The sequence below is a fragment of the Giraffa tippelskirchi genome, chromosome 1, assembly GCF_054371585.1.
Source record: "Giraffa tippelskirchi isolate mGirTip1 chromosome 1, T2T-mGirTip1v1.2.pri, whole genome shotgun sequence".
Taxonomy (NCBI): domain Eukaryota; kingdom Metazoa; phylum Chordata; class Mammalia; order Artiodactyla; family Giraffidae; genus Giraffa; species Giraffa tippelskirchi.
The window spans coordinates 119199851-119447299 of record NC_137275.1 but is presented as its reverse complement, the minus strand read 5'-3'; the positions used below and the strand labels follow the sequence as shown (position 1 = coordinate 119447299).

At 39.5% G+C, this 247449-nt stretch overlaps 1 protein-coding gene, 2 long non-coding RNA genes and 1 other non-coding gene across 5 annotated transcripts; 2 read left to right on the top strand and 2 right to left on the bottom strand.

Annotated features, from left to right (window-relative positions):
• The first annotated feature begins 46934 nt into the window (after window positions 1-46934).
• SYNPO2 (synaptopodin 2) lies at window positions 46935-243106 on the top strand. Of its 2 annotated transcripts, XM_081493156.1 has the most exons (6): window positions 46935-47209; window positions 200247-200398; window positions 204532-205331; window positions 207748-209933; window positions 211884-211886; window positions 239273-243106. In XM_081493156.1, exons 1-6 carry the CDS (start codon window positions 47105-47107, stop codon window positions 239807-239809), a joined length of 3783 nt encoding a protein of 1260 aa, XP_081349282.1. In that variant the 5' UTR covers window positions 46935-47104; the 3' UTR covers window positions 239810-243106. The 2 variants fall into 2 exon arrangements, with proteins under 2 accessions (XP_081349282.1, XP_081349273.1); XM_081493147.1 differs by lacking the exon at window positions 211884-211886.
• On the bottom strand, window positions 54490-54562 carry TRNAE-UUC (transfer RNA glutamic acid (anticodon UUC)). Its single transcript has one exon. It is a non-coding gene; the product is annotated as a tRNA-Glu (tRNA).
• Window positions 57407-151415, bottom strand: LOC145507229 (uncharacterized). The gene is made up of 3 exons (XR_014054712.1): window positions 151264-151415; window positions 150566-150718; window positions 57407-58934 (listed from the first exon to the last, which is right to left on the bottom strand). It is a non-coding gene; the product is annotated as an uncharacterized LOC145507229 (long non-coding RNA).
• On the top strand, window positions 103462-136040 carry LOC145507234 (uncharacterized). Its single transcript, XR_014054716.1, has 2 exons — window positions 103462-105402; window positions 135053-136040. It is a non-coding gene; the product is annotated as an uncharacterized LOC145507234 (long non-coding RNA).
• Window positions 243107-247449: the final 4343 nt, after the last annotated feature.

The following is a 247449-nucleotide window of genomic DNA, read 5'->3' as shown; positions in this document are numbered from 1 at the left end:
TTAAAAGAGTTTGGTTTTTATTCTGATTTTTTTAAAGGGGTCATTGCAGGTTTAAAACTGAGGAATGACAGGATATGACTTACTACCCCCCCTCCCCTTTCTTTTACTTATATGGGAGGTAGCAGATCTTCATAGAAAATCTGGTGTTTGGCAAACACTGATTTTACAAAGTCTGTGAGATTTGGGGCCTCAGAAATTTATCCTTCAATCATTTGATTTCTAATAAATTTTATTGATGATGACTAAGGTTCGAGAGGAAAGCAAATGTAGCTGTAAAAAAAACTACTATAAAAGTAGGAGGAAAGCTGAGTTGTGACGACTGCATGGCCATAGTTCTGCATTCATAGATCACCCCTTACTCATGCCACATTCCTGGTGATTTGATTTTCTAACTGACGAATTAAATAAGACTGTTTTTATTGCACTGCTTTTCTTGATGTAAGCAAAGAAGACGGGAGAACAGGCACTTAAGAGGTGAAAGAAACCTAATTTTTATGTAACAAAATACTTATAAGGAAGGTACTCTCATCCTTATAACATTAAAAGATTATTATGTGATATTCTGTCACAAATCTTTCCCTTTTTGGTATTAAGACTGAATCGAGAAATAAAAAGCACCTGGTAATTCATTAAAATAGTTGGGAAGAAGTAAATAGAAATGGTACTCACAACCTAATTGAAGTCAGTGCTTGAATATATGATCATTAACAAGAAGAAATGATTTTCTTTGATTCCTTCCTCAAATCCATGTACTTAACTACCTAGAAAAATAATGCAATTCTATATTAATTATAAATTAAATTATCAGATATTTCGATCTTGGAATATTATATTTGTGACAGAGACTCCTTTTTTTGTACTGTTCATGGGGTTCTCATGGCAAGAATACTGGAGCAGTTTGCCAATCCCTCTTCCACTGCCAAACCTAGACAGTGTATAAAAAGGCAGAGACATCCCTTTGCTGACAAAGGTTCATCTAGTCAAAGGTATGGTCTTTCCAGTAGTCATTATAGATATGAGAATTAGACCATAAGAAGGCTGAGCGCTGAAGAATTGATGCTTTCAAACTGTGGTACTGGAGAAGACTCTTGAGAGTCCCTTGGATTGCAAGGAGATCAAACCAGTCAATCCTAAAGAAATCAACCCTGAACATTCATTGGAAGGGCTGATGCTGAAGCTGAAGCTCTAGTACTTTGGACCCCTGATGCAAAGAGCCAACTCTCTGGGAAAGAATGAGGGATGCTGGGAAAGATTGAGGGCAGGAGGAGAAGAGGGTGACAGAGGATGAGATGGTTGAATGGCATCATCGATTCAATGGACATGAACTTGGGCAAACTTTCAGAGATTGTGAGAGACAGAGAAGCCTGGCGTGCTGCAGTCCATGGGGTCGCAGAGTCAAACATGACTTAGCAACTGAACAACAACCACAGAGACTGCTAATTTTTCTGGGATATTCTCCATTCTTATAAGTTTCAGCTGGTGTGTGATTACTCAGCCAAAGATTGCAGCCCTAGCCTTTCTGACAACTGGTTGTCATCCTGTGACTCACTGACAAGAGTGGAGATCATGTGTGCAATTTCTTTGTCTCATCTTTAGACCTTTCATCCTGATTCTTTCACCTTCCTGCAGGCTGAGATGTAGACATGGTAGTGGTCAAGTCAGTTAGCCATCTTGATGAGGAAATCCTCTAGGAAAAATGAAAGAAGACAAGAAATGAAAGGAACTCTGGTCCCTGCATATCCCCATGAACCCCATGTCTACATCTGAACTCTTACAGGAGGCAAAAACAAACTCTAGTTGAGCCACTGATTTTGGGTGGAGACACAGGACCTCTTCCAACAAATAATTACATATTTTAAATCAGTCTTTTCAAAAAATCAAGTAATACCTATAAATTGTACTAATCTATCAGAAACAACAGATTGGCATATATGCTAGAATAACAATGGGACTATGCACGAGACTGAATTAACTAAATATGAGAAAATGTGGCCACAGGACTGGAAAAGGTCAGTTTTCATTCCAATACCAAAGAAAGGCAATGCCAAAGAATGCTCAAACTACCGTACAGTTGCACTCATCTCACATGCTAGCAAAGGAATGCTCAAAATTCTCCAAGCCAGGCTTCAACAGTATGTGAACTGTGAACTTCCAGATGTTTAAGCTGGATTTAGAAAAGGCAGAGGAACCAGAGATGAAATTGCCAACATCTGCTGGATCATTGAAAAAGATCCGGAGATCTTACTTTGCCCACCTGATTCGAAGAACTGACTCATTGGAAGAGACCTTGATTCCGGGAAAGATTGAAGGCAGGAGGAGAAGGGGACGACAGAGGATGAGATGGTTGGATGGCATCACCGACTCAATGTACATGAGTTTGGGTAAACACTGGGAGTTGGTGATGGACAGGGAGGCCTGGCGTGCTGCAGTCCATGGGGTAGCAAAGAGTGACACAACTGAGTGACTAAGCTGAACTGAACTGAACTGAGAAAATGTGTAGACAATTTGGTGATTCTATGGTTTTAATGGAGTCTAGCATTAAAATCATACCCTGATGGGTAGGGGTGGAGTTTTCTTTTGAAGGGGACAGATGTCTCCATCGTTAATCAAAATAGATAGTGTTTTATTGGCCAAGAACTAAGGTGATTATTTTGGACTGAGGAAGGAGAGGGTCCCCTCTGCCCTTTCTCCTATTTCTACAAGTTGTCTAGACTGAGACACAGGAAAGCATGCCACTCTGCCAGGGGTTGGGGGGGGGCAGGTCTGAGAGCTCGTCCTGGCTGTCAATGTCCTGTGTGGGGGCGCAGGTGACACCTGCAGCACGATGTCCAGTGCAGGGGAGTCTGTGTCCTCTGGAGCACCCTGCAGCCTGTAGGAGCACCGCTGAGTCCCTCTCATCTCCACCAACAGGCATCGAGAGCAGAGGTTTCGAGCTGAGGATCTGATTGGATGAACTTTAGATCTGAGGAATTGGAAGCTTTAATACTATTAAGTCATTTCTTCCCAGATTCATCTGTAGAGTTTATGCAACCTGAATCAAAATCCCAGCAAGGTGTTTTAGTTTAGTTTAGTTTTGTTTTTGTTTTTAGAAATGACTAGCTATTCAAATGGAGAAGGCATGGCAACCCACTCTAGTACTCTTACCTGGAAAATCCCATGGACGGAGGAGCCTGGTAGGCTGCAGTCCATGGGGTCGCGAAGAGTCAGACACGACTGAGTGACTTTACTTTCCCTTTTCACTTTCATGCATTGGAGAAGGAAAGGGCAACCCACTCCAGTGTTCTTGCCTGGAGAATCCCAGGGACGGCGGAGCCTGGTGGGCTGCCGTCTATGGGGTCACACAGAGTCGGACATGACTGAAGCAACTTAGCAGCAGCAGCAGCTATTCAAAAATTCATATGGAAATATGAAATACCTATATTAATGAAAACAACTTTGGAAAAGAACAAAGTTCGGGACTTACACCATCTGACTTTAAGACTTATTAAAAAGGTACAACAATCAGATCAGTATGGTATTAGCATCAAAATAGACAAAAACAATAAGGACATAGATTAGAGATTCTAGAAATATTTATATATAAATATAAGCATATATGGGTTTCCCTGATGGCTCAGCTGGTGAAGAATCCACCTGCAATGCAGGAGACCTGGGTTCAATTCCTGGGTTGGGAAGATCCCCTGGAGAAGGGGAATCTACCCACTCCTGTACTCTGGCCTGGAGAATTCCATGGACTGTATAGTCCATGGGATTGCAAAGAGTCGGACACAACTGAGCAATTTTCACATCACACCTAAGCATATATAGTTATTGATTTTCAACAAAGATGAAAAAGGAGAACAAACTTTTCTTGTCTTTCCAACAAATGATATTGAAACAATTTGATAGTCACATGCAAAAAATGAACTTCAATACATATTGAACTTCCTACCTCACATCATTATAAAAAAATTATTCAAAATGGAACATAAACCTTAATGAAAAACCTAAACTTTAAATTCAAGATCACAGATATTTTTCTCCTGTTTTCTTCTAGAGTCTTGAAAGTTCCAAGAACAAAAAAGACTGTCCGTGCAAAGACTCATACACAAATGTTCATAACAGCATTATGTATAAAGGTTCAAAACTGGAAGTAACCCAAATTTCTATAAACAGATGAATAGTTACACAAATCGTGGTATATCCATACAATGAAATACTCAAAAATAAAGAGGAATGAACTACATGCAATAAATGAATGAATCTCAAAATAATTATGTTGAGTGAAAGAAGCCAAACAAAAAAGAAGACATAAGATTCTGTTTCCATAAATTCCAAAAAAAATGCAAACTAATCTGTAGTGACAGAAAGTGGATCAGTAGTTGCCTGGAAATGGGGAGGGGGTGAGGGGTTACACAGGGGGCAATGGATACTTTTGAGGTTGATGGATATGATTGTGATGATGGTTTTACAGGTGTGTGTGTGTGTATATCTCAAATTGTATATTTAAATATATACAGTTCAGTTCATTTCAGTTGCTCAGTCGTGTCCAACTCTTTGCAACCTCATGGACCACAGCACGCCAGGCCTCCCTGTCCATCACCAAATCTCGGTGTTTACCCAAACTCATGTCCATTGAGTCGATGATGTCATCCAACCATCTCATCCTCTGTCGTCCCCTTCTCCTGCCTTCAGTCTTTCCCAGCATCAGGGTCTTTTCAAATGAGTCAGCTCTTCGCATCAGGTGGGCAAATCATTGGAGTTTCTTTCAGCTTCAACATGAGTCCTTCCAATGAACACCCAGGACTGATCTCCTTTAGGTGGACTGGTTGGATCTCCTTGCAGTCCAAGGGACTCTCAAGAGTCTTCTCCAATACCACAGTTCAAAAGCATCAATTCTTCGGTGCTCAGCTTCCTTTAGAGTCCAATTCTCACATCCATACATGACTACTGGAAAAAACCATAGCCTTGACTAGACAGACCTTTGTTGGCAAAGTAATGTCTCTGCTTTTTAATATGCTATCTAGCATATTAATAAATAAATAACAATAAATATATACAGTTTACTGCATTTTAATGTATGTATTTGCATATTTTAAATTGAGTTTATTATTTTTTCTACAGACTTGATATTTTCGTGACATTAAAATTTTCCAACCCAGACCATTGTCTGTTGATTGCTTTACCTTTGGCCCCTTCAATAAGTTAGTATATATTTTTTTTGTTTCTTTTATTAAAATATAGTTCCTCTATTTTTCTTCTTAGCTTAACTATTTATTCCTGTCTTATATGTGTTTGCTTTTTCTCATTCTGTGTCTGTTTATTGATAATAAGGGAAAAGCTATTGATTTGTAAATATATATATATGATTGAACTATCAAATTCTCCTTTTTATTACTTTAAACTGAAATTTGCTTTTCTTAGATGTACAACTACACCATTATCTCTATATATTTTTTATTCCAGTGGATTTACAAATTATTTCATTTAATATTTTTTATTGCACTCATTAAAACTTCCAAAATAATTTGATTAATAAACTATGATAAACATTTCTGTCTGCTTGTGCTCTTAAAGGAAATGACTTTAGCACATGTATTTAAATGATATTTTAGGTAAAAGTGATAAGCATCACAAATACAGAAACACCTGTTCTGTTTTGCTTTAATACAAAGGTTGGAAAGCTAAAACTATATATTTCAGAATTCCTTGCTTTGTCTTTTTTATTCTTTGATATTTTTCTATATTTTTCAAATTTTCTACAATGAACACATAATTAACTTACCCAAGTACACATAGCTGGTAAGTGATCCATCCAAGTAAGTATGCACAAATATGTCCATCAGCTGTCCCAGTGAGTATGGTTGCTTCTCACTGGATTTATTACTGTGTTATGATTGCACGATTTATCTAAATTTATCTGTCTCACTTGGAAGATTGAATAAAGGCCAGCCCAGCCTATATGCTGGCCCTCTTCTTTTGGTAATCTTATGTATGTATTCTTTGACTTTGCTACTTTTAGCCCTGTTCACCTGTAACAAATTCTTCATGTTGCTATAATGTGATCCTTTTTGTTCTCACTTCATTACAAAGCAAGGCACTCATTTGCTGGGGTGGGAGGAGGGCAATTTCAATATTTCAGAAGCTGACTTTGTCCCTCCCTGCTCTTAACACTTTAGATGTGCTTCTGCCAGATGTTAACATGCTATGTGAAGATGCCCGTCTACTTATCCCAGGTTTCATAGGATAATCAAATGTCCAAGTTGGAAGAAGCCTTAAAAATCATTCTAGTCCATTGAATACTTTCATTCTCCAGATGAGGTTCAAATAATCAAGTTCATATTCACATGGATTCTGTGAAGCTGGGACTGGAACCCAGATCTCTTAATCTGCACTCTAGTGCCTTTTGCATGATTGCAAACTCTCTCCACGTTTTCTATATTTTCCTTAAAAAGTCCATTTTAAAAGTTAGGCAAATTCTGAATTATAACTGCATTTCAAAAGGATACTTTGAAGCAAACTTTAAAACAAACAAAAAAAGAGTCAGCACTGTCTCTCTCTGTACATGTATTGTTGTTATTGTTCAGTCGCCCAGTTGTGTCTGACTCTTTGCAACCCCATGGACTGCAGCACGCCAGGTCTCCCTTTCCCTCACGATCTTCCAGGATTTGCTCAAGTTCATGTTCATTGCATCAGTGATGCTGTCTAACCATCTCTGACGCCCTCTTCTCGTTCTGCCTTCGATCTTTCCCAACGTCAGGGACTTTTCCAATGGGTTGTCTGTTCGCATCAGATGACCAAAATACTGGAACTTCAGCTTCAGCATCAGTCCTTCTAGTGAATATTCAGGGTTGAACTCCCTTAAGATTGACTGGTTTGATCTCCTTGATGCCCAAGGGACTTTAAGGAGTCTTCTCCAGCATCACAGCTTGAAGGCATCAATTCTTTGGCTTTCTGCCTTCTTTATGGTCCAGCTCTCACAACCATACATAACCACTGGGAAGACCATAGCCTTGACTATACGGACCTTTGTTGGCAGAGTAATGTCTCTGCTTTTCAATACACTGTCTATCTAGGTTTGTCGTTGCTTTCCTGTGAAGAAGCCACTGACTTCTGATTTCATGGCTGCAGTCACTGTCCACAGTGATTTTGGAGCCCAAGAAGAGGAAATCTGCCACTACTTCCACATTTCCCCCTCTATTTGCCATGCAGTAATGGAGCTGGATGCCATGATCTTAGCTTTTTTAATAGTCGTAAGCCAGCTCTGTACATTTATATATATTCATTTATTCCTTTATTTAAAGTTCATGTGTGCATGGTGGCATATGCTCCCCCATCCCCACCCACACACACAAATAGGAGAGAGAGGAGAGGAAAAGGGAGGTAAGGGAAGCAGAAGTCATCCATTTAAGGCTCTCTTTAACCCAACACTGTACACAGTCCTCAAGTTGCTGGGAATTTGGCTCTCAGCTTCTGCATTTGCAGGCTCCAGGCCTTCTTACCATGGATTACGTCAACAGTTTCCAATCATCCAAGGGAAGATACAAATCTGTTTTTGTATTGCGATGCTTTTCCTCTAAAAGCCAATTCTTCTGCCTCCAAATTTCATCTTTACAATCTCATTTTTATAGAAACCAGGGGCGAAGTGTCACTAAGTGGGAAGCAGAAGGTGGAAAACCAAAATCTTCTCCTTAGATAGGACAACCTTCCATGCACTCTCTCAGCGAGGAGGGACAGTGTCCTCTCCTATTTCTGAGGTTGAACTTTCTGTCCTGTTTAAACATATCACTAATGCCATCCTCTACTGTTCCTACTACAGTTGCAAACCATTTGTTGCCCCACCATATTGACCATACAGTTTACAATGAAACAAAATCTTTTAAATAGAAATATAAATGAGGGAAGAACTGACTTGTCAGAGACCTCACCACTCTGTCATAAAACTGGCTTCACTAAATCTTGATTAATTTCACTATCAACATGACAAGCCCTAACTTCTACTTTCTCTCCACAAACGTTGGCTGATTTCTCAGATGGCTTTCACAGAACCTTTTCACTTTTCTAATTCATCACTGCCTGTCGCCCTTTGCTTACTTCTTGTCTCTACTAGACCTTCTAAAAGAATCAGCTCCCTACTTCCATGCATCAGGTGCTTACAAGGCACTGAAAAACATCACTGCCATTACCAACTGATAAAACAAATCTCATGTCACTGAATCATCTGAGTTAGCAAATGAGTGGCTTTCCCTGACTTCATGATCTTTGTTTCTGTTCTTAGCATGAGTATGATAAACTCTGAAGTCTAGGCTCCTATGTAAACGTGTGGCCTCTCATTTCTGTAACTGGGATGTCCTCTCCCTCAGGTAATTGGGCATAACGGCTGTGAACACTTTGCATTTCCTTGGTCAGTTGAGTTCAGTTTAGTTCAGTGTCCAACTCTTTGTGACGCCGTGGACTGCAGCATGCCAGGCCTCCCTGTCCATCGACAACTCCTGGAGTTTACTCAAACTCATGTCCATTGAGTTGGTGATGCCATCCATCCTCTGTCATCCCCTTCTCCTCCTGCCTTCAAACTTTCTCAGGATCAGGGGCTCTTCCAACGAGTCAGTTCTTTGAATCAGGTGGGCATAGTATTGGAGCTTCAGCTTCAGCATCAGTCCTTCCAATGAATATTCAGGACTGATTTCGTTTAGGATGGACTGGTTGGATCTCCTGGCAGTCCAAGGGGCTTTCAAGAGTCTTCTCCAACACCACTGTTCAAAAGCATCAATTCTTTGGCACTCAGCTTTCTTTATAGTCTAACTCTCATGTCCATACATGACTACTGGAAAAACCATAGCCTTGACTAGACAGACCTTTGTTGGCAAAGTAATGTCTCTGCTTTTTAATATGCTGTCTAGGTTGGTCATAACTTTTCTTCCAAGGAGGAAGTGTCTTTTAATTTCATGGCTGCAGTCACCATCTGCAGTGATTTTGGAGACCAAAAAAATAAAGTCCGTCACTGTTTCCACTCTTTTCCCATCCATTTGCCATGAAATGATGGGACCAGATGCCATGATCTTAGTTTTCTGAACTCTGAGTTTTAAGCCAACTTTTTCACTCTCCTCCTTCACTTTCATAAAGAGGCTCTTTGATTCTTCTTCACTTTCTTCCATAAGGGTGGTGTCATCTGCATATCTGAGGTTATTGATATTTCTCCTGGCAATCTTGATTCCAGCTTGTGCTTCATCTAGCCCAGCATTTCTCATGATGTACTCTGCAGATAAGTTAAATAAGCAGGGTGACAATATACAGCCTTGACGTACTCCTTTCCCCATTTGGAACCAGTCTGTTGTTCCATGTCCAGTTCTAACTGTTGCTTCCTGACCTGCGTACAGATTTCTCAGGAGGCAGGTCAGGTGGTCTGGTATTCCCATCTCTTTCAGAATTTTCCACAGTTTGTTGGGATTTTCCACAGTCAAAGGCTTTAGCATCGTCAACAAAGCAGAAATAGATTTTTTCTGGAACTCTCTTGCTTTTTCGATGATCCAGCAGATGTTGGTAATTTGATCTCTGGTTCCTCTGCCTTTTCTAAAACCAGCTTGAACATCTGGAAGCTCATGGTTCACGTACTGTTGAAGCCTGGCTTGGAGAATTTTGAGCATTACTTTACTAGCGTGTGAGACGAGTGCAATTGTGTGGTAGTTTGAGCATTCTTTGGCATTGCCTTTCTTTGGGATGACTTACCTGGTGGCTCAGACGGTAAAACGTCTGCCTACAATGCGGGAAACCCGGGTTCAATCCCTGGGTTGAGAAGGTCTCCAGGAGAAGGAAATGACAACCCAAGTATTCCTGCCTGAAAAATCCCATGGACACAGAAGCCTGGTAAGCTACAGTCCATGGGTCACAAAGAGTCGGACGTGACTGAGCGACTTCACTTTCTTTTCACTTTTTCTTTGGGATTGGAATGAAAACTGACCTTTTTCAGTCCCATGGCTACTGCGGAGTTTTCCAAATTTGCTGACGTGTTGAGTGCAGCACTTTCACAGCATCATCTTTTATGATTTGAAATAGCTCAACTGAAATTCCATCACCTCCAATAGCTTTGTTCATAGTGATGCTTCCTAAGGCCGACTTGACTTCACATTCCAGGATGTCTGGCTCTAGGTGAGTGATCACATCATCGTCATTATCTGGGTCATGAAGATCTTTTTTGTATAGTTTTTCTGTGTATTCTTGCCACCTCTTCTTAATATCTTCTGCTTCTGTTAGATCCATACCATTTCTGTCCTTAATTGTGCCCATCTTTGCATGAAATGTTCCATTGGTATCTCTAATTTTCTTGAAGACATCTCTAGTCTTTCCCATTCTATTGCTTTCCTCTATTTCTTTGCACTGATCACTGAGGAAGGCTTTCTTATCTCTCCTTGTTATTCTTTGGAACTCTGCATTCAGATGCTTATATCTTTCCTTTTCTCCTTTGCTTTCGCTTCTCTTCTTTTCACAGCTATTTGTAAGGCCTCCTCAGACAGCCATTTTGCTTTCTTGCATTTCTTTTTCTTGGGGACAGTGCAGATCCTCGTCTCCTGTACAATGTCACGAACCTCTGTCCATAGTTCATCAGGCACTCTGTATATCAGATCTAGTCCCTTAAATCTATTTCTCACTTCTATTGTATAATCATAAGGGATTTGATTTAGGTCATACCTGAATGGTCTAGTGGTTTTCCCTACTTTCTTCAATTTAAGTCTGAATTTGGCAATAAGGACTTCATGATCTGAGCCACAGTCAGCTCTTGGTCTTGTTTTTGCTGACTGTATGGAGCTTGTCCATCTTTGGCTGCAAAGAATATAATCAATCTGATTTCAGTGTTGACCATCTGGTGATGTCCATGTGTAATGTCATCTCTTATGTTGTTGGAAGAAAGTGTTTGCTATGATCAGTGCGTTCTCTTGGCAAAACTCTATGAGCTTTTGCCATGCTTCATTCTGTACTCTAAGGCCAAATTTGCCTGTTACTGCAGGTGTTTCTTGGACGTTCTACTTTTGCATTCCAGTCCCCTATAATGAAAAGGATATCTTTTTTGGGTGTTAGTTCTACAAGGTCTTGTAGGTCTTCATAAAACCATTCAATATCAGCTTCTTCAGCATTACTGGTCAGGGCACAGACTTGGATTACAGTGATATTGAATGGTTTGCCTTGGAAACAAACTGAGATCATTCTGTCGTTTTTGAGATTGCATCCAAGTACTGCATTTCAGACTCTTGCGTTGACTATGATGGCTATTCCATTTCTTCTAAGGGATTCTTGCCAACAGTAGTAGATATAATGGTCATCTGAGTTAAGTTCACCCATTCCAGTCCATTTTAGTTCACTGATTCCTAAAATGTTGATGTTCACTCTTGCCATCTCTTGTTTGACCACTTCCAATTTGCCTTGATTCATGGACCTAACATTCCAGGTTCCTATGCAATATTGCTCTTTACAGCGTCGGACCTTGCTTCCATCACCAATCACATCCACAACTGGGTGTTGTTTTTGCTTTGGCTCCATCTCTTCATTCTTTCTGGAGTTATTTCTCCATTGATCTCTAGTAGAATATTGCGCACCTACCAACCTGGGGAGTTCATCTTTCAGTGTCCTATCTTTTTGCCTTTTCATACTGTTCACGGGGTTCTCAAGGCAAGAATACTGAAGTGGTTTGCCACTCCCTTCTCCAGTGGACCACGTTTTGTTAGAACGCTCCACCATGACCCGTCTGTCTTGGGTGGCCCTACATGGCATGGCTCATAGTTTCATTGAATTAGACAAGGCTGTGGTCCATGTGATCAGATTGGTTAGTTTTCTGTGATTGTGGTTTTCAGTCTGCTGCCCTCTGATGGAGAAGGATAAGAGGCTTATGGAAGCTTCCTGATGGGAGAGACTGACTGAGGGGGAAACTGGGTCTTGTTCTGATGGGCAGGGTCATGCTCAGTAAATCTTTAATCCAATTTTGTGTTGATGGGTGGGGCTGTGTTCCCTCCCTGTTATTTACCTGGGGCCAAACTGTGGTGGAGGTAATGAAAATAATGGTGACCTCCCTCAAAAGATCCCATGCACGTACTGCTACACTCAGTGCCCCCAGCCCTGCAGCAGGCCACCACCGACCCACGCCTCTGCTGGAGACTCCTGGACTCTCACAGGCAAGTCTGGGTCAGTCTCTTTTGGGGTCACTGCTTCTTTGTCCTGGGTCTGGGGGCACAAGGTTCTGTTTGTGCCCTCCAAGAGTCTATTTCCCAGTCCTGTGTAAGTTCTGGCAGCTCGGTGGTGGGGTTAATGGCGACCTCCTCCAAAAGGGCTTACGCCATAACCAAGTCTGCTGCACCCAGAGCCCCTGCCCTGCGGCAGGCCACTGCTGACTTGCACCTCCACAGGAGAGGCTCAAAGACAGTTCTATTTCAGTTCCTTTGTAAACTTCCTTCCAAATTTGCTTTTTTAAAGATAAGACAACAGGCCCCAAATGGAATCACTCATGCTAAGCCCCACGCCACCAAACTGAGACTTAATTACTGTTTGGGCTCTCCCAGAAATGCAGTCTTAAACCAGTCAACCAGGAATTGCCTGGTCAGCAGGAGAGAGGTAATCTACCTGACCAACCTCTACCATCCCCTAGAGGAAAATAACTCTGCAATAACCAACTTGCTTTTCCCCTGGAATGACTTCCTTGTTTCCACTCCCTTCTGCTTATACAAGTCTTTCATTTTGCACAGCAGCTTGGAGCTCTTTTCTATCTGCTGGATTGGATGCTCACTGATTTGGAGGACTTGAGCCCAGTAATGAAGCAAGTCTCTGGCAGGCTTATCTGTACCTCTGAAATCACTTGAATTCAGGCGGTGGCAAATACAGCTATGATGTTGCTGCTTAAGAATTTTAATCCTTTTAAAAATAGGCTGTGAATAACCAGCTACGTTAATATGAAAGACTAGAAATGTAGCTCAGTTTGCGGGAAAAAAACCTCTCAAAACAAAATACTTCTGTGATATAAAACAATTTCAGATCTATCAGAAATTAGATTTGCAAAATATTCAAGGGATTCCAGAAATACAAAATCACTTGTGAAAAAGTTCTGAAGGGACATGATACACACATGGCTATCATATATGTCTTATAAACCTTCGCTCTTTGTTTGCCTGTTTATATGTAGAAACATTGGAAGAAATATGGATTGGGGTACTTTCTGCTAGATATTTACAATTGCTTTGCTTTTTATGTAAAACAATATGAGCTTTTTCAAAATGCTTCCTTCAGTAGTACTTCATGCTGAGGAGAGGGGATACCAATTAAGAATAGTTTCAGGAACAGATTTTACTGTAAAGTGTTACTATTAAGAGGAAAATAAATATGTTACTTAACTCAATATGAAAAGAAAGATTCTTAGAGGAAATGGATCTCTAAAACAATGGTGAAAGGTGAATTTGTATTCTTTGTTGATGGGGCAGAAAAGGACATTCCTGGATGAGAAAGCACCTGAATAAGAGCATGGAAACTTAAAACAACCTGGCAACATTTTGAGAACAACAAGTTCTTTACTATGGCTGAATCAAGAAATATGTTCACTATGGGCTGAGGAGGGCACCTGCCAAGTGTTAAGAATGGAGACGTGATCAAGGGCCAGGTAACGGATGGCATTTTATGTTCCACCAAGGTATTATGGATCTCTGGAAGGGTGCATCAGAGGATTTCAAAACAGGGAAACGTAATTAGATTTGTTGTTTTTGTATTATTGACTTTAGCGACAATGTGGAGGATGGAATGGGAGGTTGTGAGACTAGAGCATAACATAATGGTATAGAAAAGAAAAACGAGAAACGGTGGTGATGTAAGGGGATAAAACTGAATGATGCTAGGGGAGGAAGGTGGAGTGAAGATTAAGGTGACTGCTGTTCTTGACCTGAGTTATTCCTGAGGGGGGGGCGGTGTGGTGCCAAGAAAGGGGATGTAAAGGGGATATAGGAGGGAGAGGTTTCTGGGGAAATGTTTATTCCATTTTAGGTTTATTACTTTCAAGATGTCCAGAACATATAATTCTGGAGCTCAGGAAGGAAGGTGAGATAAATATCTGGGATTCAACAGCCGAGAAGTGAAGTTGCAGTCTTGAAGATGGACAGGATTGTTGAGGGAGACATACAGAGTGCGAAGACAGATCCAAGGTCAAAACCATTGGGAGCATCAATGTTTATGGAATGGAAGACAAAGAAAAGCCTGGGGGAGTGAGTAACAAGAGCAGCAGGAGGGGTGCTTCCCCACATTTCAGCCAATGAACTCGTTACTCATTATTTCCTGAGAATAACAGGTGTCTTCCTGTTTCTAAGCCTTTATGTATGATTTTTCATCCTTTCAAAAAGAGTTTCTCTTTAAATTCTACTTTTCAGAGTCTAAACTGGAATATCAGCTCTTTGGGGAAACTTTTCCTATCATTTCTGCCATAATCTCTTTCCCTTCTTTTCCCAGTAGTCCCAGTATCATGAAATTAGGTACAGCTGTATTATAGGTGATCTTTTTTTTTTTTATCTTTAAAAAGTATTTTATTTATTTATTATTTTTGGCTGCGTGATCTTTCTATATTGATTCTTTTTGAAATAGCAACAAGGCTGTTACATGTCAATGCAAATATTATTTTAATGAAAAATGTATTTTTTCCAAAACAGACCAATTTAGTGAGAAAAACAGCATTGTTTTACATTTGCATACCTCATAAATGCCTGGATTAAGAGAAGACAGCTGGATTATCATAAACACTTTTGTATTCAATCTATTGTGATTAGCTGTTTTGGTTGAGGGACAGGAAGAAAACAGCCTTACAAAGACAAGAAGTTGGAAAAAGGACATATTTAATGGCCTTTTCAGAAAACTGTGGATATTGTTTCCTTTTTAGATATACACCAAAATTTAACAAGGGGTTGTTTCTTAAAGGTTAGTTGTAATGTGGAATCTGAAACCATATTAATAAAATTTTCAGACATTAAAATCCATTTGTCTATCTTGCAATTTGAATGACCATTTCCTACCCATGCAAGATTTCTGCAACATGACTTACACATTTGTCATTTGGAAAATACTGATCCACTGAGTTATGCAAGTCCTTGAAATGTTGACACATTTCATTATCACATTTGTTCATATTACTATCATATTACCAATCACATCAGAAAAAAACATTAAATATGGGGAAACTATCAAGCTCACAGTATTGGATACAATTCTTCCAGTTAATAGTTTTTACTCAAAAGCTCAAGTTTTATCACTGGAAGCAAATATTGCGTTATTTTCTTCAATGCAAGAGTCTTCATTCATTCACAATTATACCATTCTACTCTGAATGTGAATCTTTTGTATATATGCTTTATCCTTCCTAAAGATAAGAGAAAAGAATAGGCTTAATTCTTCTTTGTATTTTCCTATCAGCTTATAGCTCAAGTTCTTGGGCTTAGTAGGTCCTTAACAAATATTTGTGGATTTGAACTGAATTTATTTCTCCTGTGAATTTATACTTTAGGGTTTTCATATGCCCCAGTATACCTGAGACAATCTACATTCATACCTATCCCCTCGTACCACCCACTTTAAGATATTTTTCTCTAATTTAAACGAGTAGGTTTCAGCCTACTCTCTCTTGCAAGAGAGTTCTAGAAAAATATCTACTTCTGTTTTATTGACTATGCCAAAGCCTTTGACTGTGTGGATCACAACAAACTGTGGAACATTCTTAAAGAGACAGGAATGCCAGACCACCTGACCTGCCTCTTGAGAAATCTGTATGCAGGTCAGGAAGCAACAGTTAGAACTGGACATGGAACAACAGACTGGTTCCAAATCAGGAAAGGAGTACGTCAAGGCTGTATATTGTCACCCTGCTTATTTAACTTATATGCAGAATACATCATGAGAAATGCTGGGCTGGATGAAGCACAAGCTGGAATCAAGATTGCCAGGAGAAATATCAATAACCTCAGATATGCAGATGACACCACCCTTATGGAAGAAAGTGAAGAAGAATCAAAGAGCCTCTTGATGAAAGTGAAAGAGGAGAATGAAAAAGCTGGCTTAAAACTCAACATCAGAAAACTAAGATCATGGCATCTGGTCCCATCACTTCATGGCAAATAGATGGGGAAACAGTAGAAACGGTGACAGACTTTATTTTTTTGGTCTCCAAAATCACTGCAGATGGTGACTGCAGCCATGAAATTAAGTGATGCTTGCTCCTTGGAAGAAAAGCTATGACCAACCTAGGCAGCTTATTAAAAAGTAGAGACATTACTTTGTCAGCAAAGGTTTGTCTAGTCAAGGCTATGGTTTTTCCAGTAGTCATGTATGGATGTGAGAGTTGGACTCTAAAGAAAGCTGAGCACCGAAGAATTGATGCTTTTGAACTGTGGTGTTGGAGAAGACTCTTGAGAGTCCCTTGGACTGCAAGGAGATCCAACCAGTCCATCCTAAAGGAAGTCAGTCCTGAATATTCAGTGGGAGGACTGATGCTGAAGCTGAAATTCCAATACTTTGGCCACCTGATGCAAAGAACTGACTCATTGGAAAAGACACTGATGCTGGGAAAGATTAAAGGCAGAAGGAGAAGGGGACGATAGAGGATGAGATGGTTGGATGGCATCACCAACTCAATGGACATGAGTTTGAGTAAACCCTGGGGGTTGGTGATGGACAGGGAGGCCTGGCATGCTGCAGCCCATGAGGTCACAAAGAGTCGGACATGACTGAGCGACTGAACTGACTGACTGACCTAGGGTTCTGCTGCTGCTGCTGCTAAGTCGCTTCAGTCATGTATGACTCTGTGCGACCCCACAGACGGCAGCCCACCAGGCTCCTCTGTCCCTGGGATTCTCCAGGCAAGAATACTGGAGTGGGTTGCCATTTCCTTCTCCAATGCATGCATGCACGTTAAGTTGCTTCAGCCATGTCCGACTCTGCAACCCTATGGACAGCAGCCCACCAGGCTCCTCTGTCCACGGAATTCTCTAGGCAAGAATACTAGAGTGGGGTGCTATTTCCCTCTCCAAGACTGAGGGTTCAGTGTTGTATTAAAATAAGTGAGGACTGTTAACAATAGCCAGGACATGGAAGCAACCTAGATGTCCATCGGCAGACGAATGGATAAGAAAGCTGTGGTACATATACACAATAGAATATTACTAAGCTATTAAAAAGAATGCATTTGAATCAGTTCTAATGAGGTGGATGAAACTGGAGCCTATTATACAGAGTGAAGTAAGTCAGAAAGAAAAACACCAATACAGTATACTAACGCATATATTTGGAATTTAGAAAGATGGTAACAATGACCCTATACGTGAGGCAGCAAAAGAGACACAAATGTAAAGAACAGACTTTTAGACTCTGTGGGAGAAGGCGAGGGTGGGATCATTTGAGAGAATAGCATTGAAATATGTATATTATCATATGTGAAATAGATTGCCAGTCCAGGTTCAATGCATGAGACAGGGTGCTCAGGGCTGGTGCACTGGGATGACCCTGAGGGATGGGATGGGGAGGGAGGTGGGAGGGGGGTTCTGGATGGGGAACACATGTGCATCCATGGCTGATTCATGTGAATGTATGGCAAAAACCACCACAATATTGTAAAGTAACTAGCCTCCAATTAAAATAAAAATAAATAAATAAATAAAATAAGTGACGAACAGTGTGATAGGCCTTTATTTTGTACTTGTACTTTCTGCAATAGTCTCATCTAGAAGTTTAAGTCTAATATTCAGGGAAAAGAATTTCAGTTTAGCGCATATGAAGACAGTTTTCTGGTTAGAGTAAAGCTATTCCAGAACATTGCTAAATACAAAACAACTAACAGCTGCTGTACAGGACATTCTATGGAGTCTTAATTGATAAACTGATGTGCACTTGGATTCAAGTGGCTAGGAATAGTCTAATCCTTCTGGTTTTGGGGGTGGAGGAAGAAGTATTCAACACAGTTGCCCAGTACATTCTATTTAGTGTTCTAGCCAATTATGCCATGGCACATTCTACAGGTTTCAAGATGTAAAAATCTGCCACACTGCTAGTCAGCTGGGTCGTTAAGATGTGTGGGTAATAACAGATTAGGTATCCATGAAATATGTTCAGGAAATAAAGGTTGGTTACCACATTGTGTATTGACAGTGGTCTGAACACTCTAGCTGCAGCAGTTTTGTCAGTACCCTTAAATTTTTCTTATATCATTATCAAGGCCTTTTTAAAAAATTGCAATAGATTCTTTTGCCAGTAATAGGCAAAAAGCCAAGACTGTTTCATGAAAAATTAAGTACTGGGTTTCTTTTTCTCAAAAAAAAAAAAGATAATGTTGAAGGTATAACTTACAAAAATTTAAAATTTCCCATCCAACAATGGGGCCATAATTGCTAAGCTCATGAAAACTAAAAGTATCTATTTCAAAAGTTAATGTTATTTTTAAGACAATTGTTCCCAGAGCTCATGATTTAACATGTGCAGCTGCAGAAGTTACATGTCACTCTTTGAAGCATGACTTTCTATTTGGAGCAAATGATTTTATTGCTATACTTTGCTCATTTTAAATTCCCAGTTTTCTTAGGATTGTATAAAAAGTGAAGTGATAACTATTTATTAGTTCCACTAACAGAATAACTTAATAAATAGTTAAATGATGAGAATCCTTCAGTAACAAATAGAAGGGGAAAAAGTGGAAGCAGTGACAGATTTTATTTTCTTAGGCTCTAAAATCACTGCAAACAGTGACTGCAGCTAGAAAATTAAAATTTTTAATTTTAATTAAAAGATGCTCCTTGGAAGGAAAGCTGTGATAAACCTAGACAGTGTATTAAAAAGAAGAGATATCACTTTGCTGACAAAGGATTGTAATGTCAAAGCTATGGTTTTAGATCTGAATGCCAAAGAATTGATGCTTTCAAATTGTGGTGCTGGAGAAGAGTCTTCACAATCCCTTAGACAACAAGATCAAAACACTCAATCCTAAAGGAAATCAACCCCGAATAATCCCTGAAAGAACTGATGCTGAAGCTGAAGCTCCAATAATTTGACCACCTGATGCGAAGAAGAAATGCATTGGAAAAGACCTTGATTCTGAGAAAGATTAAGGGCAGGAGGAGAAGGGGGTGATAGAGGATGAGATGGTTGGATGGCATCACTAACTCAATGGATCTGAATTTGAACAAACTCCAGGAGACAGTGAAGGACAGGGAAGCCTGGCATGCTGCAGTCCATGTGGTTGCCAAGAGCGAGCCGTGACTTAGCGACTGAACAACAACAACAACAATCAGATGCTACAAATAAAAAGCAGTTAATTAAAAATGGTTCAATTTTTTTCCCCTACAAATCATGGAATCAAAGTAAAACTAAAGTTCATTCTGTCAAGATAAAGTGTCTGACACTTTATATAAGGTTAAAGACCTTATACATTTAGTTCAAAAGTTCACCTTTGAGATAAAATTATTTGCTTTATACAGTAGTAAAATGAACACAAATTTTGATGGACAACTTTGTAAAAACATGGTAAAAACAATATTTCACTAAACTAGGAAATATACTTTGAAGAAATGTGCTTATTGTATTGGTTGTGGTACATATAAAATTTATAACTGCATCCCAAAAGAGCTATGATGGTCTAACAATTGAAGTAGAGGTTATAGTCATTAAATTTTATGAATATTTTGTATGTATGTGCAGTTAGAATTACTGAACTGTATACTCACTTTTTTTTTTTTTTTTTACAAATTTGATGTTGAAACAAAAAATAATTCAAGTGCTGTGTGGAAGTACATGCTTTGTCTCTTTGCTACACATGATCAAATTTTAGAAGTGCTTGAGCCCTTAAGGAAGCTCTTTGTAAATCAATCTAAGTGCAATACACTATATCAAACTTACTTTTAAGTACTGAAATAATCCAAGTTCAGACGGTGGAAGATTTGATTTTAAAATTAGATAATAGATCTTTGGGGTATCTTGAATGTCCTTTGATTATGTTCCCACCTTTGTTCAGAGAAAATTGTCCTCTCTACCAAAATAGAATAAAATTTAAAAAACTTTACATTTGGCAAAACATTAAAAAGACTCATAGAGACAGAGAATTTGACAAATTTAGTTTAGTAAAGCATGTAACGAATAAATACATTCTGAATGGGCTCCCCAGGTGGCGCTGGTGGTAAAAAATCTGCCTGCCAATTCAGGAGACACAAGAAATGCAGGTTCGATCCCTGGGTCAGGAAGATCCCCTGGAGAAGGAAATGGCAACCCACTCCAGTATTCTTACCTGGAAAATTCTATGGACAGAGGAGATTGGCAGGCTCCAGTCCATGGAGTCACAGAGTCAGACTGAGTGACTGAGCACACACACTATACTCTGAATGGAGGCAAAAAGACAGTATCTGTGAAAATGTTTTGGCTGAAGTATTACTATGTTTCAATATAATGCAATTAAAATGAAAAATGCTGTCAATTTAGCATTATTTTTATCTGACCAGGCACCTCAGTAACGGTTGAGAGTTTTCATAATTAAAAATAATATGGTTAAAATACAAGAAATCACCTGAAGATATCAACAATTTCAAATTTATTAATGATAATAAATCTTTAAAGGCAACAGAAGTGCTGAACCAATTAGGATAAGGAAGTGTCAAGATTCCAGAGAAGGACAAGAAGCTGAGAATAGCGCCTTAGCCCAGAGAGAGGACTACTGCTGGGAACAAAGAAATCAGCAGAGCCTTTGTTGACCTCAAGGAGCCAGGGCAGTGATTCTCAACCAAGGGTAATTTTGCTTCCAGGGGACACTTGAGGATGTTTGGGAACACTTTTGATTGTTGTGATGTGGGTAAGGGGGTGATTTGCTATTGGCATCTAGTGCATAGAGGCCAGAATGCAGCCAAACACCCTAAAATGCACAGCACAGCCCTCCAAACCTAGCAAAAAATTATCTGGCCCAAGATGTCAATAGCGCCTTTGTTGTAAAACCCTGGACTACAGAAATTGGAGGCTTAGAATCTAACACACACACACCACAGAGTGGTGGTTATTCCTGGTTTGGTTCAGACATTTTCTAGGAATCATTTTGTCAGATTCTTCCCATCTCAGCTATGGAATTTTCCCTGCACCTATTAAATTCAACACAAGAAGTGCTCTGAGTCATCTTCACTCCCTCAGGTCCCAATCCCACCATAGCCACATTCATCCTCAGAAAAGTACCTCACCAGTTACTTTAATGATCTGGTTAAGATCATCCTGCAAATGCTGTGTCTTCTTCCTTTCGGCACATTTTTTCCCCTGTGATATCACTCATTCTTTTCCATCTTTAAGAAAGTGTTTCCTCTTTATCAAGGAAACGCCTTATCAGTTCTCCTTTCCCCCATACTCCTTCCTCAAAATCACTTTTTCTTTCTTTTTTTTTAAACTATGCAATGGGAATTTTATTTATAAAAAATAAAGCAAATCCTACACTCCTGGGGACAGAACCCACGGCTTATATTTCTCTATTACACAGCACTTACCTCGCTCAGGGCCTGGTACAAATAAGAGCTCTGTAAGTTCGTTTGTAGAATGAATGAACTTATTTATTCATGAATAAATTCTTTATTCATGAATGAACTTATTTATTCGCTCATTACTTTTCTTCTTTTTCTTGCATTTTATCTGCTCTTTTCTTTATTCTTTGGACTCAGTAATACTTTTCATATCATTTTCAATAACAGAGCTGAATAAATGCATACTGATCAGACTTGAAAAGAAAAATGGAAACAGAAAATCTTTTAGCAAATTGGACCCTGAATCTCCCAGTGAGTTGCAGATTAATCCAGTGAAATATTCTGTGTGTTTTGGGGTGAGGGAATTCTATCTTGGACAAATCATACTCTCTCACTAACCTCGGGTCTGCTTGAAGGAAGATTCCTCTAATCCAACATCCTGCGATTTTAATTTAATTATAAGACAACATGTTGTGCAAGTTAAGTTGGACTTTAAGATGACTTGGCAGAAAGTTTCTGCTTAGAAACCAGATGCCATCTAGAGCATTAAAAATGCCTGCACCAGGCCTATCAGAGACAGAGCCAAACAAGCTGGGATGACTTATTTAAGGTGATGTCAGGAGCAATATCATTCTGTGTCATTTAGGGTTAAACTTTAGTTTCACACTTTTAAAATATAAAACAACAATGTGCTATTTGCACGTCAAGTAGACAGTCTAGCTGTCTTTACTCATTTTTCTTATTTCTTGAAATGCAACTTATTTTTCGGTCTGCCAACTCTTCTTTCTTATCTTTTACAGCTGTCTGTTGTCCCCACACAGATCCCAACTCTTTCCAACCTCTGCTCTCCTATCCTGTCACACTTTGCTCTATGGAACTTCAAGAAGCAAATGCAAAGCATCTGCTCAAGAATATTTGACTATACATCCATCCACTCATCCACCCATCCATCCATCCATCAACCCACCCACCCATCCATCCACCTGTCCCCACCCATCCATACTTCCACCCACTGACCCACTCACCCATCCCCATCCATCTATCCACCCATCCCCATCTATTCATCCATCCACCTGTCCATCCATCTATCCAGCCAGCCGCCACTCATCCACCCATCCATACATCCATCCAATTATCCATTGATCCACCCATCCGCCCATCCACACATCCACCTATCCATCCACCCATCCACCTATCCATCCACCCACCCATTCCCATCCATCCATCCACCCACCCATCCACCTGTCCACCCATCCATCCACCCATCTACTCATCCATCCATCCATCCATCCACTCAACAAATGTCCATTAAGCATCTTCTATGTATAAGGCATTTTTCTTGTTTTGTGAAGACAGATCAAAGGAAATCAAGTTATCGTTTCTATTCTTCAAGAGACATTTAAACCTGAAGGGAAGATTGAAGCAGAAGGGGAAACAGGAGAAAGACGGAGATGATACAGGTAAGTATAAGACACATAGAGAGCCTACCAGGTCAACAGTTCAGTTCAGTTGCTCAGTTCTGTCCGACTCTTTGCGACCCCGTGGACTGCAGGACACCAGGCCTCCTTGTCCATCACCAACTCCTGGAGTTTACTCAAACTCATGTCTATTGAGTTGGTGATGCCATCCAACCATCTCCTTCAATCTTTCCCAGCATCAGGGTCTTTTCCAGTGAGTCAGTTCTTCCAATCATGTGGCCAAAGTATTGGAGTTCCAGCTTCAGCATCAGTCCTCCCAATGAATATTCAGGACTGATTTCCTTTAGGGTGGACTGGTTGGATTTCCTTGCAGTCAAAGGGACTCTCAAAAGTCTTCTCCAACACCACAGTTCAAAAGCATCAATTCTTCACACTGAGCTTTCTTTATAGTCCAACTCTCACATCTAAACATGACTACCGGAAAAATCATAGCTTTGACTAGTCGGAGCTTTGTTGGAAAAGTAATGTCGCCGCTTTTTTTAAAAAATTAATTTATTTATTTATTTTAATTGGAGGCTTGTTACTTTACAGTATTGTAGTGGTTTTTGCCATACATTGACTTGAATCAGCCATGGCTGTACATGTGTCCCCCATCCTGAACCCACCTCTCATCTCCCTTCCCATCCCTCAGGGTTGTCCCAGTGCACCAGCATTGAGTGCTCTGTTTCATGCATCGAACTTGGACTGGTGATCTATTTCACATATGGTAATAGACGTGTTTCAATGCTATTCTCTCTTTTAGGTTAGTCCCTACATTTCTTCCCTTTGTAGCCAGTCATTGAAAGAGCAGTCAACATGACTGTGTCCACTTTATTAAAATCTAGAATCTATTTCAGTGACTCTCTGCAAATGCCTTCTTAGCCAAATCTCAACTGTAAAGCCAACGGTCTTCCTTTAGCCCCAGTACTTACATTAAAAATTCCCTGTGTCCTCCTCTGACACTGACTAACATGAATCTCCTTCTATCACCATCTGTTTGGCTCCTTCACTATCTCACCCACATGTATCCCACACGTGTACAGTATGGCAGTTATCATACTGTGCCTCTCAGCTTCAAATCCACTTTCTACCTTCCACTGCTCTATGATGTTCCAGCTGGGACTCAGACTGCATTTCCGCTTTGCCAGCAGCTCTTTCTCGGAGAAGGCAATGGAAACCCACTCCAGTACTCTTGCCTGGAAAATCCCATGGACGGAGGAGCCTGGTGGGCTGCCGTCTATGGGGTCGCACAGAGTCGGACACGACTGAAGCGACTTAGCAGCAGCAGCAGCTCTTTCTTACGTCTGCCAATAGGGGGCGCTAGAGGGAGACTGCAAGGCCAGAACAGAGAGCAGACGCTTGTTACCAGTTCCTACAGCACTCATTCCAATAGCCGACCTTGTTTCTACTTGTGGATGTTCAAACACTTTGCAGTACCAGTCTTCTAATACCCGCACCGGCCGAGCGGCCGCCCCTCCTCAGATGGCTGGCTGAGGCTCACGAGGTCCCACTTTCAAACTTCTATGTTTTAATAAATTCCAACTCCTTCTGTTTCTCCAGACCTATGAAGGGTATTGGGAAGGGCTAGTTTTTTGAAGTTACCACCTCCGTTATGCCTCCGTGTTCTTATTTGCCGTTCAACTGTTTAATAATAGCACCAGTAGCAATACACAGAACAGTCATTATCATGGCAGTCATCATCTTATTTACTGAACAGGAGAGTAATGTAACTTTCTTTTATCTTAGAACATTTGAGTTTACTTTTCCCTTAACTTACATGAAGGGTATATGGGATTTCGGTGTTCATTTAGTTTACTGACTTTAATCACGAGGAAAGATTTGGCCACATCCCATCGTTAGGGGATGCCAGTGGTTATGGTGGGGGCAGAGAGGGGAACTAAAACTGGAAGAAGTTTGAAAGGTTGAATGAGGGATGGGGTTTCAGTCACTTATACATAAACCTTGATGCAACTAGCACCTTTGGGCTAAACAAAGGACATCCATAACCTTTGCCTCATTATGCATTACTAAAATTGAAGATTTCAGACTTATTTTTATATCATCCCAAGACTCCCAGAAACCATGATTATTCAAAGAAAGCTTCTAGGTGTGGTAACATCATAGGGGAGTGTGATCTATCTTGAGTTTTGATGCCACTGAGAAGGGAGTCAAGACTGCTGCTGCTGCTGCTAAGTCACTTCAGTCGTGTCCAACTCTGTGTGACCCCATAGACGGCAGCCCACCAGGCTTCCCTATCCCTGGGATTCTCCAGGCAAGAACACTGGAGTGGGTTGCCTTTCCTTCTCCAATGCATGAAAATGAAAAGTGAAGGTGAAGTCGCTCAGTTGTGTCTGACTTTTAGTGACCCCATGGACTGCAGCCTACCAGACTCCTCCGTCCATGGGATTTTCCAGGCAAGAGTACTGGAGTGGGGTGCCATTGACTGGAGAGTGCTGAAACAGGTACCCTAACTCTGACACTGACTTACACCTTTCATTTTGTATCTTCAGGCCTATATAGGGAAGGAGGCCTTTATAGAGAGAGGCATCTTGGGGCCTAGAAACAGGAAAGCTAGGAACACATGAAATCTGCTCTCGAAACAGAAGAGCAGATAGGAATCCTCTGTGTTCCTGGATCTTCTAGCTACAGGGGGAGACTGTGAAGGGTCAATATGCACTAAAATATTATAAAGGTGGTAGAAGGGGTTACTGGAGAAGGCAATGGCACCCCACTCCAGTACTCTTGCCTGGAAAATCCCATGGACGGAGGGGCCTGGTAGGCTGCAGTCCATGGGGTCGCTAAGAGTCGGACTCGACTGAGCGACTTCACTTTCACTTTTCACTTTCATGCACTGGAGAAGGAAATGGCCACCCACTCTTGTCTGGAGAAACCCGAGGATGGGGGAGCCTGGTGGGCTGCCATCTATGGGGTCGCACAGAGTTGGACACAACTGAAGCGACTTAGCAGCAGCAAAAGGGGTTATGTGGGAAATTTTTGCACCTTCTCAATATTGCTGTGAACTTAAAATTACTTAAAAAAATAAAGTCTTTCCAAAAATGGTATGTTTTTTAAATTTTGCAATTTTCTTAGTCTGATCGTATATTTTTAAATCAAGATTCTATCCTACAATGAATAATGACAAAATTCTGAAATGAGAAATAGCTACTATGCTTGTTTTCAGGGAAATAAGGAAGTGGATGCTGGAGAGACTATATATGTATCCTTCTCGTTATTTAGCTACAATTACCAAGGCTAGTAAGCACAAGAGAAGATGCTAACACTGTTAAAAAGTCTGGTGAAGGAGGCAGCAATCCATGGGCCTGTGCAGCAGGGAAGAAATGAAAGCAAGAAACTCCAGCCTGCCCCTGAGAATTCAATGATCAGGAAGCCCTGTGATTTTCAACTATGCAGAGGTACAAATTCCAAGGAAAGCAAGAGAAATGTAAGCTAAACAAAAGATCACCATCACTTCTTGATTCTTGCAATTTTATTGAGTAATTTTCTCCCCAAATTACTTTTATAAGTCAAAGTAGCCAAAACAAAAAAACCCTCAAAAAGCCACTCACTTTCCTTATAAAAAATAAAAATACTCTACATGTGTCTTAGTTATGATATAATGATCGATAGAATGGGAAAGACTAGAGATCTCTTCAAGAAAATTGGAGATACCAAGGGAACATTTCATGCAAAGATGGGCTCAATAAAGGACAGAAATGGTATGGACCTAACAGAAGCAGAAGATATTAAGAAGAGGTGGCAAGAATACACAGAAGAACTGTACAAAAAAGATCTTCATGACCCAGATAATCATGATGGTGTGATCACTCACCTAGAGCCAGACATTCTGGAATGTGAAGTCAAGTGGGCCTTAGAAAGCATCACGACGAACAAAGCTAGTGGAGGTGATGGAATTCCAGTTGAGCTATTTCAAATCCTCAAAGATGACGCTGTGTAAGTGCTGCACTCTATATGCCAGCAAATCTGGAAAACTCAGCAGTGGCCATAGGACTGGAAAAGGTCAGTTTTCATTCCAGTGCCAAAGAAAGGCAATGCCAAAGAATGCCCGAACTACCGCACAATTGCACTCATCTCACATGCTAGTAAAGTAATGCTCAAAATTCTCCAAGCCAGGCTTCAGCAATACGTGAACTGTGTACTTCCAGATGTTCAAGCTGGTTTTAGAAAAGGCAGAGGAACCAGAGATTAAATTGCCAACATCCCCTGGATCATCGAAAAAGCAAGAGAGTTCCAGAAAAACATCTATTTCTGCTTTATTGACTATGCAAAAGCCTTTAACTGTGTGGATCACAATAAACTGTGGAAAATTCTTAAAGAGATGAGAATACCAGACCACCTGACCTATCTCTTGAGAAACCTGTATGCAGGTCAGGAAGCAACAGTTAGAAATGGACATGGAACAACAGACTGGTTCCAAATCAAGAAAGGAGTATGTCAAGGCTGTATATTGTCACCCTGCTTATATGCAGAGTACATCATGCGAAATGCCCAGGCTGGATGAAGCACAAGCCAGAATCAAGATTGCCGGGAGAAATATCAATAACCTCAGATATGCAGATGACACCACCCTTATGGCAGAAAGCAAAGAAGAACTAAAGAGCCTCTTGATGAAAGTGAAGGAGGAGAGTGAAAAAGTTGGCTTAAAGCTCAACATTCAGGAAACTAAGATCATGGCATCTGGTCCCATCACTTCATGGGAAATAGATGGGGAAACAGTGGGAACAGTGTCAGACTTTATTTTGGGGGGCTCCAAAATCATTGTAGATGGTGATTGAAGCCATGAAATTAAAAGACACTTACTCCTTGGAAGGAAAGTTATGACCAACCTAGACAGCATATTTAAAAGCAGAGACATTACTTTGCCAACAAAGGTCCATCTAGTCAAGGCTATGGTTTTTCCAGTAGTCATGTATGGATGTGAGAGTTGGACGGTGAAGAAAGCTGAGTGCCAAAGAATTTATGCTTTTGAACTATGGTGTTGGAAGACTCTTGAGAGTCCCTTGGACTGCAAGGAGATCCAACCAGTCCATCCTGGGGGAGATCAGTCCTGGGTGTTCATTGGAAGGACTGATGTTGAAGCTGAAACTCCAATACTTTGGCCACCTCATGTGAAGAGTTGACTCATTGGAAAAGACCCTAATGCTGGGAAGGATTGGGGGCAGGAGGAGAAGGGGATGACAGAGGATGAGATGGCTGGATGGCATCACTGACTCGATGGACATGGGTTTGGGTAGACTCCGGGAGTTGGTGATGGACAGGGAGGCCTGGCGTGCTGCGATTCATGGGGTCACAAAGAGCTGGACACGACTGAGCGACTGAACTGAACTGAATGATGGATATTACTCAAATAAGTGGTTCTAGAAAAATCTGTATGACAGTATGAAAGCATTCTACTCAACTGGAAATTAAAAACAAGCCTAAACTTTACACTGAAATTCAATGATTTTCTTTTAACTAATTTTCATGTTATGTTCATCTGTGAAGAAATTTAAACTTTTAGCAATTTCACAGATTAGTTAAAACATTTGATTAAAAAAAAGTCTATCCTGTTTCAGTGAACCATATGCTCTGTGAAGTTAAAAAAGAGAAAAATCCAGAAATTTTTCCATCAAAGGCTTTCCACTGTCAAATGCAATTCAATCTACTATTAACTTACCATGTTTTGGCTCACCTTTGGAGTTATCATTTTTTATCGTATAACATGCACACCTATCAATTTATCAAGCTCTCAGCTTAATAAGGTTATGATCTATGAAGTTTCCTGGGAAATTGGCTTGCTCTGTCTGGCTGTTACTTTTGCATTAATACTACTAATTCCTTGGAATGAAGAGTTTTCTCACATTTGGTGTTTCTTTTACACTGTTTTGTTAAATTACCCAGTGCCTTTAATGTAGAAACTCAAAGAAGAAATGATTGTCTGTATTTTGTTCCTTCAATGTTTAGAAAAGAATGGGAGAAATACGTTCTATGAAGCTTGCCCCAAGTTTAGTATAAGATAATAATATAAATGGCTTAATTATATATTTATTAATAAATTATTTTGATACCAAGATTTCTTTTAAATTATAAAAATAAAGGCCTATATTTTGAGTGTATATCTATAAAGAATAAACTTATTGAATAAAGAATTTTTATAGATCACTTTTAGAAACAAAGCAAATTCACATCCTTTATTTAAAACACCACATAGAATACAAATAAAGGGAGAATGTCCATTAGTTCTATACAATTGAAGATTCTATGCATCCTTTTTCACACGAACAAGAGGAAACACTGTTTTTTAGAATATATACACTTGAAATTCTCAGTGATCTAGAATGATTTCTATGCAGCTCAACATAAACAATGGCTTTACTAATGAGGGGGCCTTGATGGTCCTGTGGTAGGTTTTACAATTCTCTCTGATAAATCCATAGGCATCTCAGAATTAGATATTTGCGAATCCAAGGAACAAGAAGATACAAGGCTACTCACCTATTTATCGAGGGACTGCTCTGGTGGTTCAGTTATTAAGAATCCGCTGTCCAATGCAGGGGACACAGGTCTCATCCCTGGTCCAGGAACTAAGATTCTGCACGCTGTGGGGCAGCGAAGCCTGTGCACCACCTCCAGAGAGAGGCCCACGTGCTGCAGTGGGGGAGCCCACACGCTGCAACAGAGACCAGACACAGCCTAGAAGAAAATAGATAGTTATTCTTAAAAGTCATTGAGAACCATCCGTGTGTTCAACCCTAAGTGCTTGGAATAAAGGTGGGTAACACAGAGTCCCTACCCACAAACAACTCACTAGCTAGTTGTGGGACTACGTATAAATGCAAATCACAATATACAGTATGATGTGTGCTATAATAGAGGTAGAGTCACTATGTTATGGTATCTCAGGGGAGAATAAAGGGATTATGCTGGGGGTGGTGATGAAAGGGGTGCTTATGGAACACTGCTAAAGAAGAAATGATACTTGAGGTGGACTTTGTTGACAGAAGAAGAGAAGGAGAAGTAGAAGTAGGCAAGGAGATAGGTAAGGAGGGAAGCAGGAGAGAAGGAGGAAGGGAGAAAAGCTGAAGGTAATGCAGACCCATGGAGAGAGATGCTAACAAGGACACAGAGACTGAAGCAGGCATGTAAGTTTAAGTGAAAGCGAAAGTGAAGTCGCTCAGTCGTGTCCGACTCTTTGCGACCCCATGGACTGTAGCCCACCAGGCTCCTCCATCCATGGAATTTTCTAGGCGAGAGTACTGGAGTGGGTTGCCATTTCCTTTTAAACACTACTGCAAAAAAAAAAAAAAACCAGAGCAAAAAAACCCCAGTTAAGTAGAGTCGGGAGACCAGAAGGGGGAGCTCTCATGCCCTGGGACTACAGCAGAGCAGGAAAGGAAGAAGACAGACTGCTCTTCCGGGCAACAATCACCATCGCTCACTATTAGGAAAATGCAAATAAAAACTACAGTGAGGTATCACCTCGCAGCATCATCAGAAAAATCTATAAACAATAAATGCTGGAGAGGGTGTGGAGAAAAGGGAGACCTTCTACACTGTTGGTGGGAATGTAAACTGAATGTTCTCTATGGAGAACAGTGTGAAGGTTCCTTAAAAAGCTAAAAACAGAGCTACCATATGACTCAGCAATTCATTCCTAGCCATATATCCAGAGAAATCAAGAATTCAAAAGGATGCACGCACCCTGATGTTCACTGCGGCACTATTTACAGTGGACAGAACATGGAAGCCACTTAGATGTCCACTGACAGAAGCATGGATAAAGAAGATGTGGTACATATATACAATGGAATATTACTCAGCCATAAAAAAGAATGAAATAATGCTATTTACAGAGACATGGATGGAGCTGGAGATTGTCATACAGAGTGAAGTAAGTTAGAAAAACAAATACCATATAACATTGCTTATATGTGGGATCTAGAAAAATGGTATAGATGACCTCATCTGCAAAGCAGAAATAGAAACACAGGCATGAAGAACAAATTTATGGTTATCGAGGGGGGACAGGGTGGCGATGGGATGAAATGGGAGACTGGGATTGGCTAATTAATAATAGCCCAGGGAACTCTGCTCAGTGCTCTGTGGTGACCTAAATGAGAAGGAAACCTAAGAAAGAGTGGATATATGTATATGTACAGCTGATTCACTTTCCTGAATAGCAGAAACTAACATAATGTTGTAAAGCAATTATACTTCAATAAAAATTAATTTAAAAAATTAAAAAATATACTGAACTCAGTCAATTTCTCTCAAACGACTAAAGGCAATGAAGGATAGTGCTGTATTTGTCTGCATTGTTTTGTATCATTTAAGTCAAATGGCCTTGTTGGTTAAAGAATAATGCCAACGAGTATAATTTTTAAGAGTATGGACCCAATTCCTGGCTGTACGTATTAGTTTCATTTTTTACAGCCATAGACTTCCCCTTTCACTATCCATGTTGCAAAAATATGTACTATTTGTCAAAAAGCAACGAGGACAAAGTGAATAAATGCATCAGTACAAGTCAGCTATTCCTACGGATTAAAAAAAAACTGTATTTATTAAAGATGGAAGGAAATGCTATCCCTAGAGACGTACATGCTAAGTTGTTCAGTGGTGTCTGACCCTTTGTGACCCCCATGGACTATAGTCCTCAGTGGTGTCTGACTCTTTGTGACTCCTCTGCCCATGGGATTTTTTTTTTTTTTTTACATCAAAAATATGCTTTTATTTTTTTTTTTTTATAAATTTATTTATTTTACAAACAAGAATACTGAAGTAGGTTGCCATTTCCTCTTCAAAGGGATCTTTCTGACCCGGGGATCAAATCTGCATCTTCTGCATCTCCTGCATTGGCAGGCAGATTCTTTACCACTGAGCCACCCTGCAAGCTCTCTCCTTAGAGATACTTAAAGTCAAATTTGCCAAAGTGTGCAAAACAAAATGTAGGAAATTTCCATGAATATGTTGTCAGGGCAATGGCTGAAGTACTTCCACATAACATTCTCTCTTCACTGCTGCTGGGGTAAGATGACTCTAAGTCTGGTTTGCTCTCACTGATCCCAGTGTGATCTCTGGCAATTTGCTTCACCTGGCTGTCTTTTTTCCCTCTCCTCTGAGAGTTTAGAAAATGACACTTACTTGGTGGGACTTAAATGTTTATAACCGCTTCAAGATTTCGAAGAGAAAACGATCAAAGATGGAAAAAGTATTGTTCCTTGTACTCGTTAGTCAACAAAAGTTGAAATCTGGAAATAAACTACAAACCAGGTTTAATATGTTCGTTTAAATTTGCATTTAAAACTCTAAATTAAAATATTTACTGTGTTTACATTTAATTCAGTTTGATTGTATGCAATTTCATCCCATGTGTGTTTATTGAGGAGCTATGATTAACTTCAGAAACCTAAAAACCCAGGGCCTGTAGAAATTGTCTCACTAGCCATGTTGGAAGGGCAAAGGGGTTCCTCTGCTTGAAGGACAGAAAGAAATCTCCCTGTCTGCTTCAGCAATCCTATTATATGCAGATGTGAAGTCCAGCAGAAAAACTGGGAGACAGCACAATCAATCCATCAGCAAATATTTCTAAGCTCCTAGTAGGGTGCAGACACAGTTTTAGATGCTAGAGAATTGGGACTGAAATGAAATCCTTGTCCAGGATGAAACTAGAGATGGAACCATGCTCCCTCACAGCCTTATTTCACAGTTCTGTTAAAATGAATGATGTTATTTCTACTATTCATGGTAAGATTCTGTGTGTGCTAAGTTACTTCAGTTGTGTCCAACTCCTTGCAACCCTATGGACTGTATCCCACCAGGCTCCTCTATCCATGGGATTCTCCAGGCAAGAATACTGGAGTGGGTTGCATTGCCTTTTGCCAGGGGATCTTCCCAACCCAGGGATCGAACTCGCGTCTCTAATGTCTCCTGCACTGGCAGGCGAGCTCTTTACCACTAATACCACCTGGAAAGCCCCTTGGTAAGATGATGAATGGGAAAGCACCCTGAGTCAAAAGTTGATTAGCCAATACTAATAACAAAAACAAAAATAAACCACGCGCCTCCTGGATTCCAGCACAGTGTTAAGCATCAGCAGCACACATCGCAGTTTTTCATAACAGCCTTTTCTTTTTCACATTTGAGGAATCTGAGGCTTAGAGAGCCACAGTAACCAGCTAGTGGGTGGCAGAACAGGGACACAAACCCAGGCCTGACTTGATCCCAAACATTTACGAGGAGTAATGAAATCCAGTCAGCTGGTCATATGTTCTCAAATTCAGTGGTGGCCATTTTGCTGTCTGATTGCTCAGTTATTGCTGGCTGCCTTGCAAATAATTAGCAATTTTCTAGGAAATTTTTCTCTTTTGTGGGAAGTCCATTGCACTGACCTTCAGTGAAAAGCTATTTCCTTCTAAAAACTCTCAGCAAGGCACCTGCATTTCCATCCAGAAAGGACCATCTTAGGGACCAAGGGAGGGATTAAAAGAAAGATTTATTAAGCAGTTACTCATTTAAAATTTGTATAAAAAACAGGCATTTATGAGACAGAATAAGAGACACAGATGCAGAGAACAGTCTTATGGACTCTGAGGGAGAAGGTGAGGGTGGGACGTTCTGGGAGAATAGCATTGAAACATGTATATTATCATATGTGAAACAGAACACCATTCCATGTTCGATGCATGAGACAAATGCTCAGGGCCGGGGCAATGGGATGACCCAGAGGGATGGGATGGGGAGGGAGGTGGGTGGGGGGTCCAGGAAGGGGAACACATGTAAACCCATGGTTGATTCATGTCAATGTATGGCAAAAACTACTACAGTATTGTAAAGTAATTAGACCCCAACTAAAATAAATAAATTTATTTTAAAAAACAACAACAACAAAAAAGGAAACAAAAAAACCCAGACATTTAAAAACATCTTTTATTTCTCAAGGCAACTTCAAAAGAGGAGAATACCAAGGTTCTACCCAAGGCTGTGTGATCTACCCAAGGCTGTGCAGAAAATAGCAGAGTTGAGGTTCGAATCCACACCAAACTCCTGCCTCTCTCTGCTACCCGTCTGCCTCTGATAAAAGTATACCTCCAAGATCTTGCTTGGTCAAATATTTCATGATCTAAATAAGCAATGACAACCACCACTACTGCAACAGACAAGAAATAGGTAAAATAGGTCTCTGCTCAAAAATGACAGGAAGCAGCCAGCCTCTCCCTGTGCGCTTGTGCTCACTCTTTACGACCCTGTGGTCTGTAGCCCACAAGGCTCCTCTGTCCATGGGAGTTTCCAGGTAAGAATACTGCAGCAGGAAATAGCCATTTCCTGCTCCAGGGGATCTTCCCAACCCAGGGATCGAACCCGTGTCTCCTGCATTGACAGGCAGATTCTTTACCACTGAGCTACCCGGGAAGCCCTAGCCTCTCTCCTAGCCTACCCTACCCCTATAGCTTTATTTTCCTTCATTGCACTTACCACCTTCTGACATGATGTAGGGTTATTTGTCTTCATCGTCTGTCCTGCATCCTGGAATACGAGCTTCTAGAGAGAATTCATCTCAGCTGACTTGTCGATTTCCGTATCTCTCACGCCTGGAACAGTGCCTGAAATAAATAATAAGCATCTATTAAACAAACACATTAAAGTAAGATTTAAAGGCAGGGTAGATAGCAAACCTGTGACAGTTGACAGCACTTATGGTTTAGTCTCAAAAACATCACTTTGGTGCAAAACATGCAGCAATTTGAATTAAAATTTTGCTTAAGTTAAAAGTGTCTCCCAACTTAAGAAATCACTACTCATTAGCTAAAATTTGGCTTCAGGGTAAGGCTTCATTCAAGAACCCTATCAGCATTATTTTACTTTTTAAGGCATTTTGAATAGCACTTTAGACATTTTGTCATTTGTAAATATAAATGTATCTATTTTAAATATTATTACCTTCCTGATGCCTAAGGGCAAAACAGACATTTTAATTTATCTTGTGAAAATATAAAGTTAGACAGAGGGTGGAAAAACTGATGAAAAATGAAAGATCAGAAGAGAGACAACTAAATTACAAAAAGAAAAAGCATTAGTTTTGTCTATGAAAAAATCCAAACAAATTAGCTACAGGTATAATAATTAGGTCATTATTACAGTCATTTCAAAATCCAGATAAAGAACCATATTTTTATTAAGTGTTTGATACACCTCTTTTCCCCTGCATTATTTAGTTGAATTCTCTTTCATTTCCTCTTTCTATGACAGTAACTTTGTAATATTTTTTTTTCAGTAAACTTTAGCATGATTAATTAATATTAGTTTTTATTCTTGATAATTGGCTTGCACTGCAACCTGGTTGCAGGTTTGTGCCCAGAAACATAGGAATGCTGATAAGTTCTGTCTTTGATAATAACAAAAAAAGAATAAATGCATGTGGTGCATTTATAGTTATGTGTGCTGCATCATCTAGCATGTTCCTGAAAGGGGACAGCTTTGCATTTGACTGAGCAGCATTAAGAAACTAACTCTTCATGGACAATTTTTATGTTTAGCTACTGAAAAAGTTTCCAGACTAATCTGTAGGTGCTTCACATGTCAACCTATGTTTCTCCTCTACTACCCAAACACTTAACGGTGTCAGCACCTTAGAATGGTTGATGTTACAGTAAGACCTCTGGCCCTGTCCTTCAATGTTTCCACACCAGGCAAACTGGCCTAAGACATGGGGGGTTGTGCCTGGGAGCTGTTCATTCCTATGCGGTTGCAGCTGGGAACAGCTTGATGTAAACGTGACCGAGAACCACACAAATATATTCCATCAAAGCAAGCTGAACAAAGCTCCCACTCAGCTTCCCTTTAGCTGGGTTTCAGTAACGTCCCACCACTACATGGAGGGGGAGTTGGAGTGGAAAGAGATCACAGTCTTAACCAAATTCAGGTCAAGTATTTTACTCTGGCAGATTTTACAAAGGCATATGAACATGTGAGTACATTGTTGGTGTTCCTTCCGGGACTTTGGAAGGGGTCTTGGAAGTGAGGGTCCTGAGTTCCAGCTTCATTAACTTCATGTTAGATTCTCTAGTAATGGGTTCATATCTACTACACTTCAGCTACACTAACTTCCATCTTTCTCTCTCTCTTTTTTTTTTTCACTGACGAAGCATATTTTTGCTCTTCCTCCGACCCTTTCTGTCTTTCAAATAACTGTCCCCTTATTCTTTGTGTCTCAGCTCAGGGAAGCCTTTTCTAGTCTCCTATGTGTATCATTCCCATTACTCTGCCATGCCACTCTGTTCTTCTCTTTTTAGCTCTCATTTCTGTCTGAAGCTATTTTGTTTACTTACTTGTCTGGCTTCTCCAGTAAAATACAGGTGCAAGAGAGCAGGAATTTTGCCCAAGATGCTAACAGCTATACCACCTAAACCTAGAAGAGACCCTGGCCTTATTCATTCAAATGATTTTTGAATGAATGAACAAACTATAAGCTCAAAAGTGCATAAATATCTTTTTAATTAGCTCAAGAATATAAAAACAGTTCCAGTCCTCCATTTCACCAGGTTGGAAAGCCAATCTCAGGTACTATTAGGGCCCCTTCCTCCTTGGGGTTTGCAAAGGTGATGGGGCTGCCCTGGTGGCTCAGACAGTAAAGAATCTGCCTGCAATACAGGAGACCCGGGTTTGATCCCTGGGCCAGGAAGATATGCTGGAGAAGGGAATGGCTACCCACTCCAGTATTCTTGCCTAGAGAATTCCATAGATAGAGGAGCCTGGTTGGGCTACAGTCCATGGGGTAGCAAAGAGCCAGATATGAGTGAGCAACTAACACTTAGAATTTAACAGAGGAGCAGGTTATCAGTCACTGCCTTCTCTGATCATTGAGCTGTCCGTGGTCTTGGCCAGCAGCCAGGTCCTCACTGTAACATGCATGTGACTGAAGAAGGTTGGCAGAGGTTCGGAGCCCTGCTTTTGGCATGTGGCCTCCTTCTGAAGAGCCTGCAGCCATCTCCCCCTGAAGAAATGAAGTGAAAGTCGCTCAGTCATGTCCAACTCTTTGCAACCCCATGGACTATACAGTCCATGGAATTCTCCAGGCCAGAATACTGGAGTGGGTAGCAGTTCCCTTCTCCAGGGGATCTTCCCAAACCAGGGATCAAACCCAGGCCTCCCCCATTGCAGGTGGATTCTTGACCAGCTGAGCCAGGAGGGAAGTCCAAGAATACTGGAGTGGGTAGCCTATCCCTTCTCCAGTATATCTTCCTGACCCAGGAATCAAACTGGGGTCTCCTGCATTGCAGGCAAATTCTTTACCAACTTTGCTATCAGGGAAGCTCAATGAGACACCAGAATTCTTTCTCTGACAGCAGCATGGTGGTCTACAGACCACTAATCCCTGCTCGTCAGGATGAACTGCCTCCCTTACTTTTCTCAAGGGCACTGCTCCGGGACACCTTGCAAAATCATTTCATGGAAGTTAGACCTTACAAAACTGAAAATCTTCTGTTTCTGCTCAGAAAAATTCCCGAGTTAAGGAAATTGCGTCTGACTATTTTCTTGGAATAGAAGAAAGGGGAAATATGAAGAACAAACAAAATTATCAAAATCTCAAAAATTATCCTGTCACATGTATTTTTATATACTCTTGTGTGTTGGAAAGAAACTAACTGGCAGTGTGGCTGTCTGTGTGCCATGCCTCTCTGTTACAGGCGAGATTTATCCCCTCAAATTTATGCATGGAGTCCTGCCCACCAGTACCTCAGAATGTGACTGCATTTGGAGACAGTGGCTGTAAAGGCAACGCAGTTAAACTGAGCTCTTTACGGTGGCCTTAATTCCATGCTTGCTTGGTGTTAAGATTAGGACATAGACAGGTACAGACAGAGGACCATGAGAAGACACCTGGAGAAGATAGCCATCTCTAAGCAAGGAGACCGGCCTTAGAAGGCTCGGCTGAAACCTTGATTTCAGATTTCAAGCCTCCAAAACTGTGAGAAAATAAATGCCTGTTCTTGAAGCCACTCAGTCTATGGTGCTTTGTAATAGAGTCCTAGTAAACTACTCCCTGAGGCCATAAGGTTGGGCAAGGCAGCAACTCTGGGTTTTGTGTGAAAGTAGGAGTTGCTAGCGTGCATCTCTTTAGCTCTGCAACCCTGCATGATGGGACTTCAAGCCACCAGCAGTAGCAACAGTGGTGGTTTCTCCCCAGAACACATTCAGCAAGAGCGGGCACACAGAAGCGCAGGGAAAATGCTTTTAGGGGGGCCTGGAGTGTCTTTCACACGACTCCTTCTTGCCTCCACTGCAGTGTTGCAAAGCCCAACACCATGTGCTTACATGGTATTTCGCACACGTGCATTCCAGGAAACACACAAATACTCTAGGGGCAGCAGGCCCTAGTGGGGTCAGCAGATGGTGAATTAGTAATTCTCCAGTAGTCAGGGAGTTGCATAACTGCCAAATATGAGCTAACAAATGTTTACGCATCATATCGATTATATGTATACCTATTGTTTAAGGTCTAATAAATAACTAATTCCAACTAGCATGTTTCCTCCAGAGGTTAAGAACAATCATTTGAAAAGATCTTACTGTCTTTGTCTAAGATATTAATTTCTTCTCAGATACACAATCTTATCTCTAATTGTTGTCAGTCATTTTTTTGCAGGGAGAAGAATAAAACAAAGCAACAATAACCAAGTGCATTGTTTCAAAGCTCTAAAACTTAACACAGATGTTGGAGGGTATAATTTAGTGACAGTTCCAAATATGATTGTACCTGTGGAAAAATGATTTTGCTTGTTTAAAAATATAGAAGATATAAGGTAAATCTCATTTTTGATAATTCATTGACATCACCTTACATTTTTCCTTAAAAATTATCTTTTTATTTTTTTCTGCTTCAGGTAATCCAGTACTAACTGAAATGCAAAAAAGGAAGATTTATTAGCAAAACCATAAAGTAGCAAAATGATATAGTCAGCAGACATCATGAGTCATAGCACTGTGTTTCATTCCTTGACAGTACAGTCAAATGCCCTCCAGTGTTTCAGAAAATTCAAATGCCTAAAACTATCTTTTCTAATATGTTTAACTCCATCTTCATTGTCCTAAAGTATACACACACACACCATTTTTACAACGTATGCTTTTTGAAAATGAAACTTTTAATATGTATTTATCCTACAAGGATTTTCATCCATGTGGTTTCATTTGGTGATTCATTCAAATTTAACTCACATAAATATATAGTTAGTTACCCGCTTGTGTCTGACTCTTTGTGACCCCATGGACGGTAACCCGCCAGGCTCCTCGTCCATGGAATTCTCCAGGCAAGAATACTGGAGTGGGTTGCCATTTTCTTCTCCAAGGGATCTTCCCAATGCAGGGATTAGACCTGGGTTTCCTGCATTGCAAGCAGATTCTTTACCAATGAGCTACCAGGGAAGCCCTGGTAACATAAATATATTAGCTAATGTTGTATGATGCCTGCTACTTTTTTAAAAAGTCCCTTTAATAATCACCAAATGTTGGTGGCTCAAAAGGAAAGAAAACTTAAGTTTGGTTTAAATAGTGAAATCATGGTGCATTTTTCCAGTTTTGGTTATTCTAAATTTCACATAATTTTACAATAATGTTGTGAGATAATAAAAAAATACATATTAACCATCGCTCCCAGTTCCTCACACAGAGCTCCTAAAAACGCTTGTCATTTCCTAAGTGATAAGAACACTAGGAGTGTCTCTTGTTCTAATATTGGTCTTTGACCTCTGTTCCTCCCACAGAGCTCCTAAAACCCTTGCGATTTTCTGGGCGATGGGACTGCTTTTGCTCTAAGGAGGTGACATTGGGCGAGCTCCTGTATGGCTCCTGAATGAGGGCTGGTCTCCGGAAAGACCAAACCATGATTAGAAGCCTGGAATTTTCAGCCACGCCCCACATTCTCTTGAGAAGCGAGGGGACTGACAATGGAGTTAATGATTGATCATGTCTCTGTGATGTAGTCTCCATAAAATCCCAAAAAGATGGGGCTTGGAGAGCCTCAAGGTTGGGGAACACATGGAGGTGCTAGGAGGGTGGTGCCCTACACAGGCCATGAGAGCCCCTTCCCCTTTCCACATACCTTTGCTGCACTACCCATTCCTTGCCTCTGAACGTTCATCTGCATTCTCTATCACGTATCCTTTAATAAACTGATAGGTGTAAGTAAGTGTTCACCTGAGTTCTGTGAGCCAGTCTAACAAATTAATCAAACCCAAGGAGGGGGATGTCCTTGGAAACTCTCATCTATAGTCAGTTGATCAGAAGCACAAACAAGAACATAGGATTGCAACTGGCATCTGCAGTGTGTGTGAGTGAGGGTGGGGGACAGTCTTGTGGGACTGAGCCCTTATCTCCTGGTAGATAGTGTCAGAATTTAGTGGAATTCTTGGACACCCTGCTGGTGTCCTGAGATTTGCTTGTTGGTGGTGTGGGCCCCCCCCCCCCAGACACACAGTGGAATTGTGACCAGAAACCAAAAGAATTGTTTATTTGCAAATAGCTGAGAAAAGAAAAGATACAAAAAGGTGAAGGAGAAAAGGAAAGACATACCCATTTGAATGCAGTGTTCCAAAGAAGAGCACGGAGAGATAAGAAAGACTTCGTCAGTGATCAATGCAAAGAAATAGAGGAAAACCATAGAATGGGAAAGACTAGAGATCTCTTCAAGAAAATTAGAGATACCAAGGGAACATTTCATGCAAAGATGGGCACAATAAAGGACAGAAATGGTATGGACCTAACAGAAGCAGAAGATATTAAGAAGAGGTGGTAAGAATACACAGAAGAACTATATAAAAAAGATCTTCATGACCCAGATAATCATGACGGTGTGATCACTCACCTAGAGCCAGATATCCTGGAATGTGAAGTCCCGTGGGCTTTAGGAAGCATCTCTACGAACAAAGCTAGTGGAGGTGATGGAATTCCAGTTGAGCTATTTCAAATCCTAAAAGATGATGCTGTGAAAGTGCTGCACTCGATATGCCAGCAAATTTGGAAAACTCAATAGTGGCCATAGGACTGGAAAAGGTCAGTTTTCATTCCAATACCAAAGAAAGGCAATGCCAAAGAATGTTTAAACTACCACACAATTGCACTTATCTCACATGCTAGCAAAGTAATGTTCAAAATTCTCCAAGCCAGGCTTCAACAGTATGTGAACTGTGAACTTCCAGATGTTCAAGCTGGATTTAGAAAGGCAGAGGAACCAGAGATCAAATTGCCAACATCCATCGGATCATCAAAAAAGCAAGAGAGTTCCAGAAAAACATCTACTTCAGCTTTATTGATTCCAAAGCCTTTGACTGTGTGGATCACAACAAATGGAAAATTCTGAAAGAGATGGGAATACCAGACCACCTGACCTGCCCCTTGAGAATCTGTATGCAGGTCAAGGAGCAACAGTTAGAACTGGACATGCAACAACAGACTGGTTCCAAATTGGGAAAGAGTAAGTCAAGGCTGTATATTGTCACCCTGCTTATTTAACTTATATGCAGAGTACATCATGAGAAATGCTGGGCTGGATGAAGCACAAGCTGGAATCAAGATTGCCGGGAGAAATATCAATAACCTCAGATATGCAGATGACACCACCCTTATGGCAGAAAGTGAAGAAGAATGAAAGAGCCTCTTGATGAAAGTGAAAGAGGAGAGTCAAAAAGTTGGCTTAAAGCTCAACATTCAGAAAACTAAGATCATGGCATCCGGTGCCATCACTTCATGGCAAATAGATGGGGAAACAGTGATAGACTTTATTTATTTGGTCTCCAAAATTATGGCAGATGGTGACTGCAGCCATGAAATTAAAAGACGCTTGCTCCTTGGAAGAAGTTATGACCAACCTAGATAGCATATTAAAAAGTAGAGACATTGTTTTGCCAACAAAGGTCTATCTAGTCAAAGCTATGATTTTTCCAGTAGTCATGTATGGATGTGAGAGTTGTACTATAAAGAAAGCTGAGTGCCTAAGAATCGATGCTTTTGAACTGTGGTGTTGGAGAAGACTCTTGAGAGTCCCTTGGACTGCATGGAGATCCAACCAGTCCATCCTAAAGGAAATCAGTCCTGAATCTTCACTGGAAGGACTGATGCTGAAGCTGAAACTCCAATACTTTGGCCACCTGATGCGAAGAGCTGACTCATTGGAAAAGACCCTGATGCTGGGAAAGATTGAAGGCGGAAGGAGAAGGGGACAACAGAGCATGGCATCACCGACTCGATGCACATGAGTTTGAATAAGCTCCAGGAGTTGATGATGGACAGGGAAGCCTGGCATGCTGCAGTACATGGGGTTGCAAAGAGTCGGACATGACTGAGCAACTGAACTGAAGTTCACTGTGATGCTTTATTTTTCTCCAAAATTTAATATGTTACTATATTATTCGTTATGAAGGATAGCTTCTGTTTTTGAATTGTTAGAAAGAGATCATAGACATTAGCTCAAAATAGAAAGTAAAGTTATATTTGAGTGAAAAATTAAATTAGAAAAATAAAAAAAGGCATGAGCTAGGCATAGGTGACCAATGTAAAATGATTGTAGAATAAGTCATTCCTAATGGAATATTTTTGCTTCATAATATGTCTTCTCAGTTCACGTTAGGCTCAAAAATCTCAAAGTGCTATCCAAATTGGGAAAGATAGTTTAAATATGATTAGCTGAATAAAAACCAAATGAATGAATGATTGAAGAGTAGAGCATTGGGACAGTGTTAAGTAATTTAAATGGTTCAGAAGTAGAGTCAGTCTAAGAAGACCATTTTCAAAAACACTTAAGACACATTTTTTCCCTTAAAATATGTATTTTGGTCTTGACGTGATTCTTGCATCACAAATAAAATTAAGAGCTGGCTTAGCTGGTTTTTGACCAGGGCTCTGTTTCCATTTCTCTACTAGTATCTCAGTTTTACCCCACTGGCCTGGGATTTAATTTTACCCTCCTTGCAAGTTACTAAGTTACCCTGTTACTGCTTCATGGATGCTGAAAGCAGGTATGAGCCTCTTGGGTGGAGACAAAGAGCTTCACTACGAGGGCGCAGCAAGCAGCACAAACGTCAGCCTGTTGACACCAGTGAATCTTGCCTCAGACTCCACAGGGTTGATGTGGTATGACCCAGATGGATGTTACACACACAGTAAGTTTGCGCGACGGCTAAGGAACACTAAAGTTAATGAGTCCATTGCTATTATTTTGTTCTTGGCTAACAATCAGCTGGCTAACTTGCTCTTTGTGCAAGGCTGAGAAATAACCACATTTCTCAAGGCTGCATGCTGCAAACAACCCTGAGCAATAGCTCAGGAAAAGAAGCATTAGGATCATGAGTTCCGACACACCTAGAAAGACATGAAGGAGCCTAGTGACCCATGGAGGACTCTCCCACCACCACCTGGTGGGTTTTCATCCTCATACTGGATTCCACTACTGCTATCAATACCCACGAAGGGTGGATATCGCTCCTGACAGCTACCTGGAAAAGCCTTGAGCTTCCCTTTGGTTGGACCATATACAAATTAATCACTCTGGCCAGAGGACTGTCCTTGACTTAGGCCTAGATTTGCACCCATTTTTGAACTAATCTCTGTGTTAAGGAGGAAGATAACTCTTATTACTTAGAACATCCATGCTGGCTGGGGTGGGAGGATCAATTTTACCCAACTTAATAGCTATCAATGGGGAAGAGGCAAAATGTTAGGAGGCAGCCATTACCTATTTCACATGGTCTCTAAATGGCATAATTCAAGAATTCTATTCTATTTCAGGTTTTGAAAATCAAACGAAGTGGAGAGAAAGAAAAAAAAATTAGAACTCACTGGACTTCTTTTCTATGCCTTTATTCTGGGATATCTTATCTATTTTTTCATTGTACTCATAATAACTGAGCACCAATTAGGTGTCAGGAACTGAATTAGACTTGGAGATACAATTCAGAAATGACTCCTAGTCTCACAGGTTAATAATCTAGTAAAGGATTCATTTTAAGAGACCATTAGCATGAGACAGAAAAATACAGAGTGATGGTAGCACATAGAGGGAACACCTCATCTGGACACTGAGTGGGAGGGTTAAGAAAAGACTCCTGGAGAATACAATATCTAATCTGAAGCCAGAGGATAAACAGAAATTATCAGGTGATCTGTGTGTGGGTGAGGACTAGATAGCTTGGAAGAATGCCTTAGCAGATGGAAAAACAGAGCTAGTTAGAGAAACTGAATGTAATCCTGTGTGTCTGAATCATAAAATTCAAGGTGAGAGAAGAGGTAGGAGAAGTGAAGAGTGGGAGGCAGAAAGTGTTATCTATGTAAAGGAAACTTGTCTTTTCTAAGAAACCTTGAAGGCTTTAAACAGAGGGAAAACAAGGTAGATATTGCGTTTCAGAAATTTCACACTGGCTATAGAGAGTGAAAAATGAATTGAGGAGGAAGCAAGGCCAGGACAGAGAGATTAGTTAGAAGATTGTTGAAATCCCGCACAGATACAGAAGTAATTATACCAGTGAAAATGGGATAAAGGCATAGATTTGCAATCTATTTATTAGATCTGTGGGTCTTAATGAGTAACTGGATGCATGAGATGAGAATAAGGAAATACTTATGGCCTGGAGATAGGATAGCAATCATAAGAACAGATATTTTTAATTCAAGTAGGCAAAGGTTCAAATCCTAACTCTACATGTAGCTTCTAAGGCTGAGCTAATCACTAGCAAAAAGGAAACACTGATAACTACCTAGCAAGGCTGCTTTGAGGATAAACATGCAAAGAAATAAAATACTATATGTCAAGTTTCTGACACAGAATACATCTTTAATAAATTATAGCAACATGTCAGTTCCTATTTCTCTGTCTGAAAGAACTGGTTGGATAGAAAAACTATTCATTCAATGCCGTCGGGAGTGTGCTGGCTGCAAGTAATAATAAACTGGACCCATAGCAGTTTTAAAAAGTATGGGTTATTTTTCCTGCACAATAAGAGAACTGGAGATGGATAGTTGTTGGCATTAACTTGGTCAGCAGTGGAATCTTTGCTGCTACCCTTGGCTTTACCTCATGGTCACAACATGGCTGCCCCAGTTCCAGCCTCCAGCATCATATTTACTTTTAAGTCAGGGTTGAAGGGGCCATGCATAAGAGAAAGGTTATCGGTTAGTTAATTATCCTGAGATAGGGGACATAGGAGGAGAAGGCAGAAGTTTGAGAATAAATAACAAACTTGATTTTGAATACATTGAGTTTTAGGTTTCTGTGATATAATAGAAAGAGGTTTAATAGGCAGTTGGATACACAGGCCTGGAGTCAAGGAATGATATCTGGGATTGAGGGGGAAGGTTAAAGTCTGTGGGGTGAATGAGAGAACCCACAGGAACGGTATACAGTGAGAAAACACAAGGACCAGGATACGGCCCTGGCACAGAACACCAACATTTAATGGATGAGTAAAAGCCAAGAAGTGCCAAAAGTGAGACAGGAGTGTTTAGGGAGGCAAGAGCAGAGCCAAGAGCATGCTGTGTCCTGGAAGCCTAAAAGAGAAAACAGTTTAGGAGGACATGGTCAGTAAGAGCAAGGGCTATATAAAAACAAGAAGGTAATAAGTAACCTTGCTGAGAGTTTTTCCTTTTGTGGGGACAGAAGCTAGACTGGAGTGTGTGAGGAGTGGAAGAGACAGGAGGAAACAGAAAGAACAAATGTAAAAAAAGTTCTTTTCTTTCTCTTTTGTTCTCAGAGTTCCTATTTTAGGATGTCAGTACTTGCAAAATTCTTTTTCTAAAAGAAAGATTTTTGGTAAAGTCAATTTACCTTTCCAAAGAGAAGCAAATGTGGAATGAGAGTCTTATCCTCATGACCTTTGGAGGGTCTCTTCTGGCACTAACGGTTTCTGATTACATGGTCTTTCTTACTCCAATGATGAGACACAAATAAAATCATTTGGCATGTTTAGGTTCTGGGAGCAGAGCTGTGTAAATGTTCATTGTGTGATGCTTCCAAGTAATGAAAAAGGCAGAGACTGGAAGTCAGTGGTCTGGTGGCACATGTAACGCTAACTTTCCCAGGCTCTCCTTTATTTAGTGTGTTTTTATATGGAATGTCATGGAAAATAAAAGCATTATGGGAAAATAAAAATCTGCCATTTGGACAGTTTTTGGTAGGTCATATTCAGATTCAAAACATTAAACTATTTTGGGCCACATATAAAATCAACTTTATATTGGACCACCCAGACTCAGAACACTTGATGAAAGAGTGTATAAAAGTAAGAAACTTGTATGCAGTGACATAGTATGCAGTTGGCTGACTATTCAGGTTTAAGAAGTTTCCTTCCTGTTGAGGAAGGAAGAAAATGAAACACTATTTAAATTTAAAGCAAATCATGCAATAGATGTAGTTATAAGAATGAAGCGTCCAGCGGGGAATCCTCTCTCCCTCTCTCGGCCTCTCTTCATCTTCTGAACTATATACCTACCAGGTCGGAAAAGTACTTTTCCGAGTACAAGGTTTTTGTTTTCGTTATTTTAAAATAAATGTTTTGCTTTCTTTTATTTCCTGCAGATTAGTTCTGCAGGCTGCAAACAGCAAAGCTAAGAAAAACAATAATTTTTTTAAACTCCCTTTTGTCTGTTTCCATCATTACTGTGGTAATTCTCAAAACATTTGTTTGAGAGCATCTAATCATCTAGTAGTTCAACCCTTAGAGCTCATATTTTAGGACGTCGCTTGTGGCCTGGAGATTAAAACCTTCATGTGTCCTCTACTATTTATAGAATTATTCAACGTAAGTTTTTCTCTCATTCTTTCATTTGAGGGCTGGGGTTTAATCAGTTAGAGCTAGAGAACTTTTGCTCCCGTCCTCACCCCCCCACCCCAATCTCGCCCCAAAATGGGGACTTTATCTTGTGTGTGAGGCTCTTCCCTTTCCCTGAAGGTGGGCTGAGCAAAGGAGCGTGACGCAAGAGTGGGCTGTGTCCTTGATGCCTCTAGCGCCTCTGTCGCCCGGTGAATGATCCCATTAGCGGCGCAAATTCGCAGCGGCAGCCGGAGCAGCGGCGGCGGCTGTAGCGGAGGCTCTGCGCGCCCCTTGCTGCCTCCTCGGCGCGAGCCCGAGGCTGAGCACAGAGACTCAACCGCACCCAGGCTCCGTCTGTCTTTTCAAGCTCTTCATGCTACACGACTAAAAGAAGAAAATGGGCACGGGGGATTTTATCTGCATTTCCATGACCGGAGGGGCGCCCTGGGGGTTCCGATTGCAAGGTGGCAAGGAGCAGCAGCAGCCCTTACAAGTTGCTAAGGTAGGACCACAAAAGATGGGTTATCACATCTTGTTCTGGGCTGGGGAAGAAGGAATAAAAGCAACTTGTTGATGCTTTATTCAAGTTCTGATTCAGAGGTATCTATATTAGTTTGATTTTGATGCTGACACTGAATTCTTCCTGGATGTGGGTTTTTTTTTTTTCTTCAGAGAAACTTTGAGGAGTAACATATAGCACATATGTAATTAATCAGTCATTAATCGGGTGGGGGAAAGAGTGCTATATTTTATCAGCTGAAGAAAAGCCTAGTTAATCAGCTGCTTCTCTGGCAACCAGCAAGACACTTGGGAACGTTTCTTCTAGGCAGTCTTAGAATCGACAGTTGTTATTGTTTCATGTGTCTTTACTTGGCTATGGCTGAGGAGAAATGCTCAGCTCAGTATAACCAATTGCCTTGGCTATATTGGGGACTCATAAAGTATTGTTAATGACATTTATCATACAGCATCCATGAGAAGGCCAGCTTGGGGCAATAATTTTTTAAAATATGAAGATGTCATAAATTTATTTGAAAGAATATTCTTTTAAGGATTTGGCTAATAAATGCAAAAATCTAAGTATCCTGGTCCATGATGTGCATTCATCTTGTTAAGTGCTCAAAATAAAATTCAGAGACACTGGAAATATATTGTAAATAACTTAGAGGTTAACTTTGAAATGTATCTAATAATGATTTAAAATATTTTAGGTGTTTTTATGTCCATTAGATTGCTTTCTTTCTTAGTTCAGTATGGTTACCAGTTTGCTTGAGGGGATCTGGTATTGTCTAATTGTGTTTCAGCTAAAACAAATTTTAAAATACATGAAAAAAAGCAGACTTTTACCCAGTTTTAATACTAAACTGAAGTACTATAGGAAAGAACATGTTTGATTAATTTTCTATTTTATACTTACATTAAAAATGGATCTAGATCCTCATGAAATATATGGACCATAGGCCTTTGTAGTTATTCTTCTTTCCCTTTGGCTTTTTTTTTTTTTTTTAATTTATGTTCACTGCGAAGAAAGGAGTTGCTTTGAAATTTCCTGCACCCAGGCTTCCTTGGAAAATCCTTTCAAAATGTGATGGTGGAATCCTGCCACCTAGTGAAAATTTCAAACATCAAGGATGAAGCTTAAAACGGCAGATGAAAAGCAGACATTTTTAGACCTGAAAAGTTTCTCAGAGATCCCCAATTCAACCTGCTAATTTTAGATAAGGAAAGAAACTTCAGAGGCTAAGTAACACGCCTTGGGTCTTTGGTCTTAGGTTTGGAACTGGCAGAATGATTAAAAGGTACAAAGGTTGTTGATTTCATTGTTTTTCTTTAGGAGTCAATGGTGGGCAACATCAGACAAAATATTAATGCCTAATTCAGCATATGTAGAATTCATGAGCCCGAAGTGGATTTGTCCCGAGTCTAGAATAGCAGTTGGCCGGCTCCTGTCACTGAGATTTGGGTTCTAATTCCAGCTCTGATCTAACATGCAGGCAGTCCTGAGACAGATCACTCTTCCTGACTCATTTGCGGGGGGGTGGGGGGAGTGGGGGTGGGGGTGTGTGTAGAAGAAGAAAGAGACAAAGATTTTGAGTGGGGTGGGAAAGAAGAGAAGTACGTTGGAACCTGGACTCTACCATTAGTGAGGTTCTATTTGTTCGAATTTTCTACAGCCCTATTAGTGTACAATTTTAGAATCACTTGCCTACCAGTTAAAATGTGGGGACAGAAGTGGCTAGAAGCTGTGATTCTTGGTTGCTCTTTCATAGCCAAACCTACAAAATAGAATGGGTTTTCCTCAGTTCTTGTTGTGCTTATTTCAAAGTGGCACCACTGAGTGGTGATTTTTTGAAAAACTGAAGCAAATTGCTCATGAAGGGTGCTTTGGAGGTGTTTCTCTGCTGAGAGCTCTCTATTATCAGGATTCAGAGAGGCTGTTAGTTTGAATAAGGGTCAAAAAATTCATTCCTGCTCTCCCCAAAATCATCTTCCCTCAAATATCTATGAAATATATTTTTAGTTTTAAAAAGATCATTATATGAAAGCATCAGGATGTTTGCTTTAATGTTTTTAGGAAATGGCAACCCACTCCAATATTCTTGCCTGGAGAATCCCAAGGACGGCGGAGCCTGGTGGGCTGCCGTCTATAGGGTCGCACAGAGTCGGACACGACTGAAGCAACTTAGCAGCAGCAGCAACTATAAAGTTACTGACTTAAAATATTATGAAAGCACCTGGACGTTTGCCTTAACAGTTGTGTGTGTGTGTAAAAGAGAGAGATAAGCTATAATTTTTTCCACATGTAATAAGTGACTAGAGAGCCTTCTAAAGAAGATATAATTTTTAAATTACTATAGCAATGCCCACTTTTCTTGGTCTGGTTTTATACTTAATTAAAATTTATTATATTTAATTTATTACTAGCATTATTTGTCCTAGAAAAGCTTTGAAACAAGGTGCTTGTCACTCTCTATGTTATCAAGGCCATGGCCTCAGTGGGATCACTGTTTTTCATTCAAAACATGAAGTCAACTTGATTCCAGTAAAGGTCTCTCTCTCATTGAGATCAAGGTAATGTGTATGTTGCTTGATTTTCTCCTTTTCCAAGGAATGGTGAAAACTTATTAGAACCAAGTTACCTCCAAGTAGGAGGATGTGGAGGGAGGAGATAGAAAGGCTAAGGAGGGGATGATTGCTGGCAACCAAAATGCTCAGTTTTGAAGAACGTGCAAAAGAATAATCTGGGAATTGAAGAGAATATTTTCAAAGAAAAGAAAATTTCAGACAGTGCTTAAATCATGCCTTTTAAAATGGGTATGCCACAAAGAAGCTCTATAGATAACAACAAATTTTTGGTTCATTGTAAATACCTAGTATTTAGATTTTCAATAATTCTATATAGAATGAAAATTTAGCAAGCTGAAAAGCAAAAGAAAAACTAGTCTAATATTATTAAGAATGATCAGAAATTTAATAGCTTTATAATTCCCAGTAAATATCCTCCTAGTGACATGTTTAGTCATTTGTGAAAGATATTCAAATGTTTTTAGTATTTGGCTAGCTGGCTGAACTGTAGGTGAACCCCAACTTTTAAAGATCACTATAGAAATATTAATGATAAAATTTTTCATTGATATTGAAACTCAAGGCCATAAAATTCTGTTTTGTTTTCCAGATAAATTGAATTTCTAAAAGGCCCAATGAATCAGTAACATTGTCCTGGTTTTTAAATGTATATATATCTTTTAATTTATGTTCTAAATACATGTGATGGGAAGCAAACATTTCTAATACACTGTAGTAAGACAGTACTCTTGCAAGGTATATTTCTAAGAGATCACCCACAGAAACACATTTATACAGCCATAATTGCAACATAAAACCCCACTGTGTGTGTGCAGATGTCCTTATAAAAAGTCTGTTAGCACTTTTACTTTACAAAACTCTATTTTTTGGAAATGTACTTACATGGCATGTCTCTGAACATACTCTTGGAAAATCACTTCAGAATATTGCCACATAAAGAAAAAGGGAGAAGTTTTTGTTTTGCAAATAAATCTTATGAACCATTTAGAAGTGACTCACATTTTGAAAATAAAGAACAAAAAATGTTTAGACTGTTTATTCTTCATGTGTTTTAATGTTTAGAAATGGAAGCTTTCTTCAAAAGTATAGACCACTATGGTACTTATTAAAATGAATTTTAATTCAGAGTTTCAAATAACTATTAAAATTTAGATGACAATTTACAATCATCCATTTTATAAGGCTGAGTTGGAGTTAATGATTCTTATCTATTATTGTTATCTTCTCTTTAAATGTCTGAATATAAAGTATTTAGGCAAAGCACATTCAAATACATAATTAATATCCCTTAGTGCCATCAGTGAGATATCAAAATGCTTCAAATAGAATAAATTCAAGAAACACAGTGATTTCTAAAGGGAAAAATAGGAAATATTTGATGTTTGAATATGTACCTTTTGGGATAAATCCTCCTTACTACATATGGAAAGCTAAGGATATCTTGATTAGTAAATATGACTGATCACTGAATTTTTATTGATATTTTGAGCACTTTCAAGAAATTTTAAAAACATCTATACTTATAGAAATCCATGCACTCTAGCTAGATCTATTAAGCAGATGTTACATAAAATTTTTATTTTGGACTTGCATGTTTTAAGACAGATCACTGTTGAAAGACAATGAGATAAAATAATGACCGTGACTGTGCATGAACTTTGCCATTATCTAGACAGAGTCCATACGGAGCTCACATTTATCATGTGCCAGGAACTGTTCCAGGTGTATCCTTGATAGGATGTCTTCTTTGTCATTGCAGTTGGTGGCTTGTCTAGTGCCTATATGAACAGGGGGATGGGGCTAGGGAGAGGCAGGTAGGGAAGTAGAACTGGAGAAAGATGGAGCGAGGGGTAGGGGAGGGAAAAGGAGAGAGAAAGAGAGACGGAGATAGAGCGAGAATGAATGGACAAATAGAACTTTCATTCCTCTGGATGAATGACTGTCACAGAAAGGCGTTGGTGGGACTTGAGCCATCTTGCTTGGCCTACCTAGAAAGGCCAAACTCTTAGCCGGGCCTGCAGGAGCAAGCTGGCATCCTGAGGAACTACTTGGGCCTTGGAAAGGACAGAGAAGTGTTGGGCAGGAGCCCTGTTTCTTCTGTTAGGGAACTATGCAAGGTGAAACCCTCGGGGCTCCTAGAAGAAACCACACAAGTATCCCAGCATTTGGACACCAGCTGCAGAAAGGACAGTGATGGCCACTCACCATTAACCAAAGAAGTACAAAAACCAACAAAGAGAGAAATGCTAGATCGTTCACTTGTGAATAAATAGATCTACCTTCCCCCTCCTGCTTCAGCCTTCCTTCCTGCCTTCAACCTGGGAGGAGTGGGAGGGAAGCTGGTAAAGAGCAGACAACACTCTCCCCCTCTTGCCAAGCCCTGGAGCCACGAGCCAGCTACTGTGCCTAGGGAGAGAGCTTAGAGATAGATGTTAGATCAAAGCTGTATTTGGACTCGACTGTTTTAATAACCAAAAGCCACCAAAAAGGCATGAGATCTGACCAAAGAATTATTAAGGGAGGGATTTGGCTTTATGGTAGTTGAAAACAGTTACTGGAAAAAATAAAATAGTTTCATGTTTATAACCGAATGAAAGACACTCCTCAAAAACATCGATTCCATAACTCGGTTCATATTATCAATCACACGTACTTGATGTATGTTAGCTTGGAAACTTATCACCAATTGGGACTTCCCTGGCAGTCCAGTTGTTAAAGAACAGTCTATCATTTAGTACTGCTGAAAATTGCAGTGACTTCAATACAGAATTGTATCACATAGAATATCACCAATCTAAGATCTGATTTTTAAAAACATTTGTAATGATTTCTTCTTTTATTGGGCCTGAGGACAAGGATTACAGGAAATGCATCTCTGAGCTAACGTGCAATGAGAGACAAGACTGGAAAGGGAACTGGTTTACTTGTAAATAAACCTGAAAAATATATGGCCTCCAATGTTTATTGTGTCTGTTCTAACAGATTCATGATGAAACCAAATGCCATGAGGTTTTCGTAAAAGGAAATGGAGAATGCATGCATCATCTTCATTAAACAATCTGAAAGAGTAAACAACTTCATGAAGTTAAAAGCTCATCTGAGAAACAGAAATAACGTTAGATCTTTGGGGGATATTTCATTGTTTGACCACCTCAATGAGAACATATTTATAGTATTGAATTACCCTAGGCACTTTATTTTTCTGAATTATTCACCATTCTTTTCTTATTATTAAAAAGCAGAGATGGCCACATTGTCAACAAATTGTGTCTTCAAAGTCTTTGTGAACTCCATTGGCATGTGGCAGATCGTCAGCAATAGTAGATGCAGTTTGGTGTTACGATGGTCTGGCTGTAGTTATCCTTAACTGGTATATAAATATGGTGTGTTTCAGATAAAGTACTAAAAAAATGTGGTGGATTTACTATTCGAAACATTATAAATGCAACATGTGTTATTTGATTATGTAACAAATAGTTTTCCTATCCATTGGGTTTTGGTTTTCATAATCTTACTCCCCAAGACTAGCTTTTCCACTTCGGAATGGTACTACAATGTTAAAACAATGTAGTGGATGAATTTTCCTGAACTGAACTATGCGCTTATGTTCTACCTAATCCCACTTAGTCTATAAAGTGTTAGTTGCTCAGTCTAAAGTGTGAGTTGCTCAGTTGTGTCTGACTGTTTTTGACCCCATGGACTGCAGCCTGCCAGCCTCCTCTATCCCTGGAATTGTCTAGGCAAGAATACTGGAGTGGGTTGCCATTGCCTTCTCCAGGGGATCTTCCTGACCCAGGGATTGAACCTGGGTATCCCACACTGCAGGCAGGTTCTTTACTGTCTGAGCCACCAGGGAAGCCCAAGAATACTGGAGTGGGTAGCCTATCCCTTCTCTAGGGGATCTTCCTGACCCAGGAATCAAACCGGGGTCTCCTACATTGCAGGCGAATTCTTTGCCAGCAGAGCTACCAGGGAAGCCCCATGCTTCCTTTATCAAAACTTACATGGCTTGAATTTCATCTTTTTAGGATGCATTATTTTTTCCAAAAGAAATATATAATAATGGACAGAGTATCATTTTCCTCCAAACATCTATTGCTTTTAACAGTACCTTCTGGAGATAATTTCAAGAAACTCATATTGATACTTACCAGTTGCTGGGCACATCTTTAATCACGTTTTAAATGTAACGAGAGAACTCAGTGAGGTTACCCCATATAAGATCCCATTACAGAGGCAGAAAGCGGTGAAGTGATATCCTCAGGTCACATAAGTAGTAGAGCCAGACCTGGGTTCACCCAGTTTGGCTCCAGGGTATGGCTTCTAAGCTTCTACACACGATACTTTTGGGTTAAATGTAGTTTGAACAGCTGGTTAAGACGAAATGAAGGACCTAAACAGACCACAGTGGAAAGACTGCTGTGGTCCCGTAAACCAAACTTACTCCTTCTGTTCTGACATTAAGTATATTATAATTTAAATTAGTGTCAGATCATTTTATTCATAGCTTTTATTTCTGGAACAAATAATTTAGGAAATGAAATAGAAACAGACTAGAAACTTTCATAATTCTGTCTTCTGAAGAATAGATTAAATTTTTTTTTTTTCTGATCAGATTTCCCATGTCTCGTAACAAATACGACTTGCTACTTTATTTCTGTTTTTGGCTGCACCAAGCAGCTTGCAGAATCTTAGTTCCCCGACCAGGGATTGAACCTGGGACCATGGCAGTGAAAGCACCAAGTCCTAACCACTGGACCATCAGGAAATTCCCATGCTACTTTATTTTGAAGCAAAAAATTTCTAGCAGTAAGACCATGCTTGAGAATTTTACCATATAGTTTAGGACACATTGAGGTGGGAACTGAGTTCTGACTTTACCTCCTTAATGGCTCACTCACTTCCTCCTCCATATATGACTACTCCTGCTCCTTAAGCTCAGGCCCTCTCCAGCTGTTTCTTAGATAACTAGCTGGGCGTTTTAACTGTCTCTCTGCTTAGGGTTTCACATTCCTCAGGTTCATGCTATAGTGAGCTGCCAGAGAGACTTTTCTAAATCACCTGTTATACCACTGCTTAAAATACTTCGAAGTCTCCCCATCATAGTCATCAAAATAACCATACCATTAAAAAATATTCTGAACATTTAAGTGCTTTATATATTATATCATTCACAATAGCCTTAACTATCCTTTAAAAAAAAAAAAAAACAGATGAGAAAACTGAACCTTAGAGAAGTTAGGTGAGTAACTTAAGGTGGTAGAGCAGGTTCAGGCAGCTCCAGCATGGAGGTCAGTGAGACTCGAAAGCACAGGCTCTGAGCGGCCATCTGGACTCTCTATAGCACTGCAATGTGTTTTATAGACACCAGTATGTATTAAGTGTGGGTCCTTATAAAATCAGCCATATCGATGACATCCTGTACCTCTTTTGCACTTCTCTTTTCATCTTGCTTTTCTCTTCATTTTAACTTGCTTAAAAATAATGCACTGAATGAATTTTATATGAGGCATTTCATGACCTCTCTAAGAATTTTGTCTTTGTTAATCCCTGTTAAAGCTGGTACTTCATCAGTGGCCTTATTTACATTTTTCCCACAAAACACTGATTTTTTAAAAAAATTAAAGAATTTGTTTATTTTGAGAACTTATCGCCAGTATTTTTCCTTATTGGCTTTCCAAAGGAGTAGTTCATCTATTTCAGTATTGAAACAGTCAAAAAAATACCATAGTCCAGGACATGCCAGAAACATGTTCTTTTATCTAACTTTACAGCAAAACTCCTCCAACATATAGTTTGTTCTAATACTATTTCTACCAATTTGCTAGTTCTTTTTTCTTTACATCTTCAACAATATTTGCTGATAAAAAATACATCTTTTTTTTTTTGCCCATATTGTATTATTTTTAACATTTTTAAAATGCATCCATGAGGAGCTTTCTAAACATTACGGTTTGGTTTAATTCTGTCATGTTTTAAATTGAGTACTGCCTGACTTCAACCATTGTTGAAAAAACAAATTTGGAAGTTTTTGATGCTTAGTTATTATATATCTTCTTAGTTCCGACTACTTCACACTAATACTAACTAATGTCATAGAGCACAGTAAGACAAAGTTCCTCTCTAACAACAGTAGATATAAATCCATATTCTAAATAGTGTTCTTCGGAGAAGGCAATGGCAACCCACTCCAGTACTCTTGCCTGGAAAATCCCATGGATGGAGGAGGCTGGTAGGCTGCAGTCCATGGGGTCGCGAAGAGTCAGACACGACTGAGCGACTTCACTTTCACTTTTCACTTTCATGCATTGGAGAAGGAAATGGCAACCTACTCCAGTATTCTTGCCTGGAGAATTCCATGGACAGAGTAGCCTGGCCGGTGGTAGTTCATGGTGTTGCAAAGAGTTGGACACTACTGAGCAAGTAACATTTTCACTTTCAAACATTAGTTAGAGTTCCTTTTCATTTTGTAGTTGAAAATAAATGTACATGGAAGTTCTAGTTGGCTTGGCAGATATGTGGGGGGGTAGCCTTCCAGGCACAGGGCACTACGAGGACAAGCACTAGGACTGAAGCATGCTTGGCGTGTTCAAGGAACTGTGAAGATGCCAGTTGTAGCTGACACCATTTCCATGAGAAATTGCTATAAGAAGTCCAGTCTTTCACAGTGATAAAAGTGAAAAACTCTCTCTCCTGGGAACCCCGACCATGTAGCTATTTTCCCATCTTTAAATGATTAACATACTGGTCCCAGAGAACAACTCTAAGCTATCATTTTCCTATTTTCTCTTCATCGATTTCAGCTTTTTATAATGTAGAAGCCCACTGGCCATTCTTTAGAACACTTTATTTAAATGAATAATTACTACCACCTCTTATGTAGATGTTTGGTTAAACATTTTATTAATCTTTTCCTTCCTCTGAAATTGATTCTCCCAGTGAGATAAGAAGAATTTAAGAAGAGTTAAAGAGAATTTGATCCTATTTATTTTGACATCAATGTCAGACCTAGAGCAGATAGTTTTCTTATATTTTCTAGTTTATCTTAATTTCAGTTCCTCCTCAAAAAAGAGATGATTGTATCTAGATGTTATTTGGAAACTGACCCACTGAAAGGATGAAAGCATTTTAATGCTGGCTACCACTTACTGTATAGCTTTAAACAGACTTTTCTGACCCTGTTTCCTCATCTGTAAAATGGCATACTATGTAAGGGAATTGCTGTTTTTATAGAAAAAAAAAGTCATCAGTTTTACAGGTGAGGCATCTGAGAGCCAAGCAATCAGTTAATAATATGTCTTGTGATAATTTTGAAAGGTTTTATGTTAAGATCATACTTGATACATAGTAATCATGCAGTAAAGGAGTCCGTTGTTTTTATTATAATTCCAATTAGAGGAGGAAGTAATTGTCTTCTGGGCTTCCCCAGTGCCTCAGTGGTAAAGAATCCACCTACGATGCAGAAGACCTGGATTCCAACCCTGGAGAAGGAAATGGCAACCTACTTCAGTGTTTTTGCCTAGGAAATCTCTTGGACAGAGGAGCCTGGTGGGCTATAGTCCGTGAGGTCACAAAGAGTCAGATGCGGCTTAGCGACTAAACAACAACAAACTGTCTTCTACACAAATTTATTTTTTTTCAGAAATTAAGAAAAGCAGTCCAATCCCTTTTGTCCAGATACCTAATGAAAGTTAAGAGCACAAAAGCTAAATAAACTATTTGTGATGATTATTTTACCCATGGAAATTTTTCAGTTTTGATAAAATGCAACATTTCACAAAATGTATGCAGCTAGCAATTATGAATCAAGATTTCTTTGTTATGTAGTTTAATCACCTTGAGGCAATAAATCCTTAAGTTATATGTTTTACAAGACCAAATAAAATGATTATCCCATTTAAAAATAGTACACTTTTTTTTTATTGGACTATAGTTGATTTACAATGTTGTGTTAATTTCTCCCGAGTACAGATTTTTAAAAGGAAAGTACCTCAAGCCATGAAGAATTCGTCACTTATAGTGCTGTTGAGCTCTGTTTAGAGTAAGTCAACTCTGACTCTTTCAATCATGTTAGTCTTTGTGCCTCGGTCTTCTCATTTATCGAATGGGGGTAGTGTTAGCTCTGAGGATTGTTTTCAGGGTTAGAAATTGCATGTGCAAATTACTTAACACACAGGAAACATTCAAGTGTTTTAAAAAATTACTACTACCACATCTGTGGTTATCCCAATTTTATTTAATCAACCTTTATAAAATTGAAGGGTTATCTGCTGTCTTCCACGCAACGCTTTTTGAGATCCGGATCTCAGTGTCCTAAGAAGGGGCTTCTGCGGTCCTCGGGGTCTCTCCCTGTGAGATGGCATGTAATGGTTTCAGAATGTGGCCTTAGGCTCAACTGAGTAAGCCACTGCCCTTTCACTGGAAGCAGCATATGGAAACCATCACGAAGAGAAGGAATCATTTCAAGTGCTTTGAAAATATAAGAGAAAAATAAATTGTCCCCTGGTAAGTAAATATAGGACGCTGATCTCTGAATAGTCAGGAAAACTCTGTGCCAAGGCCTTTGGGGAAAGACTAATGAGCCTTTCAATCCCTCCCCAACCTCCACCTCCACAACCCTTGTCTGCTAAATTAAAAGTCGTTATTACTATATAAGGCTGCTTTTTCTAAGTAAATAATAATAGTTAAACTCTTGGTGTTTTTAGCTTTTCAAACAGTGGAGTTATTTTCATCAGTCAAGATGAAGCTAAAATGAAAAATAGTTTGTGAAAAGCTTGGGCTTTTGGAGTCAGATACTACCATAACAGTCACCTTTATTTTTATTTCTTTCATGAAAAGCATAACATTTTCCACTGGATGGTGCTTAGCATGACTGATATTAGGTTGAATTGTGTAAATATTATATTACATGTATTGGCTGCTGCAGAGAGTCAAAACCCAATGATCCATTTTCAGGGCTCCAATCTTTTGGCCGCCTGCCTGACAGATGGGGAAATGTTGATCAGAACAGTTTCATCCTGAGGCAGAGCTGCAATCTGAGAAAGGAAGCGCAGCGTTGTCTGCTTCCTCGGAGCCAAAATGACCATGCGGCTTCATATTGAGTGAGTTACCAAGGGCTTCCTTCAGCTGCAGGCGCTGGGCTGAGGGTAGACATGAATTCAATTAAGGACCCCATTATGATAGTTATTCCATTCTGTTCTTCATTACCGTCAGCTACTCTTACCCTCAGCTTCTTTTTCTTATTTGAGAAGGAAAATTCCTCCTCCTCTGTCTTCACAGCCCCCATTCTCATCCCATTCTTTATCTAGTTCTTTTTATGCCTCTCTTTTCCCCTATAGCTTCCCAAGCAAATTAAGACACCAAATCTGATATTGCCTATCTGCACAAGAAAAAGGAATAATATCGTGTGTGTGTGTGTGTGTGTGTGAAAGAGAAAGAGACAGAGAGAGAGCACAAAAGAGAAAGCTGTATATAAGTCTCTCTTCCTTAATTGATTTTCATGGAAAGGTAACAACATGCTGGATTTTTCAATTCAGAGCTGAATTAGTATGAACTAGTATGGAGAATTACTTTCCAGGAGTGTGTTTCCATGGTCTAGTCCTTCACTCTGAGAAACTCCTTTTCAAGGTTTTAGGCCCTTTGCCTCCTATCATTGTCTCTGGTCTGAGCAGCTTGCTTCTTCCTGGGAGGCGGTTCTCATTTTCTCTTGAACATGACATGTTTATTCTTCTTCCAGGTCTCTGTGACTTAGACCTTGATCTTTTCTGCAATGGAATGTTTCTCTATTTATTTCTCCCAGGTCCATAAAAGGTATGCAATAAAGACTATTATTTTTTACCTGATTGATTAATAACGATTCTCCTTTTTCATTTAGTAAGGGATAAAATCACTTTCCGTCGAAAACAAGGACATATTGTTTGAGGTAGTTCTTGAGTTTTGTCAGAAGTTTTAAGGATAAATGTTTTGAATGATAAAGGTAAATGAATTGAACTTCAGAATCTGTATCAAAGGCAAGTGGGAGGGGACAATTCTGCTGCAGGATTAAAGAGGGTAAAGGGCAGGCAGAAGGGGTCTGTGATGGCAGGGTAGCACAGCATGAAACAGGGGCACTCTTCCTGTAGAAGTACTCACATTACTATCGAACCACAGCTCTTACTCAGACCCCAGGGTCCTGGAGCTAAGGTAGCAAAGGGTGACTTCAGATCACAGTATGCCTTCTTATTTTGTACTTAACAAGCAAATATTACTATTCCAATAGAGCTAATGGCTGTGATAAAGAGGCCTGTTTTTCATTGGTATCTCTGGTTTAAAAATTTGCATTTTCCATGCTTATATTGTCACTTTTGCTCTTTGAAGGCAGGAGCCTAGCTCTTGTATCTCCTAAAACAGGGCTCTGTAATGTGGATAACATACATATATGTGTAACTAGGGACTTAAATCAGCCATGTACTTACTGAAAAGTTGTTGAATAAATGGATGAATGAATAGATGTGTATCTTCTATTTTGTAGTGTGAGGTAGCAACTACTGGAAAGCCTGATTTTGCTGAAGCTCTATCTGGTGTTTTTTTAAATGAGCAGTTTGTTTCAAGAGTGATTATAGGAGTGATATATATGCTTTGTAAGTGTGTGTGTTCCTATTGATTTGATATTATCTAGTAACCAGGTGCCAATTTAAGAGGTTCAGTGAAAAGATCATTGAACTGGAAATCAGGAGACCTGAATTTTAGGCATTGGTCTAACTTGAGTTTAGTCTGCTACCTCAACTAAAACTATCTGACTCCCCATTTCTCTACTTATAAAGGGAAAGATTTATTGATAGAACACATAAAGTGCCTTATTACCTAGATTCTACTTTAAATCAAGATAGCAGATGAAAGAAAGCACCCATGAATGGTCATATTTCCTCTGTTAACATGAAAAAATAAAGCAGTGTTTTCTGCAAAAAGGCAATTCTTTATATGGCATTTCTATGGGACTTTTATTCTCATTTCACCAAATCATAATTTGTAGGATATATGTGTTATAAATAAATAAGCAAAAATCTCAAATGACATTGATTTAATGTGCTTTTCTGCCATAATTTACTTTTTTAATAATGAAAATTGTATTGCAGTGAGTTACTACTGAATTCAGCATTTCTAATGATTTTTTTTAATAAATGCTTTATTCTTTCCCTTTCTTTATTACTTTCCTAAATAAAAAGGTAGTTCACTATCATACATGAATGTAATCAACTGTTTTAAAAGTATCACTGAGTATTCGTGGATTTAAATAGAACTGATGTTTTTGTAAATCTAATTTCTTTTTTCAAACTCTGGATCTGACATGATTAAGAGCCTTTAAGTTTGTTTTTCTTACCCTACTAGAAACTCCAGGTAGAGAGTGGGTAGAGATTATCTCACAGTAAAACCACTCATTCTGACATAGCTAGACTTCTATGACAAATTCTAATTTGATGGAGAACAGGGAATGTGTTTGATACTCTTCATCTATTCTTTAAACCCCTCTCATTTGGGTAAACTGTGTCAAAGAAAAAAAAGAGACAGTCCTTGGTAAACCTGGCCTTGATTAGTTTACTTCCACATCTCAAAGTGCAGTATTTTAAATCCAATCATAGTTCTACCCCATAAATGGATTTAACTTTATATTTAAAAAAAAATTAAAATAGCTAGAACTGAAAGTGGCTTTTATTTTTAGGTTATAAAAATGACACATTGTCATTGTTAAAATATTCAAATATTACAGAAAAGGATAAAAATAAAGTAAAAATTATACCATCCAGAAATAGCACATTATTAACGTTTTGGTGATATTCTCCTTAGTTCCCTCTCTCTCTTCACACATGCCAACTTACAATCACACCTACATTCAATTCCATGTAAATGAAATGGTACTAAATGTATTCTCTTATTAAACACACAACATGAACATCTTTCTGTATCAGTGAGTCCCGATTTACATCATCTTTTTAGTAACTGCATAGTGTGTTACATGTATGGATTGACCATAATTTCTATAACCCAACCCCTACTGAACATATAAGTTATTTATAATTTTCCACTATTATAAATAGTGCTCAAATGAATACTTTGCATATATGAAATATGTTTGTGTACTTACCTGATCATTTCTATAGAATTAATCCCTAAAAGTAAGATTACTACTCTGAGAATATGCTATATATATTTTTTGGTGAAAATGAAGAGTATCTGAATTAATTTGGGGTCAACTATTATATATAAGAGAAAATTTCTTATCATGTACATGGCACTCATTAGTATGCTATTCAATACAATTCCTTTTGGCGGATAAAATAAGTAAGTGTCAAGGTCATACAATCTAGGTAACATATTTTCACTTCAAAACACTTAAAAGTATTGATAGTGATTGGTAATTTCTAAAATGTCTTAAAATTGAGAGGAAAAAAAATTCTCACATGTTCCAGTTCATTAAGTTGCTAGATTGTTTCAGGATAAAAATTTTGCATAAAGATGATCAGTGTCTTAAAAGTAATAGACAAGAAGGTATTAGTGCCTAGGGAATGAGGGTTTGCAGCTTTCCATGTAATTATCAAGATGTCATTGTCAGATAAATCAGATTTTTAAAAACTTACTTTAAAGAAATAATAATATCTTTGAAAGATATGTGAAAGTAGGTTTTATACATGATAAAGCCATATTATAAAAGTATTGTTACAAATATCATTTTAGTATTGTTTTCTTAAAGTGATAGGGTAGGTTTAAGAGAAGTCTTTCCTTTCAGAAACACCTCATTGAAATTCAGGTCTTAGAATTTTCTTTTTTTTGGAGGGATGTTTAATTTATAAACTGTATTTCAAAACCTGTATTTAGTTTTTATGAAGGACTGGTCCTGAAGCTGAAGCCCCAATACTTTGGTCTCCTGATGGGAAGAGCTGAGTCATTAGAAAAGAATCTGCTGCTGGGAAAGATTGAGGGCAAGAGGCGAAGGGGACGACAGAGGATGAGATGGTTGGATGGCATCACCGAGTCAATGTGTGACAGATGCTGTGGAGACGTGTGCTCTGGCCCTGCCTTCTCATACATAGTGGGGGATGGCAAGGCCTGGAGACAGTGCAGCTTAACCCCCTGAAGTTTTTACAGCTCTCCAGCTTTGTACACAGGAACCCCTGCACTCCTAGCAGAAAGGCAAATTTGCCCTGGGTTCTTCTAGAAATAGTGCTGAAAGGCTGGACATGGGTGGATTACGGGCCACATCCAGCCTCAGGAAGGCTGCTGCTGAAGGATGTGAGTGAATTTGTCCCTGAGCATTGAGGAGCAGCTAGCAAACTTCCAATTATTAGTGTCCCTGGGGGCATCGAGATCATACTCATATCTGTGTGATTTACAGAGAGCACAGCCTACGTGCTTATCTCTGACTCCTTCTAGAAGTTGTCATCTGTAACCAAAAAGAATCTGTTGTTGTTGTTGTTCAGTTGCTCAGTTGTGTCTGACTCTTTGCAACCCCATGGACTGCAGCACGCCAGGCTTCCCTGCCCTTCACTATCTCCCAGAATTTGATCAAACTCATGTCCATTGAGTTGATGATGCCATCTAACCATCTCATCCTCTGTCACACCCTTTTCCTCCTGCCCTCAATCTTCCCAGAATCAGAGTCTTTTCCAGTGAGTTGGCACTTTGCATTATGTGGCTGAAGTATTGGAGCTTCAGCTTCACCATCAGTCCTTGCAATGAATATTCAGGGTTGATTTCTTTTCAGATTGACTGGTTTGATCTCCTTGCAGTCCAAGGGACTCTCAAGAGTCTTCTCTAGCACCACAGTTAGAAAACATCAATTCTTTGGCATTCAGCCTTCTTTATGGTCCAGTATTCACATCTGTACATGACTACTGGAAAAACCATAGCTTTGATTATGTGGACCTTTGCCAGAAAAATACTATCTGTAAACTAAAATAGTTGACCAACCTAGACAACATATTAAAAAGCAGAGACATTACTTGACAACAAATGTATGTCTAGTCAAGGCTATGTCTTTTCCAGTAGTCACGTATGGACGTGAGAGTTGGACTATAAAGAGGCTGAGCGCTGAAGAATTGATCCTTTTGGACTGTGGTGTTGGAGAAGACTCTTGAGAGTCCCTTGGACTGCAAGGAGATCCAACCAGTCCATCCTAAAGGAGATTAGTCCTGAGTGTTCATTGGAAGGACTGATGGTGAAGCTGAAACTCCAATAACTTGGCCACCTGATGTGAAGAGCTGATTCATTGGAAAAGACTCTGATGCTGGGAAAGATTGAGGGTGTGAGGAAAAGGGGACGACAGAAGATGAGAAGGTTGGATGGCATCACTGACTTGATGGGCATGAGTTTGAGTAAACTCTGGGAGTCGTTGATGGACAGGGAGGTCTGGAGTGCTGTAGTCCATGGGATCACAAAGAGTCGGACACAACTGAGTGACTAAACTGAACTAAACTGAATAGAAAGGGAAACACTAGAAATCTCTTCAAGAAAATTAGAGATACCAAGGGAAATTTTCACGCAAAGATGGGCTCGATAAAGGACAGAAATGGTATGGACCTAACAGAAGCAGAAGATATTAAGAAGAGGTGGCAAGAATACGCAGAAGAACTCTTCAAAAAAGATCTTCATGACCCAGATAACCATGATGGTGGGATCACTCAGCTAGAGCCAGACATCCTGGAATGCGAAGTCAAGTGGGCCTTAGAAAGCAACACTGTGAACAAAGCTAGTAGAGGTGATGGAATTCCAGTTGAGCTATTTCAAATCCTAAAAGATGATGCTGTGAAAGTGCTGCACTCAATATGCCAGCAAACCTGGAAGACTCAGCAGTGGCCACAGAACTGGAAAAGGTCGGTTTTCATTCCAATCCCAATGAAAGGCAATGCCAAAGAATGTTCAAACTACTGCACAATTGCACTCATCTCACACACTAGCAAAGTAATGCTCAAAATCCTCCAAGCCAGATTACAACAGTATGTGAACCATGAACTTCCAGATGTTCAAGCTGGTTTTATAAAAGGCAGAGGAACCAGAGATCAAATTGCCAACATCCATTGGATCATCGAAAAAGCAAGAGAGTTCCAGAAAAACATCTATTTCTGCTTTGTTGACTATGCCAAAGCCTTTGACTGTGTGGATCACAGGCAAAACTGGAAAATTCTGAAAGAGATGGGAATACCAGACCACCTGACCTGCCTCCTGAGAAACCTGTATGCAGGTCAGGAAGCAACAGTTAGAATTGGACATAGAACAACAGACTGGTTCCAAATCAGGAAAGGAGTACGTCAAGGTTGTATATTGTCACCCCGCTTATTTAATTTATATGCAGTGTACATCATGAGAAATGCTGGGCTGGATGAAGCACAAGCTGGAATCAAGATTGCCAGGAGAAATATCAATAACCTCAGATATGCAGATGACACCACCCTTATGGCAGAAAGCAAAGAAGAACTAAAGAGCCTCTGGATGAAAGTGAAAGAGGAGAGTGAAAAAGTTGGCTTAAAGCTCAACATTCATAAAACTAAGATCATGGCATCCAGTCCCATCATTTCATGGCAAATAGATGGGGAAACAATGGAAACAGTGAGAGACTTTAATTTTGGTGGCTCCAAAATCACTGCAGATGGTGACTGCAGCCATGAAATTAAAAGATGCTTCCTCCATGGAAGAAAAGCTATATCCAACCAACCTAGACAGCATAATAAAAAGCAGAGACATTACTTGCCAACCAAGGTCCATCTAGTCAAAGCTATGGTTTTTCCACTAGTCATGTATGGATGTGAGAGTTGGACTATAAAGAAAGCTGAGTGCTGAAGAATTGATGCTTTTGAACTGTGGTGTTGGAGAAGACTCTTGATAGTCTCTTGGACTTAAGGAGATCAAACCAGTCAATCATAAAGGAAATCAGTCCTGAATATTCATTGGAAGGACTGATGCTGAAGCTGAAACTCCAATACTTTGGCCACCTGATGCAAAGAACTGACTCACTGGAAAAGACCCTGATGCTGGGAAAGATTGAAGGCAGGAGAAGAAGGCAACGACAGAGGATGGGATGGTTGGATGGCGTCACCAACTTGATGGATATGAGTTTGAGTAAGCTCTGGAAGTTGGTGATGGACAGAGAAGCCTGGCGTGCTGAAGTCCATGGGATCACAAAGAGTCGGACACAACTGAGTGACTGAACTGAACCAGTTTATTATAAAAGATATTATAAAGGATACAGATGAACAGCCAGATGCAGAGGTATGTACGAGAAAGTCAAGAAGAGTCCTGAGTGTAGCAGCATCTGTTCCTTGTGGAAGCAGGGCTCAGCACCTTCTCATCAGGTGTTGTGCTCATCAACCCAGAAGTTCAAATCTTGTTATTCATGATTTTATAGAGCTTAATATGCAACACCCCCTACTTCTTCCCCTTCCCAGAGGTCAATGGGAGGGGCTGAAATTTCCTAATCAGTTGGTCTTTCTAGTGACCAGCCTCATCCTGAGGCTATCAAGGAGTCCTGCTCTCAGTCACCTCATTATATAAACTCAGGTGTGCTCAAAAAGGTTCCTTACGAATAATGAAAGACACTTCTCACTTAGGAAATTCCAGGGGTTTAAGGAGCTTTGTGCCAGGTATTAGGGACAAAGACAAAATATGTTTCTTGTTATACCATAAATGTGCTAAATTCTGGGATAAATGAGACATTGTCTTTGCTCTTAAGAAAGGTAAACCTCCACGGAAGAGGCAGATTTATATCTATTAAGAAGGTGACAAGGTTTTAAAGAGAAGAATATATAATGTATTATAAAATAAAAACCATGAATAAATTAATTCTGCATAGTAGCATCAAGAAACTATACAGAGGAATCACTATTCAAACTGGACCCTGAACTGGGTAAAGTCATTCCAGGCCTAGGGAACACCTTCCCCATGCACACTAAAGCATGCATGAGCGTGGCATGGTGAATGAACAGCAAGCAGCTGCAGAGTCTAGTATCTTCAGAGAAATTGTTCTGTTTCAGTGCTACAATGATCTCTTTTATGAGTACTGGATAAATCTCAGCGAAGTGTGTATTAGATAGAATTCAATCAGATACTATCAGTCTGATATTTTGGCCTTCTTTTATTGTTCTTTCCTTTATATTTGCATAAAAGTTCACTGGTCACTATAATAACATTTGAAATTTTACCCTCATTTTCTGTGGCTTGCATGAAGCATTTCTGTCAGACTCAAGTCTTTGTAAGAAAGGCTATAATGAAGATCTTGACATCTCACCATCATGGAAAGAGTGAAAAGATATGAAATTTTAGACTCTCTTGAATTGATTAACTGAGAAACTGAGAAGAACTGGGGATTAAAAGTCACTGTCTTCTTCCTTTCAAATGCATTATCTTGTTTGTTATAAACTCTTTCTTTCAAATTCTCATTAAAGATTTTTAAACAGGGGACGGGCATGATCTAGAGCATGCTTAGAAAGAAGACTGATAGCAATGTGGAGATGGGTTGAAAGGTGGAGCTTGGAGGATGGAGAATAATTAGGAAGGAGGTGGTTAGAATATTGCAGTGGCTTAGTCAGTAAAGAGTCCGCCTGCAATGTAGGAGACCTAGGTTTGATTCCTGGTTTGGGAAGATCCCTGGAGAAGGAAATGGTAACCCACCACAGTGTTCTTGCCAAGGAAATCCCATGGACAGAGGAGCCTGGCGGGCTACAGTCCATGGGGTCACAAGAGTCGGACAGATTTAGTGACTAAACCACCCCCACCAATGACAAATAAATAATGAGACTAGATTAGGCTGAGGGCACTGAGGCTGAAAAAGAAGAAACACAGACAAATTAGAAATATATAGCTGTGCATGGCAAGAAGAGGGGAAGAGTGGACTGTAGTTGGACGTTTTATCTTGGAAGACAAAGGGATGGATGTAGCATTTATTGAAAGAAGCAATTATGGAGAAAAGAAAAGAAATTTCTTTCTGAATAAATTGAATTTGGACATCCAGAAGTTGCTGTGTAATGAAGAGTTAAGAGTATGAGTCTGGGCTCGGGAAAGTTACCAGTACTAGAGATTATCTGGGGAAATGGCTGAAACGCATGAAGCAAGAAGCAGAGAGGATACAGGACAGAATCTTGGAGAGGATCAATATACTAGGACTGGACAGAAAAAAAGAAGCCAATGAAAGCAGTTAAAAGAGGTCACAAGAGAGACAGAGTGTAAGCATTTCTGGTATGTTAAGAAAGGAGAATATTTTAAGGAATGGCTTATCAGTGACAAATATTTCAGGGTTTTAGGAAAAGCACGATAAGACCATACATTGACACATAAGAGGATTTGGGTGAGAAAAGAGAAAGAGTGAAGATGGCGTCTATTTGAGAGAAAAGAGGTTTAGGAAAGTGTTTTTTAGAATATTAGCAGGAGAAAGACAAGGTAATTACTCTTATAGCAAAGTTAGAATTGTTTGGGAAGGATTAAATCCATTGAACTTAGCACTGAGTATTTTATTTTGATGTTGGGAAGTATTCTTACTAATAGAAAATATTAGATATAAAAAAATTTCTACAAAAGAACAGAAAAACAAACAAATAAGGCTATTGTTTGTTCTAAAAAACAGTGCCTTTTAAAAGTGTCTAAGCTGGAGAATGTGAATTTTTATTTATTTGTATGATTTGGACAACGTGAACACAGAATTGGAATAATTATAATCCTTAGTTCATAGCATGTTTCTTAAGCTATTTTTTAACAATATCATAAGTGCATATGATCTGAACTTCCTAACCAAAAACTAAAAAAGTAACCTGCCCTTACCTCCCACTATATTATCCTGCCTCTAAGACTCAAGGTAAGCATCATCCTGAATTCTGTATTTTTATTACTTGCCTTCCTTTTTATATACTTTAACTGAATATTTCAGTTCAGTTCAGTTGCTCAGTCATGTCCAACTCTTTGTGACCCCATGGACTGCAGCACGCCAGGTGTCCCTGGCCATCAAAAACTCGCAGAGCTTACTCAAACTCATATCCATTGAGTTGGTGATGCCATCCAACCATCTCATCCTCGGTCGTCCCCTTCTCCTCCTGCCTTCAATCTTTCCCAGCATCAGAGTCTTTTCAAATGAGTCAGTTCTTCGCATCAAGTGGCCAAAGTATTGGAGTTTCAGCTTCAACATCGGTCCTTCCAATGAATATTCAGGACTGATTTCCTTTATGATTGACTGGTTTGATCTCCTTGCAGTCCAAGGGACTCTCAAAAGTCTTCTCCAACACCACAGTTCAAAAGCATCAATTCTTCGGCACTCAGCTTTCTTTATAGTCCAACTCTCACATCCAAACATGACTACAGGAAAAGCCATAGCTTTGACTAGATGGACCTTTGTTGGCAAAGTAATGTCTCTGCTTTTTAATATGCTGTCTAAGTTGGTCATAACTTTTCTTCCAAGGAGTAAGTGTCTTTTAATTTCATGGCTGCAATCACCATCTGCAGTGATTTCGGAGCCCAAGAAAATAAAATCTGACAGTTTTCATTGTTTCCCCATCTATTTGCCATGAAGTGATGGGACCAGATGCCATGATTTTAGTTTTCTGAATGTTGAGCTTTAAGCCAACTTTTTCACTCTCCTCTTTCACTTTCATCAAGAGGCTCTTTAGTTCTTCTTCGCTTTCTGCCGTAAGGGTGGTGTCATCTGCATATCTGAGGTTATTGATATTTCTCCTGGCAATCTTGATTTCAGCTTGTGCTTCATCCAGCCCAGTATTTCTCATGATGTACTCTGCATATAAGTTAAATAAGCAGGGTGACAATATACAGCCTTCACGTACTCCTTTCCCGATTTGGAAACAGTCGTTTATTCCATGTCCAATTCTAACTGTTGCTTCCTGACCTGCATACAGGTTTCTCAGGAGGCAGGTCAGGTGGTCTGGCATTCCCACCTCTTTCATAATTTTCCACAGTTTGTGGTGATCCACATAGTCAAAGGCTTTGGCATAGTCAATAAAGCAGAAATAGATGTTATTCTGGAACTCCCTTGCTTTTTCGATCATCCAACAGTTCAGTTCAGTTGCTCAGTCGTGTCCGACTCTTTGCGACCCCATGAATTGCAGCACGCCAGGCCTCTCTGTCCATCACCAACTCCCGGAGTCTACCTAAACCCATGTTCATCGAGTCGGTGATGCCATCCAACCATCTCATCCTCTGTCGTCCCTTTCTCCTCCCGCCCCCAATCCTACCCAGCATTAGGGTCTTTTCCAATGAGTCAATCCTTCGCATGAGGTGGCCAAAGTATTGGAGTTTCAGCTTCAACATCAGACCTTCCAATGAACACCCAGGATTGATCTCTTTTAGGATGGATTGATTGGATCTCCTTGCAGTCCAAGGGACTCTCAAGAGTCTTCTCCTACAGCACAGCTCAAAAGCATCAATTCTGCGGCGCTCAGCTTTCTTCACCGTCCAACTCTCACATCCATACATAACCACTGGAAAAACCATAGCCTTGACTAGACGGACTTTTGTTGGCAAAGTAATGTCTCTGCTTTTAAATATGCCATCTAGGTTGGCCATAACCTTCCTTTCAAGGAGTAAGCGTCTCTTAATTTCATGGCTGCAGTCACCATCAGCAGTGATTCTGGAGCCCAAAAAAATAAAGTCTGACACTGTTTCCACTGTTTCCTCATCTATTTCCCATGGAGTGATGGGACCAGATGCCATGATCTTAGTTTTCTGAACGTTGAGCTTTAAGCCAACTTTTTCACTCTCCTCCTTCACCTTCATCAAGAGGCTCTTTAGTTCTTCTTCACTCTCTGCCATAAGGGTGGTGTCATCCGCATATCTGAGGTTATTGATATTTCTCCCGGCAATCTTGATTCCAGCTTGTGTTTCTTCCAGCCCAGCGTTTCTCATGATTAAATATAAGTTAAATAAGCAGGGTGACAATATACAGCCTTGACGTACTCCTTTTCCTATTTGGAACCAGTTTGTTGTTCCATGTCCAGTTCTAACTGTTGCTTCCTGACCTGCATACAGGTTTCTCAAGAGACAGGTCAGATGGTCTGGTATTCCCATCTCTTGAAGAATTTTCCACAGTTTATTGTGATCCACACAGTCAAAGGCTTTGGCATAGTCAATAAAGCAGAAATAGATGTTTTTCTGGAACTCTCTTGCTTTTTCGATGATCCGGGGATGCTGGCTATTTGATCTCTGGTTCCTCTGCCTTTTCTAAATCCAGCTTGAACATCTGGAAGTTCACGGTTCACGTATTGCTGAAGCCTGGCTTGGAGAATTTTGAGCATTACTTTACTAGCATGTGAGATGAGTGCAATTGTGCGGTTGTTTGAGCATTCTTTGGCATTGCCTTTCTTTGGGATTGGAACGAAAACTGACCTTTTCCAGTCCTGTGGCCACTGCTGAGTTTTCCAGATTTGTTGGCATATCGAGTGCAGCACTTTCACAGCATCACCTTTGAGGATTTGAAATAGCTCAACTGGAATTCCATCACCTCCACTAGCTTTGTTCGTAGTGATGCTTTCCAAGGCCCACTTGACTTCACATTCCAGGATGTCTGGCTCTAGGTGAGTGATCACACCATCGTGATTATCTGGGTCATGAAGATCTTTTTTGTACAGTTCTTCTGTGTATTCTTGCCATCTCTTCTTAATATCTTCTGCTTCTGTTAGGTCCATACCATTTCTGTCCTTTATCGAGCCTATCTTTGCATGAAATGTTCCTTTGGTATCTCTAATTTTCTTGAAGAGATCTCTAGTCTTTCCCAATCTGTTGTTTTCCTCTATTTCTTTGCACTGATCGCTGAGGAAGGCTTTCTTATCTCTCCTTGCTATTCTTTGGAACTCTGCATTGAGATGGGAATATCTTTCCTTTTCTCCTTTGCTTTTTGCTTCTCTTCTCTTCCAAGCTATCTGTAAGGCCTCCTCAGGCAGCCATTTTGCTTTCTTGCATTTCTTTTCCATGGGGATTTTCTTGATCCCTGTCTCCTGTACAATGTCACGAACCTCTGTCCATAGTTCGATCATCCAATGGATGTTGGCAATTTGATCTCTGCTTCCTCTGCCTTTTCTAAATCCAGCTTGAACATCTAGAAGTTCATGGTTTATGTACTGTTGAAGTCTGGCTTGGAGAATTTTGAGCATTACTTTACTAGCATGTGAAATGAGTGCAATTGTGCGGTAGTTTGAGCATTCTTTGGCATTGCCTTTCTTTGGGACTGAGACAGAATTGAATATGTATGCATTCTTAAGAAAGAGGTATTTTAAGTTTAGTTATTTTTAACTTTATAAGGAGGGCACCATGCTGCATTTGGTCTTTGGAGATTTTGCTTTTCTCGGTGTGTTATCACTGGCCTGTATCCACATGGCTGCCACCTGTTCATTTGTCGTGCTGGATGTGTAACACTCCACTGTGTGAGCATCTCATAATGTACTTAGCATCTTCTTGTCAAAGGACATGTGGCCTGCTCCAGGTGTTTGCCATCCTGAGCAGTGCTGCTAGAACACCTCCTGTTGCAAGTGGGTGAGGGTTTCTGTTAGCTATAGAGTCAGGAGTAGAGTTGTTGGTCATAGGTTTGTAAATGATCAGCCTAGGAGGAAAAACTATTTTTCAAATAGATACATGATTTACAATTTCACCAGCAATGCCTAAGGAACCCTTAGCCTCCACATCTTCTCCAACACTTGATCAAATTTTTGCCATTCTTTTGGGAGTAAAATATTATCTCTTGTGGTCTTGATTTGTATTTCTCTGACCACCAGGTAATTCAAATATCTTTTCATTTATTTGCTGGCGATATGTGTTTTTTCTTCTGTGAACTGCTTATTCATATCTTTAGAATATTTTTCTTTTAGGTTATTTGTGCTCTTCATGACTGATTAGCATAAGAACTTTACCCATTCTTCATATAATAAACCTTGTCAGTTGGATGTATACTAAAGGAACTACAAGGTTATAACCTTTTCATGTTATTTAAGGTTTCTTTGGATGAACAACAATTTCAATATAGCCAAACATATCAATTATCTTCTTTTATAATTAATTTTTTGGGTCTTGTTAGAAAAATCTTTTATTACACTAAAGTCTAAGAAATATACATCTATATTTTCTGTAAGATCTGAGTTTTTGTAATTATTATTTAAAATGTTTTTTCCAAGATGTTTTATTAGATTTATTTTTTATAATAAACCTTTTATTTATCTTAAATAATGGTGTTCTTTCAATTCCAGGACATTTCTGCTACTTTCAAAAAATCTGTTTTAATCATCTTGGAGATTAAAAGTAACTTGGTTAAAAGCAATCCCCCCCATCTGCCGCCACCACCTCACATTTATAGAATTCAGCCATTGCAATTTTCTGACTTAATAATGGCATCAGGGTGTTGTGACAATAGCTAGGAATCAAGTTTTTTAATTTTTGAATTCTTCTGCTGTAGCTTTGTTGTTTGGATAAGTGAAGTAGGAAAGAATTTAGTAAAAAAATGAAACCTAGCTTTATACTATGTAGCCATATGTACATATATGTATATGTTTGTTCCTTTTTATGTATGACTTCCAGGGAGCAACGCTAAAAATATTTCAGTCTGTAAAAATGAATTTGTGGTACTGGATAAATAGCAATCACTTGTACTTTATTTAAAATAAAAATTTGGTTATGCCAGGAGTCATTTTTCTAGTTAATTCTAAGACAGATAAAGACTGCTGGCAGGCATATTTTTGTATAATGTAAGGAGAATACAACAATTGCAAAATATTTGGAGAATTAGCTAAATATCAAGCCTCCATATACTAAAATTTGATATTCTCTCACTTTTCAAATTCAGTGAATGAGCAGAGTTGGAGAGAAGTCCAAATTATGGTGATAATTTTCCCATCAAATTATAGAGCTAGGCAGAGAGGAGTTAACTGAACAGTGTTTACTGCGTGGCCCTGCGTTTTACAGTCTTTCCCATTTAGCTTTCTATTCAGATTCTTTGCAGTACAAATTCCATGTTTTACAAGTTTCCTAGAAATTGCAAGTTTTCTTTTTTACTTTTGAAAACAAATTTCTATAATAAAGTAGCCAAAATATAATCCTGAACTGCAACCAGATGTTTCAATGTTTGCATAAAGAAATGTCTTTTCATTTTTTACCATTTCACATGTGGCCAGGTGCACATGTTTATGTAATGTGTTTATCTGTAATAGATTATAACATAGGAGAAACATTAAATAAACCTACAGATACATTTGGCCAGGTTGCTGCTGCTGCTGCTGCTGCTAAGTCGCTTCAGTCGTGTCCAACTCTGTGCAACCCCATAGACGGCCCCCATAGACGGCAGCCCACCAAGCTCCGCCATCCCTGGGATTCTCCAGGAAAGAATACTGGAGTGGGTTGCCATTTCCTTCTCCAGTGCATGAAAGGGAAAAGTGAAAGTGAAGTCGCTCGGTCGTGTCCGACTCTCACCGACCCCATGGACTGTAGCCCACCAGGCTCTTCCGTCCATGGGATTTTCCAGGCAAGAGTACTGGAGTGGGGTGCCATTGCCTTCTCCGATTTGGCCAGGTAGCTCACCCATTAGATCTGTATTTTATAGTGTTCTATTTTTTGGTTGTTGAGAATATGTTCGAATAGAAATGGACAGAGGTTTATCTCTAGAAACAGGTTTGATTTCCTTAAAAGGCAGTTGTTGCTTTTTTCCTTCGCTTCCCTGGAGAACTGGCTACAAACTGGGAATAGTTATTCTATGACTCATTTACAAGGCTGTGCACAGCATATAGAGTTCAGATAAAATTATAATGAAACAGAATCTAATTAGACTCTGTGGAACAAGAGGGTAATTTTTAAAAGGAAATTTTATGGATTGCATTTTCCTAAATCTACTTTGTTGATAAAATAAGCTGTTCCTTGTTTTTTAAAAAAGACTTAATTCAAACATTGGGATAAGATTTTCACTTGCCTTTTTAACTCAATATATCTAGTTTTGTATTTGCCAAAAGATATGACATGTATTGTTATGTTAGGTGATTACTGGGTAAATTAGAAATGATTTGATTCTTGTTCAGGTGTCTCAATGACTACTTTAGATTCTTAAGTTCATCGAATTGCATATAAAAAATAAAACTGTACCAATCATACTGCCTAGCTTAAAATTAAGGCTATCATAAAATTAAATATACATTTTAAGATTTCTATAGCAGTATCAAACTGAAATGCTCTTTGCTTTGCCGGTTTTAGCAAGATGTTCCCAGTGTGAATATGTTCTTTGAAAATGTAGATACTGCTTTACTCATGTGAACACAGTGAGATCTTTAAAAATACTTATTGAATACTTATTCAAAAAGACTTGCTTAGTGAATACTTACACTGAGTAAGGGAGAGCAAATATAAGGGACAAACATGACAGAAAGTGCTGATAGAGCATGACATTTATTCTTCAGAGTCTGGATTGGGCCTCCCTGTCCTTTAGATCTGTGCTCTATCAGCCATCTGCAATTAGAGTTGGACTTTGACCTCAGTCTCTGCAATCACCATACTAAGTCATTCCCCAGTCCCATATTTTGGCTACAAAATAACAAAGTAATTAAAGTAAAAGAGAAAAATGTATTCATCTGAATATGAGTTTTTAAAAACTTCTTTGGTGTCAATAAACAGCAGTTAAGGGATCACCATGAATGAAAGTAGGCTCCTGGGATGCAAAGACGAATATTAAAAAGTTCTTCTCTTCAAAAAGCTTGGATTATTATAGAAAGAATCAAATATGTGATACAATTAGTATGATATGATGTTCTAAGTGTTTTTGTAGACAATGGTATAGACAATAATGGAGACACAAAGGGGGATATACAGGGGTGATCGGAATGTTTTCTGGAAGATGAAATATGTAAACTGAAGCATGAATACAGGAAGGCTTCTGTCTGGATGGAGCAGGGGCAAACAGGACATGTTCTAAGAAGAAACGGCCTTAAGGCATAAACCAGCATGGCCTATAAGATCCTCTGAGTGCAGGAGTTTGCTGCAACCAGGGCCTCGGAGTGTGAATAAGTGGGATACCTGAGGGTGGAGAGCCACAGATGAAATACATTGTTGTGGAGTTAGGCAGGAGCCACATCATGGAGGGACTTGTGACCTCGAAGTAGTTAGAATTTTCAAAAGGCAATGGGAATCAGTTAAAACCATTTTACACCTTTAAGGAATAATGTGATCAAGCCCTGGAGACAGGATTGGTTGGGTGAGGGGCCTGAAGGTTGGGAGAGGACAGAGGATGAGAAGCAGAAAAGAGGAGATGCAGCCCATTGATCAGAGTAATTTGATTCTGTAGGATTAGGTGGTTATCTAGGTTGTATAGGAGAAAGAAGAATCTGAGCTGACCTGGGTAACTGAGCAAATTTAGGGTCATTCTTGCAGGTAGTGACTATAGAAGAAGGAAGAGGTGTACAAGAAGGATAACAGGCTTACTTTTATGCATTTGAAGCGGGAGGTTGTTGGAGGATATCCACAGTGTCTCATTGGCAATTGTGGATAAGGCTCCAGAGCTCAGGAGAGAGGGAAAGATTTGGAATTCATCTGTGTGCAGCTGGTGGTTGAAGTCATTGGAGTGGGTGAGATCACCCACATCAAGAAAAACAACTGTTATCTAAGTGATCCAGCTTCACACAGAGTAGATACAACAGTTCTTGGCACCTACAGCGGGCACACTACCAGGTACTTGTTCTGTCCTGGACGGTGCATGGGCTCTAAGAATAAAATAACCTACCATGGAACAGAGGAAAGGTGGTTGTTTGCTGTGCTCTTTCTCTCTCCACTGTAAGGTAATTTAACCATCAAGAAAACTCTGTGTAGCTTTAGTGTGATTTAATAAGAAATATGCATTTCATATCCAACTTTATCAAAATTGCATACTGGAACAGTTTTGCTGAGGATGAAATAAATCTGAAGTCAAGTAAGTATGTTCAAAATACACATATGAAACCATTTGTTTGTTGAACACTAATCTAATCATGGGATAACCAGGTTGTAGGTGGGCACACTGGCCAAATCAAGAATAATCTCCTCTACCTACAGTATAGAACTCTGTACATGGAACTCTGCTCAATGTTATGTGTCAGCCTGGATAAAAGGGGAGTCTGGGGGAGAATGAAGATATGTATGTGTATGGCTGAGTTCCTTTGCTGTCCACCTGAAACCGCTCCAACACTGTTAATCAGCTCTGCGTGCGCGCTATGTTGCCTCAGTTGTGTCCGACTCTTTGCAACCCCATGGACTGTAGCCTGCCAGGCTCCTCTGTCCGTGGGATTCTCCAGGCAAGAATACTGCATCTCTTATGTCTCCGGCATTGGCAGACAGATTCTTTACCACTAGCACCACCTGGGAACCATTTAGTCAGCTATGCTGTCTGTGCTGGGCTTAGTCACTTCAGTCTTGTCCGACTTTGCAACCCTATGGACTGCAGCTCACCGGCTTCTCCATCCATGGGATTCCCTAGGCAAGAATACCGGAGTGGGCTGCCATGCCATCTTCCAGGTAATCAGCTATACCCCAATACAAGACAGAAAGTTTTTTTAAAAAATGGAAGAATCTCCTCTAGCCAAGGAAGATGGTTATTAAAGTCCACCCGGGTTCTAAGTGTTGGTATGCTATAGGGTTTCACTGCCTTCTCATTCTATGATTGCATTCTTTGAGACTCTACTGCCCTTATTATGATAATGCTGTCCATGTCTCTGTCCCTAGCACCTTACTTTCAGATCTATCCCCCACACAATTGCCAGCTGTTGTGATGTTGGCAAAACACATATTGGCCCTTGCCACTTTCCTGATTAAAACCCTTCAGTGTTTCCTCGTTCCTTTCAGGCTAAAGCAAATACTGTTTAATTTTGGGAAAATGGATCCTTTATCAATGATGCTCTAATTCTTTAGCCTTACCTTTTTTCCTTCTTACTATTTGAGTTTTAAACTTTAGTAACACCAATTGCTTATAGTTACTCTTCACATATATGCATGTATGCATGTATGTATACTTTTTTGGGTCACCTGTCTTCACTCCTGCTTCTCCTTCTATATGCAACTTGCTCCCTCCTCAGAAGGTGAGGTGTCTTGGCCCTGAATGAATTACCTCTCTATTTTCATAATGCTCTGCATATCATTGTTATTTAACACATTGTTTCATAATTACCTGTTTATATGGCTGTTTCCTTCACTACCCCGGGAGCACCTTGCAGGTAGCAACTGTGTTGAACTCATCTTTGCACCATTAGTGACTAGCATATGCTCATAGAATGGTTAAACAAATTAGGGAGGAATGAAGATCAAGGGAAAACTGACATGAAAAACATGTTTTTGTACTTCAGCTTAATTGTTTTAGCCACTTAGTAATTCCAGTTAACCACATGCAAATTTGTTACTGCTAAATTCTTTTTGTTACCAGTACTGCTGCTGCTGCTGCTGCTAAGTCGCTTCAGTCGTGTCCGACTCTGTGCAACCCCATAGACGGCAGCCCACCAGGCTCCACCGTCCCTGGGATTCTCCAGGCAAGAATACTGGAGTGGGTTGCCATTTCCTTCTCCAGTGCATGAAAGGGAAAAGTGAAAGTGAAGCCGCTCAGTCGTGTCCGACTCTTAGCGACCCCATGGACTGTAGCCTACCAGGCTCCTCTGTCCATGGGATTTTCCAGGCAAGAGTACTGGAGTGGGGTGCCATTACCAGTACTAGTCAGATACTATCTGAAGCGGACATACCTATACAGAATGTGCAGAGCTGTTTCCTTCCCTCAATAACTCCTTCAGTTTTGGAGAAAAAAGTAGATTGCCTGTCTGCCCCAAGACCCACAGGTAGCTGATCCCTTCTGCAAGTAAAAACATGCTATATTGGTGGTACTTCTTACTTTATCCTCCTGAAAAATTTCCTGAGGAAACTCCAACTGTTTACTTTCTAGTCTGACAGGATGGTCAGATAGGTTTTGCTTTTAACTCTTTTCTACCTACATGTTTATGGGACCTATATAGGTTCTATCCACATATTTGATTAGGATGTACATGTTTATACAAAGAGACATATATTATATTTGTTTATAAAACCAAAGAGGGTTAACAGTCTTTTCTAGTACATTAACTCCTGGCATTTTCTGATTTCTGATAGTTGTGAATTTAATTGCTGTTATTGTAACAGGATGGAGAGATGTAGTATTGTCTTACATTTTAAACTCATGTCCTACAAGAATCACTTTATGTTAGGGACTTCAGACAGCTAAGAGGCTCAGGCTGTTAGGAAGAAATAAGATGGTTTTACTGGAAGTATCATCTACATACTTTCACCATGTTTTTTTTGACTGGCTGGCTTTATCTATGCATGCATTTTTTATTATAGATGTGTGCTACAGTACAAAGTAAATCCTGTAAATAAAACAATACATCTCATGGATATATAATAAAAGAACTGCAATATTCAAGTTCCTTGCATATATTTGGGGGAAAAAGTCTCTGCCATACACACAACATGGTAGCAACTTCAGAAAGTTGGTGTTTTAGTCAAATTTCACACATAGTATTTAGTCCAAGAGCCCAAATATTGACCTTGAAGGTTGCTTCCTAGATCTAAATACAAAAAAAAGATGGTTAATTGACCTGTGCCATCCCTCCTCGAATATAGATGCATACAGATGCTGGCTGTTGAGTACAGCTGAGGACAGACCTAGAGACTGCAGACCCATTGGAGAGGACACTAGCTCTAACATCAGTATAACCTTTGTGCTCCCCTATAACGAGGCTCCCTTCCTTAACTTCCTGAACCTCTGCTTATGAAAAATTCCTAGCATGAGGAAAGGACAGATATCTCAATAGGCTATACCAAATACACACAAAACAAACCATGAAACAAAAGCCACTGGACTACATGTGACAAGTTTTTCAAGAAAGTTTTAAGGGGGTTGTTATTCTAAGTTTCCATTAATGCTCATCTCAGCTGGAATAATTTGCACTTCTATGTAATCTGTGTTTCAGTACACATGTAGTTGACATGAGCTGCCTAGATACATAAGGTTTTACACATCTGTTAGTAAATCAGAGCTTTAAATGTGAAGGGCAGTACCCAGGGGCTTTGTATGGGTGTGTAGCATTCTACAGTGGATTAAGGACCAACAGATCAATGCAAAATTAGAGACATATCAAAAACAATCCCTCTGTCACGGGTATGCCCTAACTCTAGGATGGTAGAGGTCTGCAGGAAATCGTTGCCCATTTTTCATTTGCAGAGTATGGGGATCTAGAATCAGCAGAAGAAAGTCTTGTGGCACAATTGCAGTGAGGAGTATAGAACTTTTTAACTTGGCATTGCCTTTTAGGTTTTATTATGCGGGATGGAATGAAGCCGCAAGCATTCTGCGTTAATTCATTATTAATAATCACATGGCTCTTGATACGGTAGAAGTACTTCCCCAAATGTGCGCCTAATGTAGTGGCAACACAGAAGCCAACAGGGGATTCAGAGCAAAAAGGCCAAGACCTTGCTGAATGCTGGGTGAGTTGTGCCTGCTGGCATTTCTTCTTCTGCTCCTGTGCATTCATGCCCACCTTCTTAGGCTCTTTGACAGGGCCATCCGTGCTGGTCCCGCTGTGTATGACATAGCACTTCTGTTTGGACATGGTGGAGGGCTGAGGAATCTCCAAAAAGATATAGAGAAATTTCCTTTTATAGCATGTCTTCTCTGGCCAGGTAATAAATAAAGGTCAGTTATTAGGAAGTGACGGTCTTTCCTGCTGGCATCTGCACTGTTCTAAGGGAGGTCTTCCTCAAGGCCCCTCTCCAGGCAGTGAGGCAGCTTCTCTCCAGTCTTGTTTCTGTCAGCCTCTCAGTTGCAAAAGCCCCAATATTGTGCACTGGAGTTGAATACCCAACATACTACCAGGATTTGGAAAACTATTCTGCAAATTGCTATCCGAGGCACATAAAACCTAGTACAGTCTCTAGCTGTAGCAATCCAACAGCCAATGTTTTTCTTGAAGTGAGAGTGATCTCCCTTTTCCTCCCATGGCATATGATCCCACCTGCACTGTGAATTCCATCACGTGGTGAGATGTACCACTTTGTTAGGATTTCTATTTACAGTCTAATTAATTTTGTGGAAGGCACCAAAGTTTCAAGAATGTGGTCATTTCAGTGCCATGGTAACTAAACAAATGTGATTTAGAGAAGCATCAGGATGGAAAATATTGCTGACATGGCAAGAGAACACAAGGAAATATGATTTCAGTACCTGGACTTACTAGCATATGAAGCATCAGATATTATTTACTACCTAGTCACATGCATCAGATATGAATTGTTGCCTAGACTCACCAGCCAGTAGTGTGCCAGTCTCAAATCACTTGATTGTTGGCCTTAAAAGCCCAGCCTACTTGGAAATAATGCGTTGATTTTTTTTTCCACCCACTCAAAGCCCATTCCAGTTATTGCGTTTTTTTTTCTTGGCTAGTCATAGTTCATTGTCATTACTTAAATATCAGAAGCTCCACATTTAATACAGACCCCAGGTATCAAGGCTTATGATCTGTGTGTGAAGACACAAGCCTAAATATCTTGAACTCCTTTGCTTTCTCAGAATAACATTTATTATTACCTTTAGGCTCATTAAAGTCTAATTCTAATAGAGTTCTTGAATGTAGCTGTATTTAATTATTATTAACATCACTAGGTCAGTTTAATTCTGTCTCCAGTACATTTGGAGGAAGAGGAGGTAGGATCTATCTTAAAGATAAGTAAGAGTTCCCCATGAACTTAGGGGTGCCATGTACGACTGTTAACTCTTTGCCTGCTGGGTTCAGATTACAATTATAGATACAGAGTTTGTGTCCTGAAATCTCAGTGTGACAGTTTCCCAACCTTGATGTTTCAGAATTGCAAGACATTTAAAAAATATCTAAAAAAATTCCAATGTTTTGTTTTATTGAGGTAGAGTTGAGGTACATTATTATATAAGCTTCAGGGGGTCAAAATAGTTTCACAATTTTTAAAGGTTATATTCCACTTGTAGCTATTATAAAATATTGGGTGTGCTTCCTGTGTTGTACTATATATCCTTGTGGCTTATTTGTTTTTTATATAGTAATTTGTCCCTCTTACTTCCCAACCTTTGTCTTGCTAGGTACTGGGAAAACAAAGACCAATTAAACACAGACTCTGCCTCCAACTGGAGGAGGGAATGGCAGCCCAATCCAATATTCTTGCCTGAAGAATCCCATGGACAGAGGAGCCTGGCGGGCTTTAGTCCACGGAGTCAGAAAGAGTCAGACATGACTGCATGACTAACACACTGCCCCTAAAATGTAGTCTTATAGGGGAGACAGTAGTAGATTTTCTTGAGGCAGATGAGGAGAACTGCAAGTGGAGCAGATGGAATGATATCTGAAATGGCGAGGAGGCATGGCAAGGTGGGTGGGTGAGGAACTGCAAGCGCCTCTGGGAGTGGAGAACAGCGCTGGGGATTACAGGAGGTGAACTGAAAAGGTGGACAGAGGACACATTAGGCAGGCCTTTGTAAGCCTGGATGCAGATCTTGGGTTTCACCCTGTCAGGTGTAATAGTGAGCTATTCAAAGCATTAGTGAGAGTGAAATTTATTCACGTAATTCTTGAGCCCTCCAGGAGAGGAAAAAAATTCTTTTGCTTTTTTATACATGTCTGGAGCTGCCGGGAAGCTACTGCAACCGTAGAATACGGTGAGGATGTGCACTGTGGCAGCTGCAGTGGGTTGAGGAGAACAGGATGTGGTTAACGAATGTCTGGGTCATACAGTGCAAAGACTAGGATGATCCATTGGAGGTAGGGGAAAGAATAATAAGGGTGACTAATGGATTGTTTCTTCTGCCTTGATTCAGTGGTTCTGACACCAACTCAGAAGGGAACATAGCAGCCCCTGAGTGGTGCAGTGCACACGTGTACAAAGACATACAGTAACCTGAACTAGGCTGCAGGTTAGGCTCTGAACTTCCTAGCAGTCAAAGCGTGGAGAAAAATACAGTCAGTTACAAGAGGCACAGTATTCAAAGGTGTATTTAAGGGACTAGATCTGATAGAGTGCCTGATGAACTATGGATGGAGGTTCATGACATTGTACAAGAGACAGGGATCAAGACCTTCCCTAAGAAAAATAATGCAAAACAGCAAAACGGCTGTCTGAGGAGGCCTTACAAATAGCTGGGAAAAGAAGAGAAGTGAAAAGCAAAGGAGAAAAGGAAAGATATTCCCATTTGAATGCAGAGTTCCAAAGAATAGCAAGGAGAGATAAGAAAGCCTTCCTCAGTGATCAGTGCAAAGAAATAGAGGAAAACAACAGAATGAGAAAGACTAGAGATCTCTTCAAGAAAATTAGAGATACCAAGGGAACATTTCATCCAAAGATGGGCTCGATAAAGGACAGAAATGATATGGACCTACAGAAGCAGAAGATATTAAGAAGAGGTGGCAAGAATACACAGAACTGTACAAAAAAGATCCTCATGACCCTGATAATGATGATGGTGTGATCACTCACCTACAGCCAGACATCCTAGAATGCGAAGTCAAGTGGACCTTAGGAAGCATCACTACGAACAAAGCTAGTGGAGGTGATAGAATTCCAGTTGAGCTATTTCAAATCTTTTAGATGATGCTGTGAAAGTGCTGCACTCAATATGCCAACAAATTTGGAAGAGTCAGCAGTGGCCACAGGACTGGAAAAGGTCAGTATTCATTCCAATCCCAAAGAAAGGCAATGCCAAAGAATGCTGAAACTACCACACAATTACACTCATCTCACATGCTAGTAAAGTAATGCTCAAAATTCTCCAAGACAGGCTTCAGCAATATGTGAACCGTGAACTTCCATATGTTCAAGATGGTTTTAAATAGGCAGAGGAAACAGAGATCTAATTGCCAACATCTGCTGGATCATCAAAAAAGCAAGAGAGTTTCAGAAAAACATCTGTTTCTTCTTTATTGACTATGCCAAAGTCTTTGACTGTGTGGATCACAATAAACTGTGGAAAATTCTGAAAGAGATGGGAATACCAGACCACCTGACCTGCCTCTTGAGAAGTCGGTATGCAGGTCAGGAAGCAACAGTTAGAACTGGACATGGAACAACAGACTGGTTCCAAATAGGAAAAGGAGTACGTCAAGGTTGTATATTGTCACCCTGCTTATTTAACTTATATGCAGAGTAAATCATGAGAAACGCTGGGCTGGAAGAAACACAAGCTGGAATCTAGATTGCTGGGAAAAGTATCAATATATAATCTCAGATATGCAGATGACACCACCATTATGGCAGAAAGTGAAGAAGAACTAAAGAGCCTCTTGATGAAAGTGAAAGAGGAGAGTGAAAAATTTGGCTTAAAGCTCAACATTCAGAAAACTAAGATCATGGCATCTGGTCCCATCACTTCATAGGAAATAGATGGGGAAACAGGAGAAACAGTGGCAGACTTTATTTTTCTGGGCTCCAGAATCACTGCAGATGGTGACTGCAGCCATGAAATTAAAAGACACTTACTCCTTGGAAGGAAAGTTATGACCAACCTAGACAGCATATTAAAAAGCAGGGACATTACTTTGTCAACAAAGATCTGTCTAATCAAGGCTATGGTTTTTCCAGTAGCCATGTATGAATGTGAGAGTTGGACTATAAAGAAAGCTGAGCACCAAAGAATTGATGCTTTTGAACTGTGGTGTTGGAGAAGACTCTTGAGAGTCCCTTGGACTGCAAAGAGATCCAACCAGTCCGTCCTAAAGGAGATCAGAACACCTAAAGTGTGTTCACTGGAAGGACTGATGTTGAAACTGAAACTCCAATACTTTGGCCACCTGATGTGAAGAGCTGACTCATTGGAAAAGACCCTGATGCTGGGAAAGATTGAAGGCAGGAGGAGAAGGGGACGACAGAGGATGAGATGGTTGGATGGCATCAGCGACTCAATGGACATGAGTTTGGGTAAACTCTGGGAGTTGGTGATGCATAGGGAAACCTATCGTGCTGCTGTTGATGGGGTTGCAAAGAGTTGGACACAATTGAGAGACTGAACTGACTAAATAAGACAAAAACTGTAAGATGCAGTAAGTTATAAACTGTAATAAAGGTTGTGGTGGTGGTTGTTTAGTCACTAAGTTGTGTCCGACTCTTGAGACCCCATGGACTATAGCCTGCCAGGCTCCTCTGTCCATGGGATTCTCCAGGCAAGAATACTGGAGTGGGGTGCCATTTCCTTCTCCAGTAATAAAGATAAATTATTACTATTTTCGGAGAAGGCAATGGCACCCCACTCCAGTATTCTTGCCTGGAAAATGCCATGGACGGTGGAGCCTGGTAGGCTGCAGTCCATGGGGTCGCTACGAGTCAGACACGACTGAGGGCCTTCACTTTCACTTTTCACATTCATGCATTGGAGAAGGAAATGGCAACCCACTCCAGTGTTCTTGCCTGGGAATCCCAGGTATGGCAGAGCCTAGTGGGCTGCCGTCTATGGGGTCGCACAGAGTCAGACACGACTGAAGCAACTTAGCAGCAGCAGCATTACTATTTTAGTCCAAATATGCCTTTCAGTAGAGGAGCCAGGGTGCTGTCTTCCAGCTCTCCTAAGTCTGCCATAGCCCAGCAATGGGGTCTGCTTTCCCACATGTCTGTCCTTAGTAAGTGAGAATGCACCGTCCTCCCTGGGGCCCACCTTAGCAGGCGGACACAGGAACAGCAGGGACTCACCCTCTGTTAGCCCCAACCTGAACCATCCCAGTCGGTAGATTGACACCTCTTTCTTAGAGGTATGCTTAGGGAGACATCATCTATTTAATTCTCTTCCTGGAGTCTTCTCCTTTTTTACCCTTTGGCAAAACGCAAAACCTCCTCTAGTCCTGTGTCACCAGTTTGTCCAACATGCACAGCCTTGCCTAGACCCTAGCAGGTGATGGGCGGAGGAGCAAGATGAGATTCCTGCTACAGATATCTTCTGCATTTAAACAAAATTCCAAGATTTGCCATTATTCAGACCTTTATTCTTGTTTTTCAACTCATAGTGGCTGCTGATTCTCTTCAGTTTATACTAGAGCCAAGACATAAAATGTTGGAACCAGGAAAGATCCTAAGATTACCTTGGCCAATCTTGTCTTTTTTCAGATGAGGAAACTGAGGTGCAGAAAAGTAAAGCTATGCAAGCAGGTGGTGTCTGAGAAGAGTCTAGACTCAAGTGCCCTGACTCCCAGACAGTATTTTTCCATCGCCAAGCTGCTTCCCAGAACTTTCTTGAAATTGCACAAGAGAGACAGAGGGGAGGGGAAGGGAAAGGGAGAGAGAGAGGAAGGGGGAAACAGAAAGTGTGTCGTTGATTAGCATTCTAGAATTCTAGCAATTCTACTAGAAAAGTAGAATTGTCAAAAAAAATATATCTTTTGCATTTTAGACATTCTAGTAGTATAGCTGCAAGATATTACTATTAATATATTATGTCTCTATGAATGTAGAGACTTAACTCTGCATTATGATACATACTGGTGGCCATGCTGACCCAGGGTTGCTTTTAATGTTATTCTAGGGTTTGTTTTTTTCTAAAAATGGTTGAAGAGTTATAATCATGACAGAACTTTGGAAAATGATGGATGTTTAATGTTCCAAGGATGACTGAGAATTTGCAAAGCCTGTTGCTGCTACAGATATCTAATAGCTGCTCTTAATTTTACATATATATTCTATGGATATAATTTGATTTTTTGGAAAATTTAGTTTTGCTATCCATCTTGAAAAAAAAAGCATTCTGCTTATATGTCTTGTGCTGGTATTATATAGAAATTGATCAGGAAACTCTGTTGATCTAGAGATATTAAACTTTCCCCCCATTTTAAACTTTATAATGCTCTGTGTTAAAAATGTATATGGGCTGATTACAGAAAAGGAGAAAGTATTCTCTTATTTAGAAAGCATTTGTGCTTGGACCTCAACCTGAGAGAAGGAGGGTGTCTGCTGGGTGCTCAGGATCTGCAGAGGCTGGGCTGCCTGACTCCCGTGACAGGAGATTTGCTAGGCAACCAGAGTGAGCTTTCAAACAAGCCTGGATATTCCTGCCTGGCCAGCCACCATCTTCCCAGAACAAAAGTAGGCACAGTAAATTAGAACTGAACCATAATTGCTGATGTGTTACCCTTTAAGAAGTGTTGATATTTTATGGCAAGAGGTTTGTTTGTTCAGAACTAATCAGTCCATGTAAGGCTTTATTTGCTAATTGGTCAGGATCAAAACTTATAAAAAGCATTTGAAAAACAGTCATTGGTGATTATACTGTAGGAAAACAACACTTCTGACTTATGATGAAGTCAGAAGTGTTGATCTTTGAGAAAGCTTGCCAACCTACATATAAATTTGTGTGGGAAGAAATACATTTAAAATATGTCCTTCTAGAGTAAACTAAAAAAAGCTTCTCCAAGCAAGAAAAAAACAGATGGCATAGGTCTTATTAGGTCATAACTGATACTTTGAGACTTGAAAACCCAGACTAGTTCCAGACATCCAAATGTGTGCAGTGACATTTCTTTAGAAAGATTAGGCATTACTCAAAAAGTTTCAGGTTATCTCCACATAGATACAAAAGGATGTTTTTTTTTTTTGTCTTTAACCTTCTTTTATTTGTTCCTTTGTTTTATAAATGTCTGGCGAAGAGGATTAAGCCTATTAAAGTGAGCCAAGATGCTTAAACCTAATCACCCTGGGATACTGTGAGTCAAAGTCTGCTTATGTTGTATTTTTGTTTTTTTATACTTATACATAAGTACCTACATAGCACTTAGGTAAGATCCTGGTCCCTGGCTATATAAAGAAAAAAAGTGAAAGGCAGGGATGAAGAGAAAGGAAAAAAGAAAGAGAGGAGGAATAGAAAGGATGAAAGAAAAGAGGGAAAGAGGGAAGGATGGAGGGGAAGAGAAAGGAGAGAGAAAAGGAAAAAAGAGAGAGTGAGCAGAAGCAAACAATAAAGCCGGTTGAATAAGTTCTGGAGTGTAATGTACAGCATGGTGACTATAGCTAACAATACTGTATCATATATATAAAAGTGGCCACAAGAGTAAGATCTTAAAACTTCTCACCACAAGAAAAATCAGTTTGTAACTTTGTGAGGTGATGAATATGAACTCGACTTATTGTAGTGATTGTTTCACAATATATACATATATCAAATCATTGTGTTGTACACCTAAAATCAATACAATGCTATAGGTCAATTATATCTCAAAAAAACTAGAGGAAAAAAAATAGATGCAGATAGGAAAAAAAAAAGTCAGTTGAATGCTATTTTTTATTTGTCATAAAAATATAAACTGGACAGTTTTTTGGATCTTTTAAAAATCGAGATTAATGCTTTTGCATGAGTAACTGAGTCATTTATATCTTTAAATTTATATCAACATAAAGAATTCAGACTGTTCTTTTAGAAAATCAAATGCCTCTTACAGCTTTAAAATCAAGAGGTTTCTTATCTCACTTTGGGTAATAATATAGAAAAAGAAATATATTCGGTTAATTTCCCCAGTAGTGAAGAGCTGGCTTTTAATTTTTAGTAGAAAAATGCATACCTCATTTCTTCCTCTTGAATCCTACCTCTCACTTTAGATAAATGATTTCTTCAGATCCTCATTTTTTTTGTGTATATGTGTACAGAAACCTTCAGTTATCTCCCAAGAGCCTACAAAATTGCAATAATTTTACAGTAGCTATGATAGAAAGTTCCAAAAAAGTATACATGAGCTTTTTAAATAAAAACATATAGTGATTATCCTCATAACTAATAGATTTATCTGGCTTAAGTCAGATTCCATTAATTAGAACCCCCAGTAAATGATTTATCAACATGTGTATTTTGTTTCTGATTTATTTTTTCTTCATTCTGCTCATAGAAGAAAAAAATCAAATGACTAAGAAAGTAAGTGGATGGTATTAATTTAGTAAACAGAAATTACCTCTTCAGTGTTCTGTTGTTGGAATAGATATTTATGATGAAAATCCTTTAGATTAACGTTCATAATAATGTCTCTGTAGGACTGTAGCTAAGAATTTAGAGAACCAGTTTATAACATTTTATTAGGCATTCAGAGAGAATAAAGATGGGACATATATGTGATAACAATAATTAAACATTTGTTAAGCATTTATGATGTGCTAGGGCAATGGCGCCCCACTCCAGTACTCTTGCCTGGAAAATCCCATGGACGGAGGAGCCTGGTGGTCCGCGAAGAGTCGGACGTGACTGAGCGACTTCACTTTCACTTTTCACTTTCATGCATTGGCGAAGGAAATGGCAATCCACTCCAGTGTTCTTGCCTGGAGAATCCCAGGGACGGGGGAGCCTGGTGGGCTGCCGTCTATGGGGTCGCACAGAGTCGGACACGACTGAAGCGACTTAGCAGGTGCAATACTATTTTCTGCATTGTCTCATTTAATTAACAAAGAAGCCTTATGAGGAAGATAATATGTCCCCCCCACCCCCCCGCCATTTTACCTATCTAGAAACTAATAGAGGAACCAAGTAACTTGGAAAAGGTCACATAGATAGGGTTTTAACATAAATTTTACCTTAAGCTTTTCATCAGTTATACTAGTCGTCATATTTTAGTACCTTCTTGTCTTCCCCATTGTTTCCTTCCCACGTCTACTCTTAAACTGTTATGCATACTTCCATTAAAGCATTCATGTATTGTACAGAATAATTTGCAGATTAAAAAAAAAGTTTCCCTTTCTTACTGAAATACAAGCTCCTTGATGTCATGGTACAGGACCTTTTCATATTTGTAGAACGGTGCCTGTTATCTAGTAGGAATTCAGCAAATATTTGCCAAATAAATGAGTGGTTATATCTGGGTCTGTCATCTTTGTTAGATTATGACTACCTTAAGGATAGGGAATATCTGCCTTGTGCATTCTTTACCCATGATGATGACTCAAAGTAATATTTTCTGAGTTGGATTAAAAGTTAAAATGAGTGCTATATTCAGTAAATATTTAATTATTATACAGTATATTAAATTATATCTATTAAGTCATGTTAACTAAGATATGAGAATACCATCACATCTTATACAGATGTTCAATTTATAGGGCCTTCCAATTTTAAAAGAACATTGTTGGATTACTACAGTAAATCTGAGAAATTAGGGACTCATAAGTAGGTATATTGACTATTGAAAAGCTTGTGACTTGTCTGCATTTATAGAGCTTTCAGTAGGACAGCTGAGATGAGAACATAGGCTTTATGACTACTAGTTTGGGTCCTTGGTATGATAAACTATTACACAGCTGACATTTCAATTTATGAGAATTTTCAGCTCCTTAAATTGAAGGACTCTGTAGGATTGTACATTAGGTCATTAGGTTATTCTTGTTTTTCATATTTATTGAACACTTACAAAATAGTAGGCTCTTTTGGAAAAAATTTATACATCTGTGCCATATTCCCAGGAAGCTTGACTCTCCCTGGAAGAAAGAAAAAAAGCAATCCTATATTGAAATGAATTGGTATCACTTTTTTTCCCTGTAATCTAAACTGTAGGCAGAATTCAGCTCTGCTACACAGATCAGAAATAGCTGGGAGTGAGGCATAGCAAATTCTGAGAGCAAATCAGTAGGATCCCAGATTCTCAAAAATCAGCTCCACATCCAGTTCATTACTACCCACCTGTATACCATGGATCTCTTTCCATTCCTTTGGCTCATTGAATCAAGAGTTCTTTGGTTAGGATTGCCAAAAAATGCCTTAGACATTTATGGGATGTCTACACAAAAAAGGTCTTAATGACTTGGATAACACAATGATGTGATCACTCACCTAGAACCAGATATCCTGGAGTGTGAAGTCAAGTCAGCCATAGGAAGCATTACTATGAACAAAGCTAGTGGAGGTGATGGAATTCCAGCTGAACTATTTCAAATCCTAAAAGATGATGCTGTTAAAGTGCTGCATTCAATATGTAAGGAAATTTGGAAAATTCAGCAACTGCTACAGGATTGGAAAAGGTCTGTTTTCATTCCAATCCCAAAGAAGGGCAATGCCAAAGAATGTTCAAGTTACCTTACGATTGAGCTGATTTCACATGCTAGCAAGGTAATGCTCAAAATCCTCCAAACTAGGCTTCAACAGTTCGTGAATGGAGAACTTCCAGATGTACAAGCTGGATTTTGAAAAGGCAGAGGAAGCAGAGATTAAATTGTCGACATCCACTGGATCACAGAAAAAGCAAGGGAATTCCAGAAAAAACATCTATTTCTGCTTCACTGACTACACTGAAGCCTTTGACTGTGTGGATCACAACAAACTGTGGAAATTTCTTAAAGAGATGGGAATACCATACTACCTTACCTGTCTCCTGATAAACCTGTATGCAGGTCAAGAAGCAACAGTTAAAACTGGACATGGAACAACAGATTGATTCAAAACTGGGAAAAGAGTATGTCAAGACTGCATATTGTCACCCTGCTTATTTAACTTATATGCAGAGCATCATGTAAAATACTGGGCTGGATGAAGCACAATCTGGAATTAAGATTACTGGGAGAAATATTAACAACTTCAGATATATAGATGATACCACTCTAATGGCAGAAAGTGAAGAGGAACTAAAGAGCCTCTTGATGAAGATGAAAGAGGAAAGTGAAAAAGCTGGCTTAAAACTCAACATTCAAAAAACTAAGATCATGGCATCCAGTCCCATCACTTCATGGCAAATCAGTTCAATTCAGTTCAGTCTCTCAGTTGTGTCTGACTCTTCGCAACCCCAAGGACTGCAGCATGCCAGGCTTTTCTGTCCATCACTAACCCCTGAGCTTGCTCAAACTCATGTCCATCGGGTCAGTGATGCCATCCAAATATCTCATCCTCTATCGTCCCCTTCTCCCCCTGCCTTCAATCTTTCCCAGCATCAGGGTTTTTTCCAGTGAGTCAAGTCTTCACATCAGGTGGCTAAAGTAAATAGATGGCAAATAGATGGGGAAAGTGTGGAAACAGTGACAGATTTTATTTTGGGGGGCTTCAGAATCACTGAGCATGGTTACTGCAGTTACGAAATTAAAAGACGCTTGCTCCTTGGAAGAAAAGTTATGACAAACCTAGACAATGTATCAGAAAGCAGAGATATCATTTTGCTGACAAAGGTCTGTATAGTCAAAGCTATGGTTTTTCCAGTAGTCATGTATGGATGTGAGTGTTGGACCTTCTGGCTGAGCACCAAAGAATTGATGCTTTTGAACTCTGGTGCTGGAGAAGACTGTTGAGAATCTCATGGACTGTATGGAGATCAAACCTGTCAATCCTAAAGGAAGTCAGTCCTGAATATTCATTGGAAGGACTGATGCTGAAGCTGAAACTCCAATACTTTGGCCACCTGATGTGAACAGATAACTCATTGAAAAAGACCTTGATAGGAAAGATTGAGGGCAGGAGGAGAAGGGGGTGACAGAGGAGGAGATGGTTGGATGGCATCACAGACTCAATGGACATGAATTTGAGCAAGCTCGGGGAGACAGTGGAAGGCAGAGGAGCCTGTGTGCTGCAGTCCATGGGGTCTCGAAGGGTCAGACACGACTGAGCGACTGAAACAAAAACGACTGGGGTCAATCAGGGTCAATCTTACGCATAATTTAAAAATCAGCAAAGATTTGTTTATCTCCTGGTTGAAAACTCTTTACTACAGCAGTCATTAATTTGAATTCTACAAATACAAGTTTGTTTTTTCCCCAGAATTAAACACTTCTCACTGCTCAAAATTTCAACATGCTTTTAAACGACTCCTTTTCTATTCCCCATTTTGGAAGGTGTACATCTAGCACAGTGAAGCATAAGCAGTGTGGCAGCTGCTCTAAACCATTAGATTCTGGCTCTCCACAGCCTTGTAATCTCTTTCTTCGGCAGGTATCTTTGTTCTGACCAAAATTGTATAAGCTTCCAAAAAGACTTCTAATAATAGCGCGTTCAACTATTCATAAGAGTTTTCACTTCAAAGATCCCATGACGTTTGAAAATACATGACTGTTCTCGTTGACCTACCTGTATTCTGAGATAGAGGCAGTGCTGACCTCACAAGGAATAAGGCAGCACTCAGTGTGAGATTCAAAGGAATATTCTAGTTTAGGAAAAACAAGTGCTCTGAAAAGCTCCCTGTCCTGCCTTCAGAAACAGAGCAGAGTTTTGAGCTTGTATCTGACTGGTTATTGTTAATAAAATAAGAAATTTTATCCTTTGAAAGCAAGCATCTTGAAGCAATTGATCAGTTGAAAAATTTAAACCTTAGCCAACAAATTGCCAGATTTCTGGTACTATTGATATTCAATTACTTTATCCTGGCTCATGGATTAAGATTTCCAAGAAATCTTCATGGAAACTGGGCACAGACCCTACTTAGGATTAGTGCTTGCCATAAAATGGTGTTTCCTGTGTCAACATTAAGCTGCAACATGAGAGCACCTATATAAGAATTTGCTCTCTGCAATTTAAAATCTGAAATGGTGAATAACCATTGCTAATGAGAGTAACAGGCAGGTTCTTGGCAGTTCATTGGCATCATCATGGGAAGAAGTTCCCCTCTTTCTGCAGTGTCCCTTACAAATTTTCCAAGGGCCAGGTTGTGTTATCTCTGCAACATTTCTCATATCTCCGTGTTACAAGACTGTAGGAGCCTTGTTAATGAGTCATGTATAATATGCTCTACCCTGAAAATTCACAATTTTTTTACAGCCAACACTTGCTAAAATTCATTTTCCTAAGAGGGAGTAAAAGAATATAAAAACAATTTTCAAGGGAAAGAGACAAGTGAAAATATTTTATCTCAGTACTGAAAAAGAAAGTAAATTTTGGAGTTTTTGGAATTCTTTGAATTCAAACTCAAAGGAAAGCTTAGCTTCCTTTACCAATATGCCGGCAAAACAATATTTTTTTATAGGTTTCCAGAGTCAGAATCTATCAAGTTCAATAAAAGAGGAACAAGGTAGAATCTTTAAGCAGTGCTATTTAGGGTAGTGCATCATGGACTTTTTATTGTGGTGCTACACATAGGAAATAAAAATGTTTTTGTTGCATTTTGGGTGAACAGATAAGGTTGCTTCTGGCCTTTGGCTTCTGATCTAGGGTCTGGGTCTGTCTGGGCCCTGCATAGCTGCCCAGAGGATTGAAGGAAAAAAATCAGTATCTTAACACATTAATGGACCACAAACCAGCAGCTGGGAAGCAAGGTGATGGTAACATTTGGCTTTAGTGTATGACTGTGGTTTCATTTTTCAATTTACATATAGATACAGATAAGTAGAGGACAGTAAATTTTGAACCCATTGAGGATGACCTACTGATATGGAAATCAAAAGCCAACTTATATAAAATCAAAATATGAAAGATTAGAAAACATCATGCAAAATAGTTTAAGGTTCTTACAGTTCTAAGTGTTGAGACGTTATCAAAACTTTACATAAATCAAGAAATTACTTAAGCATTTAGTATCAGTTCACAAGGTCATTAACCCATAGGATGTCTAAATTGATTGTAACTGCTTTTTTCATTCACAGTAGCCCTGCATGGAGGAAGAAGTATTAAGTTCAGGCAAGTAGGAGGAAAAGTTTTCTGTAAGACTGCTTTAGATCTGTTTTAAATCCTTAGTAAATATCTAGTTGCAGTGTTGATTAACATAGCTTGTCCCAAAAGAGATACTGATGGTTACAGAAGCCAGATTTTGACATAAATTGAGTTTATATAGAGATTAGGATTAAGAGATTTCTTGGTTTTTAAGTGGATCCCTGCATGCAAAATGCAGCTTGTCTCTTTTTCACTATGTTTCTGAGAATGGATGACTTTACACATATTTGGATAAGAATTGGAGTTAGGAATCATTTGTTTACATGTGTAGAAAACACACTCAAACTGCTTAAACCAAAAATAAACTTCACTGGCTCGTGTAATTGAAAAGTCCACGTGACTGAAAAGCTGAGAAAGGCAGCTTTAGGCATGGCTTGATCTGCTGGTGTCCATGGCTTGATCTGCTGGTGTCCATGGCTTGATCTGCTGGTGTCCACAGCTTGACCAGGTCTGGGTCCTTCTCTCTCCAGTTCTTTGCTTGGTTTCCTTGTTTCTTCATTCTATGTAAGATCTCCCCTTGGGATCCTAAGATGACTGCTAGTTATTGCAGAAGCCACATGCCTCTTATCCATAACCGGTGGGAATAAGCCATATTTGTCTCAGAATTCCCAAGAAATCAGTCTGGATTAAGTCACATGTTCACTCCTGACCTAGTCACTGTAGCCAGAGAAATAGAATGCACTCATTCCTTAGTGTAGCTTCAAGCTCCTCCCTCCCAATCCCCAGGGTGATGCCAATGAACTGCCCAAAGCACCAGATAGAAACCTGTGACTGTTAGAATGGTGAGAATGGAGGCTAAAGACATTCCTAGTTACATAAAGAATCTTAGGAATAGAAGGGGACTTAGAATCTAAACTGGACTTTCTAATATTGCCAGACAACCAATTTAGTCAAACAAACTGACAGAACTTTACAAAACATTGATGCCAAAAATAGTCATTTAGTGTCTGTTGTGGCAGTGAGCCACCATAGCCTGTGTGACTTTTGAACAGTTCTACTGGGAAAGACCTTCTCTACATTGAGCATAAATTTGCTTCCTTATCCACTGAGCCCTGTTTTAGTCTTGTGGCCACATGACACGCTTTCTAATGTATATTAAGATAGTTAAGATAGTCATCCTTAGTCTCCCTTTTCCAGGCTCAACATCCCCCATTCTCTCCAATGTTATTGACGTTGACACATTTAAAACACCCTCACTCTTTTGACTTTTCTTCTTTATATGAATTCTGGCTAGTCAATTCCATACTCAGGTATTCAGTTCCATATACTGACGAAGAGACTGTCCACATGGCCCTTGGGAAGTGGTTTATTGCCATATGTAGAAAGATGCTGAGGAAAAGAAGACTAAATTTCGCAGAGAATCATCTTAGTAGCAGTCTGTAGAATCAATCTCAGAACCTAAACTAAAATACCCACAGAATGTGGGCAAAAAATATGTTTTGGAACATGATTCCTCTAATCTCCAACCATTGATATTGGGCCTAGTTACTATTTCTGTTGTTGTAGACTTGACCTTTAATTTTTTAATGTTATGAATTATTAGTATTCTAATAAATAAGTGCCTAATAATAGATAGCATTAATATATATTGATTTTGTGATTTATTATATATATATATTTTTTTTTTTTGTATATAATAGTGTGTGCTTTGTCTCTCAGTCATGTCCAACACTTTGTGACCCCACAGACTGTAGCCTACCAGGCTCCTCTGTCCGTGGGATTTTCCCAGGCAAGAATACTGCAGTGGGTTGCCATTTCCTTCTCCAATATAATAGTGTGTGTATGTATGTGTGTGTATATATATATATATATATATATATATATATATATATATATATTTATAAAACATGTACTATTTTGTTTTTAAAGATAATTCTTTTTATTGTCCCATAAAAATTAATGAGAAAGTATTACATCAACATGCTTTTAGAGTCTATCTGTCATTTGAACTGTGAATTCTGTCCTAACCGTTAATGTTCTCCAACACAGTGACAACCCCCAGGATCTGCAACCTGAAGCATTTGTAAGGGAAATTTAACAGCTGTTCCTTAGCAGTAGATAGCTTTCTCCCACCTCTTTGTCTACCTCTCCCACCTAGAAACACCAAGAAAAGTTAGTTACACTTACAACCTAATACCGCAAACCAACAACTGTTACATCCATGGTTATCCTTTCATAAAATATCTGCACTGGTATTAACACTGAAAAGGGCTGGTCTCCATCAGACATAACAGAAGTGGGAAGGAGTTGAGCACTGACTTAGGGAAAGCCTCTGATGAAGTTTCTAGATCTCCTCCCTCTTCAATTAATCCACCACCAAGTCATAAATCTACTTATACAGACACCGCAAGCTCATTCTCTTTCTTCCAACCTTACTGCCACCACCAGTTCAGGAATCAGCGTCAGTGACTTGGGACTCCTGCAGTGGTCTCCAGACTGCTCTCTTCCCATCCTTCAGTCCGTTTTCCAATCAGCAGCCAGAGGGCTTTCAACTGCAAATAGCATCATTCTTCTGTTTACTCAAAACTCTTCAATCAGTTTTCACGGCACTCAGGATGAATACAAAATTCCTCACACGGTCTGCATGTCCAAGCCCATCTCCCTCCATTCTCTCAGTTAATACATTTCAGATATATTCATTTTCTTTCTGTTTCACTAGTAGAATCCACTCTTTCTGCCTCAAGTCCTTTCCCTACATTCTCTGTGCTGCTTGGAGCTTTCCCCATCTCTTTGCCTGACTAACTGCTTCTAACTAATACCTCTTAGGCCAAGGATCATTTACTCTATATTCTCCCCGATAGCCTGAGTTTTATACTCTCTAAAAGCATTCTCTACTTTTCTTGGAGAGCACCTATATGTGTATAGTGATCCACCCCCATCCACAGTTTCACTTTCCTCAGTTTCAATTACCAGTGGTCAACCTCAGTCTGAAAATATTAAATGGAAAATTCCATAAATAAGCAATTCATAAGTTTTAAATTGCATGCCAGGGAATTCCCCGGCAGTCCAGTTGGTTAGGATTCCGCATTCCCACTGCAGGGGGCATGGGTTTGATCCTTAGTTGGGGGAACTAAGATCCTGTAAGCTGCATGGTGCACCCCCTGTTTTTTAAAATAAATAAGTAAATTTCATGCATTCTGAGTAGCATGATGAAATCCCACTCCATCATCCTGCTCCCCATCCTCACCCCAACCACTGACCTCCTCTGCTCCTGACATCCAGCCATGACCCAGGATTGCCTGAAGCGATTATCCTCCTTCTGAGGTGTTGTCAGAAGGTCAATAGTAGCCTCACACTAGGTCACAATGCCTTCATCATTTGCCTCACTTCATCACTTAGGCATTTTATCATCTCACATCATCAAAAGGAGAAGGGTGAACACAGCACAATAAGATGTTTAGGAGAGACCACATTCATATAACTTTGATGGCAGTGTAATTGTTCTGCTTTTATTGTTAGTTATTGTTATTCATCACTTACTCTGCCTAACTTATATATTAAACCTTATCATAGGTAGGTATATATAAGAAAAAACCCACTATATGTAGGACTCAGTACTATCTGCAGTTGCAAGTATCCACTGGGGTCTTGGAATGTACCCACCCCCTTAGATAAGGTCGGCTCTCTGTACTGTTTGATTTTTTGAAGTTCACCATGACCAGCAGGCCACAAGCTGCTGGAGGAGTGGGTTGTCACACTACTAGATCTCTAGGATGTGGTCAAACTGACAGGGTTTGAATCCTCGTACCCTCACCTGGCAGCTGGTGGGGCTTTGAATACCCAGCCTCAGCTTCTCCATAGAGGAAATAATATTTTATTACAGAAAAATCTTTTTTATGGTTGTTGCAAGGCTCAGATCACAAAATGTAAAGTGCTAAATGGAGTGCCTGGCACGTAACAGGTGTTTAGTTTATATTGGTTATTAGTATATTATCATTGCTTTTAGGATATGTTAACTTATTGCAGGCAAAGCCACTAGAAGATGATGTTTCTGGAATATTTCTAAAAAGTCTCTAGAAAAGTTATTGTTATACAAGTTAGAAAAGCATTTAAAAAACGTGTTTTTCAGTAATAGCCTCACTGTGATTCTCCCTGAACATGTTTTCATTAATCGTTAAATAGTCCAGTGTAGCCATGCTAATATATATAGTTTAATCTCTGTTTCAGAGGTTGTGTTAAAGTATGTTGAGATTTTTTTATTTGTAAAATATATACAATACTTATTTTTGGGCTTCCCTGGTGGCTCAGATGGTAAAGAATCTGCCTGCAATGCAGGAGACCGGGTCTGATCCCTGCGTTGGGAAGATCCCTGGAGAAGGAAATGGCAAACCACTCCAGTATTCTTGCCTGGAAAGTTCCATGGACAGAGGAGCCTGGTGGGCTACAGTCCATAGGATCGCAAAGAGTAGAACATGACTGAATGACTAACACTTTCACTTCACATACTTATTTTCAGATGCTTTTAAAAATAATCCACCATTACTCTTTATTTTTTCCATTATTGATATTGCCGAGTTGAACATATTTTAAACATAGGACAAACTCTTTGGGCCTCTTGAATTTTTGTTTTTATAAACTTTAACTTTTGACGAATGATGATACTTTTTCCTTTTTCCTCTTTCTCTTCTCACAATGGGATTTCCACGGGGGAGTTTTTTTTATCTTCAGCAAGGTCTATACAGTGAAAATACTGCTCTGTGTAAAAGGATTATGACACTGTATAGATTTTTCACTGTCAAACACCTTCCTTTGGGTAAATATTTATGTGAAATGAGGCACAGAATTTAAAATAGTCCTGAAGAAGCTGCATACTCTCCTTGACAACAACAACAACAAAAAAGTTTGTGTATTAACAGTTGGCTTAACAGTGTCTGGCATAGAGAAAGACAAAAATATACTTTGGCCCTGTAATATTTATAGCATTGCCAGTTCAGTTTAACCATTGTGCCCTATTTAGGAATATTTTTTGAGTGAGCTTTATTTTAATGTCTAAGAACACGGTCATAAGTTTGTGGCAGAGAAGCTCATGTTGACTGCAGAAGGTGGCAGAATGGTGATGTCGGTGCTGTGCTGTGGAGAGCGGAGAGGGAACTCACATTGTAAAAAGCTCCCTAAATTTGTGTACACACTGACAAAAAAAACACTGATAACAGTGGGGTAGCCACTTTGAAACATCATGTCGTGCTTTACATGCTTTGCAAGGAGCACGGTCTTTATGAGTTTATAAACAAGAAAGGCGAGAGATTCCATTGTGTCATTCTGAGTAGTGCATTTCCACTCATGGCAGCAACTTGTTTATATGGCTTTCCCATTATAAGAGAGTGAGCTACACCAGATAATGCATGTATTCCAGTTATCTGGAAGCTCAGCTGGAATGTATCATCACTTTACACTTTGAATCTTTCTGACTTTTATGTAACCTTTGCTTTAAAAACTAAAAATAGGGCTTCCATGGTGGCTTGGTGGTAAAGAATCTGCCAGCCAACACAGAAGAGACAGGTTCAATCCCTGCTCTGGGAAGCAACTAAGGCCATGCGCCACATATTGAGCCTGGGGTCTAGAGCCAGGAGCCACAACTACTGAAGCCTGGGTGCTCTAGGGCCCCTGACCCCAACAAGAGAGGCCACTTCAGTGAGAAGCCCATGCGCTGCAACTAGAGCATAGTACTCTGCTTTCCACAACTAGAGAAAGCCCGTGTGCAGCAATGAAGACCCAGCACAGGCAAAATAAAGACATAGTAAAATTATTTTTAAAAAACTAAAAATAATTGCCATTGCATAATAAATCTATTAAAAGTTTACATATCCTGTCTTGATGACTTAACAGAGTTTTGCCTGTTGTAACTTAACCTTCCTGGTGACTCCATGTTCTCACATGAGCATCAATTTTCAAATTGCATTTTGTTAAAATTTGTGAACATGTTAGCATTTATACTAAAGAATGCTAGAATGCCACATACAAAGCTTTTTTAGTTTCCTCTCTTTCACTTTTTAGCTTTCAGTGCCCTGTCAGTGTGTATGACTCTGTGTACCTATAGTTCCATCTCCCCTCCCTTAATTTTTTGTTTCTAATCACCTGTAGATTAAAAAAAAAAAAAATTACTAGAATTATTTCTAAAATAGGAGTAAATTGGCTTTAGGTGATTACCCCAAAAAACTGTCCTATGACTCAAGCATGTAAACTTGCTTTTTTGTTTTCATTTATTCAACAAATATAAGTTGAATGCCTACTCTGTGCATGTTCATTCCCAGTCACCAACTTCATTCAGGATACTATCAATCTTTTCTGATATTGCTTTAAAAATCTACTAACCGATCTCTGCCCCCACAAAGCATCCAGAACAGTCTTCTAACAAAACAGAGTAAATCCTCTTACCTGATTTAAATACTTAAGGTTTTTGGTTGCCTGCAGGATGAATATTCTGAGTGAATCTGCATTTCTGCTCTCTTACCCCAACTTGGTCACACCTGGCCATTTATATATTCTTGTCTCCCTGTATGAAATGTATTCCCCACGTATTCTCCCTACTAACTCTGTCCTTCCTCAGGGAAGCATTTCTGGTCCCCTTGACAAGAATACATTAACCTTTTTATGTGTCATCTCAATGAGTGTACCTGTGGGATTTAGGTTTTTAGGGGTGACTGAGTGACAACACAGAGAGGTTAACACCATTGAAAGAAGCAAGGTTAACACCACTACACTTCTAGAGAGGAGGGGGGCACATTGTGCCATGCAGGGGCACACAGGGAAGCACCGATACCTGTCAGGATGTAGGAAGGAATGAGGGGAAAGCATAGGCCACAGTCTACACTGTTTCCCACGGGAAGGCAAAGCAGGGCAGGACAACAGTTTAGGGCTGGCTAGTTTGAGTAATCCTAGCAGGCTTTGCAGCATAGGGGCAGTCCTACTCGTCTGACACCTGGACCTACACTGATTTAGGGCAGGGGAAGTACTGACTTGGCGGCTGAGGGTTAAAGATGGTTGGGGGTGTAGACTCAAGATTGGCTGGTTCTCATATGAAAGGAGTGCTTCCAGGCATGTTATTTACTGTTTTAGGAATTAACTAGCAGTCTCTCTCCTGCCACAAAACCCCTCGCCAAGATGTCAAAACATCATAAAATATAGACAATATAAAATATAGAGATACAATAAAAAACATGATTAATATACTGCCTTATCACCTGTTGTGGTATGGTACATATCGCACTGGGTTACTTAACATCTCTCAAACTTGTTAAACTGTAGGCTTCTTGAGAGCAGGGATCTTGTCTGTCTTGTTCACTACTGTAGCCCCATTGCCCAGGGGAGTATCTCTCACTTGGTAGATGCTCAGTGAATATTAGTGGAATGAAAAAGAATGGACACCTTTCTACCTGGCATATGTAGTTAGTGTCTCACCTGAAAGCACCACATTTTTTTTTCCCCAAATACAGATTTTGTTATACTGATTAATTAAAATATACTTTCTTTGGTTCAAATTTGAAGGGGTGTTTTCCTTTCAAACTAATTTGTCTCAGCATAATGTGTATTATTTAAAACTCTGTAAATAAACCAACACATCTCCGTGTTTCTTGTGTTAGCCAGTGATTCTTTACCAGGGGCAGTTTTGCCCCATGGGGGACCTTTAGCGTTGTCTGGAGACATTTTTGGTTCTCAAAACTGGCATCTAGTGGATAGAGGCCAGAGATGTTGCTATATATCCTATATAATACACAAACAGCCACCTGCAACAAACAGTTTTCCAATCTAAAAGTTCAATAGTGCTGACATTGGAAAACCTTCTGTTAGAGGGTGATGTGTTTGACAAGTTCACCTAAAAAGACCTCCTACAACTAACCATGTCCTTCAACTATTCCATGAAGCAACTACCAGCTAAGTAGCAGATGTCTTAGAGGTAAATACAGCAGCCCTGAGGGGAAAAGTAATTTTTAGAGGAGGACATATGGCAAGCTGCAGAGAGGAGTTCAGTATTTGAGCAGGCACCATGAAAGGAAATCTAAGTGGATTGATATATAGCATGATGACACCGAGGTCTGGGCTTAAAATGAGGACTGAAATTATAGGCTTTTTAGCTGACAGTTGAAAGGCATGACTTTAAGTTAACATAAGTGATGTAGGGGGGAAGGAACAATCATATAGAGCCTATAACTCCAAAATTGTTCTCTTTAAAACTGGAGTTGTCTTCTTGAGCTTAACATACTACCATTGATCAAAGCAATGCTGTCATTCCTTTTTGAAACTGTCTTTAGCGCTTTTGTCATGCTCTTTTGAATAACATCAGAAGTTTCAAATATTGCCCTTTTAGGCAGGAATTTGCTTTAGGGGAAAAATCAAGTTATTTGGACCTATATATGGTGAACAAGGAAAGTCACCCATGCCTCTAAAACAATGTTCATAAAAATTGAAGACAGGCTATAAATTATATGAATATGACTTTAAAGGCAGTTCTGAAAAGGAGTTTTAGAAATGTCTTGAGCTAAGTTGATGATGTTGGAGTAAATGTATAGCCTCTCAAGATGATCATTTTCAGAGAAATGCTCATATTGAGGTATGAGTGTTAGCAAAACATAACTAATAGTCATACTGATTTCAGTGCTACAGATATATGTGGAAATAATGCCAGGTTTGTGCACAACCAAATTTATGTCGGTATGAGAATGTTTAGGACAGGTCTTACAGTGCTTTTTATATGTAAAAGTTTAAATTTTTCCCCCAGTTTTATTGAGATATAAATGACATATATATATGAAAGAAAAGTGAAAGTTGCTCAGTCATGTCCAACTCTTTGCAACCTCATGGACTATACAGTCCATGTAATTCTCCAGGTAAGAAGACTCAAGTTGGGTAGCCGTTCCCTTCTCTAGGGGATTTTCCCAACCCAGGGATCAAACCCAGGTCTCCTGCATTGGAGGCAGATTTTTTACCAGCTGAGCCACCAGGGAAGCCCAATTATATATAGTTGTATTTGTTTAAGGTAATGGAAACAGTGAGAGACTTTATTTTCTTGGGCTCCAAAATCACTGCAGATGGTGACTGCAGCCATGAAATTAAAAGATGCTTACTCCTTGAAAGGAAAGTTATGACCAACCTGGCTATGGTTTTTCCAGTAGTCGTGTATGGATATGAGAGTTGGACTATAAAGAAAGCTGAGCACCGAAGAATTGATGCTTTTGAACTGTGGTATTGAAGAAGACTCTTGAGAGTCCCTTGGACTGCAAGGAGATTCAACCAGTCCACCCTAAAGGAAATCAGTCCTGAGTGTTCATTGGAAGGACTGATGTTGAAGCTGAAACTCCAATACTTTGGCTACCTGATGCGAAGAACTGACTCATTTGAAAAGACCCTGGTGCTGGGAAAGATTGAAAGCAGGAGAAGGGGATGACAGAGGCTGAGATGGTTGACTCAATGGACATGAGTTTGAGTAATCTCCGGGAGTTGGTGATGGACAGGGAGGCCTGGCGTGCTGCAGTCCATGGGGTTGCAAAGAGCTGGACACAACTGAGCGACTGAGCTGAACTGACTGATACAAGATAATGATCTGATATATGTGTTTATTGCAAATGATCACCACAGTAAGTTTAGGTAACAGCCATCACCTCACATAGTTACCAGTTTTTTTCCCTTGTGATGAGAACTTTTAAGATCTATTCTCTTAGCTACTTTTAAATATAGAATACAGTATTGTTAACCGTAGTCTCCATACTGTACATTACATCCCCAGAACTTATTAATCTTACAATTGGAAGTTTGTATTTCAGTACAAATTATCCCTTTTCTTGTTCACCTCCAACTCCCACTGCTAGCAACCACCAATCTGTCCTCTGTTAAAGTTTAATTTTTAAGCTGAGGTACCACACTTCAAAATCTGGGAATTTCTACTTTAGGCAAGAAGGTATTTAAGTTCTTTCCTCAGATGTCCACTTTACATTGGCCACATAGACCTTATTTAGGATGGCTTTTCAGTGTCAAATCAAATGTATGTCTCATGTACTTGAGATAGGTTAGTGTTATAATAGAAGAAGTAATAAAAGTCTGCTCCCAGTAGAGTAGCAATGGATCACAGTTTGGCTGAGAGTGTCCTGATTTTAAAACTGAAAGTCCTGCTTCATGGGAAACCCCTTAGTCCCAGGTAAATTGAGATGGTTAGCAAACTCCCAGTCACTTAGCTAACTCCTCTAATCTTTTTGGACTATCTACAGTGAAAAGAGTTTGTTGTGATCCACACAGTCAAAGGCTTCGGTGTAGTCAATGAAGCAGAAGTAGATGTTTTTCTGGAATTCCCTTGCTTTTTCTGTGATCCAGTGGATGTTGGCAATTTGACCTCTGCTTCCTCTGCCTTTTCTAAATCCAGCTTGTACATGTGGAAGTTTTAAGTTCATGTACTGTTGAAGCCTAGTTTGAAGAATTTTGAGCATTACCTTGCTAGCATGTAAATGAATGCAATTGTACAGTAATTTGAACATTCCGTGACATTGTCCTTCTTTGTGGTTGGAATGAAAACTGACCTTTTCTGGCCTTCTGCAAAACCTGTATGCAGGTCAAAAAGCAACGGATAGACCCAGACATGGGACAATGGACTGTTCAAAATTGGGAAAGGAGTACATCAAGGCTGTATATTGTCACTCTGCTTATTTAACTTATATGCAGAGTACATCATGCGAACTGCCAGGCTAAATGATCAAAAGCTGTAATCAAGGTTGCCAGGAGAAATATCAATAACCTTGGATATGCAGATGACACCAGTTTAATGGCAGAAAGTAAAGAGGAACTAAAGAGCCTCTTGATGAAGGTGAAAGAGGAGAGTGAAAAAGCTGGCTTAAAATTCAACATTCAGAAAACTAAGATCATGGCATCTAGTCCCATCACTTCACAGCAAATAGGTGGGGACAAAATGGAAACAATGACAGACTTTATTTTCTTGGGCTCCCAAATCACTGCAGATTGTGACTGCAGCCATGAAATTAAAAGACGCTTGCTCCTTGGAAGAAAAGCTATGACAAACCTAGACAGCATATTAAAAAAGCAGAGACATCACTTTGCCGACAAAGGTTGGTATAGTCAAAGCTATAGTTTTTCCAGTAGTTGTGTATGGATGTGAGAGTTGGACCATAATGAAGGCTGAGCACTGAAAAATTGATGCTTTTGCATTTTGATGCTGGAGAAGACTCTTGAGAGTCCATTGGACTGCAAGGAGATCAAACCAGTCAATCCTAAAGGAAATCAGTCCTGAATATTCATTGAAGGACTGAAGGTGAAGCTAAAGTTCAATACCTTGGCCATCTGATGCGAAGAGCTGACTCATTAGAAAAGACCCTGATGCTGGGAAAGATTGAGGGCAGGAGGAGAAGGGGATGACAGAGGATGAGATGGTTGGATGACATCACCAACATGATGAACATGAGTTTGAGCAAGCTCTGGGAGCTGGTGATGGACAGGGAAGCCTGGTGTGCTGCAGACCGTGGGGTCACAAAAAGTTGGACATGACTTAGGGACTGAACAGTAACAGTGAAAACAAAACAATGCCTTCCCATAATAAATAAAGGAAAAGGACATAGCCCTATTGGGAGAAGCATAGCAACTCGAGTCAAACAGCGATATATGTTAGTTGAAAGTAGGCTGAGTTAATCACTTTTTTAAAAAATTAATGTATTTATTTTATTTGGAGGCTAATTACTTTACAATATTGTGGTGGTTTTTCCCATACCCCGACATGAATCAGCCATGGGTGCACAAGTGTCCCCCCATCCTGAACCTCCCTCCCACCTCCCTCCTTCCCAGAGCATCAGCTTTGAGTACTCTGCTTCATGCATTGAACTTGCATTGGTCTTCTATTTTACATGTGGTAATATACATGTTTCAGTACTATTCTCTCAAATCATCCCACTCTCACCTTCTCCCACATAGTCCAAAGTCTGTTGTTTACATCTCTTCTCTTTTGCTGTCTTGCATATAGGGTCGTCATTACTGTCTTTTAAAATTCCATATAGATGCATTAATATACTATATTGGTGTTTCTCTCTCTGACTTACTTCACTCTGTATAATAGGCTCCAGTTTCATCCACCTTATTAGAACAGGCTGAAATGTGTTCTTTTTTTATAGCTGAGTAATATTCCACTGTGTATATGTATCATAACTTCCTTATCCATTCGTCTGCCGAAGGACATCTAGGTTGCTTCCATGTCCTGGCTATTGTAAACAGTGCTGCAGTGAACATTGGGGTACATGTGTCTCTTTCATTTCTGGTTTCCTTGGTGTGTATACCCAGCAGTGGGATTGCTGGGTCATATGGAAGTTCTTTTTTTTTTTTTAATTAGTTTATTTTCTATTTTTTAACTTTACAATATTGTATTTGTTTTGCCATACATTGACATGAATCCACCATGGGTGTACATGTGTTCCCCTTCCAGAACCCCCCCTCCACCTCCCTCCCCATCCCATCCCTCTGGGTCATCCCGGTGCACCAGCCCCGAGCACCCTGTATCATGCATTGAACCTGGACTGGCGATTCGTTTCACATATGATAATTTACATGCTTCCAGGCCATTCTCCCATATCATCCCACCCTCGTCCTCTCCCATAGAGTCCATAATACTGTTCTATTTATCTGTGTCTCTTTTGATGTCTCGCATACAGGGTTATCTTTACCGGTTGACTAAATACCATATATATGTGTTAGTATACTGTATTGGTGTTTTTCTTTCTGGCTTACTTCACTCTGTATAATAGGCTCCAGATTCATCCACCTCATTAGAACTGATTCAAATGTATTCTTTTTAATGGCTGAGTAATATTCCATTGTGTATATGTACCACCGCTTCCTTATCCATTCATCTGCTGATGGGCATCTAGGCTGCTTCCATGTCCTGGCTATTATAAACAGTGCTGCAATGAACATTGGGGTACATGTATCTCTTTCATTTCTGGTTTCCTTGGTGTGTATACCCAGCAGTGGGATTGCTGTGTCATATGGAAGTTCTATTTCCAGTTTTTTAAGGAATCTTCACACTGTTCTCCATAGTAGTTGTACTAGTTTGCAGAAGGTTCATAGCAATACAAGCCTACCTCAAGAAAAAAGAGAAACATCAAATAAACAACCTAACTTTACACCTAAAGCAACTAGAAAAAGAACAGAAGAACTCCAAAGTTAGTAGAAGGAAAGAAATCATAAAAATGACTAACTTTTATGCTGATTCAAACTGAAGTATGTGTGTGCATGCTCAGTCGTGTCTGACTCTTTGTGATCTCATGGACTGTAGCCCACCAGACTCCTCTGTCCATGGTATTTCCCAGGCAAGAATACTGGAGTGGTCTGCCATTTCCTACTCCAAGGGATCTTCCTGACCCAGGGGTAGAACTTGTGTCTCCTGCATTGGCAGGCAGATTCTTTACCACTGTACCACCTGGGAAGTCCTAAACTGAAATCAGAAGTTTTACTTTATGGCAATGATGTAGGCCATGTTTTACCAACCTACAATAACAACAACAACTGTGATAATAAAAATGATAATAACACAATTTTATGCTTTACCCATTATGTTTTTCATATTTATTTTGGTTTTTAGGAGACATATATTAACAACTAATGTTCTTGGGTAAGGAAATAATTGATTTACTTGGTGATTCAATGACTTTGTACAGTAGATCTGGCAATTGTAGACAATGCTTGAAAAATGAATCATAATGGAATCTGTGCTCAATTGTGTCTGACTCTTTGCAACCCCGAGGTCTAGAGCTAGCCAGGCTCCTCTGTTCATGGGATTCTCCAGGCAAGAATACTGGAGTGGGTTGCCATTCCCTTCTTTAGGGGATCTTTCTGAGCCAGGGATTGAACCTGTGTCTCTTGTGTCTCCTGCACTGTCAGGTGGATTCTTTATCATTGAGCCACCTGGGAAGCCCATGGTGGAGTTTAGCTGAGAGTTAACATTAAAAATATACACCATTGAGGGGATATTTATGGTTATATAGACAGGAAAGAGGATAGTGTGGTGATAAAGTACTCAAGTCAGGAGGAGTTTTGTTTGCATCCTGCCTTAACTGGTATATGACTTTGAACTAGTTATTGGCCTCTGTAAACTTCAGTTCCTTCACAGAATCAGTCAGACTGTTCAGTTGCTCAGTTGTGTCTGACTTTTTGTGACCCCATGGATTGCAGCACACCAGTCTTTCCTGTACATCACCAACTCCCAGAGCTTGCTCAAACTCATGTCCATCGAGCTGGTGATGCCATCCAACCATTTCATCCTCTGTCATCCCCTTCTCCTCCTGCCCTCAATCTTTCCCAGCATCAGTGTCTTTTCCAATGAGTCAGTTCTTTGCATCAGGTGGCCAAAGTATTGGAGCTTCAGCTTCAGCTTCATTCCTTCCAATGAATATTCAGGGTTGATTTCTTTTAGGATTGACTGGTTTGATCTCCTTGCAGTCCAAGAGACTCTCAAGAGTCTTCTCCAACACCACAGTGCAAAAGCATCAACTCTTCAGTGCTCAGCTTTCTCTATGGTCCAACTCTCATATCCATACATGACTAGTGGAAAAACCATAGCTTTGACTAGATGGGGAGAAGGCAATGGCACCCCACTCCAGTACTCTTGCCTGGAAAATCCCACGGACGGAGTTGGCAAAGTAATGTCTCTGCTTTCTAATACATTGTCTAGGTTTGTTGTAGCTTTTCTTCCAAGGAGCAAGCGTCTTTTAATTTCATGGCTGCAGTCACCATCTGCAGTGATTTGGGAGCCCAAGAAAATAAAGTCTGTCACCGTTTTCATTTTGTCCCCAAATATTTGCCATGAAGTGATGACACCAGATGCCATGATCTGTTTTTTGAATGTTGAGTTTCAAGCCAGAATTTTCATTCTCTTCTTTCGCTTTCATCAAGAGGCTCTTTAGTTCTTCTTTGCTTTCTGCCATAAGGGTGGTATCATCTATATATCTGAGTTTATTGATATTTCTCCTGGCAATCTTGATTCCAGCTTGTGCTACATCCAGCCCGGCATTTCACATGATGTACTCTGCATATAAGTTAAATAAGCAGGGTGACAATATGCAGCCTTGACATACTCCTTTCCTGATTTGAAACCAGTCTGTTGTTCCATGTCCAGTTCTAACTGTTGCTTCTTGACCTGCACACAGATTTCTCAGGAGGCAGGTCAGGTGGTCTGGTATTCCCATCTCTTTCAGAATTTTCCACAGTGTGTTGTGATCCACACAGTCAAAGGCTTTGGCGTAGTCAATAAAGCAGACGTAGATGTTTTTCTAGAACTCTCTTGCTTTTTCTAAAGCAGGTACAGTTATGGTACTTGTCTCCTTGAACTTCTGTTTATTAAATGACAATGAATGTACAATGCTTAATACTGCGCCTAGCATGTAGTAAGCACAAAATAAATGTGAACTGTTATTATTTGCACCTACCAAAAGTTTCTGTAATAGTGTATCCTGACTGTATTTGAGTCATGTTATTTCTTTGATTTCTTATTTTCTACCCATTACTTTTTGTAGAAGGATCTTGTTTAAAAACTGTACAAAGAACACAAAGAATTTTGATAAAAGATGTTTTGCTATGTATCATTCTAGGTTCCAAATGTCAATATATAGTGTTATTCTAAAAGAATACTGAAAGGAAACAGCTCACCCATGACAGAAAAGCCTTGGCTGTTCCAAATCAGAATAAGTTAAAGAAAGAAAAAAAGAAATTCTAAAAACTAAAAGTGAACAATTAAAAGAAAAAAAGAGTCAATAACTATTAGAAACAGATTTGAAATACTAGTATATCTTGCAAACGACTTTATGTGTATCTTAGGCAGGAGACACATCTTATTTGGGACAAGAAAGTAAGATGTGTTATTCATATGTATTAAGATAAAAGATGTTGGCAACCAAGTGATGACAACCAAGGTAGTTGCTATGCAGGTATTAAAAAGCAAGATAATGTGCCCCAAATGATCCTAACTTCTGAAGTTCTAGAACATGATGACTTCAGAATTCGTGTGTTACGTATATGGAATTGAAATAGTCAACATTTTGTCCCTGAAAAGTTTCTCTTGTGCTGTTTTCAATACAAGTGACAGATGATTAGGAGAGGTCACTGACTATCCCATTCTTTCTGTGACCCAGTTTTAGAAGTCTGTCACACAAGAAGAGAACAGCTCTCAAAGGATTCCACACCCTGGCAATCAGACCCCCTGGTTTAGCCTCTGCTTTCCTATGTGAGCCTCCACTTCATTTGCTCACTCTCTGTTGCATTCTAACTATAAAACAAAGGCAGTTACTGGTTATTCCTTTTGTGTTCTTCAAACTTTATTAGAATTGGTACAGTGCATCTCCTGTCTTCATTAATATTGTTGGAGGTTGTAAAATCCTAAAAAGTTATATTAAGGTTTATTAGTCTCCCTATAATTTCCTCTAACATTTCAAATCTATTAGAACATAATTGAGCATGTTCTCATTTCTAAATGTCTCAGGTAAAGTGCTAAGAGAATGCCATGAGTATTTTAAGAGTGAAATCAATAAAAGGCTTTCTATTTTTCTGTAAAAATGAGCATGGTTAAAAGAAATATATTTAGGCTAAGATTTTTGGGTCAAGCACTTAAAGTTGACCACTTTTTTAACTGTATTGATTAGTTGTCTTACTTTTGTGAAGTTAAAACTAAAAATTTTAACCAAACACTCTTCTTAATATCTCTGTTCTATCAAGATGAGTTTTTTGCTAATGCTTCAAGTTTTGCAAGAGATCACATTTTTTCTTGGCTTCAAGGCAGTTTAATTCATTTTTAGGCAGACTGACTGAATTCCATGAACTTCAGAGTCTCTAGTGATAAAGTTCTTTGTCATCTCTGTATTATCTCTTTTCAGCCAGATGGGGAAAATGGTTTACATCAGGCACAAGGTATATTTGAACAATAAGGTCACAAGCAGAGCTGTATTACTTTTATGGGCAGTGAGACATGTAGCGTGTTACAGCCTTCCCCTTTAAGCTACACAGCAAACGGGCTTTGTTTTTATGCCTGGATTCCCATGCGATATTATTTCCTAGCATGTTCATGTCAACAACCCGAACCTTTTTAAAGCAGAAGTTCCTCTTAAAGTGTAGAGGAGGAGGACAGCCTTCATTCCAGTCTCTTACGTTTGATTAAAGCCACCTGAAATAAGTTTATTGCCTCAAACTCGGCACTTATTCTCTGTGTCTTTAACTGTCTTCCTCTCTCCAAACGGGTAGAATCAGCATTCTATTAATTAGGCCTGGCCCAGAAGAAGTTATCATCCCACTTCAGCTTTCAAATCTATTCCCTTGTTAAAAGGAAATTTTGAACTACATGGAAAATTAAAGCAACTTAAGGGAATGGAACAGGTTAATTCTAGTCTATGGACTATGTTTTAAGTTCTGGTGGGATAGTGCTCCCATAGCACTGTGTGTATGCGTGTGTTTAAATTTTAGACGGACAGTGTAGCTTAGGAATCGGCATGATTTAAATAATAATGAGACTAGATATCATTATTACCATACTCTAAATTGCTTTTTGTTTAATGTCACCTTAGTTTTGGGAGATTCGATTATGTTTGGCATTTCCAGCAAAACATAAAGAAGTTTAAATGTAATAGTCCAAAAGGAAACTTCTTTGGCTAGTGAACTCTGGAAGCAAAACAACAACAAAAACAACACTTTTTCTCTTCCCTCTCTAGAATTTGTTCAAAGAGAAGTTCAAAGTGGTTTAGAGCTCTGTCACACTATTTCCAACCATGGTTTATGCAAGATGGAATTTTTAATGTTTGCTGATTGCACTAATATGATCCAGGTTGTTAAGATCTTGGTTCATAGGAACGAAATTAAGAACAAATTTAATCAAGCACAGGAAAAAAATCAGCAGTAAGAATAAAAGCAAGAAAAGAAAAGAAGCAGCTGGGACATAAAATGCTGAGGAAACATGTTTTACCACAGTGGTTCTCAGACTCGAGAGTGTATCATGATAGCCTGGTGGGCTTAGTAAACCAAAGATCACTGTCTCCCACCCCACATTTCTTATCCAGTAGGTCTGGTATAAGGCCCAGTAATTTGCATTTCTAAGTAAGTTCTAAGGTCTAGGGACCACTCTTTGAAAACTACTCTTCTACCAAAACAGGCCCTCCTGGTCACAGTGCAAACTGAGTGTTCTCCTGCCCCAGATAATGCCCTTCTGCTGCCCCAAGATGAAAGGAGGGGATTTTCTCCTTCAAATACCATGTTCCTGGAATCACGATCATCGTCCTCTTTCTCCACCACATTTGTCCCCTCATTATACATGGGACAGTCATATAAATATACATAAATATTCTAGTTTTTATTACAGTATGAAAGAATTAATGTATGTCCATTTACAATGAAGGTAAATTAGAAACACACCATGTCATGTTACTTGGTTAGCTTGTCACAGGCTTAAAGCATGGAATAAGCACTTAGACTTGCCCCTCTCTGATTAGCAGTAAAGGATCTTTCTTGACCTAATCCACTAGAGAATTTTAAAATAACAAAGCCTGGGTCCCATCTCAGATGAATTACACAAAAAATCTCTAAATGGGGACCTGGTAATTAAACCCCTTTCAGTTAGTTCTAGTGTGTAGCCAGGGTTAAGAACCATTGGTAACTCTAACCATGTATTCTCACTGGTTATCAGTAAAGTAAGATTACCCCCATGGGGGTAAAAATTATTTCTCTGGGGGCAAAAATATGTCTTAACTGTTATACTGGTTTGTGGGCCATCAGAGGGCCACAGCATATGCACATGTGTGTAGTATATCTGTAGTATTAGCGTTTAATGGGGATGGGGACAATTAGGAAAAAAGACCTCTTAGGAAATGATCATGAAAAAAGATTGAGAAATACTGCCCTAACTCTGGGAGGCTGCTATTAGTTTTCAATACTCCAACTTCCTTCTAAAATGCAACACAAATCTTTTTGGGTGCTGTTGTAGATATTGGTGGGGAAAAAATAGTATTTTAAAATTCTATTACATGTTGATCACCTAGCTAGATGCTTTTACATATAGTATCTAGTAATGCTACCCTGTATTCTTCCTCTAGAATATGCACAGAAATTATAACTAGTTTTCTTTCATTATGGCTTCATACTATTTTATATTGAAAATAACTCTGATCTTCATGAAGCTTTCAGAAAAATTCCATTGAATCTGTAAGGCAACCAGGTGACTTCAAATTGCTTTTACTCTAAACTACTGTCAAATGCATGTAATGAAGTTTGGAAAACATCATTTTATTAAAAGAAATCACAATAGAAAACAACCTCCATATCCTTGTCTGAATAATACTACTTTTCTAAAGAATTATAGAAAATTATTACTTCATTAATTTAGAGTAATAGAGCTTTAGAATATAATTAGCTACAAAAATAACAAGATATTAAAATATCTCTGGTTGTATGTATTCTTTTGCTATTTTCAAGAGTACGAATTTGTTTTAAAATGTACTCAGGATTTTGTTTTTATTAAGATATGGTGAGGCCATATCTTAATAATTGCCACTAAAAAGTTATAGTTGATGCTTGAACAACGTGGGAGTTAGGGGCGCCAACCTTCCTTGCATTAGGAAATCATGTATAACTTATAGTCAGCCCTCTGTGTTCATGGTTCCCCATTCTTGGATTCAACCAACCGTGAATCTTGTAGTCGCTGTATTTACTGCTGAAGAAAGTTCTCATATATGTGAACCCACACAGTTCAAACTCGTATTGTTCAAGGGTCAACGATGGTTTGTCACTCACAGTTTCCAAGGGGAGGGAACACACCACACCATGAAGGGACACACAGGGAAGAACCAGGGTTGGTTAGGAGGCGGAGAGAGAGGGGAGAGCTTGGGCAAAAGGCTTTATTGTGATTTCCAGAGAGGGAATGGGCAAGGCAAGGTGAGCAGGTTTAGGATTGGATACTTGAATAATTTTGGAGGGTTCTGGATTATCAGGGTGGTCCCTAGCTGTCAGGCCTTGAGATGATTACGGCAGAAGAATGCTGCCTCCTAGAGTACTAGATAGAGGAGGCAGGTGGAGGTGTGGACTCAGAATTGGGTCGATTTGCATCAAAGTTGTGCTCTAATTAATTCTGTCTCCCGTCTTATTTCTTTATGTGGTTGGTTTGTGCAGAGACAGTATGTAACGATGGAAGTTCAGAGCAGACACATTCTGTTACCAGACAGTACCGCTACACAAAGAGATGGCCAGTTTGTTGGGACCCGAGGGTGAAAATATATAGCTTCTAAATAGGACCAGAAGTTTTTATTAGTTAGTCATGTTATTTTTACTGTTCAAAAAAAGAAGGCAACGTTGCATCCTGAAAAGAAGCTAGATTGTATAGTAAAGTAGGCCAGGGCTGCCATTAACTCAGCTATTCTCAAGCTATGTATATTACTTCCTCAAACATGAGGCTTTTCATCATAAAATGCAAATTACATCTATTCTTGAGATTGGAAACAACTGAGACGCAAAACCCAGGAAACAGATGTAGATTTAAATATAAAAATTTTTTAAAACTAAATTAAGCTGATTTTGAGGATGTGGCCAAGATGTATGGCCATAATGAGCTTCTTAGTAGTTCACCTCAACAAGGGAGAGTAACCTGTGTGTTACTTTTTTTTTTGGCTGTGCTGCATGGCTTGTGGGATCTTAGTTCCTGGACCAAGGAGTGAACCCAGCCCCGGCAGTGGAGGTGCTGAGTCCTAACCATGGACCACCAGGGAACTCCCAGCCACTCTTCCAAACTCATCACACAGACTGGCTGAGAATAGATCCTGAGTAAATGGTCTCCCAAGCAGGGAGGAGCAGGGTGGCGGGTCGTGGGTGGTGTCTGACGTCTGACGAGAGCTAAGCCTGCTCAGTCCCTCTTGCCTGTCTCAGCCAATCAGGCAAGGCCCTCCTCTTCCTCCTCCTCCTCCTCCAGGGGTGAGTGAGGAGTGGCAAAGGAGAGACAGTAGGTCCCTGCCTCCCTACCCTGGAAAAATTAGAAGTAGGGATGGAAATCCCCCTATACCACTTTGAGGATTCTTATGAAGTAATCTTACAGATAAGATATGCAAGATGCCTAACCAGAGCAACAGGCATTTTAAATAGAAAGAGATAAATTCACCAGGACTTCATCCTTCTTCTGGAATTGAATTTATAAAATAGCTCTTTTTTATCTTTTTTCTTTTATTAATATTTGACACCATACTTTTCAGTTTAGAAAAGGGGATGTTCTGTCTGAATTACTTAAAATGATGTATTCTATTCTGCATTACCTCATTGACTTTATATACAGTTCTCAAATTCCATTCCAGTAAGACTGTAGATTGGTGAAAATGTTAGAAATAATACAATAGCAATCTTTAAATTAAATCTTACTACTCAGTTGTTTTGTTGGTATTTTACTTGAACACATTGGATGGTAGGTATTTAATTCATCTTGCCATATAGAACAATTAGGCACATCCTCATTATTCCACATAAAGGCCAACAAAGAAGAATTTGGTAGTTTTCTACCAAATTGTGATACTAATAGATACTATTTATAAAGCACTTTATGTGTCAGGCACTGGGCTGGGTGCTTTGTAAAGCTTTATTTCTAATCCTGTAGCAACTCTCAAAAGAATTATTATTATTTCAATTTTATAAAAGAGAAAACTGAAGCTCAAAGAGGTTGGGTGATTTTCCCAAAGTTATACGTATCAGATTGAAACTAGTAAAGTCAGAATTCTAACTCAGAACCCTGCAAAGCCCACATTGTTTCCTTTTAAATAAGTCCTTCAGTCTCTCCCTGGGAAAAATCTAATGTGAAAAGAAAGAAAACAAGGTTGTAGTTCTATTAGCATAATTCTGAAATGACCTTGGAACCTCACTTAATGGAAGTGTAATAAGGGATAGGAAGACAGCCCTTTTCAAATCTTCATATGTGAGTTTAAACACATTATTCATTTTCAGATAAAATATTTTAACTGGTTCATCCAAACTATGTTGAGAGTTTAGAGAAAATGAAACAAGTTTCCTACATTGATTCTAATTTGAAGTTTTTAGTGGGCACACAACTGGTTTTCTAAAGTTCTACAATACCATGTACTTCTCCTTTCAGAGGATTCCTCTCATTGGGACAGGATAGCTGCTCATTATTCATTGATTATTTGAACACAGTAATTAATGACTAAAGACATAGAGTTCTCAGAAATGAGTGTTAGAGGATATTAACTTCAGACTAGACCAGGAGAAACTCTGCTGGACCCAACCTTTCTCCATCTGTAGCCATTCCTTCTGAAAATCAAAAATTGCTCATAATTGTGCACACCATGAGGCTCTGAACACTGTGTGCCAAGTAGAATTTTCGTAATTTGCACATGTAACTGCAAAAGCACCCTGCTAATTATAGATGCCTAGGAATTAATATAGATTGCCAAATAGCACCAAAGTGAAGACCATAAGTCAGCATGAAATTGGGTATTAATGAGTTCCATGGAGAATTGAGGTACTGACCTCTCTTGGTCCTCTTCAGTGAATTTTTCTCTAACAAAACTGGACTTCTCTGGGCTTGGTGAGCATGGATCAGAAGGCAAAAGGTGGAGCAGATCCTCTCGCCCCTCCCAGAAGGCCATGATTCCTGCTCAGGCCCTTGTCCATCTCCACTTTCCTGACACATGGCCACATCTGTCTCCATGGTACCTATCGCCCTACCCTCAGACTCTAACCATCACTTCTCCTTAGCATCCCCAACTACTTATGCTCTTCTTCTCATACAGGTTTTACTATGTTATGTTATAAAATCACACTTTTAATTCAGTTTTTTAAAAGATTTAAGTACATAAATTTTCACGGAATCATATTTTACAACACCGGTACACATCTTTAAAACAAAAGAAGGTGTTTTAAAAATAGGCAGTTTGCCTACAGATGGGCCTTAAATGTCTTCATCATTCAACAGGGGTTTGGCTTTTTTCCCATTTTTTTCCCCTCTCTCTTTCCTAGATCCTATTTCCAAACCGAACATAAACTGTATTACAAAGCACCCTTTCATATAGATTCATCATTGCCATCTAGGGAATGTGTATGTCTTCAAATGTGAAAAGATGTTCAACTGAAAATGAGCATTTCTACTCTGGTCACAGAATTAACTGATGTTAAGTCTGCCACCTATCTGTCTCAGAAGAACACTCATGTGCAGCCAGGAAAAGAATGAGAGGCTGAAGGAACTCGAGGCATAATCAGGCAGAAAACTGAGCTACAGAGAAACACATATCTATTCTTGAAATAGATGGCATTTCCACACTCCCCAAATTAACTGGTTAGTTTATTAACTATTTTTCCAGATATATAGATGTAGATATAAAGTGTGTGTGTATGTATATATATAGATGTAGGTACAGATATAATGTGTCTATATATATGGATGTAGATATAGATATGAGTGTATACATCTGTCTATATTTAGGTATACATGGAGAAATATAAAAGAAAGAATAATAGCTAAGATTTACAAAGTACTTATTATGTGCTGGGTACTGTCTCAGCATTTTATACATATTAACTCATTTAATTGCAGAGTGTCCCATAATAGTGTGTCTTAACTGGTGCATGGGCTCTGAGGTTGAGATAGCTGCAGATTTAGAGAATGTTTTTCCCCTGCCTGTTTTACTCTGGGCTGAGGTAACAAGGAGAAGCTTCTTGGGAAGAGAGGAACTGAAGAACTGGGCCTTTTTAACTGGAAGAATTGGATGAGAGTAGCAGAGAACAGAAGGCATTCTAGGTGAGGGGAAGGGTTTGAGCCAATGTACAAAGCATTACTATAGGGGAGAAGCAGGAAGACCAGTCTACCCAAAGCAACAGGTTAAAGTAGAGAAAAATAGGAGATCTGTTTCCAAAGGTTGCTTAAATCCAGATGTTACAAGGATGTGACTATCAGGTCAAGAATTTCTATTTCATTTCATAGATAAAGCAAAGCTGTCTTAAGAGGTCAAGAGCAAGAGTGGGAAAGCAAAAAAAAGTATTTGGGGAATATTAATCTGGCAACCATGTGCAAGAATAGAAGGGGTAAGAAAAAGGAAACAGGGCCTTACTCAGACCTTTGTGCATTTTTTAAGACGAGGGCCTGGAATTCAAAGATAAGTTTTAAGTAAGTAAAAAATAGGGCATACCTTCTAGGACTATTTCTCAGGAAGTATCAAGAGGAATTATCTAAACTGTTATGGAAACTTAAGTGGAAACATCAAAGATTATTTCAAAGGTTTTTAACCTGGGAAACACAGACTATATGGAATCCAAATGAAAAGTAGATACAAACTGGAAATGAAGAGATTCAGAAGCCATCTTCATAGATGGAGACTGATTTTGAAGGGGACTGATAAAACCTAAGGTAAAGTCCATGTGTGAGGAATAGGAAGTAGAAGAAAAGTCCTTGTAGATGCAGTTATTAAAGTAGAGGCTGTGGAGTATCAGGATAGTGTAAAACTTATGGATGCCAAGAGAGGAAGTGGTTCATAAATTGCTGTCAACACTTCTAAGCGTTGCAGAGAGGAAAAGGAGAATGTGGACATAGAGAAACACATTGAACCGGTACATTCACATTACACAGTGTAGATATAAGTAGTCACAACTTTATTATTTTAACTTATTTTAATTTTTTCAACCTAAGAATTATTCTTTACTGGGTAAATCAATTCTTTCTGAGATAGCCAGTCAATCTATAATGCTTACTGAACACTTGTAACAAAACAATAGGGAGGAAACTTAGTGGGAGAGGTGGAGGCAAGTGTAACTCACAGTATAGTGAAAAGGTTTCTAAACCATAGAGCTTGGGTGATCTTGTTCCTTTCCTTTAGGTACATGGAGAATAGATGCAGGAAGAGAACATGGTGATAAGAAGCTTATGAACTCACTTACACAATAGATTCTAAGAATGTCCTGGCAAATTTTATCCCTGTAATAGATTTTTTAAACTGGGGTCTTTATTTGGAAAAACCATTCCCTATAAACACAGTACGTTCCTCCTAAGCAAAGTTCACTGTGATCTTCCACGGCAGGGACCTAGTGGGTGCTGCTGATCTGAAAGACTCAGGAATTAGTGAAGAAAAGAAGTAGGCTGAGGTCCATCAATGCACCCCCCGCCCCCCCCCCCCCCCGCCCATGCTACTGGAGGCCATGTTTCTTGTCTCTCTGGTCTTCATTCTGAACGAGTACGTGCCTGGGAATCAGATCTGGATTCAAACCCCACCTCCTCCATTTATCAGAATTGTGATTTGGAAAGCCATTAATCCCTCTGGACTTCATTTTTGTCATCTGTGAAGATGGAAGTAGTAACCCTGTATCAAAGATTATTGTTAAATACTCTGTTCATGTGACACTAAAGACATGGTAGCTACTCTAATTATTATATAAGGAGGTCTAATGGAAAGGATGGTGATCATCCCAGTTGATTTCGAGGCCTGAGTAGGGTCAGAAAATCTCAATCCTGATACCTTTTCCTACATAAAATGACTTGCAACTTTAAACTTTTTCAAAGCACTTTCATATCTGCTAATACATGGTATCCTAACAACAAACCTGCAAATGAGTCAGTGTGTTCATTATTGCTCCTATTCTGCAGATGGAGAGAGAGGGCCTCAGCAAGGGACAAGGACTTATTTCAGTCACTACGTGGAAAGGTCACAGAGCCTGCACTGGATCCCAGGGTTGCTCACTCTTGTCAGAGCCTGATGGGAAAAGCCAAGAATCTGCTGCCACTTTTCTTGCCAAAATACCCTTCCACTTATGTAGTGAACACAATGCAGAGATGAGCTAATTCTGCAGTCACATCGAAGAGCTGCTTGCTGAACTTTCGACTTTTGGCAAGTCGTGTATTGTTTCTTAGCCTCAGCAATTCCTTGACCATTTTTCTGCTTTAATTTTTCATGGCACTTTTCAACTTATTCTTAGCATTCTTGAGTAGTAGGCATTGTTTTCATCCTTTTTGCATCTCAAAAAAAATGTGATTTGCTTATGTTTCCATCAGTTGACATTCAGTTCAGTCACTCAAGTGTGTCCGACTCTTTGCGACCCCATGAACCGCAGCACGCCAGGCTTCCCTGTCCATCACCGACTCCCAGAATTCACCCAAACTCATGTCCATTAGTCCATGCTGCCATCCAATCATCTCATACTCTGTTGTCCCCTTCTCCTTCGGCCCTCAATCTTTCCCAGAATCAGGGTCTTTTCTAATGAGTCAGCTCTTCGCATCATATGGCCAAGGTATTGAACTTTAGCTTCACCGTCAGTCCTTCCAGTGAACACCCACGACTGATCTCCTTTAGGATGGACTGGTTCGATCTCTATGCAGTCCAAGGGACTCTCAAGAGTCTTCTCCAACACCACAGTTCAAAAGCATCAATTCTTTGGTGCTCAGCTTTTTTTATAGTCCAACTCTCAAATCCATACATGATCCCTGGAAAAACCATAGCTTTGACTAGATGGACCTTTGTTGACAAGGTAATGTCTCTGCTTTTTAATATGCTGTCTAGGTTGGTCATAACTTTCCTTCCAAGGAGGAAGCATCTTTTAAATTTCATGGCTGCAGTCACCATCTGCAGTGATGTTGGAGCCCCCAAAAATAAAGTCTGCCACTGTTTTCACTGTTTCCCCATCTATTTGCCATGAAGTGATGGGACCGGATGCCGTGATCTTAGTTTTCTCAATGTTCAGCTTTAAGCCAACTTTTTCACTCTCTTCTTTCACATTCATAAAGAGGTTCTTTAGTTCTTCTTCACTTTCTGCCATAAGGGTGGTGTCATCTGCATATCTGAGGTTATTGATATTTCTCCCAGAAATCTTGATTCCAGCTTGTGCTTCTTCCAGCCCAGTGTTTCTCATGATGCACTCTGCATATAAGTTAAATAAGCAGGGTGACAATATACAACCTTGACGTACTCCTTTTCCTATTTGGAACCAGTCTGTTGTTCCATGTCCAGTTCTAACTGTTGCTTCTTGACCTGCATACAGGTTTCTCAAGAGGCAGGTCAGGTGGTCTGGTATCCCCATCTCTTTCAGAATTTTCCACAGTTTATTGTGATCCACACAGTCAAAGGCTTTGGCATAGTCAATAAAGAAAAAATAGATGTTTTTCTGGAACTCTCTTGCTTTTTCGATGATCCAACAGATGTTGACAATTTGATCTCTGGTTCCTCTGCCTTTTCTAAATCCAGCTTGAACATCTGGAAGTTCACGGTTCACGTATTGCTGAAGCCTGGCTTGGAGAATTTTGAGCATTACTTTACTAGCGTGTGAGATGAGTGCAATTATGTGGTAGTTTGAGCATTCTTTGGCATTGCCTTTCTTTGAGACTGGAATTAAAACTGACCTTTTCCAGTCCTGTGGCCACTGCTGACTTTTCCAAATTTGTTGGCATATTGAGTGCAGCACTTTCACAGCATCATCTTTTAGGATTTGAAATAGCTCAACTGGAATTCTATCACCCCACTAGCTTTGTTCGTAGTGATGCTGCCTAAGGCCCACTTGGCTTCACATTCCAGGATGTCTGGCTCTAGGTGAGTGATCACACCATTGTGATTATCTGGGTCATGAAGATTTTTTTTGTACAGATCTTCTGTGTATTCTTGCCACCTCTTCTTAATATCTTCTGCTTCTGTTAGGTCCATACCATTTCTGTCCTTTATCGAGCCCATCTTGCATGAAATGTTCCCTTGGTATCTCTAATTTTCTTGAAGAGATCTCTAGTCTTTCCCATTCTATGGTTTTCCTCTATTTCTTTGCATTGATCAGTGAGGAAGGCTCTCTTAGCTCTCCTGCTATTCTTTGGAACTCTGCATTCAGATGCTTATATCTTTCATTTTCTTTTATATCTTTATATCTTTCCTTTGCTTTTCACTTCTCTTCTTTTCACAGCTATTTTTAAGCCCTCCTCATACAGTCATTTTGCCTTTTTGCATTTCTTTTTCTTAGGGATGGTCTTGATCCCTGTCTCCTGTACAATGTCATGAACCTCCATCCATAGTTCATCAGGCACTCTGTCTATCAGATCTAGTCCCTTAAATCTATTTCTCACTTCCACTGTATAATCATAAGGGATTTGATTTCGGTCATACCTGAATGGTCTAGTGGTTTTCCCCACTTTCTTCAATTTAAGTCTGAATTTGACAGTAAGGTGCTCATGATCTGAGCCATAGTCAGCTCCTGGTCTTGTTTTTGCTGACTATATAGAGCTTCTCCATCTTTGGCTGCAAAGAATATAATCAATCTGATTTCAGTGTTGGCCATCTGGTGATGTCCATGTGTATAGTCTTCTCTTGTGTTGTTGGAAGAGGGTGTTTGCTATGATGAGTGCATTCTCTTGGCAAAACTCTATTACCCTTTTCCCTGCTTCATTCTCTACTCCAAGGCCAAATTTGCCTGTTACTCCAGGTTTTTCTTGACTTCCTTCTTTTGCATTCCAGTCCCCTGTGATGAAAAGGACATCTTTTTTGGGTGTTAATTCTAAAATGTCTTGTAGGTCTTCATAGTACCGTTCAACTTCAGCTGCTTCAGCGTTACTGGTTGGGGCATAGACTTGGATTACGGTGATATTGAATGGTTTGCCTTGGAAACAAACAGAGATCATTCAGTTGTTTTTGAGATTGCATCCAAGTACTGCATTTCGGACTCGTTTGTTGACTATAATGGCTACTCCATTTCTTCTAAGTGATTCTTGCCCACAGTAGTAGATATAGTGGTCGTCTGAGTTAAATTCACCCATTCCAGTCAGATCAGAGTACTGGTTTGGATATACGTGGTATGTGTTTGGGGTTTCCCCAGTAGTTCATCTGGTAAAGAAACCACCTGCAATTCAAGAGACCCTGGTTCAATTCCTAGGTCAGGAAGATCCCCTGGAGAAGGGATATGCTACCCACTCCAGTATGATTGGGCTTCCCTGCCAGCTCAGCTGGTAAAGAATCTGCCTGAAATGTGGGAGACCTGGGTTTGATTCCAGGGTTGGGAAGATCCCCTGGAGAAGGGAAACACTACCCACTCCAGTATTCTGGCCTGGAGAATTCCATGGTATATGTATGGGCTCTCCTCGTGGCTCAGACAGTATGTGTATGGTGGTGGGGTGGAGAGTGGTTAACAAGAGGAAAGTACAAGTGAAATTTAATCTCAAAGATTTTCATACATGTCATATTATTTTAAGTCCTCTGATAAAATACTTTTCTTTAACTTTGTACACCAAATTAATTGACTGGTTCATTACTTATTTGATATTATACTTGCTTGGAAGGTGTAAGGCCCTAGACAAGCAAGTCTCAGTCTTATATAGTTTTGTCTAACCCTTAGGATCCTGTGGCTGGTAGGAGTGAAGGTGGGAGATGGACGAGAGAGGGTCAGAAGTATGAGACTGCAAGTACTGAATCCATCTCCAGTGGAGAAGATGAGGCTCCTGAATAGCTCTGCCTTACAACTTGGCCACAGTGTGTGAACCAAGGGAAACTATAGAAAATTCTTCAAGCCTCCTCTTGGAGTCATCAACCATCTCAGGAAACAGACTGCTTCAGTCATTGTTTCCCTTCTAGAAGCAGGATGACTAGAAGAAAAGTTGAAGTTTTCCCCCTAATTGCTCTCCCTAGAGATTTTGAGGGGTAAGACCTAGAGTACCCTGCCAGCCAGTAAGAGTCACACCTGGGGTTTAAAAAAAAAAGACTTGTGTTCCTGCATTCTGAGGTCATACATTCAATTTTATTTTGATTTAAAATGTGTTTCTCTAAGTTAACAATTTTTACATTGTAAGACAGATGATATTTTGATCCTTCATGATATATTTCTATTCAAAGGGCTATAAAGCTGAAAAGCATTGACTATAAAGTGATTGGTAATATCAAATCTATTATTTCTGTGAAAAGATAATACATATATTTTCCCCAGGAGTGAAGATATATTTCCCATTTCTATACCAGGGCATCAGAGGAAAGAAATTTCCTTGAATCATTGCTTTCGATTTCTTTCACTTCACTGACCAGTCATGGAGGTTTGAATCCTAAGTCTAACTTTGGAAGTTTGCTACAAGTTCCAAAGAATTTGCTAAATAGGTTTCAAATGTTAGTCCTTTGTGCCTTGGGAATAAAGAATTAAAAGAAGACTGATGGTTACTTTTATAGTAAAAACTTGGCACAAAATAAAACAGATTTCTTTCTTTCTTTCTCTTTTTCCCATGTGCTTACCTAAAACAATAAATGTGTGGGTGATTACCCCTGAGTTTTTCCAACATCCTCGAGGAAGTTTACTGGCACGGACAATGTGCTTTTTAAGAAGATCACTATAAACATTCATTTCAATTCAACTATTTTTTGAAGTTATCCTGGGACAAATCTGGTGCAAAGAAACATGAGAGATACAAAAGAAACATGAGCCCTAGGCTCTCTCTTTCTGGTCGTCTGGGACCTCTGTACTGTCTGGCCATTCTTTCCTAGCGCCTACCTACTTGGAGTCTCCAAGGCACTGTCCTTAGAACCTTTTGTCTTCTTTGTCTATACCCTCTCTCTAGGTATTGTGGGTTGAATGATGGCCCCAAAGAGAGATGTCAACATCGTAATTCCCAGAACTTGTGAGTGTTACCTTATTTTGGAAAAGGGGTCTTTGCAGATATAATTAAATTAAAGAATTTGAGATGAAGAGATCATCCTGGATTATTATGGTGGGCCCTAATAATGACAAATGACAAATGTACTTATAAAAGAAACATAAGGGAGGGACTTCCATGCTTGTCCAGTGGTTAAGACTCTGCACTCCCAATGCAGAGTGGCACAGGTTCTATCCCTGGTTGGGGACCTAAGATCCTGCATGCTGTACAGCATGGCCTAAATGAATGGATTTTAAAGAATTAAGAAAAGAGAGAAACATACGGGAGATTTTACAGACAGAAGAGGAAGTGATATGACCAAAGAGATGGAGCTTGGAGAGGGGTGGCCAGAGGCTGCAGTCGAGGACTACTGGCAGCACCAGAAACGAGAAACAGTGAGGAACGGACTCTCCCCTGTGCTCTCCAGAAGAAGTGCTGCCCCTACAGATGCCTTGCCTTTGGACTCCTGGCCTCCACATTGAGAGAATACATTGTTGTTGTATTAAGCCATGAGTGTGTACTCAGTTTGTTACAGCATCCAAAGGAAATGAATAAGCTAGGAAATCCCATCTATTCAGTTCAATTCAGTCGCTCAGTCGTGTCCGACTCTTTGTGACTCCATGAATTTCAGCACGCCAGGCCTCTCTGTCCATCACCAACTCCCAGAGTCTACCCACACCCATGTCCATCAAGTCAGTGATGCCATCCAATCATCTCATCCTCTGTCGTCCCCTTCTCCTCTTGCCCCCAATCCTACCCAGCATTAGGGTCTTTTCCAATGAGTGAACTCTTCGCATGAGGTGGCCAAAGTATTGGAGTTTCAGCTTCAACATCAGTCCTTCCAATGAACACCCAGGATTGATCTCCTTCAGGATGGATAGATTGGATCTCCTTGCAGTCCAAGGGACTCTCAAGAGTCTTCTCCAACACCACAGTTCAAAAGCATCAGTTCTGTGGTGCTCAGCTTTCTTCACTGTCCAACTCTCACATCCATACATGACCACTGGGAAAACCATAGCCTTGACTAGATGGACTTTTGTTGGCAAAGTAATGTCTCTGCTTTTAAATATGCTATCTAGGTTGGCCATAACCTTCCTTCCAAGGAGTAAGCGTCTTTTAATTTCATGGCTGCAATCACCATCAGCAGTGATTTTGGAGCCCAAAAAAATAAAGTTTGACACTGTTTCCACTGTTTCCCCATCTATTTCCCATGGAGTGATGGGACCAGATGCCATGATCTTCGTTTTCTGAACGTTGAGATTTAAGCCAACTTTTTCATTCTCCTCTTTCACTTTCATCAAGAGGCTCTTTAGTTCTTCTTCACTTTCTGCCATAAGGGTGGTGTCATCTGCATATCTGAGATTATTGATATTTCTCCTGGCAATCTTGATTCCAGCTTGTGTTTCTTCCAGCCCAGCGTTTCTCATGATGTACTCTGCATATAAGTTAAATAAGCAGGGTGACAATATACAGCCTTGACGTACTCCTTTTCCTATTTGGAACCAGTCTGTTGTTCCATGTCCAGTTCTAACTGTTGCTTCCTGACCTGCATATAGGTTTCTCAAGAGACAGGTCAGATGGTCTGGTATTCCCATCTGTTGAAGAATTTTCCACAGTTTATTGTGATCCACACAGTCAAAGGCTTTGGCATAGTCAGTAAAGCAGAAATAGATGTTTTTCTGGAACTCTCTTGGTTTTTTGATGATCCAGGGGATGTTGGCAATTTGATCTCTGGTTCCTCTGCCTTTTCTAAAACTAGCTTGAAAATCTGGAAGTTCACAGTTCACGTATTGCTGAAGCCTGGCTTGGAGAATTTTGAGCATTACTTTACTAGCGTGTGAGATGAGTGCAATTGTGCGGTATTTTGAGCATTCTTTGGCATTGCCTTTCTTTGGGATTGGAACAAAAACTGACCTTTTCCAGTCCTTTGGCTATTGCTGAGTTTTCCAGATTTGCTGGCATATTGAGTGCAGCACTTTCACAGCATCATCTTTCAGGATTTGAAATAGCTCAACTGGAATTCCATCACCTCCACTAGCTTTGTTCGTAGTAATGCTTTCTAAGGCCCACTTGACTTCACATTCCAGGATGTCTGGCTCTAGGTGAGTGATCACACCATCATGATTATCTGGGTCATGAAGATCTTTTTGTACAGTTCTTCTGTGTATTCTTGCTACCTCTTCTTAATATCTTCTGCTTCTGTTAGGTCCATATCATTTCTGTCTATTTCTCATCCTCAAATTCTATCTATACATTTCAATCCCCATTCCTGACTGTCCTCCAGGGGCCACACTCATGCATCTAACTGTTGTTTCACGTCTGCACTTGGATATCCAATAGACATCTCAAACTTAGTATGGCCAACAGAATTCTTGATTTCTATCTTCTGCATCCACAAATCTGTGTGCTTGTCTTCCCTATCAATAAATGTCACTATCATCTCAGGCTTAGAGCTTAGGTCCAACTACATTATGGCTCCAGCAAAGAACTTAAGTATCATGCTTGATTCTTTTCCTCTGAACCCCATCTACCTAATTCCTAGATGAATCCTCTTGGCCACCATTTCTCCATTGTCTCTGACCTATGTTTCTGTTGTAGCCTTCTAATTTCCTCCCTGCCTCTACTCTCTTCTCTTTCCACAAAAGCCAGTGTAAACTTCCTACAGTAAAACTCATTTCTTACCACTCTCTGCCTAAGATATTCCAGTAGCTTCCCATTGTACTTACAATAATATCCAAATTTCTTACCTTGGCCAACAGCAGTGGTGCTCAACTGGAGGCTATTTGGCTCCTCGCAACCCTGAAAACATTTGGCAATTTCTGGAGACATGTTTGGGTTGCTATGACTAGGGAGAGCCTACTGGAGTCTAGAGGATAGAGCCCAGGAATGCTGCCAAATGTCTTGCACTGTACACAATACAACAAAGAATTATCTGGGCTCAAATGTTGATAGTGCCAAGGTTGAGAAACCCTGCTCTGTAGAGTCCACATGAACTGATACCTGCCTTCTATTGCCTGATTTCCCTTTCTCTCTGTGTGTGTGTGTGCGCGTGCATGCTCAGTCAATTCCTCAGCTTATTCCCATCTCAGAGCCTTTGGATATGCTCTCCCTCTGGGTACAACATACTTTTCCTAGATCTTTGCATTTCTGTATCTTCCTTATTCAGGTATGAACTCTAATACTACTTCCTCAGAGAGGCACCGCCCATCTAAAGCAGCCCACACCATCCTAACCCCAGTTGCTCTACTGCACTAGCCTGTTTTTATCTTGTATATTGCTCTTATTGGTAACTTATTTTATATTTTACGAGTTTGTTGTTCGCTTCTTCCCTCTAAAATTGCAAACTCCTCTAGGGTCTTTCATGTTTGCTTCTGTCTGCATGCATCTAGAGCAGCACCTGGCACAGAGTAAGTGCTTAATAGATATTCATCAAATCAAATGTAAAGCAATAGAGGATAGTTAAATAACCCATAAAATGTTTGGTCCCAAAAGTGATGCAGTGAATCACCAGGAAGGCAGGCTTATTTCTAAGCCTTCATCAGTTTCTAGTATATGGCTCTTGGGATATTATTTTCATTTAAGTCTTAACACCACTGACAGAATGAGAAGCTAGGGCCTTGTTTGTGGAAAAGATGTTATTTTACTTTTGAATCTATTGTTCTGAAGACATATCAGGCTTTCACACAGTGGATGACTAGTAATCAGTTGTTAATGTGGTTGTATATTTTTAAGCATCCACATAGAATCAATGAATGAATCCCTGAGAGTAGAGAAGCCCGCTGAGGGATTGCTTTTGGAGAGAAAAGCCAAAGAGAGAACCTACGGTTATTCCCAGCAATCCCACTGCTGGGCATACACACTGAGGAAACCAGAATTGAAAGAGACACGTGTACCCCAATGTTCATCGCAGCACTGTTTATAATAGCCAGGACATGGAAGCAGCCTAGATGCCCATCAGCAGACGAATGGATGAGGAAGCTGTGGTACATATACACAATGGAATATTACTCAGCCATTAAAAAGAATACATTCTAATTAGTTCTAATGAGGTGGATGAAACTGGAGCCTATTATACAGAGTAAAGTAAGCCAGAAAGAAAAACACCAGTACAGTATACTAACACATATATATGGTATTTAGTTAATTGGTAAAGATAACCCTGTATGTGAGACATCAAAAGAGACACAGATATATAAAACAGTATTATGGACTCTGTGGGAGAGGGCAAGGGTGGGATGATATGGGAGAATGGCATTGAAGCATGTAAATTATCATATGTGAAACAAATCACCAGTCCAGGTTCGATGCATGATACAGGGTGCTCGGGGCTGGTACACTGGGATGACCCAGAGGAATGGGATGAGGAGGGAGGTGGGAGGGGGTTTCTGGAAGGGGAACACATGTACACCCATGGTGGATTCATGCCAATGTATGGCAACACAAATACAATATTGCAAAGTTAAAAAATAGATAAATAAACTAATTTAGAAGGAAAAAAAATACTTTAAAAATAGGAAAAAAAAAAAAGGAATAGAGGAGAAAGGAAAGTCTTCAAAGAAAATAGAGAAAAACTGATCAGAAAAGTAAGAGGAAGCCCCAGTCATGGAGTGATAGAAGACAGTAAGTATATCAAGAAAGCATTGTTAATGCATTTTTGGAGTTTTATGCTTTTGTGTTGGGGGTGCATGTTCCTTCCATTAATCAGTGAACAGCAAAAATTTTTCTGGCAATGCAAAAATAAACTTAGCTATAAAATATCTACAAAGACGGTAATGAATATATTCAGCTCTTACTTTAAAAAAAAATAAACTCTGCTATGAAATTTCCATAAATTGTAAAAGCTTTCAGGATAATCCTCAGATCCTTAATTTTTCTATTATATATTTTACTTATTATGGGGAAACTTTTGCATTTCTAATAGTGCCAAAGTGTTGGAAATAGAAGTCATTATTTTCCCCTTTCATCCTGTGTTGAGTGGTTGAGAAATCAGTTAGGGAGATTGGCAAAATTAAGAACTGGCAAAATCTTCCATCTGCCTCAAACTGATCCAGTCATGTTTCCATGTTTGGAAATGGTTTCTTGGGCTTATCCACAATTTTTTGGCAGGTCGTATCTTTGGAGAATGACAGGCACTTTTCTCCCTACCACCCGTTAGCCATGATACTGGCCTTGAGGAATGCAAACTGTCTGTAACGTCCAGATTCTGAGGGCAAATAAACTGAGGACCAAGAGAAATTGTGGGTACAGCCACTGAGTGAGCGCTTACTTCATCGCAGGCACATATTATTGACTTCTTGATAGTGTAGTTTGTCCCATCATATGAAAAGGGAAATTAAAGCGAGGACATATTTGAAAGTCAGGTAGAGAATAAGAGTTAAACATGTCTGAGAATGAATTCAGTTATTTCATTTGATTCTAAGAAAGAAGCATTTCTATACCACCTTTAATGAGAGAGTCATTCTCACTCCTGAAGTCAGATACTTTCCACTAGGCATCCTGGGCAGATATCTATCCTGTCGGATTATCGCAGTGAGTATGCAAACAGTAGTTTCTGTCCTATTGAAGCATATTTTCATCTAGGAAAAACTAAGTTTTACCTATCTACAATTTCAAAGATGGGTTAATTCAGTTTAAGTGCATATTCACACACGTTAACGAGAATAAGAAATCATTTTGCCTGACTTACTGATGTATATTATTAGTAATTGCTATTTCAATGCTTAATATATCTACAATAATAAGGACAACTTATGACATTTGGATTTTCATGTCTTTAGGCCTGGTCCCAAAACTTACTTTTAAGTTTTGCATCTTTAAGTTTCTTTAAACATCAGATTTTACTTATTCTTTCTATTAATTGATCAAATACACACGGAAATGAAGACCAACCAACTTTTAAAGATTAGTATTATTAAGTGTTGTTATAATTTATTCTATTATCTATAAAGCCTTTATTGCAGGGGTATATCCCCAGACCCTCGGACCTAACAACTTGCATTAAGCTTTTAACAAAGGTCTGGAAAACCTGTTATTCATCTTTGAGTACTGCCTCCAGGTGAATGCACAGTAGCATAGAGGCCAGAGCTGTCCTGGAGACATTCTGTCCTTGAAATGAGACTCCTACTCAGCCACTGGCCAGGCGATGCGTGGCTCTCACTGAGAGGGGACTGCCACCTCTCGGGATGTGCATGGCCTGTGCTTAGGAGGAGGACTTCCCATGAAAACCATTCCCTAGGTTTTTTGGCTCTTCTCAACCTAATTCTAGAATATAGAGCAAGTGACAATGAAACTCTGTTAGGGATAAATTGGAGACAAGGGGAAAAAAATCACCTGAGAAAACCTTCAGATTTTATGTATTAGGGTTCCGCTCTTATTCTCTTTCTCCTTCCCACCTTTTTGTCCTCCCGCTCTCCACCATCTCTATTGCCATTTCCTTCTTCCTTCCTCTCTCTCTCCCATTTGATTTTTCATTAATCTTTGTTAGTTTTTCATGAAGATCTGGGGTAAAGCCATTCATTTACTCATTCAACAGACAGTGGCTACTCTCTGTTAGACATTGTGCTAGAGGTACATATGCTTTTCCAAATAAGGAAATCCCTGCCTTTAGAGGACTCATAGTCCAAATGGGTCACAGACAAGAAAATTAACCTTTACAGAATGGTGCCCCAGGTGTTAGCTGGGACTTTCTAATCCCTTGAGATCTGGTGAAGATTAGACGCACAGAATTCCCATGTCATGTCTATCTGAAGGCCAAAGAATGCCCTAAGAGTCCTGCTGCATTTGCAGTCTGGTGTGCTCTTATTTCCTGCTTTCTGATGTACTCTGCATTTTGTAGCAGTTTCTTTATCTCTGTCCTGACATAAACCCAAGCTTGGGTCGCAATTCCTTCTCTTCTCTTCTCCCTCTCCCTATCTGCCTCTCTTCCTCCCACACAAAGCCATCATGAAAACAAAACTGATAATATGTTTCAAAACTTGAACTAAGAGTTTTGGGGTCATGGGAGAACACAGCAATAAACTTCAAATGGCATAGGGCACATTCCTGTCATGGGTCTGTTTGGTCTCCCATCACCAGAACTTTCCCCCTGTCTGTTTCACCCTGCGTGGTGCCAGCACTCATGCCCGTCTTCTCCTGCACCGCCCTCCCCACTCTCCTGCGCAGGCCACCCCTCCTGCCGGGAGCTTTCCCGCCCCCACACTCCAGCTCTGGGGTGCTCTTGCTGTCTGTTGTGCAGAGTCATTCTGTTCCTTGCAGGCAGTTCAAATCCGGGCCATTTTGTTCCTACCTAAATCCACCCTGATGCTCAGGCTAGGGGCTTTTCATGGTAGAGAATCCACTCTGTTCTCCGTACAGAAGGCAGTTGTGGTTGCACACTGTTCCCCCTCCTTTACATGTATTGATGCACTTAGACATCCATTCAACAACATTTGCTGGACATGGGCTATGTATCAGGTACCATTTTAGGTCCTGGGAATAAAAGTGTGTGAAAGAGAGGCACAGAGGTCCTGTCCTCTGTGGTTTACGTTTCTGGCAGTATGTACAGGATGCTATGAAGAGAGAGCGGTGGAATTACAGATCAGAGAAAGCCAAGTGTGACAGGACAAGCTGGGTGGATCCTAGGATGGCGGTTCAGACAGAGGGACTCCGTGACAACGGCTGTGAAGTTCTGCACTAACCACTCAGGCTGCTGGTATGAAAAGGGAAACAGAAAAGGCGGTTGCTTTCCATCATCTCTCCCTCTCGCTCCCATACCTCGATACTTAAGCAGTATGTTTCAGGTAGGAAGAAAAGGCAGACTCTCCCTTTGCATTTCAGGGTGGAGTCAACAGCTAGGACAGCCCTGAATTGGTTTCTCTTGCCAGAGGCTAGGTCCTGGAGCACAGCTCCCTCCTTACCTGGGCAGATCTCAGGTGAGGGAGGAACTTCTCTGCAGTCTCGCCTAGACAAGGTAAGCCAGGGTTTGACTGGAAGATCGGGTCATGAAAGAGCTGTGGGATTTAGGATTGGACCCCAGGGCTGCTGCTGGGTCATATGGAACATTTATGCAAAACTAAAAAAAAAAAAACAAACATGCCAAATCTGTGATGATACAACCCAAATATAGGGGGCAGAGCTTGGAAAATGAAAGATCTCCCCAAACAGTTCCCTTTGGGCAGGGTGCAGTCTGAACAATGGTGACCTGGTTTGTCCTGGGTTGTTCAGATTCTGTAAATTTATAAATAGATGAAGTTCTTCCAGACCTGAGTCCACTGATGTAGTGGAAGAGTGGGTCCTTCCTCACAAGGCTCTAAATGATTAGTTAGTGACATGGAAGTGTTTAAGGACCTGTACCTCGCAATGGGTACATCTTTTTCCTCCTTCTTATCCAGTTATTTAAAAATAACAGTAACAATGGGTAGCTTTACTGAGCATGCTTGACAGGTTTCAGACACTGTTATATTGTTTACAGAGATTACGTCAATGAATTCTTAGAATAACCACACAGAAGCATGGTGGCTGCGACGGTCCGTGCAGAAGCGTGGCCGAAAGGAGCTACCCCACAGCCAAGGCCAGGGGTGGTGGCCCAGAGGAGCTACCCCACGGCCCAGGCTGGGGGTGGTGGCCCAGAGGAGCTACCCCGGGCCAGAGGCCGGGGGCGGCGGCCGAGAAGAGTTACCCCAGGTCCAAGGAGCGGTGGCTGCGTGGGCACAGGAGGGCCGAAAGGAGTTACTCATTAGGTTTTCCCTAATGCTGGGAAGGATTGGGGGCAGGAGGAGAAGGAGATGACAGAGGATGAGATGGTTGGATGGCATCACCGACTCGATGGACGTGGGATTGGGTAAACTCCGGGAGTTGGTGATGGACAGGGAGGCCTGGCGTTCTGTGATTGATGGGGTTGCAAAGAGTTGGACACGACTGAGCGACTGAACTGAACTGAACTTAGGTGGGTATTATTAATCCCATTTAATGTTGCAGAGATAGAGGCTTAGGTGGTTGAACTAGTAAGTGGTTTCTAACTTAGAGCCCATTTTAACTCCCATTCTATCCTGGCTATTCCTTTTTTTCCCCTTTTCCTTCCCTCTTTTTCTTCTCTCTCTCTCTCTCTCTGTCCTCTCACTCACCCTTTCTCTCTCTGGGGGCGGTGGTGGTGGGGCGGATCTTTCAGAGGAACCATGTTAATAAGGTATTCCTTGAGCTTCCTGATAACTCAACAATTGACCTTTTAGCTCTAACATTCCTAGACACTGGGCTTTCTAAACAAATAGCTTCTCTTTGTTGTTTGCTTCCCTTTGGGTTTGCTTCAGAGCCAGGATTCTGAAAATCCTGGCTTCAGTGTTTCCACACCTAATCCTTGAAGGGTGGTAATACATTTCAGCATACAAACAAGAAAACAAAACTCCACTTTGTCCTTGGCCTGAGGCTCTGGCTTTTCTGGCCAATCCAACTAAGGGCAAAATGGGGAACCCTCCCATCCTGGTCATTTCTAGAGAACCATTTGCCATCTGGGAAAAATGAATATAGACTAGTTATATTCATTTTCTATCTTTCTTTGATAGTTTCTATACAAAGAGGTTCCATGCTTTTCCCCATGTTTTTGGCATGAGTGTGAGTGAGAATGTTCAGTTGTGCCCAACTTTTTGCAACCCCATGGACTGTAGCCTGCCAGGCTTCCCTGTTCATGGAATTTTCCAGGTAATAATACTAGAATGGGTTGCCATTTCCCACTCCAGGGGATCTTCCCAACCCAGGGATTGAACCTACATCTCTTACGTCTCCTGCATTGGCAGGCGGGGTTTTTTTTTGTTTTTTTTTTTTTAACCATTGCGCCACTTCTATATAATTCTGTTAGTTATTAGCCATCTCCTCAAGAAATCATAAGATATATATAGCACTTTTAGTTTATAACACCACAGCCTCTGTGGTGGTATTCCCTTTGACTTGGCTTTGAAAAACCTTCTACTTTACAAGAAATACAGAGTCTACTTAAAACGTAGACCTCTCTGTACAACTTTAACCTTTCTTAGAGAATGTGACATAATGAGGATAAACAGCTAATCCATAAAATGTCTAATTTTGGTGGAAAATATGTAACATCCAATATATTAACATCCAAATAAGATAACCTAATGTTCTTGGTTATTGGTTTCCAGAGACGGTTGAACATTTCCTTGTTTGGCCTTGGAGGAATTTGCTCGGGATTTCAGCCTGGCCCTTGCTGAAAGACTGCAGATTTAGAACAAAGCAAGCTGGCTAAGAACAAAGCAACCAGTGAAAATGAAAGTAAGAGGTCTTGAGCCCAAGGCTTAGTGTGTGTTCTTTAAAGAAGGAAGAAATTGCCGCAGGGGTCAGGAGAAAGTCACTGGTGGCCCCTGAACTTACTAATGTCAATCAGACCTCCCGTTCCAGATAGATAAACAACGACCAGAAATGAAATGTTTCAGTGTGACAGTTACAGCAGTGTCCTGGCTTCACTGAGATGTCTCTTCTATCAGAGTTTATTTCACCATTGGCCATACAACCATGTCCCCTGATGCTGACATTCCTAAATCAGTAGGGAAAATGAATGACAACTTTCCAGACTGAAGCCTAGACTTTGGAAGATCACAGCTAAGAAAGCATCTATAGCCAATTCTGGCCACATTTAGTAATATTTCTAACCAAGATCCAGTGCTGAAGAGAAGGAAAGGGACCAGATTTATACAAGTTTACTGAGGTTAAAAGAGCAGTGTCAGGACTTCTCTGGTGGTCTAGCGGCTAAGACTCTGTGTCCTCAATGCCAGGTGCTCAGGTTCAGTCTCTGGTTAGGGTACTAGAACTGGCATAGCCAAAAAAAAGAGCAGTGTCTTCTACTTAGTCCTGGGGTTCGGGTGAGGAAACAACAGGGTCCTACTTTCAAAGATCATGAAATATATATTGATTTGCCACAGGTAGAGAAGAATTTAAAGCTTCAAATATTTGATGTTAGCAGGGAACTCTGCTCAGTGTTATGTGGCAGCCTGGATGGGAGGGGACTTTGGGGGAGAATGGATATATGTATATGTATGGCTGAGTCCCTTTGCTGTCTACCTGAAACTATCACAAGATTGTTAATTGGGTACACTCCAATACAACATAAAAAGTTTAAAAAAGAAAACAAAACCAAATATGTGATATTATGGGGTTTATTTTCTTCTCTGGGTTTGATCCCTGGGTCGGGAAGATCCCGTGGAGAAGGCAATGGCACCCCACTCCAGTACTCTTGCCTGGGAAATCCCATGGATGGAGGAGCCTGGTAGGCTACAGTCCATGGGGTCGCAAAGAGTTGGGACACGACTGAGCAACTTCACTTTCACTTTTCACTTTCATGCACTGGGGAAGGAAATGGCAACCCACTCCAGTGTTCTTGCCTGGAAAATCCCAGGGACAGAGGAGCCTGGTAGGCTACAGTCCCCGGGGTCACAAAGAGTTGGACACAACTGAGTGACTTCACTCTCACTTTCACCTCTTGAAACTTTTGCAGAGACAAGATCAATATCATTTGAATACTACTGCATTTCCAAGTTAGTATTCCTAGACCTTTGTGGCAAAATAAAAAAGTGAAGAATGAGAGGAATGAGGAGACTACTCTTCTGCTTATAGTTTAACTTCTATCCAGTTGAGAGAATCCAGTTAACTTTCCAGGTCAGTTAAAAATAGTGGTTTGGCTTATTAGTTGACCTCAAGGGCCCGTGCACCTCTTAAATTCATTGCTAATATGAACACAGCACTCTATCTCTGATACGCTACCACAGTTTTAGTATCTCCTATGCTACAGAGGTAAATTTTAGACCTAGGTCCCAATGTAGTATTATCTTCACTTTTCTGTTATATTAAATTGAACTGTAAGTCCCTGAATTGCTGGGTAGATAGCTCATTGTACTTTGTAAACATTCTATATGGCTACAAAAATGCATCTGAGACAAAAAAAAAAAAATTGTACTGTCTTTCAAACCACTTACATGTGTCATGTTTAAAATGGAAAATGCAGTTGTATGGAAATAAACATTTCTCTCCAGATTGTATTAAAAGGTTTATGTGATCAACTAATAGTACTTTTACTGCCCTCTGCTGCCTTAAGGAGAACACTGGATTTGGAAAGCCTAGACTTGCATCTGAGTGGGGAAGGTCAGCTTTTCATTTACGGTCATTGTTATTAATGCTCGCTGGCAGATTCCAAGCGTAACACTATCTAACTTAGAAAATCCCAACAACGAAGTGGCCAATGGCTTCAAACCAAACAAGCACTATGTTCTTGTGAGTCAGGATTTTCTAAAGTCTTCTCAGGTTTTATTAAGTTCTGGGTGTTCTTTCTACAAGATTACTAATATGTGGAAGTAGCTGTTTATTTAGAAGTGGATTACAGGGTGTTTTTTTTAAAAAAGATCAGTTATCTTTTAAAACATGAAAAAATTAGTAGAAATGGCAACAAAAGTGATTTATTAATAGATGAAAACTTTCCGTGTGAGTGAAGCATAATAGAATTGCTTTGTGGTGATGTTCTATTGTTTGCATTTTAATATTGGGTGCATAACATAAGAAAAACTATGAGTGATTTTTATAGTTTCAATTATACCATCATCTACTTTTAATTAACAATATTAGGTGACATTTCTGTTCATTCTCTAGGGCCTCTGTTTAATAATGATAACAAAAGATAACACTGACATTTATGCAGTTTCCTGGAGATGTGCTTGTAATTGTATTCATTACTCACCTAACGGAAGCATTTACCTGAAATCTCATCACCCCTAAGTTATAAATTATCAGCAGATTTCATTCACTTAACAATTATATGTCAAATGCTTACCATGTACCAGGCACAGACTCTTGGATGAGTAAATTGAATTTCTGACTTGAGGTGGTCAACAATTTAGTGAGAGCAAAATGTATTATTGAGACATTTCCACAGACTGTGCTTCTGTCTGTGTCAGCCTGGAGTTCCAGTAGTTTGATTATTTCCCATCAGGGTCCAGGGCACTAGTGACTAATTCTGTCATGCAGTACTCCCCACTAAAACCTCCTTGTTTTTCACTAAGAAAAACAAGAATGGTTTTGCATCTTCATTTCTTTAACGTCATTTTTTTCACTTCATTCTTATTCCTTTTAATAACTTGATACCTCCCTTTGAGAAGGTGTATGCATGCATCTATCCTAACTCACCAAACACAAACGTCTTTGTAAATAATAAACAGATAAATATAATTTTAAGTGCAGATAGCCTTATTTTATTGTTATAAGTTGAGAGGAGTTGTAGTAGAAAACTGACCCTGCTATATCCAATTACTGCCAAAACAGATTCAACATTCCAGAACCAAGGTAAATGATTTTGGTAAATGATTGTGACATTTAACTGGCTGGGAGTCAATAAACCTATTTAGCAAGTTAGTTTATTTGGTTACCAAGAGTGTGTTTTGAAAACACAAGGAATACTGAAGGGGCTTTGCTTAAATCTTCAAATGCCATATAAGGAATACTCAGGAATACATATAATACTCTGAAATACATATAAGGAATACTCAGAAATACATATAAAGAATAGTCAGGCTCCATGTTGAATACTTTGATAAATCTTTCCATTTTGTTATGGTTAAGGTAGGCATTTAGTTATACTTGCTTCAGAAGGTTTCCAGGATTAAGGTGACGAGGTCACACTGTAAGATGTGCAGTGGGGGGCCTTGGTTACCTTTCCATATTTATGACCTCTGAATGACTTCCTGAGCATCTTAGCCAAGCCCGGCCTGTCTCTGTAGTTGGCCACCTCTGTCTTCCAGTGAGGACACAGAGTGGCCTTCTATCTGAGCAGCTTCTTTCAGTCTCTTCCACCCCACAGTCAGCATGGTTCCTCAGCTAGCTGAGTCACAGGGTATGGTGGGAAGTGTAATGTTTAACCGCTGTCCGTCACCACTTACCAAATATCCAATTGATGTAAAGCAGTCTAAACTAAGGAATGTTTTAAGAGCAAGTTCTGTAAATTTTTTTAATAAAAAATAAACATTGTGAAATTCTAGGGGGCAATAATGAATCACTCCTTTTAATTTCTGAACCAATTAAGAGATAGACCAGAGTAAGATGGAGCTAGAAAAAATAAAATCAGCTTTATTATTGGTAAAGTTGGCCTGGAGAACATGGTTTGCACCACAGTGGGCTTTCTATAGGTTCCCTTCATCTTGGAAGTATTTGCAAGTGCAAAGAAATCTGTTCTACCTTGAAGAGTTATAGGTGCTCTGTATCTCCTTGCTAATAAATGAATGAATGAAGCAACCAATCAAAAAAGTTATTTCTGCTTTCCTCAGAGGAACTTCCATACAAATTCCAGAGTACATGGAATCTTAATTTGTTTTGATCCTCAGTGACCCTTTGCCTCTCTGGACTTGCTGGCTACTAGCACAACACTCTTAGAGGAGGCAGAAAGCTGCAGTGGCTTTCAGACTGAGCACCTCTGGTGCCACTGAGAGGTCCTGTCAGCTCCTTTTCCGCTTCCTCCTCCGCTTTCATCTTAAAATACAGCATGTTGTTTTCTGGTGGGAAGGTAGATACATTTGATTTCTGAGATCTGCTCAGTGCCTCAGGCCAGCTGTTTTAGCTCAAGTAGGATTAATTTAAACACCAGCTCTGGTTTAGTAGCTTATTATTAATCAATCAACAGATATTTATTGTGTGCCTTTTAAGCAAAGCAAAGAAAAATGCAAAACAAATCCCTGACTCTTAAGAACTGGGAGCCACATCCTGCTGATGGTTATGTTATGCCAGTGTTTCAAGACAGCAGATGACTGAAATGCCTAACTCGCACAGTCTACCTTCCTTTTAGGCTTTAATTTCAGATTATCAATTTTAGTCACAATAAATGTAGACTGGAAAATGTGACTTTGACCTGAGGCTAATAGTACTTCCTTTTAGGGAAATAACATGTTTTAAGTTAGGCTAATATAGCACTTCCTTTAGGAAATTAAGATTTATTAGATTAAAGTTAATTGGCCTCTGGTGATGGGCCTCCTAACTCACCCGTTCACAGACAAGAAAGCTGGCAACAAGAACAGAATCCCAGCTGACCCTATTGGGGGAAAGTTTGCTTACTTGCTGGGTCTTGAAGCACAGGTGAGCCACTGTCCATGAGCATAGCCCATTCAAACCAGTAAGAGAAAGGACTGGCTAATCACTAACTTTACAATTCAATGACCTTACTCCTTGGAAAAATGATGGCTCGTGGCTTTCAGGCTCTTAAACAATCAGGTTAGCTCCCTTTCCAGGGGAAAAGTGACAGGGGACATCTAGAAGTGTCATATTGTCCCACTTGAGGGGGGAATGAAATTTCCCCCTTTTAAGAGAGAATGAAAAGGGGAATGAAGGTCTCCCCAATACCAAATTATTCTACAGGGATAGACTTCACAGGGAAGTCCCAGTGACCATCACAGTGCTCTGCAGATTGCCCTGAACACAACTGCACATTTATATGTAGAACACTATTTAATTTCTTAAGAAATTCTGATATAAGAATTATCTTAACTTCTGATGGAGACCCTCATCAGAACAAAGAAGACAGAATAATAGTTACCATTCATACAGAAAGAGATCTGAGCCTACAAACAAAATCTGATCTCCTTATGTTTCCTGTTTGGGAAAATGAAACCTTTTATTTATTTTTCTCTACCCCCCCCCCAAATGTGGGAGCTAATTTGAAATAACCCATAAGGAAGCCTAGCGAATCTGTCTCTTGTGTTTGATGCCAATTTCTTTCCATCACCATAGCATTCCTCTCCTAGGGTTGTTGTCAGGTGTAAAGGGGTATCATACTTGAAAATGTTTCACCCATTACCAAACATTTTAAGTCATCTGTCTCTGGTTTTGTATCCTGGCTCTGTCATGTCCTAGCTCTGTGACCTTGGCAAAGCCCCTACAGTCTCTCTGCGGCTGAGTTTATTTTTCATCTCGGAGTGAGTGCTTATTAATCTCAGTGCCTTCCCTTCAAACATTAGAAGTGAATTAGATATCATAGGATTAGAAATATATATTTTGTAGGCTGGGTCATCTCCACCAGCCTCCTGCTTTGTCTCTACATTCACACCATTATTTTTTGCAGGCAGCAAATGTAGCAGAAAATATCTGAACTTTTGACTGAAACAGTCATGGGTTTGAATTTCTGTTCTGCTCTTCATGAGTTGTGTAACCACGGGTAGATCATCCAGAAGATCACATCTTTTTTTACTGTGCTAAAAGATGTTATCACAGTGAGAAGAGAGACCTATATTCAGACTCATATCTGAAAGAAGAGAATTATAGTACCACTATCAGACTTTTCCTTCCTTTTTAGAAAGTAGTTTATACATTAGAGAAGTTTCATATCTTCAATTAGTCATTCACTGGTAAGGCATACCTATGTACTATGTTTGTGCACATGCAGATACCACACTCACATAGAGGTCAGTTTCCTTCTAGATTTCTTTGGGAAAGTCACAGCACAGTGCCAACGATAACTGGCAATTTCTGTTACTGTGATGAGTGAGGATGGGTTAATCCTTAAGCCTGCCAGCTTTGGCCAACCACCAAAAAAATTTCCCTTCATCATACTGTAAACATGTGTCCTGCCAAGTACTTTCCACTTAATTTTTTAAGCTTCATGTTTGTCATTGGAAACTTAATGCATGTATGCTGAGTTATTTACTGAACTCAGAGTATTATTGGATGAATGCCAGTTCATATCCAAGAAATTCCCTCCTCATAAAAGAACCCACCCTAAATATCCACATTTTTTCCTTCCTTCCTTCATTTTATTTTTTTAAACAAAGTTTTTAATTTTAATTAGGATCAGAACTAAAAGAAACCTAGTTTTGTCCTGAAGTTACATAAAAGTTGTATTGATTATACCCATCACTGGTCTCTGAACTTATAAGCTAAAAGAACCATACTGAAATAAGCAATCTGCCATCACTCACACAAAATATAAATTCTGTATTGATCTGTTTCCACAGAAAGGGGAGGCAGATGTTAAGGTTCCCCTTTTACAACTGAGGACACTGGCTGAGACACAGTCAGCCACTTGTTTATCTTGGTCACCTGGTCTACACCATGGAAAGGAAAATTGAGAATTTGAATTAAAGCTCAACTCAGTAATTGTCATATTTGATCTAAGATCAGAGGCATTTTGCAGCACTTTCAGTGTTTTAGCACCCAAGGGGAATGATAGCAGGAGCTCTGTGCCGCTTTTCTCGGTGGGATGGGATGGGAGAGGCTCACACGGGTGCTGAATCATCAGCCTTCTCATGCACTGGATTCCATACTGAGGCACCGAAGTGGATTTTTTAAGAGCCAAGTTGTATAACAGATTCTTTTATTATGAGTATTCAGTCCATCTGTAACTCCCTTCCCCATCCTTGGCCCTCGGCCCAGCAAACACTCAGCCCCAGAATATTGTGTCAAACAGTGGACTGCTTGCCAGATTAGGATTGAATTTCCCTATAGTTCCCTCATCCATAGTTATGATTTCTACTCCCACATCCATCCCAGACAGATACATTTAGCTCTGATCCTCTCATTCGCCTCCCAGTCTCACTTCAACAATTCAACTGATTTTAAAACATGGCTCTGCTTGAATGCTTGCTAACAACATACTCAAATATAATCAGTGTCATTACTGAAACATCCTGGAAAGAGAGTGGGGGTTTTAGGGTTCTCTCCCCACTATATTGATTCCCCTTCCTAGATTTCTTTGCTTCTACCAATGACACCACCGTACTTACAAATTTGCAGTCATTATTGATTTCTGATTCTCTATAAATCCAGTCTATCACTGAGTCTACAGTTTTTGCTTCATATGGTATTTCTTATCACCTTCCATTGGGTTATTATAAAGTCCAGTCCAGGCTCTCATCACTTCAAATGTGCACACCTTTAATGGTTTCTCAGTTGCTCTCTCTTAAGTCTTTTCCTCTCCAGTCCATCCTGCATGAGTAATAACTTCTCATCACTGTTGGCTTATATGCAAGTGCCTCATCCCAAATTTAAAATTGTCTTTAATTTGGTTTCACCTCACTGTTGTTGTTTAGTCGCTAAGTTGTGTTTGACTCTTTGCAGCCCCATGAACTGCAGCACGCCTGAGTTTGCTCAAACTCATGTCCACTGAGTCTGTGATGCCATCCAACCATCTCATCCTCTGTTGCCCCTTTCTTCTCTTGTCCTCAACGTTTCCCAGCATCAAGGTCTTTTCCAATGAGTCAGCTCTTCGCTTCAGGTGGCCAAAGTATTGGAGCTTCAGCTTCAGCATTGGTCTTTCCAATGAATATTTAGGGTTGATTTCCTTTAGGATTGACTGGTTTGATCTTCTTGATGTCCAACGGACTCTCAAGAGTCTTCTCCAGCACCAAAGTTCAAAAGCATCAATTCTTTGGCGCTCAGCCTTCCCTATGATCCAACTAACATATCGATACACGACTACTGGAAAAACCATAGCTTTGACTATATGGACCTTTGTTGGCAAAGTGATGTTTCTGCTTTTGAATACACCATCTAGGTTTGTCATAGCTTTTCTTCCAAGGAATAAGCATCTTTTAATTTCATGGTTGCAGTCACCATCCTCATTGATTTTGGAGCCCAAGAAAATGAAATCTGACACTGTTTCCACATTTTCCCCATCTATTTGCCATGAAGTGATGGGACCAGATGCCATGATCTTAGTTTTTTGAATGTTGAGTTTTAAGCCAGCTTTTTCACTTTCCTCTTTCACTTTCATCAAGAGGTTCTTCAGTTCCTTTTCACTTTCTTCCATTAGAGCAGTATCATCTGCATATCTGAGGTTGTTGATATTTTTCCCGGCAATCTTGATTCCGGTGTGTGCTTTCATCCAGCCCGGCATTTCGCATGATGTACTCTGCATATAAGTTAAATAAACAGGGTCGCTATATACAGGCTTGAGGTACTCGTCTTCCAATTTTGAACCAGTCTGTTGTTCCATGTTCAGTTCTAACTGTTGCTTCTTGTCCTGCAAACAGGTATCTCAGTTCAGTTCAGTTCAGTCGCTCAGTCGTGTCTGACTCTTTGCAACCCCATGAACTGCAGCACGCCAGGCCTCTCTGTCCATCACCAACTCCCGGAGTCTACCCAAACCCATGTCCATCGAGTCGGTGATGCCATCCAACCATCTCATCCTCTGTCGTCCCCTTCTCCTCCTGCCCCCATTCCTACCCAGCTTTAGGGTCTTTTCCAATGAGTGAACTCTTCGCATGAGGTGGCCAAAGTATTGGAGTTTCAGCTTCAACATCAGTCCTTCCAATGAACACCCAGGATTGATCCCCTTTAGGATGGATTGATTGGATCTCCTTGCAGTCCAAGGGACTCTCAAGAGTCTTCTCCAACACCACAGTTCAAAAGCATCAATTCTGTGGTGCTCAGCTTTCTTCACCGTCCAACTCTCACATCCATACATGACCACTGGAAAAACCATAGCCTTGACTAGATGGACTTTTGTTGGCAAAGTAATGTCTCTGCTTTTAAATATGCTATCTAGGTTGGTCATAACCTTCCTTCCAAGGAGTAAGCGTCTTTTAATTTCATGGCTGCAATCACCATCTCCAGTGATTTTGGAGCCCCCAAAAATAAAGTTTGACACTGTTTCCACTGTTTCCCCATCTATTTCCCATGGAGTGATGGGACCAGATGCCATGATCTTAGTTTTCTGAACGTTGAGCTTTAAGCCAACTTTTTCACTCTCCTCTTTCACTTTCATCAAGAGGCTCTTTAGTTCTTCACTTTCTGCCATAAGGGTGGTGTCATCCGCATATCTGAGATTATTGATATTTCTCCCGGCAATCTTGAATCCAGCTTGTGTTTCTTCCAGCCCAGCATTTCTCATGATGTACTCTGCATATAAGTTAAATAAGCAGGGTGACAATATACAGCCTTGATGTACTCCTTTTCCTATTTGGAACCAGTCTGTTGTTCCATGTCCAGTTCTAACTGTTGCTTCCTGACCTGCATACAGGTTTCTCAAGAGACAGGTCAGATGGTCTGGTATTCCCATCTCTTTCAGAATTTTCCACAGTTTATTGTGATCCACACAGTCAAAGGCTTTGGCATAGTCAATGAAGAAAAAATAGATGTTTTTCTGGAACTCACTTGCTTTTTTGATGATCCAGCGGATATTGACAATTTGATCTCTGGTTCCTCTGCCTTTTCTAAAACCAGCTTGAACATCTGGAAGTTCACGGTTCACGTATTGCTGAAGCCTGGCTTGGAGAATTTTGAGCATTACTTTACTAGCGTGTGAGGTGAGTGCAATTGTGTGGTAGTTTGAGCATTCTTTGGCATTGCCTTTCTTTGGGATTGGGATGAAAACTGACCTTTTCCAGTCCTGTGGCCACTGCTGAGTTTTCCAAATTTGCTGGCATATTGAGTGCAGCACTTTCACAGCATCATCTTTTAGGATTTGAAATAGCTCAACTGGAATTCCATCACCTCCACTAGCTTTGTTTGTAGTGAGGCTTCCTAAGGCCCACTTGACTTCACATTCCAGGATGTCTGGCTCTACGTGAGTGATCACACCATTGTGATTATCTGCGTCGTGAAGATCTTTTTTGTATGGTTCTTCTGTGTATTCTTGCCACCTCTTCTTAACATCTTCTGCTTCTGTTAGGTCCATACCATTTCTGTCCTTTATTGAGCCCATCTTTGCATGAAATTTTCCCTTGGTATCTCTAAATTTCTTGAAGAGATCTCTAGTCTTTCCCAATCTGTTGTTTTCCTCTATTTCTTTGCATTGATCGCTTGGGAATTTTCTAAATTCTCTGGATGAATTCCTGAATAACATCAGTGGCCTATAATATGATAATTTATTGATTTTTAGTTTCCTCTTATTTTTTAGTCAGATTTAGTCAACTAAATTTCAAGCCTTTTTATGAATCAGCTGAGTTCCTTTTCTCTTGGTTCCCTGAAAATTTAGCCCAAAGTTGCCTTCAGAACAAGTTTTCAACCTGCAGTTGTTGAATTAATTCAATGACTACATCTTGTTATCATTTTAATTTTTGTAATTATAGACAGTCATTTACTTCAATTGTCTAGTTATACCTGACCTAAACTATGACATTTTCCCTAGCATGGTAAACAGGGAAGTAAAATACTGAAGAATTGGGCATAATACTCATTTCTTTTTTTTTAACAGGAAAAGAACTACAGACCATTTGTAAGGAAATTTACATTATCTTGTTCTGTATACGGACTGTATCTGTCTTCCAATAGATTTTCCACTTGTTCTAATGACTTGCTGAAATGGAAAAATACTCAACTTCCTTTACAAAGTAATGATTATGAGTACCCAATCACATCTCCCTGCTTCCAGATTATGTTTCTTCATTTTAATTTTTAAAGAATGTTCTTTTACTTTGGAAAACGATGGCAGAGGCTAATTATGGGTACAAATATATCACACTAATTACTCCAGACATGACACCACACACACACACATTTAGCCCATCCACTGAAAAGTGGCTATAATGTTTTTATGTGTAGGACTCTAATTTTTTTCACTTTGTCCAACTTATTGTTTTACCCTGTGCAGTGACTTTGGATTGAATTGCATTTTTTCCAATACTACTTCCCACCGCGCACACATTCACACAACATTTCCAATGCCATCACTCTAAGTCAAACTTTTACCATTTTATACCTGGGCTAACTTGATAGTCTTTCAGAGGCTATTTTGGACTGGTCACTTTCCCTTTTAAATATTCTGTGCATTGTTTCTGTGCTTGCAGCCATAAAACCCCTCCCTCCCCTCAGCAGAAGTAAAAATGCCTCTCCAACATAATTCCAGCCTCCTATCAAGACTTGTCTACTGCTTCTCATCCCCCGACTCCCTCGTCCCCTGCAGCAACAGCCTTCTGCCAGCCTAGCTGTCTGCGCCGGCTGTGCTTTCCCACCTCTGTAGCTTTGTTCCTGTCACTCCCGTCTGCCACAGTCTCTCTTCCCACCTCTATCTAAATTTTATGTACACCTAAGGCCTGGACCAAAAGTTTACTCCATAAACCCTTTCCTGAAAAAATTACCTAAAATCCCACCCTTAACTCTATATCAGAAGCACATATTACTACACGTGTGTCTAGTAGTCAACTATTTACTTTCTTATTTTATGGTTGTTTACACACATCACTTTTTACTAGATTGTATGCACTTTGTGGGCAAGGACTGTGTCTGGCCCATCTTTGCATCAGGCATCCTTCAGTGCTTTTCCTATAACATGTGCACTGTAAATATTTGTTCACTGGATGAACATTCACTATCTATACGATATTTTCAGCACAATAATGGGATTCATCAATAGAGAAATCTATTGAGGGGCATACAAATCAGACCTCAAAAGTTCATGTAACTATGAATTACAGTTTGAGCAATTTCATAAATTATAATCTCTTGATAAAATGACAGATGCCAATATGAAAACACAAAATGGAAAAGAAATTTTTTCTGCATTCACTCGGCATACATGAACTAGAACAGTGGCTATTTCATGATGCTGAGTCTCTTGGTTGGGTACTTAATCTGTATCACATGTTATCAGGAGAGGGGATTGAAGCCCAGCTATTATTCATCTACACTTGTATGATCTCAACTTAAACACTACAGAGGGAATAAACTTTCAGTGGTTGAGAAATAAAGCTGTACACATTTTATGATCTATTCTGTTTTTAAGTGAACTTAAAGGGAAAGCTTCCTGGATGAAAACAAATCTTATTAATTTTATTAATGATGGCTCCTACTAGGAATGAGACACATGTACAGTGTATTAAAACCTTCTGTTTCTGGAAATTTTTAATTCTTTTTAGTGTATTTTTCTTTGGGGGCCCATTCAGACCTTATATCTTCTTGAGAAAAAAGTTGCAATTGTATCTCATATATAATATATATGACATGTATATATATTAATATATCATTTTCTTTAAAAAGTTATTCTTTCCTTAAAAGTTATTCTGACTATGCTCCCTAGTATTTTTTCCAGACCATTCCTTAGCTGCGATCTTCCATTTTTTGGCTGATTTTCCTGATAGAGTATAAACACACTTATTCACATGCCCACACTCCTAGACTGGCGTTTGCTTGGTGAGCTCTGCCCAGTTCCTTCCCTGGCCTCTGTCCCCCAGGAGCTGTGGGATCGCAGTGATTCACACCTCTTCCTCTTCTCCCCTCTTCCAGCACACACACTTGGTGTCATCCCAGAATGACAGAATCAGATGGGATTCATTTTATAGGAAAGCATTTGGACTGAGAGCCATATATGATTTCATTGAAGAAGAAAAAGAACATCACCAGTGAGTGTCATCCTCACCACTCAGAGTACCTGTCTTGACCACAGAATCATGTAGCTGGAAAGGAAAGATGCATAGACCATCTGATCCAGTGGTTTTCAAATTTAGATTTATAAAGTGAATCCAAGTGGGCTTGCTATTGGCTAAAGAAGGAGTGGAAAAAGGACTCTGCATCCTGGCAATAGCCTGTGGGCACACCCATGTAGCACTATTTACACCACTAACCTGAGCTAAAAGTCACAGTTTACAGATGAGGAACCTGAGCCCAGAAAGTTTAAGTGAGTCTCATGGTCACATAACCAGTGTGCAGAGCTGATTCAAGATCCCAAGTGACGAAGCACAGTGTTCTCTCCCAGGCTCTCCCATAGTACCAGACAACGGATGAATTAAGAGCTCGTTTCTACTCACTGGACCAGCCCAGTTCATCTCTGTGCCCAGCAGACGAGCAGTGTATGAGAACCAATGTTTTCCCACTGAAAAACCACTTATTATTGAAGGATTTTCACGATGAACAGAAATCACCCCAAATACCAGACACAGTGTGGCAAACCACAAGGGAGAGCACCGCGTGCATTTTTAGCTCTCCCCCCTGTTCCAGGAGGGGCTTTCTAGCTGAGTGGCCGAATACCCCCTAACCAACCTGCCCCTTAAGTCCAGCCCAGAACAGCCCAACACATCCTGAGTCTGCTCATCCCTTTGAGGGTGGGCTCTTCCTTTTTCCATCAACAACTTGGGAAGCTAAGCATAGGCATTAGAGGGCCTTGATGGTGGCCAATGAGAGCAGAGTCCCCACAGAACTACCATTATAGGCCTCCACAGCAGTGCCCTCCTCCACAAGCCACCCTGTGATTAATGTAATCACCATAATTGTTGGCCTCATTTTTGAGAGTCTTGGCCACATGGGGAAAAGTTGAATGTTTTCCCTGAATGCATTCTTTCCAAACAACTGTGTGTCCTTAGTTGTGGAATATGATGTCATGAGTTCTGATGAAGGGGTTGCCCTTGAGAAGCTGAAGATTGTCCCCAAAGGCCTAACGGAGCCAGTTCAACTCATATCCCACAGCTGCATCCCTGTGGCCACACATGTCCAGACAGTTACCCTAAAATGAATAAAACACACTTGTGGCTCTTTTGCTGCTGCTGCTGCTGCTAAGTCGCTTCAGTCGTGTCCGACTCTGTGGGACCCCATAGACGGCAGCCCACCAGGCTCCCCCGTCCCTGGGATTCTCCAGGCAAGAACACTGGAGTGGGTTGCTATTTCCTTCTCCAATGCATGAAAGTGAAAAGTGAAAGTGAAGTTGCTCAGTCGTGTCCGACTCTGTGCAACCCCATGGACTGCAGCCTACCAGGCTCCTCCATCCATGGGGTTTTCCAGGCAAGAGTACTGGAGTGGGGTGCCATTGCCTTCTCTGTGGCTCTTTCACTCTATGATTAACAAAACAAGCTTGTGGCTCTTGCTATTGTACTTTTTACTCTATATCTTTTGAGAGAAGATTGGGAAATAAAATCTTCCTTTTCCCTCGTACTCTTCAGACTTGACATACAATAATTTTTGTTGTTGTTGTTTTCCTGGTCAGAAGTTAATGTTAAGTCAGACAAGTCTGATTAGAAACTCGGTTTCCATCCAGAAAAAAAGATAGTCGGTTGTTCTCAAGCCAGACCGCTTGAGGGCAGTAGAGCCTTAGAAGTGTGCTTTGACCAACTAATATGCTGCCTAAGAAGGAAAGGGACAATGTGGGTTTTACATTCCAACTACTGCTATTGGAATTCAGGAAATAAACTGCAAACAATAAGAAACACTCCCTGGGAGTCATATCAAATTTAAAAATGAAGGAATAAATGTCTAACTTTAAATGTACTTACATAATTTTCTTACATAGTTGCTTGAGGCAGGCACAATATAAGCCACTCATATGAGGGGGATTTAAAATTGGAGTGTTATTAAAGAAAATAAAGAAGAATAAAGGACTAGGACAGCATAAAAACAAAGCAAGCTAAACCAAAATATATTAACCTGGGAACAAAATCAGGATATGTTTGCAGGTCCTTGTGATCCTGTTGGAGGACACAGTTTTTCACAACTAATATGTCCTTATTATAACCTTTTTTTAACCTGAGCAGAAATGCTGCTTCTCTGCCTTTCTTTGGTATTCTGGGAGCAAATCCAGGATGGTCAAGTGCAGATAAAGGAAGGAGGCTTACGAGGAAAGGGAGGAGAAGGAGGAAGGCATTGTATTCTGTCCTTCAAGACTCACCGATTATGAATTCTGGGGAAGTGTCTGCACTGACCCAAATTACAGGGAGGTGTACTGACTCCACTCATCTCCCACCTCTCCCCCATAAATTGTTTGTACATACCTTTTGGTAGTTTTCACAGGATGTTAATAGACAAGTTGCAGTTGATGTTTACGTTCTCTTTCCAAATATCAGTGCGTCACAGAGCCCAGTGGCTGTCTCCTGAAACCCATCTGGAAGGAATTCTGTGTTCCTTGCTCTGCTCTTCCTAATGGGCTACAGAAAGAACATGATAGTTCTTGAATACATTTCCAAGATTATTCAGAGACCAAATGTACTTTCAGCACAACTCTTTTGAGACTGATGGTGAGGGAGCAAACCTCCAAAAAACTCCCTCAAGCATGAGGGTTAAGCTCAGCTTCTTTCTTGAGAGGGCTGAGGTGATAAGGTGTCAACTCCTCGGTTTTCCTCCCTTCATTTCAATTTTTCCCCTTTGATCTCTTACAGCATCTTGCTCCATTAAATATTTTCGTAACTCCACCCTTTTCTTGTCAACCTTTTCCACTGCACTTGCAGGAAAAAAAAAAAGAAGTCCTTTCTCTGACTTATTCCCTTTCCCCAGGTCCTTTCCTCTCTCCCTCCATTCATAGTAGATTTCTTGAGAGAAAGGTCTTCACAGGGCCTCTGTACCTTTGCCTCCCTTCACTCTCTCCCTTGTATGATTCTCCCTCACCACTCTTCAGCAATTACCCTTTAAAGCTCATCAGTAATCTGCTCATCACCAGGTTGTCCGCTGATTTCTTTTCAGCGGTTCTCCTTACCGCATCACATCTCTCTGTTACCACAGTGTGGTATTAGCCAGAAATCCACGCCTCGCCCTTTGAAATTCTTTCTTCCCCAGGATTCAGCCTGGGGAATGAGGATGTCCTCCTCAGTCTCTGTTGAGCCGGTTCCTTCTGCTCTCCCTTTAAATGTGGAAGTGTTTTAGGCCTCAGTAGGCCTTTTATCTTCCTCTTTCAAGCCCATCTGATCCCACAGGTTTAACCACCTCTTTGCCCTTGACTTCCTGGTATATATTTCTCTTCCAAGCTATGTAGCTCACGGGCTAATGGAATATTTGTCATTTCACAAACAAAAATTTCCAAAACAGGGTTCAACTTTCCCACACAGCCTCCCCATCTCCTTGTCACAAAATAGCTTCCCCTCTGTACATTCCTCAAGTCTGAAGACAAAATTTCAGTCATCTTCGACTCCTACCGTGCCATTTGTAAACAGATTGGATGGGAGTAAAGGATGATGAAATGTCTTTTTAGAGTCTCTTATATTCAGAGTAACTACTCTACTTAATGCCTCATTTCATCACCTGGACTTTTGCAGTGATTGCCAGACTGGTGTCTCTGTCATTAATCTTTCTTTTCTCCATTACTATCAAACCAGTATTGGGACATTATCTATTTTACCAAACAGGCGTCTCCATCCAAAAGAAATAAGTAGCATTAGTTGCTTCCAGAATAAACAGCAGGGGCACAGGGGTGGAAGGAAGGGAAGTTTTATATTTATGTACCATCTTGTTTCTTTAAAATCCTGTGCCTCATGGATATATTAACTGTTAAGACTAGTGTTTAATAGATATACAAGGTCCTACTGTACAGCTCAGGGAACTGTATTCATTGTTCTCTGATAAACCACAATGGGAAAGAATATGAAAAAGAGTTTATGTTTAGTATAACTGAATCACTTTGCTGTATAGCAGAAATTAACACAACCTCATAATTCAACTATTTTGTTGTTGTTTAATCACTAAGTCATGTCTGATTCTTTGCGACCCCACGGACTGTAGCCTGCCAGGCTCCTCTGTCTATGGGATTTTCCAGGCAAGAATACTGGAGTGGGTTGTCATTTCCTTTTCCAGAGGATCTTCCCAACCCAGGGATCAAACCCACATCTGCTACACTGCAGGTAGATTCTTTACTGCTGTGCCATGGATGAAACCAAAAAAAATTTTTGGCTGCACTGTCCAGCATGCATAACTTCAACTATACTTCAATTAAAAAAACAGAAACTGTTTAAGTTAAACATTGTGTTACCTATTAAATTAAACAAATGAAACATCCTTTTTAGCTACTCTTCTCAAAATCCTACATACATTGCCTTCAGGACAAAAATCAAACTTAATCCTATTGTTTGGAGCTCTCTGAGGTATGGTCACAGCCCACCCTTGTAGTCTTTTTTCTAATCTGCTTTCTGTCTCCATCTCACACTCAACAGGCCAAGCACATGCCATTGCTCTGGATTCTGAGGCGTCCCTGCCTTTGTTTAAACCTTTCCCTCTGCCTGAGGTGCTTTTCTTCATACCAGATGCAGTCCTATCTTCCTTCCAGCTTCACCTTAGATGGCACCGTTTCCAAGGTGATTTCTTAGATCCCAGCATTTAGAAGGACTCCTTCTTGTCTGCAGGTTTCCTCTTAAGGACTTACTGATTCTATCAAAGTCAGCCTGGTTTTGAAATTACCTGTGCACATGACTATTTTTATGCTGTTCAATGCTTTTCACATGATGGGTTCTCAGAGAATGTTTTCTGAATGATATTGGTCCTTGGTACACCAAGAAATCCAAAATTAGCATTGTTTGGATATGAGACCCAATGGCATCTTCATGTCATCTCAGGTGCTGGCACTGTCATTAAGAAGTACAAAGCTTGGTGGGTCCCCTTTAAGTCAGTGCTTCTCTAATTGTGGCCCTAGACCACCTGCTACAGGAATACCTGGGGTCCTTGCTAAAATCCAGATCTCTGGGGTCCAGCTGAAATGTGATGGTTTAGAATCTAGGGGTAGGACTGGGCAATCTGATAAAAACAAGTATCCCAAGGTGATCCTCATGTACAGACACTCAGGTTTGAGAGCTTCTGCTCTAATAGGATAGAGCAGGAGCAGGTTTGGGGTAGGTTTTTAGAGGAAAGAATCCCTGAGATTTCTTCCCAGAGATTTTCAAGCTGATCCTGCTTGTCTGCTCAACATTCCTTGGCTTCTGCTAGTCCTTCAACCCTGCTTCATGCGCCTGGCTATGCCTCGTGCTCCTGGAATAGGACTCGCCCTCTGTCTCTCCTTTCAGGAGATTGGCAGCAGAGCTGTTAAGCTGATTCCCTGCAGTATCTGGTGCTGGCACCTCTCAACTGGAGAGGGGTGCCTCAGATTTCAACAATAATCTCACCGTTTTCCCATCTTCTCTTCTTTCCTGTAACCGCTGTGAGCAGGTGATTATCTCTGTATTGTAGACATGAGAATTCTGAGGCAGGAAGATGTTGAGACCTGCTTAAGCCTCTGATATATTAATAGAGAATAGAGTTAATGTCAAAGCCTAGTCATCCAACTTGGCATCCCTAGAGACCATTTTGTCAATCAGTAAGTCAATCAATTAATCAACAAGTATTTACTGAATGTGGGTTAGGCATCTAGAAGTGTCTTGTTTTAACATCTGCAGGCTGGGCTGGACCCTGTGCAGAACTTGGTTCAGTGACCTTACATTATCCCTGACCTAGGATCTAATTCTGTACTATGCCATCCACAGTTGCCTGCCTTTATGGTTATGTCAGGTTGCTCAGCTGTATTTCTCATGAACACCACCATTTACTACATAATTCTGTAGCCATTAATGAAGAGGAACAGAAGTAGGCCAGCTCCTCCAATGTGACCAATTGTTCAGCAATCTTAATTTGATGTTGTTCATCGGAAAATGCTGGGTTTTCCTTGGACTTCCATTGAACTAAAATCAGAAACTCAACAAACAAATGTATGACTCCATGAAAGAAAGTTTTTTTTCCTTCTAGCCTGCCATTCTACGTTACACTCAAAAACTCCCACTCAGAAGGCAGGGTGGGACAAATTGACATTTATACACGACCATGTGTAAAACAGATAGCACGGGGAGCGCCGAGCTTGGGGCTCTGTGATGACCTGGAGGGGTGGGGTGGGTGGGGGGGAGGGTCCAGAGGAAGGGGGTATACTACAGCTGTCTCTGATTCACTCTGCATGGCAGAAACTAATACAACATTGTAGAGCAATTATACTCCAAGTAAAAAAAAATAAAAAAAAAACCCAACTCAGCATAAATTTTGACAATTTGAAATCCTTTTACATGCTAAGGTTATTTTTAAATTCACCCACGTTCCCCAGCCCTGTACCCCTTTCTCATATCAATAGGCAGGCAGAATGTGCTGTAGGCTGCACTTACTGACACTTTTATTTTCATTTATTTTCTAACAGTCACATGGAGACCATACCTATAAATGTACAGCACAGTTTGCCATTTTCTACCAGCTTAGTTTTTTATGAACCAAAGATAGTAAAGTAAGTTCAGTGTATCTAAAAATGTCAACTCAAATGGGAAGTTCTGTGCCGAGAGTGTCTTATAGGTTATCACACATTCTGCAAGGTCACTCAGAGTGTTGAAAATCAGATTTCAACAATAATAGGTTTACCCGTAGGGAGATAGTATCTGAACAAAATCACCCAGGATAAGATCTGAAAAAATGTTGGCCTTCTATCTTTCTTAGACTTTGTGTGTTTTTAAAAGTAGCTTAGAAACTTGACTTTGATCTCAGCTGGCATTGATTGTTCAAAGGTATCTAAGGGAAACACTGCTGGCCTGTCCCAGGTTTGAGAGGAGATAGGCACGTGGCCACTTCTACTGTCTTCAGTATACGAATGGGCTAGAGTTAGAGCTAAGCTGAGCCACTGTGGGCAGCAGAGACCACAGTCCTTTACTGAGAGGGATTCTGGGCAGCAGCTCTAGCTCCACATCATTCCACACACTATTTCAGGCTGACTGTTGTACATGCTCTTCCTTTTTTCCATCTCATCTAGCCATTAAATGAATGCCCTGGCTGGATCAGAGGAACCAGGAAACACAGTGTTGCTTAGCATGCTATTGACATTTCCCCCTAAAGCTTCCAACAACTTCCCCGATCAACATCTCTGAAAGGGCCAAAAACTTCCGGAGGGGTGCTGCTACCCATTCATGTGCGGTGCGCTGTGTACTATGTCTCATGTGGTAAGACCACCGCAGTTTTTCTGAATTATGCCGAGACAAAGTCTTTTTTGATTCATTATCCTTATCATTGTTCAAGGTGAAATTACAAATAAATAATCTCTAATGAGTTAAGATATAACTCATTATAAGTTATAGATATCCAAATGGATGAGTGTAAAAGTTAATGGACTGGATCAAGTTCACGGAGCAAGTTGATAAAGGTAGAACAGATGGAGAACTAAGGTCTAAGTCCTTCTTCTAGGACTATGATAAAATTCACTTTCTCTTAGAACATAGACAAACCCACTCAAAAAACATCAAGGAAAAAAGACTGGGGTTCGATCACTGGGTTGGGAACATCCCCTGGAGAAGGCAATGGCACCCCACTCCAGTACTCTTGCCTGGAAAATCCCATGGATGGAGGAGCCTGGTGAGCTACAGTCCATGGGGTCGCAAAGAGTTGGACACTACTGAGTGACTTCACTTTCACTTTCTTTTCACTCTTTAGAATTTCACTTTGATTCAAAGATAATGTTGTCTTAGTTATTTCTAGTTTTACTTTTTTTCAGATTATTAAAATATCCAATATGTACCAGAATCATTGCTTTTAGACTTTTTTCTTAATACTGATGCATCTAAGAACAGACAAAGAATTAGATGGCTGTTTAAATATACTAGCAGTACTATTGCTATGTTCCATTTTTATTTTTAAAATAGTTATTTTTATAGTCACTTATTGCATCTCTAGGTGTTTTTCATGTTTTTCTATATTCATAAAAACATTTAAGGACTATATTATCATCATAACTCTACAGAAAAGGAAAGTGACTTAGAAAAGTTCTGTAACATGGAAAATAATTATCTCAGTGCCTGACATGTAATAGTTTCTCAATATATATTAGCTAAAATTATCATTATTTTCCCCAAGTTCATACAAGCTACTAAATGGGGGAATTTGAGTTCAAACACAAATAAAACAGAATGCATTTGGTACTATGCACACACTGCCTTGATTTTCAGACTCAATTTTATGAACAAAAAGCTATTTTCATCCTGTTTATTTGAACAACTAGAGCAAATATTGTATAAATTTTGTCTGTCAATATCTCTAACATTAATTTAGATACATGTGCACCTGTGTCTTATTATTATTATTTTCTGTTTTGGTTTTGTGTTTAGCTTTTCATATTGTACACTGTCATGTTTTTAATAGCACTTTTAGGCCAAATAGGAAGCTCATTCTCCCTGGAGATGGAAGGAAGGTGTTAATGGAGAGGCATTTAAGTGAAATGAAACAACCCTGTTGGAGGGAAGAGCAGGGAACTTCCCTAAAAGCCAAGGCTCCTAGCACAGCCTTATACAGCAGGTTGGCTGACACCTCTTTCTAAAAATATGAATTGCTTGGACTCTACAAGGTGGGACATTTGGATTCTGTTTTATTTCTAACTGACATTTTAGAGAGTGCATCCAGTATTTCTTTTAGGAAAGCTCCAAGGATTGTTTCTTTATTTATAAGTCATTCTGAAGAAAATCTATAAGAATTTGGACTTCTATTTGTAAATTAATAAATGACTGTACCTTTCATTTTGAGAAGGAAGGGATTCAATTAACATTAAAATGAAGAGTTCCAGATCCAGACCCCCAGCCCTTTTCCCTAGAAGCACAGATGTCAGAGCTACCGAAGCCTCCTTCTTGGCTCTGCCCAGGTGCCCTTCTCTGCAAGAGGCAGTGGTTGAGGAGTTTCAAAAGGCAATGTGCACCTCCCTCTTTTTCTTCTTTCTCTTCTCTTTTTTATTCTTCCTCCTAAAGTTTAGTAACTTCAGTCTTAAAAGTCTCTAGACTTTCACAGAAGGCTCAACTTTGATTAAAGTTCCTCTCAACTGGTTCAGAGTGATTAAAGGTCACTCAACTGGTATGGATGATGAGCATCAAGTCTCATAGTTTGCCTTTATTGATTAAAAAATGAATAAGGGCTTCCCTGGTTGTTCAGTGGTAAAGAATCTGCCTGTCAGTGCAGGAGATATAGGTTCAAACCCTGGTCCAGGAAGATCCCACATGTCGTGGGGCAACTAACTCCATGCACCACAACTCCTGAGCCTGTGCTGTAGAGCCTGGAAACTGCGACTACTGAACCTCGTGCTCTAGAGCATATGCTCCACAACAAAAGGAGCTACCACACTGAGAAGCCCATGCTGCAATGAAGAGTAGCCCCTGCTTGCCGCAGCCAGAGAAAAGCCTGCACAGCAACGAAGACCCAGCACAACCAATATGTAAATAAATAAATAAAATTGTTTTTTAAAAAATGAATAAGGTGGTCACACAAAAAGGAGTCACTGAATTAGGTCATAATGAGGCTTTGGAAATGTATTTGAATTCCTGAAACCGGTGATCTTACCTACAAAATTTTGTTTACACATGAGGCAGCTGATTTGGAAAGGCATCTTAGCCTAGTCTGGGCTGACTCTCAAGCTGTGTTAGCCTGGTGCTCTTGCCAGAAGACTCTGAATGCATTTGAAAGAATCAGGCCCTGAGTCATGATTATGCCTGTGAGACCCTGTGCCCAACCTGGGGAGGAGACTGTCAACTTCTGGGGGACCGAACAGCATGTGCAGAGAGTTTTGGAGTGCAGTGGGGAAGAGCTAAGACTCTGGCAAGCTTACGACTGAGAGTCAGGACATCAAACTGTGACTCTAATTAGCCTATGACTCTAAACTTGTTTGCACCATTCTCTAATTGTTTTGTGTGCAATCGTATCTCTCTAGCAAGCCTGAAAGAATCTGAAGACAAAGCGCAGGCTATTTTTGATTTCCCAAAAGAATTTGTCAGAGTCATGGGCTCACCTTGTGGACTGACTGACAACTCCTGGTAGCAGTGACTTCAGCTGCAAATAAAGAAAAAGGGTATGTTCCAAGTAACAAAGGAGTGTGTCATGTGGTCATGCCTCTGTGGCGCTGTGCTGATCACTAAGATAGAAATACCCCATGAGGCAGAAGGAAGTCAGATGCACTCAGGGCTTGGGAATCTTGTGGTGGAGACAGAAGGAACAAGTGGTTGGATTAAGGCTCAGTGACTTGGTGGAGGAGACTCAACTTGTATTCAGGACTGGGCAGAAGCTCTCCAGAGAGTGTGTGCTCAATATTAGCAGCAGTCTTGGAGAGCAAGCCTTGAGGCCACAGAAGTCCTTTTCCATCAGTAGACAAACCCAAATTCATTCATTCATATATTCTTTAATTCTGATGTTAAGTATGGCATGGCAGGTGCCATGCTCAGTGCTGTGAACATAAAAATGTTTATATGCATGGTCTTGGCTTCGAGGGGTGGTACGAACCAGTAAACAGATAATTATGATATCAAGCTTCCAACTGTATGACAGCATGATCTAATGGAAAGGGGTTTTGCAAAAGAGGGAAGGGGACCTAGCTTTGGATCTAGGCTTTGACACCTATTATGGGTTGTGTGACTTGGATTTTTTTAGCCTGTTTCTTCATCTGTAAATCCAGAAAAAAGTACTGTCTCTTAAAATTGTTGAAAGAATGAAAGGAGAAATATGTATAAATAGTCCCTGCCACAGTGCATATGATAGAACCTCAGGAAATGTTTGATCCCTTGCTCTGTAGTAGTAGAATATACAATGTGGTGGGTGCTTAGAGGCAAGAACCAATAGCTGCCCGAGGAAGAGGGTGGGGAGGCTCTACCTAGGAATTAACATTTTTTGCTTAATCTCGAAAAAATAGGTAAGACTCTTGTTCAATCACTTATTTCGCACATGATTGCAGAGCATGATTATGTACCAAGTATTGTATCAGAAGCTGGAGACACATTGGTGAACAAAACACATGTGACCCTGGGCCTTGTAGAGTTTCTCTGCCACAGGGAGGGACAGGCCAAAACCAAACAAATAGATTCACTAAGTATAAACCGAGTGGCTGAGATTGGGGGAATTGTGACTTTCAAATGTATTCAGGGTCTTTCGGCAAGAGAACTAGGCTAACGTAGCTTGGGACTCAGTCCAGACCAGGCTAAGATGTCTTTCCAAATCAGCTACCTTGTGTGTAAGCATAAAATTATGCAGGTAAGATCACTGGTTCCATGGCTTCAAATTCTATTCCCAAAGCCAGTTCTGGCCTCATTCAATGACTCCTTTTGGTGTGACCACCTTATTTATTTATTTTTAATCAAGGAAGGGAAATGCAACACCTGCTGCTGATAATCTACAAGAGGTGAGTGATCTTCTAGGGAAATTTTAATCAAAGTTGAACCTTCTGTCAAAGTTTGGAAACCCTTCTGACTGAAGTGATTAGACTTTGGGAGAGAGAATTAAAGAAGAGGAGAGACGAGTGAGAATGGAGAGAGAGAAAGAGAAAGAAATATGTTGCTGTTGAGGCTCCTCAGTCATTGATCTTGGCAGGGAACTCTGAATGGCGCTTGGGCTGAGCCAGATTGGAGACTCCTGGTGGCTCTAATGACTGTGCTTCCAGGGAAAGGGGCTGGGAAGATGTCAGTTCTGATATTAGCCAACAACCAAAGGATGGGAAGGCATTAGCCATACAAAGAGAGAAGGGAAGAAATAGCATGTACATGTTTTCTAGGCAGAAAGAGCGTGTACAGCTGTCATGAAACAGAAAAGAGCTTGGATGAGCAAGGACAGAATAGAATTTAAAAAAGAAGGAGAATACAACATTTAATGAAGTTCAACACAAAAGAATTCACGGGAATTCACTCCAGAGTGAGTAGCATGTGCAGACGTGTAGAGTCCCGCAAGATCCTGGCATGTTCTAAGTATTGGGAGAACTTCACTGTGACCACACTCTAGGCTGGAGGAAGTAGCAAGGTGAGGCAGAACTGTGGCAAGAGATGGGGCCACGGGGTGGGGGTCAGATTATGGGGATCTTGCTTGTATGGTAAGTGAAGACTTAAATTGAACTTGCTATTAGCTCTTAGGTTTGGAACTCCGGCCTGTCTCAGAAGCTCCTGCCCACCTTCCAAGCCTGTCTCTAAGCCCCTCACTTACAGAGTTTTCTTCACTGCCCTCCAGTTTTTGGGCTTCACAGGTGGCACTAGTGGTAAAGAACTTGCCTGCCAATGCAGGAGACAAAAGAGGTGTAGGTTCGGTCCCTGGGTCTGGAAGATCCCCTGGAGGAGGGCATGGCAACCCGTTCCAGTATTCTTGCCCAGAGAATCCCATGGACAGAGGAGCCTGGCGGGCTATAGTCCATGGGGTCGCAAAGAGTTGGACATGACTTAGCACACACACACTCTAGTTTTTGTATCCTGACTCCTCTTCATGGCTGCAGCTTCTCTCACTACTCAGATCTGAGGCATCTTCTGGTGGTTTTATTTAGAAGCTCTACTCTGGCTCTGACCATAGAGAAAGTATCTTCTACTCTGGACCCCTGGCAGGTAGTCAGGCAAAGCTAGGCTTATTTGTTAAGATAACTACTGATCTGAGAATTAATGGGAAGTCAATGTTAGTTCTTGAATAGTAAAGCAACTTGAGAGAAATATTTATTAATCCTTTGGCACTGATTTGCAGAATTAATTAAAGAAGGAAGAGACTGAAGGCAGGAAGCCAAGTGTGTAGTATGTACAGATGGGGTGGGATGGGGTGTGGGTGTGGGTGTATGTGTTCTTTTTAAAAGGAAAAAGTCCTTTACAAGGTAGAAATGAAATAGTAAACACAATAGAGTGTGTACGGTTGGCTATTATAGAGAAACATAATTTTAGGGGATTTAAATTTATTTGGAAACTTTTTACTTTAGACAAATTTACTTCGTTTTAGGAGGTCTCTTGATTTCAGTTGGTTTAAAATTCAGAGGAAAAACATAGTCCATTGGATCAGATCATCAAGTGCAGCTTGTTAACATGTCTGCATGAAATTCTGACATCTTCAAACAACTTTCCACTCAACTCTTGGACCCATCCACTTGCTGAATAGTTGTGTGTAAGCCAGCAGACTCCCCCCGCTCCTCCATTTACTCTTCAAGCACAGTTCTCTTAGCAGACAGATTTCTTGGCCTATACTCCTGTGACAAAGATTTCATCCTATACATAACCCACAGCTTCGTAAGGTGTTCTTAGATGTCTGTTGGGAACCTCTTTAACTGCTTCCAGGGTCTTTTCTTCCTCTCCACATTCTTCCTCCTCCCCACATTTTTCCTCCATATATATATATATACATATATATATATATATGTATGTATGTATATGTATATATACTTTTTGCATTTGAAATATTATTCTGAATTTTCTAAATTGTAAAGGATTCTCAAATGAATTTTTGTCTTCAATGGGTTGAAGACAACTTGCTAATTCTATTAGCAAGTTTGATTCCTGAACTAACAGTGATGGCGGGATGGCATGAGTTCATGCTTTACCTACTCTTACCCAGCAAGTTGGGGGAGACACAGTCTAAAGCCTGACTGGCTGCTCTCCAATTCCGTTCACTGTCCCTGATCTAATTAATGTTCTCTTTTTATTGCTGGTGAACATTTAGTTCTTTTGGAGGTCTCTGGGTCAGTTACTGCCACCATATTAGGCAACCTTCTGGCAAATTGTTTTATACCTACAAAGAATCTAAATGTGGCATCCTCAGACCACTGGGCCCTGCTGGTGATGTTTGAACTACTCAGGGGATGAAGCAGATAGCCAAAAATACACCAATTTTAGCAGAAGACACTTATATCAGCGACAGCTGGAGCACCACAAAATCTATAAACACACTTGTTACTCATCTGCTCTGCTTGTTGGGCAAGCAAGGTATGTGGCCCACTTGAACATCTTGTCGTGGAGAGGTTTCCTAGGCGGGCCTCCAGACAGAACCTGAGATGAGAAGAATCACATGAGCTTGGCATTCAGAGCATTGAAGTGTGCTATTGGTTTAGTCCTGATATGAAAGAGGAGACCTGTCACCTAAAGGAATGTAGAGAGCTGAGGGATGGGATGACAATGGAGTGGATGCATCAGTATGAGCACTTGTTGATTCAACATGTGAACTGGGGGATCATGAAAGTCTGAGCGCTGATTGATTGCCAAAGTTTTCTTTAAAACTATTCAAGAGGTTCTGCACCCAGCAGCTCATCAGCTAGAGGGAAAAAAAAAAAAAAAAAGCAGAGTGTTTTGTAAGAGGCAAAACCTAATTACAGTGCTAACTTAGGTCACGTGACTGTAAGCTTGGCAGGAAATGGCGTGTAATTAACATGAATGTATTGGAAATCTAAAGTTTAAAATGCCAGGCATTGTAGAGCAAGACGTCCTGTGTTTATGGCTTTTGGTTATTTAGTTAATTTAATTTTGTCTTTTGTTTATCCAAATGTCTGTCCATACAAGAATGAGATTATCCTGATGGGAGATGTGATAAACCTAGATCTTATGATTAAATTGTCTGGGATTTTTAACCAAATAACCATAGATCCCTGTATGATAAATAATTTATATTGATTGTTTTATCACTAACTAATAAAAATGCACACAAACAAATGTGTTCTTGTGATGTATTCAGTCTACTCTTCTAGATTTCTTGAGGGTACAAGCAACATTTTTACTTCGAATGCAGTTCTCCATAGGATCCACTTTCCATGAACACTCAGCCGTGCTGTCTCCTGATCTAAATGCCCGTGATTGTTTTAGCTATTGTTGCAGGATGATTCTAGCCTTTAGCTCTCATCTGTGAAGTTCTATAAATGAGTCTTTGTAATGAATCAAAGCCCTTTTTTTTTTTTTTTAAAGACAGAAATCAGACCATATCCCAAGTTAGGTACTTGAAGGGAAATAGATCTCTCAACCTGAAGTCTGCATTAAGCTCCAAGTGCAATGTATATAATGATAACAGCAACTATTAATACTGTTTACTATTTGTTATAATACCTATTGCTGTGATGAACACTTTATATAGATTATGTCAGTCATTCCTCTTGATAACCCCATGGGTTAGGTATATCATTCTCGTTTTACAGATGAGAAAACCAATGATGTATACACTTGCTCAAAGTCACACAGTTAGTAAGTGAAGGAGGAACTATATAGATCCAGACTTGTCTGATTTTGTCGGCCCTGTTTTGAGAGCAGCTGTGCAATGTGTTATGTAACTTTTGACCCTGGAGCCAGACTGCCTGGGTTTAAATCTTTCCTCTGTCATTTGCTATCTGATAACAATGAGACCTGGGCCAATTGACTTATTCTCTCTGTACCCCAGTTTTCTCATTTGTAATGTGGGGGACAGTGGTAGTATCTATCTTGTAGTGCTATTCTGAGGATTAGATGAATTTGTATACAAAAAGCTCTTATAAGAGTGTTTGAAACATAGAAACACATAATGTAGGCTATTGGCATTACTCTACCCACTAGGCAAGATGTCTTTTTCACACCTCAAATTCATAAGTCCCAAACAAATCCATCATCTTAGTTTCCCTAACTTGCTTCCTTTACTTGACTGATGGCATTGTCATCCAGCAAGATTTTCCAAATTGGAGAACTTTATATTCAACTATTGTCTCATTGTTGACATAAATAAGTCCCTAATTTCTGTCAAATTCATAAGTATATTATAAATGTATCCTGTCTTTCCCATTCCTACAAGAGTCACTGCCTCATCATGGATTGTCTGAACCTGTGCTGTCCAATATGGTAGCCATCAGCTGTGTGTGACTGTTAAACACGTGAATTATGGCTAGTTTGAATTGAGATGCACTGTAAGTATAAAATGGGCTTCTTAAGTGGCTCAGTGGGTAAAGAATCCACTTGCAATGCAGGAGATGCAGGAGACATGGGTTTGATCCTTGGGTGGGGAAGATACCCTGGAGGAGGGCATGACAACCCGCTCCAGAATCTGATGGATGGAGGAGCCTGGTGGGCTACAGTCCATAGGGTTGCAAAGAGTCCGACACGACTGAAGTGACAGAGCATGCACTCACGCATGAATATAAAATACACAACAGAGTGCAAAAACAGAATGAAAGGCAAATGTAAACTACCTCATTAATAATTTTTACATTGATTACATGTTGAAAGGATATTTTATATATATTGGAATAAATATATATATTAAAACATTTCACTGTTTCTTTTTATGTTTTAACATGGACACTAGAAAATTTAAAGTTATATATGTGACATGTGGCCTATGTTTGTGTTTCATATTATATTTCTATTGGCCAGTACTAGCTTGAACTTTTCCAAATGCCTTCTTATTTTCTCTCTATACAATAATCTCTTAGTTTATCTTTTTATCATCTATCTGCTACCTATTGTTAAAAGGTAAACTCAGGTATATTGAAAATTTCAGGAGTTTATCTGAGCATTTGCAGATTCCAGTGGGCTGTGCCACACCAGAAGTGGTTAGCAGCACTGCCTCCAACAGAAGATAGGGGAAAGACAAATAGAAAAGGTGCAGAAGCAAAGAAAGGAAATTATAGATGGGCTGTAATTTAAAGCCTACTTGGGTGTTTGTGATTGCTTGTCCTTATCATTTTGATTTTGTAACCTTTAGGCTTAGGTTTTGGCTTACTTACGTTGGCGGCTACAGCATTAGAGCCACCTCCGTCTAATGGCCTCCTTGTTTAATTAGTTTAACACTATCTATTTGGCCACCTGATGCGAAGAGCTTACTCATTAGAAAAGACCCTGATGTTGGGAAAGATTGAAGGCAGGAGGAGAAGGGGATGACAGAGGACGAGATGGTTGGATGGCATCACCGACTCAATGGACATGAGTTTGAGCAAGCTCTGGGAGATGGTGAAGGACAGGGAAGCCTGGTGTGCTGCAGTCCATGGGGTCACAAAGAGTCGGACATGACTGAGCAACTGAATGACAAGGATTCCTTTATTTATATATCTGATCTTGCTGTTTTCTGTCTTACCTGTCTTATTCCCTTGTCCACACTGGTACTAAAGATGTCTTTTAAAATACAAATCTGATGCAGTGTTTTTTGTAATGAAAAGCCTTTGCTAGCTTCTGTCATCTGCAATGGAAAGTACGAACTCCACCTGGGGAATACATGAATCTTTCATTCTCTCTCCACCCATCCAGCCTCAAGCTTGCATCTAAATGACTTCACTTCACACTTTCTCAATACTGAGCTGTGATTTGGTTCTCAAATCATTTCACACTTTTTTTTTTTTTTTTGCCTTTGCATATATTTTCCCTTTTGTTTTGAATATTTTTCCCCCTTCTGATCTTTTGGGTGAAGTTTTATTTATTTTCCACAATCCAATTCAGACATCACCTCCTCCAGGGAGGCTTTCCAGCATTGTTCATCTCTCCCTTTTTTGCATTACTTCTGTTCTTTATACATACTTTTGTTATTGCTTTGCCATATGTATAACTTGTTTTTCGATCTGTTAACCCTACTTGAGTATATAGAATCCTCTATATCTTACTCATTTCTATACTGACACTGAAAACAGCAATTGAATAAACAAAACAATACCTGCTCTCAATGAGATATACTGTCTTACAGTAAAAGTAAATATAATATTAGGCATAAGATATGCCCTAAGAGAGAGAGATGAATGTCTATCCAGTGGGTAAGAGAAGGAATCAATTAATTCTAACTGAAATTTAAAAGAAGGTATATTGAGGTAGGGAAAGTTTGACTGGCAGACTGACAAAAGGTGGCCTGATCTTTGTAAATTTCACATAGTCCAGGGCCTGACCATCAATTATCCAAATTCTAAAAACAGTTCTTGTCATTGTGCAAGCAGTAATGCACTTGGGGGATACTGACTCATGTTCCTAAAAGACCAAGAAGACCGAGGGTAAGCTAGAATTCTGATTTCTTCCTTTAGAGAGAGGTTAAAGCACATTGACAAGAAGCCTGAATACTTGCCTCTTCCGGCCCGTGCTGTATCTTCCCTTAGAAACCACATTACTGTGACAAAATGGCTTTGTGTGTGGAATCAGAACAAAGAGTTGAAAGACTCAACTGTGGGCACCCGCTGCACTCGCGTCCACAGTTTGGTGCGCCTGGCATTGTGAGGATCAAGACCTCCATCTGGGTGCCTTCTCCTCTGGGCAGTGCTTTTATGGGCACCATTTACCTCCTACCCTTTTCTAACTTCTGTATCTGGACAACCTATTCAGAAAGACGCTTTCTTTCTTTTGATATGGTAATTCTTTCCATCAGGCTGCTCTGGTCTGTTTTAAGTCCATTTATCTAAAGTAACTTTGAAAAGGAGAAGGCAATGGCAACCCACTCCAGTACTCTTGCCTGGAGAATCCCAGGGACTGGGGAGCCTGGTAGGCTGCCGTCTATGGGGTCGCACAGAGTCGGACATGACTGAAGCGACTTAGCAGCAGCAGCAGCAGCAACTTTGAAAATTCCTGTTCTCATCTGTTACTGCTGATTTTAGAGTTCTCTCTCAGAGGCAGCCCCCTTTCCCTTATTCCTAGGATCTTAGATGTCCCAGATTCCTGCCAGGATGCATTTCACTTTGGGGGAGGGAAAGAATTCAGGAAGAAGAGGAAAGCTTCCTGAAGGAGACAGTATTGGGATTCTGAGCGAAGGTTGGGTGGGGGTGTTGACACGACACTGTTAAAGTACACAGTTCTGCTCTTTATTTTTTTTTTTAATAAATTTATTTATTTTAGTTGGGGGCTAATTACTTTACAATATTGTAGTGGTTTTTGCCATACATTGACATGAATCAGCCATGGGTTTACATGTGTTCCCCATCCTGAACCCCCCTCCCATCTCCCTCCCCATCCCATCCCTCTGGATCATCCTATTGCCCCAGCCCTGGGCATTTGTCTCATGCATCAAACCTGGAATGGTGTTCTGTTTCACATATGATAATATACATGTTTCAATGCTATTCTCTCAGAACGTCCCACCCTCACCTTCTCCCTCAGAGTCCATAAGACTGTTCTATGCATCTGTGTCTCTTATTCTGTCTTGCAAAGGGTTATCGTTACCATCTTTCAAATTCCATATATATGCATTAGTATACTGTATTGGTGTTTTTCTTTCTGGCTTACTTCACTCTGTATAATGGGCTCCAGTTTCATCCATCTCAATAGAACTGCTTCAAATGTATTCTTTTTAATGGCTGAGTAATATTCCACTGTGTATACGTACCACAGCTTCCTTATCCATTCATCTGCTGATGGACATCTAGGTTTCTTCCATGTCCTGGCTATTGTAAACAGTGCTGCGATGAACATTGGGGTACACACGTCTCTTTCAATTCTGGTTTTCTCGGTGTGTATGCCCAGCAGTGGGATTGCTGGGTCGTATGGCAGTTCTATTTCCAGTTTTTTAAGGAATCTCCACACTGTTCTCCATAGTGGCTGTACTAGTTTGCATTCCCACCAACAGTGTAAGAGGGTTCCCTTTTCTCCACACCCTCTCCAGCATTTATTGCTTGTAGACTTTTGGATAGCAGCCATTCTGACTGGCGTGAAATGGTACCTCATTGTGGTTTTGATTTGCATTTCTCTAATAATGAGTGATGTTGAGCATCTTTTCATGTGTTTGTTAGCCATCTGTATGTCTTCTTTGGAGAAATGTCAGTTTAGCTCTTTGACCCATTTTTTGATTGGGTCGTTTATTTTTCTGGAATTCAGCTGCAGAAGTTGCTTGTATATTTTTGAGATTAATTGTTTGTCTGTTGCTTCGTTTGCTATTATTTTCTCCCATTCTGAAGGCTGTCTTTTCACTTTGCTTATAGTTTCCTTTGTTGTGCAAAAGCTTTTAATTTTAATTAGGTTCCATTTGTTTATTTTTGCTTTTATTTCCAATATTCTGGGAGGTGGGTCATGGAGGATCCTGCTGTGATTTATGTTGGAGAGTGTTTTGCCTATGTTTTCCTCTAGGAGTTTTATAGTTTCTGGTCTTACGTTTAGATCTTTAATCCATTTTGAGTTTATTTTTGTGTATGGTGTTAGAAAGTGTTCTAGTTTCATTCTTTTACAAGTGGTTGACCAGTTTTCCCAGCACCACTTGTTAAAGAGATTGTCTTTTCTCCATTGTATATTCTTGCCTCCTTTGTCGAAGATAAGGTGTCCATATGTGCGTGGGTTTATCTCTGGGCTTTCTATTTTGTTCCATTGATCTATATTTCTATCTTTGTGTCAGTACCATACTGTCTTGATGACTGTGGCTTTGTAGTAGAGCCTGAAGTCAGGCAGGTTGATTCCTCCAGTTCCATTCTTCTTTCTCAAGATTGCTTTGGCTATTCAAGGTTTTTTATATTTCCATACAAATTGTGAAATGATTTGTTCTAGTTCTGTGAAAAATACCGTTGGTAGCTTGATAGGGATTGCATTGAATCTATAGATTGCTTTGGGTAGTATACTCATTTTCACTATATTAATTCTTCCAATCCATGAACAAGGTATATTTCTCCATCTGTTTGTGTCCTCTTTGATTTCTTTCATCAGTGTTTTATAGTTTTCTATATATAACTCTTTTGTTTCTTTAGGTAGATATAGAGTCATCTAGGATTTGGTCAACTGATGACGCTTGCTAAACACATTTTTCCTTAAGTATATATCAGCTAACTGGGTGGAATGACACGGTCCTGAACTTGGCCCTAAATATATGTAGATCTTTAATACTCACATCTCACTGGCTTGATCATTTTCTAAACTTTGCTGCCTTTGTGCTGTTCAGAAGTATGCATTTAGCAGGTGAAGCATTAACTATTTGCACTGTTATGACTACTAAGTAACAAATGACATTTTAAAAGCATGTTTCCTTTTTGGTGAAACAACAAAATAAAATTATGTTATTTTGTATATTTTAGATACTGTATTGGAGATGAAAAAATTACTTAAGAAAACTTATAGAAATTAAAACTCTTGCTTCTTAGTAGCCAGAGGATTTTAATAAGCATAAGTTTAAATAAGCAAACAAGCTTATATATCTATGAATTGCTGTCCTCTTTTAAACATCTTAATGTTTTAGTTCTGGCTTCAAAATTTACATTTTACAGAGAGAGTAACTTGGGAACCGGAGTCAGGATCCTTAAGGTCTGCATTAGTCTTTGCTGTGTCACAGGCTGTGCAACCTTGACTAGGGATCTTAGCCTCTCTGGTCTCAATTATTCTCTGTGTATAAAGGAGAGGATGGGCTGTGTTAAGTTTTCTTCAATCTCTTACTACTCCGGGAGTCTGTGAAGTACTATTCCAATGGGCAAAATTCTGACATTTTTAACTTTATGTTCCCTTCCCATCCTTTCTCCCTTCCTTCCTTCATTTCTTTCCTTCTAACTTGTAGCAGAGGATGAAGAAGACAGATTCTGGTTGAAATGATAAGTTGAGTAAAATGCTGGCTACTTCCTGACAGTGTGATCCTGGGCAAACCACTTAACCTCTCAGAGACTTAGTTTCTTTCTCTGCAAAATAGACTTAATAGTCCTTGCCTCTCAGGGTTGTTGTGAGGGTTAGACATAGTGTGTATACGGCAAAAATGGTTTAGCTGTGGTCATTGTTATTACTAATTTACTATGTTTGGATAGTAGGGAGATTAAATGAGTTTCCTGTTTTTGTCAAGACACAGTTTAGAATTGGAGATAATGCATTTTCTAATAGTTAGAAGTTATGCAATGCCAGAAGAGAAACTCAAAGTCATTTTTTAAAACTCCTTTTAAAAAAAGTTTTGTATTTTTATATTTATTTGTTTATTTATTTGGCCACACCAAGTCTTAGTTGCAGCAAGTGGAAGCTATTAATAGTCCCTTGATTGGGGATCAAACCTGGGCCCCCTACAGTGGGAGTGCAAAGTCTTAGCCAACAGACTACCAGGGAAGTCCCTCAAAGCCGTTATTATTGAGTTCACAGACTACAAATACTCCTGCCTGGAAGGTAAAGTGGGGTAATCAGAGGGAAGGCTCCATGAAGGAGGAACAGCCCTTTGGTCTGGGTTCTGAAGGAAACATCTGATCTGAACACAGGATGGACATTTTGGGAAATGCAAAATAGATTCTATACACAGAGAAGAATTTTCTTCTAATCTACTACCATCGAGCTTTTGCACTGCTGCCTGGTATTTTTAAAAGGTTTTGAAGTAGAGATATTAAATACCACCATGTTGTAGCCCAAGAAGTTTTTTTTCCTTTGAGGGATCTGGCAAGGGAAAAGTTGAAGAGATTTGAAGAATGGTCAGAAAGGAGCTCCAGAATGTAGGTCCACCTGGAGGAAAAGCCAGCCTCCTTTAATAAGCAAGTGGGAGAACACTGGCTGCTTGTGATGAGAGACACCCCATTATCACTCCATCAATCTTTCCTTGCAGGTAGCAAGGTTTGGCGACTTAATGAGGTGAGAAGGAGCAAGAGACTGACACACACAGAAGCCGAATCTAGAAGCAGGGGATGTCAGAGGTCATTTTAATCTTTCTTTGCTTTTAATGTCGAAGACCTTGCTCAAATGTGAGAACCCCAGAGTTAGGGTTAATACCGAGCTATCTCCACTCTCCTTTTGGCTTGTCTGAGAAAAGGAAGCCTTCTTGATGACTGCCGTATAAAATAGGAGACTGCAAAAGACACACACACCCATAGGTAATGCAACCCCCAGGGACTGACCCCCTGGATTAATAAAATAGCACGAGCTCATAGCTGCTCACATTACACAAGGTTCCCTTCTCGGCCCTGCAGTGTGGTGCTGAAATGCTGTCTAAAAATTTGTGCTGCTGCCTTCATACCATGGCCATATTTTGGAGCCTATGACTTCATCATCGTCTGAGTTGCCAGGGCTAGACTCCAGGAGAAAGGGGAAGGGAGGAGGATAGGAGGGAGAGGAAGCAAAGATCAGCAAGTTGAACTCATTAAAACATTTCATTGCACCTTTAGACAGAGAAGGCAATGGCACCCCACTCCAGTACTCTGGCCTGGAAAATCCCATGGACGGAGGAGCCTGGTAGGCTGCAGTCCATGGGGTCACGAAGAGTCGGACACGACTGAGCTACTTCACTTTCACTTTTCACTTTCATGCATTGGAGAAGGAAATGGCAACCCACTCCAGTGTTCTTGCCTGGAGAATCCCAGGGATGGGGGAGCCTGGTGGGCTGCCGTCTATGGGATCGCACAGAGTCAGACACGACTGAAGCGACTTAGAGGCAGCGGCGGCACCTTTAGAACTCACTGATGTCATGTGCACAGAGGGTCTATGTCTTCTTGTTCTTTCTTCCTTTCTTTTTCCCCTCCCTCCTTCTCTTCCTTCTCTCTCAATGCTGCTGAGACATAAACCTAGAAAATCTCTGAGCACCAAAACTCTGAAGTCATTCGCTAGGGCACCAATAAGTTAGATTGAGGATTTGAAATGAGTGAAGCAGAATTGTCTTGAGCTCTCCACTGTAGAATCTGTATTCGACACTGGTCTCTGCCCTTACACTTAGCTCTCAAGAGGTCAAAAGTCACTCTCGTTTCATAACCACCATTTGTTTCTCCTTGACTTGGTGCCCCACAGGGGGTGTCATTAACATGTGTCTAATGCGATGCATGCTTCCCTGGTGGCTCAGATGGTAATGGTAATGCGTCTGCCTGCAATGTGGGAGACCCGGGTTCGATCCTGGGTCAGGAAGATCCCCTGGAGAAGGAAATGGCAACCCACTCCAGTACCCTTGCCTGGAAAATCTCATGAATGGAGGAGCCTGGTGGGCAATGTGATGCATGCCCCTTGAAACCTTGCAGCATCCTGGCCCTTCCATGTACGGTTAAAGGAAGAATGGATCAATTGACTAGGGAGCACAAATGGAAAAAGAAAAACTGCCTCACCTCAAAATCTCAGAACAGAGTCTTTTACAGATAAAGCACAAGCACATTTATATATTTATATATATTCATGTTTTGATACTGGCTGGTAGATTAAGAACAGATACTGAAAAAAAAAACCCCAGCTCTTCAATATTTTCCTTAATTAAATACTCATAGTTCACTGAAGAATTAAGCAAGAAGCTAAACTTTCATGTCCATAAATTCCACAGATTATTTAATATTCTACAGTGGAATTTTGAGTAAATCAAGACAATGTTTATTTACACAAATTTCAGATTCACAGGTTACTCAGATCCAGTATACCTGAGAACCAGAATATTAAAAATACAAAAACTTGGACAAAAGCCATGATGCTTTTTAGAATTTAGCTTTTAATCCTTATCAAAGTTATACATACCTCGTTTAAAGAGTCAACTATTTCTAAGAGACTTGGAGATGAAAAACAATCAATTCTAGATTTCTCAAAGGTGACATTTTTATCTTTGGCTGTTTCCTTCTTATTTATAAAAAACACACTTATTGTGCAATTTCTTTATTTTTATAGTTGTAAACATTATCCACTTGCCCAGCACTATGGAAAATGAAAATCATAGACGTTACCCCTACCATTCCCTGCCTCAAGCTCACATAATCTCCTTTGCCTCTACTCTATCCTCCCAATATAGTTGTGTCATATTTTGTTGAATCAATATCTAAGGCTTGTATTATGAAGTCAAGCCATTGAGTATGTTATGAGTGCTTCTTCTTTTCTTTCATAACTTTTTTCTTCTTAGAAATAACAGCCATCTTTCTTTTTTAGATTTCTATGTATTTATCATTAACTCACCCCCAAACTCTCTGCATCTGTCTAAATAAACCTTATGATATTTTAAAATGTATTAATAACTCTATCAATATTGTCTGTTTTGGAGACATCTTGCCTAGAGTCTTCTGACCTGTTCTGATTTGGACTGGCAGCTCTTTTTGCCAGGTATACACCTAATTCCTGGAATCTCCCTTCTTAATCATCCTGAAGATTCACTTTCCTCTCTCTTGAGTTGATTCTTTATTTCCTAGATTCCATGTCTCGGTTTTTCTTCCTCATTTTCTTGACACACTTTCTCTAACTGCTTTCTAAGAAAGAGTGATGGGAGCTAAGTTTTTTGAGATCTAGTATAGTTGATACTGTATTTATTCTACCCTCAAACTTCTAAGCTGGAAATACTTCTCAGAATTGTGAAGGTCTTCTATATTTTAGTTTCCCATGCTCTTGTGAAGTCCATAACCGTTCTGATTTTTTCATCTCTCAAATGTAACTTTTTCTCTTGGAAACATAAGTTTTTTTGTGAAATTTTAAATGATGTGCCTTGGTTTGGGTGTATTTTCATCTGTTGTGTGGGCCCTTTTGATCTAGAAAACATGTACTTCAATTATGGGAAATTTTCTTGAATTACTTATTTGATAATTTATTTCTTTTATTCTTTTTGTTTTCTCATTCTGAAATTTCTGTTATTTATACATTGAACTATTAGTACGTATTGTCTAATTTTCGTAGCCTTTTTCTTCTATTTTCATCTGTGTTTTGCTATTTAAACCTGTTAGTTTTTATGATACTCTAGAAAATTTCTTCAACATTATAAATTCTCTATTGAGCTATTCATTTTTGCTGTGATACTTTTAACTGCCAAGAGTCTTTCTCATTCTTTTCTATATCATCCTGTTTCTGTTTCATGAATTCCATATCACTCTGGAGATATTAGTGATAAACTTTTTGATGTTTTCCCCTCCCAGCATAGTTTCTGTGTTTGCTTTTGCTTGTTTGGGTGTCTTTTGTAATAGAAACTTTCCCTTAGATTAGAAGACCAATTTCTTGCTACAGTAAGTAGGTGAACAGGTGGGGCCATTTCTTGGCAAAGCTCCTGGCTAATCAGAATCTCCTAATTTCCTTCTACAAGGGTATAAAGTCCAAACGCCAGAGTTCCAGGAGCCCAGACAGAAATGTGGCTGGGGCAGGGGAAGTTGTCTTAAGATTTAGTAGTTAATCTTTCATGTAAGCCTCTATTTTCCCTATGGTACACCCACCGTCAGCTGTACCCGGTGTCCTACAAGGGTGAATAAAGGACATTTGCTTGGCTGTGGAGAATAGGAAATGATATTGGGAAGTTCTCATGTCTTTTTTTTTTTCAACTAGAAAAAACTGTTCCCACAAATTCATGACTCATTAGGGAATTCTACGGAACAAATTATGTTGTTTCTTAGCTTTCTCCATTCCTGACTTAAGAGTCAGTGTCCCTGGGTCTGCCTGTCTGTAGAACTATTAAAAATCAATTTTCTTTATAACCAAGGCAAGTTTTAAAACAGAAAATAAATACCTTTGGAAAACAGTACGTGCAGGAGCACATAGTGAACAACCAAATAATTGTTTTGAAATAACATTAACACCAAGCTAGTCTAGGAACACATATCCCGTTGGAGCATTCAGCAACTATAATTATTATGTTCTACAAAGAGAATAAATTGTTTGATAGCAAAAAAAAAAAAAAGCATACCCCACTGTGTGTCTGTGGAGGGAAGGTGGGTTGTCTGAGCCTTTAACTAGAGGCCCTGGAGTACCAGAAAGACAAAGGTGTCCTCTTCCTTAGCAAGAGGAAGCTCTGAGCAGAGGGTAAGGGGAAGTAACAACCCACTCCAACCACACTCACCCTGACACTATCAGTGGTACAATATACAGCTTCTTAAAGAGAAGACAATGTGAAGGTGTGAAAGTTGATGTCCTAACCAATGCCTTTTTTTTACAGTTTACAATATATGAAGAAAAAAAAGATTCTGATGAAGAAGTTGTTCAAGATGGAATCAGAGTGTTCATTGAAAAGGAAATATGACAAATACTCTTAGGAACAGAAGTGGACTATATAGGTCTTTTACTAGAATACAAATTATCCAGGAAATTTGTGTTCAGGAACTCAAACATCAAATAAACTTCTGGCTATGAAAAAGTTTTAATATCTGAAATTCCATAACTACTTCTTTGGTTGTAAGCTCTAGAAATGCTCATGGAAGCCTTGGGGTTTACTAAGAAAAGCCATGTGCCTGACAAGTACTTAGGCAGCCTGACAAAGAAAATAAAAGAATGTTTGGGGAAAAAATACGACAGCTTCATAATCTAAGCTACTTATTCCATCAAAAAATGTCAATAAAGATGAAACTAATAAATTAGAGACCTAGTGAACATCACTAATATCTGTATATAAAACAATGAATTGAATTTTAGGTAATCCTCCCCAAACATGATTATTATTTATTTTAAAATTTCTTTTATAATACTCTTAATATTTTATTTTTATAATAGATACATCTGGTGGTAACTATTTCGTTATGTTAACAGCTTTCCCATTTAGCTATAAGAGCCAGGGTAAATTTGCCATAGCCAGCATATTGCAACACCCAGACACTGTCTCCCTAATTACCATTTGTCTTTCGATCTACATTTATTATCAACCAAGCTTTCCTTTATTGTATGCTTGTAACAATTTTTGTGGCCACCTAGATTATTTCATATTTCTTCTGGTCCTCTTAATATTTTGCCTTGTTGCTTCACTATTTTAGTCTTTTTTCAATTGCATTCATGGACTTCTAAGGATAATAGACATCACATTAGGAAATGCATTTGGCTTTTTCTACCAGGTAGAAAAACGTCATGTACACTGTCAAGTGGCTGGTAGACATTTCTCTTCACACACACACATGAAAAGAAAGAGAGAAGACAGAATATTCCTAAAATATACCAAAAACCCAAAGGTATATGAGAAGGTGGGCTTTCACGCGGCACTAGTGGTAAAGAATCTACCTACCAATTCAGGAGACATAGGAGATGCTGGTTCGATCTCTAGTTCATGTAGATGCCCTGGAATAGGAAATGACAACCCACTCCAGTACCCTTGCCTGGATACATCTATGGATAGAGGAGCCTGGCAGGCTACAGTCTGTGGGGTTGCATAAAGCTGGACGTGGCTGAGCACGCGCGCGCACACACACACACGCAAATCAGAAGGCACACTTCTATTTTACTAGTAACATTTTTTTAATGGAGGGCATGGGAAAATTACAGTCATACTAATATTTTTTAAAACTGAAAGTAATACCATTTTATCTGAGAGTTTGGCTTTTACATTATTGAACAATAGAGACTGAATAAAGTACTTAGATTTACATCTATAAGCCTTATATGACATAAGCCAAAATCTAGATTTCATAATGTGTTCATCATTTTATAAGCACACAATTACACTGTTCAGAATCAAATTCACAATTCAATTTGGACTTTGTACAGCACAGAATAGTATCGTACTCATCACCAGTGTCAGGCTACCTGTGGCCCAGGTCTTCTACATTCTTCAGTCTTGGCTCTTTATGCAAAAGTATAAATTCATGTTTCCTCCAATCGTATTTTCCTATGGATTTCGATTTTTTAAACACTGATTTTGGGGGAACAGATGGACCATCTGGCTTATACACTTATATGCTAACAATATTATCTCATATTTTTGCTTTGTATATTTTGTTTCAAGGGCTATGTGCTGTGCTTACTTGCTCAGTCGTATCTGACTCTTTGTTACCCCATGGACTGTAGCTTGCCAGGTTCCTCTGTCCGTGGAATTTTGCAAGCAAGAATACTGCAGTGAGTTGCCATTACCTCCTCCAGGGAAGCTTCCTGACTTAGGGATCAGACCTGTGTCACTTGCATCTCCTACTTTGGCAGGTGGGTTCTTTACTGCTGCACCACCAGGCAAACCCCTTCAAGGACTATAGACACGTCAAATATAAATGTGTTACTAAAGGAATCTGTCAGCGAAAACAAGACCGGGAGCTGACTGTGGCTCAGATCATCAAATCCTTATCGCAAAATTCAGACTTAACTGAAGAAAGTAGGGAAAACCACTAGACCATTTAGGTATGACCTAAATCAAATCCCTTACAATTATACACTGGAAGTGAAAAATAGATTCAAAGGATTAGATCTGATAGACAGAGTGCCTGAAGAACTATGGATGGAGGTTTGTTACATTGTACAGGATGCAGTGATCAAGACCATCCCAAAGAAAAAGAAATGCAAAAAAGCAAAATGGTTGTCTGAGGAGGCCTTACAAGTAGCTGAGAAAAAAAGAGAAGCGAAAGGTAAAGGAGAAAAGGAAAGATAAATCCATCTGAATGCAGAGTTCCAAAGAATAGCAAGGAGAGATAAAAAAGTCTTCTGCAGTGATCAGTGCAAGAAATAGAGGAAAATGGAATGGGAAAGACTCGAGATTTCTTCAAGAAAATTAGAGTATTTCATGCAAAGATGGGCTCAATAAAGGACAGAAATGGTATGGACCTAACAGAAGCAGAAGATGTTAAGAAGACATGGCAAGAATAAACAGAAGAGCTATACAAAAAATATCTTCATGACCCAGATAATCACAATGGTGTGATCACTCCCCTAGAGCCAGACATTCTGGAATGTGAAGTCAAGTGGGCCTTAGGAAGCCTCACTACAAACAAAGCTAGTGGAGGTGATGGAATTCCAGTTGAGCTATTTCAGATCCCAAAAGATGATGTTGTGATAGTGCTGCACTCAATATGCCAGCAAATTTGGAAAACTCAGCAGTGGCCACAGGACTGGAAAAGGTCAGTTTCCATTCCAATCCTAAAGAAAGGCAATGCCAAAGAATGTTGAAACTACCACACAATTGCACTCATCTCACTTGCTAGCAAAGTAATGCTCAAAATGCTCAAAATTCTCCAAGTCAGATTTCAACAGTAAGTGAACCGTGAACTTCCAGATGTTCAAGCTGGATTTAGAAAAGGGAGAGGAACCAGAGATCAAATTGCCAACATCTACTGGATCATAGAAAAAGCAAGAAAATTTCAGAAAAAAATCTACTTCTGTTTTATTGACTGTGCCAAAGCCTTTGACTGTGTGGACCGTAACAAACTGTGGAAAATTCTTAAAGAGATGGGAATACCAGACCACCTGACCTGCCTCCTGAGAAATCTGTATGCAGGTCAAGAAGCAACAGTTAGAACCAGACATGGAACAACTGACTGGCTCCAAATTGGGAAAGGAGTATGTCAAGGATGTATATTGTCACCCCACTTATTTAAGTTGTATGCAGAGTACATCATGAGAAACACTGGGCTGGATGAAGCACAAGCTGGAATCAAGATTGCTCCCTAAAATAGCAATAACCTCAGATACACAGATGACACCACCCTTATGGCAGAAAATGAAGAGGAACTAAAGAACCTCTTGATGAAAGTGAAAGAGGAGAGTGAAAAAGCTGGCTTAAAAGTCAACATTCAAAAAACTAAGATCATGGCATCCAGTCTCATCACTTCATGGCAAATAGATGGAGAAACAGTGGAAACAGTGGCTGACTTTATTTTGGGGGGCTCCAAAATCACTGCAGGTGGTGACTGCAGTCATGAAATCCAAGGATGCTTGCTCCTTGGAAGAAAAGCTATGAATAACCTAGACAGCATATTAAAAAGCAGAGACATTACTTTGCCAACGAAGGTCCATTTACTCAAAGCTATGGTTTTTCCAGTAGTCATGTATGGATATGAGAATTGGGCTATAAAAAAGCTGAGTGGTGAAGAATTGATGCTTTTGAACTGTGGTGTTGGAGAAGACTCTTGAGAGTCCCTTGGACTGCAAGGAGGTCAAACCAGTCAATCCTCAAGGAAATCAGTCCTGAATATTCACTGGAAGGACTGATGCTGAAGCTGAAACTCCAGTACTTTTGCCACCTGATGCAAAGAACTGACTCGTTGTAAAAGACCCTGATGCTGGGAAAGATTGAGGGCAGGAGGAGAAGGGGACGACAGAGGATGAAATGGTTGGATGGCATCTCCGAATCAATGGACATGGGTTTGGGTGGATCCCGGGAGTTGGTGATGGACAGGGGAGGCTGGCGTGCTGCAGTCCATGGGGTCACAAAGAGTCAGACCTGACCGAGTGACTGAACTCAACTGAACTGAAAGGAATCTGTGAGAGTGGATCTTAAATGTACACTCAAGCACAAGAAATCTCTTTTCACATCATTGTGAATAACAAGTAGACTGGGTCCATCAACTATAATTGTTGTCTATGGAGAATTTGTAAGAAACATCATTATGAGAGAGAGTTGGAGGAAGCAGGAGGAGGGGAGGAGCGGATGGATAAAAGGGTGGGGGGAACGAAGGACAGACAAATAAGTGAAAGACAGAAATGGGAGACTAAATTTTGCAGCAGATAATGTAACAGCTTTCCACTTCAGAGAGCTTTGTTCATGAACTCTACCGTAAACATCTTCATATGTTTCAGAGTATAGTACTTTGCACATACTATGTGCTTAATACATAATTTGTTGTTGGATTAAAACAGTCCTCATGGGTTTAGTGCTCCTCTCACTCTGATGATTCTCTGTGGTTATCAAGGCATGTCATATAACCAGCCTTTTAAGATCAAGGTTCAATTGCTAAGTTCTTCCTATTCTCTGGAGCTAGCCTGAGGAAGGCAAGCCCAGAACAGTACCTGCTCCTGGCGACAACTCAGCACTTCGTGAATGGCTGAATGCCTTCAAAACTGAAGCTTTTTATTTCTCTCTAAAGCAAACTGAATGAAAGCAAGTCTTAGCAAATATAAATGTCATCAAACAGTAAGAGAGATGTGTTACTATGAAAGATGGGTGCCAAACCATTTCATTTGAAAAAAAGGTATTGATTTGATATTTTCATTCAAATTCAAATTGTTTCATGAGAAGAGGAGAAGACTCAGTATCACTTAAACTTTCTTTTACAAACAATTTGTAAAACTAGTAAAGTCCTTGTCTGAAGAAATTAACATTTTTTTTTCCTTTGAAAGCATAATTTATACAGGCTGTCGTGTAGTGTGCTCAATTACACCAAATGACTTTATACTGAACCTTAATTCATTAAAATACTTTAATGCATTTATTTGCCATTTGACTATTTCACTTCCTTCAAATATTAGAAGATGCTATATTATGCTCAACTAATTTAATTAATGTGGAGATAATTTTTCCTATAAAACAAGGCTTGGTAATTCCGTTTCTTTGCTTCAGGTTTATGTAATAATAGAGAGGAAATGGAAATGTCATCATATTTAGTTTCAAGTGAAAATCAAGAGCAAATGGAAATTCCTGTCTTCAGCATGTTAAATTTTATGACCAGATAGAGAATACAAATTATAGTTGAAGTAATAAAAATTTGAATGTGTTGTTATATTTGCATTATAGATTTAGTACAAGTATTGTCAAATGGTACTTGGAATTTTCCTATGGCTGAGGGCTACACGGAATAGTGCCTGCATGATCTGCTAAAGGGGTAATTTCTGGATTATAATTTTCCCCATAAGTGACCTTTAGATGCACTCTAGTTTATATTATGTTTACGATTTCTAATCCAGAAAGTTTTCAGAACCATAGAATTTATATAGTTAAAGTTCAGTTCAGTTCAGTCGATCAGTCATGTCTGACTCTTTGCAACCCCATGGACTGCAGCATGCCAGGCCTCCCTGTGTATCACCAACTCCCAGAGTCTACCCAAACCCATGTCCATCGACTCAGTGATGCCATCCAATCATCTCATCCTCCGTTGTCCCCTTCTCCTCCTGCCTTCAATCCTTCCCAGCATCAGGGTCTTTTCAAATGAGTCAGTTCTTCCCATCAGGTGGCAAAGTATTGGAGTTTCAGCTTCAACATCAGTCCTTTCAGTGAACACTCAGGACTGATCTCCTTTGTGATGGACTTATTGGATCTCCTTTCAGTCTAAGAGACTCGCAAAAGTCTTCTCCAACACCACAGTTTCAAAAGCATCAATTCTTCAGTGCTCAGCTTTCTTTATAGCCCAACTCTCACATCCATACATGACTACTGGACAAACCATAGCCTTGACTAGATGGACCTTTGTTGGCAAAGTTATGTCTCCGCTTTTTAACATGTTGTCTAGGTTGGTCATAACTTTCCTTCCAAGGAGCAACTATCTTTTAATTTCATGGCTGCAATCACCATCTGCAGTGATTTCGGAGCCAAAACAAAAATAAAGTCAGCCACTGTTTCCACTGTTTCCCCATCTATTTGCCAGGAAGTGATGAGACTGGATGCCATGATCTTAGTTTTCTGAATGTTGAGCTTTAAGCCAACTTTTTCATTCTCCTCTTTTACTTTCATCAAGAGGCTCTTTAGTTCTTCACTTTCTGCCATAAGGGTGGTGTCATCTGCATATCTGAGGTTATTGATATTTCTCCCGGCAATCCTGATTCCAGCTTGTGCTTCATCCAGCCCAGTATTTCTCATGACGTACTCTGTATATAAGTTAAATAAGCAGGGTGACAATATACAGCCTTGATGTACTCCTTTTCCTATTTGGAACCAGTCTGTTGTTCCATGTCCAGTTCTAACTGTTGCTTCCTGACCTGCAAATTTCTCAGGAGGCATGTCAGGTGGTATAGCATTCCCATCTCTTGAAGAATTTTCCACAGTTTATTGTGATCCACACAGTCAAAGGCTTTGGCATAGTGAATAAAGCAGAAATAGATGTGTTTCTGGAACTCTCTTGCTTTTTGATGATCCATCGGATGTTGGCAATTTGGTATCTGGTTCCTCTGCCTTTTCTCAATCTGGCTTGAACATCTGGAAGTTCATTGTTCACATATTGTTGAAGCCTGGTTTGGAGAATTTTGAGCATTACTTTACTAGCATGTGAGTTGAGTGCAATTATGTGGTAGTTTCAACATTCCTTGGCATTGCCTTTCTTTGGGATTGGAATGAAAACTGACCTTTTCCAGTCCTGTGGCCACTGCTGAGTTTTCCAAATTTGCTGGCATATTGAGTGCAGCACTTTCACAGCATCATCTTTTAGGATTTGAAATAGCTCAACTGGAATTCCATCACCTCCACTAGCTTTGTTTGTAGTGAGGCTTCCTAAGGCCCACTTGACTTCACATTCCAGAATGTCTGGCTCTAGGGGAGTGATCACACCATCATCATTATCTGGGTCGTGAAGATCTCTTTTGTACAGTTCTTCTGTGTATTCTTGCTACCTCTTCTTAATATCTTCTGCTTCTGTTAGGTCCATACCATTTCTGTCCTTTATTGAGCCCATCTTTGCATGAAATGTTCCCTTAGTATCTCTAATTTTCTTGAAGAGATCTCTAGTCTTTCCCATTCTATGGTTTTCCTCTATTTCTTGCATTGATCACTGCAGAAGACTTTCTTATCTCTCCTTGCTATTCTTTGGAACTCTGCATTCAAATGGGTATATCTTTCCTTTTCTCCTTTGCTTTTCGCTTCTCTTCTTTTCACAGCTATTTGTAAGGCCTCCTCAGACAGCCATTTTGCTTTTTTGCATTTCTTTTTCTTGGGGATGATCTTGATCCCTGTCTCCTGTAGAATGTCATGAACCTCTGTCCATAGTTTTTCAGGTACTCTGTCTATCAGATCTAGTCCCTTAAATCTATTTCTCGCTTCCACTGTATAATCATAAGGGATGTGATTTATAGTTAAAAGGAAATGACAAAAAACCTGAAATTATGATCATAAACTCATTTTTATAGTCTCCTTGAAAAGTATGGTTATTTTCAAGCTCAAAAGAGTTACTACAGTCTCTTGTAAGAAAGTCACTCAATAAAGATCTGTCTTTAAGTCACTCACTCACACACACACACACACACACACACACACACACACACACACAGACAGAACTGATTGGCCACCAACATATTTCCTTAAAGTGTTGTATAGAAAATAATACCAAGTATCAAAGAACAGGCTTCAGGGTTCCCTGGGAAGTTTGTTAAAAATGCACATACATAGGTCCCAGGTGCTAAGATTTGGTTTTTGTGGAAGAGAGGGGAATAAAAACTGGATTTTTGCATTTCAAAATTCTTCTCCAGAGAGTCTGATGTCCCTGAAGGTTATAAATCCCTGTCCTACAGGGCCATCACTGGTTGATGAGCCTTTAGTACAGGACAGTCTTGAATCCTAGTGTGTATATGAATCACTGGGGATCTTAAGATGCAGATGTTGGTTCTTCTGTTTTGGGGGATAGAATTCTGTGGTTCTAACGATTCCCCAGGTGGTTCCAATGTTGCTTGTCTGTGAACCTCACTTTGAACAGCAAAGATGGGATTTTTCTAGCCATTTTGTAGGTGAGCTAACAGGCATTTGTTTTGAAGTCTTCTACAAGATGCTGCTGTTGCTATTTAGTAGCTAAGTCATGTCCAACTCTGCAACACATGGACTGTAGCCCGCCAGGCTCCTCTGTCCACGGAGTTTTCCAGACAAGAATACTGGAGTGGGTTGCCATTTCCTCCTCCAGGGAATCTTCCTGACCCAGGGATTGAACTCATGTCTATAGTATCTCCTGCATTGGCAGGCAGATTTTTTACCACTAGCACAAACTGAGAAGCCCTTATGTTAATAAATGAATATTGTTTAATCCCTAAGTCAGGTCCGACTATTTTGTGAACCCATGAAATATGAACTCCCCAGGTTGGTAGGTTCCCAATATGCTACTGGAGATCAGTGGAGAAATAACTCCAGAAAGAATGAAGAGACAGAGCCAAAGCAACAACAACACCCAGTTGTAGATGTGACTGGTGATAGAAGTAAAGTCCAATGCAGTAAAGAGCAATATTGCATAGGAACCTGAAATGTTAGGTCCACGAATCAAGGCAAATTGGAAGTGGTCAAACAGGAGATGGCAAGAGTGAACGTCAACATTTTAGGAATCAGTGAACTAAAATGGACTGGAATGGGTGAATTTAACTCAGATGACCATTATATCTACTACTGTTGGCAAGAATCCCTTAGAAGAAATGAAGTAGCCATCATAGTCAACAGAAGAGTCTGAAATGCAGTACTTGGATACAATATAAAACACGATAGAATGATCTCTGTTCATTTCCAAGGCAAATCATTCAATATCACAGTAATCCAAGTCTACACCTCAAACAGTAATGCTGAAGAAGCTTAAGTTGAATGGTTCTATGAAGACCTACAAGACCTTCTAGAACTAACACCCAAACAAGATGTCATTTTCATTATAGGGGACTGGAATGCAAAAGTAGGAAGTCAAGAAATATCTGGAGTAGCAGGCAAATTTGGCCTTGGAGTAGAGAATGAAGCAGGGAAAAGGCTAATAGAGTTCTGCCAAAAGAAAGCACTAGTCATAGCAAACACCCTTTTCCCACAACACAAGAGAAGACTCTACACATGAACATCACCAGATGGTCAATACCAAAATCAGATTGATGATATTCTTTGCAGCCAAAGATAGAGAAGCTCTTATACAGTCAGCAAAAACAAGACTGGGAGCGGACTGTGGCTCAGATCATGAACTCCTTATTGCCAAATTCAGACGTCAATTGAAGAAAGTAGGGAAAACCACTAGATCATTCAGGTATGACCTAAATCAAATCCTTAATGATTATACAGTGGAAGTGAGATATAGATTCAAGGGATTAGATCTGATAGACAGAGTACCTGAAGAGCTATGGACAGAGGTTCATGACATTCTACAGGAGACAGGGATCAAGACCATCCCCAAGAAAAAGAAATGCAAAAAAGCAAAATGGCTGTCTGAGGAGGCCTTACAAATAGCTGTGAAAAGAAGAGAAGCGAAAAGCAAAGGAGAAAAGGAAAGATATGCCCATTTGAATGCAGAGTTCCAAAGAATAGCAAGGAGAGATAAGAAAGTCTTCTGCAGTGATCAATGCAAGAAATAGAGGAAAACCATAGAATGGGAAAGACTAGAGATCTCTTCAAGAAAATTAGAGATACCAAGGGAACATTTCATGCAAAGATGGGCTCAATAAAGGACAGAAATGGTATGGACCTAACAGAAGCAGAAGATATTAAGAAGAGGTAGCAAGAATACACAGAAGAACTGTACAAAAGAGATCTTCACGACCCAGATAATGATGATGGTGTGATCACTCCCCTAGAGCCAGACATTCTGGAATGTGAAGTCAAGTGGGCCTTAGGAAGCCTCACTACAAACAAAGCTTGTGGAGGTGATGGAATTCTAGTTGAGCTATTTCAAATCCTAAAAGATGATGCTGTGAAAGTGCTGCACTCAATATGCCAGCAAATTTGGAAAACTCAGCAGTGGCCACAGGACTGGAAAAGGTCAGTTTTCATTCCAATCCCAAAGAAAGGCAATGCCAAGGAATGTTGAAACTACCACATAATTGCACTCAACTCACATGCTAGTAAAGTAATGCTCAAAATCCTCCAAGCCAGACTAAAACAGTATGTGAACCGTGAACTTCCAGATGTTCAACGTGGATTTAGAAAAGGCAGAGAAACCAGAGATCAAATTGCCAACATCTGCTGTATCATCAAAAAGCAAGAGAATTCCAGAAAAACATCTATTTCTGCTTTATTCACTATGCCAAAGCCTTTGACTGTGTGGATCACAACAAATTGTTCAAGAGATGGGAATACCAGGCCACCTGACCTGCCTCTTGAGAATCTGTATGCAGGTCAGGAAGCAACAGTTAGAACTGGACATGGAACAACAGACTGGTTCCAAATAGGAAAAGGAGTACATCAAGGCTGTATATTGTCACCCTGCTTATTTAACTTATATGCAGAGTACATCATGAGAAACTCTGAGGTGGATGAAGCACAATCTGGAATCAAGATTGCCGGGAGAAACATCAATAACCTCAGATATGCAGATGACCTTTATGGCTGAAAGTGAAGAACAAAAGAACCTCTTGAAGAAAGTTAAAGAGGAGAATGAAAAAGTTGTTTTAAACCTCAACATTCTGAAAACTAGGATCATGGCGTCTGGTCCCATCACTTCATGGCAATAGATTGGGAAACAATGGAAAAAGTGACAGACTTTTTTTTAGCTCCAACATTACTGCAGATGGTGACTGCAGCCATGAAATTAGAAGATGCTTGCTCCTTGGAAGAAAAGTTATGACCAACCTAGACAGCTTCTTAAAAAGCAGAGACATTACTTTGCCAACAAAGGTCCATCTAGTCAAAGCTATGGTTTTTCCTGTAGTCATGTGTGGATGTGAGAGTTGGACTACAAAGAAAGCTGAGTGCCGAAGAATTGATGCTTTTGAATTGTGGTGTTGGAGAAGACTCTTGAGAGTCCCTTGGACTGCAAGGAGATGCAACCAGTCCATCCTAAAGGAAATCAGTCCTGAATATTCACTGGAAGGACTGATGCTGAAGCTGAAACTCCAATACTTTGGACACCTGATCTGAAGAACTGACTCATAAGAAAAAGCCCTGATGCTGGGAAAGTTTGAAAAGGGGAGGAGAAGGGGACAACAGAGGATGGTTGGATGGCATAACTGACCCAATAGGCACGAGTTTGAGTAAACTCTGGGAGCTGGTGATAGACAGGGAGGCCTGGCATGCTGCAGTTCTTGGGGTCACAAAGCGTTGGACACAACTGAGCACCTGAACGGAACTGAACTGGTGGATTGTAGCCCACCAGGCTCCTCTGTCCATTGGATTTCTTAGGCAGAAATACTGGAGTGAGTTCCCATTTCCTTCTTCAGGGTATCTTCCCGACCCAGGGGTTGAACCCAACTCTCCTGCATTGGCAGGGGGATTCTTTACCACTAAGGCACGGGAGAAGCCCATTCTATAAGATACTGTAGTGTTAATGGGAGACAGCATCGTGTTGTGAAAAGGTAATTCATCAAGCATGCAATGACTAAGCATTCACTGCATGTTAGGTTTTTAGATCTTTGTGTTTCTGACTCCCCTTGGCCTTTCCTCATGAGGCTCATGTTTGTGTCCTTTAGAAAACCTTACCCCCTCCTATAATCCTTGGCTGTATATCCCTGCTGCGTGTTCCCACTGCATATTGTGTTAACTTTAATCACAGAAGTTGACATACTTGGTTATAATTACCTACTTTCTTGTTTATCTTAGAATATAAAGCTTTTGAGGGCACTTCAGACCTCAGAACTCTGTCCATGAAAGACAAGCACTGACTATGTAGGACAATTACTAAACCAATTAATTAAATCAGGTAATGTAAGCAAAGCCTCGAGTTCCAACTAACTCCATTTCCTTTGTAAATTCTACACTGACCTCCAGCTAATGAAGAGAGAGTAGCTGAGGGCTCTTGCCTACTCTGCAAGGCTCCCTCTGGCTGGCTCGGACTGACCAAGAAATTTTTGGCCAGATGATGACAATCTTGTAGTCTCTCCTCAATCAGAAATAAATAGGAGAAGTATTAGTCAGTCCCAGCAAGGAGCATGACTAGTTTTAAAATGCATCAACGGAACACTTACATGGACACCGAGGGCACTTGGCATGACCTGATTTCTCTTCTTGAAGTGCAGGATTTGGAACTCACTCCCACAGCCCACCTCAGCTCATGTGGAGCTGCCAAGGCAGATGGAGTACATAGGAAGCTGCAGCAGCACCTGCGGTAGTGTCCCAGCTCCTAGTGCCTCATGCTGCTTCTGCTCATGTGCTTATCTCCATAAATTGCAACCAGGTCCACATTTGGTGAAGTCGTATGTTTTACTGGTTGCCTTGTGACCTTACCTCTCACGGGGCCAAGGGAATGATGGCGAAATGGAGTGACTGGCATGAGCAGCTGCAGAGAGGCTGGTGTGGCCATCCCCTTTGCTGGGGAAAACTCAATTACCACTGATGTCCAGTATCCAATAGGACCAGTTTTTTCCCATAGATACACTGCGAATTTCCCATTCATCACGTGATACTTTTGTAGTAATTTCAAACCTTAAAGAGATGACAAAGAAAGAATACATAGAAATTACTAGGCTTGGGAGCAACTATTGGCCAATTGCTGAAGAAAGTTGAAATAGAATTTTGGATAAAATTAAATTTACTCATTTTGTCATTGTTGTTAAGTCGTTAGGTCGTGTCCGACTCTTTTTGACCCCATGGACTGTAGCCCACCAGGCTCCTCTGTTCACGGGATTTCCCAGGCAAGAATACTAGAATGGGTTGCCATTTCCTTCTCCAGGGGATCTTACTGACCCAGGGATCAAACCCATGTCTTCTGCATTGGCAGGCAGATTCTTTACCACTGAGCCACCAGGGAAGCCCTATTGACATATATTTAGCACATGTTTATTGCATGCCTATATGTGTAAGACATACATTGGGCTATAAAAGAATCAAAGATCTTTGAACTGCAGTGACAGCTCTCAGTGAATTTCGACTAGTCAGTAGTTTGGAAACTGAAAAGAAGTTATTTTCAAAAACCAGTGACACTCCAGCCCAGTTCTCCTCTCTCAGACAATCTGGGTTGAAACTGCTTGCTTCTGCACTTCTCCAGCTCACCAGAGTGATCTTTTATTGAATTCATGGCTGTAGCATGAGCTCGTAGCACATTCTCTTAAAATGTATCCCTTCATGGCTTCTGTCAGCCTTTCTCCCCTAGGCTGGACCTTACTCTGGTTTGTCCCTGCGTTGTCTTGGGTGGAATTTCCTTTTCTCAAACTCAGACAGCCAAGAGGCTAAGGATGCATATCATGTATCCCGGTCCCTTTAGATGTTGTGGTTGTTGTTGCTCAGTCGCTAAGTCATGTCTGACTCTTTGCAACTCCATGAACTGCAGCACGCCAGGCTCCCCTGTCCTTCACTGTCTCCTGAAGTATGCTCAGATTCATATCCATTGACTTGGTGATGTTATATAACCATCTCATCCTCTGCCACCCCTTTCTCCTTTTGCCTTCAATCTTTCCCAGCACCAGGGTCTTTTCCAGTGAGTCAGCTCCTTGAATCGGCCAAAGTATTGGAGTTTCAGCTTCAGCAACAGTGCTTCAAATGAATATTCAGGGTTGATTTCTTGAGGATTGACTGGCTTGATCTCCTTGCTCTCCAAGGGATTCTTAAGAGTCTTCTCCAGAACCACAATTCAAAAACATCAATTCTTTGGTGCTCAGCCTTCTTTATGGTCCAACTGTCATATCTGTACATGACTACTAGAAAAACCATAGCTTTGACTATAATGGACTTTAGTTGGCAAAGGGATGTCTTTGCTTTTTAATATGCTGCCTAGGTTTGTCATAGCTTTCTTTCCAAGGAGCAAGTGTCTTTTAATTTCATGGCTGCAGTCACCATCTACAGTGATTTTGGAGCCCAAGAAAATAAAATCTGCCACTGCATCCATTTTTTTCTCTTCTATTTGCCATGAAGTGATGGGACTGAATGCCATGATCTTAAGTTTTTGAATGTTGAGTTTTAAGCCAGCTTTTTCACTCCCCTCTTTCATCCTCATCAAGAGGCTCTTTTGTTTCTCTTCACTTTCTGTCATTAGAGTGGTGTCATCTGCATATCTGAGGTTGTTGATTATTTTTCCCGTTAGATGAGTAGTTCTCACAGTGTGGTCTGCAGACTTCTAGGGTCTCTTAGATGCTTTCAGTGTATCTGTGAGGTCAAAATGATTTTCATAATGGTACCAAAGACATTGTTTTTTTTTTTTTTTTACTGTGTTGACATTTGCACTGATGGGGTAAGAGCAAAAGTAGATGATATCTTAGCATTTGAGGCAGTACTAGGAGTCCTTGTATTCATCACTGTCATCATTTCACTTAAGAAACAAGATGGTGGTTTCACATAAGAATGTCCTTGACAGAGCAGTAAAAAATTTGTATTTTATTAAATCTATAGCACATATCTTTTAATATTTTGTGTGACAAAATGAAAACACATGTATGTATGGCATTTCGAATGTTTTGAGGAAGCACCTGCACGAGTTTTTGAACTGCAAGCTCAATAAGTGATTTTTTTTCATAGAACATCATTTTTACTTTAAAGACTGACTGACAAACTACAATTATTTAGACTTGGGTATTCAGCAGACATCTTCTAGAAAATGAGCAAAGTGAGCTTGTCACTTCAAGAAAAACAACTGACAGTATTTGTGTATTTTCAAGGGAAAACCAGAAAGTTGCACCTGCCACCATGAATCTGACAACTTCCCAATACTTAAAGATACTGTAAAGAGTGGGACATGATTTAGTGACTAAACAACAACAACAATACTTAACACTTCTCTGATGAGGTCACTGATGATATTAAGGAGTGTGATTTTGTATATCGTACAATCCATGGGGTTGCAAACAGTTGGACATGACTGAGCAACTAACACACACATGCACATGGCTAAATGTGTCAGCATTTAGGAGATCTGCATAATTCATTGAACCAATATTTTCTAAATGACCAGTGTATAATGTAACAGAATCATGCATAGGTTAAAGATCTATCCAAAGTGCAAAAGAGACTGGGGGATTTTAACATAATGAAGCATGAAAAGTTCATGGCTATGATTTCAGATTCCACATTGCAACTTGAGAAACTGTCACTTACTGAGTTTGATGTAGTGTCATGGAATATCCAAAATTATCTGAAGGGCTGTTAAAATACCCTGCCCTTTTCTATGTATCTGTGTGAAGCTAGATCTTCATACACTTCAGTCAACACAGTGTAACACAACAGAATGAATGCAAAAGCACATAAGAGAATCGAGCTGTCTTGTGTTAAGCTCAGACATTAAAGAAATTTAACAGAAGTGCATTTAAAATAGCCAGGACATGGAAGCAACCTAGATGTCCATCAGCAGACAAATGGATAAGAAAGCTGTGGTACATATACACAATGGAATATTACTCAGCCATTAAAAAGAATACATTTGAATCAGTTCTAATGAGGTGGATGAAACTGGAGCCAATTATACAGAGTGAAGTGAGTTAGAAAGAAAAACACCAATATAGTATACTAATGCATATATATGGAATTTAGAAAGATGGTAATGATAACGCTATATGCAAAACAGCAAAAGAGATACAGACGTATAGAACAGTCTTTTGGACTCTGTGGGAGAAGGTGAGGGTGGGATGATTTGAGGGAACAGCATTGAAACATGTATATTCTCATATGTGAAACAGATCATTAATTCAGGTTCGATGCATGAGACAGGGTGCTCAGGGCTGGTGCACTGGGATGACCCAGAGGGGTGGGGTGGGGAGGGAGGTGGGAGGGGGGGTCAGGATGGGGAACACATGTACACCCATGGCTGATTCATGTCAATGTATGGCAAAAACCACTATGATATTGTAAAGTAATTAGCCTCCAATTAAAATAAATAAATTAAAAAAAAATTTAACAGAAATGCAAAAACCATACCACTATGTTCACCAAATTATCTTAGTATCAGAAAATATGGTTATTTTTCATAAAAAATTTGTATTAACATACTATTGGATTGACAAAAAGTTCATTTGGGTTTCCCATAAAAATGAACTTTTTGGCCATCTAAAATTACTGTATTTTAAAATTAATAAATCAATTATATATCTTTTTATTTCTAACATGGTAAATACCAATAGGTAGAACTGACAAGGACAAAACATTTTTTTAGGTCCTCAATTATTTTTGAGAGTGTAAATAAGTGTTTATAACAAAATAGTTGAGAGCTGATGCCTTAGGTTACACACTTTTATATACTAATGATTGACTAAATGAACTTCCAGTTAACTAAAACTTTGGAGGATATCATTCAAATTGGTCCTTCCCTGAAAGGGCATAGTCCTTGATTAATATTCCCGGGTCCCCTGTATCAGCATATCTAGAGCTATGGGAAAACAGATACATTTTTCTGGGTACATGAGACATATTCACATCTGAAATTAAATAATTTCAGTAAAAACACCAATACAGGCAAAGTATTTAGGACCTCAGATTATGAATTCTAATCCAGTTCTCTATTAATGTAGCAATGCCTTAGGCCTAGTTCTACCTTTAAATAGAAAAACTTTTATTTTATCTGTTTGGAATGATATTCTTTCTAAAAGATGTCATATGTTTTTCTGCGTCTAATCAACCTACCACAACGATTCAAATATTTTAAATGACTTGTGATCATTATTATTAATTCCTATTATTTTACTCAAATACAGTAGAGACACTAAGTCCCGTTGAGCATGTGAAAGTTTTTTACACTTTAAATGTATTCTGAGTATTTTTTTTTTTAAGATTTTCATGTACTTTTAAATGTTGGCTTTTACTTTCTTGCTTTGGTGTTGTTTTAACTGTAACATCTTTAACAATGTTTATGTTTGCCTCTCCATTTCTAATTTTCTGTAAACCAAACAAAAAAGCTCATTAGAATTGTATAAAATTGAGCAAATAGACTGAAAAAAGATTCCAGATACTTAGAGTGATATACAGAAGTTTTAGTGAACTGTATTTTTTACTGTATTTTAACCACTCAAAATACTGTTGAGCATACTTACAGGTTTTTTAGATAACTAAATTCTTAATAGATGAGGTATTGCAGCATAATAACCATTTAGTTAATAGTTGGGTGTACAGTTAATAAATATAAACAGAGACTTGAGAAACCCAAATAGTGAGTTCTAGCTCCACTTTTTTCTGAGTCTTCCTGATTATACTACTTATTTATCTAATCTTTTAGGTTTTACATGTGCTTTTTTTAAATGAGGTCTTGAAAAAAAATTTTTTTAATTCTGTGTAAATATTTATAAAAAAGAATGTGCATATAGTTCAAAGCCTTTGTGCAATCTTTCAGAATTTAATCCAACAAAAGTAGACAGGGACATGTCCTACATAAGGCTCCGGTCCATTAGTGTTTTTCTGAAGGAGCTGGGATGTTTACATACTTTGGAAGGAAAGAAGAGCAGAGAATACCATTCCATATTTGTACTTGTTGGTTTTCTAGCATCATGGTGGCTGCTTTATAACAGCTCATAGCACTTACACTGTGGCATCGTTTCTGCCTGTGGAATCACATTGGTATGCAGATTCTGAAGTATGCAGCCCCCATGGATTAAGGCCCTCATTCCTGTCAAAGAGAGTTATTTACTTCGGGAATTTTTCCAAAGTTGCTACCAGGAATACTTTTTACTTTTATGGTGACTTGGTCCCTAAGGATAAAGACAGTCATCCAAAAGGAAAACTTTTTGCCAAGTAGCTGGACATATAGTTTACTGGGCAGAACAGAAAAGTTCCTAATCTTCATCAATTTGAGAACAGATTATTGAGTGTGGATTCCTAGTGTCTACTTGTATTTGCACCCATGACCCGACTCGTATATATAGTTGAAGAATTATTTTCACTAGACAATTCATGTAATTTAATTTCTTATTAAGTTCTTCAATACTGATCAATGCTTTAATTGAGAAAAGCCTTGCTTAATTTTAGGAATTATCTGTTCTTCTTTTAGAACATTTGTCTGGACAACAGTAGATACTGATAATCATTTTACTTTATTCCTTCTAAGTTCTTCACAAACTCATATTAAGTTCCTAGTAAATACGCTACAGTGGCTTTTCGGAAACTTCCTTCCTTGTCCTCAAGATTTAATCCCCCTCTGTTTTTCCTCCTTTATTCTTGGCAGATGGTGACCCCATACAATTTATCTAGTGTAAGTTCCTGCACTGTCTCTTCTATCTGTCTTGAAATATCAGCATTTGTGTCCATCTTTTTTTCCTTTTCTGTATCTGAGAAACAGTTGCCCTTTTACCTCTTGCCCTTTTTTTACCTTCTATGTTTGCCCTTAATTCTATCTTTCTGTATCAGCTCATGGTTCATTTGCAGAAAATAGACATCTCTCTAGTTATTTTAGGGAGAAAAGGAATGTAAGTGCTTATAGAGTTGTTGAAAGCTCTGGAAAGACAGAACCTCCAGAAATGACTTCAGACCACCCTGCAGAACTGGCTATCCAAGGGATTGGCAACATTTGCCACAGTCAGGAAATTAAAGAGTCAGGAAGCTATTGGGCTGGCCCAGCGCTGGGTCTAGGGTTACATACGTTAGCTGTGATCTGGGATTAAGAAGCTGCCAGTAGAACTGCTGTATCCAGAGTAACAATTATCTACCAGGTCTGCAGCAGCAAGATGGATGCCTTACAGTCTAATTCCTCTCTTTGCTTAATTCAGTTTCAAGTCCAAGTTTCTTACAGGTACATCTTCTTGTTGACATTAAATAACACCTAGAACCTAAGCTGAAGGAGAGTCTGGGAAATGTTATTTTATCTCCTTTGCCTCTGCTGCACACAAGACACATTCCAAGGGGCTTGAGACAAAAGTCAAGCAATCCATTCAACTGTTTGCCAGTCTTTTCTACTGACTTTTGATTTACTCAGTTACTAGTTTTATTTCTTATTTATTTATCCCAGTCTAGATATTTCCTCAACCTTTTTTTCCATTTCACTGTTTGAATTTCTGCACTAAATTCCAAGATTTTTTTACCTACTACTATTAATATTTTTCTTGGGTTATTATTATTTTTATTACATGGTGTGCTGGTCTTTATTGTTTTCTTTTGCCTTGTCATCCTGAAACTGTTATATTCCTATTGATTTCCAAAAATATTGTGCCACCATAAACATGACTTCCTAACAACTTGTGAACTCAGTTTTGGTACTAGAAAACCCCTCATCAGGGGTTGAGATTGGACTTTGGAATTTGGATAGGAAACTCATTAAAAGTGGGATTATTTGCTAATTTCTAAAACCTTAACCATACATCATTGGTCTTTCTGTACCTTCCACTGACCATTCTGACCATTTTTCTGGACAGCTGATGAATACAGGATTACCTAAGTCTTCAGTTTAAGAGCCACTTGGGGTGAGGGAATGCTTATTAAATTTTGTCTCAGAAGTATGAGGTAAGTTTTGCCAAAAGCCTGAAGTGGAAAACTGAAGAAGGGCTGGGGCTTCAGAAGGAGCTGCTAGATCATAGACTACTTTCCAAATTCCATCAAAATGTTTTTACTTGTCTGAGATCATGTCTCTTATCCTGTCTTGGTTATCTTTAGGCCCCAAGACTTTATTTTATGGATTAAGAATAGCCTTGCATGGGATAGGCTTATTTATACTAATTTTCTCTTTCCTTTTCATGTATTTTAATACAAATAGTAGTGGAATTTAAGGAGGAGATTGTCTTGGTTCTGCCACTTACTCTAACATCTTTCAAGTGGACTTGTCAATGAACTGCATGTGAAAATACAGCCCATGAGTCAAGATTTAGTTTTGCTAACAGGAATCTGACACAACTGATATGTCATATACACAATACAGACTAGTTTAAGTACAAGGTTCTATGAGAACTCAAATCTTGTACTTGCTTTCTAGTCAGCTCTGGAAGATGCGGAAATCAAGCAATAGTAAGTTAATAGAAAAGGAACTTCTTAAAATTTTACCAGGGAATTATTTATCACAAAAGTAAATAAGCATAGCTGATACTCTTCTCAGATTTTATTTACAAAGTGAAATAATGTTAAATTTCTCAAAGAAGCCATAAGTTTACATTCACTTGGTGTCAGTAAAATAAATCTTACCTGACATGGGTTAAGAGGTTGTAAGCAATAGAACATAGTATTTTGTAAATATTTACATCACAGTATTTCTCTTAGTTATGTATCTGATTAAATTGAGAGACACTGAAGGGGAAAATAGTATTTATGGACAGAACCTCACTCATGTGATTAATGTATTAGGTGTGGAATGAGGTCTCTAAGGGAATGTTTTCAAAGAGAGGTAATTATATCACATGCTCACATAAGTATGTTGTACCAAATCATAGTTTGTAGAAGACAGTTTTACTCAATTCTGAATCTGTAACATATTATTTTACAAATAGTCATAACACTGACTATTTAAAAATTAAAGATTGAAAAATCTTTAAAGATTAATATATATAAAACTCTTAAAATAATAAAAGAGGAAGAAGGAAAACAAAATAAACAAAATCTGTGTTTCTCAACACTGGTTTATAGACTGACCAGGCAAGTTTTTCTCTTTCTCTAGTCTTTTCCATTTCCTCCCTGACTGTACGCACTTTATGTCAATTGTTTTTACACTCCTCCTCTCTCTCTCTTCATTCTAGGGTTCATGGTATAGAATTTAGACTATTGATGAGGAAGGCAATTTATGTGGTGGTTTAGTTGCCAAGTCGTATCCAACTCTTGCGACCCCATGGACTATAGCCCTCCAGGCTCCTCTTTCCCTAGGATTTTCCAGGCAAGGATACTGGAGTGGGTCGCCATTCCCTTCTCCAGGGGATCTTCCTGACCAGGGATCAAACCCAGGTCTCCTGCACTGCAGGCAGATTCTTTACCAAATGAGCTACCAGGGAATCCCTGTGATTAAAAATACAAGCTCTGAAGTCAGAATTCCTGTGTACAATTTCTGGTCCTAGCTGCATAATTTTAGTCAAAGCATCTCACTTTTCTAAGTCTCTGTTTTCCTCTCCATAAAAGTGAGGGTAATGACAGTCCATCAGAACACATACAAGTAGAAGTACATTTATACTTCTCATCAAAGTTTTCTAGAGATACATGATTCAAGGAAGAAAAGGGCTTAGTACAATAAGTGCTCAATTTTAAAAAGCCACTAATATTTACATATTTATATTATTACTTCTGCTGGGAGACAGTAAATAGGTTGGTCTTCTTCCACAATTCAATTATGAAATATGTACTTACAGAGGAAAAGACAGATAAAAAATTATTTATCTTAGATTATGACGAGCTAATACCAAGTATATGTATGAAAACTGAAAATAAATCCAAATATTTTCAAACATCTTATAGACAAAGTACTAACACTACAATTTTTCTTTCTACTTGGCATGTTCTGTGTGTGTAGGAAATCAATGCATTCTTATTCAGTAATCCCTTCTTAAGCACCTCTGTGAGCTGTATGTGCATCATGCAACTTAACATATACTATTTCTAATCCTTATTAACCCTCAAGAGAGATCAAATTTATTAGTTTTATTTTACATTTTGGAAAACTAGAGCTTAAGGAGGTAATGCAACTCATCTAACTAAGTTCAGAGGGTTAGTAAGTGCTGGGGCCACACATCCAAAACCTGTGCCTTCTTTCATCAGAGTTGGTGTTATTTTCCACTAGGACACATATTTTATGAATCTAGGCCTAATGGCCTGAGGAGAAGACTGGTTGATAAATTCATTCATAGAGATTCAGCATTGTAAATGTTAATGGTTTTTATGTCCAAACTTACTCTTTTTACTGACAAAGTATTTCATTTTAACAACTAAGAATATTTTCAGAGGTCAGAATTTTTACTCAGATTCATAATAATGCAGTTATACAAGTTAGAAAAATACATAATTGTATACATAAGGTAAAGATCTTTTATACACTAATAAATGTTTATTCTTCATAATACACCTATGAGCAGAATCATATTGGTGAAGCTGGTGATTGCAAGGGATATGTTTGGGCACAATTGACTCTGGCAGATAACCTTTGTTTAGTTTAGTCCTATTAAAAATAGAGAAAGAGTAGTCCTTTAGAAAAGCCCTTGTGGCAAGGAAAGTATCACCATATTTAACATGGTTCATGAGGGAAAAATATTTCCTGCTGTTCAGATAATTGTAAAAGGTCAACTAAACACAATCATAGCAGTTGATTCCAAATGTTGACCTCAGAATGTACGCTCTGAAGGAATGCTAATGGCTCCTACCATAGTGCTTTTGCTTATTTGGATTCCACTAAAAGCTCCACTTGACAAGCACAATGATGAACTGCACTTTTCCCATCAAGCAACACATGTTTGGATGATAGACAGCTCTGTTAAGTTGGAGATTTGTTTATCTTCCAAGAACCAATTTTTCATCTTACTTTGCAAACCCATGAAGCTGCTTAAAACTCATATAACTTATTACTGATAAATGGAACATCAGCTTCAATATTGACCTCAGGGAAGGGGATACAGGATATACTGACACATCTGTTTTATCAACATAAAACCTCTTAGGTCTTCAAAGGATGAATTTTCTGTTCATATTCTAGTACATGTGACTCCACTGAATGAACAATTTTATGCTTCAAAAATATGTTTTAGTATCTTTTTTGTTATCTATTTTTAATCTATTTTATTATCTTTAAAAAATTAAATTTAAATAAATGAAATATGAATAACTCTATCCCTAACTTATATGTTCATTGTTGAGTATTATTTTATCCTTGACTTATTAACAACTCTCTCATGATTCTCCCTTATAATAATTTCACACAAGACAACAAGATAAATATATCTGGCAGTCAATAAACAGATATTTTTCAAAACTGGTTAACTATTCTTTTCCTCATTGCCTTGGCTGCAGCCTTAAAAACTTGGAAATATTGAATTCATTTAATTTTTGCAATAAATTGTTGTCTGCTTTCAGGAAAGAAGGAATGAGATTGATTTTTTCAGAAAAGGGGAAGACCTTCTTATAATTTATGACAATAAAAGAATAGACCCTCCCAGAACAAAACTAACTGAAACACTTCAAATTTCATTAGCATCATTGTTCTGGCACTTAAAGATATGCTTCTGCCTCCAGGAGTATCATGTAAAATGTAAATGCACATGGAGATATAAACTTTAAAGCTATACCAGTCAGCAAATTAATTATCATTTAAGACCTTAGCAAGAATTAATGGGCAACTGTTAGAGATAAACTGAAATACATTTCGTGCCCAATCAGAAGTGAACCTGGCTATGAAAACACTCTTTAAGACGTGCTGCTCAGCTGGTTCTGAGCTCTTTGGACTCATAATCTTGAGTTTAATAGTCAAACAGGGATCCCTTTGGTGGAAAATAGATAGAAGATGATCTTAAAGTATTCTTAACTTTCAGATTGTGTGATCATGATATATGATTCATTAAAAACCATTAAATTCACATTTTAAAATGAAATGTAAACATATTAGTATCATTTAGTATCACCAGCAGAAAATAGGTGGCATATTCAAAGGAGTAATTAAAGATAATATAGTACAGGCTCGTGGAAATCAACAAATGAAAATGAAGCACCCAGAGGTCAAGAGCAGGAAGCTATTATTACCCTTAGGTCTGAAGATGGAAGGAAGTGGTGTGTGTTATTGGAACACAACAAGAGTTAAGGCATGGTAGAGTGACAAACAGACAGGAGCTCTGATTGTCTACATCGAGGGACAAAGCCATGGCCAAACCGTGGCCCAGAGGTCCAGCAGGGAGAGCATTTCCCTGCCCTGTCATTTCCCTTGCTCTTTATCTCTCGTTGGAGCTTCCTGTTGATCAAAGCCAACCAGGAGTCAGCATGCAAGGGAACTTGGCCACTGCAGTCTCTAGAGGCCAGAAAGCAGAGCCAGAGAGGGTAGAGAATGGGCTGAGGGAGAATGACTAGCACAACATTTTACCATAATCATAATTACACAGAATGTTAACCTTCAGGAAGAACTGAATGCTATTCCCCACTAAGGACTGGTGGGAGCTCTCTGCTGCTATTCTACTCCTCTGAATTTCTCTTCTTCTAGTATCTGAACGTTCTCTTCTAGGTTTTTAGTCAGTTCTTGTTCCACTGAATCTGTGCTAGGATATGATGTAGTCCTTAAGCAGTGCTGTTTTTATTTTTTGCAAAATAATCTTTTTTTTCTTCCTTTTTCGCTAAAGTTTGCTTATTATCAAGTCTTGAATAACTGATTTCAATGAAGGATTTTTCCCTTTGACTAATTCTTAACACCCTGCTGCCTAATTTCCCCCATTTTATTGGAAGGGCTTTCATCAGTTTATTGAGCTGTATAGCTCTCTCCTTAAACTCATTGTCCTGCCCTACATCTCCTTCTTACAGCTGGTGTTCCACCCACACTGTCAATGAGAAGGCTTTTAAAATTTATTTTAATGAGAGAAGCCATGTTCTGATTAGATCAAGCTTCACAGTATGAAATAATTATTTTTAATGTATAACTAAGTTAAACATCTGTCTTCGCCATTCTTCACTCTTCTTTATTTCATTATTCTAGTTCCTTCACCATAGATTTACTTTCTTTCTTGTCTATTTACCTAGAAAGCTATGAATTGAATGTTTGACAGTATGGTAATGTAATAAATTGTAACAGGGGTGGAGAAGTGTTTAAGATCGTCTTATAGGTTAACAGGTGAATTAAAAATCAGGGCTGATTTTACTTTGCAGATCTATTTACTACTCCCAAGTAAAAATTTCTCCAAGACAGTGGCACATTTCTTTTACAAGTTATATAATTCTACTTATTGCCTCCTTTTTCACTCCACCCAGATCAGAAGCCAGAGCAAAGCCTCCGGGTCCGGGCTCTGTGAGGGGGATGAAGTGGTTTCTATCAATGGCAACCCTTGTGCAGACCTCACCTACCCAGAAGTCATCAAGCTCATGGAGAGCATAACAGACTCTCTCCAAATGCTCGTCAAAAGGTAAAAAGATTTGTTGGAATATTTATTTTCTCTTGAAGCTACATGGCAACGATTACAGCTCCTACTATCATATAAACTGTTCTCTATGGGGAAATGAGGGTGCTCTGTATGTCAGTATAAACAGGAAAACCATAGTGTTTGGAAAATGGTAATTCTAATCAGCTGAATTTTCTGGTTAATTGAGAATTAATTTGAAAAGTTTGTTTCAAGAACTTTGTTGAAAATCTTAGGTATTTTGGACTACTTCCTTAGGAAGCTCAGTATATTGAGCGTAATATACTACTTCTAGGTCAAGATTGGAGAAAGCAATGGCAACCCACTCCACTACTCTTGCCTGGAAAATCCCATGGATGGAGGAGCCTGGTAGGCTGCAGTCCATGGGGTTGGGAAGAGTGGGACATGACTGAGCGACTTCACTTTCACTTTTCACTTTCATGCATTGGCGAAGGCAATGGCAACCCACTCCAGTGTTCTTGCCTGGAGAATCCCAGGGATGGCAGAGCCTGGTGGGCTGCCGTCTGTGGGGTTGCACAGAGTCGGACATGACTGAAGCGACTTAGCAGCAGCAGCAGCAGGTCAAGATTAATTATCATCACTAAATGATAATTCTTAGATTTATAGATTAATTTAAAATGTTTACATGTTAAAATGTTAAACTGTGTAATATTTATTTGAATAGAAAGAGGATGCCTAAGAGAAGGAAAAGAATCAAGAAACCCTTAAAAGCAGCCTGATTTCTATTGCAAAAAAACAACAACAATATTTAGATATGGGCAAAAGCTAATGGTTAAAATAAAGGTTTTGGACTGTCAATGCAAATAGCTTGTCAATTTGATCTCTCCAAAAGCTACCCTCCTCACCTAATTGATTAAACATGCAGAAGTCAACCTTTAACATAAAAACAAAACAATGAGGGTCATCACAAAGAAACTACAGTATCAACATTTTCACCATGTACAAATCATAGTTTAGTCCATATGAACCTTGTAAGTGAGGCCCTGACCATGGCACTACAATGGATCCACAAAGGAAATCTCTGTTTTTCTAGATAACAGCCTTCAGAAAGACAAGAGAGGACTTTTCACACAGAATTTCAAAACCTTCTAGGAGTTTTGCCTTAACTCTGCAGAAAAGACTACATAACAGCATTGTTGGTGGTGGTTGCTAAGTCATGTCTGACTCTTGTGACCTTATAGACTGTAGCCCATGAGGCTCCTCTGTCCTTGGGATTTTCCAGGCAAGAATCCTGAGGTGGGTTGCCATTTCCTTCTCCAGGGGATCTTCCTGACCCAGGGATAAAACCCATGTCTCCTACATTGCAGGCGGATTATTTACCACTGAGGGGCTTCCCTGGTGGCTCAGATGGTAAATAATTCACCTGCAATGCAGGAGATCTGGGTTCTATCCCTGGGTAAGAAAGATCCCCTGGAGAAGGGAATGTCAATCTACTCTAGGATTCTTACCTGGGAATTCCCAAGGACAGAGGAGCCTGGCAGGCTACAGTCCATAGGGTTGCAAAGAGTTGACACACAGAGAGACTAACACTTTTACTTACTTTCACTTTCTTTACCACTGAGTCATCTAAGAAGCCACATACAGTGCTACCCCTCTGGTAATCATTCAGTATGATTCCATTTCTATACAAACACGAACTTACTTTGGCCAAAATTTTGTGAAAATAAAGAAATCTCACAATTCTCTCACAGTCTCCCATCTAAACATTTACCCTCAAGTCCAGTGTGTAAGCCACTGAGATCCTACTTATTTATAAAGCTGCCATTTGCTTTTTCAAGGGATCTAATAGAAACCTTGTTAAGTGTAGTCACAGTATTGGCCATTGTTACATTTAAATCTCTGAGGTATTTGAAGTTCTGTCTTTGTAAAGGTTTAATCACATCCAAAGTAGGAGAAAAACTTTTTCTAATTTATTCCTCTTTAGTGTCTTTGCTGATTTAATGAGGCCAATCTCTTCAGAACACACTTGTAGTGTGGAACATCCCCTACTAGTTCTTGTTTTGATGACTGTCATTGGGAAAGTCCTTGGTGGTTTAAAGCTGAGTCTTAGGTACATATTTACTTTTAGAAGTAAATGGACTAGTTCTCTGCTACTTTTAATAATTGGAATCTTGATTATTACTATTTTATCTTAAGTATTTTTATTTTTACAAAATAAATAAATAGTTGCAGAGATTTTAAATGAAATCTCAAATTAAAATCATCCCCAAAGTAATTATTATCATCATCACCACCACCCCTACAAATCTGGATATATGAACATTGTTTCCTGGAATTAAATATTTCTCTTGCTCATGTAACTGTCATCTGTCCCTAGAGGACAAGTGATTTACTTTTCCTGGGCTATTTCCCAGAGATAGCTGGGTCAGACTATCCTAAAATCTTCAACATTGTCTCTATTATTGTAAATTTTATTTAAATGTTTTATATATATACATATATATATATACACACACACATATAATTATGAGACATAAATTTTGGAATTAAGTACCTATGTGCACTGAATGGAAATGAGCATTTTAAGGTATAAAGGTTTATTTAACCTCTAGTTCTTTTATGATTTTTACTCATGTATATCTAGCCATTTTATTTTGGCTGCCAATAAATGTTAATGTTTATCTGACCCATTTGCCTGTATTACAGACTGTAAAGCTGGAATGAATTCAAGCTACTCTTTTCTCAGCTTCATAATTTATTGCTAATATAATTCAAAGTGATTTAATCTACTTCCATCTCAAGGCCTTCCTAAATTCTGCCCTTTTGAAACTCTCAAATTTCAGTTGCATAGAGTGTATTCATCACTTCTTATATAAGAAATATTTAATTTGCTTTCATCATGTTTTAAAAATACCATAATGGGTTTTTTGTGGGTTTTTTTGCTATTACCAGGAAGCTCTACAGATTATTTGCACAGAGAAAGCTGCACTTCATTTGATTGTTAGTTTGTGCTTTGTTTACTTTTGTTTTGCTAAATTCAGTGGAAAGCAAAGTCAAGAGTAATTATTTTGAATATTGGTCTTAAATTTCACTACCACATAAATTCTAAGGTGAATTCCTTTGAGTAGAATAGAAGTATGGGTTCACTCCCTTCAATAGATAACCCTGCATTAGATAGGATACTTTTGAGGGAAAAAGAATGGGGCTGAGATAGATGCTACTTACTGCTTCTTTAAAAAATTTACAAATGTAAGAAATGAAAGCATCTCCTACAGCTGTTCTGTGAATGATGCTTCTCTTCTAAAAGCAGTTAGAGTTTAAATTAGAGTTTCATGCAAGAAGTCATTTAACCCTTAACTGACTTTGCTTCTTGCAAACACGAATTTGCAAAACCAGCTGGGAACGGTTAAGGTCAAAAAAAAAAGACTGTGGTGAACAGCTGTGGGCTCCTTACCTGAGCGATTAAGGAACAGTTTGACTTCAGAGATCCTATAAGGACAACGCTCCAAGTGACAAGTTCAAATAGAGAAGGGGAGACATTTCAGATTATAAATACTCCATGACTCAATGATTCATTGCAGCATGGAAAGGATTTCTCTTTGCACAAGAGTACTGGGCTGGGGTCCACTTATTACAAAACACATGCTCATTGGAGCTTAAAAAACAGCTTCTATTTCATTCCTTTCAAGAAAGCACAGCCTCTAAAAGGATTACTTAAGTTATCTGTATACTAATATTGCTCTGAAGCTGCTGAATATGTTTACGTAACTTTATAATGTCCAGACCTAACTCAGTCAATGAGACATTACACTGCTTTGTCATATTATAACAAGCATGATTATTTGAAAACAACCCAATAATTATAGATGAAGGGTATCCATATAGCTATAACCTATGCTTTAAAAAAAAAGAAAAAAAAGTGAATTTAGGATGGATTTTGGTTTTATAAACTTTTGTGAGCATTTTTGCTTTGCTTTACAGACAAGTTTATTTGGACGATCTTTAAATAATAATATAAACATGTTGCCGAGTTCTGTTTTCAAATATGTTGCAGTTGACATTTAGGAGGAAATATTTTTACTGTATTGTGTATTAGACATCATACAAGTGTCAGGAAGTTCTTTGGCATGTATAACACACTCTGATTTAACTGTCTGGACTAATTTTCCTGTGTGCAGACCATCCAGTGGAATAAGTGAAACTTCGATCTCTGAAACTGAAAACAAAAACCATGAGAATGTCACCCATGAAGGGTATGTGGAAAGTACCACTCTGCAGATTCGACCAGCCACAAAGAGCCAGTACAGAGAGTTCTACCTTGTCCCCGTCAAGAGTGGAGCTCCCCTAGCTGAGGATCAAGCAAGTGGTGCTGGCTTTTCTGGGAGCATAAAAGAAGAAACAGGCCTGGCCCCTCACACGTCTGACTCTGAAAGTGGATGCTTACCAGAGGAGATTATCTTAAGTGAGAAGGCAGAAGAGGGGCGGCCGGGCACTGTGGTTGAGCTGCAACTGTCCCTGTCACAAGAGAGACACCAGGGCACGGGTGCCGCTGTAGTGGCTCTCCCGGGAGCAGAAAAATCTAAGTCTCCTGACCTAGAGCCTGATTTACAACACGACGGGATTGTCCACATAAATTCTGCCCCCACTAGTGAGAAAGAGGATCCTCCTCTGAGGTCCAGCAAGATAATCCAGATCTCCAGTGGCCAGGAGCTGAGAGTGATCCAGGGAAATGAAGCGGCAGACACAGGGCTGCCCCGCGTGGAGGTGATCTTCGACTGCTCTGACAGGCAGAAGACGGAAGGGTGCAGGCTTCAGGCAGCAAAGGGGTGTGTGGATTCTCCCGTGGAAGGAGGGCAGTCAGAAGCACCTCCTTCTCTGGTATCCTTTGCAGTCTCATCAGAAGGCACAGAGCAGGGAGAAGATCCACGCTCAGAAAGGGATCACAGCAGACCTCACAAGCACAGAGCACGCCACGCACGTAAGTCCTGCCATGGGAGCCACTGCTGGGCACTTGGAAGGGGCTTGGGGGTTAGGGCATTTTGCTGCGGGTTCGCCTGCCTGGATTTTTTCTTTTTAATGTTTTTCTTATGTCTCTCATTGGCTTTTTTTTTTTTTTTTAATTAATGCACAAAATAACAAACATAAAATTGTAGAAAACACCAATTTCTGAACTGGAAGTAATAAGTCTTAACTTTGTAGTAGATTTGAATGTTTTAAATGCACTTTCTTTTATTCCTAAAGACACAGGGACTGTTAAAGAAAATAGTAAAGTTAATGTGCCTTTTTTGATTTGTCTCATATTCCATATTAAAATAGCATTTGAGAGTCTTTGAAGTCATGTGGACGCTGAGTTTAAATGTCAAAAACTGTTGAGTTTGCTGCAGAGAGGTGTCTTTAAAATACAGGCTCAACCACTGATATTAAAAGCAGATCCTCGTTTTGAAAAAAAATCATTGTGCAGCATGATGATGCTTGCAGAAGTGAGTTTGATGGACAAGGACATGTGGAATACTGAGCAGTTACATGATCCTCTCCGTTTTGTTAAGTCTTCACTAGACTGCAAAGCATCTCATCTACCTTCTAGACACAGAAGTCAATCCCCAAGGCCATGTGAAGTCATTTAAATGTCTCCCAACTCAAGACATATTTTAAAATCAAGGCCTTTTATGGTGTTTTGTTTTACCCAGGAGAGTGATTACAGAAAGGTGAATGAAGATAGGAATGGCAGTTGGGTTTTATGATTTCTGTAATTTTCTTTCATGTACTTTTTAAAAACAAATTTGGAATTTCATTTAGGCATTTGAAGAGGTAAAGGTTGACTGTCAAAGGCACTTGATTGTATGAGTGATACACAACAGTAATGATCTTGGTTATTCAAAGTAGTATATTAATTCTCCTAACTATTGTTATTCCTTTTAAAGCATATTTTTAGCATAACCATGTGTAGCTGAACTGACAAGTGCTGTTAATCATTCCTTATACTTTAAGCATCTGTATGCATCTTCACATTTATAGCATATTAAACAAGTGTATTAAGGCAGCACTCACATACTTTACATGTTGGCAGTGAAGTTAGCAACAACTGTGCAACTGTGACTGTCAATTTAGTAGTAAGTTGTATAACACTAGTCAAAAAAGGAATTACATTTAGGAATGACTATGCTTTTTACTGTTTTCTCTAAGTAAAATTTGATTACCAGTGAATATCTGTAATTTTGTTATAAAACTATTTTGATTCTATTTTATTTTTTAAAAATTAACCATTAAGTCTGATTTTTACCCCAGTCACAAACAGAGATAATTTTCAATCAAAAAAAATTTTTTTTAATGTCTGAAATTTTTATTTAACTCTTTTGAGGAATTAAAAAATTATTTGTGAATCAGGCTTATTTTTACCATTGATAGTGCTATAAGTTAACTTGCCACCAATTTATTTTTTATAACAATAATAATATTAAAATTTTAAATATAAATTTCTGTTATTCTAAAACTGTCAGGTTCTCATTTTACATGATTTAATTTCTGTATCATTTCTACCCATAGCTGTAAAGGTTACTAGTAATATAGTTTAAAATTTCCCCAAGATTTACACTTATTCTTGCTGCAACTAAAGTAGTATTATATTTCCAAGAGAGTAATGCATTTATGAACAACTTTATCTAGACAACTTTGTAGCTAAAGTTTCTTAAATATAGTCACAATAACTCTATACTCTGAATTATTGTTAATTATTGATTCAGTACCTTCAATTATTATTAATTACATTTTTTAATTTATTTTGACTTAGTAGCTGTGAATGCAAAGACTTTGGGGGAACGGCAAACTAAAAAAAAAAAAAGAAAACCTAAATATTTAAACTCATTACATTAAAAGATTTAAGTAAACAATATTTTCTTATTTCTCCTTCCCTCCTTTTTAAAATGCATGGAAATGTTTTATATCAACATTTTATTTTTAAAATATGAAAATGCAAGGTATGTCCTAAGTTGTTTTTTGGAAAATATTATGTCCTTAAATTATTTCCATTGTAATTTTAATTACATCCAATTAACTGACATTTATTTTCCAGTGTTTATTGTTAAAGTTTAAGGAGTTATACAGAAACAAATTATGAGACATATTCTAATCAACATAAAAATATATTTGTAGAAAAAAATGAAGTGACATATTATATATATGCAAGTTATATCTATATTATATCATCATATATATCAACATAGAAGTATACATCTTGAAAGAAGAAAGAGAAATGAGTTGGATTGCATCACAATTTAGTACCCAATTGTAAACATGTCTTTTCTGTATTTATTTTCCCCCAGGAGAGTTGATTTCTGGGTTGCTATGCAGTCTTCCTTGAACTCATCAACTCAATGTAATCTTTGTATTTTCCCTAGGGCTCAGGAGGAGTGAAAGCTTATCAGAAAAGCAGGTGAAAGAAGCAAAATCTAAATGCAAAAGCATTGCACTCCTTCTGACAGATGCCCCCAACCCCAACTCCAAGGGGGTGTTGATGTTTAAGAAGCGTCGTCGGAGGGCCAGGAAATACACCCTAGTCAGCTACGGGACTGGTGAACTTGAGCGAGAGGCAGAGGAGGAGGAGGAAGACGGCGACAAAGAGGATCCATGTGAAGTAGCATTTCTGGGTACAAGCGAATCGGAGGTGGATGAAGAGTTGTTGTCTGACGCTGAAGACAACACACAGGTTGTGAACTTTGACTGGGATTCTGGTCTAGTGGACATTGAAAAGAAACTGAACAGAGAGGGCAAGATGGAGATGCTGCCAGACACCACAGGCAAGGGGGCCCTCATGTTTGCCAAGAGGAGGGAGAGGATGGATCAGATCACAGCCCAGAAGGAGGAGGAGAGGGCGAGTGGAGTGCCCAGCAGAGAACCAGATGCTGCCCAGACAGATGGCCCAAGAACCGTGACGTCTTACCAAAGGAAGGAGGAAGAATCGATGAGAGTGCAGAGCTCAGTGAGCAAAAGCTACATTGAGGTGAGCCACGGTCTCGGCCATGTGCCCCAGCAGAATGGCTTCACTGGGGTGTCCGAGACAGCAGAAGCTCAGAGGATGATCCCTGTGAACAGAACAGCCAAGCCCTTCCCAGGGTCTGGGAACCAGCCGGCAACCCCCTTCTCTCCAAGCCGAAACGTGACAAGTCCCATCGCTGACTTTCCTGCGCCTCCACCTTACTCTGCAGTCACACCTCCACCTGAAACCTTCTCCAGAGCAGTGTCAAGTCCAACAGCTGGCCCAGCACCGCCCCCTCCGTGGCCCCAGCCTGCCCCATGGTCCCAGCCGGCCTTTTACGATTCATCTGAACGAATAGCTTCCCGGGATGAAAGGATTGCAGTGCCAGCAAAAAGAACGGGGATATTGCAGGAGGCCAAAAGGAGAAGCACGACAAAACCCATGTTCACTTTTAAAGAGCCCAAAGTCAGCCCCAATCCTGAACTCTTGTCACTTCTTCAAAATTCTGAGGGCAAAAAGGGCCCTGGAGCGGGAGCAGATTCCGGACCTGAAGAAGACTACCTCAGTTTAGGAGCAGAGGCTTGTAACTTCTTGCAAGGCTCCTCCGCAAAACAGAAGACCCCACCTCCTGTTGCTCCAAAGCCTGCTGTCAAGTCCTCATCCTCCCAGCCAGTAACTCCGGTTTCTCCAGTCTGGTCGCCAGGAGTGGCTCCAACGCAACCTCCTGCCTTCCCCACATCCAACGCGTCACGTGGCACCATGGTCTCCTCCATCAAAATCGCGCAGCCTTCTTATGCTCCCGCCCGGCCTGCAAGTGCTCTGAACCTGGCTAGTCCTTTCAAAGGCCCCCAGGCAGCAGTAGCCAGCCGGAACTATACCCCCAAACCAGCAGCTCCCACACCGACAGTGAACACTGCTCATTCTGGTGCGGTGGGACTATCCAATGAGCTTCCAGGAATGAGTGGGAAAGGAGCGCAGCTCTTTGCTAAGAGGCAGTCAAGGATGGAGAAGTATGTGGTAGATTCGGACACCGTGCAGGCCCACGCCGCGCGGGCTCAGTCTCCCACCCCGTCTCTCCCGGCTGGTTGGAAGTACTCCTCCAATGTCCGAGCACCTCCGCCTGTGGCCTACAACCCTATCCACTCCCCCTCCTACCCACCGGCTGCTGTCAAGTCTCAGCCATCAGGCCTACAGGCCTCCAAGACAAGCAAGAAAAAGGGCAAGAAACCCCTCAATGCTTTGGATGTCATGAAGCACCAACCCTATCAGCTTAACGCATCCTTGTTTACTTTCCAACCTCCAGGTGCGAAGGACGGCCTCCCTGCAAAGCCATTGGTTAAGGTCAGTTCAGTGCCAGCTGCGAAGCAAGCTCTTCCTCCTCGGCCAGTGAACGCTGGCTCACCCACTAATGTGCAGGCCTCCTCTGTGTACTCCGTGCCAGCCTATACCTCTCCGCCCTCCTTCTTTGCTGAGGCCACCTCACCGGTCAGCGCTTCCCCAGTGCCCGTGGCCATCCCCACCTCTCCAAAGCAGGAATCAGCCTCAACATCTTACTTTGTGGCACCAAGGCCAAAGTTCTCAGCAAAGAAGAGCGGTGTCACAGTTCAGGTGTGGAAACCATCTGTGGTGGAAGAGTAATCTTGTAGCCGAAGCTGAGTGTCCACTTTGCTTGAAACAAATTGTTTGCGGTGTTAACTTGAGTCCCCAAGAATGCCTAGCAAGTCCTCAACTTACTTAATTTCAGATGTCACCTCCCAATCTGGGTCCAAGAAGCAGAATATTTTTAATGAGTCAGAAATCTAACTCAGATTGACTTAAAACATACTTATCTTCTTTGCACACTTAAAAATATCTGGGAGCACCCCCAAATAGACATGGGCCATTGTATTAAGTAAGCAGGATACTTAGGATTTATGCATTTAGCCACAAGACAGTGATCAGTGTTATCAACATTAGGACACAGTCTTTATGTAACAGAACAACTGTGTTCCTACAGTGAAAAGGGTCGATTGTAGTGAAAATATAACATGTATTGACTGACATATCCTTTCTAAGTAGTGCTTTATCTCTATTACTTATATTAAGGGATAAGAAATTTATTGAGGACAGGGATCAGCTCTGGTCTGTCAACCTCAGCCACCTGTTTGATGTCACAGAGAACTTGGGGATTGTTGGAATGTACATAGTTTAGTAAGGTGGATAAGAAAGAGGGGATAATAGTACTTATTATCTACCAGGCTCCTTGCCAGATGTTTTATATATATTATCTCATTTCAAAGACTTCTTTAAAGTAAACTGAATGGGCAAGAAGGTTAATTATTCTTAGAGGTTGATTCCCATCCTCCCTCCCCAATTACTTAAGAAACTAAATGAGTACCTCTCCAATTGCCCATGAAAGCATAAGTTTGTTTTCCTCAGCTGAGGCAAGCGGTAGAGTACATTCTAAAGGAGGAACATATAAAAAGGTGAGTAGGCTGCAGATAAAGGCACACGTGTGACCATTGTTTTCCTTTTGGAAATCATGTGATTGGGAGATTACTGACTCTGGGTTACTGAAGGGCTACTGACTCTGGGGGCTGATTGTGAAGCACAAGGAACCCCATGTGTGTGGAGGCCGTAGGGTGAGAACACACAGTTATTAGCATCATTTCTGAGTGACCGCACGGATTTTTTTCTTCTGTTTATTTTGCTTTCTAACCACTGCCTCTCCCACTGTTCCTTGCAATTCTATTCTTGCATCTTCATTTTATTATTTATATTTGATGGACCAGGAGGATTAAGGCAAGGTTACCTTGTAAATTTGGATTGGTCACACACCATGTCATCATCCAGCTGGCTCTGAAGTCCATAATGTTACTGACAGTAAACCTGAAGACCTTTCTCATATCTATTTTAAGTCCAAGTCTGACCAACCATGGAAACTATTCAACATGAATTAATGTAGAGAACCACAAAGCATTTTTTGACAACTCCAAGGAAAACCAACTTTTCAATAGAAGAGATATGTCTAGAGACTTCTCATAAAAGCTTGCCTGGTGTGGGGGTACATGGTACCATGTTAATTCTCTGCAAATATCTGTATTCCTGTTCTTTTTCTGCTGTCACTGTCAATCTGCTATATTTTCACTATCCTATTAAAATATTACTATCTTCTTTATCTGTTCAATGTATTTTAAAAAAAATCCCTGTATGAGCTGTTCTAAGTCATTTTTTCTGATGTTTCTCTTATATCACTCTCCAAATATCTGACTTTCTTTTTTGTGAACACTTCCACTTCTCTGTATATTGCAAAACTGCAAGCCATAGGTATTTCTATGATACAACACAGATGAGAATTAAGTTAGCTACAGAACAATGGGGCTTATTCTTTGCTTTTTCTCTGGAAAATCTTCTATTGGCTTTGATGGCAATTTACCTAGAGGTTAGAACCACAGGATGTAGCTTGGTCTCTTATTTGCCTTTTTGGGAAATCAATTAGGAAGCTTCATACAGGATAAAGGAAAAAGCAGTCTATCCATTATATAATACTATTGTTTGTACTACTTGTTCCCTGCAAAGGAAGTCTGTTGAATGCTGTGCATTTTGCATTCTTTTCTAATAGAACAACCAAAAAAGGCATCTTGAGGTGAAGCAGGAAAGGAGATCATTTTTATAACTTTGCATTCTTAACATAGCATTTAAAGAACGGCATGAATTAGGGAGAAGACAGTGGAACACAAGGTAGTCAATTTGAGTTCTCTGGTTCAAAAGTATCCTAGAATGGTAATGATCCACAAGTATTCCCAGTTGTCCAATGGTTTGTGGTATGTAGGAATGAGGAGTGTTGGGGTCTGTTTCCTGTAGGACAGGTGGCCATCTGAGCAGAGCCACTATTTGGAGTTGATGACTAAAGACACAACTAACACTGCTGGGACTGCCATGGGGCTCCCAAAAAGCTTCTAAGGAGCATGGCAGGTATGCAGTCAAAGCATCCACAACTTTGACTGGGAGCGGGTAGCGTAGCTCTCATCTGGAAACATACAGTCCCAAATTATGGAAAAAGCAGAGAATCTTCCAGAATTGTATCCACAGCAGAGTCTAATTTCATCCTGAGAGATGAGGGCATGGAAGGGAGAAGGACTAAGCCAACTCCCTGGAGGAGAAGAGATTTCTTTGTCTCTTTTCCCCAGCCAGGGAGCCCCTGGGAACTTGCATGCAGAATAACTCTCAGGTTGGAGTTCTGGAAATGATGTCAGTGTGGCAGGTGGGAGACTTAGGACTCATGACCTCAGCTTCCCTCCCACTGGACACCCTTTGAATTGTTGGTTTTTTTTGGTAGCAGATGTTTCAGTTGGTTAGTTGACTGGTTTGAGGGTATGAGGAGGCAGTTTTTGTTTGGTTTTTAGGATCTTGCCTTTATCCTTGTCCTTTGTTAGCTTAATTTCTGTGCAGAACACCTGTGAAGTCAAGTTTTCATCACCAACACAATGGCAATGATCATTTACTGAGTGCTTGTGTTATGTTAGGTGCCTTATGTACATTACCCCAAGAATCCACTGCATGGTTTACAGGCACTGGAATATAAAATAAATGTAATGACAGTCACTGACTTCCTACAAGATCTTATGCAAATTTCTTTCCACCAGTCTCCCCTTAATATTGTCTCAAACCTTTCTTCCTGGAATGTTGTACCATACTGAGTACAGCACACAAGACTAGATATTCTATGAAGAAAGGTGCTTTGTAAATTTAAGTACACATATTCCCCTCAGTCCTATAGGAGGGCAGATTGAATCACAGAACTCTTAAGATTGGGGATCTGACCATTGCTACTTTGATCTTAGAACAGTTACAGTTTTATTTCTAATATTTCAGTAATAAACACATTCTTCTTTGAGAGAAGAAAATCACACTGTTTATGCATTTTGAATATTCATTGATAGTATAAAGCATACATTTTTAGGAATATGTTTTATAAGACACATTGGGGCTGTCATTTTGAAGCATGTAAAAGTTTGTACTTCAAAATATATCTAGTATGATTTTTAATGATAACATGTATCTTATTTAATCTTCACAAGAAGCAACTCATCTTAACTATAGGAAAATTGATCTGAGTTACAGTAGTTCTTGAGACTAAGCCAGGGTTCTTTAACTCTTCTAGATAGTGCTGACTCCTTTCAGAAAGTGGGTTTCATAGGGCTACTGAATATTATCACACAGCTGAATTCTAGCCTGGCAGCAAGAGTCACATCTGAGATGTCAAGAACAAATGATCTGTGTTTAAAGGGAATGGACTAACTTATGTGGGACCACTGTTTTGTTTAGTTACTAGCTTAAAAAAAACTTTGAAGGCCATTTTCCACTGACAGGCTTATCAAACACTCTGACTGCAGCACTTTCACAGAAGTCTCTTGAGAACACAAGAAGACACACGGCTGTTAGTGTCTGAGTTTGGATTTAATCTTCCAAACAAAAGTCCCTTGCTGTGTATCATTTAATCCAGTTATAAATTCGAGAGCCTGCAAGCGCCCATATTCTACGGGCAAGTTCCTGAAATCTATTGCTATTTTATGAGTCACCACTGGCTGAGCAGGAAGGGTATTTGAAGTTATGGTCATCAAAAAGAAGTGATTGTTTTCTAAAAAGCTAAATGCTTAAAATGCTTCCAGAGGGAAGCAGTGGGCTGTGTTCTCATTCCCTCTTACAATCAGAGTTGTTGAGTTTGTTTTAAAAATTGTTAAAAGTTCATAAGAAAAATATGTAAATTCTGAGAACCAACATCATATTCCCAGAAGCACTGACCCTTGCTGGTCTCAAGTCCCCTTATCACTGGACTCTGAGGGACATAAAGACTCATGTAACATTTTGGTGCCACTGAATTTGTCAACAAGTATTCTGGGAAAAAGCAGAATTGAATTCTTCTGTAGACTTCCCACCAGGATTGGCCAAAGGCCATAAAACAAGCTAGTAAATTCCCACAGGACCCAAACACCATGCAAAATTGCTAAAAGAGGCTAGTCTGAGTTAGAAAAGAAAAAGGAAAAAATTACAGACCATCCTGTGGGACATTGGGCCAATAACAGCCAAAAGCTCCCAAGTCAGATTATCTTTTCCTTGATGTTATCAGGTACAGCCAGTTTCTTAAATTAAAAAAAAAAGAAAAAAAGAATGTTTCCATGGTATGTATATTTTTATACTGAATTACCATTTGGCACTTGGAAATCATAGACCTTACTAATCAGAAGCAACTGAATGAAGAGGAATCTAATTTATAAATATCAAATCCTGTCAGATATTTCTCAGATTCCTGATTTTATCAGAGCTATGCCAGCTAATAAAGTATTTCTTAAGTATAAAAAGTTAGACTTCTACAGGATCCTATAGTTTAAATAGTTGTTATTGATATACAGAATTTCATAAATTTTCATTTTTTTGGTTCTAAATGTAAAGTTCCTCATGTTTACCTCTGTTTATACCTCATTCTTGATGTGTTTATCTAAATTATGTGTGCTTTATGACTTATGAAATACATTCAGGGTCCCTAATAAAAGTAATTATAAGGACCTACTTTCCAGACTACACTTCTTCCTCTGTGCTGTGCTGTGCTTAGTTGCTCAATTATGTCCAACTCTTTGCAACCCCATGGACTGTAGCCCGCCAGGCTCCTCTGTCCATAGGGATTCTTCAGGCAAGAATAGTGGAGTGGGTTGCCATGCCTTCCTCCAGCGGATCTTCCCAACCCAGGGATCAAACTCAGGTTTTCCACATTCCAGGCGGATTCTTTACAGTCTAAGCTACCAGGGAAGCCCTTCTTCCTCTGGTAATAGTAATATTTAAAATAATAACATTCCAATATACCATGGAGGAATCCTGCCTTCATAGCCCCTACTTCTTGAGCTTCTTGATAACTACTATTAGTTGTTCATGGAATATAAACACAGATCACAATTAGCTCTAAGTTGAAAAGAAATGCACATTTTGGGACTAAATTAAGACAATTTTTCTTCTTGGGACTAAGTGTCAAAAAAACAATAAGTATTTTAAATTGTTCTTCAGGAGACATTTTAGAAGTCAGCGAGAGTCTTTGATATCTTTATCTTTGATAGTGGAATAATCTGTTCTCAAGACCATACAAAGACCCTGAATCAAGATTACAGTTCAAGTACAGATGACATGGGTGGGGATGGAAGCTGTAACAGTCATTCACACAATCTCATAAGATCTAAGGAAAAGATAGGGTGAGGGGTTGATGTACTAAGTTTCTACTAAAAGCCAGGAATGGTGTTAAATATTTTATGTAAATTATAATATCTAATATTAACTGAGCACAAACTTTGGGCCCTGAATCATGCCAAGAATCTTCACAGATTCTCTCTTTTATAAACAAAATGGAGATATAATTGACATATAACATTATATTAATATTAGTTTCAGGTGTACAATATAATAATTTGATATTAGTACATATCACAAATTGATCATCACAGTTAAGCCCAGCTGTAACATCCATCATCACACCTAGTTACAAATTTCTTTTTCTTATGATAAGAACTTTTAAAATCTACTCTCTTAGCAACTTTCAAATATACAGTACAGTATTCTTAACTATGGGCTTCCCTGTGGGTGGCTCAGATGGTAAAGAATATGCCTGCAATGTGACAGATCCAGGTTCAATCCCTGGGTTGGGAAGATCCCCCGGAGAAGGAAATGACAACTCACTCCAGTATTCTTGCCTGGAGAATTCCATGGATAGAGGAGCCTGGTAGGTTACAGTCCATGTAGTCACAATAAGTCAGACATGACAGCAACTAACTTTTTCACTTTTTTTTTCATTGTAATTGCAGTCACCATGCTACACAATATCCCCAGGACTTATTTATTTTGTAACTGGTAGTTTGTACCTTTAACCACCTTCACCCATTTTGCCCACCCACACCTCCACCCCTCTGGCAACCACCACAGATTATCTTTTATAATCAGCAGTGCTTATGAGATAGGTATCACCATAATCCTCAGTTTATAGATTATAGATGGGATTCTGAGGCACTAACAGGCTGAATATCTTGCCCAAGATCACACAGCGTTAAGTAGTGGACCCTGGCTTTCATGTGGACCTACACCCTTAGCCAATGACATTGTGATTTAATTTACTCCTCAGAATTACCCTGAAAGTGAAGACACTATTATTTCCATTTCGTAGGTGAGGTATCTGAAGCTCAGAGAGGCTAACCAACTTGTCTGGCAATCATTAAGCTTACAAGTAGTGGGCTAGGGTTGGAACTACATACTTATCTGACATCCAAGCCCAGGCTCTCCCTTCAGTACAACATGGTTTCCATAGTCTCATTAGACGACCCTGGAATCCCACTCTCTGAGACCTGTTAATTGTATCTTCACCAAACTATCCACTAACAGCCTACTCTGTATGTGCTTAATGGATGGCTTTTACTATGTTGAGTGACATTAGAAAGTACCCCACTACTTTCATAAGATTGCTTATAAAATCAGACACTATAACAATATGTTGGTAGTGAAAACCAGTCTAAAAAAAAGCCTCTGTTTTATAAGTGGAAATAGATTTGACAGTGATTTTGTATTTTTGAATCCCCAAAATTCTTTCACTTTTCTTTCAGGATGAAAAGGTGGTATTCATGGGCTGAGGGTAGTGAGGAATGTCATTAAAAACAAAACAAAAGAAAACAAAATCAAAGGCTCTACATAAAAGGAAGTGTTGCTCTTGGCTTCATGCCTTTCCCACTAAAAGTAATTCAGGGAACTTTCTTATCATAATGAATCAGCACCCAGCTCGGCCTGCTACTAAACCAATAAGAACTTGAGATATTTCAACGAGGATAATTCTAAACAGAATAATGCTGACAGAGTCACAAGTTTTCAGTGTTTCAAATATATCTAAAAATGTAGTCATCAGTGGAATCTTGGAGTTCCACGAAGTCTCTTTTGGCTGAACTCACATGCATTCACCCTGGGAATGGATGAGGCAGCAAACCTTTCTTGCCACAACATCCTCAATGGAAGTTTTCTCAAAAGGTTATTTCTGTCAAAAAGTTCCCAGAAAAGGCAGTTTAATACCTTATATTTTTCCAGTAGTTCTTTGTTTTTTTAGCTTTGGGTTTTTGTTTGTCTTTGTTTTAAACTATGTCTCCTGTCATTTTGAAAACATCTCCTAAAGAACTAGTGTAAATTTCAAGGAGAAAAGATGTGAACTTCTAAGTTAATCATAAAAAAAAAACAAAACCCTCATGTATTTTGGAGAGTGTCACTGCCTTAATGGAAAATTGTAGAGCCATTAATAAAGTGATAATTTTGAGGGCTTACTATATGCTAGGTGCCATTCTAAATACTTAACAAATGTTAGCTTTCTCAGTCATCACAAAATGACTAGCATATGAAGAAAGTACCATTATCATTCTATTTTACAGATGAGAAAATACAGTAAAGATAAGGAACTTGTCTAAAGTGATGGGCCTGACTCAAGACCCAATAGACTCCAGAACCATTCTCTAATCAAATCACATGGATACATTACAACCCTTGATCACAAAAAGACAAGGGTCACTATATATAAAAGAAGTTGCCCATCAGAGGCAATAAACTAAACCTATCTCAGGAATAACTCAAAACCTTCTAAATCAAAGAAATGTTGAAAAAGCTTCATAGAATTTGGTAGCCCCAAATGATAGACACTTTTGAACAGGTACAAGGGGAAAACTATGATTTTTATTTTCATCAGCCTGTTTGCTTATAACTCAAAAATGCTGGGGGAAGCTTAATATTTTGCTTGTTACCATATTTTGCTTGTTCAGTTCAGTTTAGTCGCTCAATCTTCTCCGACTCTTTGCAACCCCATGAACCGCAGCACACCAGGCCTCCCTGTCCATCACCAACTCTTGGAGTTTACCCAAACTCATGTCCATTGAGTCGGTGATGCCATCCAACCATCTCATCCTCTATTGTCCCCTTCTCCTCCTGCCCTCAATCTTTTCCAGCATCAGGTCTTTGCAAATGAGTCAGCTCTTCGCATCAGGTGGCCAAACTTTTGGAATTTCAGCTCTAACATCAGTCTTTCCAATGAACTCCCAGGACTGATCTCCTTTAGGATGAAATGGTTGGATCTCCTTGCAGTTCAAGGGACTCTCAAGAGTCTTCTCCAAACCACAATTCAAAAGCATCAATTCTTCAGCGCTCAGCTTTCTTTATAGTCCAACTCTCACATCCATACATGACCACTGGAAGAACCATAGCCTTGACTAGATGAACCTTTGCTGACAAAGTAATGTCCCTGCTTTTTAATATGCTGTCTAGGTTGGTCATAACTTTCCTTCCAAGGAGTAAGCGTCTTTTAATTTCATGGCTGCAATCACCATCTGCAGTGATTTTGGAGCCCCCAAAAATAAAGTCTGCCACTGTTTCCACTGTTTCCCCATCTATTTGCCATGAAGCAATGGGACCAGATGCCATGATCTTAGTTTTCTGAATGTTGAGCTTTAAGCCAACTTTTTCACTCTCCTCTTTCACTTTCATCAAGAGGCTCTTTAGTTCTTCTTCACTTTCTGCCATAAGGGTGGTGCCATCTGCATATCTGAGGTTATTGATATTTCTCCCAGCAATCTTGATTCCAGCTTGTGCTTCTTCCAGCCCAGCGTTTCTCATGATGAACTCTGCATATAAGTTAAATAAGCAGGGTGACAATATACATCCTTCACGTTCTCCTTTTCCTATTTGGAACCAGTCTGTTGTTCCATGTCCAGTTCTAACTATTGCTTCCTGACCTTCATACAGGTTTCTTAAGAGGCAGGTCAGGTGGTCTGGTGTTCCCATCTCTTTCAGAATTTTCCACAGTTTATTGTGATCCACACAGTCAAAGGCTTTGGCATAGTCAATAAAGCAGAAATAGATGTGTTTCTGGAACTCTCTTGCTTTTTCGATGATCCATCGGATGTTGGCAATTTGATCTCTGGTTCCTCTGCCTTTTCTAATACCAGCTTGAACATCTGGAAGTTCGCAGTTCACATATTCCTGAAGCCTGGCTTGGAGAATTTTGAGCATTACTTTACTAGTGTATGAGTGCAACTGTGCAGTAGTTTGAGCATTCTTTGGCATTGCCTTTCTCTGGGATTGGAATGAAAACTGACCTTTTCCAGTCCTGTGGCCACTGCTGGGCTTTCCAGATTTGCTGGCATATTGAGTGTAGCACTTTCACAGCATCATCTTTTAGGATTTGAAATAGCTCAACTGGAATTCCATCACCTCTACTAGCTTTGTTTGTATTGAGGCTTCCTAAGGCCCACTTGACTTCACATTCCAGGATGTCTGGCTGTAGGTGAGTGATCACACCATCGTCATTATCTGGGTCATGATCTTTTTGTACAGCTCTTCTGTGTATTCTTGCCATCTCTTCTTAATATCTTCTGCTTCTGTTAGATCCATACCATTTCTATCCTTTATGAGCCCATCTTTGCATGAAATGTTCCCTTAGTATCTCTAATTTTCTTGAAGAGGTCTCTAGTCTTTCCCATTCTATGGTTTTCCTCTACTTCTTTGCATTGATCGCTGAGGAAGGCTTTCTTATCTCTCCTTGCTATTCTTTGGAACTCTGCATTCAGATGCTTATATCTTTCCTTTTTTCCTTTGCTTTTCACTTCTCTTCTTTTCACAGCTATTTGTAAGGCCTTCTCAGACAGCCATTTTGGTTTTTTGCATTTCTTTTTCTTGGGGATGGTCTTGATCCCTGTCTCCTGTACAATGTCATGAACCTCCATCCATAGTTCATCAGGCACTAGGTCTATCAGATCTAGTCCCTTAATTCTATATCTCACTTCCACTGTATAATCATAAGGATTTGATTTAGGTCATACCTGAATGGTCTAGTGGTTTTCCCCACTTTCTTCAATTTAAGTCTGAATTTGGCAATAAGGAGCTCATGATCTGAGCCACAATCAGCTCCCAGTTTTTGCTGACTGTATAGAGCTTCTTCATCTTTGGCTGCAAAGAATAAAATCAATCTGATTTCGGTGTTGACCATCTGGTGATGTCCATGTGTAGAGTCTTCTCTTGTGTTGTTGGAAGAGGGTGTTTGCTATGACCATCGATGCATTAGACCAAATTCCTCGAACACTCACTTCCAGCCATCATATATTACTGTGTTAGTTGCTCGGACGTGTCCAACTCTTTGTGACCCCACGGACTATAGCCCACCAGGCTCCTCTGTCCAGGGAATTCTCCAGGAAAGAATATTGGAGTGGGTTGCCACTCTCTTCTCCAGGGGATCTTCCTGACCCAGGGATTGAACCCACGTCTTCTGCATTGCAAGCAGATTCATAACCATCTGAGCCACCAAGGAAGCCCAGCTATGCTAGTTTATAGCCCAGCTATGCTAGGTAAATTAAGGGAAAAAAGAATAGTGATGAGAAATTCCTCATTTTTAGTAATAATAATGCAGAAAAATTGTTTCTGCAAATATTTAAATTAAAATAATATATAAAAGCCATAACTTGACTTAGGGGAAGCAAAAGATAACCATTTCTTAAGTGAAATTCACCTTTGATTAGGTGAGCTGCTGCTGCTGCTAAGCTGCTTCAGTCATGTCCGACTCTGTGTGACCCCACAGACGGCAGCCCGCGAGGCTCTGCCGTCCCTGGGATTCTCCAGGCAAGAACATTGAAGTGGGTTGCCATTTTCTTCTCCAATGCATGAAAGTGAAAAGTGAAAGTGAAGTCACTCAGCGACCCCATGGACTGCAGCCTACCAGGCTCCTCCATCCATGGGATTTTCTGGAGTGGGTTGCCATTGCCTTCTCCGATGATTAGGTGAGACATACACATAAACACCAAGCAAACAGAGGCAACCTTTTGTAGCGGGTAAGCATGTGGTAAGCCAAAATGCCTGCAGCTGAATTCCAGGAATTGCTAGTTGGGAGACATTAAGCTAATGATAATGATTTAGTGTGTCTGTGTCTCAGTACCCTCTGCTGTGATATGGAGAGAAGCATAGGTGTATCTCACAAGTTGTGATGATGAGTCAAACCAGGATGTCTGATGTGTATAAAACAGGGCCTGGCACACAGAAAGCATTCAACATATGTTAGCTATTAATATTCTTGTAAAGGGCACTTGATTAACAATAGCTACTATTTCAGAAACTTCCAAGGAGGAAAACACACACGATAATTAGACATTTGTTTTCTCTGTTCATATGAATCCCATTTTAAGGAATCTAAAAGAACAAAAATAGAAAAAACCATGTCTGCATGAATCTCATATGGACATGAAGAATAATCTATCCCCAGGAGTCTTTTACTGGGAGATCTTTGTTTCTTCTCTACTGTTTTCTTCTTACCTAAGCTTTATATTTCTATGTTCCTCTGTAGTCAGCCTATTGGTCAACTTTTTCTTTTTTGTCTTCATCTATTGTACTAGAAATGCTGTAGTCATGTACAAAGATGAGACCAGGATTCAAAAACACTGGTATAATATATATAGTTTTTAAAAAAGAAACAATTTCAGCTTTGAGACTCTACTATAAAGGGACTGTGTTCAGTTCAAAGTACCAATATTAAAGAAAACAGGTGTGGTGTACATGACAATATAGAGAGAATTCTTATGGGGAAATGCTTGTAAATGAAATATATTCTCAAAATAGGATAGCTGGTATCCTCAGCAAGGTTCTAGGAGGATGTGAAAGTGAAAGTTGTTCAGTCGTGTCTGACTCTTTGTGACCCCATGGACTATACATGGAATTCTCCAGGCCAAAATACTGGAGTGGGTAACTGTTCGCTTCTCCAGGGGATCTTCCCAACCCAGGGATCGAACCCAGGTCTCCTGCATTGCAGGTGGATTCTTTAGCACAAGGGAAGCCCATCTAGGAGGATAGTTGAAGCTCAGTTAGGTCTACCACATATAAAGTGGCACCCCAATCCCCGAAGCCACCCCAGTTCAGGCCTGCAACAGTTGGGGCTCTGACAGAATCTGCCTGCCTCCGAAGGTGCAGCAGACAGCTGTTCTTATCCCTCCTCCCCAACACTGTCCCAGGACAAAGGGTCAGCAACATGGCCTCTTTAGAGTAATTGATCCCCTTGCCTGAGAAGCATGATCAGTTTCCAAAACTGGAAAGAGTAAAACCTCTATCTGAACAGAGCAAACTCCCAGCTCACAGGGCAAGGGATGAAAAACAGTTCTTAGAAGCTGAGTGACTGATACGGGGAGGAACCTAAAATTCCAGCTGCCTTTAAAACCCAGGGAATTTTTGTGGGTTTTCTGTTACTTCTAGAATTCTTCTGAGTCAGAACAAGAAGTTGGGACTGATGTAGAAGAGAGAAAGATCACAAGATGATATTCTGAAAACTTTATCTGAATCTAAAATATCTTTTGTTTCAAATACAGTTAAATTGACTTAGTTTAGTTTTCCTTTTGTGCCATTTTATTACACTTTTTCTTAAAAAGTGAAAAATAACGAGGTCTCTTCCTTGCATTTTTTTTTTGTGCTAGCATATCTCAGATTGATAAAGAAGTATTCATAAAACTATCCTCAAGAGCTAAAAAATCACTATGGAGTAGGTTGGACTGATATAAACAAAATGCTAATTTAAAGTATATCAACCCTTAGCTGGAAGTTTGTTTTTTAATCATATTCAGAGTTTACTGATTGGCCCACTGGACTACTTGTTAGTGCTTATCAGATGGTGCCAGTTATAATTCTTCATAGAAACTCAATATGGGCTAAATATATTTTAAATTCTACAACATTATGAGATATCCAGAAAAATGTCACAATTCACTTCAGGTGGTATTACTGAAATTGAGAGCAAAGCAAAATATATCTTGTAGAACTTTTCATTTTACTGTTACACTTCAATTCACCAGTTACTATTTCCTTTATATACAATGTTTTAGTGTTTGCAAACTATTGCCTTCACAGTATCCTAACATACAGTTTCCAACTTTTGTTCCAAGGGGAAAATAAAGATTCCCCTTGCTGCATGGAAATTCTGATTTAGTAGCCCCTAGGTGGGGCCCAGCAATTTGTTTTTGTAACATATATCCTGGATAATTCTAATGGTAATAGATTGCGAACCACACTTTAAAATCAGTTTTCTAACACGCAAAACAATGAAGTCAAGTTTATTCTTTAAAACCCATAAATAGATTCCAGTTCATTCAGTCTGGGACAGCCAGACTTGTAAACAGCACCTGCTTTCAAATGCTTTTGATGTTGTCTGAAGGGTACAGGCCCTGAAGTGCTGCTGATCTTGATGACTTTATTCTAAAGGCCCAGGAGGTGGCAGCAAATTCCCTTTCCGATCAGAAAGTGCTTCTCAGGCAGACATTCTACAGTCTGTTGCAAATAATTTGCTTTAAACAGCCTTTTAAATTTGTTTTTTAAATAAAAGAATAAACAGGACCTTGAGATGTGATTTTATCTGACCCTCTGCTTCTCATCAAGTCTCAGAATAAATATTTCTAGGAATAGAATGATACAATTTTATCATCCAGAGAAGAGACTGTACAAAGCTCCTTGGCTGATTTTTCTTATCTCTGGGGAAAAAGATTGTATGACTTCCCTTGGCCATTGGGCAGTAGAGTCTCTTATCTCCAATCAAAAATGTTCTTACTAATAAAAAACTGAAATCTCTCTGGCAATAATCAAAAGTCTTATTTTGGGATCTAGACTAAAGGAGAATTTTGAAGCACTTTGAATGCTAATTAGTTTTTTAAGAAAACAAACGTGATGGTACAATCTTCAAAACTAAAAAGAAGTTTGTGCACTTTATGGATCACGGGAAAAAGTTCCAATATTTTTTTTTAAACTTAAGACAGCCAAATGGTGTGGTGGATTGACAAAACACAAAATCAGTAAAGAGGCTGCTTAGACATTAGAAGAGTGAATGGAACAAAGGAACAGGTAGGCCCACTGAGGAGCAGCTTTGATCCCAACAAGAGTATTGTTTTCAGGCCTTTGATGTGCTACAGTTTATTTCTAAAACCAAAAGGATGATGATGTGTCTGCAAGTTCTGTAATATGAGATATATGTTTATATATTTACCAGTGGGAGGGGTAAAGACTAAAAGGAGGTAGGAGAGCTGTATGTTTGAGCCACTTTGGTATGGATGAGAGAGTAAAGGTCTCCACTGGTGAAAAAGAAAAACAGGACTAATGAATGGAGTTCATAAGACAGTAAATTTCAGTTTAATTTAAGAAAACTTCAAAAACTTGTAGAGAAGGAATGGAAAAGGAACTAATATATTAGACATAAAATGTGTTACAGGCCTTAGTATATGTATTTAATTTTCACAACAACCTTATTTGGTGGAAATTATCCTCAGTTTTTTAATTGATAAGGAAATCAAAGCTCAGAGAGCTTAAGAAAATAGTCCAAAGTCACCTAGCCAGTAGGGTAGTGGACTCATTGGCTGAATCCAAGTTTATCTATGTTCACAGCTTGTGCTTCTCCAATGCAATGCCTATCAGGCATTGCAATCTCAATGCAATGCCTCCTGTACCTCATGAAAGCCTGACTGCAGGTCTCTAAAATGCTTTCCATCTTTAAGATTTTATAATTTACATATAAATAACTCCTTAAAAAGATTTGGGCTTTTAAGTGTTGCGAATATTTTGATATAGTTAAGTGTTTTAAAAACCAGGGTCAGTTTAAAACCTCACTAACAAAATTTGTTCGTTCCTTCTCACTTTAATTCCAGCCGTTGAAGAAAAATAGCTTAAAATTAAAGATGTCATTTTACTAATGAGAGAGTAGGAGGTTAGAGAATAACTTTTCTTTCCTTGAAGCACTGACTAGAGGATTTGCTTTAGTTCCAATGTCTGTAAAGTGATTTTAATTCCTCCTGACTATTTTTGACACACACACAAACACACATACTTCCTGAGAAGGGAGCATTCTGAAACTCAGAGACACCTCTAGTCCTAGGGCAGAGGTTAGGCTCCCTTAGGTAAAGTAAGAAAAGGGTTTGTAATGCTGTAAAGCAGAACTTCTACTACTCTTGGCTAATCATTTCACCCCAATCACTAGATCTCTATCCTTTGCTGTTAGAATGCACATGTTCCAGTTTATAAAATTATGTCAAATGTATTGTGCATTCATACAAAAAGCAATATTTTAAAGAACCATTTAATATTTATCTTTTTTATTCACTCTTCAACCTCTGTTTTGTCCCTTCCACCCCCACCCCGACCCCGTGCCAACTTCTGTAATATTCTACCTACCACTGTCAACTGTGGTCAAGATCAAAATCTTATTTTGTGAATAGTGCACAGACATTTGTCAGTGTATCGTTGGGATGCACTGCATTGTCAGACTTCATTTTGTCTTATTAGACTTCATTTTTTGCAAAAAATGCACTGATCTAGACAACCAGTTGTAACATCAAAGCTGGATTTCACCGGGACTTTGACCCACAATGAGAAAGTGCAAGAGCTGCTCCCCAACCCAGACCTCCTTCAGGCTCTGTAAAACACGAAAGAATTGGGATAGGAGTTTCCTCTCAGCTAAAACACACTAAAGTTCCAGCCTAGGTCACTAGCATGTGTGATTTCAGCTGATCAGTGGTCACTTGATCTATTAACTATATGTTAAAAAGGACTTATCTTCATTAGATTTATGAATATTGAAAGAAGCAAGATTAAGAACAAGGACAGAATTAGGAAACAACCATCAAAACAGGCTAGAGAGGTACTTTTTGACTGGTTTAAGTAAGAAATCTTCTTGCAAATAGATAAGCTCGTGGACATTTCCCCCCCTTCCCTTCCCCAGCATTTTTTTTTTTTATGGATAGCTGCATAAGAACTTCAAACATATATCTTACTGAAGGATCTCTTTTCTTGTTCTATCAATGTCAAATGTGTATTCACAAGGGCCTAGACATGTTAGTACCTCCAGAAGAATTTACCTTTTACATTAGACTAAGACTACACAACCAAAATGGCTTAGAGGGCTGATGAAATGTTTGTAGCTGATTGGTAAAGCTTTTGTTCATTCATCTGTACATTTGCATGAGTCAGTACTGAAAGTGAAACAACTGTTTAGCAGTTGGATAGTCAATAATTTATAAACATCATATCAAATTGAAGGTGAACTTGGGAAATGAGGAGTGGTCAGGGAAATAATTAGGAATGAGATCTTTTGAATAAATGAGTGGCCTACATATTAAAAATTTTCTATAGTATTAATATGCAATGTTATGTCTAGACAATTATACATTGCTGTTTTGTAAGTGCTTTAAGAAAGCTATGCCAATAGGAAAAGCTTAATAACAGCTAATGCCAAAGGCAAAGTTAAATATTTGCTCTCTAATTTTGAACGTTTGACAAGTAGACAACCATCCTAACACTTTATGAGACATCCCCTTGAACCATTCATGGAATTACATTAATACCCAGGATTAGTATTTTCAAGTAAAGTAAATACTTCCTATTTTGAAGGAAGGTACCTGGACCCTTCTGTTAGAAGATGTTTCCATATTTCCTGTTTGCATTTGAAAAGCACACCATCAGGGCTATCACTGTACACTCTGCTTTAATTTATTATCCCCCTTAGTGGTCTTTTACCTATTCATTTGAAAATCCCACTTTATGCCATTCCTGTGTCTTTAAAATGAAATGACATATATGAAATTACTGTATAAATTCCCTCAAACAAGAAAGGTATCATTAAGTAAAATTTACCACTTGTACCAGAGAGATATGGTTAGGCAGTTAAGCAAAATTTTTATCTCCTCTGTACTTAAGAAAACAGGTTGGTGATTTCCCAGATGAAGGCTTATATTTTTTTATTCCCGATTTTAAACATTGCTCTGGGGCCATGTTTTTGACAAAGGAAACATAAATATGATTTGGCACTAAATCTTAAATTTCCCAACATATATTGTGTTAAACATTTTCCCCAGGGCCCAGAATAAGAATCAAAGCATGTACTTAATAAGCTTGGAAACGTAATAGAAAAACAGTTACAAAGATCAAGTAAGCCATTTTCCTCATGCTGTATCCTCCACATTCTTATGAAATAATGTCACGTGTTGTATAGTTGTTGATGTGTCTGTCACTACTGTTAACCAGCTTGATTTTCCAGTTTTATAAATGTAATAAAGAGTTGTTACAGTAGGGTTGCTTAAAAATCTGCCAGTGGGAAATCTGGAGAATGTTATCATGCAAAGGGCCCAGCAAGTTTTTCTCTAGCACCCGCATATATCTTAAGAATTCTTCTTAATATCTTAGCTGATAAAATTTTCCTCTGAGAAAGCAAAGCCATTCTAGTTGAGAAACAAGTTTGCTTAAGTGATATTAGCTCTACTTCAAATAGCAGGCACACAAGCTATAGAAACCATCTCTTATTCCTACTTTCCTTCTAAGGATAAATGCATATTCATGGTAACTTTTCTTCTTCTGAATGAGCGAGGGAGGAGATGGTTGCCTGGATTTGTTTCAGGGAAGAAAAGTGTTTAAATATTATGAACAGCTAAAGGTATATTCACACAGTTAAGCACATTTTAACTGGGTTTGATAATTTATGATAATTCGAATGAGATATAGTATAAATATTAATTTTACGCTAATAAAGATGACTATCTTTTATGAAGTCCTTTCTATATACCAGGCACTGATAATTTTTCTCTAAAAAATCCTCCCACAAGGTCATTTATTTTATACAGGATTGACACCTTTATTTATTGCGAAATTCTCTCTAGAAACTGATGAGAGCTGAACTTTTCCTATCATTCATTCTTTTCTACAGTGGAAATCTAAATAACTTTAAAAAATTATTTATTTTTAATTGAAGGATAACTGCTTTATGATATTGTATTGGTTTCTGCCATACATCAATGTGGATCAGTTATAGGTATACCTATGTCCCCTCCCTCTGGAAACTCCCCCCCAACTCCCACCCTATCCTATCCCCCTAGGTTGTCACAGAGCATCAATTTGAGCTCACTGAGCTCATACAGCAAATTCCCACTGGCTATCTATTTTACATACGGTAAGTATGTTTTTATGCTGCTCTCTGCATTTGTCCCACCCTCTCCTTCCCCCTCTGTGTCCCCAAGCCTGTTCTCCATGTCTGTGTCTCCATTTCTGCCCAGCAAATAGATCTATCAGTAGCATCTTTCTAGATTCCATATATACCTTAATATACCATATTTGTTTTTCTCTGATTTACTTCACTCTGTATAATAGGTTCTAGGTTCGTCCACCTCATTGGAACTCATTCAAATTCATTCCTTTGTATGGCTGAGTAATATTCCTTTGCATATGTGCACCATGGCTTCTTTCTCCACTCATCTGTTGATAGACGCCTAGGTTGCTTCCAAGTCCTGGCTACTGTGAATAGTGCTGCAGTGACCATTGGGGTACATGCGTCTGTCAATCAGAGTTTCCTCAGGGTATATGCCCAGGAGTGATTGCTGGGTCATGTGATACTTTTTAAAGGAATCTCCATACTGTTCTCCGTAGTGGCTACATCAATTTGCATCCTAATAGTGGGGATCTATATAACTGTTACTGTTTCAATCTTTTGAGGAGAGAGAAAACTTCAGAAAACATTTTGATATGTGTTTAAAAGATTTTATTTTTATGTTCAAAGCAATTGAAGTAGACTTTTATAAAACTATACTTAAGTAAGGCTTTTCTCCAAGAATTAAGTAAGGCTTTTCTCCAAAAATTACAAAAAATTAAAATGGCAATTCAGCTACTTAAATAAAACACAGTCTATATTGGCAGGAGTATTTTTACAGATTATAATTTTTAGAGTGATATACTTCTTTTCTGAGGATGATGGAAAGTGAGAGGGCAAAAACTGCCGTGTAGTAGCATTATATCTTTCCAATAAAAGATTTAACACCTTATAACACATTATTTAGATAAATTTTTATTACCTATGGCCTTAATTCTTCAATTTCCCTTTACAAACATGAGCTGTGTGACTTCAAGTAAATCACCTAATTTCTTTGCCTCAGTTTCCTTATTTGCAGAAATTGGGGATTATGGAATTGTTGAGAGGATTAAATGAGTTAATAGACAAAAAAATGCTTATTACTGTGACTAGTACATAAAAATTCTATGCATGCGTGCATCGCTTCAGTCATGCCTGACTCTGTGTGACTCTATGGATTTTAGCCTGCCAGGCTCCTCTGTCCATGGGATTCTCCAGGCAAGAATACTGGAGTGGGTTGTTATCATTGTTTCTAAGATGAAAGGGACCACAGAAATAAATGCATAGATTCCTGCCTAACATCAGTCTTCAACATTAAGTTAAATGTGGTTATTTTTATTCTTCTATAACAGAAGGTCAAAAAAGACTGAGAAGTCTATACTTTGGCCCACCCAGAGCTTGCAGAAAGATGAGGTCAGTGGTGATGTTTCTGGCTAACCCTGCTCCCTGTGTTCTGGCAGGAGGGAGGCAGTGGCTGGCACAACAGTATCTGAGGCGTGCGGTGCTAATGCCACTTCAAAGGCAGCTTCCTCCTATTTTTATCCTGGGTCAGCAGCCTGCCTATGCAGTTGCCTCTTGAACAAAAGGTTCTACCAGGTCCCTGACACCTTTTAAGGCCTTGCAGACTTTTCTCACAATAACAAGAATAATCTGTTGTGCTACGTGGCATTTGATTTATAAACACAATCTCTACTCTACCTATAATCTTGAAGCAAGTAGCCAGCATTCTTACCATTTTACAACCACCGAAAGTAAGGCTGGGAGAGGCTGAATCATATGGGTAAAAAGAGGCAAAGGCAGGACTCCTGGGTCAATGTGATGTCCAAATTCACGTTCTTTCCAATACAACATACTGGCTCCTATTGTCAGTTAGAACTCTTACTCTTTCTCACAAAGACATTGTCTGCAAATCTAAAATGAAACTATTTTTTCAAGTCTATTGTTTTAGAACCCAAAATTTCATCTGATAGTCTAAGATGAATTAAGATAAATGTTGTTTAGTTGCTAAGTTGTGTCTGACTCTTTTGCAACCCCATGGGCTGTAGCCCACCAGGCTCCTCTGTCTATGGGATTTCCCAGGCAAGAATATTGGAGCAGGTTACCATTTCCTTCTCCAGGGAATCTTCCCAATCCAGGGATCGAACCCGAGTCTCCTGCTTGGCAGGCAGTTTCTTTACCACTGAGCCATCTGTACTGGTTCTCTGTACACTCTTAGTAAGCAGACTAATACTGTTGATTTCTATCTAAAGAAATGGACACGCTTCTATTTTTTTTTTTCTTTTTTTTTTGATAAGGGAGAGCTACAACAGAATTCCCAAAAACTCCACTCGGTAGGGAAAAATTTAAGATTCACTTGAGAAGACAGGTCCCAGGAAACAGACACTGTCTTATTAAGAGACTAGAACAAAGATAACCTTAAAATTCTCCTGACTACCTAACTTCAGTGGTAAATTAACTTTCAACTTTTTCTTCTCCAACTCTAACTCATCCCAATTTCCATTATCTTTTTCTTCTTTGGTCTTAATTTTTAAACCTTACAAATAGATTTCGGGCTTTCTTTAGGATTCATGTATAATTTTCCATGACTTTTCTCATTTAGAGAATCAAAGCAGTTTAAAACCCTCACACTTCCACTGATCTAAAAGCAAATCATTTATTTAAAGCATGTTAAAATCTTTTACCTGTTTAGAAAATTTGATTTGTCTGTAAATGTTGATTAATCCTATCTGTTTTGCAAGATGTCTTGGTGTGCATGAATTGGGGGTGGCAGAAATGGGTCTGTTGTGTGAAGCCCTCACCACAAGCAACTGACAGGTGAGAAGGGCTACATCTTAGGACATGACCAAAAAGTTTGGTAAAGATAACCAAATTTCCTGATTATGGCAGTCTGATATAGAAATTGTTCATTCATTTCACAAACGCTTATGAAACATCTACTTGCTAGGCACTGTTCTAGATCAAGGGATGTCTAAATGAGTAAAACAATAACCCTTACTTTGGATGGAGGTAAATTCTAGAGTGGAGAAGCAGATAAACAGAATAATTAAATAAACATTTATTATGTTAGATAGGCATCAGCCTAAGGGTAGAAATAAAGGTGGGAAGGGAGATAGGGAATCTTGAGGGTGAGAAGAGAGAGAGAGAGATTGAGAACAGCCAATAGTGATCATATGATATCTGAGTAAGGCCTAAAGGAAATGAAGTAGTATCATGCTGATACCTGGAGTTCTGTGTTCCAGGCAGAGGATCAGCAAGTACAAAGGTCCTAAGACATGAGTGGACCTGATCTATTCAAATAACAAAGAGGCCAGTGTGGCTGGAGTAAAGTGGGAGAGACAGAACAGGAGGAGGTGAAATCAGAGGTATAGGAGGTGTGAAATCAGCAGATTCTGTAGGGCCTTGTGGGTCAGTGAAAGCACTTGGAGTTCCCTGTTTTGAAATGAGAAGCCATGACAGAGTTTTAAACAGAGGACTAAGTGACATAATCTGACTTAGGTTTTTAACAAGATAATGTTGGCTGCCATATTGAGAATAGACTAAAGGAATAAGGGTGAACCAGGGAAACTAATTAAGAGACTATAGCAATAATCCAGGCAAAAGAGTATGATAGTTTAGCTTGGGATGGTACCAGTGGAAGTGGTAGGGAATGTTCAGATGCTGGATGTATTCTAAAGCTGACAATTCAGATGTGGGGCCAACAATCACTCCAAATAGTGATATTTTGACCTGAACAAATGGAGAACTGGCTAATGCCTGGTGTTTCTTGTATCCATGTGCCCCTGTATGGACCCCTGGTTTGTAGAAATTTTAACCAGTGATTTAAAAGACAAGAAATGCCGTTTATTCTTGTTGGCTATTATTGAAATCTGTTTATGATAAGATATATCATGTGTGTTTACTGTTCATATATGTTTAGAGAGAAAGAAGTTGAAGGAGTTGAAATAATATTTGTCAGCTGGAGACTCTCTGCTGTGCATGTGTGAGCAGGATTTCAGTCAAGACAATTCTTTTAGCTATTAAGGTTTATGGTAAGAAATAGTTTGAACTTCAAAACATATATCAATGTATCAAATTAAACGTCTTTGGCTTGTAGGGCTATTTGCATTGCTTTAGAATTCACTTCTTTGTCCTAGGTAAACCTCAGATGACCTTTCCTTTTTTAAAATGTCAAGTTAAATTGGTTACCAGACCATGTAACAAGAAAGCTCACTAAGCTACTTCACTAACGAGCTATGTGTATAAGTCAACATCTGCTGCTGCTGTTAAGTCACTTCAGTCGTGTCCGACTCTGTGCGGCCCCATAGATGGCAGCCCACCAGGCTCCGACGTCCCTGGGATTCTCCAGGCAAGAATACTGGAGTGGGTTGCCATTTCCTTCTCCAATGCATGAAAGTGGAAAGTGAAAGTGAAGTTGCTCAGTCGTGTCCGACTCTTCGCGATCTAACTGACATAAAAGATGGTTCGTGTTAAGCAGAGAAAAGCCCCCAGCTCCTCTGAGCTTTTCCGCTCCTCTGAGCTAATTGACATAAAAGACGGTTCGCGTTAAGCAAAGAAAAGCCCCCAGCTCCTCTGAGCTTTTCCTGGAAGCAGAGAGCCCTGTGTTTCCCCTTCAGAGAGGGACTGCCTCTCAATGTGATATATCCATCCCTATGCACTGGCGCTTGTGACAAATGGCAAGATGCCAATATCAATTAATCCAAATTTAAGATTTCAATGTCCTTTTCCAAAATTTCTAAAGTCTCATTCCATTTAGTTTTCTTGGATTGAAAATTTTTTTGTATACAGTGCTTGTTTATTTATTTCTTACTTATTTACTTGCACTTGTTGCTTGTTTTATTTCTTACTTGTTTTTGGCTACACTGGGTCTTCTTTGCTGCATGCAGGTTTCTCGAGTTCAGTGAGCAGAGCCACTCTGCAGTTGGGGTGCATGGACTTCTCTCGTTGCAGAGTGCAGGCTCTAGGTGCACAGGCTTCAGTATTTGTAGCATGCAGGCTCACAGTTGCGACTTGCTGGCTCCAGGGCATGCAGGCTTCAGAAGCTGTTGCACAGGACCTCATTAGTTGTGGCTAGTGGGCCCTAAAGCATGCAGTCTTCAGTAGCTGCAGCACATGCGCTCAGTAATTGTGGATTCTTATCTACTGCACCACCAGGGAAGTTCCCCCTCACCTTTTTTAAGCAATGTTTGGTTTTGTTTTAACGTCTTTATTGAATTTGTTACAATATTGTTTCTGTTTTATGTTTTTGGTTTTTGGCTGAGAGGCATGTGGGATCTTATCTTCCTGACAAGGGAGTGAACTCGAACCCTCTGCACTGGAAGGCAATGTCTTAACCACGGGGCCACCGGGGAAGTCCCTCAAATCTTTTTTATTGAAAAAAAAATTTTTTTTTCTAAACAATTTCATTGCAAGTATAGTGCTATATGTATTTGATTAAGAAACCTTATATGAGACTGCCTGGGTTCAACTCCCCCTACACCAGAACTTATTTGCTTTCTACCCTCAGGGAACATACTTACCCTCTCTAAGTGTCACTGTCCTCATCTGGAAAACAGGGATTTCAAAAGTGCCTACTTCATGGGATTATATGAAGGATTATATGAAATATTCCACATAAAGCAATTAAGCATCACCACTGGGCACACAGTAAGTGATCTACTAGTGGTGGCTATTATTAAAGGCAGAGGTAAGAAAACACTTTCTTCCAGTTTAGTCTTTGATGGGAATATGTAACATTAGGTGATTCGTGAGTTCAGTGCAAAGGCTCACAGCCTTCACTGCATACATTATACTGGACCAGCTAAAGACTGACATATACTCTCATGATTCAACATTTAAATGACACTATACTCTAAGTACACACAGACTACTGTTATTATTATTAATAACATTATTATATATATATTATTTATTATATATATTATATATATAATATAATATATATTATTACTTAATAATATTATTAAGTCCAATATTAACTATGTGACCTGCCAGAGGACACAGCAATTTGGTCAGTTTAAATGATATCTTCATTGGTTTGCTTCTGGCAATTATTTATTTAAGTACACCTACTTAAGGAGATCAAGATATTATATTTGCATCAGCTTTATCTAACAAACTAGGAAAAGACAAATGTAGAACACTTGAGAGAATGAATACCATCTATGTTATTTCCCCTTAGCTGGAAAAGTGAAGAATAGAATAAGGACAGGGAAGGATTCCAAGAGAATGGAAGTAACCGGGAATATATGAAGGGATGACTGGATAGGAGTGTAAGTAGATGTATTCTATGTTATTGGGATCAGTGGGGTAAAGTTATGGGAGGCAAAGTTTGCTTCAATGTAGGGAAGACATTCTCAACAGTTCGAGCTTAAAGACTGAAATGCCCTGGAGACTAGTGAGCTCCCTTCTCTAGAGCAAGGCCTGGGTGAGGTAAAAGGTTTCAACCCAAGACTATTTGATGTTACTAGGAAAACAAACAAACAAACATACATATCATTTTATTTTTAGCCTATATTTCATTTTAAAAAGAAAATAAGAACTATACTCTCTAATGAAATGATAATATTATATAATAGGATATTAAAAGTGGAAGTTTCCCCCAGGCCCTCAAATACAAGAGATGCTGCACACTGAAGTGAGATTCCAGATAAAAACAGACTTTACAGAGAAAACAGTAGACATGAGTGTCCCTGGTGTGCTCAAAGATTAGCAAACTACTGCCACAATTCTTGAACCCCTTAGTCAGGTCCAGGTTATTAAAGCGGGTCAGAGTCTGGCAGGAAGAAAGGATTTTGTGAGGACGAATCTGGAACTCTGTAGAACAAGGTGTGTGTTTACAGTAGACCGAGTCGGGGGACCCTGCCCTCTCACCTCCAGCCTTGTGAGAAAACAGATTCAAAGTGGCTTCTTAAAGGACTTTGTATGAGATGTCAGCATGAGGATGGATGGGAGGTGAGAGTGGGCTGGGGTCTGACTCCCTCCCAGGATATCTATAGAGTGAGAGATGGTCTGAAAAACTGTTTTGGCAAAGAATTGGGAAATTTGCTGCTGAACTCCCAAGGGCAAATGATGTGATTGTTTCCCATGGACCAGAGCAGGGCAGAAGGAAGGCAGAGCTGGATGGGGTCATCCCAGGGCCTGTCCAAGGGTGCGAACAGACCCTAGTAGCTACAAGCTGTAGGCAGACAGCTTTCTAGGGGTGGTAGATTGAGTTACAAGTCAACTGTAGAACTGAGATGAACTGACATTAATCGAGGACTACAGACAAGATGTCCCCAGTGAGAGGGACTTTCAAATATCCCTCAGAAGCTTTCTTCTCTGCGCCTCCCTGGCTCTGAGAGTGACAAGCCAGAATATGACGTTACTATATAAAGTAAAAAAAAATATTTCTGCTCTTTCCTGTTCTCTATCCTTGCACTTTCACCTTGGGGTAAAAGTCAGGGTTAGCAAGCTGGGAGAGGAAGAGGAGGAAAGCATGAGGAAGCTAAACACATTGCCTTCCCTGAAGGAAGGTGATCCTTCTAAAATGAGCCCTAGTTAGGGAAGGAGAAGAGATTTACCTCTAAGAGGAGACTGAAATTTGTCATTCCAGTGGCTGGAATATTATAAGTTAAAATATAATGGTTTGAGTAACTTAAGATGATAATGGTCTAATCCTAAAAGGAAGTCGAATCTCACAGGACCTAAGTTTTCATCCATCAGTGGTGAAAAAATTTCTTTTATTAAAAAATAGATTTCTTAATCTAATCCAGTTTAGATTAATAATAAAATAATTTTATGGCCAAAAAATTAAAGGGTAGTGGGAGACAAAAAGAAGGAAGCATTTTGATGACACATCATATATTATTAACAAAAAATAACCAATTTAACATGTTGGTTATAGTTAAGCACTCTCATATCAAAACTTTAAATTCTTTTGATAATAATACAATCCAAGGTAGAAATTCCAATCCAGAATCTAACCCATGATATGCTAGGATTCTACCATCAGACATACAAACTCCAAAATAGAAGAAACACTTCTGTTATTTTCAGGTCCCTTTGGTCATTTCTGGCTCAGGATAGATCACATGGCTTCATTCAGCCAGCCAAGCAGAGAACAGTATGAGCCTCAGGACAGAGATTGACAGAAGGAAATAGCACCAAAGAACAAGATGTGAAAATTACTTTGGGGAAATATGTTAGAATTAGGGGTTTGGGTGCAGGCAGAAACTAGAAGCCTGAAATATTTTTGGCATGAACAGAAACAACAATGTGCCTAAAGAAGTATTTGTTTATACCACAGGTGCATTTCTAACCTAAGACAATTTGTAATTTTATTCTATTGTTAGCACTTAAAGGAGCATGAAGTCACATTTGGCAGACTGAGGAGTATGTAGAAAAGCAACAGTCATTTTGTTCATTGAGGTCACTGCACTCTTGCTTCACAGCATTGCTGGTATATTTAGCATATGTCTATTCTACAAGATTTTTTTTCTTTTGTAAACTCAATGCTATTTTAAGTTTCTCTTCAGAAAACTTTGAGTTACTCTTTCAATATTATACTTCAAAATTTTGCTCTTTCCCTCCACATTCAACTGATTAATGTTTTTGCCTTAGCTGAAGAACAATCCCTGATGTTTTTGTTATTAGAATATCATTCAACAGTGTTTTGAACTTCTGCATTTCTGTTAAGATTCCATTCTTCTGAAGATTTTGTGACTAAGTGGGTAGAAGAAGACCAGAAAATAAATTTCTCTCTTTCATCCAGTGTTTTGCATGTCCTATCACTGAGCTGCATGCATTCATATTGTACCTCATAATTCCAAATATATTAATAATTATTTCTTTTTCCAGTTATTAGCCAGTGATGTTGGTTACATTTATGTATGTTCAGGAACCTCTCCTATATTTCTGTGAAGACTTGGATCCTTTTATTGCCATCCTTTAAGTCTCTATTATTTTAAAGACCTGACTATATCTGATGAAAAACAGGTATCATTGGAACGTGAAAGATGCCGCAGGGACTCTATAGATCAATGTTCTCTTTCTTCCAGAGATAAAGACAAAGGGAGACACAGACATGTCTATGGGAGATAAGAGCTAATTTCTCTTTATCATACTGAAGGTTGGGTATGTATGTGTTAGTTGCTCAGTCGTGTCGACTCTTGCGACCCCATGGACTGTAGCTCACCAGGCTCCTTTGTCCATGGGATTCTCCAGGCAAGAATACTGGAGTGGGTTGCCATGCCCTTCTCCAGGGGATCTTCCAGACCCAGGGATCAAACCTGTGACTCTTATGTTTCCTGCATTGGCAGGTGTGTTCCTTACTATTAATGCTACCTGGGAAGCCCTTATCATACTGAATGTTAATACTTCTTAATGTACAAAACTATTGGTCCTGTCAAGACAGGTAATGAGTCTCTTCTCTAAACTGACCTCTGATTGACTAATTCACAACTGCAGAGCTAAAAACAGTACTGGATTGTGTGCTTCCTGAGGACATGGACTTTATCTGAAGCATCTTTGTATCTTGACTTCATAGGAAAATGTCTAGAAATATTAGGAATTCAATAAAATTTTTGTTAAATGAATGAAACAAATGAATTAATAATGTGGGATAGAAACCAAATCCTTAAATAGTAACTTATTGTATCTAGATTAAGAGAAGGAGATTAATGAAAACAAGTTTTTACTAGGAGTTTTTTTGTGGAGGGGCCATGCCCTGTGGCTTGTGGGATCTTAGTTCTCCGACCAGGGATGAAACCCGGGGCCCCCACAGTGACAGCACCAAGTTTCAACCGCTAGACTGCCAAGGAATTCTCCATTATTATTAAAGTTTCAGTGATTAAAAGGAGAGAATCAAGATCCATCATATTGACTCTCTTATTCTTTATATGCAAAACAACAATGAACCACCTACCTTTGTGGGCCTAATGGAACAACAACAACAACAAACCCAAACATTTTAATCTGAGATATTTTGTCCAAATCTAGGTGTTGCTATTCATTTTAAATTTAAGAACTTGATAAAGAAAGAAAAGATATTGAAACCATTTATGGAATTTGAACACATTTTAAAATATGGAAATGCTTTTTGTTCAAGAAACACAATGTTATGATACTCCCAAGTTGATTCATTTCTCTTAAGTGTGCCTTTGCTACTTTTTGCCAGGAGTTTTCCTAAGAGTCTCAAGGAAATGGGAATGTGTAAGGAAGTAATGTATATAACCAGACTTCAAGGTCCCTGGAAATATAGAATGAGTAAAAGCTTTCAGTAAGTTGTATTTAATGATATTAGACAAACTGAACATTTAGCATACACAAGGGAATGTTTCAGGGACACACACTCTCAAAGAAGTAAAGAATGTAATATGCATAAAAGCAACCAAAACACAAGTGAAACAAGTGGCTGAACTATTTCCTTCGGAGACACAGGCGATATGCTACACTCAGGAAATAAAGATCCACATGGTCTTCACCAATAGATAAATAGAACTTGGCTGGAAAAATGTCATCTGCTCCATCAAATGGGAAATATTAAATAAGATAAAAATAGGGCAAAATATTGAAAGTCACTTGGAAAAAGTACAAAGCCCAGTAGAACATGATCTGTTTCCAGAGTTATTTATATATTTATGCTTATTCGATATTGGACAAACAGGACTAGAATGAGGGTGGGCTGTGGATGTAGATATGAATATGAAGAGGGTAGACAGAAGTAAGGGCAGCCCCAGTGATGACAGGATGCTTGCAATGGTGGTTATGCCTAAGAAAGACGGTAGCAATTGGAGCTATGGGTTCAGAAAAGCAGAGCAAGAAGGAGGTCCTAAATGAAGGTCAAGTCCCAGACCAGCACTAATAATACACCAGGCAGAGGCAGCCTATTTTGGCTTTAATTATAAGCATTGTGGGGATTTGTTGATTTTTATAGTGCTTAGTAACGGTGTGCAGAATGCTTGGGAATAGTAGCCTATCAGCATAAACCAAAATGAATGAGATATATTAACATTTTCATTATTTCTGGCAGACTGGACGCTCTCTTTCTCTTCCTGGAAGACCAGTCCCACCTGCCATCTCTGCAACGTCTCCTTGGTTATACCAGCCTGCTTACAGCTACACTAGCAAACCAACTGATGGGCTAGAGGAAGCAAAGAAGAGACTAACTCCTTGGGAAGCAGCAGCCAAGTCTCCTCTTGGCTTAGTGGATGAGGCTTTCAGACCCAGAAACATTCAGGAATCCATTGTGGCAAACGTGGTCTCAGCAGCTCGTAGAAAGGTGCTTCCAGGGCCGTCTGAGGAATGGAATGCAAGACTGTCCTATGTCCCTCAAACCCAGGAGACCAGTGTGGGCTCATTTGCAAAGCAAGAATATAATGTTGCATCCCTACCCAATTATAGTATGCCCAACTCCCAATATGGTTCACAGGCACCACATGCATATTACAGGCAGCCTTCCAGAAACAATTCTGAAATAATGTCCATGGAGACCAGGTCTGATTATTGTCTCTCAACAACCAACTGCAACTATAACCCACACCCGAGGGGATGGAGACGTCAAACATGAAATTAGCAGAACTGATCGTATGCCACCTATATTTTTTTATGTTTCTTTGCAGTGTTTTTCACTTTTCTAATAGTTTAGATTCACTTTTGATCTTGGATTGTTCTCATAGGTCATTTATCGGTGTGTGTATGCACATTTGAGTGTGAATCACTTCCTTCTCTGCAGATGCATAGAGAATTTCTTTCAAGAAAAACTCATTTCCTGTGCTGATGACACAGAAATTCCATTTATTTCATTAATATGGAGAATTTAGGCAACTAAACTCTTCTCAATTAAAACGAAATTAACTATGTTCTTGTATGTGCCTTAGTCTAGGATGGAATTAATGAAACATGGCATGCTAATTGTTATTAGCAGTAACAGCAAGGAATATAACATTGGAGAAGTTTCCAATGGTAGTATGAGCAATATTTATAATAAGGATTTCCTTGGTGTTATTTTAAGCATTTCTTTGAAATATATTTTAAAATCTGATAACATTAATATTTGGTTTTTGGAATTGAGACAAAGATATTTTCAGAAAGAAATAAATATTTGACAGTAAGACAACTACACATTTCAGTTGGACTTCCGAGGTAAGCGGTGTGATACGTGGGGAATAGAAGATGTAGGTATAGGATTTATTTTAATCTATTTAAAGCTAGGGGCCTGAGACACGAATAGACTCTGGGCTCAGGTGTCTTCACTTGTGAGAAGAGAAGATCAGATTATGTAATCTCCTCGATGCTTAACAGCTCTGATATTCTGAGCTGAGTTTCTCTCATTTGTAAAATGATCTTTGATGCATTATTCATTTTTGTTGCTCATCATATAGATATCAAACTAAGTTTAAGAGTGGATTAGGTCATTGGTGTCACAACATGTATCATTAAAGGTCCAAGAGGAATTGTTGGGCAGCAGGGTTTGAGCTATGTGTTACATGAGTGAGGGCTGATGTGAAGAAAAAAAGCTATTAATGGATTAAAGGAAGTGGTAGATGGATGTGTCTGTTATTGTACAACTGTAGGTCATGAACATTTATTTAATTACAGAAAGCATGCCACAGAAGCCTATGCAACAAGTGGTGCTTCTTTAGAAAAGCATCATTAGGATGTTCAAAGGAAGTTAAACAGTTGCTTGGACAACTCCAAGACCCATGCCTTGTTAGCATGACCATGAGACAATCAGTTAAACATCTGCTCCTCAACGTCACACCCACAAAGCATTAAACACAAGGAAATTCAAAGTACTTTACATCATAAACAAGTATGAGAATATTTAAAATATAAAAACATCTTGAGTGTTCAAAACATTCTTAGGTTTCTAAATATGATTATTTTGCTTTGTTTTATTTTTTGACTCTTGAATTTATTATTATGATCGTCTCTTTCACAGAATAATACTTTTTAAAAACTGCCACGATACAAGGAATCCCTTATTTGGAAACAAAAAAAAAGCTGAATAAATCACAGTAAATTCGATTGGTAATAGAATCACCCAGATACTAATTCGTTCAATTATTAAGAAAAGTAGAGTACTTCATAGAAATTTGAATTACATCTCAAATTAGAAGATATAATTACGGATTCCTAAAGAGTTCCTATGGAATTAAAAAAAAACTAATGCCTGGTATATTGGTTAATGTGTCAGCAATTCTCAGGAATCCCCACATAAAAATTCTTGTGGTGGTTCAGTTATTCTAGATGTCAATGTTTTAAGATATGTAGAATTTAGCAGAAGGAATTTTGTACAAGATCATATCCTATTTTGTTGTTTTCTTTTATAAATGCTAGCAGTTATTTCCTTCACTCCTTAGATTTTAGATACTCCAGGTCCAGAGGCTGATATATAATACATTACATTATTCACTAAAATTTTCACTAGACTCAAAATAGAGAGATGCAGACATTCTAAACTTAAATATTATTATGAAACAGATAGGTCCCCCTTTGCATGCACTAGATCAAAACAATCATTGTATTAAGCAATCTGAATTTATTCCAGACATCAAAAAAGAAAATATAACACATGGCAGGAAAGTTGTACATTGTTCATTCACAGGGAAATTAATGTCTCATTTTTATTAGAAGTCAATGGTTCAGGGACTCATACTTTGCAGATATAATTCTGAAAATAAAAGTATGTTGTCAAATCATCACAAAATGTATGGGTATTTATCTCCCGTTTTCACAAAAGGAGTAAAGTTAGATTGCTTACATTCAAACTAATGTTTGAGCCAAGGCTGCCATGCTGACATCTGATTCCTGCTGAGAAAACCTAGATAACTACTGTTCTCACAAAAATAAAATCAGTTTGGGACTTCCCCGGTAGTCCAGTGGTTTGAGACTCTGCACTTCCACTGTGAGGGGCATGGATCCCACCCTTGGTCTGGGAACTAAGATCCTACATGCTGTACAGACCAGCCAAAATAATAATAAATAAATAAAATTGGTTTGTCTTATATTCCAAATAATAGTCTTTTCAGAGAAGAACTTGCGTGAGTGCTAAATTGCTTCAGTTGTGTCTGACTCTGTGAGACCCTAAGGACTGTAGCCCGTTAGGCTCCTCTGTCCATGGGAATTCTCTGGGCAAGAATACTGGAGTGGGTTGCCATGCCCTCCTCCAGGGGATCTTCCCCACCGAGGGATCCATCCTGCATCTCTTACATCTCTTGTATTGGCAGGCAGGTTCTTTACCACTAGTGCCACCTGCTTTGTAAATATATACCACATGTGTTGTAAGACATTTTTCTACTAGTAGCAATCACAGAGGTAGAAAGAGTTCTGTGCTACCATGATTAAAAAGCATTCTTTTGAAGTACACTAATTTGGCACCTGTTTCCACCTTCAGTTTAAAAATATAATTGCATGTGTGTGAAATATCTGTTATTGAGATGATTTAAATACTGTTTTGTATTTTGAATTTTAAAGCAACATGATTCTAGTCCATTTATCTCAGGATATATCTCATGTTTTGGCCCCATCACTCATATTGGAAAGGGCTACACTGTTAGGACTCTAGCATACACATATATACATTAATGAATTGAAATTTTGGATAAAAAATATATCAAATAGGCTCAGTTATTATAATTAGAGAGGAACTGTAGAAATGTTTGTAAGAGAAAGTAGATTTTCACAGTTGATTTTTTTTCAAAGTAGAAGTATTTACACTGTCCACACATATACTAAAATAGACTATGTTCTCCTGCTTATTAGCTTAACATTTCTACCTTTGTTTATCCCAAAAGACTGTATCTGAAAGATGCATACTGAAAATCAAAATTGTATTAGTAATAAAAATTAACTTGAAAATCAATTTAAAGAGCCTTTTCATTTTTCCTTATTAAAAAATTCTTTTGAAATAGTCTTCACCCCAAAGCTTTAATATTATCTACTACATATTTTTAAATTTTAGTTGCTACAGTATCAGCTTCCAGACACATTAAAAGAATTTCATGCTGATTGGCAACATTTTAACTGTAACATTTAAAAACTTAAAAAACAACTTACCTGAAAGTATGATCAGTTTCACATGTAAGTTTAGAGGTTTTAGACCCATATTTTAATATTATAGTATTATTCTTAATTTAATGTTACTCTTTATTAGTTCTTTCTTTCATAAGCAAAAGTATAGCCAATGGTAATATGACTTGATAATGTGTTGGTTGAATTTCTAAAACCACCCTGGACTCAGAGAATCTACCATGTTTGTCATTCCACTGCTTCTGATCACTTATTCGCTTTAGACTGCCCCATGACTGACCTTGATTAAACTGAACCCTTCGTCATAATAAAGCATATTTAAGTAAAACTTTTAAAAAATGACTTTGGATCTTCTTACATACTATTAAAACCATCAGCTGGAATGTGAGCTCCCTGGTCAGTGAGACCACGCAGCACAGCTTTTTGATACTTCTTTTTAAAAATTATGAATAAAATGACTCCCTTGGCAATCTGATAAAAAATAGTTTTAAAGAGCCAGCACTTGAAATATTCCCTAAATATGAGTACCATCTTAAAGATTAAAAAAACTTAAGAGATAGTTAGCACTATACTGTTTGTCAAATTCAAGAAAAACACACAACATAGAGTTGTGAGTTTAAGCTTTATTCAGGGTCTTACTGAAAATGACAGCCTTGGAGACAGTCTCTCAGTAGCTCTGAGAAACTGCTCTGAAGAGGCGGGGGAGTAGCCAGTGTACACATGAAATTTTTTGCTAGAAAATACTGGCAGTCAAGTATACATCTCAGTAAAATACTGCTGCTAATCAAATAGAACAGATATCTCAAACTGATGACTTTTATGCTTTTCTGCAAGAAAGTGGGGTCATTGAAATTCTTCCTGAGATGTGTATCTTAACTAATTTTATTGTTTTTGTTCAGTCACTAAGTCATATCTGACTCTTTGTGACCCCATGGACTGCAGCAGGCCAGGCTCCTCTGTCCTTCACTATCTCCCAGAGTTTGCTCAAACTCATGTCCATTGTGTTGATGATGCCATCCAACCAGCTCATCCTTTCCTGCCCCCTTCTCCCTTTGCCTTTAATCTTTCCCAGCAACAGGGTCTTTTCCAATGAGTTGCCTCTTCGTATCAGGTGGCTAAAATTGGAGTTTCAGCTTTAGCAACAATCATTCCAATGAATATTCAGGGTTGATTTCCTTTAGGATTGACTGCTTTGATCTCCTTGCAGTCCAAGAGACTCTCAAGAGTCTTCTCCAGCACAATCTGAAAGCATCAATTCTTTGGCACTCAGACTTCTTTATGGTCCAACTCTCACATTCATACATGACTACTGGAAAAAACATAGCTTTGACTATACGAACCTCTGTCGGCAAAGTGATATCTCTGCTTTTTAATACACTGTCTAGGTTTGCCCTAGGTTTTCTCCCAAGGAGCAAGTGTCTTTTAATTTCATGTGGTTCTGGAGACCAAGAATATAAAATCTGTCACTGTTTCCACTTTTTCTCTTTCTATTTGCCATGAAGTGATGGGACCAGATGCCATGATCTTAGTTTCCTGAATGTTGAGTTTTAAGTCAGGTTTTTACTCCCCCTTCAAGAGGCTCCTTAGTTCCTCTTCCCTTTCTGCCCCTTTCTCACTTAACTACCTGGAGGCCTGTTTATGGAAAGCACAGAATGCATCACCTTGTTTCTCCTTCCTGTATCCCCTCAGGCTGTACTGTCCTATAGGTGGGCTGACTGTAGTGGATTCTGACTTAACCCTTGAATAACTAGATGATGAGTCACACTCTGGTCTTTCTTTTTCTTTGTTCACATGTCTGAAGATGCTAATGCCACAGAAAATGCCCATCTTTTCTTATGAATTCCTAGCACTCAGTAAACTACAAATTTCAAAACATGCCAAGAGATAAGCAATGTTATCTCACATGGAGCCAGTGAGCAGGCTAAGGCCAGGAGAGTCCAATCCCCTGGCTAGTTCACTTGGAAGACAGCAACAGAGATGCTTCGGGACTAGCCACTGTTTCCCTAGTCCACATGACACTAGAAGTATTTAGTGCAAGGTACTTTTACTCAGTGGTTTTGGAAAATAACAAAATCTGTGACTTCTCAAATTTAATGGAGCAGCATTTTTCACAAAGGGACATTTCATTACTCACAGTCTTACAAAATGTAACAGTTTATATTTCTAGAAAGAGTATGGCAATCCCCTCTGTAAAAATCAAGTAACTTCATGAGGAAATGCCACCAGTGTATCTTGCTGTGATTTTTTTTCTCTCTCTAAAGTTGTAGTGAAGCGTTGCTATTTTGTACCTTCTTTCTCCTTGACTTCTCTGTCACTCTTCTTCATAAACTGTCCTCCATTCCCACTTACTGCCAAGACGAAAACGCTTCATCACCTCTTCAGGATTTTAAGATTTATACTTCTGAAAAGGCTTTCTAGGACAGGACTGCCTCACCATGATGAGCTGTATAAATGTGAGGTCTGCCCTAAATTACCAAATAAATTATAATGGGGTGTGAGTGGCGTGCTTAGTTGCTTCACTCATGTTTGACTCTTTGCGGCTCCATGGACTATAGCCTGCCAGACTCCTCTGTCCATAGGGATTCTCTAGGCAAGAATAATGGAGGGGGTTGCCATGCCCTCCTCCAGGGGATCTTCTGGACCCAGGGACTGAATCTGAATTTCTTATGTCTCCTGCATTGGTCAGCGAGTTCTCTACCATCAGCATCACCTGGGAAGCCCTTATAATGGAGTATATATAGGCAAAAGCACAATCTTACATAAGGTCAAATTGATCTTGAAGAACCCTGTCTACATTACTACGAATATTCAGAGGATCCTGCTTTAGCCTTTTGCCAGTATCATCTCTTCTAGAAAAAATTATCCATTGAGAAAATTGAGCTACAGATGTATTCTGTAGATACAGTACACAGGTTGGAAAGTAAAGTGCCATCCTTAAATTAGGGAAGATACACTGTTTGTACTGCCCTTACTCTCACCTGGATGGAACAACCATTTTTTTTAAAATTTTTTTATTATTTTTTTTTATTTTTAAATAAATTTATTTATTTTAGTTGGGGGCTAATTACTTTACAATATTGTAATAGTTTTTGCCATACATTGACATGAATCAGCCATGGGTCCACATGTGTTCCCCTTCCCGGACCCCCCACCCACCTCCCTCCCCATCCCATCCCTCTCGGTCATCCCATTGCCCTGGCCCTGAGCATTTGTCTCATGCATCGAACATGGAATGGTGTTCTGTTTCACATATGATAATATACATGTTTCAATGCTATTCTCCCAGAACGTCCCACCCTCACCTTCTCCCTCAGAGTCCATAAGACTGTTCTATGCATCTGTGTCTCTTATTCTGTCTCGCATATAGGGTTATCGTTACCATCTTTCAAATTCCATATATATGCATTAGTATACTGTATTGGTGTTTTTCTTTCTGGCTTACTTCACTCTGTATAATGGGCTCCAGTTTCACCCATCTCAATAGAACCGATTCAAATGTATTTTTTTAATGGCTGAGTAATATTCCATTGTGTATATGTACCACAGCTTCCTTATCCATTCATCTGCTGATGGACATCTAGGTTGCTTCCATGTCATGGCTATTGTAAACAGTGCTGCGATGAATATTGGGGTACACGCGTCTCTTTCAATTCTGGTTTCCTCGGTGCATATGCCCAGCAGTGGGATTGCTGGGTCATATGGCAGTTCTATGGAACAACCATTTTTTAAGCAGCAGAGAAATCCATGACGTGAGTCCACAGCAGTTTTGCGGGACCCCAGGGCTGATCCCTGACCTACTCAGGAATAGTCTCATTTCAAGAGGTTGGTAGTTTATCTTGCCATTCTACATGTCATTCATACCACAGCCTTCTGCCAGACCAGTACATAAGACAGAAAAGAATAATATTTTTAAAATAAATAAATAAATGGAGGAGGAGTTTACCTATATTCCCACAATGTGGTTTAATTCAGAACTTTATGCCAGTTAAATTTTGTTCTTAAATTCAAATGATATCTTCTCTGGTTTCTGTCTACAGAAACCACAGGTCTGATTATTAGCAACACAAAATGCCTTTAATATACTTGAAGTGGATACTTACAGAGGGCTAAGAGGAAGAAGAACACTGATTTAGGGATAAAGCAGCCAAAATTCAATGCTCAGCTAAGCCAAGCCCT

Coding starts and splice junctions, on each gene's coding strand:
- SYNPO2 (XM_081493156.1), top strand. CDS start 47,105: ATGGGCACGGGGGATTTTATCTGCATTTCCATGACCGGAGGGGCGCCC. Junction 47,210..200,246: donor AGCCCTTACAAGTTGCTAAG/GTAGGACCACAA, acceptor CACTCCACCCAG/ATCAGAAGCCAGAGCAAAGC. Junction 200,399..204,531: donor CTCCAAATGCTCGTCAAAAG/GTAAAAAGATTT, acceptor TCCTGTGTGCAG/ACCATCCAGTGGAATAAGTG.